The sequence below is a fragment of the Haemorhous mexicanus genome, chromosome 3 (genome assembly GCF_027477595.1).
Source record: "Haemorhous mexicanus isolate bHaeMex1 chromosome 3, bHaeMex1.pri, whole genome shotgun sequence".
NCBI classification, from domain to species: domain Eukaryota; kingdom Metazoa; phylum Chordata; class Aves; order Passeriformes; family Fringillidae; genus Haemorhous; species Haemorhous mexicanus.
This window is the reverse complement of record NC_082343.1, coordinates 85,993,752-86,282,109: the sequence shown is the minus strand read 5'-3', so window position 1 is coordinate 86,282,109 and position 288,358 is coordinate 85,993,752. Positions and strand designations below refer to the sequence as shown.

Here is a 288,358-nt window from a genome sequence, read left to right as displayed (position 1 = left end):
GAAGTACCCCAAGCAGGCTAGTGAACATCTAAATAAAGGGGGAAAAAAAAGTATCTAATTAGATTTTCATATCCTTTTGCAAGTGCTTGATTTTGTTGAAGATGTATCTCCTTGAACTGTGGTTTATAGCCACTATTACCATTTTGTATTGTACCGAACCCCCCAAATGTGTCGATTGCTTTTAAACATGTCCCAAACAGCTAAAGCACTATTCACATTTCCTTTTTAGTGGCAGTATCTATCCTCATGTTCTCAGAGGAGACTAGGTAGATTGGATATCGTAACTGCAGCCAACAGTCCATCTCAGCACAGCTCAGTTTTGTACCAGTAATGAAATTTCGCACACAGGTTTTGTTTCATTTAGGGCTTTTAAAACCATTTCATGAAACTGGAATTGTCTCTGCATTAAAAAGCAAAGCTCCAAAAAGCTTTTGTCTGGAAAAGGTAAGATGGAACACTATGATGGTACATTTCCCGGGAATTTGAAGAAGAGACTGTTGGCCCCTAACAGGACAATGTCTGCTTAAACTCTAACTGCTGTGTAATTTGACATGCTTACCTTTTGGAGACTACTGTGAAGATCTACTGAGTTGTAGAAATGATAGAACCATGCCCAAACAAAATCTGAAAGCTGGGAGATGAAATTTGAAACTGATATTTTGCCTCAGCACGGTTTCTCATAGGTAATCCTTGAAAGATGAATATCTGGGAGTCTGTATCACTGCTTTACTGTCATCAAGCTGAGAAGTTTGAAACTGTGATCTCACTACAAAAGAGTGCTAAAAAATTAATGTTGCCCTAATTGCAAACAAATAATAATATATTAGCTCATATGTCTCAGCCTTATCACCCAATTACAGATCTAAAGGTAGCCAAAAGTGAATGCATTTCTTTCTGACCTGGTAGGTATTTTCAAGTGAATTTAGAATAGCTTTTCATTCAAACCAAGACCAAAAAAAAGGAAACAATAATACTTCTTATCAGGATTCACCAGCTTTATAGCATCAGTACTGTATGCAATGTGTTTTTTCAAAGTACAGCATCCTATCCAAAATTATAAAGATACAGAAGTGATTACTTGGTACCAAAGGGCATATTACTAGCTGACTTCTTTGATCTAAGATAAATTAATGGATCCAAAAATATGAATTCAAAACACTTGTTCTGCTCTTAAGCTGTAGAAAGGCATCATGTATCTTCCAAGTTAAAGCACTATCCTATTAGATTTCAACTACTGGCAGCTGCTTTCTTGAAAGACATTCCTTCAAAGAACTTGATAATCCTAGTACTTAGTTGGAAAAGCTTCATATTGCAAATGCAGAGGCTAAAAATTGCCTCATAGTCTTGCATTTCCATTACAAAAGTCCTTTTCCCTCTTCCCATAAATGGTGCTGCAACAAGAGTAATGTAATGCCAATATTTTATATAACAAACTAATGGCTGGAGTCCACACTATGGAGAAGTTCAGCATCCATTTGATTTGATATTTTTCATTCATAAACAATTCTCTTTTTTCCAGCACTATGACTGAAGACCTTGAGCAGCACTATTTCTTTTGTGAGAGCACCTGTCCTGTTGAAGTCAGGATGATGCTGAGTGCAGGATTCACTCTGTGTGGGTGTGGGTGTGGGTGTGGGTGTGGGTGTGTAGGTGTGGGTGCGTGTAAGAGAGAGAGGAGTGAGGAGACAATTGGGTGTTCAACTGCAGTGCAGTGCTGCAGGTATTCAAACAGCAGTGGGGACATTCCCATGGCTGCAGCTCCCTGGGCCCTTTGTGGTTTTTAGCCAAAGGCTCCTGCAAAGTGACTGTTCAGAAGCCTTACTTTAAATGTTACTAAGGATGCAGACACTGCTTACTCTTTTCTGTGCGTGTTCAGCATTTTAAGGAGACATTTTGTTTGTGCCATTGGGTCAGATCTTGTCAAAGAGAAAGCAGAGAAGGTAAAATAGCCTCACACACGCTAAAGTGGCCCATGGACTATTGTGCTAAGACATAGTTTACATCAATTTTCCTTCATCATCTCTTCTGTCCAACAAATAATTTTTAAACTATCTGTTCCTCATGATTTGTTTATAAGCTCAAGGCAAGGATTGTTTCCCTGCCCCACAGCACAACATGTTCTGCATTAGTCCAAGGACAACAAAAGAATAGTCAACTTAAAGTGTTTTCAACTTGCCACATGATGCCAGTATTCCATTGAATTTCTCTCAACTGGGGTTGCAGGTAGAGCAGATGATAAGTGGCTTTAAGTATTTATTTAAATGATACATTATTTTTCCTGTCACTTTCATGGACCTGCTTGTGTTGCCTTTCTGCAAACCACGTTTGCAGAAGGTTCATCCAGCAGAACCTCTGCAAATGTGAAACTTCTCACTGCAGTCCTTGTGAGACATGCATTTTCAATTCTGTTCCTGTGAGCACTGGCACCTGCACATTAAGCACATCCTTCAACCCAGCCCTTGTCAACAAAACACTTAAGGATTTGACTGAGTGCTCTCCTCAACTGGGAACCTCAGCTCCAGTTCTGAGCTCATTGCGTTTGGGGTAAGCTTTAATGAGAGCTGCAAGTTGAGCAGCCTCAGCCTTCCAGATTCAGTGAATATTTGAAGTGCCCTTAAAAGTTTTTATTCTACTTTCCCAACCTTGACTGTTAATATCTCCTCCTACTGCAACTCTCCTTAAAACACTGCGCTTTTTCATGCCTTATTTGTTTTGCTTCTTGTTGTAATAAGTGGAGGACTAATGTCGTGTAGTGGGAGAGGATTTTGGTTCCTTTCTGGGGACAGTATTTATTTGGTAGATGATTCCCCTCCAGATGGAAGCAGAGGCCCTACAGGTACCTCAGCAGAGCACTCCACAGCTTTGCAGTCCTCATATCCAGTATTTGCAGCATTTTTTCTATCACACCTCAAATAATAAGGAAACACTCTCTCCTACTCTACTGTCCTACAACATTTTCACCAAGCACTGCAAACTCTAATTACACAAAATCTTCAGGGAAAAAAATTACGTGTTTGTACATCTAGACTGTTTTCTCTATTTTTTAAAAATATGAAATAGTTATTTCTAGAGTTCTTTTATTATTGAAGACTGAGGGTGACTCATGAAAGGAAATAAACACAGCCCTGCCCTGGACCAAAACACTTAACCCTCAATGATTTAAATGAGAATTGAGCAGGTGCACAAATGCCTTTATTTATAAAGGCTAAAATAATGCCCCATTAATTCAGTCAAACTTTTCCTCCAGACCTTTAAGCAAGGATTTTTGCAAAAAAATAAGGGAGAAGAGTAGCATGGCCTCCAATATTAGAGATAATAGCACTTTCAACTTGTATTTCTAAAAGTGCATTTTAATTTAATTCTGGGAATGTTAGTTCTTTCAAAAATAAGACTTTGAAAAGCCACTACTCTTTGAATTAATTGTCTACTGTATATTTTTAATATGTGAGTCAGATCAAGTGCAAATTGCCTTTTAGAAGTTGCCAGATCAAAAACTTGTTTTATCTAGGGCTGACTTTTCCCTTCAGGTTTAATATCTTTCTACTCATCAAAAGGTGTCAAATTTCCCCTTTTCCAGTACAAGTATAGCAAGAAAAAACCATCGTTTTGTCTTTCTTGTGCTCATTGCCACTGAAACAGTATCTACACAGCAGTGTTTTCAGCACTGAATATAATTAACAATGATTTACATAACATTTAATAACATTTTAAGAAGATGAAATTTCATTACCATTATTGAATTATTCTTCCACTTTCAAGTTCTGCTTCACAACTGAAGTGATTTTTTTAACATGCAAGTTGCATCCTCAGCAATGTATTTCAGTCAATTTGTATTGGTATTCTGAGGGTACTCTCATTCTACATCTCTCTGCTTTTATTCCAATTTAGAAGCAGCAAGAGGTTAACCAGGATTTAAAGGAAATACAATAGACAATAATTCATTCCATTGCATGCCTGAACCATTTGCAATTATGAATAGTATTGAATTTTTGTAAACTGAATTTCTAATTGAATTTCAGGAAACATTTGCCATCATTACATTTTATAAAGGATAAGAAGTGTTGCAGAAGGTTCAGGGTTTTTTTAATTAACTATTAAGCAAGGCAGGCAGTGTTACCTTTCAATCATTAACAGAAGAGGCAGCAAGAAAGAGAGATTAGCAAAGTTAATACCAGCAATAAACCCCTCTGTCTCAAAGGTAAATAAGATACTTAGATAGATAAGATGTTTGTAGCTCTTCCAGACCTGATGGACTCCATTCTTTGACAGAAAAAGCACTTGCTAAAAAGATGTGGGAGCCAGCAGCAACCAGCTCTGGGGATTCAAAGAGGAATTGCATGAAGCACCATAAATTGATCTCATCATTTTTGCTTTCCTCCCTTTCTTTAGAAAGAACAAGGGTGAGGAGAAGCAGGGGAGCTACATAGCACTCAGCATAACTTAAACACCCAGAAAAGCTCTGGAACAGATAATTCAGCAACACATTCATAACTGGAAAATTATAAGAGGAGTTGCATAAACTCTCTTCTTGTCTGACTTGTAGCATGTAGCTTGTTCTTTGCAGATCCAAGTAACTCTTTTTACAGTGGAATAATGACATTTGTGGGTAGAATGGGAGTGTGAATATTTTACAGCTGGTTCTTAGTAAGGATTTTCACAATGTTTAACATTATATTCACAAGTCAGCTACAGGATCATTGTTTAGATGAAAGAACCCTAACCTGCAAGCAAAATTGAGCTCAAGAAATATTTTCAGCACTTTCTTTACAAAAGGGGAAGATATATTTATGCAGCTCTGCAGGATTTTGCCTTCTAGTTTGCTTTCATCGGTGGTCTCAGTGAAGTAACAGAGTGCTTACACCAAAAAAAAAAAAAAAAAAAACCCCAAACAGTAGGACTACAGTTATGCTGCAAGGCAGAAAAAAGGAATTGGAGAAATAAGCTGAAAAATCTGCACATTCAATAGGAACAACTGTAAAATGCTACACATATCCAGATATAGTCTTGTGAACTAATGGGGAATGGGGAGCACAGGATTCCAGTCACCAATCTAGAGAGATTGGACCCTTGAGCAATCATTAATGGTGTGGTAGTTAACAAGTCAAAATATTGGATTCTGCACCTGGGATGAAGTAACAGCGAGTACAAGTACAAATAGGGAGAGAAATGGTTGGAGAGCAGCCCTGCAGGAGGGAATCTGGGGGTGCTGGTTGGCAGCAATCCCTGCACAAAACAACAGTGTGCCCTGGAAGCCCAGAGGGCCACCCACGTCCAGGGGTGCACCAAGCTCAGCATCACCAACTTGACTACTCTGTTCTACAGAGCCGTTCTCCAGGGAATATCCTGACAATATCATGTATTTTGAGCTGCATGAGGGTCTGAAAGAAAGGGAAGTACCATTCTGGGATGTATAAACTACAAGTACAACCAGCACATAGAGCAATCCTTTAATTCTGGTTAGTAATGCCAAGACCCCTGTTGTAATCCTTAATCGGGTTTTCAGCAGCATTTCCAGGAAAGAGAGGAAATGTTTCTGAACAGGCTGGAAAAGCATCTCCCCAGAGCAACCACAAGGCATGCAGATGCACATTTGAGAACCTGTCCAGCAATACTTCTCCAGGCTTTTCTGAACAAAACCAAAGCACAGGAGATTATACAATATATTCCCAACTTTAGCATTGTTTGTGTTTGTTTTGTATTGCTGCTGTAAAATTTAACTTGCCATTCAGTTCGACCTATCTCCTCATGAAGTTCAGATGTTAATGAAATACAGGGAAGAAAGTTCATTTTTCCCCTTGTTCTTTCATTTTTGTGGATGAGGCTTTTCCAGATGGTGCTTGTGAACAACAAAATCAAATATATATCCATATTGGATACACTCACAGTTATTTCTGGTTAGGTCTTGTTGTTGTTGTGGTAGTTTCTTCAACAAATACAGGTTTATTCTTAAGTATATACTGTCATCAATTTGAGAGGTCAAAACTGAGCATTCTGGATTCTAACAAATTTGAGGATAATCCTCTTTCTCATAGGACTGCCTTTGGCTATGAGACAGCAAATTACTATTTTTCTTCTGTTTACAAAGTTTTGCTATGAAAATTTCTCCTGGATCTTTTCTATTAATCTACTTTCTTGGAAAGAAAACTCCTATTGCATACATTGGGTTCATCAGAAATATTTTGGTTTAACTGGAACCAATTTCTGTTTCCAACTCCAATTAAATTAAATTCCATATTAATTTTAGATCACTGGCAATGTTTGAAGGGAATATGCATTTATTTTGTCCACACATAGAATTTGTGTATAGTTTTTTCTCAGATAAATGTCAATGGTTCCCATTTGTGCAGAATGTTCAGATTAGTATCTTTTAGCATGAAAAATATGTGCTTCATTTCTATAGAGTTTGAGATCATGCAGAAAATGCTATTCCTTAGGTGTCAAATTTTTTATGTCACTTAGTCACATATTTATGCCACTTTTCTCTTCTGAAATGAGACATGGTATTTAGAAAACTGCAGATGGAAGCAATCTCTAAATCAGTCATGCAAACCACTTGCTGTTTTATCATATAGGACATAGATGTGAGACCTTTTCAAATCCTCTTTTACATGTTAACAAAGAAATTGGCCTTTAAAAAAGTGATAAGGAAATGGAGTTCAAAAATATCTGCAAAATATCAACTGGATGGTGTCATTTTAGCAGGATTCCTGGATCCTTCTATGGTGTGGGATGCTTGAAATCCTAACATAGAGTTTATTTATCTGAAGCCTTACTCACTCTTCCGTCAGCATCGATGCTGTTTCAGCAATCACCACCTGGCTTTCTGCAGTGGGGGAAGAGGTGGTTGCCTCCCGTGCTTTGCCAAGTCTCGTGATAGGAATTAGGGCACCAGAGGGGTTGCAGCAGGTGTTTAGAACCAGCTGAGCATTTCCTTGTGCCACTTTGGGAATACTGAAGAAAATGTGAATCTGAAGTGGCTCTTAATAGTAAGCATTTCAAATATTTTTGACATTGAACAACACACTGGGCAGCAAATGTTTGTTGAAATTGAGAAGGGTGAAGCCAGCCTCTTAGAGCTTGTCTTTTTTCCCCATGCCCATGGTGGCAATTAGCATGATGGCTCTCTAGGTTCAGCAGGCCATTACTGGTGCCCAGAATGGACTGCAAGTGAACTGTCCGTGTGGCACATTGTCTCTGACAAGGAGAAAAGGGTGAGAGCTCTCCCAAGAGCAGAAAAGAGGATTTGGCACCCAGGTTTTGAAGGTATTTAGGAACCTGAGGATGTAAGGAAACACTTGGTGGTTTACCCATGGCACCTGGGTCATTATCTCATTGTCTGATAGCCCAGCCTGAGCCCTAGAATTAAATACTGAATGTAGATGGGATGTTGGCATGTCATATATGGCTCACAGGGAAATTAACTGTCTTGAGAGCACCCCTTACTGCATAGCTATTCTTACTGGATGTCCAGGGAACTCATCTTGATGTGTTGTACTGCCAGTATGAAGCTTCCTGGTGGTAGCCAGGAGGTCACATAGGCCCCGCTTGGGACCACAATGCCCAAGCCCTCCTTATCTTAGTTCTTGGCAAGGCATTCCACTGCTCAGGAAGAGGCATGTGGGTTGAGAAGAGGATAGATTGGTATTGTGGGAATGCAGCGATGAATAGCACAGTATTGAACAGTTAATGCTTTGCAGCTCACATCAGTCCAGGTGAGAGCTTTGACAGAAATGCCTGTGTCTCTCTGTATGGCTCTTTGAAGATGGACTCACAGTCTGTAATTCCTTCCAGCAGAATTAGATCTCCCACCCAAACCAGTCCCTCTCCAAGGCCTGTGTTACTGACATCAATTACTGGAAATATTCGTCATCGGAAGAGTGAGACATGATTCAGATTTTTACTCATTAATTGAGGATCTTGTTGCCAACTGTTGAGAAACTTATCAGCTTTCTTTTTCACTCATGCAGCCCACTTGCGTCAAAATGAAGATTTTATTAGGTGCTTTGCATTAAAATAGAGATAAAAGGAGTGTGTTTGCTTGAAGCAGAACAAGAGGAATAAGCCAGATCTTCAGCTGATATACATTTGTCAGGGCTCTGTAAAGGTAATGGAGCAATACTAATTTGCATTAATTAAGCAGCTGAGCTTCTCTCTCATAGCAACTCCTCTGCAGATCTCCTGGTGATGACAATGTGGCTGAATGGAGTTCTGGCTCAGACAGAGTTAATTTTCCCCATTGCAGCCCTGACAGAGCTGTGGGTTGTATGGGTATCTGGAAAGGTGCTGATAACACACCAGTGGTTTGGCTACTGCTGCACCAAGGCTGTCTCCCCAAATTTCTCCCCTCACCAGTAGGCTGGGGTGGGGGGAGAAGAACTTGAAAGAGGGCTTAGCCAGGACAGCTGACCCAAACTAAACAAAGGGACATTCTGTACCCTATGAAATGTGTTCAGCTAGGGGAAGGGAGGAGGAGGGTGACATTTGTTATTATGACATTTGTCTTCCAGAGCACTTGCTGAAAGCCTACCTTTTGCAAAGTAGTTGGACATCATCTGCTGATGGGAAGTAGAGAAAAAATAATTTCATTTTCCTTTGCTTCTGTACATGGCCCTTGCTTTTGCTTTAATAATCTGCCTTTATCTTGACACATGAGGTTTTTTCCTATCTTATTTTCTCCCTGTCCTGTCCTGCTGAGAAGGGGAGTAATGGAGCAGGTTGGTGGACACATGGCACCCAGCCAAAGGCAACATTGACAGCTTCTGGCCCATGCCTCAGGTAGATCAGAAATAGTTCAAGTCATGCATCCACTGAAGGTGGCTGATAGGCAAGATTTATTTGAAAGTAAATGGTGGAATTCTTACTCTTCTTCCTGAACTGTCTTTTGATATTACTAGGCAGAACTGTTCTGCTTTACCTTTGCCTTTAGGGCAAGGGATTTGCATTTTTTCATGGCTGCTTGGAATTCATCATGTAGAGTTAAGAATGATGTTCTTCTCCAAGTCTGGCTGGAGACATACACCAACCTCTCTGGTTTTCACCTCTTTTCTGATTCCTCTTGCTTCTCAATTCTTAGGCAGTGAGGAGGTTTTTTCTTACATTTTCTACCTCTTTTTCTACTTCTTCCTCATTCAATTAACTCAAATTTTCTTGTGATGCCACCTGCTCAGAAAGAGTCAAATATAATTTACCTTATATATGTATATTTCTGGCTGATACTGCTCTGCCTTCTACAGTGAAAAAAGAAAATAAACTTCAATAATTTGGATTTTAAGTAATAAAAGTTTAAAGGATTCCATTCTGTTGTATTATTATCAAAACACAGACATCCTTTGGCTTTCATGAGCCCACAAGCTGAATCAGAAGTGTCCCACTTAAATACCAGCTGAAGCTCCCAAGTCCTTTTGCAGACATCACTGTTTAATTCATGCAAACTGGGGGGGAAAGTGATGATAAGCTAAGAGAAGTGTCCCTCCTGTTTCCCCTCACCAGGAAGTTAATACAGTTTTCATGTCTTGTGACATTATTTAGTGTTCCCACGGATGGCTGCATAATCACAGCCTGACAGCCGGGGGCACTGGGAACAGACACGAGTCCTGTGACAGCAAGGCTCTGGGACAAATGATACAAAGCAGGTAATGAAAAATTTACCAGAAAAACAGCACTTCCATTCTGTTCAGAAAATAAATTTTATCTCTCCCAAACACATTCTTTAAAGAAATTAAATTTTATTTTTATGCAATTTTTTTTGTGGATTTGCGTGTGTGAGCTGTATGAGCTCAGAATTCAGTGTGGAAAATTCCTGCAGTTAGTTTTCCACTCAGAATTCAGTGTGGAAAATTCCTGAAGGTAGTTTTGTGTCTTTGAGTCAGGGTATCCACTGAGATATAATATTCATTTCATTAGGCTGATCAGTGTTAATACTGTTCAGCTCCATCTAATGAGAACAGTAAATTAACATGTGCAGTAGTTCTCTTTCACTTACTAATTGATATATGATGAAAGTTCCCCTGCAACCAGCTAGTACATCCTCAAAGAGAGTAAGTAGAAACAGTAGCTTAAGGGATTTAAAAATGTATGTTTTTAATGACAGTGATAGCTAGTATATGCTATTTAAGAGAAAAATGAAAAAAAAATGTTGCTGCCAATGGATAACAAAAATCTTAAATAATTTTCTTCCCTGGGGATTTGAGCAGCTATTGTACTTATGCAGGAATGGTCTTTGAATAAATATTTCAGTAGCATTATGCACTTCAACATAAGGATTATCATTCTGAAATCTCTTCTCACAGTTGGGTTTTTTTGGTGGACTTTTAACTTTTGATCATGAGCTTGCATCTAATTGAAGAAGTGTTTATATGACGGACTGCTGATTGCTAGGCAGGAAAGCCTTGAATTACGAGTTGTTTTCCAGGAAGTTAAAATGGAGGATAGCAGATTCTCATCTGATGTTAATCACCTGATCTGCTTAAAACTGGACTGTGTTGATTTGCATCAAAGGATGGGAAAGAAACTCCTCAAGAACACCTCTGTCAATGACAGTGTCACACAGTACCCCAGAAGCCCAGGATACTTTATCGGGCCTCAACCAAGCACCTGTTACCAAAGGAAACTTTGAATGACCAGTAAGGGAAATAAATTAAAAATCATAAACTTCATCAGTACTGCCTTGTGGATGACTTCACTTTTCCTAAAAAGTCAGCAACTGACTTCCCCTTCTGTAGTAACATATGCCTGCAAACCTTTAGAGGGAAAAAACAGAGACAGGCGAGAATTAAAAATGCAGAAAGGAACTGAAAATAATCCATTCTGCTGTAGGAAGTATGGAAAAGACTGCAAATAGGAGCTTGCACATCCCCCAAGTCATCATGTTTTAAAAAGGGAATGGATCAATGTGAAGAGGAAGCAGCCTTAGTCACTTTGGAGCCAAATGGATCTGATCAGATTCCAAGAAATCTCAGACCAGGTCTTGCAGCATTAAAGGTACCCAGAAACTGAACAAACTGTAAAGGCACCAAGTTGTTTAAAAGTCACGTTCACCTTGGCTTGGGGGATCTGCAGTGATCAGATGCTGCTCACCCCCTTGTGACAAAAGCTGAGGCTCCTCACCATTGTGTTCTCCGAGTTCTCGTGTCCCAGCGAAGATCTTGCTTTCCTGACATGTGCTGCTTGCTTCCTCCTGCTCCCATCAGCAGCTCCAGGGTGTATGCTGCCAAAACACACAGCCCTGGCAATGAGGCTTTTCTTGGCAGGAAAACCCCGGGGTGCTCCATGAGGTCACCCGAGGGCTGCTGTGCTCCCTGCATCAGTTTCAGTTTGGCTGAGCTGCCATAATGCTGCCAGAAATAGGTCTTGCAGCACCTGAAGACACAATGTGGTGGGCAGTTTTCATTTAAGTAGAAGTGAACTTTGTAAATTCAAGGTGTTTATTTTATTATCCCAAACGATTTCTCACAATTATTTTTTATTATCCCGAACGATTTCTCACAATTGTTTTTTCACAAGTATCTCAGTATTGTTATACTCCACATGGACAAGCAAAAAATCCTGTCCCACAGACAGATGGAGCAAATGAAGGAGAAACTATTATAAATGCAAACAAAATTCTCTAACTGAAGTCTTTATGGTTTTAGGTTCTTGATTTTGTACTCAGTGGAGTGTCTTTCTCTTATATGTGATCACTCTTATAAGGCTGTGGTCTGTAAAATTAGTAATATATAGTGAAATGTATACTTACATTTCTTACTTCCTTAAAATGTATTTTTTCACTTAACTTTATATGTTTGTGTACTAAAAGTGGGAGGATTGTGACAAAAAAGACATTAGTCTGAGAAGTATTTCTGAAATTCTTGTAGAAGTCTGTGGAAGTTTTTCTGAATTTCTTGCATAAACCTTAAAACATATCATGACAACTACAATCTATTATTTTCCTGATGAGGTGGAATGCGGGGTGGTACGGCCTCTGCCCCTTGCCTTCCAGATATAGTTAATTTTCTTCTTTATTTTGTTCATTACAGGAGAATTTTTATTGCTGAGGATTATATTGCTTCCATTTTTAGAGCACTGCATTGTGTTCTTCTGTATCATTTATATTTGTTGTGGGATAAGTTTGGTATCTGAGTGATACTTCCCATTGCTGAGGTTGAAAAGATCTGTTTCTGAAGACAGATAAAAATGGCGAAGTACAATGCTTCAGTTCATATATTGGCTTTTCTTCACAAACTTCAAGTTGAATTACCACTGAGCAAGAAGCCACAGTGATGGTATTGTAAAAGATTCATATTGTTCTGTATTTTTGGAAGAGATCAATGATATTGTGTGGTAAAGGAGATGAAGGAAGACACTTTGTTATCCATGTCCTCCTTTGAATGTGATGCCAGGTCATAAGTTTTCCTTTCATTTCTGTCAGCCGAACTCCACTGCTCAGGTAATTGTATTGTGTTTTTCCACTGGCAATTAAAACCTCTAAACATGTTAGACTGGAGTGTTTAGCAGCATTTAACTGACTTTTTATGAATTGCTGGGTCAATTGCCAACTGCCCGGACAGAATGAAACAGAGGCTTGCATTTGTTTTCCTAGGCATTGTATTTGAAGGTATCAAAGGCTTTACAAATTCCCCAAGGCTTTCTTGGCTGAGATGGAAACTCTGGATCTAGGGCTTCCCCGGAATGATTTTGAGTCCTTCATCCGTACCCTGAGCAGACACCTGGCCCCATCCTGCATCATTCTTCTCCTGGTTCTGAACAAGATGGTTCAATATTTTCCTGTTGCCCTGGGCCCAGTCAGGCAGTGTCTAACCGAGGCCGCAGCTCACTCATGCAGTAGTAGTAAACATAGCCTTACCTTCTACTGTTTTACTTCTTAGCCCACAAGTAACATAAAACAGCATTCCCAATTGTAATTGAACTACAACAAGGTCTGCTAGGAAAAAAAAACAGGTAGTTCCAGGTGTCTTCCCCTTTCCTTGTCCTTCAGAGACTCATTCCTGGGTAATGCAACATATCTAGTCTATTCTTGTATTATGTTTCATTGTATCAGGTAATTTAACAGCTGAATAACACATTTGATAATTGTCTAATGGAGGAAAAAACAAGTTCTGAATACTTCTGTTCTTTTCTAGTTGTTCATTTTACTAAGAACACCAGAGAACTCATTCTAGCATTATAATAATGGGAATTCTGCTCTTAAAAAATTTCAGTTATTGTCTGGATTTATTAAGACCTTTTCTGTTTGTTGACTTGTTGGGGTTTTTTTGAGGGGGGAGCACTGATTTGCATTTTACCCTGCTTAACGGCCTATTTCTTAGGCTTGTTTCAATCCATTTCTGTGATTTGGGGTTTTTTGACTGTGGCCTCAGTGCACTTGCACATTACCAACATTGTACTCTGAGGCCATATGCAGAACTGAATATTGGATCATTAGCCACTCATTTTGCTAAATTATATTGTAGCACAACAGTATGTAAAGATCTGGTATGTAAACAATTGTATTCCTGCTCTAGTCTTATTTAGTTAAAATGGAGTTCATTGTTGGATACCGGCTTAAATGCACCATTGGTTTGACTCAGTGAAGTCATTTTTGTGTTACTATTTCTTAGGGTAAAAGTCTAAACTTTTAACTCCTTTTTTTTTTTAATTATTTTTTTCTGTTTTGCACTATCTCCTGAAATCATAAGACTGAGCATAAGAACCAGGCAACTTATCAGAAATTGGCTGGGTTCCATGAGTCTCTTACTTATTAAGCCTCATCTGTGCTTTAGATGCTGAAAAAGGAAGCAAACATACCCTGTTCCTCTTCCATTTCTGTTAGGCTGCATGAAGATGTTTTTTCACCACTTAGTGCCCCAATCCACCTCTATTCTCTTAAAGGAGGGAGCCAGGGGAATTGCCATTTAGTTCTTCCAGAAAATTTAAAGGAAGTGAGAACTGCTCTCTGTATATAAATAACTCAAGTCAGGAAAAACCCAATGGCATTATACCCACTGCTGGGCTGTGATTACAGCTAGAAACTGCATATAGCTCAGCTGATTTAAAATTATCCATATATTAGATCAGCCTGAAGGCTGAATTCTTTAATGGTGCTTGGCAAAGCTCAAAGAGAAGTTAGTTGGAGCCAAGGAGGGTAGCCATGGTCATCCATCTGCCATTCTGACTCCCTCTGCCAGGGAGGACACACAGTGCCAGGTGGACAGCCAGGGGTGGTTTGGTTTGTTGGGCTGTGCTGGCTTTGGCTGGGGCAGAGTTAATTTTCTTCACCATGGCTGAATTTGTGCTGAACACAGAGTTGATAACAGAGAGATGTTTTTGTTGTTGCTGAGCAGGGCTTGCACAGAGCCAAGGCCTTTTCTGCTTTTCATACTGCCACACCAGGAGAGGGCTGGGAATGCTTGTGAGGCTGAGAGGGGACACAGCCAGGACAGGTGACACAAACTGGCCAAAGGCATATTCCAGGCCATGTGACATCATGCTCCATATATAAAGTGGGGGGGAAAAGGAGGAAGGAGGGGACATTTGGAGTGATGGCATCTGTCTACCCAAGTCACCATTGCAGGTGAGAGAGCACTACTCTCCTGGGGATGGCTGAACCCCTACCCAACCATGGAAAGCAGGGAATTAATTCCTTGCTTTGTTTTGCTTGTCTGTGGCTTATGCTTTCCCTATTAAACTGTCCCTATCTCAACCCACAAGTTTTTTTGCTTTTGGCTTTTCCATTTTCTTCCCAATCTTGTTGGCAGGGGAGTGAGTAAGTCAGTGGTTATGTGAGGCTTGGCTGTTGGCTGGGGTGAACCACAACAAGGACATGAAAAAAGCTACATTCACTTTAGTTGCCATTCTTTAGGGAATGAGCAGCCTTTGAGGTGCAACTTCTTGTCCCAAATCACTGCTCTCTGAAGAGGATTCCCAGAGCTTGCTTCTCCTTTATTGTTTGTGCATCCTGTCTTCTGTGAACTTCCAGCTGCCTTTCTGATAAACTCTTTTCTGTTTAATATTGAAACTTCTTTCAAACAACCTTTAATAATAAAGCCATGAGGTAGAACTCTCTTACTTTTTTTCCTCTCTTTTACTGTCATGTTTATGTATGAAGCAAATTATAATATCCAATAAATTTGCAGTCCTGTGAGTTTTTATAAATATTTAAAATGATTGCACTCTGTTAAAAATTCCCCATGCATTAGATATGCAAGAGACTGCAAATTAAATTTATATTGCATATTTGAATATTGGATGTCAGTATACTCTAGTTATTTGGACTAAAGCAAGTGAAAAACCTAATACAAATGCAGTGATTTGCCTTGACACGGTGTCTTGATTCATTGGCAGCTTCTACAAGCACAGAAAAAAGATAACGCGCATCGCCAATTGTTCAGCAAAATTAACAATCAGATCAAAATTGTAATTTGCAAAACTAAATAGACTGATGTAGTCATGAAACAATATCAGATTTTGAGGTTTTTTAATTTCTTTTTTTCCTTTGGCTTCTGTTGCTTATTTTCTTGCATTATGGATCTTCTTTCACTGTGTCTTATAAAATTACCTAACCACTAGGTACTGGAATACAAGATATGTTTATTTCCATCCAGACTTTCACACAAGTCATATTTCATTTGCTTCAATTTTCTGTCCTTGGAAGCAAAAATGAAAAGTTCTTCTGAACAGCCTTCAAGAAGTGTCCTAGCCACTGCTGTCTCCCATTAATATTGTAGTTAATACAAATAATGGAAAAAAGAAACGAAGCAAAAGCACACTTTTCAGGGCTTAAACTCTGTCCTTCATTTTCCTTCTATTTCTTACAGATTTTAATGGTGTCTTCAAAGTAATACTGATAAGTATTTTCAAATAAAGAAAGGGAAAAGCATTTTTCAGCCTATCCAGTTATGGAGGTTCTTCAGTGTTCTCTTGCCAGGTTCTTACAATCAGCAGTCATAAGAAACTAGCAATTTAGTTTCTTCACTGTTGTCCCTGCCTGTTTCTTTTAACCAAAATTTTTTTTTTTGGCCAAGAGATATGCAGGTTTGAGGGCTCATAATAACCAGAAATTTGAAAAAGGCTACAAGTGTAGAAAATGAACACAAATTCAAGATTTAAAAGAAAGAAGCAACTGTTAGTCTGGTTTAGCTGCCTCACTGCAGAAGTCAGAGCAATCCATGCATTTTGCCTCATGTTGATCCACACAGTTTTAACCCCATTTTAAACAGCCTTTCAGGAGGCATCCCATCCTGATGTAGAGGCATCTAGAGATGGAGAAACCACTTATTCTGTGAGCTACCTTTTCTGTTCCAGAATGCACAGAGAAATCCAGTTGAAATTTATCTGGTTGGGGTACTGTTTTGTATGCTCTTCTCCTAAGGGATTAGACTCTTTAATATAATACTACTTTATATCTGTGATGGTAATCTCGTCATTCTCTGTTACAGACTGAAGCACAGCCAAAGGGGTGAAATGCAGAGCATGAAGCTGACACAGAGGTATTCTGCACCAAGAAGTCAAGTGGACATAGAGTGACAGCCACGTGGTGTTTCGGTGCCGTGCAGGGCGTGGAGGGAAGAGGTCACACAACCCAGACTGGTCAATCACAGGCTTTGAAAAACAGGAAATCTGTTTTTATCCCTATGAGACACATGTGCAGTGCTTGGTTCACAGCTCTTTCACTGCAGAAAAGGCAAGAAGTGTGCCTTGGAGGTGATGTCCAGAGTTACAGATCAATTAACCTTGGATGGCAGCACTTATGGCAGTCTCCAAGCACCTCAGGTCATCGTTTACTGTGTTGGTAAGTAATGGGAAAATAGAATAGACAAAATGGAAGTAATTAAGATAAAGTGCCAGGGAATTTAATAGAAAAATAGTGCGCATTTCAGAAGCACAATTGCTTCTACCTAACAGGCACTAAGAATTCTATGCTTGTGAGAGGCCAGAAATGATCCTTAATCACCTGTCCTGTAAGAACACTGATGGCCATTGAAAAAAATTACCCCGGTTAGTAAAGGAAATGCCACATCCAAAAACCAGCACAGTCAAAAGGAGTGTTTAAATTTATTCAGCTATCAGTAGCAAGACTGGTAAAAGGTTGTTAAGCATGAGTTATGGCTCCATTCCACGTACTACAGCCTGTAGCAATGGATATTTTAATAAACTTCTCTTGGAAGAAAATAAAATTATTTCTGTGAAAATACCTGAGGTGTTTTGAAGATACCAGAATCCAAAGAAATATATGGCAAGCTCTTGGCAAGCATCCCTAAAATGCATGGAAGTAGGGGAAACATAAGCACGTAATGAATATAGAACAGGCTTGGGGAAATAAGTGCTGGGGAATTTAAGCAAACTGTGTGCCTTGAAATGTAAAACAACCAAAGTATATTTCTTCAGTACAACAGTGACTAGTGAGATATGTTTATAAACTGCAGGGCAGCTGAACTCCCTATCACGTTAAGTGCAAGCCCCCTGAAGGAATCAAATGTTTTGATTGAAAAGGAATGGGCCCTTCACACTAAGCCCATTAACAATCTGTTTGCCCATAAATTGCCTCAGAGCATGCTGTGTGCCAGCCCAGCTCCCCAGCAGGCAGTGGCCACTCAGGTGGAGGAAGATGGAGTGTTGGACTGAGGGAAGAGGCCACAGGGGTGGCAGGGGAAAGGCTGCAAGGAAGAGGTTTCACCTCGTGTCCCAAAGTCACTGATGGTGTCACTGCTTGTTGCTGCCATGACAGGTACACCACCAGCAGCAGCAGCAGGGATGAGAAACCAGTTTCAAGCACAGCAGCCTTGGAATTGTGGTAGGTTCAAGGCTTCCTGGCAAAAAAAAAATCTTTCTTTTTCTGTTACTGCACTAGGTACCTCCCTACTTGGCTTAAGTCTCAAGATAGCCCCAAATTAAAGACTATCTCTACTTACTGATGTGAAGTTTTGTGAAGCACTCCACAGGCAAATAGTACAAGATCCTTTCCGATGAATCAGCCTGATTGCTATGATGATATTTGTCAAATAAATACTCTAAACAGAAGCACTTTTTTCTTTAGCACCTAAAATTAAGTTAATTAGTGTACACAAAGTTGTTAAGTGTAAAGCAAGAGCAAGGCAAAAATGTGACAATGCTGCAGGCAGTTCTTCAGCTGGTGTGCAGTGTAGGGGTGGTACAGGGACCTTAAGTGCTGCAGTTGATGGAGATGATCACCTTTCATCAGCTGTTCTCCCAGCCAAGTCTATAACATTAGCTGGACTATGCATAGCTGGACACAGATTATGCACCTTTTTTCCTAGGAGAGCACAGCATTTTTAAAGCTGTGTATTGTTCTTGGGGAGGTAATTCCTCAGGTAACCACTTGATATCTTTACCTGTCTTTTCCTCCTGTAAACTTGAGCAGTTTCAGTGACAGTGTTCATTGCTGTTGTTTCCATGAGGGAGCTCGTCTTACTGCTCTGGGGACCTCGAGGATCACTTTGTCTATGCTGTAGCTAGACTGTTGCTCCAAGCTCTGTATGAACACTTATGGGAGGAAAATCTCATTTTATTTTAAAAGAAATCTTACTTCACTCACTTTTTCCTGCTGTGCTTCTCATAAGCACCAGGACAGGTGCCTCTAGGTGGACACCAAATCTGAGACCTTGCCATGCTGCCTAGGTTAGGGAGGGTGACTGACATTTGACTTTCTTTCTCCCCTTTAGGAGCTGATGGGGGATTTTGCCTCTCCATCCTTCCTATCCCACCCCATGCCACCTTTGTGAATCCATGAGTTTTCCTCACCATCCTTTATCCTTTCCTTTGGGCAGCCTAGGACTCTACACTGTTCGTTATCTTCCCACTTTGATGGGAGCCATTACTGTTTGTGTATTTTAGTTCAGGTGTAGGCTTTTCCCGGCTCTCTAGTTGTCCTGAGAAATTGCAAGTAGCTGTGCTGTGCTGGGATGTCTGTGACCTGCTGTCTTGTTTTGAAAAGACAGGTGTCTGCTAAGGAAGGCAGGATCCTCCCCTGAAATGGAAAATGTAAACCCCCTCCCTCCCACCAAATTATTATAATTTTGAAATTAAGGGGCTCTCAGGCAAAGATATGGGAGTAGGAATAACAGTTCTTTATTAGGGAAGGAAATGAAAGTAAAACAAAAAATGCAGTAATACAGACCAACACAGACAGAGTCAGAATACAGCCTGGCAACCCTGTTGGTCAGGGTGTTGGTAGCAATCCTGATTAAATGGTGGCTGCAGTCCTCCTGGAGTGACAGATGTGGTTCTGTGGAAGCAGAGATCCTGTAGAAGGGTGTAGTCTTCCTCTGAAGGTCCAGTAGTGGTTTAGATGGGCCTCCTCTGGGAATCCAGAGGGAAAAGACTGCTCTGGTGTTCCAAATCTCAGATTATATCCAGGTAGGAATGCTTGGCTCCTCCCCATGGGCAGAGCATCTCACAATGGGATAATGTAATTTTTATCATGCAGTCATGCAGTGAGACTCAATGGCCCATTAACAGAAGAGATCTCCCCAGAGGCAGGCTTGGTTGTGGAAGAGATAAAGAAAACTGCCCAATTAACAGAAGATAACTACCCCACTTCTAACAGATGGGGATAGAATACACATGCCCAGCTACATCTTCCAACCTAAGACACCTGTTGATCTGAGCACCACCAGATGCATCAGTCTTATGGCCCTTCTGTTCCCTTGGGTGCTCCTGCAGCCAGACCTACCTACACAGTCTGTTCATGCCAGTCTTGATACTTCTGTTACAGTTCTCTAAAATACTCTCTTAACAAAACTCTTCAATGACCCTTGTCCTCACTGCTACTATGAAGTGAATTTTTATGAAGTGAAATGAAGGCACAGATCTAATCTTACATGTCCTTGCAATTCCTAATAATCCAGAGTGTATCATTCAGTATCTACCTTGGCAAAACAATACAAGTTGTTAACAATTTGAAATTAAGAATATCTCAGGAAAAACATTAAGCTTCAATGAATATATGTAGTGAGAGGAAGCAGAAAATATCTGGGTTCAATTAGCTAGTTCATTCACATCTTCCTTCTTTTACATCTTACAGTGATTCTGCAAAGCAGCTTTGGTTTGATATTTTTCATTATTATTTTTCCCCAAGCAGAGGAATGTGTTTTTTAGAGCTTTTTCCTTTTGCCATTGTTAACTTTGAAGCAGAGAATAATGTAGTTTTCACTGTTTTTTTTTTTTTTTCAGCCAGAAAATATGCTCTGCAGTGCATAACTGCTACTTATGTCTAGATATCCAAACAGAACTCAAAGACCAGAAGCTGCAGCATGTCTCATCTGGGATTTTTTTGTAAATATAATGTTAATACAAAAAGGGAAATCAAACCAAACTTTCAAGAGTCCGTGAGTCAAAGTCAAGTAGACTTACTAGCTTAGCAATAGTAAAATCTTGTTAGTAAAAAAAATATTCAGATGGAGTGTTTTAGTTTAAACTGGTGCCATTCCCATACATATTTACATACTTATAGCTACTCTGATAGTATTTCTTCCTGCCATGTTCCTGTGCTATAACAGAAAATGGCTTCTGAAATGTAATACCATACAGCCTGGGATACCATACAGAGCTGAATCTTCTCTTGATAGCACTCCAGGATGTTTGACATTAATTTAGAATGCAGTGTCATTTCCCAGGAGTTATGGGTTAATTCTGAAAAAATTAAATGACCTTCAGATGCATGTTGCATAAATGGTTCTCACTCATCCATATTCAAAGCAAGACTTTTAAAAGAGGCTCCATGTAGCTTATATCTGCAAGTATGATCTCAGGGAAAAATAATTGCATTCAAAATTGCAGTTACTTGACTAGAGGCAAAAAATATTTAAAATGTCTACCTCTTTCAACAAATCATCTTGTATTTGAAATTTATTTTCAGCTTTCCAGGTGGTTATCTTTGTCAGAGTTTCAGGAAGAAAAATAATATATATGAACCATAGGTAGTGGATAATTGAGACCTCCTATAAAGACAAACCATTGTGTATGTAAACATCTCAGCAGTGCTAATGTGAGTGAAAGTGTAGTGAAAAGCCTTTTTATTTCACACCAGTCAGTCTCAGATAATTGTTTTCTATGAACTTGTAAGGAACAATGGCATTCTGTTTTATGTGATTAAACATCCACTTTACTTTTTTGTTTAAAATATTTTTACAATGCTTTAATGCACTTACAGGCACTCCTGGACACGAGAAAACTTCCTTCAAGTTCTTTAAAATGTCTAGAACACCTCAGAAAACTGTTTGAGTTTAACACATATTCTTATTTTAAAATGAGAGTAAATAAATATTTTCCTTCTGAACAAGGAGTAGGAATTAATGAATGCCTATTTTCTAGATGAAATTAAATGCAGAGTAGTACCTGTTTAGATGCATAGGCCCCTCAGATGTTTAATATGAAAACCCGTTTTTGGATAAGAGGGTTTTGTCTTTCTGCTTCTGAAGACCTTGCCCCAGACTCTTTAACTCCCAGAAAAACATGTGTCTCTTGTATTTTTTTTTTTGTGCCTTTTTTACTTTTTTTAAGGAAGCAGAGCCATTGTTAAGTCCTGTGTGAGAATTTATCACATTTCTACAATAGTTTTTAGATTTTAGCCCATTTATACTCCCCAACAGTTCTGTCTGACAGCCTGAGTCTCACAATGCTGAAGAGAATGTTGAGCCTTGTGACATAATATGTTTTGGGGGTGTGTTTTGTTCCCATTCCATAATTTTGGAAACATTAAAATAATTTTCAAATGTATCCTGAATTTAGCAAGCCCTTTAAACTGAAAGCACAGATTAAAATTGTTTGAGTCTTCTGATTTTCCTTTTAAAGCTTTTCCCTTGATGAAAAGTCAAAATATTCTCATTTATGGAAAAGGCCAAGGATATGGAGGTCCAGATTACCCTAGCCTGTAAATATCAATCCCCACACCCAAAACAGGGGCTGAAGAGTAATTAACCACCACTCCTTTCCTATTATGTGATCCTTTTCAGATCTTTTTCATGTTTGGAAATGCATGTGGCTTGGTACAGAGAGAGCAGTGCTACCTGCCGGGTGTTGAGGGCTGGGAGGAGGTGTCAACACCTGTAGTTTTACTAAATGAAACTGTGACTGAATGGGAAAAAAAAAAAAAAACAACAAAAAAACAAACCAGAGAGAGAGAGACAGATTCCATGTCCTTGAAGACACGGGAATGCCATGAGCTGGGAACTGCCCACAGGTTTCACTCCAGTCTGTCTGAAGCAGCAGAGGTGCATTCTCTGCCTTCTGAATGGGATGTGTACCTTAGTCCCAGGAACCATGCCTGTGTGTTGGGGAAGAAAATGACACTACAGACTGTTTTCTGTGTCTCCATTTGCTTGCTGTTTATTGCAAATGCACCCAGAATGAAAGAAAGTGTTGTTCAGATCAAAATCCACCTCCTATTTTTCCTTTCCCCCTCTTTTTGTGGTTTCTTTGCCATTTACACTCCCCTTTCCTTACAAAAACAACAACAAATAAATCAACAAAAACAAACTCTAGTTATCTGCATCTACTTCTACCTACTTTTCTGATTTTACTACAAATGTGTAAAACTATCTTGTCCTGGAGGGTGGTTGCACAGACAGAGCCATTGGTGTTCTGATAGACCTAAATGGGTCTGAATCCATCTCTTGTGTTTCCCCAAGTAATTTCTCACTCCGGCCCTGGTTCCTTTTCTCTACAGCCACATGTTTTATCTCAGTTAAAGCTGTGTAGAGGACAAACTGTAAGCCCTTCACTCTGACTTTCCTTAGTATGGACGCATGTCAAAAGCTTAAGGAAAAATCTATTTCAAAAAAAAAAGAAAACAATTTATTCTATAAAGCTATCATAGGAATGAGGAGACAGTCTGAGGCTGGGACACGTGGGCTTCCTGTACCTGTGTTTATAAAGAGAGGGAAATTAAATGTGTAGAAGAGGAAGGCTTGAGGTATACACCCAGAAACTCTGGGAAGTGTAGGTGGAAAGTAGTTCTGCTGTATATTGACATGGGTTTCTAAAAAGTCTGTATTGACATGGCTTTCTAAAAACCTGTTTTCCTGAGCAATATGACCCTTCTGTCCTATGCTGGTCATTGTTTCAGGAACAAGTCAGAAGTTCTCTCCACAGAGTTGTAAAAAAGAAAAAGTAGGAAGGAGCTAGGGAGAAAAAAATTCCCTGTCAGAATTAGGTCTGAGACTTCATATCTTCAAAGAATAAGAAAAATCCCATGGTTATAATTCTGAAGAAGAAATATGACAGATTAAAATGACCAGAAATAGTATTATAATATGGTTCCTTCTCTGTATCTGTGGGTAACTAAGACATTCTTTTCCATGAATTTGTTTTGCATTTATATTTTTGTACCCTGTATTTATACCTGCCATTTACAAAATTTACTTAATTTGTATGTTTATTTCATCAACCGAATTCCATATTGTCAAAAAGAAATTGAATGGCTGAAACAATGCACAGTGAATTTTTCATTGTTCTGAAAATAAGTTTAATAGCCACATTGTTAACTGTGTTGTTCAAACACTGCACAATCTGCTTAAATATTAAAGGGTTTTTTTTCTGCTGACACTATTTTCCTATGGAGAATGTTTTGTTAGCCTTTATTTGAGACACATTACTAGGCACTGTAATTGCTGATTTGTTCATTGATTTTCAAGCTATGTGTTTGTTTATTTTCACAATATTTTAAATTCAGAATAGCAAATTAAAGACAAAATACCGTACTTATCCACTTTCACAGGCTACCTCTAGATATTTCTGGGTTTTCTATTGACTCTAGCTCTCTGTGTAAGTTTTACCAGGAGACTTATCACCTGCCTTGCAAATTCCTGAGAACCAAAATAGCAACAGCTGTACATTGTCATTGCACTACGAGCCATCCTGAGAGGAACAATGCACAAGGGGAGAAATAAGACAAGGAATGTTGACTTCCATCTGACGAGAGTCAAGCAAAGACTATTTCCATGAAGTGTTGTAACTATATTTTTGATCACCTCCCTGTGGCTTGAGTATAATGGTCCTTGGAAACCCTGGGCTATGCTAGATTTAGGACCCTAGCTCCGCACAGGTGACAGAGAATATATAACATTACACTCACTAGTGGCTCAAAGTCTGCATTGTAGGTTCCATTTTTCAGTCCCTGATGGGATTGTACCTTGTACTTTTAGGAGGTATCAATTTTGCAAAGGCTTTACCCTTTCTTCATCATAAATACTCTTGCTTGGATAGAAATTTCAGAGTGCTGAAGCATCAGTTTTTAGGTCCTATGAAGAAATTGTGTATACAGCCCTAGACCCTGCTCACTGCAGTATTTATTTGATTTATGTGACAATGAGGTTTGCAAAAGCTCTGTTGTTTTCTAGTCCGTGGGTTGTGAGAACTGCCTTTCAGAATTGGATCGAACATTGCTAATGCTGTCCATAAACAACCCAAAACAACACTCGGGGGAGTGTAAATAAACCTGCAGCTCATTAATCCCTATCAGCTGCTGCACTAGTGTCATTGAGAGACTGCTCTATTTAGCAATCCAGGTGAAGTCATCTCAGTACTCCAGGAATTTTGCCTGAAGTACAGCTACAAATATCCTGCACAAGATTTACTACACAATTACACAGCACAAAGCTCTAAGAGGAAAAGTACCTCTGAATACAATAGGATCGTTTAGGATGGTGGATGGAGAAGAAATTTTGGAAGAGATGGCATGAAATTCATGTTCTCTCAATGACAGTACTGGCTTAAGTTCCCTCGTGCATCAATGAAAGAAATTTTTGGACAGAAAAAATAGGCTATAATGTTTGGATTTGTTCATATGTGGAAAACACAGGTAGTATCAAAACTTTCTGCACATGAAATGTACAGGTTTCTATACTAGAGCATGTAGGACATTAAGGGTTTTCCAGGTCCCAAGGACTGAACGCCAGTTTTTCCATAATTACAGGGGAATTATTTGTTTTTAAAAAATCCCTCACTGAGAATAAAAAAGTGCCCAAGTATTCAGTGAGACTGAAAGTTTGAAATTCAGAAAGGCTTTATGCATTCTGAAGCTTTTCGCCGTCAATGCTTGTGACTTGGGCTAAGGAATTGATATCTTCAGAAAGGAGACTGCACATGCCATTTCCTTGTTTGCAGGAGATTAAGGGCTTTTTCTTTATCTTTTCTCTTTTATTGCTTTAGGCATGACAGGAAGCTGACACAAAGTGTGATCACAATTTCTATACATCTAACAGGTGTAGATTGTGTCAGGACAAAGATCCACCCCATTCACTAGTCTGCCTTCCGGAATTTTCCTGGAGAACAAATGTTAGCACCACGGGTTGTCTCAGTCCTCGTAGTCACCTGTGAATAGTGACTTCATCCTTGCATGCAAGAGCATGCAAAGGCCACAGAAAATGCAGGGAGAGAGCAAAACACTTGCAGAAAGGCTCTGCATTTGGTTTCTTTGCATAAATTGGAACAAATTACCTCTTAACCTGACATTTTGATTAGAATCATCAGTTTGCAGCTACTTCTTACTAGTGACAATTACTTGGATTGAAATTTTCTCTTCTGGGCTCCTGCATAGCACAGGGGGAAGGAAGACCTGTGACCTGCTGGGGACACTCTTCCTAATGCAAGACAGACTCTTCCTGAGTGAAGATAGAGATTGGATAGCTTCCCTTTAGCCTTCTCTTCTCCAGACTAACCAAATGCAGTTATCTCAGCCTCTTTTAACATATCGTGCTCCCCAGTCCCTGATAATTTAGTAGCCTTTCACTGGCCTCACCCTGTTTGCCAGTCTCCCTCTTGCTCTGGATGGCCTGGTTACAATGCTCCAGGTGTGTCTTCACAAAGGGAAGTAAAATTTTCCCACAGTATCATGGTTAAATCATGGTTCCAGAGTATTTACTGCCCTGTAAACACAGTTCCCAAGAGTACCAGGAGTAAATAACATAACCCTTTTAACAATTTGATGGTCTTAAGGCATTGTGGTCTCATTTGCAGAAGTTTTGGTAACTCCTTGGAACAGCTGAAATCAGGTGACTTACTTTAAACAAAGGATATTTTATTTATTGAGGTTTCCAAAAATGATTTTAAGATGAGCCCAACCTATTGCAATAATAGCCACAGCTAGAGAATATATTGTTACTTTTAAAATTATTTGTGCCTTGTTTCTGGTCTTTCTGCTAGGTTGTGCTTATGCCAGAGATTGCTAAGAAGCCTGACTACAGTTTGTGAAACCCTCAGACACTGAAACAAGCACCACAGAATAGCAAAAGGACACTGCAAAATATGGAAATTCTGTATATGAAGCAAAACCAAATCATGTCTTGTGCTGAAGTGGGAAGGAGTCGCCTGTGAAGAAAATGTAACCTTGAATTTTTTATCTATATCAGAATACATAAGTATCTTGACATTTTCTATCCATTGAACACTTCTGAGCCTTTATAACATTTTTAAGAGTATTTTTTTCTTCTAATTTAATAATGAAAGAAGCTTGTTGAGCCAAAGAATTAAGTTGTACCTAAAGGTCAACTAATATACACTAATAAAACTGTGCAGAATATGAAATATTCCTTTTTATGTATCATCTGTTATTTATGGTATTTCTCATAACCTGCTCTGAATTTGTGATATTGAAATATCCTTGCAGGAGAGCTACTCAAAGGAGAATAAAATATATTGTGGTACAACTGGAGTTGGAAAAAATTAACCAAAGGTTAGAGGAGCCAAAGTTCTAATAAAATATAATTCTAAGTGTAAAATCTGAGCTGTCAGTACTGCTACTAAGCTGTTCTTTTGGGCTCTCTAGAAAGAGCATAATTGCCCCAGGTCTGTCTCAACACACTCCCAAGTACCACTGCCCAGCTGCTGTTGTCTGTGGTTTGACACCCAGATTATGCACACCCTTAAAGGGCTCTGGAAACCAGGGACTTCCCAAGCCATGTGTTTAGCTCTGGCTGGTGTTTCCTATCTACCCTAAGACACCACAAAGGGAGACACACGGGAAAACAGAAGATGCCTTGCAGTCCCCTTTTGCCCAGGAGTCTATTTTGCCAAGAATTGTCACTCATGACAGAGCAAGAAGTTCTGGACCCTTCCCTCCTTAGCCAGCTCCTCTGTGGATTGGACATTCAACTCCTTCTATGCCTAAAATTTTTTTAGTTGAAGCAGGAACTACAGGTGTGTGTTCTCAGATTAGATTGATGCTACCAGCTGATAGCATATCCAGGGTTGTGGAGCTGATCTCAGACCCACAGCTGTGCTTTATCAATGAAAGAAGAAAGCACAGGTCAGACAGGAGAAAATGAGCCCAGGTACTATGGACTAGCTCCTCTACTCATGAAATGCATAGATCATTTAAAGGAAATTACTCAGTGTTAGATACCAGATTCATGTCTGTCTGTACTCTCTGTCTGAACAGGTGAAACCAGACTTAAATCATTTTTGCTAATCCCTTATTTTGCTAGTTTGGTGTAGTAAACACTGAGGAGTAACACCATAATAGACTCCAGAATTTTAATATTTAATAGTCTGAAAAAAATAGAATATGAGAGATGTCTCATTAATTTTTGGTTTCCTCAGTCATTAAGGCGAAACTAGGTGACATGATACCTTTGGATGTTTCCTTGTCCTTCGCCTTTCCCAGGTTTTCTCCTGCCTTTATAATTCTTGATTGGTGTTTTTCTAACCCATTATTCTCAAAAACTCAGAATTGTTTATCTCACAACCCCCTCCAAGTTCTTTTCTTCATTATCCATCCTATGAGATTTTCCTCATAATGCTTCAGTTTAAGCTATTTCATATCGTATCCACTCAAAGGCATGGGGAACTGATCACTTTTTTCATATGTTTTGATATATGGTCTCTAAATTCTTTCACTCTGGACTAAGACATTTGAAATTATCCACTCTTTCTCTATGAGATCAATTTTATTACTTTGAACTCTACACTAGTTTTTTGGGGTTTTTTTGAGCATATTTATTACTGCTGGAGACACTACTCATGAATGGCTGAGGCAAAAAAAAATCCCTAGAGAACAGCCTGCTGTATTTGGTAGATTATATTCTTGTGTGTATACATATGCATCAGTATGTGTGTGTGTATGTGTGTGTGTGTGTATTCTAGTGGAGTGTTTGTCTCTTCTTCCTAACAGCATGATAAGATTCATTAATATTCAGGTTAGAATCAAACCTTCCTCTCAAACTCAAATTCTTTCCTTCAGAGCTACTCCCCAGCCTTCTGCACATGCAGCCTATCTTCCTACAGTACAACATCTTTCATGTCTTTATTGACTGTGCACTACTTCTTAATAATATAAATTTCACATAATCATCCTAACTTCTAACCCTGGTTTTCCCTGTTCTTTCATCCCCACCTCCAGTTCAGTGCCATCTGCAAACTTCATATTCTGCTGTGAAAGTTCTTAACAGAAAAATTGAGTAGTAGCCATCTCAAGAGGGACCTCTTCAAAAGTCAATTGGCATGTCTTCCATTTTGACACCAACCATTAATAAACACTTTTAGTGGTTACCAAATGCTCAAGATTTATACTCTTTCATAAAAACCTCTGTATGACAGGTTTTTCTCCTAACTTGTTTTCAGAAATATCATATAAAACTGTCAAACCTTTCTAAAGTGAGGATATGACATATACTGTTCCTGCTTTATTTCTCTTATGGAACACTTAAATCAAATGTACAAACTCTGAACTGTCTGGTGTACTTGTCATCATCCAAGTATCTGTAAGTTACAGTTTGATTATTTATTACTATGTTTTTTTCCTGAAACCCCATCCTTGCTAGTATCTAACTCCCAGCACTTCCTTTATACTTTCTTTAAAACTTGCTATTTGCTCACTTGCAGTCTTTTGGACCACATCTGTTCTCTGTGAACTCTGAAAATTGTTGGTGGGTTTTGTTTGAGATTTTTTCGGTCAGTTCTCTAAATGCTTTACCATGAGGCTCATCAGTCTTAGCCAATTTTGAAGCCTGCACCTTAGGTAAACTCAGAGGTGTGCAAGAAAAAGATAAGAGACAACAGGTACCGGTTGCACTTAGACAAATGGGAAAAAAAAATCACAGCAAGAGTTCCTGTAAGAACTTGAACTGGTTTCTCAGCAAGGTTGTGGAGTTTCTACCTGGCTAACCTGGGAAAATGTTGAAGCTGGCCATGTTTGAAAGGGGTAGGGACTAGATCACCACAGTGGGCTCTGCAGTGTGCATGATTCTAATACTCTGTATTAATTTTATCACTCCTTTTTTCCTCTGAAGTTCAAGCTTAGACTGATTTTTGTCTCTGATGAGTGGACATGATCAAGCCACATGTAATCATAACAAAATAATGGTTTAGTAGCAACTGAGCCATTTTCTGCCATACTCCTTCACACTCAATGACAGCACCAGTACCCAGTCTCTTTGTGCCATTTGTTATTGCTCATCAGCTGGGTTCCCAGCTCTTCTGGGAATAAAACTGGTAGGTGATGTTAGTGACAAGTATTTGTAAATTGCATCACCATGGTTATAAGATGGTGTTTCATGTTTCTAAGACTTTCTCTTAGAATTTGCTTTTATTGTTTTTCATACCCATCTCATACTTCTAATTAGTTTCCAGTACTATGCTATCAGGTACGGCAAGGAAAAGGCTTTTGTGTGTGTTTAAAGCCTTAGTGTGCTTTGTCATAGGCCTAGGCAAACAATAATTAGCATCAGTCAATTAAACAGATAAGCCAAAGAACTCTCCTTCATCTGTGTAAGGTCATCTATCTCAAAGCACATCTCCCCTAGGGGAGATGTACTGGGAGGTCAGCCCATGCTGTGCCATGAAGAGCTTCATCACTTACACTCTAAGTAAAACCAAATTATTACTTTCTCCTTCTTTGGTGCACTTAGTCATGGCACAAAGAGGACCTGTGACCTGCTGAGTTTCACACTTATTTAAGAGTCTTAAAGCTTAACTGGGATTACAGTATTTTCTGCCACTTCCATTTCTTTGGGCATTTTTGCTGCAGTCAGTTCCTAGGAAGGAGCACATGTTTTTGTTCATCTCTCCACCTGAGCCCTTACCTTTCTGTGCACAAAGCCTGCAGCTGGTTGGCCTGCCAGATAGCTCTTCCTTCTGTGAGAGCTGCTGTGTGCCTCACTGTAAATATAGCCAGCTTGGCCAACATGATCATTGCTTTATAAACCATTTGTCACAGCCCTCGGGGTATTGCATGTGCCCTTTACAATACTAAGCACACAGAGGAAGCTACAAAATAATGTATCTGATTATTTATTCTGGAAAGTAATTTCTGCTGAATGAGAGAACAGCAATGACTAATATGTTGTGCCAGATCTTGGCTGGCTGACCAGCCCAGAATACTGACCAGCCTGCAAATTCCCTTTGTTTGTCATCATCCACTGAGTAGAGATGCCTTTCTAAACCTCTTTTTGAGCTCTTTATAAATCCATCTATTTTCATTCTCCCTTTATATTTTCTCCTTTAACATCTTTCTTTATTTGCCATGAACGAAGCCATTTTTTTTCCCAGCTGCACCTCTAGCAAAATGGGGAGTTAAGGTGTACTATTTTTGGGTAGAATGTTGACACCAATTTTTCTCTACGGAGTCTTAATATTTATTTTTATTTTGTTAATAAATCCAGAGTGTTTACATATCTGAGAATTTGACTAACATTATACATTAACACGAAAGGACTTAACTTTCTGATTTACATCACTTTTTCACTTGTTTTTCTAGAATGTGGTTTGATGCAAACATTGTTTATGATTGTGTATATTGTACTTGCTGTGAAGCATATTAGCTTGTTAATCCTTGCAAACAGCTAGCTTGTCTAATGTCTCATCAGCAGTTCACTGGGGTGATTCACATCCGTTCAAACGTCTAACTTCTTTTTTTTTTAAATTGTTAGGCTTTCTGAATCATTATCATATTCTTTTCAGCTTTCCTACATTTTGCCATGCTTGAAGAATGACTCTATGCTATATGAACATGACTGGCAATTGTTTCAGTGAGAACAAGTTTAAAAAAACTTTAGTATCTTAAAAAAGGAACTGCTTTTAAAAGTTAACCCTGTGCAGGTATTTCTAAGTTCACACATATATTTCTAACTTTTTCCCAATTATGACTTCTCAAACTGCCTTTTACTCTTTCCATGAAATGTATAGTAACAATTTCCCAGAAAAAAAAAAATTCTATCTCTATTTTGAGGTAGTGGCATATATTAATATACAGATGCTAATTTCACATGGGCAAGAGCAAAGTGTTTAAAGAGGTCATTGTCAGGGCACTAAAGCAGGTGTCCTTGCCCCCTCTTTGCTGATTGTGGTTTCACACAAAGCTCAAAGTCTTGCTTCTCACATATATGCAAAGAAAAATTTTATTTTTCCTTTTGCATTCTTTAGGGAAAATTCAAGGAACAGGGAGCAGAGGCAAAGGATACCACTGATGTATCCTAATGGAAGCACTTTGGCACTCACCAATAATTGGGAGCAGCATATACACTGTGAGAACTCTGAGCAGCATATTGTTGTGAGATGGTGGACCCCTAGAATCCCCCTGATACACTCTGTCCTCCAAGGCATCATAACAAGTGCAATATCAGAAAAATCTGCTGGAAATAAATACTGAGAAAAAGTGGTTCACTAGAGAGATCGTTAAAAGACTTTCAGAGGTGTATAAAGGCACAATCTGGAAAAGCAATTTATTATCCTGTGCATTTGGTAGCCTGGCACATACGCCCTTAAGTGACAGGTTTGGTTAGTTCCTATAGAAATGATTCTGATTATTATTGTTTTTATAGCACCTCTTCCAGTGTTTAGTTGAAAGTGCTGTCCACAGGCTATCCATTCTATTAAGATTTTAAATTCATTATGGTCATTTTTCAGAACCAGGAAATCCATTTTCTATTACCCAGAAGATGTTAGCTTCATGTGCTTCTAAAAGAGCACAATTGTGGTGGTTGCTGATGGTGAGTGAGTAATTGACCAGAGAAACTTTTTGTATTCACTTTGGCATGATAAAAAGCTAGTGCTGTTCCAGGGAAACATTATAAGCCTTTTCTTTGTACAGAGAACTCATTCTTTGTCCAGGTAGTAAGTGCAAATAATTACATGCCATTTAGTTGAATAAAAAGATAGATGACAGAAAATAAGGGGAAACTATAGCAAAGAGAAGAAAAAAAATTGCTATGTAAAACTTATAAATCATTTTTACCTCCACAGAGTCCTTGAGATAAGAGGTGCTAGTCTGCTTAGCTGCTCTGAAGAGAAATTGATCTTAGCATTAGTACCAGATTCCTACAAATTAAAAGTAAACATGTTTTTTACATCCTGCTGAGACCTCCCTGGTTGGAGCCATCATGGCTTGAACTCTTCCGACGCCATGGGATGAGCTTTGTCCTAAAGCAGGATGAGCACAGCCCTGCCAGTAAGCTCTGGGGCAGTGGGTATTGGGATCAAATATCCAAAAAGCAAGGAAACCAAACTGGGGCCCAGTGACTGTCCACATGCAGTGACTCAGCACCTGTGTCTGGAGCTCACTTATCTGTTTCATTTCTGGTGCTCTAATTTTTCCACTCCTTCCAATCTGGTGGAGGTGGTGGTAGGTAGAGGTCACATTTCAGATTAACATATGTCCTCCACAGGGATTTTTCAAAGTAATCTTGTTACACTTTTTTTTTTGACAGTCAAAACAGAGGAAGGAGCATGGGGCACGGTGACATGAAAAACATTTCTAGCAACCAGAAGTAGGGCAGACACAAAGTTGTCAAAGGAAACCAAATCCTGTTAAGCTCAGCCTGTTCATACAGTGAAATGGGTTTTCTTGCAGTTTGTGTTTTACAATACATATAATCTTATAATCTTCAAGACTCAGTTTCCTAAGCTGGGAGTACTGTTCTGTTCCTTTACTTAATAAGTGAGAATAACAAAACATAACTGAGCTAATCTATTGCAACATAAATTTGGATTCTCTAATTTGAAGCAGAACATAGTGTTGTAATTTAACACTGAATAAATGCTGAAGTCCAAAGAAATCACAATCAGAGAATAATACATTTTTGCAAGGCTAGGTGTATCAATGGCTACATAGAAGGAAGTACTGAGGGAATTTAAGTACCATTGAGGAAGATTTTGATAATTTATTAAGCGTGAAGGACAAAACAACAGGGAAGACTGGAAATTAAATTTCCCAAGTGTAAGACAAGAAGAAAAGAACAAAGCCCCAAATTGTCACTGAATAGAATACTAAAACTCTGATTTCAGTCTTCTTTGAGACAGAAGAGCTCAAAAATATATAATTTAATAAAAGCTAGTCAGCATAGGTCCATTACTGGAAGCCCAAACTTCAGAAATTTGCTTGAATGTTTTTGTATATATTACAATGGATGTGAAAGTCATAACATATCCATATGTCAGGAGATATTTTAAGCCATAGTGCAGAATATATTATTCTGCAGAATATGAGGAAAGGTGCCCAGAGCAGCTATCAGGCGAGTGCAACAATCCCTGACTCAGGGACAGATGTCCCCAGTGGCTCGGGACACAGGCACACTTCTCTGCAGCAGGTAAAGGAAGGATTTGTGTACTACAGCATGTCCTGCCACAAGGAGAACCTGACAGATCCTCTTCCTATCAATCAAGATAATCACAGCCCTCCTGACCACATCTAGCAATAGGGGATGTCATCAGTCTTTTCATTAAGACACCATGGGTTAGATTTGGTGTGCTGAGATTCCTATCTCAGAGCTGTAGGTTTGGTTTTCTGCTGTAACACTCTTCCTTCAGCTGAATGCTGCTTCCTTATCTATCAGTGAAATGTGGCTAACTGTTCTGAAGTCCTCCAGGGGGATATTTGTTCTGCTGGGTCTGGTCAGAGTTGTGAAGAGGTGAAGCTTCCATTCATGGGTTGCATTTACAACACTAGCCACCTTGCTTGAGTAATTTAATTCCTCTTTGCCTCAATTATCCTATGCAGAATAAGAGAAAATATGCCTTCAATCCCTTCTGGGGGCTTTTACCCCTTTATATGACGACTATACTCCTAGTAAGCATTTTTGGTTTTGAAAGCCCACAATGGTCATTAAGAAAGCTCAGCACTATTGCAGTGCCAAGAGATAGTCATCAAAGAGCTGTGTTGTGTTTATTATGGGTCATGTGCAAGTCAAGCTCTTTACATGCCTGAATAAAGGAAAAATATTTTGCCTTTTTGTTGTTGTTAGGATTCCTCTCACTGTCTCATCCTCTGAACAGTTCCCAAGTGGTTGTCTTTGCCAAAATTTTAGTGACATTGAACACTTACTAGATATCCGCCTCCTGTTTTGACAGCTCACATGATGCATATCATTCTATGCTCATTAATCAAGGTCATGCTTATGCAGAGAGTAAAAACTGTCACTGGTAACAGATTCTCTTTTTGAAGGATTGTCCTTATTCAAATGCATGATAGACATAAGAACAATTCTCTTTTTTCACGTCTAATTTTCTTCATAATATGTTCAGTTTGAAAACCATCTGGAAACTGAGTTTTAAATCAGACACACTTTGGTTGTTCATGCTATTGCTAGATGATGTAAACATTCACATTACACACATGGTAAGTTAAGTGTAATCAACCATTTTGTGTCTTTCCTCCCCAGTGAAAATAGAAAATTCTTGGGGTTTAGCTGTCTGTCACAGTGAATTAAAAGCACAGACTTTTATATTTGAGGAGACTGTCTCTGATTAAAATGATGGAAGAGCTCTGTTTATGAACAGGTAATAAATAAAGTTATGCATCATTGAGAAATAAGGAATGGAAATATGGAAAAATATGGAAAAAATATGGAAAATTCCAGTACTAGCATCAGGAGGTATGTTTGGGTATTTAAAGCTGGTTCTACAGGCTCCTCTGTACCCTGTGTAGCTGAGTAAGTAATTGCTTTTGTGATAGTGATGGCATTTACACGTGCAGTTTTTTTTCCCGAGTCCCAAACATGTCTTCTTGTTCAAAGAAAACAGAAGTCTTCTTTTTGATGTTCTATTACTGATATCTGCTTTTGTTATATATTACAATGCTTCCTTTGGATGAAGATACCACATTCTCTTATAGAGAGTGAAAAATGATCTTAGGCTGCAAGAAAAAGAGCTTGTACAGGGTTCAGAGTGAAATAGCATTACCCATTCAGTTGTCATACTTATTTACCATATTACAGCTGTCACTGTTTGTAAATGGTGATGCTATCTCATTATTTTCCAGCCTGCCTGCAATTAACCTCTTATTTTGAGTGCGGGGAAAACATGCAGAAACAGCATATAATGTTTCAAACATATTTCAAAGTGCATCTTTGTCACTTCAGTCACTCATGAGGGAATCAAATGCTACCTTACTGATTTGCATGCATGCTGGTCATAAATAATTCTTATCCCTAATATCACGTATTAGAAAAAAGTAATAAACTTCACTAATGGATTATATGTTTGTCATCATTGTCTGAATTTTAATAGCTCCTGAATCTTGAAGTAATGCAAACAGCAGCAAACAGATTGAGAGCTCAAAGGAGATCATCTTAACTCTGGAGCTGTCTATGATGAAAACTGGCCAGGCTAGTCCCAAAATGTAGTAATTGTGCTGTCACCCCTAGGAGAACTTCCAGTACCCAAATTTACTAGGGCCTCCAGTGTGCAAGAAATGCTGAATTGCTGCTTAATTATATTTTCACCCTCACATAAACTGTGTGCTAGCATACCTGCTTTAACATTTATACCCTGTTTGAAAGTCAGCCTTGGGGACCTAAGCTTAGCACGTTACCTTCCCTCTCTAGCCAGCTACAAAATTGCTTCAGAAGGCAATTCCACTCATCCTCAGATGGTTGTTATAATAGGTGAGACAAACTTTTCACTGGCATTGCTGTTCTCTCTAAGAGCAAAATTGGGAGTGAAGAGCTTCAATCTGGGCAAAGAACTTCTGACCTCTGGCATTGATTGGGCTGTGCCTGCTGATTTTTTCCCTTTTCTTCTGTGAGACAGTTGTTCTTAGCTAATCATCTGGTTTCCCACCTACAGACAGAAGAGAGCAAAGAGACTCTCCAGGGATGATTCATCCTCTCCAAAGATAAGTACCTGACACAGGTGGGTGTTAGTCAAAGTAGAAAATGTACTGTAAATTCATTTCTGCTGGTATTGTTCACTACTTAGGCAGTCTCTTGGGAAGAGTGCTTCTTATCTGATTCTTGCCTCAGAGAAGAGGGTAGCCGACCCACCAAATTGCTGGAGGATGAGATCTCCTGGATGTCAGTCTGAGCATTGTTTCCCTGCATAAATGAGGGAAGTGCAGGAGGAGAGGAAGGCCCTTGGGAAAGGCGTGAGCAATGGAAAGTATTTTGGGACATGTAAGAGGGTATGTGTGAGAGGCAGTGATTACAGAAACAAATAGAAAAGGATTTTTAGGAAAAGAATGGTACAGGAAGTCAAATAAACTAAAGATTAAAGAGCACAAAAGATGCGGGGGGAAAATGAATACAAATGCCATCAGAAATGGATGGTAAATACATGATAAAACTTGCATGGAAAAAGATGCCTCAGAGCAGGAAATTTTGAAGAGGTTATTTACAAAATGAAAGAGTAAGCTGTTGTCAGCTAAATAAAATAAAAGCTGTTTTATTACTTCCATTTCAGGGTAAGTTTCTGACAGAGGCAGGTAAAGTGTTTGGGAAATGTGCCAGTCTGATATTCCCAGGCCAGGCAATTAGAAGGAGGTGAGTTCCATATTGCCTGAATTTGAAGTTCAAGTGTTTGAATAATGCTTTCAGATACCTGGTGTGATTTTTGGGGTTGTCATGTGCAGAGCCAGAAGCTGGACTGGATGATCTTTGAGTGTCCCTTTCAAGTCAGGATATTCCTTGATTCTATAATTTACCTGTGTTTACTCTGTGAAACTCACCACTGGGTCCCCTAAGCATATTTAGGGATTTTTCAATCTGGCCAGCCAATTGCTCTGGTTCTAGTAGAAACGCTTTTCTACTGAGTGGATCTCCATTCACTAAAGTGGGAGTTCAGCTCTCTAATGTGTCAGTAAACACCAAGAGGTGTTTAATAATTTGGATGTGTCAATTTTGAATGCAATCTTACTCTCCTAGGCTGTGCTATCCTGCTCACGTGGACAGTTAACCTAATTATTTTTTCCTTTCCTTCATTATTGTTCTTTATTTCCATAAGGATTAGCTTTCTTGGACAGTAATAAATGTTTGGCCTCAGCAATGTAGATTCACAGTGCACCATTTGTGATATGGACAGAGAATTCTACTTTAGTGTAAAGATGGGATAAACTGTAGTTCATTAAGACACATGAATGTGTCACTTACAAGTAAGATGCATCAGAAACATAGACTGGGAGTTGCTTCACCTGATTTAAGGTCATCACTTGTCCTAGCTCTAAAGATTTAAATAATGCTTTTCTAAAACAGATGTCTTACATGCTCAGGTAGAGAGGTAACTTTGTCTAGAGAAAGACTCTGCTGTATTTAGGTGCTTCACTTTAGTAGACAGGACTTAACTGTGTGACTACAGTCCAGAGTGTTCACTTGGAGTGTTTGGACAGACAGCAAAATTCTACCTTTGCTGCACCTACCATGTAGGCTAGAGCACAGAGCTGTGTTGTAACTTAGACTAAAACAATTATCCTCAGGCTGTTTATTCTTGCCTGTTAATGTTGTTTGTGACACAACAAGAGAGCAGGCCTGATTGTGGTCCTTGGATGCAGTTATGACACAGACAAAACCCAACAGTTTGACAATTAGGAGGTGAATGGGGCAGGGACTCTTTTGAGTTCTTTCATGTCAGAAAAAACTTCATTCCTCTCTTGGAATTAAAAGTCAATCCCTTAAAGTTCCTGAATGTCTGTAAGCCACTTTTAAGTATGTCTTAGCTACTGGTATTTGCTAGCACTGCTCAAAATCTGAGAAGGAGACTTAAGCTGTATATCAGAAATGCCAAATGGTCAGCATAAAACTACATCAGTGTTTTGACAAAATGCTGAGACAAATGGAAAGTTCTTATCTTTTTGTTCCAGGCTGACAGCTGAGTTTTATTCTTACTGAAAAAGAATATGAGCAGAGTCTGTTTCAGTGCAGAAATCTGAGCATTGGAAGTCTAGACATTACTCTGGACTAAAACTGATCCATGAAGCAAGAGAGGCTTCAAGAATAATATTAGTTTCCTTCTTTGAATTAGGTCATAGAATCATAGACTGGTTTTTTTGGAAGGGACCTCAAAGATCTTTTTTTAACCCACTTGCAATGGCAGGGATGCCATTACCCTCACTACAATATCACCTGTCCCTGCCCTCCCTCCCATTAATCCTGATCCATAAACATCTTGATCCTCATCTAACTCCAGGTGAAGCTTTGTGCTGGTCACTGGCATAGAGGGTGACATTCCCTCCTTGTCCTCCTCCTCCTTTCATCAGTCTTCATTGGGAATGCTTTTTACTGTTCCTATTACAGCTCTGGCAAAACAAATCCTCTGTTTTAACATTATAAGTCACTTCTATGGAAGCACTTAACTGAAAGTTGAGGTCCTTTCTCTGCACATCTGGAACCAGCACTTGCAAATGTGAGTTCCTTCCCCTACACAGCAGTGTTAGACTGCCTCTGGAAGTTCAAAGAGAGAAATATAAGGTACCTTTGAAGGTGACTTCCATTCCCATTTCAGATCCAGCCTAACTAACCTCTGCTATTGCCTTCCGTGGCTTTGGGGCTTGCGTAGGGCAAGGAAGAGATAGCCATGGCTGGCTGTCATCAAGGGATGCATGTAATTTTCAGATTTTTCCTTGTTTTAAAATTAACTCGAATTGTTGGTGTAACTTTTATAGCAGTATGAGAGCAGCAGGCTGCTTATCAGGAATTTTAGGTCCAAAAAAGTGGGATAGACATATTGCATATGTTGCAACTTTCTTGCACCAACATCTGAATCCAGCACCACATGGCTAAGACTTGTCTGAGGAAATCACACTCCATATACCTGGTTCATTTCAATGTTGTGGCACATTGGAACAATACACCAGAATAGACTCTTGAAATAAGATGCTTGCTTGCACAACATAATTTAAACAAGTGCAAACAATTTTGAGAGAGTGACTTTTTAACTCAGATTTGCTCTAATCCTTTTGTGCATATATTTTAACTCCTAAGAAGAAAATCTTACATCAATTACTATCAATTCCTGTGGGGGGGTTGGGTTCTTTCTAAAATTCCAAATACAGAAAAAAATAGATCAAATTCTGAAAAATATATTTCAGAACCAAACACATGCATAGTTTGTGTTCCAAAGGACTTGACTCCTATCTACTTATCTACTGTAAATAACAAAGACAAGTGTCAGAAATCATAGGAGTACCAAGAAGCTCCAGTGTATTACTTACTAAAATAAAATAGAAGCAACATATCATTTCTGAAGTGAGTTAAACATAAACTTCCTAACAGACCAACTGTAATGCTCTAAACATATCCCCACTGTCTTTCAAAAAATATGTGATTGATACCCACCACATTTTCTAGTCTACACTGCTCTGTCAAATTCATTCGAGTTTTTTCCTTTCATTTTTGAACAGTACAGAATCACAGAATATGCTGAGTCACAAGGGACCCACAAGAGTCACAGAGACCATTTCCTTGTGTCAATTAGTTGTTTTGTTGTTTTGTTTGGTTTTTGTTTTTTTTTTTTTTTTTTGAGGGAATTCCTCAACGGACAGATTAAAAAAAGCATTGCTTTCTCCTAAGTTCTTTTGGTAAAACCCTCCACAATGATTGTGCTTGCTATCCATAATACACTGTTGGGATGAGTTCTGATTTCTTCCAATATGACCTAACCATAGACACACTGGAAATATAAAATACGTTCCCCTCTTCCATAACAACTTTAGGTCTAGTTTTGGCCTAAAATATTTCCTGTGGCAAATGGAGGTTTATAAAGATAACTTAATGTTATAGTTCAGCAGCTATCTATATTCACAGCAGTCAGAAGGAGTAATATGGTTGTATGTTTCAGTCACAGAATAATAATTTGAAATAGATTGATTTCCCCCTCAGATCAATACTTTCATAGCATATATCTTTTAATCTATATGCAAAGTTGATGGTACCATTTGAAAAGCAATAAAGGCACAATTTATTTCTAGGTAGATCTTGAATGCTAGTTATTTTAGTATGGCTACCATAATAATTGAGCATATCTTTTTTTCCAAGTTCATCTGTTTGTGTAGTGTCCCACAGTTTTTAGGAGGAAATTGTGAAAATACTATACTAAATTCCATTTTAATTAAACTTCAAAAGCATTTACATATCCTTGTTGCTCTCAGGCAGTAGACCTCAGTACAAATAATTCAGATGAATTATATGTTGGTGAAAACACTTCATATAAGAGAAATACAATGTATCTAATCAATTGTCACACATGAGAGTCTTGCTTGGGCTTTTTCCTCTCCTTTGGGCAGTAAAAGGGGGTGTCATCATCCTGCTTGTTCATTACAGCTACTAGAAACCACATTTTACAAAGGCACATTTGATGCAATCTGTTAATAATAATTATAATTGATTTAAATGCTTGAATTGACTAGGAACACTCATAGATTTTTTTCATTACTTGGCTGCAAGATAACGCTGATGAAAACTGGAACATTTTGTTGTACTGCACAAAAGGCTTAGAAAAATGTCTGTGATGAGCAATTTTTTTTTCTACCTGCTGTTTTGAATATTTTTCAACTGAAGGTAAAGATTCAGTTGAATCAAAAGGTGGATGTATTGTGTTACCCTACGCATTCACTCAATGGTAATCTAACAAAATCCAGGATTTAAATAAGCAGTGAGAAACAATATTTGTCAGCACATTTCTACAGCTTGAAATTTCCTCTGGATGCCACAGAAAGCATCACACTCTAGTAAAAAAAATTATTTTTTAAAAGCTAAAACATAGCTGTGATTCTTGGTATGCAGGTCAAACCTTGTCCTTTCTCACTTTCAGCACTGCCAACACAGAAGTCTCTTGTGAATTTCTGAGACAACACTTAAGGGAAGACTGGTTGGAAATTCAAACCTGGGGGAGAGGAACAGAAAGTCTGAGCCTGGCAGCGTTTAGAGACCAGGGTGCTGACAATGTGGAATCAGCCTGATACAGTAAATCACACTGGTTTTGCTGCTACTCATTGAGGTCGTAAGTGTTTCTATATAGGTAATAGATTGGTTTCCACACAGGTTTTTCTCAATTGTGCTGAGCAGCTTTTATATTAAAGGAGTTTTGATTTATGAATATTGACAGGTCATATTCTGCTCTCATTTATAGCAATAATAAAATTCAATTCCACCTGTAAAAATCTGCTATGCCAATAGTTAACCTCTATAGAAATAGGTGGAACTGATGGTGGCATTTGATAACTAAATGCAATCTGAAGAAATGAAACAACTTTATGCACTTTTTTGAATCATAAATGTTCTAGTTAGATCTACATCTACCAACGATATGCCTCTGGTAATTATCACAGGTGTTCCAAAGTACTGGTTTCAGAAGACATCAGATTTTATTTTATATGATAATTTCTATGTCTTTAGGAGTCACTGATAGCAATTTGTACTTGTTCAGGTAAGTGTTTTTATAACACCCAGTAAACAAAGTGATAAATATTCTAATTACCATAAATAGTGCATAAATTAATTCATTGCTCTTCCAGTAACACCATATGTTACTTTCTGATTGCAGAACTTCTGAGTTATACCAGAGAGTTAGTCTTTTCATAATTTATTGTCAAAGATATTTTCATGTGGAACAACTTTTAAACACTGGTGATGATTTCTAATGTTTAGGATTTTCCAGGATATTTTAGCAAAGCCCTCTGGACTTTATTCTGACTCTCAAGTTTGTTTAAGCTGCCCTAGTGCCCACAGTCCTAATTAAAAAATATATTGAATCTCAAACTATTAGTCAGAGTGTTCTCAAAAGAAGATTCTCTCCTCTTCTAAGCTCTTATGAGGGAATGATTAGAACGCTAACAATATCCATAAAAGTAAAAAGCAGCTAAAAAGCCTCTCTTGAGGATTAGAAAAATTCTCAAATCCCCAGTTCTCAAAACTTCAATGCCAATGCACGGCAATATAGGCTACTTAGAAATATAAAGGCAACTTTTATATTTGCAAAATCTTTCCTGCATGAGACAGTTGTAAGGTAGGAATGTTCATCAGTCACATTGGACAAAGGGGGAGAAATTTCTCTGTTGCTTCTCTCGCCACTGAAAGGCAGTCTGCTGGGGTAAGCAGTGATTTGTGCTGCATTGTCCCCTATAAAATCTATTCTTGAAACTATTTTAGCTTCCTTGCTGATAGCTTAATTAATTCAGTAACTCATTTACACTTTTCAAAGACAGGATGTCTATGGTGTCTATGGATTACTTTTTGCCTAGATGAGAAATGGGTATCAGTGCAAATGAATACTTTTCTCTATAACTGAATTTGTTGACAGCTACTTGAATCCACCAATCAAGTTCTTAAAGAGTAAGTTCAGTAAACATCTTCCACCAGTATGAACTAAGGTGTAGTTAAGTTCTGGTTTGGGGTGGAGGAGATGAATTTATTAGCCTCCCTTATGCTATCAGATGTCCTTATCTGTGCACTCTGCTCTATATATTGCATAATATTGTAATTTATTGATCTTTGATCCTTCCTAATTCCTAGACTACGGAGTTCAAATGCTCCATTTGCCAGATTTTTACTTACAAGGCAAGCTTGCGTTATCTGGCACAAAACCACTGCTCTTGCTTCAAAGTTTGGGGTTTAGAGAGGATTTTGCCAACTTAGCTACAGTGAGCACAGAATTGAAACCACCTAATCCTCCATGCAATAATTTTGAAATTCCTTCCTCACTATTAGTAGTATCCCAACTCCAGCAGAAGAAAGATCAGGTAGTGCAATAAACACACAGGAAACTTGTCTTGCAACAAAAAAAGGACAGAGCTATTTTTTCCTATATTGCTTATTTGGGGAACATACTGCCAGATTTGGGGGCAGAGTAAAGGAGCAGAAACCACGAGAGAAATGGGGATTCCTTGGCAGGGGTTACACAGATTCTGGATAAGAGTGGTGAGATGCAAAACTCTCACTGGGGTTCAGCCACTCAAGATGAAAAAGTTTCATTCCTACCTTAGATACGTAATGAAAATTTTATCTTTTTTATAAAGAAGTCATATTTTCCATTTTCATTGCTTGTAGCAAAGACTCAGCTGCAGCCACTTGTGACTTCAAAGCCATATTAGGTGTGATCTCCATCCCTTCTGTTGGCTATGCTAATTTAATCAGAAAATGGACGGCAGGGGATCTCTTAAATGTCCATTACTGTTGTAAGGAGAATTAATCTGGTTTTACTACCTTTTGTCTGCTGACCTGGCAAACACATCTTCATTGTAACTCAAGAAGGACAGACTCTGATTAAAAAAAAAAAAAAAATTAAAAATGTCTTAGAGTACCCCATCACTCTCAAAGATGAAAACCTTAATATTCTTCCAATTCATTCTCAATCCACTTTGTGAATTTTCTCAGAAAACCCTAGTTTTGTAGCACCTAACATTGGCCAGACTGTAATACCTGTTTTGGGAGCTCAGTTGATGCCATGGCCTCCACAGAGGACTGTCTGGTGCTTAGACAGGGATAGTTTTCCAGTGCCTTTTCTCTCCCCTCTGAGGGGAAATGACTAGTTCTTTAAGTTACTCTATGTTTACCTTAGCAAGTGGTACAGCATAACAGGAGTTAATCAGAAAACAATGCATTTTGTGTGGAGAATCCTTCATCTACTTGATGTGCTCTGTAATGCTTTAATCTATTCTGAAGTTGGCCAAGTCTGCTGTCCCAAGCATGGTCATGGTACACAGAGCTGGAAGGAATTGCAGCCTCACTTCTGCACCCAGGTGAGTGCTCTGTAGAGGTACTCTGGAAAACAGATGCTGCTCCTCCTGACTGTCCTTTCCTTAGAGAAGATGACAAGGGCCATGAGATTCTGATAGTCTTCCCTGCTACAACAGCTTTTATCCTCATTCATAGAACTTCTGGATGCAGCAGGTGAGCTCAGACGTGGTGGAAAGTGGAAATTGCATTGTCTGTGGGATGGACAGCAACAGGCACAATATTTGTGAACGTGGGAGGTGAATATGAAGAGCTTGTGCTGTTATTCCACTCTCAGCCTTGGGGGCCATCCCTTTGTTTAAATTGATGGCCACCACTGCTGAGTCTTGCAGACCTCAGCACCTGCTGCTTGGTGGATAACTGTTTTTGAGGACAGCAAGCACACAGAGAGCAAAGTGATGAGGGAAGGTGTAGAAGGCATCCGCCAAAAGCTTTTTTTTTTTTTTGGGAAGTGAAAGTGGGACATATCAACAAATGGACAGAGAGCTAAGCAGCACTCCCTGATAATTAATGTTCCCAGAAATTCCTGAATACATGCTCAGCCCTCAGCACCTTCTGTTAGGGCACAAACATTTTCAACTTAATGTCCAGCTTTATTAAAAGTGTTTGTGTCATTTGATTTCCTGTTTGGCCTAATTAGTTTTATACAACATACACAGTATTTCCACCACAGTAAATCAGTTTAAAGACTTAACTGGATATGTGTTGATGGGGATAGGTATGTACAGGGCAGGTCTTGAAAGAAAACTAACATAACTCTTGAGATCTTTGAATAACTGAAAAGGTTTGGGGAAAAGTGGCTAAAGAGAAATCTATCCTTATGCTTTAGAGATGTTATGAAAAATATTGTGCTGTATTTTAACATGTGTTCACACGCACAGAAAAGATATTTGGATTCTAACAGAACTGTCATTGGCATTTCACTTCAGATTTTTTATCAAAATACTTTAAAAATTTGAATGAGTATTTACATTTTTATGCCCTTGCTTTGGTATTAATATAGAACTATCAATTATGGGGGCTTACAGTTGCAGTGGGTCAATGAGGGCCTTCAGGCAAGTTATGAGCTAAAATTCTAACTTCTACTTTTGTGATTTTTTTTCTTCTACTTTTATGTCACTATTATTATTGCTATCACTATTGTTATTATTATCATCATCATGACCAACCTCACCCATAATAATCACACTTCTCACTGTAGAAGTTGAAACTAGTAAAAAAGAGACTTGATAGCACGCCTGCTCAGCGATTTGGAAGTGAAAGGATAAAACAATTTGTTTTCTGTTTCCTGCTGCCTTTGCAGATAATCTGCAATTGACTCCCCTGTCTCCTCTGCACAATTTGAATCTTTTTTTTTCCTGGTGTATTTTTGATACCATCATGAAGCTGGGGAAAAGGACATACTGCAGAAAGCAAAGAGGCTTCCCTGCATTCAATTATAATGTCCATCTCCCTTGACTCTACGTTCTGCCTACCCATTTCTTCTCCATTTATCTGGCTCTGGAACACAAAGTCTTTTTGAGGCTATTTCTGTCACAGGAACTCTGAAAAAATCAACTAACCAGATGAATAGAAAAAGAAAATAGTTTAATAGAGTGCTTCAAATGTGTGATGGTGTAAATTTCTATGATTCTATTTTAATAGTATTTGGGGGCTTGCATTCCTTGAATGATTCCCCTTGGTTATTTCCTGTGCACTTGTTGCATCGAAAGCATCTCAGACGTGGCAGGTGGACTGCTGTCAGTGCTTCTCTAGTGTGATGTGAGCAGTGAGGGAGAGAAAACTAGATGCATTCTGGCCCACAGAATAAATGGTCACTGCAAGCATTGCAAAATCAAAGACTGCCTGTAAGAATCTATTGCTGTACTAGGATTGCCAATTTGTTTAGAAGAGCCAAATAACATTAAACTACTTTTTCTGTACAGTGAATTAAAGATAGATAAGCTATCTTCCTCATCTAATCAGGTTTGCAAATCATTAGCCTGGCAGCTCTGAAAGGCTGTAAGAACATAGCCCTACAAAGTAAAAAGTAATAATAACTGCAGACTTGGTTGAATCACTTTTTTTTAATCTTTGTTCTTCCTTGGTCCCCAGGTCAGTGGTCACTTTAGCATATCCAGAAATATGAATGTCAAGTTGCACCAGAGTCAGGGAGAATTATGTGCCTTTTCTGTGCACAGAAATGCTTTTTACTTCACTGTAAAACTTGGACTAAAAAATAAACAGCCACCTGTAGCTGTGGATCAGGTTGTTTTTCTAGCTTCCAAATGCCTACACCAGTCTTACCTGGGTTATTGTAGAGTTCTCTGTGAGTAGCACAAACCATCAAAGAGAAGAAAATGATCCTGTTCCTTAAGAATAAATTTCAATTAGACTGTACTGTGTATAGTCACTGGGTTGTACAAGCTGGAGAAACTGCAATATTTAAAAATAATGGTCTGTAACAGGATTCCCCTATGGATTTTCTCCTACAAATTCAATTTTCCTGGAGAAAGAAATGAAAAAGTCTTTTTTTTTATATTCCCCACTTTGTCTATGACTTTCCAATATCCTTATGGTGTTCAAAGAGCATCTTTTAATTAGCATTGCCTGGTCAAAGCACAATCTTCCAGCAATGAAAACATGCAGGATATTACAGTGCCCGGTGTGCAGCAGAGCATCTGTAGCCAGTGAGCAATATGTCTCAGCAGGGTTGGTGCAGTAGAGAAGCCCAGCATACTGCTAAAAATAATTTAGTTCAAATATTTCTGACATAAAAAATAAATAATGAGGAGTAAATAACAGAGAAAGCTTGGGCAATTCAGGCTTCACAGCAATCTACATAAAGTTTTCACTTTTCCTCAGTAGCTTTATCTTTCTAATTTTTTCCTTGGTAGTTTTATTTTGGCCTAAATATAGACATTATTCTGGGGCCTTGTCTTTTTTTTTTTTTTTTTAACCAGTTCTTCTCAGTATCTAGAAAAACCTGAGCCTTAGATAGCATCATAGTGGTATCTAAAGAAGATTTTTTCACATGAAGGTGCTTGAGGAAGTCACAGGAAAACCTAGACATTAACTTCAGTATGCCTGAAAGAAGTGCAGAACATTAACTAATTTTTTTGTGCAAAGTTGCTTCAAAATTTGGATTGGATCCATTAGGAGCAGTGTCCCAAGTTACATTGTCCAGAAATACTGTGGAGATGGAGTTAATCTTAGATGGAAAATTGAAACTGCAACGTCCCTTTGCAATTCTTAATGAGTAATAACTCTCTTCTTTCTATCTTGTTTTCCTCTAACAAAAGAGGAAAATCACATTGTAATTCTCCTATCAGAACAATAAAATACAATTACCCTGGCTGCAAAGACATTCCTGAAGGAATATAAAGCATTCCTTCAAACACTGATGGTGTAATGAAAATGAGGACCAAGAGGTAGAAGGAATATAACCTTATTTAGATGGTGCTTTATAGCTTTAAATGACACTAAGGAAAAATACAGCAAGTTATTACCAACACTCAGAATATTTCAAATCATCAGAGTATGTCAGCAAACAAAAGCATGTGTTTTCATTTGAAAGCGTTCTCTTTTTTCTCAGCCTCTCTGTGTGCAATCATAAATTTTCATTGGAGCTGTAACTTGGAGAAAACAGCACTTCTGCTTTAACACTGTGTATGGAATGGTTGGAAAACTTAGGTATCAAACACACAAGTTAAATTCTTCATTTTCAGTGCCAAGACAATGCACATCTTTAGACTTCTTAATATACTTTGAGCCTGAAATGGAAAAGACAGCAGCTGCTTTTGATGATATCCACTGCAACTCTGACAGATGGCAATGAACAATGTGAAATCAGTGTTTCCCAAAAACCTTTTAAATTTGAGGATCTTTACTGCCTGATTTGCCACCAGCACTCCAGTGAAAACATGTAGATTTATGCTGTAATTCTGCAGTTGGTCTTTGTGAGATGTACTTCATCAAATTTCTTCTTTCACTGATGTGTTGGAGTGGCTGACGTCTCCAGCACAGACTGCAGATAAGTGATACTGGTATTGTTCTTGCAGATATGTGCCGGACATGGAAACAAAGAACAAACTTACTTTAAAAAACAGCTGTGCCAGCAGAATTTTGCTGCCTTGCTGGGGGATTTCAGAAATTTCACTTGCTTAATTGTTTCTTTCACCTTGGCTGTTTCATTTGCCCTACCTAGTACCACCTTGTCTTTTTCACTTAGACTAAGTAAAAATGAATCCTTCAAGGACTTTTCTAACACTCCCAGTGGTACAGAGCAGAATAATTTTTTCAACATTTCTGAAATGTGATCTGAGGTGTCAAAACCAATCACTTCCCCAGAACATAGATCCACACAGCCTTACTAAGCATTTTTTCTTTGCTCAATATGTTAAATATAGATTACCTTTTGATGTTTCTATGAGAGAAATTCTATAAATGGGCTAATAATTGTTTCACCCAAAATATAAATTAAAAAATGAAGAAAAATAAAGAGTGCCTACTTAATCTTCTCTTGGAAGAGCACCAGATGAGTCTCCTGAGAGTGAAATTAAGCACTTGGAATATGTTGTGCAGGATGAATTTTCAGTTCTTGGCATGGGTATTAAAATAAAGAGCAGGGTGCTTTGAATTGAATATTGGGCTTTTTTTCACATTCCTGTCCATTAAGGTTTGAATTTTGTTAGATATTGATTACAACAGCATTGGAATACAAAAGCTGGCTAGATTAGGTTCAGGAAGTTGAAGGCAATACTATGTAGAAGATATTAATATTATTGTGGGCAGTTATATCTCTTGTGATTGCCTTATTAACAGATGCTGAAAATCAAGAAGTGTTTAAAGAAATTGTTCAAGACCTAGAAATCTTGAACTATATGTTAGGCCTTAGATCTGCACAATCCATTTAACTTACCAAAGAGACAGTTAAGAAGGGATTTGACAGAGAGGTCTGTGCAGAGAGGTTGCAAAGAGGTTTTTGGTGGTAAGGAGCAGACAATGTATAATGCAATTCTCTGGTTATGAGTGGACATGATAAATTCAGCTGGAAATTAAAGTTCAGGTTTCTAGGCAGGCTGTTGCTGCAACAACTCCATAGGAATTATGATGAACTCACTTGGTCTCAGTACTCACCTCAGCTTGAGGTGTGCCTTTGAAGTACAAATTTGTTTTTTATTATTATTCACCTAATCAAATAAAAATGTGAAATTATTTTAATTAAATTCTATGGTCTGCTTTGTGTGGGACATGAGACTGGGAACATTATCTGTACCTCCTGGATCTTAAATCTATGAACCTAGAACCAGAATTCTTAAGGGCTGATTTTAACATAAATCACAGGTCTTTAACACAATTGTAGCAGAATAAAGTGTTCTTTAAGTGAGAGTAAATGTAATTTATGCACAATTAAAAGGCACTTTACACTGCCTAAGTAGTGTGAAAAGGACTTATAATAGTGACAATAAATCCATACTTGTTTGGGAATGAAAGGGACTCATGATCATCTGGTGTGAGTTATGGCAGAGCACAAGCTATAGAACTTCACAGAGTGTTTCTCACATCAAGCCAAATGATATGTGCTTGATCCTTTGGAGGGGAATTCTGTTTTATGCCTTCATATCAGCTTCTTGATTCCCTTCACTCAAAATCTAACACACCTTTAAATTTTTCCTTCAGAGACCCCTGTTAAGTGAGGAGTGGAAAATTTTTCCACTGCCTTTGACATTCACAGACAGACTGGTGATTTTGAGAAAAATGAGATTAAAAGTAGGTGATTGGTTTTTAAAAATGCTGAAAAATGCACTTTCTTCTCTTCATTTATATATTTGGTTTACATGGCCAAGCTTTGGTAGTGGGGGGGGTACAGGAGTGGCTTCTGTGAGAAGCTGCCAGGGTCTTCCTCTGTGTCCCGTAGAGCCAGTTGCTGGTGGCTCCAGTGATGGATGTGCCACCACTCAAAGCTGGGCAATTTAGAAATGGTGGTAATACCTCTGTGACAACATATTCAGGAAGAACAAGAAGAACAAGAAGAAGAAGAACAACAACGTGAGAACATGTGAGGGGAAACAAGTGGAGAAGGAGGGGTGGGAGTTGAGATTCCCCTGCAGCCCATGGTGCAGATCAGGCTGAGGCAGAGGCACCTGTGCCCCTGCATCCTGTGGAGCCATGGGGATGCAGAGATCTATGTACAGCCCGTGGGTGAGCCCCACACCAGAGCAGACAAATGCCTAAGAGTCTGTGACCCTGTGGGATGCACATGGAGAGAGAAGCAACCATGGGAGCAGCCTGTCCTTGAAGGACTGGAAGAATGACCCACATTGGAGCAGTTTGGGGAGGGCTGCTGTTCATGGGATGGAGTCACACAGGAGAGGTTCATGGAGAACTGTCTCCCATGGGAGGGACCCTACAGTGAAGCAAAGAAGGACTTCTCTCCCTGAGCAGCAACCTGTGATGAACTGACCTTAGCTCCCATTCTTTGTCTCCCTACGCTGCTGGGGGAGATGGTAGAGCTGTGAAGGAGGGAGAGTTGGGGAGAAGGTGTATTGAAGGTTTTATTTTACTTGTTATCTGGTCTAGATTTTTTAGCTCTATACTTAACTAATATCTCTAAGTTGAGCCTGTTTTGCCGGTGGCGGTACTTGATGTGAACTCTCCAGGTCCTTATCTCAATCCATGAAGCCTTTGTTATATTTTCTCTCCCCTGTCCAGCTGCAGAGGAGAGTGACAGAGCAGCTTTGATGAGCACCTGACATTCATCCAGCATCAACTGACAATTAGTTTTCCTCTGAATAAGCCCAATGTATTAGTTTAGGTTATCTTCCTGAAATTTGTAAAGGTGTTTGATTGTACTTTTCTATTCTGATTAAAAAGCTTACTTTTGTTTGACTGAGACACAAAGATGTAAATCATAGTCAGAGCTAAGAGTGCAAGTGGTTTTGAATAGCTGTTAAATGACACTGCACTGCCTTACTCTGGGGCATGCTGCAGTTTTCTTAAAACATCATCAACTTTAGGATTATGCTGTGTCCCAGCAAAGTCTAGGGGATCAGTTTATCTCTTGAATGTAACTGCCATGTAGTGAGAGCTGGATCAGACTGTAAGGTCCAATTTAATGCTTTTAGATGGGCTCACCAAGTTTTCTCAAAATAAATTTGCCACAAAATGAGCACGTATTTGGCAGCAGGTCCCTTTGCTCAAATGTTCCTTTCAAGTAATATTGTTATTTCATTTATTCTAGTTCATTTCCTTTTATTACATCTCTTTTGTACTGCTACTCTGTCTTGTCCATTTGCCCACTGGCTTCCATGTATTTTTTTTCTGAAGGAACAGCCTTTACCTTATGTCTAAAAATAAACACTTGCAAAAGACTTGTGAGGGGTAATGCTGGAAAAACCATGCTATGGTACTCTGAAATGAAGTAGCAATACCTAAGACAGCAATAACATCTATCATGAAGTTGTTAAATGCTGCAAAAATCTTAGACTTGTTTAGAGGAACAATTTTAGTTATAGATTTTATTACCTTTCCTATCATCACTGGAAAAGGATTGGAATTAATGTGGAAGTCATTTGTGACAGCTTCACCTTTGCCTGTTGTTTTACTGTGACAGTGACTTAGATATCTATGTGCTTATGGGGAACAAGTGTTTATGTGTGTTTCTGGGGTTTGTAAGACCTTCACTGAATATCATCTTAATAACCATGGAAACCATTGAAAGCTGAGGGGAAAACAATTTTCAAGTGCAAATAAAAAGCTCATGGAAGAACAGAGTAGAATGAGATTTCATCTGATCTAGACCTATGATTTTTAAATGCATTAATAAATATGAATTATTAGGATCTTTTGTTTTCATTTGCTACCTAGACAAGTTCACCTAGCTCTTTTTTCTACCTATTTGTATAGCAATATATTGTTATTAATGGTACATGTTTTGAAACTATTTTTTCATACCAGCTGTTAAAACTCTGGGTAGATATAAAGATGACAATCACCATGAAGAATATGTTGTACATATTTGAAAATCTCAAATTAACTTTTGAAGTGTTTCCAAACAATACTCAGTGAGGTTAATGGATTTAGTACACATACAGGATGCTTTGCTGGGGAAAATTCAATAGATCTTGATGAAAGTTCCTGAATCCCTAATTAGAGGAGTTCTTTATAGAAGATTTTTGTCTGAAGGTCTGTATAGAAGAGAAAACTGCAATTAACTTCTCAGCAAACCATAATGAACTTTTAGTACTTTTCACACAAAAGCAGTGAAAGAAAGATCCTGGAAGGACTGGAACACCTCTTGCAATTCTTCTTTCCAGCTTTCTCAAACTGTGTCTAGTCTCTGCTGAACACTGTGCTGGAAGAAAAGCCTGGAGCTTTTCACCAATTTCTTCTTTTCTTGTCAGCCCCAGGTTTGCTCCATAATATCTATAGCTTTTAAATCCAGCCATGGGATGCTTGCTCACATTTTAACTTGATTGGTGTGGCTTACTGGATATTACTTAATGTCAGATAAGCAACCAGGAAAAAGTGTAATCCTTAGAGAAACTAATAATTTTGGAAGCGAGATAACACAGAAAAAAGTTTTGGTTAAGGACAAGAAATACAATGGCTGCGTTGTAAGAATAAATGATTATGTTTTTTTCACCTAGGAAAGCTTCTTCAAAGCTGCAGGAAAAATTGTATTTTAATTTGATTACTAAAATCAAGGATCAATTGTCTAGCTCTGATGGCCATGCCTAAAGTTTGTACCATACAGTGGGGAAGTTTAGCAGTGGCTTGCTTTCTGCACATTCCTGTGTGGAGTAGACCTAGTTACACAGGGTGTCTGTCATAGTGATTTATATCTTGTACATTGCATTTATGTCTATTATTGCTACAACTTCTTAAATGTGATAATTCTTTTATGTAGATACAGTCCAGAAAATTGAATTCATGTTTCAACGCTTATAATTCAAGCTACAGTGAAACTGACTAAAAGACGTTTCATTAAACACCAAATAATTAATTACTCTACAGGAGAAAGCTCAAGGCATCCTTTCTTATTCAGTCACTATTAAAAATCCTTTTAAACCTTTACTGAAAACTTCCAGCTGCTACCATCTAACTTTTTAAGAACTCTTCATACAGCGTGTATCAGTCTTCCACAGTGAGAAAGAACCCCTTTTCAGACAGTTGAAACTGAGACAAAAAATGGTCAGATAAATCTTGGTAGAATGGAAAGAAAGCATTGAGAAAGAAGACCTCCTGATGTTTATCCAGAAAATTTGTACTCAGAAAAGTATAATGTCAGTGACATTAAGTGATTTTTAATGGATAAGAAATAGTCATGCTTATCAGTTCTGATCACTTAAACAGGAGAAATATATACATCTATTCTTCTTCCACAATGCTGTAGACTGCTTGACTAAACACTTCAGAGTGTGACAAAGTAAGACTAATGCCAAAATATTGTATTCTCATAATGGTTTAGAAATAGTGGGATGAAAAAAAATCGGTAAATGCATACTAAGTTACAGAGTAACTATGAAATTAACTATGGCATATACTTTTGGTCAATGTTGTAGTTCAAAATATGACAACAGGTCATCAGCTTAATCAAAATTATGATACTTCACTTTTTAAAGAACTAAATTAATCACAAGGTTTCTATTTTAATTAGATTTTTAATTTTTAATTTTAATTAGAATTTTAATTTTTAATTTTAACCTCTTGCAGTTAGAAAATCATGAGCTCATGTTGATTAGATTTAATGAACATTAAGCAAAACACATTTCAGTTCTATCAGTTCCTTGGAGGTCCTTGAAGTAGTAATTAAATATTTCATTCAACAAAACCAGGTATGAAATGAGACGCAGCTCATCTCAAATGATTTTGTAGATCATTATTTGTATGCTCTCCTTCCTACTTGCTTAAAAATTAGCCACATGATACAGATTTGAAACAGAAACCTTTTCCTAAACCTTGGTGTAATATTGAATACACAAAGCTGTTGAGGGTATAGATTTGCAGTAGAGGGAGCCACAATGAGTATTATAGTATTTAAAGAAGTGCAAAATATCCCACAGCAGTTTCTAACCTCTTTTTGAGCACAGACCCTGGGAAGCAGAGATTAATTTTTTTTTCGCTTTGTTTATATGTGTGCAAACTTTCGCTTGGTTTTTGGTTTTTTTTTTTTTTTTTTTGGCTTTTGCTTTGGTAAACTGGCTTATCTCAACCTACTGGTTGTTTTCCATTTTATTCTCTTCCCTGTCCCACTGGGAAGGGAAAAGATAGAGATAGAGAGGATTAACGGCCATCTGGCACCCAGCCAAGGTCAAACCACTACAAGTTACAAAAATCTGATTGTACATAGATGAGAAGAGTACAACCTAAGAGTCTACCAAGAAGCCAACTGCAGCTGCTCTGTGTTGATTTTACAACAGCACCCTCATGGATGGAGGCACATCTCCAGGCCCATATTCTTTCTTCTTCCCTCCCTCTACACTGTATTCCCTCCTTGTTTCTCCACCATAGCTATAGCCCTCAAGTAAAGGTCTTGAGGTTCACAAAGTTATGTGCTAGACTGCACTGAAGACATATAAAACCAGGCTTTTTCTTCCTTTGCACTACATAATTCTGCCCTTTTACTCTCTGTGAAATATGGAAGCATGGTTCCCTGACTAATGAAGAGGAACTGCCACACTTCTACAACTGCTCTAAATGATCACCATAATACTGTAGGTTTTGCCCATAAGAATCAGTTATTTACAATCACTTGGGTCTCTGTAGTTCTATTTTGGACTGGAAAATAACAGATAATCTTAGAGATGTTTTATACCCAGATAAATGCAGGATTCGGTTCTGTGATATCTGCCCTAGACAGAGGTAGATGTGGAAAATTTATCTCTGCTCTGATTTAATTGGTTTAATCTGAGATAGATAGGAGTAGTCACAGACCAATTGTTTTTCAAGACTATTTAGGCTAAGTTTCCTAATTTTGTTTTCCAGTGTATATTCGGGAAGGAAATTTTAAAAAAGATCAGCCAGAATTAATCCTTTCAATTCTTTCTAAATATGTTGTCTTTCATTTGTTTTTCCAGTTGGAAAGACGGGTGGCTTGTTTTGACATAAGAGATACATGGATTTTGTGCATACCAATAACTGCAAGAACTGGAAATTTAAATGAAGAGGCTGTTCTTTCCTATTGGATTAGGAAGAAATAGATACCATTTAATGACTGTGGTGGAGAAAAAATGTGAGTTATATATCTGACCTTTTTCAATGGACTGTTTTTAATAATCACATATTGAATTTGGTCTGATATCTTGTGTTGTCTTTGGCAAACCAAATTATTTTAATTATCTCTGTGAAAATGGTCATATAATATGTTAACTGTTTTGAGTGTTCTCAAAGGAAAACAAAACTAAACAAAAAGACCTCCACAGGGAGATTAAACCAATTTAATAAACCTTCTTGAAAGCAATATTTATAGCAATTTTTGGAAGGGCTTTTTTTTACATTTTCTCTAAATATATTTGCTATAATGCAATTTACATGACTTTTAAGTATCTTGGAATTAAATAAGACAAGAAATTTGTATGTAACATAAAAATGACAGAAATGAGCTCTGGTTTGCAATCATACAGTTCATACTCATATGTGTTTCAGCACCTCTTTTTAATTTCAGGGGGGCAGAATGCCTTTTAAATACTCAACCTTAACTCACCAAGAAAGGTAGTTGCTAGCTGCTATCTGAGTGCATCACACAAGATTACGATATTTCTAAATTATAAGATAGTGTAAATCCTTGGTAAATTAAAAAAAATTATTTATATTTTATATATATATATATCTATATATATGTGTGTGTGTGTGTGTGTGTGTGTGTGTGTGTATATAATTAATGTTTAACTTTCCTTTAAACTCATGAATCTGTAATAAAGTTCAAAACCTAGGGGACATAGTGGCATAAATTTACCTTAAGAGCTTAATTTTGAGTTTACATTTTCTTATGCAAGTCTGACTTCTGAGAAGAGTGTTGGCTGAACAGCGGTGCCAACGGTTCAATTGTAAAAATACTGATAGGCTCATCTCTGTGTATCTTAGTGTATCTTTAAAATATTCAGAGAAACTAAGTAATTTATTATACTTCTGCTGATCTTGCCTTAGTGAATATTCTCTGTGAAAGCATTTAGTGAAACCCTACAATGATTAAACATAAATAACTAAGGATAAGTACAAATGATTTATCTAGGATAGCACATTTAAGGAATCAATACAGACCATTAGCTATTTTAATTAAAAATAGACAATAGATGGCTTTCTCGTAAAAATTCAACAGCTTCACCTGTTTGTCCAATCTAGTCTTGCCAGAAGAAATAGTATTTTCAAAATATGAACATTTGAAAACCCATTGTTTGAACCCATGAAACACCAGTCAATGCCTGTGCGTCTTCGGAAGATAATCACAATTGCTTAATTTGGTTATTTTCTTGCTTTCAGTACTCCATCATATTTGTTTCTTGTTAAAGTTGTATTGATCTTCCACCACGCAGCAATTTTCAACTACTTACCATGCTGACAGGGTGGCACTTGTCACAATGGATCCTGGCAATTAAGCAGCCAACATTGTGAGAGGGATACAATTTACACCATGTCACTTTTTATAGATAAGGTTATTGGTGAGGGGCATGTACCTTGAAGCAGAGTTATTGGGAATTATTTAAGAATTCGCAAACTAGCTAAGTCACATGCTCATTTTGTCACGGTTAGCAACTTATTAGTTCATCATTACTTTAAAGATGCTGTTTATTTTGCTCTTTAGGAGTTAAATATGTGTTTATACACCACTGACCTAGAAACCTACAAAGTATGTTGGGTTCTTTCATACCAAAGATATTTATAACAATTGTTTGTGTCTTGCCTACACTTTCCCAAAGAAATGGAAGCACTAAAATCTTGTTATCCCTTCCTTAAAACGTTCAAAGGGCTGACAGAGATTGTTAATGCCACTTCCATACTTCTCAGAGACTTTTATAGTGTCAATAGGAGGTTTCACAAGCATTAACACACATGACCTGACATTTTCAAAACTAATCCAGAATTACACTTCCAACTCAGTCAATTATCTACCTCCAGCAATTCAACCACCTCTACCTATCTTCTCTGAAGTGGCCCATGCCTCTTGTAGTCTCTGAATGTTTCATTGACTGGGAAAACAACAAGGAATGCATGTCAATGAAGTACATTTAATTCAGCACAGAAACTATCAACAATAGTCCCGGAGTATCTCCAAGAGCCATGAAGAGTAACATGCTAAGAAGTCTCAGAAAATGATGGTGCCAGAGTAGGTCTGCAAATTAGACATGTCAGCCTAGTTGATTTCCCTTCCTCTTCCTAATAGAATCCAAAACTGGCAATCTGAACTCCTGTTCTCTACAATTTAGCATCTTCGGGGCCAGCCCTTTCTGTCTGCCTTTGTTCCAAGTCCTAAGCTCCAAGTGTTCCCTCCTCTCTTGTTGTGGTGAGTTACTGTGGTCCTCAAGAGGAGTGAGGACAGGTGGGAATTGTCTCTGTGATCCTGAAGGTTGTGATGACTTTGTGCCCAAAAGTGGCTACAAGTTGAGCTGAGCTGGGAGCAAGGTGCTACAGCTACACTGGTCCTACAACTAAATCTCATTGCTTCACAACAGGCCCCCTGTCCAAAGTAGGACTGCTTTGAGAGGTGAAGCATGATGATATCATGAAAAGGAGGACAGCAACCTCATGGTTGCTAGAGAGGGCTCTCAGTCATTTCAACACACCAGCAAGGTGTGGAGGTATCTGTTAAAGCTGTAAAGCATGGACTGTCCCTTTCCCATGGGGTAGGAAAGAGTGCAGGAAACATTAATTTTTCACCCAGGACTGAAGACCACTTAGGGTGAATTTTTCAGATGACTAAAAACTGTGCTTACTTTCTCTAAAACAGCAGTAGCTACCTTTAATACTGTACATTTGTAGTGAAAGGTCAGGTATTTAAAGTCTGTACCTTCTCTTCACCTGCAGAAGTTCAAATATATCTCTCCAGAAATACATGCTCACCACCATGGCTAAGTCATTAGAGAATTCCTGGTTTTTCCTATTGAATAAATGCCAGTGTACTGAAAACAATATTGACCTGATGGTGATGTGCAAGGAGAGGCTGCCTGAAGGGTATGGCTGTTGTAGCCTGGAAACTAGGGCACTCAGTTGAAAGCAGAAAGTTTGGGATTGTTTGGTTGCTATTCCCAGGTTTATTGCTAGGGGAAATATTTATGAACCAAGCTCTTATCTATGCTTTATTCAGGTTTGCTTCAGACTTCTACATTCTGCCAAGGTCCCAGTTTAGAAATCTTTCTTCAAAAATATATGTTTAGTTTATTGCTGGGTATAGCCAAACTATCTGCCAGAGAGATCTCAGCTCTAGATTTGCTGGTGTCCAGGAGACAGCCTGTGTGTGCTGCTGCAAGAGATGGCAAAGGATGAGAAGCAAGGACATGGAAAAAAGATCCCCTTTTTCTTTTCACACAAAGAATTGGAGTGGAAAACATAATATTTGCTCAGAGAAATTGTGTAAAGACTTGGAGACAGACTTTTCCATAAGCTTTTTCTGGTAGACTAATGTAACTTCTTTTCTGTAGTCCTGGATCTGTCAACTTAGCAATAACCTGTTGTGACTAGGACATGAAAGGAGTGCGAGAAGTGCTCAAGTGAGCCACCATATCAGAGGTTTTCAGTTTTTCACATGGTGGTTTTTATGCTTGTTTTGTAGGCCCCAGAAACCCATCTAAAATAGTTCTTACCACCCTCCTACAGGCACTGACTTACAAAGAAATAAGCATTACCGGGCTTCAAAATCCACTCCTTTAGATGTGGGAAGAAAGCTTAGGGTGTAGTAGAGAGGGCAGGCCATCATGGAATTGAGTTCCCTGTTTTTGTGCATTATGCCTAAGACATAACAGTGATTGAGTGGTGCAGTGGATTGAATAAGAAATTTTTTTGACAATGACTTCCAGGTTCACACTTCCACTTATTGAATAACCCTTAGTCAACAAACCAGCATGCTAAGATAGTGCTAATATTATTTCAGCATCATTCGTCATCTGCTTATTTTCTTTTAACAGTAAAAATCTATTCTCTCTTCAATTCCTATTGCATACAATGCTAAACAGAGTGCTCTTAACAGCTCCTCATTTTAAAAGTGCCTCTAGACCCTGATGAACAGAGATACCTTATTGTAAAAATTAGTCTAAACATTAATTATTTTTGTAAGTCAATATATGCAATTCTAGAAGTTACAACCTGATAAAGGACAGAAATATTTTCATCCCCCACAGTGGTAAAGAACCGTCTAGACACAGTCCTGTGCAATGTGCTCTTAGATGACCCTAGCTGAGTAGGGAGGTTGGGCCTGATGATCCACTGTGGTGCCTTCTAATCTTACTCATTCTGTGATTCTGTGATTCTATTTAAAAAAAGGAGATTAGGTGTGGAAAAATTATTAGTCCAGTTATTGTGAGGCCAGCCATTGACAAAGCAAGGATTTTAAACCAGCAGCTGCAGTGCCTACAAAAATACTGGCAGGAAAGCAAGTGAAAAGAAAGAGTAAAGTAATGGTTGTTGTTTATCTTCTCTGGTGACATAAAAGAGAAATGTATTAAAGTTGGAAAAGTAAGATATTTCAGTGAACATCCACCCAATTAGTTTTGGTACCACTTCTTTTAAGGCCCTTTGCTGAAATGTCCAAAGAAACAAGGATGAAAATAGTTGAAGCCTAGACCTGGACAGACCATCTCATTGAAGAATTTTAATGGCTAATGAACAATTTACCAATTCTTTTGTTTATAATCTCTTTCTTCCATCTAATGGTCAGAAAAACTACTCTTCAAAAATTCCATCAAGTTTTATAATTTCTGTTTCTTGACTCCCTTGGATCCTTTATTTCCAGCCTCTTCCATCTCTTGAGGAAGCGATCTTTAAAATTACTCTTTTTTGATTATGTGTTGCTCCAACTCATCATCAGGGAGTTGAATGAGTGCAGTATATCATAAAGTTGCTTTTTTGTTACTCACTAATATAACTACCTGACAGCAGCGCATAGAGAGCACCACAGTTTTATACCTAATGTTTGGCTTCAGCATTCAAGTATTGAAAGTTTTCTCTTTTTTTTTTTTAAGATTTAATCAATAGTTAGAGTGAAAGCAATAGATCTCTGGTGGAAGAAGTTATTTTAAGCACAGAAAAAACATGGGCCTTTTGGATTGGGTCCAGAGGAGGGCCATGAAGATACTTAGAGGAGTGGAACATCTCTCCTGTAAGGAAAGACTGAGAGAGTTGGAGTTGTTCAGCCTGGATGAGATCTCTCCACGGAAATTTTATTGCAGCCTTCCAATATCTAACAGGGTCTTACAAGAAGTCATATTTTGTTCTCCACAAAATAGTCTGCTTCTAATCTGCACCAAATTTTTAGAATACAGGTAAATGCTGAAAAGCAACCAATGCACAAGACTTTAGCCAAAGAAAGGCAGTAACCAGGTGAGGCTGACCCACACCAGTGGTATCAGGGAAGAGGAGCCTTCATGGTACTTCTGAGGCAGAGCAGAGCACACAAGTGAATTAAAAATCCATTATCTTGCCAGCCAGCATGGAATTCAAAGCCATGAACTTCCTAAACTTTGCAGTGAGAATGTGTCTTCTTCATCAAACTGAATTTGTGTAAGTTAGTATTTAATGGAACTTTAAAATTTATTTATTTATTTTTATATGAGTAGAGTAACTCTTTCATGTTTTGGAATAAAGGTGAAATTAAAACATTGCCCTCCTTCATTAAATCAGAGCAGAAATAATATATGGTATCTATCCAGTTATTGCACCACAATCATACTTGACACTAGGAAATTTTTAGAAGAATACTCAACATTCTGGATGAGATGTCTACATTCCCCAAGGACCATTTGTAAAACAAGATGTTTGCAACTCAATGAGATTGACCCATAGCACTTTTTAATACAGAAGTACAACAAAGAACTTGTGGGTTCCCAAGAGCAATATGTCCACCCATGTGAAGACTCTACCCAGCTTGTAGCAGCACCCTGTGCTCTGAGTATTTTATGTGTGAATATTGTTGTTATATATTGTTTTGTAGTTTGCAATTGCACATATTAAGAAACAAAGCCCTAAAGAGACCCACATTTAAATTGCAAGTTTCAATTAAATCCACTATTTATTATTCTCCTCCTCAACCAGCTGCAGATAACCATAAAGATAAGAATTAACAACTTAAATACAAATGTAAATGGTATCAATAGAATGCATATGTTCCAAGTGAGACTGTGAATTAATTCTGTTCATGGGGAAAATACCTTAATAACTTATGCCAAGTTATTAAGTCTTCCTTTCCCTTGTGGTATAGTTTCCATAACTCATGGAGTTCATAAAAGGGTTTGCATAAACACAGATCATCCACAGAAAATACTTAATCCTGTTACCTGCTTGGTAACCTGTGTGTTCTACCCTATTAAATATGCCATATAAATGTAAATATTAGTATTCCAGGAAGAATGCTTATGGGAAAGCTAAAATTTCTGATTTTTTTTTTTATATTTTACTGATGTTTTGGGGTTTTTTTCCTTTTTCTTAATTTCCTTTTTTTGATTTTTTTTAATATGGAAGTATATGCTTAGTGTCAGGACATAATTGTGGTAGCAAAATAGGCATTAATAATAGCTCATTACATAGCAAGGCTAGTCATAGTCCATTGAGCTCTGTGAGAGATTTGCCATTGATTTCAGTGAAAACAAGGTCAAGCCCAATGAGTTTCAAGATAATTGTTGTAAAGTATCCATTAGATAATGAAGGAGATTATTAATAATTGGACACCAAAAGGCTTTCATTTATCATTAGATTAATATTTCAAATTTTCTTGAATGCAAGCAATACTCAAGAAATAAAGCATTACAGCTAGTCTGCAGAGAAGTGTGTTGTTGGATAATTAACTCATCTGAACCTGAATTAATGGTACTTTATGCCAGTAATTAAGGAACAACTTAAAGCCATAGGTAACATTTTTTCAGAATTTTCAGAAATTTTGCATAAATAAAATCTATGCTATATTTTTATGCAATACACATTTCTGAAGAGAGCAAGTTTACATACAGTTTTGGATAAAGAATAATCTCAAACATTTTTTAGGCTTCATTGAAAAAATCCTGCATTTATCCAGGAATTATAAATTAATTAGTATTTTGTACTGAATGGGTAAAAAAGGACTTCAGCTTCATAAGACCATAAAGGAAGTAAGGTGATGGATCAATAAACTCTTGCATGCCATTTTGAGTGCAAGTATGTTGAAAATGTGTTGTCCTCATGTTTAATTCTCATCTGAGAGTTAAACAAGCCAAAGCCATGTGGAAAATATTGTTATTTATTGCTTTCAAATATTCTTCTTAGCAGTAATTCAGTTCATGACTCTTTAGGTACATCATTCCCAGGAACTGGTTCCCATCAGTGTCCTTTGGTTACTTTATTAAATGGGCGTAAGGATTGCATGGATGAGAGGAGAAGTGTTCTAGGCAGGAAAAAACATCAAAGGCAAGAAAGAATTTCATATCTTTTGATGTCAGTCAGCTTCAGGTAAGAGAGCATTACAGCTTCCAGGAGTGCTAATTAAAACTGATAGTTATTTCATTAACTTCATGAGCCTTTCAAATAGCTTACAAAACTTGCCATTCCTGACAAGAGGAAGTGCCTAAGTCCATGGACATGTATGATTTACAAGTCTTCCTTCTTTTGCCATAGAGATGCAAATGTAGTGATCTTGGATTGCACGAACCAAAAGATGGAGCTGTACATACTAATTCTGACAGCATGGCAATACCCACTATCAAAGTGCATTTTCTTTTTCTGACATTTTTAGGGGAGAATTGATTAACCTGAGTGTGGTATCAATGTTGTTTTCCTTACAATTGTTTCTAATGAACAATGTAATTTCTAGCATAGGACAAAACTGACACTTACTAACACCACCTCATTGGAGAATGACTAGCAGCTCTGTCTTGTTAGTCTTTCCCGAGTCACAATTTTCTCAAATACACTTCAAACTTTCTCTAATGCTCTGAGGTAGATATTTTTTCAGGGAGTGATATTATATTCCATATTGCATGAAATACAGTAAATTATCTTTTCTTTGTTTTAGTAACATTGGTTATTTCATTACTAATAACCCATATGGCCTAGAACAGATTAACAGGCAAAAGCCATGAAGTCCCAACAAAAGATCATTTCTTTCTAAGAAAGGTTCTCCAAAAAGTGTGACGCGCCAAAAGAATATACACAAAAGTAATTTCTCTGCAAAAACTATTTGATGGCAGCTTTCCATTTCAGCTATTGTGAGCCATTTAGGAAAAAATAAATGTCTTCATGACATATTTCTCTATGGTGAAGGCTTGGACCACTGAGAGTAGTACCAAAACATGGAGTGTCTGTACTCAAAAAGGAATGTAGGACTTTTCTTGACAATTTGGGGGAGATTTTGCTGTTTTGAGCACGCTGTTCATAGATGTGGTTTATAGGTAGTTTTTTGTTGGGAAACTTTGGAATAATTCCATTGTTGTTTGGTTTTTGATGTGATAGTTCATACAGATATAACAGTCCACAAAGTAGTAGTTTTGACTTGTGGGTGTTATTAACCTGATACCCAACATTAGCTCCTGCTGTATTTCCCTGTCTATTGTCTGATGATCTATGGCTAAATACCATATCCTTAATTTTAATTTCTTAATTTCATAGAATCATAGAATGGTTTGGGTTGGAAAATACTTTAAAGAGCCTCTAGTTCCAACCCACCTGCAATGGGCAGTGATGCTTTCCACTAGACCCGGTTGCTCAAAGCCCCATCCAACCTGGCCTTGAACACTTCCAGGGATGGGGCATCCAGCTTCTCTGGGCAACTTGTTCCAGTGCCTCACCACCCTTACAGAAAAAATATCTTCCCAATAGCTAATCTAAATCTGCCCTCTTTCTGTTTAATGACTTTCCCCCTGTCCTCACTGCGTGCCCTGTTAAAAGCTCCCTCTCCAGCTTTCTTGTAAGCCCCCTTCTAGTACTGAAAGGTCTCTAACAACTAGTTTGCTGTTTCTTTTCTGAATAAAACACCATGGTCCTAAAAGCAAAGACACTGAAAGTGTCTGAAACATTGACAATGCTCCAAGCTGTTAATTTGCACCATACATCCACTCCCATTGAGCCTTTCTCCTTGACCTGAAGGATTAAGGACAAAATCACCTGAGTCATTGCATCTCATTTTTTCTCTGAGAGCTCACTACAAGTTCTCTCAATTTACTCCATATGATTCTGGAGAGTGTCATTGGTGCCCATGTTGAGCAACATGAGGTAAAGGGCTGGACAAGTTTTAGCAGCCTCTGCAACATGACAAGTCTCCCTGTGAAAGCACCAAACCTCCAGTGACAACAGGTCTGCTTAAGCTGATGTTGTCTCCCTGCATGCATCCTCACCAACCACTTCTGGTGCTGACTTTTGGCTCAGGCTCAGTAGGCTTCTGCAGTTTGTCTTAATGGAGCTTGATCCTCTCCACTGTCTGTTAGGACACTTTACTAATACTACAAGTTCAAATTTGAGAGCACGGAGGAACATTGCTTCTCTGTCAGAAGTCAGAAATCACCATCTTTCCCCATGTTGGGACTATCCAGCCAGCACTTGTTCAAGCCTCCAGCTGTCCTTCTTTCCTTTCATTTTGTGGCTCAGGATATCTGCAAGGCTTCTGCAAAGACCCTGCCTTGTATTCACGAGGGAACTATTTGAGGCTTATCACTTGGAAGTTTCTGAAATATCAAGTTATTCTGAACCATACTGTTCTGCCTCAAGAAAATTGCTTTACGTATATTAAGTATATCAGACTAAGCAAAAGCCCTTTGCTTCAAAATCTGTTTATATCCAAATGCCATCTGCTGCTGGGTGGACTTTTTCATGAAATAAATGATGTGCAACAAAGGTCATACGTACTGCTCTATTGATATTTCAGCACGACACCCAATTTTGTAAAGGAATCTCATGCAGAAACGATTTGTTTTGCTACAGAGATGGTGTAAAGTTTAAATGCTCTGTCATAAAATAAAACACAGCTTCTATACCTTGGGCACACAGGAATCAGCACATTCATTAATTTTAGGACAGCTGCATGCTGGTGTTACAACACTGGAAGTTATTGATATAGGGAACCTACAGAGAACACAGGAAGAACAAAGCAGTATTTAAATTGCATGGTGCTAGTGATCAGTATTCTTTTCTAGCTAATTTCTATGATCTTTTTATTAGACTTTCAGGCATCCAAGTAGTAGCTAAGAATTCCTATGATTCATGACTACATCAAAATAGGTGCTTGCAATGGAGGTTATCTATATCCTTTCTAGTAGCACAAGATAATATCAGTCTGGGAATGTCCTAATGTAAAACGTGAACTTTAGTACTGCAGTGTAAACAACTCAGAAATATTCTCAGGACAATATCCCTGTTTCACTTATTTCTCTCCAACATGATGTGTTGCCATCTTCTGGGCATAAGTTACTGATTGAAAGTAAGGAGAGAGCATGAGTGGAGGGGTCCAGAGCAGAGAGCACAGGAGTGGGTTAAGGGCATGCCTCTGAAAGGAGGCAAGCATGACTAAGAATCCCTGCAGTTCAGACATAAGGTTCCCCACTGAGCTATCTCATGGCAGAGTGACAAAGGTAACAGGAAGGCTGTTTTGGAGGATAGCAAGGCTGCCATGGTGACTCTAGCAAGGCTTGCTCTGGGAGATGGACACAAGGAAGCTGCTGGTACACTGCTTTCAGAGAAAGAGCACTTACTTACTTGGCTCCCCTGCCAGATAAAATATAAAGGCTGATTTCGAATTGTTGAAAATTTAGAACAATTAGTGCACATGCAGGTGCTAAAATGTCAAATACTGATAAAGTTATAAAGTCCAGGAAACTCCTTAATTAGGAACAGCAGAAGATTTTTGAAGACTGCATTTTTTTAGGCTTCTAAACCGTTGGCTTTAATCTCTTCACGGAAGGAACTGTTCCTAGTGGAGCAGTTACAAATAGAGGGAGAAACATCTGTCAGCTAACAGTGGCACAACTTAGCTCTGATAAGAGAATTTTCAGATGCTTGGAGGTCAGTTTTTTTCATTTTAACTGAGTGAAGTATGTGCTGTGTGAGGGTATTAAAATGAGGAAAATCTGTATGGCTTAGAATACCTAAGGACATCTCCACAACACAGTTGTGCCAACATTTTATGTTGAATCTTTCTAGGTATGTAATCCCACCATAAGTATATAGACACTCTACTCCTGTCTCTCTGTAAACATTGAGTCATGGTGACAAATGTTCAGGGGTGCAGACTGCATTGTATTCTTACACACATGTATAGACTTTAATAAACCATTCAGCTTTAGATATTGATGTGAAAACTATAACCCAGGAACTTCCAGATTAATGATTTTAAAGTAGTACCTGATAATTCCTCAAGCGAAATATATATGTATTTCCACTATAAGGATATTGCATCTTCAAATTTTTAAAACTGTACTCTGCTCAGAGAAAGTGCCCATGTAATCAGCAATACCAGTGATGCCACATGTTAAAGGAGACAAATGCATCTTGTTCTGTCTTAAGGAATATTTTTGTCACTTGCTTTATAGCTTCCCTTAATCCTGAAAAAACAAGTACCTGTAAGACTGAGGAAAGCAGTAGTGTTGTAGAAAGGAGAAGGTTTTGTCATTCTTCTCAGCCCAGTATCCAAGGCAAAGACATTACCAGCAAACAAGAAAACACTTCAAAACTGTGAGGAACTGTTGATCTTTTTGATTAATTGACACTGGATGTACTTTTAACAAGAGGAAAAATTATTCTGAGTTCTAAATTCTTATGAACGCTTTAGGATAATAGCCTGCAGATTTCATATAGAAAATTTTAAGGACCTCACCTTCACTTAAAAGAAAATAAATCTAGTTTTATCAGGGAACTCATTCTTGGTGGAAGTAATACCCTAGTGCCTCATCTTGAGCTTTTAATATTCATTGTTTGTGTTCTCTGGATTCTCAAATACAGAGAGGAAGAACTAGAGTTGTAAACACTACAAAAGAGTGATAACTTCAGCTGTCATTTTGCACCATCTGTGCATCTCGGTACTGCACATCTCAATGAATTGCTTAATCCTTCAGCAATTTGCTTTTTTATTTCAAGGAAAACATTCTGTCTTTGCAAGAAAAGCAGAACTTATGTGGTACTTTCATCTTGCCATAACCATACCTGCTTTACGACAGTCCCTACCTCCAGGGTACTATTCTGCTAGGATGTGGACATGCTCCTGATTTTTTCAGTGGAATCTGTCTGAGATGCTGTCCAGATCCCAGGCCTTGGCACTGCACAAAAGCTCTTCTGTGGGGTTGCAAATATTTTACAGAGCTTTTGCAGGAAATCCTAAAGCAAGATACAAACATTTGTTTTTTTATTATTAATTCATTCTCAGAACACTGTCAATCTCTTTTTCGTATCTTTGCATTTGTATTGGGTTTGCATGGTGAGGTTTTGGTAAATGGGGTCCAGGGGTGGTTGGTGCCAGAAGCTTCTCCCACGTCCAACACAGCCAATGCCAGCCAGCTCCAAGACTGACCCACTGCTGGCCAAGGCTGAGCCCCCCAGCAATGGTGGTAGTACCTCTGGGATAACAGATTTAAGAAGGGGAAAAGTTACTTTGCAGAAACAAATTGCAGCCAGAGGAGAGTGGGAGAAACAGTTCTGCTGACACCAAATTCAGTGAGGAAAGAGAGGAAGAGGTGTTCCAGGCACTGGAGCAAAGATTCCCCTGGATCTCGTAGTGGATGCCATGGTGAGGTAGCTGTGCCCCTGTAGCCCATGGAGGTCCATGGGGGAGCAGAGATCCTGCACCCCCTGAAGGAGCCTGCGCTAAATCAGGTGGATGCCTAAAGAAGGCTGTGATCACATGGTAAACCTGTGCTGGAACAGGCTCCTGTCAGAATCCGTGGCTGCATGGAGAGAGGAGCCCACACTGAAGCAGTTTTTTTGGTAAGATTTGTGGCCCCAGAGGAGATCCACGCTGGAACAGCCTGTCCTTGAAGGAAAGCACCTTGTGGAAGGGACCCACAATGGAGCAGTTTGTGAAGAACTGCAGCTTGTGGAAAGGACTTACACTGAATAAATTAGTGCAGGACAATCTACCATGGGAGGATCCCCACACTGGAACAGAGGAAGGGTGGGAAGAGCTCTGCCCCTGAGGAGGAAGGAGCAGCAACAAAATGTGATGAAATTACTGCAGCCCCATTCCCCATTCCCCTGTGCCTCTCAGATGAAAGTGGGAGAGAAATTGAGAGCCAAGTTGAGCACAGGAAGAAGGGAGTGGTTAGTGCTGGGTATTTTTAAGGTTTGGGTTTATTTCTCATTAATGTGTTTTAATTGGTAATAAACAAAACTGATTTCCCTAAGTCTGTTTTGCCCATGACAGTAATTGAATGATGTAACTGAGTTACTGATGCTGAGTGTTCTCTCCCTGTCCTTATCCCTGTCCTTATCTTATGAGCCCTTCTTAACATTTTCTCTCCTCAGCCCAGATGAGGAGGAAAGGGAGAGAATGGCTTTAGTGGGCACGTGGTGGCGAGGCAGGGTCAAACCACCAATCAATAAAACAAAATAATTCTCTACTTAGCTGATGGGTTCATTTTGCTTTTTTTTGGAGGAAGTCTCCCTTCACCACAATCATAAAGCACAATTCCAGATATCCTGAACACTGTGTCAAGTCCACTATATTGGAAACTTGTTCCTCCTGCTTGAGCTCCCTACACTCTACAAGTGTCTTTAATTTTTTCTTTTGTAGAAAATCAAAACTACACTCCAAATTCTTACACAAATGGAGAGTAATTTAAGCAGTTACTAATGCTAGCTATCTCATAACTGAAATACTAACCTCAGGGAAAATGAGTCTGTCTCATTTAAATGCTGGAAGGAGTTCTCTGCTTTTGTGCTTGCAGAAGCAGACAAAACAAGAATGAAGAATCACATTTCAAACACAATCTAGGCTTGTCTTTTTTTTCTTGTTTTGCGTATTTTCAGTGCTACACAGAGATAAAGAAAACTCAACTCATTGTAAAGTGACGCAGAACTTACTTGAGAAATTTATCTTCCTTCTAGAAAACAACTTTTCAATTTAAATATTCATTTCATTCAGCATCTTTGTCTTGAGGGATTTCTTACATAGATTGTACAGAGATGAAAACTGAAAATCTGCATTTAGATAGAAGTATAAGGAAAGGCTTTCTTTACAACAAAGAAGCATTGCTTTTTTTTTCTCCCTTACAATACAACACAAAATAATTTTACTTTTCCATTCTTCAAATAATGACACTAAAACAGGAATTCATGGTCCCCTAAACACTGAGGGTGAAGATTTTGTAATAAGTCTAATTTTGTATGATGAACCAAACTTCCTGCATGGAATGCTCAAAAAGATGTATATTTCTGTTTGCTACAAAGATCTTCTGTTCTTCATTCACATACAATGACCACATTAAAAGTCAACAGAAACAAATAGGAGAGCTTAGAAATAACATTTCTATTTTATTCTTGCACAAGGTTTTGCTGCAGTCCATGTACTGGGAAAAAAAGGTTAGAAATGACTGATGAATTTTTAATAGGTTTTCCTAGATTTCAGTGGCTATCATTTGTTTTCAGTCAATAATTCACATGGTTACAGAAGGCAACCCAATCGATTTTTAGTGTAGTAGTTCATGGGAAAAAGGATTGTAAAATGCTTCGTAATATTTTACACATGCTGGGAGCATTCTACACATGCTGCCCCAGCTCAGATCCTGGTTATATCACTGTTTTCACAAAGACTGGATGAGATCCAGAGGAATGACATTGGAAGCTAGGTATGTACAATCAGCAGGAGAAGATCCCCAGTATCCCACTCCCTCATGGAATACCAGGTACAAAGAGAAGGGGGAAGTACACCATTTGAGAGCAAGTGAAATTCTTATGCCCAAAATGATCCCATTGGATGACTCCTTTGGAAAAATACTGATACACATGAAAAGAATAGAACTATCCCAGTGAATTTCAGCGAAATTTTCACAGCCTTCTGTTTTCCTCCACAAATAATAATCTTTGCTTAGAGAACAAATTAATGAAAATCACTGCTGTAGCACCAAGAATGTCAGTAAGTTACAGCAAAATGTCTTTTATGTGGCCAGTGTGGTTCAAACCAAATCTACCAGACAGTAAAATAACTGGCAGATTTAATGAGGTGAATTCACAGCCAGGAAGTTTCCATGAACCAAGTATGACTCGATTGTTATTATGATTTCCGGAGAAAACAAGTCAGTCATGTAATTGTACTTTCATTTAATAATGGCATGTGCAAAACAGCTTCCTCAGAGTTGTGTTTCAAGCAATATCCTTATGATAAGGACACATTTAAAGCAGATGGTTCTCAAAAGGCCTTTGTTACAGAAAATTAAAGTTGGGAATTACAATTTACTTTGTTTTTGGAAAAATATACAGAGAGATTGATTTTTAGCATGTTTTTATGTAAATGAAACTTGTCATCTAAAAGACAGAAGAGAAAGCAGCTTGATTGGTCAGACCCTGGAGTGATGCACCATGGTAGGTAACGATGTCTCTGAAGGACCCAGTGCTCTTGATGCTTCATTAACAACCTGCAGGTATTGAAGGACCCATTGCAATGCTGTTCTTTGGGTGAAGAGAAACAATTTCATAATCTTCCTCTGAAGAAATACGACCTTACAGAGCCAATATGAGTGACCTGAGCAAAACCTCTAAAAACATGTTGGCATGAACATGTGATCATGTTAGAAAATCTTATAAAAATCACCGAGTGCACAGGCTTTATAAGGATCTCCATTTCTTTAATGCACCTTATTGCAAGTTTAGAAGCAAGGGAGGCTGGTCATTGCATTGTTGTCTCTCTCCCCATTTGGGAAACAAACTGGGAAGTAGCCAAAGTTCAATTTATCTGCCTTATAGAGCCAGGAATGAATGGAATTCCTTAATGGATTTACTGTGTTAACTGGATTTTTCTTTGAAATTATTGAGTCAAGACATTCGCCATTCACTCTGAAAGTGCTGCCACCTGAAGGTAAAAACTGTCATAATGAACTTCAATGAGCTTAAAAAAGCATTGCAAGGACTGGGACTGCAGATTATTTTTACACTCTATTGTTTATTTATCCTCATCAGCATATTGATTGCAGCAGTGTGGTGCAAGCTCTGTGGTACCTGAGCTGAGAGAAGCAGATGAACAATGAAATAGAAGCATGGCAAGGCTACTTAACAGATTGATTGTGCTTACATGTTGTAATTAATCTATTGAATCTGATGCTTTCAAAGGTAAAACAATTATTTTCACAATTTAAAGGCGTTTAAATGCTCACCTGACTGTATTATGATTTAAGACATTTAAACCCTGGATGTCTGATTACACTAGTTAGTAGGCAATATGGATGAGAGTCACAAATTATCTAGCAAGTTCTTCCTTTTCAGGCCTCATGATTTATAGACAAGATAGAGTGGGGGATAAGAAAAATGCTGGTAATCAAAGTATTGAAGGATTTCTTGATCATGTTTGTGGCCTATTGCAACAGTTGTCAGGATGTTCATACCAGGCTGCACTGCTTCACTGGATATAAGCCATTCTACTTAGTCTGACCTTCCCAATAAATGTGTGTTTCAACACTCTCTAAAGTAAATCTTTTACAGATGTTAGAGGAGAAAGCTCTATCAACATGCTCTGGAGTTAAGAGAAACCAGATTTAACAGGTGGTATAAGTGTAAGGGTACAGAAACATCAAGAAGAAAAGTGACTTTTTTTTAATATTAATAGTTTCTCTAAATGGTATTTTTAGGCTTCTCATGAAGTGAAGGGTCTGAGAAAACCAAATGCAAAAGATATGCCTCTCATTATTCCATCTCCATTTAAGTTGCCTGTTTCCTCTTCAATGCAGGCTTCAAGCTGCAGTATTGGGCTCTAAATCCTAAATCCTCTAAGAGACTAAAGCATATGAGACTTATAAAAGTAATGCTGCTCCACTGAACTTTGCCTTCCTATAATGTTCTTCCACCCTCCAGAAGCATGTGGCTCACAGCAGTGAACCACTACATTAAAACTGCTTGACAACCTGGCCAAGCCAAGCTATAATAGACAGTTTCCTGCAGGGTATCTTCCCAAGCATTGAAGAAAAGGGATAACCAATACTTTAAAAAAACAAAAAGGCAAACAAAAAAAAAAAAAGCCAGTAAAGGATTTTAATGATGCACTTGCTATATTCTTCCTGGGCTGATAATAAAATTCTGTGATATTTATTTGGATCCTGGACCTACATAGATATATCCATGCCCACAGACAAAAAAGAAATCACAGAACCACTGAGTTTTGAATGGACATCTTGAGACCAGCTTGTGAACTCTCCAAGCTTAATCAGGCTTAATCAGCTAGAGGGGGTGGCCCATGGCCATGTCCAATTGGGTTTCGAAGCTCTCCATAGATCCACAGCTTCTCTGGGGAACTTGATCCACTGTTCAAGCACCCTTACAGTAGAAATATATTTTGGTGTGTTCAGACAGAACCTCCTGTATTACTATCGTGCTCATTGCCTCTTATTCCCTCAGTGAGCACCACTAAGAGCTCAGCTCTGTTTTCTTTAGTCCCCACATCTGGTATTTTTACCCATTGATAAAGCTCCCCCTGAGCCTCCTCTTCTCCAGACTGAGCAGTCCCAAACCTTTCAGTCTCTCCTCATATGTCAGATGCTCCCAGCCCTTCATTATTTCTGTGGCCCTTAGCTAGACTGACTTGTATATCCTTGTCTCTCCCTTGTGCTGGGGAGTCTAGACCTGGAAGCAGCATTTCTCACTAGGGCTGAATAAAGGGGAAGGATCACTACCTTTGACCTGCTAGAAATTTTCTCCCTTATGCTGCCCAGGATGCTGCTTGCCACTATTGTCACAAGGATGCATTACAGCCTCATGGTCAACTGGCTGTCCACCAGTATCCCAGGTCTTTCCAGCAAACCTACTTCAGCCACAGCCCTATTATACACTATTCAAGCATTAAACACCATTAAAGAACCTGTAAATGGTTCCATTTCTTCTGTCTGAGCAGGTTATTTTCTGCAACAGAAGACAGATGCTTTAATTGTCTCCTATTAAGACAGATAAAGAAGTTTTTGCTGTCAGCTAAAGAATGAAGAATTTTTAATTCTTAAAATTACATCATTTGTGATATTATATCACAGGCTATAAAGTTCTGCTTTTACTTAACCTATTAATAATACGCCTTTTGATTTACTCAGAGCCACAATTGCTCACTAGGGATTGAAGATATCTAAACTGGAAAATGAGCCTTTCAATCACTCAGTCTTGGCTCTAGATGAGAAATTAGTCTGAAGCTTGTTCTCTGAGAACATTTTTCTTATTCCCCAGAGGTTCATTTATAAGAACCAAGAGCATTAGTGCCCAATGTGAAACTGTCTTGATGGGTTTCAGCAAGAAATCAAACCACTCTGTGTTCCCAAAATATTTTTTTCAGTACAGGGCTGGGGCTTTTTACGTAGTGTTTTTTCAGGAAACAGAAATGGAGGATAAGTCAGCACAGTACCCCCCTCTTTAGCACTGACCTCTTCTTCTCATGCCCCAGCACAGAAAACCAGCCCAGTGTGATGTTGATTTCTGGCTCCTCTGGCCCATGTACAAGATACAAGGCACCAGTTGTGCAAGAGCAAGGCAGTCTATATCCTAGCTTGTTTGAGGAGTCCTGCCCACATTTGAGTACAGGTGGGAGGGGGTATCCCTGACACAGTTGTGTAAAAGCACACAGCCCCTGTTCAGGCAGCAGTTGCACCTAATCCAGAGCACATGATTAGGGACCCACGTTTTTCCTGGGCCATGTGTTGCATGGGGCTTGATGGAAGTAGGGGCAGTGACTGCACACCCAGAATTTCCTTGCAAGACAGAGACATAACCACTGTAAAGAAATATTAAGGTATTGTATGGACACTGGAAAATAGCATCTAACTTGTTATGAAGACTCAAATGTCAGATCAAGTCTGGCTGCATATTACGGTCTCTGAGCGGCCCAGGCACAATTCATTCAGTCAGTTTTGTGAAGAACAATCCAGGCAATAGTTTTCCTAAAGCTGACACTACTGTGTGGATGGAAACACATCTTTGTAAAGCTGCACTCAGGGGTTGACCTGAGGGCTCAGCCATGCCTGTTAACACCATTGGGATGCCTTGCATCAACGAGGCTGGCAGGAACGTGGCTCACAACCAGGGCAGAGGAGGACAAGGAATCAGACCCCCTGTACGCCTGGAAGGGGGGGTCTTTTCAGCTGTCTGGCTTAGAGCATTAGGTTTGAAAAGCACATCAAGTCACTGTTCATAGCACCTCAGAGAGCCGAGCAGGCTGCTTTCCACATGTTTTGCTTGTTTACTTTGTTAAAGCTCCTGATTTAATGAGATCTGTTTAGGTTCCAAGCCCTTAATAATCCAGGGCTCTTCCACAGCCATCCTTTTAAATTTCCCCCACAAAGAATTTATTCACTGACATCTTTAAGCCGACTGATAGGTGAGCATTGCTCTCCAGCTGGTTGTCTATCTTGTAACCTGACACATAAATGAGCCCCTCTCTGTGGATGTGTATATATCTAATTGTTCTTGACAGACCATGTTATTCTGAAGTTCTTTAGTAAATGCCACAAGCACCAGCTGTTCTCTACATTCATTACACCCTTTTCTTAAGGATTAACTTATTGTTAAAGGAGTATTGTAAATAACCACTTCAGAGCTATGGGGACATTTTATTTGTTCTGTCACATACACCAGCGTGGCAATATTCATGCATGAGACAGATGTTTATCCATGATAGTTTACATAGACAGAGATCCTGATTTCTGCAGTTTGAGAATAAAATACACTCCTGGGAGAAGAGCAAGTTTTGGTATTTTCTCTCCCCTCACCTCCTTGAGCCTTTCAAAAAGAAAGTAGAAAATGCTCATTAAAGCCTTCATTTTGAGACAATTAAGGCTGTTCCTAAGCCAAGTGGAAAGAATTGCTGAAATGTACAGACCCAGGCTGCTCACAAAGGCAGTAAATTCTTGCGTGAAAGCAATTACGAGAACACACATTCTCAAGACAGTAAGGAAATTCTGGTGTGACAGGAAAGAACTTCACGTGATCTCCCGAAGTTAAAGTATCTCAAAAGTGTTCAAAATATTTGCTTTGAAAAAAGTTTGAAAATGGAAGAATGATGCTTTTATCTAAAATTCTTACAAAGCCTCTTGATCTTTAAAAAAATACATGAGGAGGACACAGAAAAACTTCCAGGAAAAAACTAATATATGAAACATATTGTATATATGCCATAAGTTTTCTTTTGCCCTCTTAAAAAAAAAAAAAAAAAAAAAAAAAAAAAGAGGAAGATGAAGAGAAAGGGGAAATTAAAAAGAAAAAAGAAAACGCCACATTTTTCTTACATGTTAGATTTCAAATAATCAAAATCATTCAGGGTTTTGATATAACAATCTTGAGAAGTATCATTTACCTAAAACACCAGTTAGGAATACTGGTAAATTTTCCCCAAATTCCTGTTCCCAGTACAGGGCATTTGTAAACCAAATCACCTGAATTAATTATCCTTTCTCAACTTGAAGAGTATAAATGAGAAGTTAACAAGTTTACTACTTGAGAAAGCCTCTACTCTCACCACTTCAGACTGCAGAATTGGATTCTGAGAACAAAGAGTCATTCAGTGACAACCCCTACAAAAAATCTTGTCAAGCCCAGCCACATAATGAAATCCCTTGAATTTTCAAAGGTGTTAAAGTGCATTTTGTGTGCACAGTCTTGCACTGACAGTATTCTGAATACAGAGTCAGTGGTCCTGTGTGTGGCCATTTTGAATTTATAACACACTTCTGACTCACAGTATTTCCATTCAGAAAATTGGAGTAAGGAAAGCAATGTTCCTATGTAAAATGCTTTGGCATTTGAAAAGGGAATAGATGAATTAACAACTAGCAACATATAATGGTAATATTAATAACATACAATTCAATAAAAGTTAAAACTAGTGAAAATCTACTGTAGTATTTCTCAGCAATAATCTTTTGCCTAACATAGAAATACAGACCCTAGTTGCATTTAGAAAAGGAAGATATTCAGATCACTCCATAAATTCCATCTTAACAGTACTGCACAATTTTTTAAAAAATTAAAATGTGCCAGTTTTCAGTGACTACACCAAATTATGTTGTAAATAGGGAAAATTCATCCAGTAAGATCTTAACAATAGTGAAGACAAGTTCAATTTTGACACTGGCATAGAAACAGATCATCTTTCTCTTTTTTTCAGAAAAATCCTTTCTGTTCCTTGTACAATTTATAAGTATCATATTGAAGGAGTAACATTGGGTCATTTTGACATTTAAGTGTCATAAAACCCAGAAATATAATAAAACTTTAAAAAGGAGAAAAAAAGGAGGACACCAGCTTATTAAACTTTTCATTGTTATGAAAAATGTGAAAATTTTGTGTTTCTTTAAATCAATTTAAAAGATTAAATTATTCACTTAAATAAATTTAAGGTCCCCTGTTCCACACTATCTGGCTCCTCAGAGTGGTAAATCTCCCCAAAAGGTGTTAAAAAGGCAGGGAATTATTCATCAGACCAAGCATGAAACTCTAGTTACTGTATAGGGAAAACCTAAAAATCTAATTTTCCATTGCCCAGTGGTTTCAATCTTCTTTGGGTTTTTAAAGCTTTAGAGCTATTCTACAGATAGGTTTTGTAAAAAAATTTTAAAAGAATTGGGACTATTTTTTTCATACAATAACCCAATATATGGAAACCCAAATAAAATAATAATTCCAGTTACTACTTCTTCAAAAAGAATTCATTTGTGATTAAATTATCACACAGTGGATTAGTGGATTAAATAAGCTGCATTTAATTTCAAAGCTTAAAACTATTTTTCATCAAAGATTTTCAATTTTTACCAAGGAATAACAATGACAGAGTGAACTATAAGAATGTGAGAAGAATGTCACATCTTCTTCACCCATTTGCAGTGGCTTTCAGTTTTGGAGGGCCAGCAATTTGAAATGTCTTTGATCACAGTATAATATTGCTTTAAAAAATGGGAGAAACAGCTCTAAACTTCCTGCAAAATGCTGCCAGGCCCAAAAGGCAAAAACTGTCACCATAAATATCAGATATCTTGTGTTCTATTTCATCTCCTTCTTCCATAATTTGGCCCAGCTCAGCCATGAATTGTTTTCATTTTCCCTTCAAATATTTACACTGTCAAAAGAATTGTACGTATCATCATCTAATGTTTTCTTTTTTAACTGAGAACAACATTCTACAGTTGTAGGATAAATTAATATATACAAATACATTAAATGCAGCTATTAGAAGCTTGAAGTAAACTGTCATCTTTGCCTGAAAAACACTCTCTTTACAGAAAAGACATTTTTCTCTCATTTAGTGTTCCCTTAATGGTACTGGATCTTAAATTTCATTGACAACTTTTCCCATTTTTGATTGGCCTGAGTTTTATTTTCCAACTATTTGTTTGCTAAAGAAACAGAATGAGCTGACAGTTTTAGGATGTTTTCAACACAGGTTCATTGAGCCAGCCAATATAAATCTTGCTGAGAGTATTTGTGCCAGGTACATGGCTGCATCAGCATTTAGGACTTCAGACTGGAAAGAGACTCTGGAATCAGCCAGAAACCTACAGACATACCCTTCCCAGTGCCTATGGGAGTTCTTGGGGTCCAAGTGACAAAGGGGAGAAGAAGTTCCCACACAATCCATAAAACACTCTGGAAAAGCCTCGGCCCTGCTCCCACCACAGGAACCCTCAAGTATCCTTTAAGAAGGTTGTTTTCTCCATTGCTGTTATTCTTCTCTGTGAATTCTCGTTAATCAATTTTCCCTTCATCCTGCAGTGGCTCAGCATTATCTTCTTTCCTCTGGAAAAAAAAAAGGATTAATTTTTTTGGTACTGCAAAGCAACAGTTATTGGTTTTAGGAGATTGCACACAAAGAAATTCACTTTCTGAAAAGCTCAGGGGGAAAACTAGGCTCCCTATCACCAAAAGCCTGGTACTTTTACAGGATTGAAATGCCATGCAATTTTCTGCCTTAGAAAAACCAAACTAATGTTGAAATAGCAATTTTAGAGAAATAGTCTCTAGAAGACATAGTCTATAAAAGACAAGTCTGTAAGTTTTACCATTTTTCTGGTAGTGATTTTTTCATGATGCATGAAGCAGCTTTAATGCTGGAAGAATATAGAAGAAATTATGGGGCCCTAGCTCAGATGTACAATAAGGAACCTCTAGAGATGAGCCATTAGAGTCCCTCCTATTCAGCAGCCCAGTAATTAACAGGGTTTTTTTTCTGGCTAAGTGGAGAAGGCACACAGCTGGCTGTTTCCAGTAAAACAATCCACACCCAGGGGTCTCAGACAGAAATGCAGCCTCTGAGCCAGCTCATGAACTTTGAATTACAGAAAAACTCTTCATTCCTTGATCCTGCACCTGAACTTTTAGTACCTTAGGCTTGACACCAGCCCCCACCCACCCTCCCATGCCCTCTCAAGCAGCACCAGTCTGTGCAGTAGTTCTTACAGCTTCTTAGGATGTTCTGAAGGTGAGTGTCTATTTGGATGTTCATGCCATTAAATAGTTTTTTGGGTGCTTTCAACTTACCTTTCAGACATGTCTGTTCCAAATTTGCTCAGAATTCTTCTCGAGACAAACTTTACTTCTTTTCCAAGGCTAATGCTTTCTAAAGCATTTCTCTCTTTCTCTCCCCATGGTCTGTGCAGTGCCAGGGCTTTTTCAGTTCTCCACATCAGATTGTACCAGGAGGGCTCGAAGTCTTCCCCTATTGAGTTTTGCAGCTGTGGAGAACTTGCTGTTACACAGTCAGAATTTTCCCTGTTACTGTTGTTGCCACCAGAAAAGATTTTAATTATTCATTCAAAAAAATTACTTGATGCATGGAAGTCCCTGGAGAGTGTTGGGGTTTTTTCTACCTTTTAACATGTTCACCTAATGTAGACGAGAACTTCCAGTGAACCAGAGATTGGTGGCTTAATGTTCTTTAGGAGATTCATTCAACCCAAGCACAGCACTTGGGTTACCTTTCTGTTAGCTGAACATACTGTAAATTCAGTGGTTTTGGAAACCAAACCAAGCAAAAAAAAAAAAAAAAAAAAAAAAAAACCCAAAAAAACTTAAGCAGGGTATTCAGGATTCAGGCATGTTTTACAGTAACCAGTGTGAATGTGATTGAGGCACAGTCACAGCTCACTCACAGAGTCACTGGGGGTGTAGCATCATCCCCACTCAAAGTGGACAAGCATCTCTGCAACAGCAATTCTGCAGCAGATAGATCTGAAAGCTGGACAGATAAAAGAATTAACCTTATATAAAGAAAAAAATTCTCCCAAGGGAAATGAGCCACAGAGATTGTTTGTAAATATCCAGATAGGTTTTAGATTGCAGAGTGCAGCAGCTCCATTTCATCTTTGGAAAACAATCTCACATATTTTGTAACACTATCAATAATGAAAAATATTTGTTAAAATCAAACAAGCTGGGAAAAAAAATTGGTCTTGATAGCATGAGATAGTGCAATACCAAAGAATACTTTCACAGACTGCAAATTCCTCTGATCTGCCTGCAGAATCAAAAAGCTGAATGGACTTCAAATACCCTAAGCATTTTAGCTAATCATTTAACAAATTTCTTACAATTTTATTGAAAAACATAATTTACTACAATTGTGGTTTAATTACTTCACCCTCAGCATTCTCCTATATGGTAGCTATCAGATGTAATTATTTCCTTTCCATTTGAGTTTAATCAAAAAGAAATTTGGCCAATGTAATTACTAGAGTAGATCTAGATAAAGTGGAGTAACACAGCTGAGTTTTTATCATGCATCTACTGGGGCACTGCTAGCTTAAATTGGGAAAATTTGTACTTTGGAACACACCCAGAAATTTTAGTTGAAACAAGACCCATTCAAATGCCACTACATTTTCTCTTAAAAGCTTCAATGAGCAGATCTAAATCTCCATATAAACCAATGAACATGTATTGTCGCTGCAAAGCAGCACAGGGCACCGTTCATGACCTGAAAATTAAGCTGACTAAGCTGTTGCAGCCCTGTAACAAATATTCAAATGACAATTTGTGGAAAACAATCTGGTCGTCTCAAATTTCTCAGTCATACAATGTTTCAATAGTATTTTTGGTCAGGAAATTTCTTTCAGACCTGCTTTTATGATTGACACTTCTCCAGCTTTGATATTTTCACTACCAAAAAAAAAAAAGTAATAATAAAGTTTAAACTACTTGAATTTGCATTTGCCTGTGATGATTTATTTTTGCAAGGCACTGACATTTCCTTTGGCCCCTGGCTCAGAAAGCACAGGATGGTTCAACCTCTGATCTGGCAGGACCAGATGTCCTGCATGTTGTGTGGTTGCAGATGCACCAGCAGAGGAACAGCCTCCAACGGCCACCTGAACTCCACATTTCTGGAAACATGGCAGCAACGAAGATACAAATTAATGATGAAACTGCCAGAAAAGAAATATTTTCAAATAATGCCTAGGAAGATGGCAGAAATACTATTGAGGTAAAAATGACAGCATGAACTGTTCTGTTTCATGAAAGCCTTGTTCTGTTTTGATAGAAAATATCAAAAAGAAGGTCTCATCTGTTTTGATAGAAAGTATCAAAAAGAAGGTTTTCTAATCTCCTTTTTGTGCCCTGCAGAAGTACCAGTATTTTTTATTGAAGAGAAATTCTAGTTTACAATCTGCAGTGATCATCACTAAGTCTGGAAAAGAATTTTTTTTGCAGAATAAAAGTCTTAACATTGATAAAATCCCTAACTTGAAGGTCCAAAGTGTGGAATTGGGTTGGGTTTTTTCCTTTTCTTCAGAACAGTAATTTCACATTGTTAAACTCATTTGGTGCTTCTGAAGATTAAGATGTACTAGCTGCCTTTGCTTACAAGCACATTCTCATTTTTTCTCTTACTTATTTTGCCTTCCCAGTTTGATTCAGAGTGTAGGGTTTGCATGGCAAGGTTTTGGTAGAGGGTGTGGCAACAAGGGTGCCTTCTCTGAGAAGCTGCTGGAGGCTCCTCTGTATCTGACAGAGCCAATGCCAACCAGAGCCAGGATGGACCCACTGCTGGCCATGGAAAAGCCTATCAGCAACACTGGTAGTGCCTTTGGAATGGCAGATTTAAGAAGGGAAAAAAGTTATTGTGCAGAAATAAATTGCAGCCTGAAAAATGAGGAGTAAGAATATGTGAGAACAGTCCAGCAGACACCCTGGTCAGTGCAGCAGCAAGTGGTGGGTGGATGGGAGGGATGCTTCAGGCACCAGAGCAGAGATTCCTCTACAGCCCATGGGGAAGACCATGGTGAGGCAGCTGTTCCTCTGCTGCCTGTGGAGGTCCATGGGAGAACAGAGATCCACCTGCAGCTTTTAGAGGACCCTGCAGGGAAGCAGCTCGATGGCCAAAGGAGGCTGTAACCCCGTGAGAAGCCCACACTGGAGCAGGCTCTGGGCAGTACCCGCACACTTCTGGATAGAAGAGCCCACACTGGAGCAGGTTTGCTCATAGGATTTGTCATCCCATGGGGGACCTGTGCTGGAGCAGCCCATTCCTGAAGGACTGCACCCCATGGAAGGGACCCACGCTGGAGCAGCTCAAGAACTGAAGCCTGTAGAAATGACCCACGTTGGATAAGTTAATGAAGGATGATTTGCCATGGGAAAGACTCCATGCTGGAGGAAGGGAAGAGTGTGAGGAGTCTTCCCTCCCTCTGCGGAGGAAGGAGCAGGAGAGACAACAGATGATGATGACCTGACTGCAGCCCTCATTCCCCATCCCACTGTTCCACTGAGAGGGAGGAGGTGGAGAGAAGTGGGAATAAAGCCTGAAAGGAGGATGGAGCAAAGGGGAGGTGTTTTTAAGATTATGATTTTCTTCTCAATATCCTACTCTGATTTGATTGGTAATATATTAAACTAATTTCCCCAAGCTGAGTCTGTTTTACCCATGATGGTAATTGCTGAGTGATCTCTCCCTTATCTCTAGGCACAAGTTATTTGTTACATTTTTCTCTCCCCTGTTTAGCTGACTAGGGGAGTCAGAGCAGTTTCGGTGGGCACCTGTCATCCCAAAAAGGTCAAAACACCCATCCCATGCGGTTTCATGCCATCCTTGCAAAATTTTCCCAGCTGTTGAGTGGCATTTGTAAATATTTGCAAAGATCAGGTTTGCACCTATTTCAGACAGAATGCATTTTCCTCTTCATTGTGCAGTAAAGTATCTTTGCATTCTTCAATGGTCTTTGCAACATTATTTAATCAGTCCAGAAAATAAAGTCATTTCAGTCACCTTTCTCAAATATTCTAAGTGTGGCTGAAGACCAGTAGGATGAAAAAGCTCCAAAAGTCTTAAATCTCTGTATTATTACCCATTTGTCACCCTTTTATTCTTTCTTTCCTTTTGAGTTAAAACCATTGCTCTCTGTATTCTCAATTAAACAACAAACAAGTATGACATGCTTGGCCTCAGTTTCAGTTGAAAAATTTTCACTTCATGTTGGCTTTTCTACACAGAAATGAAATGGGTTATCTGGTGTTTAATAAAACTGTCTGGAGATCACCAATCTAGTAAGTTTAAGATTAATCAACACTTACTTACTTCAAACAAGAGTAGAAGCTGGATTTTTAAAAGCACTCAGCAGCAGTTCTCTGTTTGTCCTCACTGAAGTCCATTGGCTTCTGCTGATGAATTCAATGAGCTGAAAAAGCCATTTAAGAAATCCCAGTCTGTGCCTTACAGAAAAGATTAATGGTTAAAGAGCACCTTCATATGATAACACGGGTCATTTCAATATCCAGAACTCTGAAGCTTATAGCAATTTCCTTTCCATACAGAAGTGTTGATATCCTCTCAAAAAGGCTGTCAGAATATTTCCCAAACTTTTCCATAAAGTGCAGAATTCAGTGAAATAAGACAGCATGAATTCCATTGTTACCCGCCAAAAAATATTTTGAGGGTTCTGCAGTTTTTGTACCTCAACAATTTCTTTTTCTGTGCTTGCTACTGAGAAAAGCAAAGTATTTGCAGTAGAGAAATGCAACGGTTCTGATAACCCTTGTCATCAGATATGGCTCAAAACTTTCAATCTTTCATAGCATGAAGAATCAGAATATAGAGGAAATAAACACATTTTATGTTCACAAAAAAATTTTTATCGTAGAATGGCTTGGAAGGGGCTATAAAGATCCTCTCCATCCTCTCCACTCCCCACCCCCTTACCAGGGGCAGGGATTTCACCCCTAGACCAGGTTGCTCAGGGTCCCATCCAACCTGGTCTTGAACACTTCCATGGATGAGGCATCCACACCTTCTCTGAGCAACCCATTCCAGTGCCTCACTGTGTTCACATATAAATTTCTTCCTAACCACTAATCTAAATCTCTTCTCTTTTAGTTTGAAACCATTCCCCCTTGTCATATCACTCTCTGCCCATGTAAAAATCACTCTCCCCACTATAAGTGATCCGAGGTCTTTGTCTTGGTCTAAAACCACAGAATCTTAAATTTTAGAACAGTTAATTCCACTAAAAGATGTATGAAAAAAGTAAGTGTAAATATGGTATCACACAATTTCCAGGACATCTCTAGTCACTTATGCTGCTGGCTTTCCATCATTCTTCCCTCCTCTAAGTAAGAAAGTATTAGAAATTGCACACTGTGAGTTTTCATAAGATAACAACATTCTGTTCTAATTTTAGAACTCATCTCTTCCTTCATTTACAGCCATAAATTTAATAGATGTGATTCTCTCCCAGGTGGAGATGCATGAGACTTCATCACTGCCATCACCAAGGTTTTTTCCAGGGAACAACAGCATTCAGGTCCATCTCAAGTTCTCTAGCAAGGCTGCCAGATAATATTGTTCAGAAATTACACTGAATTCCCTGGAGTTACCGGGGAGAAAAGGCAATCTGGTCCATAGCCACCGGGTCCTTCATTAACTTCCATCAATTTTAACATTTACACCTGCCATTACTTTCCTGCTGATAGAGTCTTGGCAAGGCTGGCACTTCCAGGGTATTCCTGCCAGCTGGGTTTTCCTGACAACATTCATTAGCAGGTAATTCGCCTGTTACTCTGAAGGACCATGTTGTGTTCTGTGGTTTGAAGATCTCTAGCATACACCTGGTGTAGCTAATTGAATTCTAGCAATTCTTGCTATGGTTGCTTTCATTAAAGGATGCTTGCAGCCTGTTAAAGGAACAATTAAAACACATCCTTTTCTGCCTGCAGATTAAAAAATCTGCCAGCTTCTTATCCAGCTATGCCCAGTTGCAGATACTGGAGTCACACCAGCCTCTCTTGCTGTGAGGCTTTCAGTAGGTTTCCTTTTTACTTTGTTTTACTTGTGCTTACTTTGTTTTGCTGCCACTGTTCATTGTGCAAGATTGAGCTTCAGAATTACAGAATTCCAGTTTTTCAGTCTGAGCATCAAATGTTTATGTCCTTCATGTGCAATGTAAGCTGTATTCTAAGTAATATTTTAGATCATTTTTATTTGAGAACCAGCACACCTTTGAAAACCAATTTTAGCAGTGCCTTTTGTTGAAGTCCATTCATGATAAAAATTAGGTTAAATGTTGAATATTATTTTCATATCATTTGATAGTTTTCTTACATTGGTAAAAGTACATTTTTTACAGATTTTTTGCAGTCATTCCATAGGTGGCTACCCAATACTACATGGATCCTCTGTGATTCACTGAATATAGACTGTGGAATTTTTTATTTAACATAGCTCAACCATAAGCCAGGCAAACCTACTCTTGCAAATCCAAATGCATTGCTGGGCGTGATAATATCCAGCCCTTTCTGATTTTTGAAGCCATTTAAGTGCGTCTGTGTCACCGCCCCTCCTATTTAACAAAATATTTCAATGTCTATTTATAAAGTTACTAACACCTGAAGCAGTTGAAGTTTTCCCACTTCTTTGAGAGAAGATTTCAGCCTCAGGGACACCAGATGCACCATCATTTCTGATGTTATTTTCCTTTTTTCCTTTCTTTTTTTCATCACTGCAAAGCTAAAGAAGTAGGCTTGGGTGTGCAAGTTAGTTTAATGCAATCATTATAGTAAGATGATTTTTTAAATCTGCTTTCCTATCCCTTTATGTAACAGTTCCTATTCTCCACGATCATATTTTTTGCCTGTCAGAATAATACAGGCAGCCCAAAAAAATTTATAAGGCAATTAGAATTAGTAAACTTCTGTGCTTCTCTCCAGCACTGTGGCGGTCCAGTCAGAGTCTTCTCTCAAATAGACACTTTGCACTTTTCAACCAAACCTGAGGAGAAACACTAAGGATCATATAGAAAAGATCCCAAAATTGATATGGAAAGCTGTACTCGGTAATTTCTCTGTCTTGTTATGAAAGGAAATAATTTTTTTTTCAGTTTGAAGTTTTGATAGCAGGGAGCAATGAAGATGGCATGCAAGAGCAGTGATTTCCTTAGCACCTTATTGCCCCATATGATTTGACATTGACATGATATGATATTGACATTTCTTTAAGCACTTGGGACAGCTGTGTCCGGCTGCATGGAGTGATTAGACTACCCTTTTGCTGTCTGATGCCTGCTCCAGTAGGAGACTCCAAAGTGCAAATGACTTGGGAAGGGGAAATTGAAAGGTACCTTGCACTCCCACCCTCCTCCACACACTTACACGTCGGGGTGTGCCTATATTTATGGGCAGCAAGTGCTTCCCCACAGCTCAAGGCCAGGTTGGGTGGGGCTTTGAGTGACCTGGTCCAGTGGAAGGTGTTTGTTCCCAAGGCAGGGGTGTTGGAACTGGATGATCTTTAATGTCCCTTCCAATTCAGACCTGCCTGTAATTCTGTGATCTCTCCTACTGAGTGGTGTGGATTGAGCCTCACTCCCAACAAATCCTGGCCACTGCTCCCCATGGTGCTGGTGAGAGTTTAATAAAGGTATAGTTCCTTGCAGTGCCATGTATTCTAATGGTTGCACATTTTCCAGCTGTCATTTCCACTTTCCCAAAGTCACTCCCGGGCTTGGAACAAGAATTAATTGCAATCCTCCTGTTAGGAGGGTAACAGTGCTTGCCAGATTCATTCAAATTCTGCTGCTTCCACCCAAAAAGCTGCTTCCAACAGTCTTGAAAGAACAAAATGAGGAAGCTCCGCTCTTAGAAACTTTATCACCTGCTCACATACTGCTACAAACAAACATCAAGGTAGATTATGGTGCCAGAATTGAGAATTGTACCATTCTATCATAGCTGAACAAATTCAGTTTCTGTTTCTGATGTAAAAACCTTTGGGAAGATGGAGAAAAGAAGGAGTCAGAAATTTAAAACAAAAAAAAAAGAGATTACTTTATCTGCAATGGAATAAAAATTGAAAATAAGTAAAAATTAAACCCTTCCTTTGATAAGGAAGTTCGAGCTAAGGAAATAATTTCTCTGACATGCCATCTTTGCCATTCCCTGCTTTCAAATCTTCAAAATTAAAAAATTTATTTCCCTTCATAGGAGACACAGAAATTACACTTTAGGTTATAATTCAAAATAATAGGCATGTCAGTCAAGGAGCTGTTTTAAGCTCTATTTTACTTCCTTACTTTTCTACTTTACTCCTTTCTTTCACCTATGATCTCTGATTGCAAAGGACTTGTGAGGGGATGTAGGGGTACATATCTTGGATAGTCCATTTTGAGTTCTAGGGAAACAATAATAAATTCTATATTCAGACAGGTGAGTGAAATACCAATTTCTGTTACAAAGAGCATCACAAATTCAGGGACAGCTCCTCCTGGTAATACCATGAAGTAAAAATTACTCAGTCTCCACACAAAAATTTGAATCATGCTGAGTGACTTGTGAAAGATTCAGGATGGTTATACAATCCTTTACAAATTTTTCTCTGAAAAAACTCTATTTCTCTTTTTTTTTTTTTTTCTTTCAGTTTATGAAGACATTCAGAGAAGTTTGTCTCCCCTTTTTAGGTTTTAGTGCTGAGGCAACTGCTCTATTTTCCTTTTCTCAGATTTTCAGTCCTTTTGCTCCCCTCTTTTAATGCTAATAGTTTTATTAGGATTGCACAGCCAGGTCTTGGTAACGAGGGGCTACAGCACTACAGGGGTGGCTTTTGTGAGAAGGTGCCAGAAGCTTCCCCCGTGTCCAACAGAGGCAACTCCAGCAGGCTCCAGGATGGAGAGAGGAGCCCATGGTGGAGCAGGTTTCCTGGAAGGACTTGTGACCCTGTGGGAGACTCACACTGCAGCAGCCTGTTCCTGAAGGACTACATGCCGTGGAGAAGTGACCCACATGGAGCAGTTTGTGGGGAACTCTCTCCCAGGGGAGGGACCCCGTGGTGGAGCAGGGCAAGGGCTCTTCTCCCTGAGCAGCAGCAGGAACAACCTGTGATAAACTGACTGTAACCCCCACTCCCCATCTCCCTGCACTGCTGGGGGAGGAGGTAGAGCCTGGGGAGGAAGGAGGGGCAGAAGAAACTTGGTTTTATCATTTATTTTACTTCTCATTATCCTACCCTGGTTTTGTTTGTAATAAATTCAGTTAGTATTCCTAATCTGAGTCTGTTTTGCCCATGTTGGTGTTTAACGAGTGATCTCTCCCAGTCCTTATCTCAATTCACAGACCTTTTGTGGTATTTTCTATCCCCTGTCCACTCATGGAGGTCTGTGATAGAGCAGTTTTGGTGGATGCCTGACACCCAGCCAGGTCAAACCACCACTATAGTGTGACCTTCCTGTGAGGTTTCCCACTTTTTTACCAGAGATGAAAAATATAAGCCCTCTTCAGACCACAAGTGGCCACTTTTGTTTAGGAAAGCAGGGATTTTCCTCTCTAGTTGGGGCAGGACCTGGTACAGACCATGGGGGTGGAAAGAAGCAACAAACATCAGACTTTACTGCTCCTAGGCCAGTGGAGAGGCAGGCCATCCCACTTCTTAAACTGTATTTTTCTGCCATGGAAGCCATCAAATGGATGTATGTTCACTATTTCAACACTTGTCCAGATGTTTAAAAAGTTCATCAGCATTTCTTTTTCCTCTGAGTACCAGACAAGTAGATCATGCTCCACAAATTACTTTTTTTCTCTTTGTGCCTGGACTTCATTCTGTTTGCATTTTCACCACCACACTCAGGATTTCACGGTTATATGTGACTAAGCCTTTCTCTATGAACTGCTAAATCACCTGATTTCCATGGCAACTTGTCTTATGGGACTGCCAATTAACTGACCTCTGGGTTTATATAGAACTGGTGTGTATTATATTTCTTTCCTAGGAAAAGCATTATCTCCCAAGCCATCCTTTTGCCAGAAAAGGTTGCAAACCCTTACACCTAATCTACCATGCAGCTTCTCCAATAGGTTCCTCTGGAGAAAAATTAAGTGATACACAAAAAATAAGCCACAGTGCTGACAAACTTTTCTTGCTCAGAAATAAAGGGAAAATCCCATGCTTTATTCTGTAATGCAGCTCTCTGAGTTCTTAGCAAGGGACCAATCCAGACCTAGGTACCAGTTACCTACACCCTGTAGGTATATTTTCCAAACTAAATGCTATGACCCTTCTCTGATGCAAACTCCAACAGAGAAAACAATGAGCCTCAGACCTTCCTTTAGCCAGTGTGTGGCTGAACATTGCTTTTTCTTTCTCAGCTTGTAATGTGAGGCGGCTCTCTGGTAGACAGAGCAGAAGAAACCAGATGAAAAGGTGCCAGACTGTTTGCTTCCACTCCTGCCACTCCTAAAGTGCAGCTTTTGTAGGCAAAGGAAACAGTGGGTTTGAACCCCAGCCTGGTTTTGTCTTTTGTTTTAAACAAATGCCTTTAGTGTTAAGCCAAGACAGTTCATAAAAGCTTTTATTTTTTTGAAAAAAACCCCTACCATATATAAAAAACATGAACAAAGAAACATTTCTAATACTTGTCTTTGTCTGAGCTATTTTGATGCCATTTCTTCTCTAGTTGTTTTTCACAGGCTCCCAGATTTCTCTTTTCTTGACTGGGAAGTAAATCGCAGACCTACCTTTGAATCAAATCTGGAAATGCTGTGGGAGTTCCAAATAGTGTGAAAATACCTATTCAGATCCTGAAAATAGTCTGAAAAGCATGTCTGTGGACATTAAACATTGTAAAATCCATTATTCCAAGACACTTCAACATTGATTAAGAGTCCTTTTAATTATGTCAGCTGAACTTGAATATTCAGTAAAGTCTACTGGAATTTTCTTGGAAAAATTGCTATCATTGCCTGCACTTTCAAGGGTAGCATATAGATGCAGAAGAATCATCTTTAGTTAAAGTTGTTTGCTTCTTCTGATCTAAAATACCGCAGTCCATGAACTGTCATTTCATCATCCCACACTGTACTTGTAAAATTGTTTGCCTGGTATAGAAATTCCTGCAAGAGTTTTGAGATGTACCCTTTAATTTGTTTGTTTTGTTATTGTTGGGGTTGTTTGTTTGTTTGTTTTGGGTTTTGAGATTTGTGAATTACAGGAACTTATTTCAAAAATATTTATTTAAAATATATCCTGCGTTTTTCTTTCCTTCTGTTTCTGGTCAATATCTGCTTTCTCTCCACTCTCACACATGGTATGATATTAATATTTCATTTAGCTTTTCTACCAGGAGTCATATTTAAAGTATACTAAATATATAAATATATAAATATATGTACTTCATTTTCCCTGCAGAATAAGGTATACTGCTCAGTAATTTACTGAGAATCCTGGTTTTGGTTCGTGTTTTTTATTTTCCTGAAGACTCTATGTTTTTCCTTGTGACTCAGGGTGGCTGCATGGTTTACCTTGGCAGCTGTTCAATACAATTCAGAACATACAAATATATACATACATCCTTTTTAAATAGCACTATTTATTTCATTTTGCCATCTTATACCATCACTGCTTTCTCTGATGCCAAAGAATAGAATAGAATAGAATAGAATAGAATAGAATAGAATAGAATAGAATAGAATAGAATAGAATAGAATGATCTGTCTTGATTTCACTAGAAAAAAACATTTTATAATACAATCACAGTGCTGCAGTAAAGCTGCAACTTTACCCAACTAATCCCACAAAATGCTCTCATTCCTACATTTTTACAGGAAAAATGGTAAGATGAAGCATTAAGGAGCTCCAGAAACTTTGATTCTTATTTTCCAAATACTAAAGGAGATGAATAAGCACCACAACAGCTAAGTTGCCAAGGTCCTTTGTGAAGAAGAATGTGAAACATCTTATGTGTACAGGTTGGATGAGAACACAAAGGAGAAGAGCAGCACAAAATCAAAGAATATGCTGAGTCGGAAGGGACCAGCAAGGATCATTGAGTCCAACTCCTGGCCTCACATGGGACCATCCCCAAGAGTCACACCCGGTGCCTGAGAGCATTGTCCAAATGCTTCTTGAACTCTGTCAGGTTGGTGCTGTGACCCCTTTCCTGGGGAGCCTGTTCCAGTGCCCAACCATCCTCTGGAAGAAGAAACTTTTTCTAATATCCAACCAAAACCTCCCCTGACACAAATTCAAGCCATTCCCTTGGGTCCTGTCACTGGTCACCACAGAGAAGAGATCAGTGCCTGCCCTTCCTCTTCCCCTCTAGAGGAAATTATAACTGCAGTGAGGTCTCCCCTCAGACTCTTCTCCAGGCTGGAAGACTCTACAAGTATTCAGAATAGTGGCAACAGATCTGGACTTGCTCCAGTAATCCCAAAAGTAAAACAGGGACAGAAAAATGATTGGTCACTGTTACTGAAGGAGTGAAAGGAGAAATGCTCATCCAGCTGAGATCACAAAATGTTGAGGTTCTTGCAGGGGGTCCCTAAAGAAGAATAAGAAGGTTTTATTGAATAAATTATCCCAAGTGAAGAGCACTTAGAATCTTATTTAAGACTAAACTGCAGTGAGAACGCAGAAATCTTATGATGGCTGTTGGACTATCCCACCAGCTATGCAGAGCTAGCATGGCTAAACACACATCTTCTGAGCACGCATTTTCTTATCAGAAAATTATAGTTGTCATATACAGAACACCAGCTGGGTACAAGAACTGATAATAGACTGAAATATTCTAGTTTTTTAAAGTTTTTATAATTCATAGAATTTTAAGAATCCATATACCCAGATACCCAGAAATTACTGAGTATTTTGACAAAATTTATCAAAATCTATTGGAGCTATGTATAAGATTTATGAATCAAATGCAATTTCAAAGTTACATTCACACTCTTAAATGAAGGCATCCTCTTTGTGTCCAAGACCACCATCTCCTGAAATTCAAATGTCCAGTTTTGAAATCTCGGATGTTAAAATCAATATAGAGTAAACACTAAATGTTATCACAAAGTGAAGGACAAAATATTCTCCTGTGAAAGATCAAGTAATGTAAGGCCTGTGCAGTCACTAGATGGTGTACACATGCACAACTTATGGAGCTGTTACTCTTTGCTATGAGGTTATTATGAAACAAGGAAAGATTTAACAAAGTCATCTCTTTCTGTTCATCCTATGAACAGATATTTGTCATTAAAATGGGATAGATCCTGGAACTCCTAGTCCTGAAGCTGGACTGAAAGGAGCAAACCAAAGGAATGAATGCTGTAATGGGAAGCTCTGAGCACAGAAATGTAGGTGCAGTCTGAGATGTCTCTTGGTAACCTCCACAATTAATGGAAATTTGTTTCCTTTTGTACCAAAGGTGTGCAAACTCAGTTACTTGTTAAAAAATTTAAATAAATAAATGAAGGCCCTCAGTTTCCTGAAAACTCTTGCTTTTACTTTGACAGCTTATTCTTGCAGCACACGTCAATAAAATCCCTGTTTCCCTGCAAAGTTGATTATATTCAAATTGAAACTAGGGTGGCAAAATTAAATCCCCCCCAAATGTCATTTATCCAGGAGTGAGCTCACAGGCCTCCTTGAATGAATGTTGCAGCAAAGCTGCTAGATCTGAGCTTATCATCTTTTTGACAACTGTAAGCTCTGTTGCTGCAGCTTTCATGCTTCATAGGCTGTTATACTGACACTGTGGCTCAGTATGGGTTTTTATATATATAGATACATTAAATGCCAATATTTTATGAATTCAGATACATAAAGTATGGCCTTGTCTGTCCAGAGAGATTTCCTACAGGAAGCAGTGGCACTTTGCCCTATGTCACAGTCACAAAGTAAGCATGATCAGTTTCTCAGTACTAATTAGCTCTCTGGTACAAAACTTGCTTCATCCCAGAGCCCCAGACAGAGACTATATAAATGTTAATACCTGAATGGATTCTCTCAACCTTTTATTATAACTTATAACCTTTGCACTAACATTTAGTAGTACATTTTCAGTGTGAAATCCAAAGAACTGATCTACAAAGTGCACTTAAATAATACTGAATTTTAAACAGTCTTTACTGACCAGTTAGTCAGAAAACCAGTGTTGCTAGTGTTATAGCTAAGCAGCTTTAAAAAGCTGAATTTTAAGGTCAGAAATAACTATTGAGCAAAGCATTCTTTCTGGATTCAAAAGCCAAATACTTAGCGGGGTGTGGATCATGTGTTGCACTGTACTCAAGGCTGTGCAAAGAATCCACTCCCTTATGAATGAATCCAACCTTCAGTATTGTGCTTTTTCAGAGGAGCCACTACAGGACACCCACCCACTGCAAGTACCTTTAATCACAGTGTGGGTGACTGAAAATGTTTCCAAAGGGCAGGAAACATCCTGTTCTCCTTTGAGTGCTGGAGCCCAATATGGACCTACACATACAATAATTTTTTTAAGGGTAGGTGGAAGCAAGCATCTGATTTATTAAGTTATTTAGTTAAGGACTATTCAGGACAAAAGGAATAAAAAAGCAACAAGGAAACTGACAGATGGAAAGGAAAAGGAAAGTGACCATAATGATGACCAATGCTCTTTGGGCACTGATTTGTGACCATATAGGGAACTGCTCAGGCACAGCCTTGAGGAGGGTCAGTGTAACTAACAAGGAGGGAAAGCATTGTAATTGTGAGCATTGAGGGATATTTCAGGAGACTTCTGAGAATGTTCTGACCCTTTTGGAAGGGTCTTGTGTCATTGTGTAAAATGTATTGTGGAATGTTTAGGAAAATGGCCAAGGGAAGGGTCATACTGCACCACGGACCAGCAAGCACCAGAGAAATGAGAAGAGGGAAGAAAAGGGATGGTCACACATTATCAGCCATATACCCATGTCTGGGTATAGCCTCTGTAGGGGGCTGTGCTTGCCAACAAGTAAGGAGAGGGGGGAGACTCTCTGCATACTTCACTAGTGAAATTCAATCCTGACTCAGTGGTTGGCAAGATGGGAACATGAGCATCTAGGGAGAGTTTGTCAGTACAAGACACCTCATTTCTATAGAGGCATAACATTAGATATGGGGTAATGTGATTTGACAGACTTCAGAGTGGGAGATGACCTTGTTGACACCATGTGAAAACTGACAGCAAAGCCCCCACACTCTTCCTGGTCCATGGAAAGAAAAGACACCAATTCTCATTGCTGCATATTTGGCATCATTTGGAAGAAAATTCTTAGCAGGCAAATTGCTAAATAAATATCTCATAAAAGAAAACCTCTTTGCCTATATTGTTTAAATGAAAATATTTGTTCTGATGAAACGTTCCTTTAATCTAAAACAAATAGAACTGTTAAATCTCCCTGCACAGGTTGTCACAAAACTGGCACAAATCCTTTGTCAACAGTTTTTGTTAGCATAGAAAGTCAGCACAGCAAGAACTATAACTCTATCCATCTGGTATTGGAACAAAGATATATACATATATATTCCAAAAAATCAGCCGACTTTAGTACTCCCCACAGTCTTAATTTTCAGGCTGTTGCTTTGAACACTACCACATGCATGAGGATACAGCTTTCACATTAAAGAAAAAAATATCATTACTTTTGTGTACATTTTTCTGTTCTTTACCTTACTTTGTCTGCAGAAAATATCAAATGTAAGAGTGAAACTGGGTTTCTGCAGTTAGGGCAGAAACATCACTAGCTTTAGGTTGCTAAATTTGAACAATGAAGGACCACCAATGTGTTTGGAAACTATGTCCTGCTATGGGGGGTGTCAGGAGGTCAGCAGCAACTTAAGCCATGTATGGCTACAAAGCACCTTTCATCCTCTAATGTAGCTTGCAAAGGGTTTCAGATAGTCTTCAACTCAGAATCACAGAATTACTGAGACTGGAAGGAACCTCTGCAGACTGAGCAGTCCAACAGCACTGCTCAGAGCAGAGAGCCAGCTGGAGCAGGTTGTTCAGGACTTTTTCCAGGCCATTTATGACTGTCAATAATCATGAAGACTCCTCAGCCTCTCAGGCCAACCTCTGCTGGTTTTTGACCATCCTTAAGGTAAAAGTCTCTCTCTTAAGTTAAAATGGAACTTTCAATTCCATTGACTCCTAGCCCATTGCTGGATGCCACTGAGAAATGCCTGGCTTCATTTTCTTAAGTCCCCCCACCTTTCATGGATTTATACATGTTTGCTGATAGCACGCCTTTGAGCCTTCTATTTTCCAGACTGAACAGTCCCAGGCTTCTCAGCCTCTCCTCAGACATCTCCTCAGATGCTCCAAGCCCTTTATTGTTCAGCCCTTTGCTGGATTCTCTGCAGCATGCTCATGTCCCTCTTCTACCAGAGAGCTCAAACCTGGACCTAGTACTTCAGAGGTGTCTCATTGGCTCTGAGTAGAAGGAAAGAATCACCTCATTTGACCTGTTGGCATTGCTTCTCCTCACTTCTTACTTATTTGTCTCATACTCCACTAGTTTGTGTGGATGTTATGGAAAACTACAGAAAACTGTATTGAAAACCTTGCTTATGTTGAGCTAAAAAACACTGCTCTGCCTTCACCCACCAGCCAGAAATCTCTTTGCAGAGGCTATAAGGCAGTTTAAACATGATTTCCTCAGTGTAAAACCACACTGATTTCTCTCAGCTCCCTGCTTCCTGCTGAGCAGCCTGGTCTAGTGGAAGGTGTCCTTGTCTATGGCAAGGGGATTGCAATAAATGGTCTTTAGAGACCCTTTCAACCCAAGCCATTATACAGTTTTGTGATATGTTTGGAAATGGTTTCCAGGAGGATTTGGCTTCTAAAGACTTGTTAAATGGTGGGTTAGTTCAGATGTAAGTACACATGTTTCAGCCAAGCAATTTCGGATGAGCAGGTGGTCAAAGCCCAGCTGTACATGAGTTGTCTAGAGGAGTAAATTAGACTGTTCATAGAATGTAGTTGGGGTGGGTGCTTTTGGTTTTTTTATTTTTGACTGATAAAGGCATTTCAGTTATTCTTATCCAAATAAGTAGGGGAACAGAATATCCTTCCAACATTCATTTCTTGGAGACTAAGTCAAAGGTATTGAAGCTTTTGAAATGACACAAATATATTCTGATAAATTCTGGTTGCCTCCAACATAAATTAAGTCCTTTTACTATGGGCACAACATTTGCATATCATGAAAGTTGATCCTGGACTATGGCTGTTTTAATATCTTTGTTGAACACAGCACTGAGAATAAGTTTGTCAGAGAAGGACTTTTTTTAATTCAGGAATTGAAGCAGGAGAGAAAAAAAAGAGGAAAATAAATGGGGGGAAAAAAGAAAAGAGAAAAAACAGGTGTGTAGGTGTTTTTACTTGAAGACTTTGGTGTTCTCCCTCCTGTTGCTGACAGTGTTGGCCTTATTTCAGTTGCCAAAAAATAGGCAGACAATGTTATTTGAGATGTCTTGGACATGCCTGGTAAAGGGCATGAGCTGGTAAATGAAGATTCTTCCAAATTAAATAAAAAGTGGAAGCCATGTAGTGGGTCTTTTGGTGGGAGCACTACAGCTCTAATTTTGCCAGATTTGCCTGAAATTCTACCTCTTCCCTCCTTGTTTAGTAGTCAGGATCTAAAGATTGTATCTGTGCTTTATTTAACATCAATCCTAAAGGTGATAAAATCTGTAGTGTGCTAGGAAGAGAAAATCTTAGCTGAATAACAGAAAATCACACATCCATTTCAAAACACTCAACTCGGGTGCCTCTGTGTGTTCTTTTGTATTTAGAAATTTACATGGAAACATTGCATTTAAGAGCTGATGGAGATTAATTGTTTGTGTGCTCAGCAAGCCCATGAAGAGGAATAAAAATATAATTGACTAAGAGCATGATTAAAATGCATGATGTAAGCCACAGGTATTGATGTATAACAGTTAGGTGCTCACTCAAGTGTTTCTGTTATTCAGAGTCAGTATAGCGAATACATTTCTTTCCTTTCTCTGCAGCTCAACAATGGAATGAAAATTTCATTTCTGTGAAGTATTAGAGATACGTGTCACTGAAAGGTTTTGGAAAGCAGAAGACACAGAGACACATCCTTATTTTAGAAAACTCTTGCATGAGCTGAAAGGTGAAAATTATGCAGGCTCGAAAATAATTTGAAATTAGCTCTAAGGTTCTTTAATGCTGAAGGGTATAAAATCCATCTGGTGGATTTTGGGGGCAGAGTTAACCTTTGGTATCAAACAGTTCAGCAAGAGAATTTCTTTGCAGTTTCTATTTGCCGAAATTCCTCTTCTGCAGCACTTTTACAAGCACCTTGGTCTGTTGTGCTCTGGGGACCATTTTCTGCCTCAGATCCCATCCTGGCAGAAATGGCATGGTAAGAGGAATACAGAGAGATGCCACTGGGGTTCACCTTTAGCAGCAAGACTGTCATGCTAGAGGGTACTCTCTTGTTCCCCTCTCAGGAAAGGGGTGGTGGTCCAGAAAGACCCAGCACCAGGAACTGCAGCCCAGGAAAGCATGATGGTGGGGCAGAAGCACAAGGCAAGGGGCAAGCATCAAACAGGAAAGCAAGACCTAACACAAAGAGGTGGAGAAATAAATTCCATGCTGATTGCTTCCTATTCTTCCCTTTTTCTATTTTTAAACTCTTGCTTCTAAAGAGCAGAACTGTTGATTAATCTTTTCCCCCATACTCTATAAAGTGTTGAAAAAATATATTCTTGGCCAGCTTTTCCATACTTTAAATCTTGATTTCCTTTCTTCAGCTTCTCTTACTTTACTTCCTCAGTATATTTTTCCTGGAACTCTTAAACAAGTGTCAGCCTAGCCAGTCTTTGCTACAATTTTAGTGCTCAAATATTCTGAGTAAATCATCTTTTTCATGTAATTCCATTTGTACCAGGAAATAGGACTATATCACAATAACATGAAAGTACTTGCCTAGAAATTGTTCTGGTATTTGTAAAGTGCACCAAATTTTCTTGACTGCTTTGTGTTCCAGGATTTTGTGCTGTGCTGTTACTGTATATTTTTACCAGTAAGGTTAGCAAACACTTCTAAAAAGTGCAGTCTCCAGAGGTGAAGCTGACTGATTAGTTGACAAAACATATGAACAAGGAGTCATCTTTTAAAATTTAATTCGAGATAAAAAACCTTTTCTTGCCACTTTCATATCACGCCACATTTTCTGTGGGTATATCACTGCAGTCCAGGTCTGCTCAAGAGAAACAGAGAAAAAGGCACTGCCCTGCTGTCTCAGCGGGCTAGGACTAAGTTATAAGGATTAAAATGAGCCCACCTACGTTGGTAACTATTGGCAATTTCAACATGTTTTCAGTTTATAAACTCATTGTGATCTCTTTTACTTTCAGGCTAGAGGCAAAGAGGACTTTTTGGATCAGCATGGCAATCTTGTCTTCCTGAACAGGAAGAAAAGTGACAAAAGCTCCATGTTAGGTAGAAAACAATGTTCCTTAGTGGGATACTTAATTTCCTTGGGGAGCTTCTTCCCCTCAACAATTATAAACCATGTTTAGAAATACTATTTCATTTTTCTAAACCAGGGAAAGGAAATATCTCTTGCAGTCCCTGTCCTGTCAGCTCAGAAAGACATCAAAGTTGGGAAGGAGAGGCTGTTTCCTAAAGGTTATTGCTAGTTGCATCTGCTTGTTTATTAACATTGTAAAGCTCAGAGAAACTTTTTCTGCTTCACCCAGTCATCCGAGCCACTAGAACTCCTGTCAAGAGACATCTTGGATTCTGCATTTTGTGCAATGCAATCAGATGGCTATTGGCAGTTGAGATACAATCAAATTTATTGTTTCAGATAGAAATATTCTACAGAAATTTTGAAAACTGACTGATAACTCCCCTTTCCCTATAGAATATATACCAGGCTAGGCTGTTCCTAATTATAAACACTCATTGCTTATCCCCCACTTGGAGACTGTGGCTCCTGTAGAAGAAAGCACTTGCCATTCTGGCTGAAGACTATTAGCTGGGTCATGAAAACAATATCTCTAAAGGCTTAAACAACTGCTGGCTGCCCAATTTTTATGACTTACTACATAAACACTCTTGGATGTAAGCACTATAGCATGTTGGTCCACAGCCAGATACACCTTTAACAAGCAATATGTGGGTTCAATCTATCCATCAGCAGAGTTCTCATTCACCACCCTGGGAAGAGTTGGTGTCACAGCCAAAGCAACATCACGGTGTCCTCCTTCACTATTTCTTAACAGCAAAATCTCCTGAACAGCCCTTGCCTTCTCCCAAACACTGTTGAAAAGCTTAGTTTACACAGCATAGTAGAGCTTTATAAAGGAATTAATCTGTGTGGTTGTTGACCTAAGAAATGTTCTCAGCTGGATCCAACCAAGCCATCAGTTCTTTCAAAGGTTTGGGTTTACTTCCAGCAGTCTAATTTTCCAAGAATTGTGATACATGATACCTGTGTCCCTCCTTTCCATGCACTTTTTTTTGTTCAAATAGTGCTCCCTAACAATAGCCCTGGAAGATACTCCAGTGCCTTTTTTTAATACTGAATTCTTTTAATATGGAATGTATTAATCAGTGAACTGGACCCTAGACAATATTTGTCCCCATGGTGATCAACTGCCTCTCCCCTCCAGCAGGGTAATGACTCAATGCATTGTCCAACTATTCAAGTGGTTGGTTAGTAGAAATCAGAACTTGTACTTAAAAGTAGGTACAACAGCTGAATAATCCCAGTGAGTTTAAAATTTTCAGTCCATCTCTTCAAAGTTCCAGTCAGTCATTACACCAGTATGTGATAGTTTTATAAGAAAGCAATGGATAATATTAGAGGCAAATCCCTGCCATCTGTGTCTGGTTCTGGCTGGAGTATAATTAATTTTCTTCATAGTTGCTAATATTTTTGATTTGTGCTGGAAATAGTGCTGATAACACAGGGATGTTTCTGTTATTTCTGAGCAGTGCTGCTCCCCACCCCATCCCATCAGCAAGTAGGCTGGGAGTGCACAAGAATTTGAGAGGGGATGCAGCTGGGACAGCTAACTCCAAGTGACCAAAGGGAGGCTCTATACCCCATGGCATATAAACTAGGGGGAAAGTTGCTCAGGCACTGTCTAGGCACCCATTGCTTGATGGTGAGCAATTGTTTTTAATTGCTTCTCTTGTCTTTCATGGGGTTTATTTATCTTTTTTTGTTGTTGCTATTTTATATTTGTATTATTATTGTTATGATGTATATAGGTTTATAAAATATTGTTATTATTTTATTTTATTTCAATTATTAAATTCTTGTTATCTCACCCTACAAGTCTTCTCCCTTGTACCTTTTTATCATGCTAGAGGGACTGAGGAAGCAGCTGTGTGCTGCTTAGTTGCCTGCTGTAGTTAAACCGTGACAACCACATTAAAAAAAAAAAAAAACAAAGAAGAAGAAAAAAAAAGTATCTGATTTGAACTCATAACATACAAAAATTGATATGATATTATGAACATTTTTTAATTTAGTCAGAGAAAAAAACAGTATATTCATCAGATTGCTGATCATTGCCATAGCTTTAATGCTTTTGTGCTTAACCTAGGATTTTCTTTTCCAAACTGCTTTGCTGGCAAAATAAATGCCATTAGGAAATGATAGGACAGTTTAAAGAAATGTTTTTTCATAGGGCACATTGCTGATTGCTGTTATGTTATTCTCATACAACAGGGCACCAAATCTTAAGAGAGAAGAGTTTTAATTAAGCAGGAGAGTGCACTTATTGCCTGCTAGAGACAAACCTTACAGAAAGGTTTTTCATTTAATTTGGGGGCAACTTTCCAGTGCAGAGGGATCCTTTCAAGCTTATGCAGTAATTGAGAGATGCTCAGGTGCAATGCTGAGAGAAAATGTCATGAAAAAGACTTTCAGGGATGAGTCAGCCCTAGTTCTGATCAGTAATTCAGACAGATTTTTTCATACAAATGAAAATATAATCACTGTGCTGCTGAGTGGAGTGATGTGCTGGTGTAGAACTTGGCATCAGATTCAATAGCAGAGTACACAAACCTCAGCCAAGAAGCTGGTAGGCACTGTACAAGCTCACAGGTAGATCCACTCCCTGCCACACCCTGCTCACATATTTTACCTCAGCAGATTGCTTTCTGAGCCTACCAATTTCAATCTATTGCTGCATTTCATTTTTAAATTAAAATCACATACTATAACTTTGCTATGGGTGTTTTAACACACCACAGAGAGTAGAAATTTGCTTGAAAGCCGTTCATTTTGTCAATGCAGAATAGCCAGCTGCCCTTCCCTCTTTGCCTGCAGTATCAGGGAAGATGTAGCAATAGGATGAACAGCGTCTTTCTGCATTATGTATGTGCACACAAGGGGCAGTAGCAGCCCTTAAGCAGTGTCTGCTGCCTAGCAAGAAGTTACTCACTTTCAAAACACTACTATGACAGAGAGACAGGCCAAAAGGCTAATTGCTCAGTGGCCAGTGCAATTTTGCACATGTTATACAAACATCCCCAAATTAGTAATACTATCTCAACAAGAGTGTAACAGGAATAGTTTCAGCTGTTGCAATGAAGAATAGAATAGTTATAGCACTGGTGCATCAACTCTTGCTTTTTAACTGTGGTATAATTGTGATGTTAAATAACAAGTACCTTTTAAGTGATATCACAGATGTTGTCATGAGGAAAAAGATAAATAACCATGTAGCTGTATTGTTATGAGATAAAACACATTATTTCTTCTTACAAAGAAGAAATATAAATGTAGAAGGATGTCCTGATGAATTATTCCATTTGAGGGCTTACTGCATTCTGCAATAAAACAATTGCTGTAAACTGCCAGTCTTCAAATTTTGCACACACTTTCTTTGAATTGTTTGAAATATGTAAAAGCAAATGTAGAATAAGTTTTAAGCTGCAATTTGCAATAAAGTCAACTTCTTCTAACTAGGCACTGGGCTCCTGAAACTGGTTCCAGGATGAAGGACATTTCTCTCAATTCCTTTTAAATTTTATCTGTGCTAAACTGGAAAGGAGAGCAGCAGGACCAATTCACTTCACAGCATAAACTTTATGTATGCTGGAATTTAATGGTTTGAGGACACAACTGAGTGCAACTCCAGGAATACAATCCGATATCCTATGTCTGCTAAGCCAATGACAGAAACAGCAGACCTACTGGAAACTAATCAGTCCTGGAAAAAAATAAGAACACAGTACAGTTCTTTTGTGATGTGTTCATAAAAATCCTCCCTGAGTTTTCACTGTGATATATATGTTTACATCCATCTTTTTTTGCTGGTTAGCAGAAACAACCACCACTACATAGTACAGAAGTTAAAGCAGGGCCTCCTCATATGATAAATAAAACATAATGGGTAGTGAGCAGCAACATTACCCAATTACCATATTAGCACACAAAACCTTTGTGTTCCCTGTTCATCACACCTTTGGAAAAGCCCAGATCATAAATTCTGATTTAATAATAGAATAATTTAGAATGGAAAACACCTTTTCCCCTATTTTTTTAATATCATGGAGTCCAGTCATTAACCCAATACTGTCAAATACAGCACTAAACCAAGTCCCTAGATGCAGCATTACACATCCTTTAAAGACCTCCAGGGATGGTGACTCAATCTTTTCCTAATACCTAACCTAGCCCCCTCACACACTGACACAGCTTCAGGCCATTCCCTTGGATCCTGTCACTGTCACCACAGAGAAGAGATCAGTGCCTGCCCCTCCTCTTCCCCTCACAAGGAAGCTGTAACTGCAGTGAGCTCTCCCCTCAGTCTCCTCCAGGCTGAACAGACCCAGTGCCCTCAGCCACTCCTCACACAGCTTCCCCTCAAGGCCCTTCACCATCTCTGTTGCCCTCCTTTGGACACTCTCTCATAGTTTAATGTTTTTCTTACATTGTGGTGCCCAGAACTGCCCCCAGCACTCGAGGTGAGGCTGTCCCAGAGCAGAGCAGAGCAGGACAATCCCCTCCCTTGTCCAGCTGTGCCTGATGCCCCCAGGACAGGGTTGGCTCTCCTGGCTGCCAGGGCACTGCTGGCTCATTTCCATTGACCAAGACCCATCCCAGGTGCAAAATCTGGTACTTGTCTTTGTTAAACTTCGTTGTTAGTGATTGCCCTGACTTGTGGAGTTCTGTCTTCAGGGCTTTCCTGCCTTTAAGGGAGTCAATGGCTCCTCCAAATTTTGCATCATCTGTGAACTTGCTCAATATCTCTTCCTGTGTCCAAGTCGTTTATGAAGATGTTGAAGAGCACAGGGCTAAGGATGGAGCCCTGTGGAGCCCCAGTAGTGACAGGTCACCAGTCTGATGTCACCCAGTCACTATAACTCTTTGAGCCCAACCCATGACCCAGCTGCTCACACATCACATGATGTGTTTATCCAGCTGTGTGTTGGAAACTTTGTCCAGTAGTTCACTGTGAGAGACACTACTGAAAGCTTTACTGAAATCCAAAAAGATTGCTTCAACTGGCTTCCCTTGGTCAACTCAGGGTTAGCCACAATTACATCTATTCTATCTAAATTCCAGTGCAGGATGAAAAATAGGAAGTTTGAGCTGAAAATCAGACTTCACAGAACCCTTCTTGACATCTCTGCCATGCAAAAGTTCTTGTGATGGTTCCACATTACAAGGACAGATCTATCATGACTAAGTAATGTTTCAGTAATAGGAGTAGAGTAAGCATTAAGTAGATTTAATGGAAATAAATTAATCTGTGAAAAATTTGGTTTGTTTACAAAAGAAAACTCCTTCTGGGAGAATAACTTATGAATGTCACTCCATAGCACTAATTTTCTTTTCTTTCTAAATTACATGTAATAGACACATTTATTGAGGAAAAAACTAAAGTGGTTAAGTCACTAGCAAATCTATCCCACTAAACTATGTTGGGAAATATGTTTGACTGTTGGAAAATTGTCTGGACATTCTAGATTTTCTCATCAAACTATATAAAATGAAATGAAAGACGCCTGAAATATCACTGAAGTTATCAATAAACTTGATTGCTTTACTGTGATATATGCAATTGTAAAGTTTAAACAAATGCTGCCAATGAGCACTGAGCTTTATGAGCAAACCCCTATAACACCATCCTTTGTGTTGATCCAATACTTACAATTTTCTCACAAAAGAATTTGAAAAGCCTTCAATTAAGTAGGATAAAAGAAGATAAAATGTTTGAAATTAGAAAAGGTTTATATATATGAAAATAAAAGGATACCTGAGAAAAAGTATTAGTTCAAACTATTCAGCTTACATGGCATAATTATGTATTTCAATGTGCATAAGTATTTATATGCTGCTGTATGCACTCCTGATGTCAAAACAGAAAAAAATAAGCTCTCAAATATTCATACCATACCTTCCAGTAGGGCAAATGCAATTACACATGTATTTGCAACCTTTGGCAATAAGGAATAGCAGTAGTGATTTGATTTTTAATTCACCCCAGCCTTGTCTAAGAAGCATAAGAATCTCCTTTTACAGTGATGTAAAAGGTTGGCTGAAATTCAGCCCAAAGAAAACCTCAGAATGTTATTTTGAGAAAGAAGTGGGCGTTCTGACCATTGGAAGCAGGACACAATATATTAAAACAAAATCTCACAAGGAAAGAGGAAATTGAAGTGAATTGGAAGTCTAATGTCCTTGGGTAAAATGTAACATGCTTCATAACTGCACGTGAAATGTCCATGCTGTATTCTACCTGCTCTGATAAATCTCAGACTCATCTTCTGTCTTTGCAATAGCTGGGGAGAGCATTAAAACAGGAAGGTCCTGGGAGAATTTAGAAATTATTATTTTTCTTTTATTAGTTTCGAAGTAATAGATTTTTATCTATTTAGTTACACACAAATGAAGGAAAGATTCAATTTGGGTTTTGGTTTATTTTTTTTTATGGGTGGACAAATATTCTTGGTCTGCCATAAAGAGCATGTAATACTATTGTGGGTATAGTGCAAGCCCACCCTTTCTCGAGGGCATTAAAGGTGGCAGAAGATTTCTAAAGGAAAGAGAATAGGACTGAAGAGAGTGTCCTGTGGTGAACTGTCTAGGCTGATTTTTTACCAAGACATGGTGCTGGTATGCAAAAATATAGAAACATTGATAGCCCACAGATATGGACTTAAGGGCAAGAAGTTTGAAGAGTCAACCTCCGGGACAAAGTAACTGGCACTTTAATGAAAGAGCACTGCTTCTCTGTGGGTCAGCTGTGACACCACAGGATATTCTATGGCTGATAAAAGAGGACAAGAGTACAGAACCTCAGGTCCAAATTGCTGAGGAGCTGCGCCACACATTTTAGCTGAAACAAAAAACCCTGGGATATTTTAGAGAGACACAGCTTTCAACGACTGTCTCATTAGGGCAGGGCTTTTTTTCCTCTCTTTCCAGAATGTCAAGTAGAGGAATTAATTAGCAGAAAGCCTTTAAGTTAGATGACTGTTTCTCCAGAAGCAACAGTGGGAAAAGTTAGGTCCCTAATGTATCAGAGTCTTTGTCGTGAAGCCTTCAGATGGAGATTTTAAGTCTTATGAAGAGTGAGGATTTATGCTAATTAATTTGAAGAAAAGGTCAAGTTCATGTTAATAACCAAATTGAACTGGTGCCTCTGCATAAAGGTCGCTGGAAAGGATTATGGTTTTACACAGTTTTAATGTAGGAACTACCAGCTTCATCACAGCTTTGTGGCTCTTCAGCCGTGTTTCTTCAAGAGCTGAATTTTACAGAGCTCCAAGAGTCTGAGAAGAGTTTTGCAAATTGAAAAAATTCTGTATCAGAATAACCAAGGAACATCTCTTCAGGGAAATCATATCAGAAGATTGTTTAATATAGTCAGGTCACCACCACAATATTTATTCTACTACACTCATAAAAGCCCTTGTCTTTAAAACATGCAATGTGCCATGTCCTCTGCAGCTATTCTCACAGGCCAGCATATTGAGTAACCTGCAGCATTCCAATTTGTCTAAATTTTAACTAGATAGATATAAGTTTTCTTGCTTTGGAAAATTGGGGGGAAACTAAGGGGAATGTCTATTATTGTATGAAAAAGCAATTTCCTTTGCCAGTAATCTTTTGAAATCCCATTCCTATTATTTGTGATGCCTGTGTTTGAATGAGGTCTTTATCTTTCCCCTTACAGCTCTTACATAGATGGAATTATTTATTTTCCTATTAAATTGCCTATTTCTACCAACAGTATCTATAATTCAACCTGATTTCCTTTGCATGGTTAGTTTTGTTAAAATTCAGGAAAACAGATGCTCCTTCAAGTGTAGAAAAGCAGAACAAAATATTTTAAAAAACTAACTGGTCCCTTTGAAAACAAGTGAAATTTTTGCCAACCATCAATAGCAAGTAAAAGAATCCCAGAGAGACATGGCAGGAAAGGTTCCCCAGAGTAGGTCCACAGGCTTCTCCTGGTTTGGGCTGAACACAATGTCAAGGACAAGCAACGTCCGCTTTATGGACAGAAAGACTCCTAGACTTCAGAGAGGCAAGCAGGACCAGGATAAGCAGGTGTGCCTGCTGGTTGTCCCTTTCTCTGTGCCTGCCTTCAGAGACACTGCACCACGGGTGGGGATTTTTCCCATCCATGCCTTCTACCTTTCTTTTACCCCACAGCTCACTGAGGGCATCAAACAAGCAGATTCAATGGCAAGAAATCCAGTGGTCTGAGGTTTGTGCCGGGCACTTTTCCAGGACAACTGCTCCTGATGAGGTACATACCCACTTTGCCTGCAATGATGCCCTAAAACCACTTGGTCCTTTCTTTTCTGTAGGTTGTGAGGAAGAGACTCTCATAATATCTCCCCTAGCCTTCACTTCTGTGCCCTAGAAAAATAGAGGATAGGAAGACAAAGAGCTTTATTGCTTATTCTCTTTTAGGGGAATATAAAACTCCTGTGTAGAGGAGTGAACTGGGAATAAAGAGCAGGGAGAATTAAGCTGGGAGAACTCAATTGTTTGATGCTAATTTTAATACAGCCATAAGGACATAAAGGGGAGAGTATAGGGCAAGGCAGAGGGGGAAAAAAATGGAAGAGACAAGGAAGAAGGAGAAAGGGACCATATGTAGGTCTGAGATTTGAAACAAAACAAAACAAAACACCATACCAAAACAAAGAAAACATTTAAAAAATAGAGGAATCAATATAAGGAAAAAGGAAATGTATGCACACAGAAAAAATCCCCACACATTGGACAATATGGAATGAAGTATCTCCTTTGAATATACTATGGAAAAAAAGAAAAGCTGAGCAGGAGGGGAAAACCACTTTACTACCACAAGGTGTATCCCTTAAAAATAAGTGCTGAAATGTTCTGCATCTGTCATGCCACATAGATGATGGGTTAAGGACTCCATGAACTTTCATATATTTGGCTGCTCTTTGGCTCACTCACTGTGTAATTTTACTCGGAAGATGCTATGTTGTTAAACATTTATAGAGAAAAGCCAACCCTTCCCTGACAACAAATCTGATATTACACCCAAACCTATCTGACATTTGGCTGTTCTCTCCAAAATATAACTTACCAACAATTTATTGCCTTTTCCCCCTTAAATTTTGATAGATATGTTTGCAAATACCCACTGATAGAGGTCAGCTGTAATGTTAGAAACAAGTGTGCAGGACAGTGTTCACACTCATAAAAGCAGACATTTTGGAGAAAACTTAAAGCAAGAGCTGAAATTAAGTATAAGAAATAGTTGAATTGCAACTAAATCCCAAATTCAGAGGAAAATAGTCCCATTATTCCTCTATAAAAGTTCCTTGTTTTGAAGACAATGAGTTTTGAAGGAGTAAGGGTTTAGGCTCAGTGATAAAACAGATAATCTTCAGTTGCAGTGAATCTAGGTAATGAGCATGAAGGTGAGGCCCAAGATACCACTACTCTATAATTCTCCTCCTGAGTGACAGAATGACTGATTCACTGGCTTAAAGTTGTCAAGAAGAAAGTGATGGATCTAGGCTTAGGTCCAATACCTCCTTAATAGCCCAAGTGGAGTGCTAAAGCTACATTTGCTGTCATTGAGGAATTTCCTGCCTTTGTGGGAAGCTGCTGCCCTGAGAGGAAGACCTACTCCATGCAATGGCAGATGAAAAAGGGGTAAAAGCTAGAGGAATATTAGTCTCTGACTTTGAAATACAGTGGCATGTGAAAAAAAGTTCAGGAAGGTATTACAATGCTTCACATGTGGAAAGGAAAGAGTAAGTAATTACTGCAAATATGCTGTTAACATGACCACAAACCAGTAGCTTAAATGCTGTTTAATTGTGTATGAGCTCCTTCATCCCAAAACAGATGGGGTCAGAGTGTGTTAGGCTGTTCTCTGAAGTCCATTTCCAAACTAGATTTTTCTCATTTCCTAACAAAGTCTATTCCCTGGGCTAGTCCAGTACTACATCACTCTTGACATCAGGACTAGATCCAAGAGCAGTGGCGCATGCGTAGAACTGAGCTTGCACTCCTGGAAACTTTTTGTTGCTTATACATTTTGTGGCACTAAAATTTCCTGGGCCCCAGAAAGTCCTGCTGTCAAGCATTCACAGAAACACCCCAGCAATACCCACAGTAATAAGGGGACAGCTGAGATTGCTTAGGCCCAGAGCACAGACAGCACTTCCTTTTGCTGCTTTGATTTAGCAGGCAGTTCCAGGGCATGCCTGCAGACCTGGGATCCCTACAAAATCCAAGTCCTTCAAATATGTTATTTTTCTATTCCTCAGCTGAGTACTCTAACCACTAGTCACGTTCTCTTTTCACTTGTTCATGTCTGGAAGGAAAGGCTGCAGGCACCGTTAATTAGGAGAGGGATCTGGACTGCAGGAAATGCTGTCTGATGTTCTTACCTGAGGGATCAAATTGAAGATACATACACAGGATTTGCACTTTCTGCCAGGTAGTATGTTTATTATGCATTTTTGCAACATCTGAAAACACAGCAAGGCAGTGCCTAACTTGTGACTGTGTGTGTTCTATTTTCTCTTCTGGCTGCATGCCCCTTGCCCTGTTCAATACATTAAGCTGTTCCTCTGGGCCAATAATGACATGGGAAAATGTGAAACTATGAAGATAATGCATTAAGCCCCTAATTGCTGAGAAAGTGAGAAAGGCAAAGAATTGATGGGCATAGTAGAAGAAGGCTGAAATCTAATTAGTCCCTTTTCTAAGACAGCAACATATTTCTTTACAACCAGATCACGTTCCAGGAGTTGTGTTCAACAGTTGTGCTAATCTGCTCTCTGGAGAGGATCCCAATGGTAGCTCCTCTACAGCAGCTCAGTACCTAACACAAGGAACTGCTAATCCTCCTCCAGTGTTTGATGCTCAAGAGGACTCAATAGCAGAAGAAATCACTTGTGCTGTTGACCAATTTTTCTTATAACCTGCCATAAAGGTATGACACAGGCCTTGAAGTCCAAATATGCATTACTCCACACAAAAAAACCCAAAAAATAGCTGTCTTCCTTACTCCCATAAATAGCAATGACTTTCTTTCAATAAAAGCAGACATTTCTTGCTTTTTAATGATTAATGATTTAATTTTGAATTCTGAAAATACATTTATTAAGTTCATTTTAGGGAGATGGATTCATTGTTGGTTCTGGTCTTAGCCAATTGAAACTTTAGGGTAAGAAAAGCAATGTTATTTGGGAATTTCTGTCTTTCTTTGGACTACATAATTACCATCAGTTTTAACATTCTGTGTTTTAGTTTCCAGAGAGGGGTAAGTGTTATTAGACTTGCAAACCAATTTGGAGACTCAGCAGCTCTGCTTACCAGGACAGGGCATTTGCTTGTCAGGAGCTGGACTCACACAAATGCATTTGTTTAACAGGCAGAAGTGAAACTCTCAGGAAATACCTGTACTCTTACTCACTTTCTGCTCATGGTTTTCACAACTTGAAACTAGATAGTCCTGCAAAAGAATGAGTTCAGATTGATGAAGATTCAGGCAGGGAAAAAAAAAAAAAAAGTTGATTTCTTGTGTTATTCAAAAGAGTTACTGACATACCTGCACATTTTCACAAGTTTGTCCATCCTAGGCTTTAACCCCATGCTTTCTTTTAAAGAATATTGAGTACATAATAGTTTCCCGAGGTTTCACTGGACTTCTAATAAAATTCATGTGTGTGTATTACTGTGGAAGAAGGAAGACTGAATACACAGAAGTGTGTAAATTCTCAGGTATATCACCTTGAGTCTGAGATAATTCTATATATTTTGTACAAAGCAAAACAGAATTGGGGATTATGGAAAACCACTTTTTTTTCACAACCTGAACTCCATCAGAGATGTTTGTCTATCCATTGTACCATGACAAAGTCAGAAATCTCAGTGAAAGAGCCCGAAGACACAGCGGTTCATGAAAGCCAGGCTGTGTTTTTTCACTTCAGCCACCACACCAGAATCACTCAAGTGGCCCTGGGTGTTACTCTGCTCAGACTTTATATGACCCCAAAGACCTTCACCTCAGTAAGGAGGCAGTTATGGCCTATATGAATTTAGAGAACTTTATTTTTTTGCGTCAGTGTTCAAAACTGAGTTGCAATATAGCATTCAACAGATAAAATAGTTTCAGGTGTCATCATGCATAGAGGGTGACAACCAAATAACTCAGAATACTTTTATCCACTGCTGATGTAAATAGTTGTTAATTTTCAAGGCCAGAAAAAAGATGACATCTGATTTAGCAAAGAGATATTTTCTTCTCAAGAAAAAGGAAAAATATTTATTCTGCTTCAAAAGAAACTTCAGATTATAATCAAGTAAAGGAAAAGTAAAGTTGACTTCTGGAAGAAAGATGATATCTGTCCAGAGCTGATCAAGGACTTCAAGGGCAACATTAGCTAATAAGCTCAGTTAGTACAGAGTCCTCACTTATGAATGCAATTTTAAACAAGTGGCAAGTGCAAGAAAAAAGGAGTTCTGACAGCCATCTCAGAGAGAGCCTACAACAGGTCAGCTGAATAAGGAAGAGACAGAGAGGCACCTTTCTAATTAAGTCTTACTATAGTTAAGATAGGTTTTTTTTCTGCTTCTTTATCCATATCCTTTTTAAACATAAGTGACTGTTGTGTCTTTTGAGTGGTGTAAAATGTAAAAAAAAATATTCAACTTGACTGGGACAAGAACTGATTTTGAGGTAGGTGTTTAACAGCAAAGCACTTTGCCCCTAGGAATACTGCTGGTGGTACAAATCTATAAAGTTTGGTTCCAGTACCCCTTATCAAGTGTCCCAGCTTCTCATAACCTGTCCTTTACAGTACTCCAAGTGTAGCAGAAGAGCATGAAAGCTGGCTAAGCAGAATGGAGAGTGAAATGGTTGGAGAGGGAGAGCTATTTTCCATTCCCTGAAATGGGAGGAGGCAGCATACTTGAACCCCGGGGACAATAATCTCTATAAAGACATTAAGGAGGCCAAGGCAAAGTCACAAGCATGGCATACAATGATCCAAGCTGTTGCCTCTATTTCTGGCAGAGTCTGAGCCCAGGCCAGGCCTCCAGATGATATTTGGGCACTGTCTCAGATGAGCCTGAGGCCAGGATGGTGCCTGACTTGTTTAGGGGTATCGATGTAGCTGGATCCATCTGGTCTAAACTCCTACTTCATGACAGATGGATGAGTCTTTCATTCTAGAGCTGAGCTGTTCTGTGGATTTGAGAGTTTAGAAACAGCCATCTCTAAGTAGAAAAAAATGAACCCTGTCCTACACTGCCAGACATATCAATAATTTTCTATTTTTCTTCCAGATTTAACCATTGTATTCCTGAGAATGCACTCTGACCACCTAAATCTAGTAGAATGTTTTAAAACTGCTTACAGCATCACAATTTTGACAAGCAGCTTGGGCTCATTTTGGGGTTTCCCTCAGTAGGATTATATTTTTTTTTAAAATACTACTGAAGCTTAAATTGCTTTCATGAACCCCAGACCTGAATTATTATGGAGAACTAGCAATCATCTGCCTATATTGTTTTCAAACTACAGTCCACATGGGACCCGTTATCTCTGCACACTGGAAAAAGCAAAGCCTCCCTTGAACTTTCACAACATACAGGTTTCCTTCAGATAAACCAGAACAGTTTGCCCTTTTTTGTGCACTTGTTTAAGTATGTTTTCTGTGATGTCACCATGGAGTGCCAAATTGGTAGCATCAGGTGACCTGCTGAGCTAACACAGATTTGGATCAACACAATTGCTCTTTTGATCAAACAAAATGTCATGGTTGGGATTAGCTCTCTCTATTTAAGACAAATGTGCTCTTTTGGGTGGATCACTATAATTTAATTCTATGGTTATGGATTATCAGAGTTTTTTTGCAGTCACTACACACAAATACTTTTTCTCTTTTGTTGAAATAGCGTTTTACTGACTCCAAAGACAGGCTTATTTTAAATTTGCTGCTATGGGCAACAACTGTATTTTGTATTTGATGCACATGGACGGTGTTCACAATTGTTTCAAAGAAGTAGTACAGAGGCCTCTCTATTACTTGCTGTAAAAAAAAAACTATATTTACCACTTCCCTGTAACACTCTCATCATCATGTGTCACCTCTAAGTAGTCAAAATGGGCATTGGCTGCAGCCCACAGAGAGTTAAGGTAAAATCATGCTAGAGCTCCTGCAACTTTCAGGAACCTTCTTGATCTCCCTATTCTAATATGAATTCCCTTTTTAAAAACTCTGATGTCAGCTTTTAGTTCAGCAGGTAAGAATTGTACTGCAGATTTGTTCAAGAGATGTGAACATTATTTTGACTTTGTAAAGGAGAAACTCTTTAATTAGCTCTTTAGGTTATTTTAAAAGATGCTGGGCAAGTAGCAGAGGATCTTCATCCACTGTCTCAAAAATCTATCACTTTCTTGTGTGATTGAAATGAAACTTCCCCAGCTGCTCCTAATATTGCCTAAACCAAGGACAACACTGAGGAGAAAACAGAACTGAAAATGGTAGGAAGCCAGGATGGAGGGTTAACCAAAACAGAAGTGTCACTACACCAGTTTATTTTTCATAATGCGTGAACAAGACTGATTTTACCAGAAGTTAGGGACTCTCATTTGTCTTCTTCATTTGTACATTGGAGTAGTGTACTGGGTTGATCCTGGCTGGATGACAGGCACCCACCAAAATTTCTCTATCATTCCCTTTTGTAGCTGGACAGGGGAGAGAAAATATAATGAAGGGTTCATGAGCTAAGGATCAGGAGAGATCACTCACCAAATACCATCATTGGCAAAACAGACTGAAATTAGAGATATTAATTGAATTTATGACTAAGAAAATCAGAGCAGGATAATAAGTAAAACAAAAAAGGTGCAAAACAACTTCCCCTCACTCCTCCCTCCTTCCCAGCTCTACCTTCTCCCCCAGTGGTGCAGGGAGACAGGGAATGGGGGTTATGGTCAGTTCATCACAGGCTGTTTTTCTCACTGTTCAGGGAGAGGAGTCTTTCCCCTGCTCCACTGTGGGGTCCCTCCCGTGGGGGAAGTTGTTCATTGGAGTTGTTCACCACTTCTCCAATGAGAGTCCATCTCACAGGCAACAGCTTTCTGCAAACTGCTGCAATGTGGGTCGCTCTTCCACAGCCTGTGGTCCTTCAAGGACAGGCTGCTCCCATTGGTTCTGCCTTCTCCATGGGCCTCCCATGGGCTCACAGCCTGTTCTCAGGCATCCACCTGCTCCAGTGTGGGGCTCCTCCATGGGCTGCAGGGGGATCTCTGCATCCCCATGGCCCTCCAAGGGCTGCAGGGGCACAGCTGCCTCTGCCTCACCCTGGTCTGCACCATGGGCTGCAGGGGAATCCCAGCTCTGGCACCTGGTGCACCTCCTGCCCCTCCTTCTCCACTGGCCTTGGGCTCTGCAGGGTTGCTCCTCTCACGTGTTCCCACTCCTCTCTTCTCTGGCCACAATTACAGCTGTGCAATAACTTATTTTCCTTTCTTCTTGAATCTGTTATCACAGAGGCATTCCCACGATTTCTAACTGGCTCAGCCTTGACCAGTGGCACGTCCATCTTTGGAGCTGCCAGGGACTGGCTCTGCTGGACATGCAGGAACCTTCCAGCAGCTTCTCAATAAAGCCAACCCTGGAACCACCTGCTACCAAAGCTTGGCCATGCAAACCCAATAGAAGTATAGAAAGAGTTCTCAAAAGGGGCTGTACTCCAACAGCATATGTGCACAAATGTGGGATGGTTTAGCATCTCCTGTTTGTCTGACAAGAAGAGATACCATTGAAAATACCTATTGAAAATAATCTGTGTACTGCTGACAAAGCATTAAGACTGGCATTGCCTCATAGGACATTGCAAAACCAATATTATGTGATTAAAAAGAGTCTGAGTCAACCAAAACTTCACATGACACAAAAGCAGCTTTATAGGTACATCTTTAGGATAGAAGATTACAAAGTCCCATTTATGGTTTTATACTCAAGAGCTACCCAAAAACACGCTTATGAAACAGTAATGCTGATGCCCACACCTGCTTAAGAATTGGATTTTTTTTCTGTCCCTGGCCTAATTCTTACCTTTTTCACCTGAGTATTCCTTGGGTTTTAGAAAATTTTTTTAACTGGTTTGGCCCAATCTTAAAAGCAATAATGCTTGTTAGGGATATCATGCTGCTGTGGAGGAACAAGTGTGAGCAGACATGAGCAGAAGTTCTTAAGCTGACACTGCTGCCAAAGCTACCTTAACAGAAAAATACATCTGAATTTGGGAAATTAGGATTTCACCTCAAATAAATTCCCATGTTTTTGTTAACAAGCCTAAGGACAGGACTTGTCAATGACTGTATTTCAGCTGTGGGGAACTGTTAAAAATGTCCTGACAGATAGTTAGACAGTGTGTTGTCTTGTAAGTCACCTAGAAGCAAGACTGTAATCATTTAGTTTTAAATATAGTAATGTTTGTGAGCCCTTGCCTGCTTTAGGGTCAGATAAGAGTGATTTCAGGAAACCTAGCAGAAAGACCTGAGTTTCCAGGACATGGTGATCCAGAGAAGAGCAGAAATGTTTAGTGATGTGCCCAGGATCCCATCGTGGGCCAGCCTTCCCTCAAACTGTGCAAGTCCCTCTGCAAGTCTGCTCCTCCTGGGCAGATTCCTCAGATGGCACATGCCAGAAGAGGCTCCTTCACACTCACCAGGCTATGGGAAATGTCAAAACTGCCCTCAAAATCATATCAGATGGTTTCCATGCAAGTAAAGACTGCTGAGAGGAGAATGTCATTGTACAGATCTGCATGTCCTGTCCTGCTGCTCAAAATGCATCTAATTAAGATTTCTCTGCTTACCCTCTGACAGATGATGTGCATCCTATGTCTGTAGGGCATATATTTTTTAGCTTGTTTTCAATTCTAACATTATTCTGTGGCAAAGTAGGAATTAACATCAAATATTTAATAACTCAATCTTTTACTGCTGGCCAATTCAACAATGAAAATGATGGTTGAAAAACAGGGTTTGCAGGCCAGCAATTTCTCTGCATAATAGATGTTTGTATGGAAATGAGCACATGGTGACTGGCTTATCTTCTGCTCAAGGCAACGTCTTCCAAAGATACAGGCACCTAATAGACAGGCACTGCATTCTCTTTGCTTGATTGAGACCTCCACTACAGTGTGAACCATGCTCCAAATGGCTTTCCCCCAGCCTTCTGAGGAATAAGAGCAAGGAACAAACAGAGAAGCAGTGACAGAGCCCCTGCTGAAAGCAGTGATTCCCTTGGCAAACTGGCTGTACTTAGTTTTTACTGTAAGGAAGACTGGGCTATGCCCAGGAAAAAAGAAAAGGAGCCGTACGCAATGGAGAGAAAAAATAAGGCACTAGCATTACTGTTTTCAAAATATTTGAAAAGTAAGGAGCCACATGACAAAGCAAAGCATTAAATCCAAATAAAAAGACACAGAATTACCTTAGATGTTTTTTGTCAAATGTGAGTGGTGTTTGCATAATCCTATAAATGCCTAAAGCTTCAAGTATGCTTTTTTTTCTTTACATATTCTTCAGAGCTCTGCTTTTTGGACCTTCTGCTCTGAGTGTTTACTCCACACCTACAACAGCATGGCTATGGACACAAGGTGCCTTTCTGTCTCGGTCCTGGAGGGTGCTGGGTCAAGTCCTCACAACACATATCGGACCACTTCTGTTGGAAACCTGGGAGTTCTGGGAATTGCTTATACTTACCCAGTAAATGAGAGGCCTGAGTTAAATGATCTCTGCAGCTTGAGGGAATTGAACTCAAGTTTCAAAGTTGTTGCATTGCTACAAAGAGCAGAGAAGGGAGGCTGCCTGAATAGGCAGAGGAAGTATAAGTACAGACACGTAATGCAATCCCAGAGTAAGTCTGCTGTCTGCAAAAAATGATAGCGGACACAAAATGCATTTATCATCTTAAATGGGATTTTTCATGTTATTCTAAAAGCATGCTAACTTGTCTGTCAGTCTTCCATATAAAGAAGCTAGCTTGTTTGCTGTCAGCCCAGACTGAGAGCATGTGACAGCATTGCTCTGTATTCAACCCTTTTCAAACTTGTTTGATTTTATTCTTTTCTGTCATAGCCCCTTCATTCAGTGTCTTTTTTTTACAAGCTCAAGAATTCTAAACTTATCTAATCTTCTCTGACAGAGGAATGAGACCCATCTGTCCTTCGTGAACCTGTACTTCTATGAAGATTTTCTAGTTCTAAAACTTTCTTATGAAGAATGATGACAGATACATCCAATATTCAAGCAGTAGAAGGAGTTATGGATTTATACTTTCACTGCTACTGTAATGATACTTTTTTGATTTGTTCTCCAATCTGATTCTATAATTGCATTTTTTTTTTTTGGACTGACATTGAATAACAAGTCCATCCAAACAGTTTTCACAATACTGTCTGTAGTGGTGACTTGCTGAGTGATAATAATTTCCTTTGAGCTCTCTGCTGCGTGTTGGTATAGCAGGGATTATTTCTGCCATTGTCACTAATTTGTGTTCATCAGCACTGAACAGCCCCAGATCTCAGCTCACCCCCACAGCCTGTACTGAGAGAAGTTCCTGCAGCACTCTTTGGTAGCTTCAGTTTACTATAGGAGCTCTCTAAGATCAGAAAACCTCCCTGACCACTCCCTTTCCAGACCACTAATGAGGGCTGACCAGCAAAGTCATCCTACCTCCACTGGAAAATGTCTTATCATTCCTACGTAGTCTTCTCTATGTTTTCATCAATCCACACGTGGAACTTTCCACTTACACTATGGCAGCTTATTTTCTGTTTTGTAACAGACCTACTCAAACTCTTTTGGAAATGCCATGCACAATGTATCAAACAGCTCACCGTTATCAATGTGTTCACTGACTTTTAAAGAGAATTACAGACCTGTGAGGCATGACTGCTGCAAGAAAATACTCTTTTTCCCCATTGCATCATTTTCACCAATGCGTGTCTTAATCCTGATCTTTATCATAGTTTGCATGAGTTTGCTCACTACAGTAGTCAAACTTACTGTTGTTACCTGAATCTCACCACAATTTGGGTGTCATGTTTGAAAGTGACATTTCTCAGGTACCTTGGCAGTTGCAGGCACCGGATCCCTCAGAATTCTTGGGCAAGCACTCTTGGGTCTCATACATTAGTTCATATTATTTTCATAGACCACTTATATCTTGACTCTTTATGTAACAATATGAGAATTCTTAACACTAGTTAGGAGTGTTATCAACTCTGAACAAGGAAAAACACACAATTTTGTTTGATGGAGTTGTGGCTGCTAATAAAGCTGCTCTGTAGAGTGACCGTCAGGAATACCAAAAGACTATCAAGAAATCAGGTGGTATTTCATGGCCATATAATAATGAGTGATACAGGTGTGGTACATGCCTCGAACACCAAAGGAGAAAAAATTCTGTGCTTTTCTAAAACACATAGCTACTCCCAGCCCTTAAAGTTGTAAGAGATTAACTTCTGAGGAGTTATTTTTAGCATCTAATAAGATGGTGCTTAGATTAAAAAGCCTGATATCCTGTTTGGTTATCTAGTAATAAATCAAGTTTCACACATCTTCCTCTCATTAGTCTTTCACACGACACATCTGCCGGACTCCTCAAGGTTGTTCAAACCAACAGGGATTCTACCTACTTAAAAAACACCATGCAGTAACATACTGGACTGCCATGGTTCTGATAGACTTCACAGTTTCAACATTCATTCATCCTAGAGCTTTATCCAAATAACCATAAAAAGTTGGCATTGTCCTCCTGTAGCTTTCCCTGAAAGATACATCTAAGCAAGCCTCCACATTTGGTTTTGCCTGAGCAGGAAATCCACCAGAATCACAGGAGTATCATCACAAATGAAAGAAACAAGGCTAAATCTCAGCAGAGTAGATCTGTGTAAGAGGGGAATGGCTACAAATGCCTCAGTTTTTCCTGGGCCTTTACAAAAATATCCGCTAAATATTTATGTCCTTAATCGATGCTCTCTTAATATAAAAAGTTATCATTTTTTAAGTAAAACATAAAGTAAATCACTTTTTTCAGTAAAACATCACTGGATATATATTATATCCAGTGATAGAAAGTATGAATATGTTTTTTATATTATTGTTTATCTTATATTTTTGTGAAAGACAGAAATGTTTCCCTCTGAAAAGCAAAAGAACTTCAAATCTCATTTTTATCTTTCCCCCTCTTCATCATGATAAAGGGGCTATTGTTGTTTTTACACTAGAAATTCATTTAAAAATGAATTCTTTGGTGAGACCCTGTAAGAGTAAAACAAATAAATCTGAAAGAGCTACAGATGTGGGGGCAGATTATTAGACTGACTCATGGAAGCAGTCTGCTCTGACAGCCATGTAATCTCCTCTGTGTTTCATTTTTCTCTGCTCACATCCATGACTCTTTCTTGACTAAATGTTTTCGCTTAGTGAAAGATAATTTTTACAAATTCTCAGCGTCATAAATAAGGAATTTTGGGATTTCCAAAAAGCCCTCAGTGTTGGCCAAACCCTGCTCTGGGGAAAGCTGAGTATGGTCAATGCTTCAAGAAGGATCATGAGACTAAAAAGTACTGAAGAGCTTACCAGAAAGGGGATATTGGTCACACACTTCTGGGGAGTAACCAGGGTGTAGGGCAAATGGCTGGAACTTCCTTCAAGAATTTTAGTCTAGCAGTTACATTTATTTTCCCTATTATGTTCTGAATTGTTTCATATAATGGATAGTAATTTTATTTGATTTCTAGTAGAATGACATTATGCAAACAATTCAAATCTTGCTGGTCTCCAGTGTCTCACTTAAAGACAAGTGTTGTTCCAGGAGCTGCTCTAGGTCTGCATCCTTGTTAGATGTAGGCCCACAGCCAGGTTGTATGACAGAATCATGAGACTCTCCAGCCAAAGAGGAGGAAAAGAAAAATCTCCTGTAAATTACCTTTCTCACCTCTCAGTTCTTGTGAAATGTAAGTGGCAGTGGCTGTTGTTTCCATATCAGATGCTTCCAGCCAGGAACAGAGAGCATGTCTCAGCAGTGTCACTGTTCAAGGGCACAGGAGGAACAGTCTGCATATAGATACTCCAGAGCTCTGTCTTCCTTCTGGCTCCTGACTCCTTCCCATCTCTCAGCCACAAACTCATAGAAATTAAAGCAGCCCTATTATGTTGGCACTGTGGTTTGTCAGAAGTGGAGGAAGAGTCAAAGGGCACAAAGATCTTTGCTCATCCTAGCAGAGCAAGGAAATGTGAGATGCAGCACAGGTTTTGAGGGGTTACATGTCTGCAAAGTGAGAAGTGTGTAAATTATTCTGTCACCATGCAACTGTAAACAGAGTGGTGTTGAGTTGCAAGTTTAGCATGATTTGTCTAATGGGGACAACAACTCTTTAGTCTCTACAAACCTTGATGTTGTTTTTTTTAAATATAAAAGAAAATAGCGGAGTGAAAACCTTTAAAATGTAAATTACGAAATAATTCATTTTAACTGTTTTTTAAACACCATTTCTCTTCGTCTATAAGGACAGAAAGCTGTTGAGTGACAATCTCTTATAGGCTGAAATTATCTTTAGCCATCCCATATCCAGGGAAACTTTAGTAATCTGGACGTGCTGTGGAAACTGTTGCTATTTCAAAATCAGGTCTGCTTCCAATAAGATGAAAAAAAATACAAAAAATTAGAAAGGAGAAGGGAAGGAAAAAATAGGGAAGGGAGGGAGAGGAGAAGGGAGTGAAGGGAAGAAACAGAACCACAGCAAAATCCGCATCTCTGCCATTGTGTGGATTACCTCATTGCTGCAGAAAAGTCTGGTCACAGCATCACCTTATCAGCAGCCTCAGAACCTGACACATAACCTGACATGCCCAAGTCAGGCTAGGCCAGAGTTTTATTAGCATGTCTGATCATGTATGGCTCATGGCTATGTTGAAAAAGTTGCAGCTTTGACTAGCTAAAAGATAGATAGGGAAGGAAGAAATCATATAGGAAAGCAGAAAGGAGAAACACAAGTTACCACAAGTCTTGTGGTAACACAAGTCCCAGTCTCATATCCAGTACTTCATGGAAGCAAGACAGGTGGTGATGGGTTCAGGTCACATTTCTCTCACTTGAGTTTGCCAAGAGGTGTCTTATCAGATAAAGTAATACAATGTCAGAGCTTTTGACTTTGTCCCAGAGTCATGAGAGTTTTGAGGATCTGTAACACTGAAATTTGCTTTTTAAGGCCAGAATAGGACAGAATAAGTCCTGCTTCTGTATAAAATTTAAATACTGTAAATTGCATTTTCAAGCAAGAAGCCAGTAGATAAGTTATAATCTCTTTTGAGTACAAGTTGTAACACAATTTCTAATGCTTTTTTACTTACTACTCAGTTTAGAACAAAAAAACAATAGATATACCTAAAATACACTTAAGGACATCTCCATCAAGTTATGACAGCCAGTATACTTCACATAGTATGTTTTAGTTCAAGTTCAAACTGAATTCCAGATTTGGATCCTTTCCTGAAGTTCTGTATGACAAAGCATTTCCCTTGCAGCATGGGGTATGCTTTCTAAGATCATCTGAATATATTAGGTCCTGCTATTTCAGTCTCGAGGTTCTGCTCTCACTTTGTCTGTAGTACACTCTATAGTTTGAGGAGGACTGCAATGTCTTACTTTAATTCAAGCTGATGAAGCTCATATAGAGTATCTGTGTGAAATTTAATTGCCTGTAAAATGCAGGTCAGTTTAGATGATCTAATGGTCCCTTCTGGCCTTAAACTATGCAATATCTGTCAAACAAACCATTAAAGTGTTGCTGTGTGTAATAATCACAAAGATAACTACAGCTTTTGTAAATGCCCTCTAATTTACATGGTACCCTTTATAGTCTGCGTACAAGCTCTAATTAGCTATTTTAATGATGCTCCTAAGTGTGCTAAGTGGTTTGTATAACATAGAATTTAACAGTTACTGGTATAGCAGGGATCAGATCTATACAACAAAACTCTCTTGTCCTCCAAAGCTGAGGCTGCACCTCTCAGAGCAGCATAATGTTTCCCAGTGCTTAAAAACTCAGACGTTCTCCCAGGTGTTATCTGGGTGAACAGCAGCTGTCCCATGCCAAAATTGTACCTAGAGCTATAATAAGGAAACTACCTGTATGAATGATTGCACATGCCTTTGTCCCTTGCTCTTTTTAGTTTTAAATACATATTTTTTTGAAACTTGGATATAATTTGCACTAATGTGTTGGTAGCTTGGCAGGTGCCTGGAGGAACAGGGAGGAAGAAGGAAGAATGGCTCAGAAACTAAGTGCTACTCAGCCAACTCAAAGAAGTTGTTGAGACAATGGCGTATCTGCTGGCTTCTGTATCACTAGCTAATGTTTTTTTTTTTTCCTTTAAAACCTTATATTCAAAACCATGGAGCACAGCTTCATTTAGAGGGAGCTTTGTTCCACCCAGATGAGGGTGACCCCCAGCATTCCCCTGACAATTCTGGCAAAGCCAAATCTACCCAGATCTCCCAGCAGGGTAAGGTGAGTACAGGACTAAGATGGACATGGCTTTCAACTATAGTATATTACATCTGTTTCTACAGAATATTTTGCTTCAGCTGGTAAATTAGCATATTTTACAAAGTATTATTGATCAGTGTGTGGTTTTGGTCACTAGGAAAGAAATGTAAGTACCTGAACACAGTGAGTTGACAAGTTCACTTGCATGCTGAGGGGTGTGCAGTTGTGGATCAGGGCTTTTCTTTGACAAGACAGTGCTTGCTTTGGATAATGCTTGTAACTATTGTCCTGGAATAAGGCACTCTTCTTTGTTCAGTGTCTGCCTTCTCTGTGCCTGCTCAGAGAAGACAGACTTAACGCAGCTCATCCATTTGTGACACAGTTTGCTCAGGCAGAAATATTTGGCTAATGAGATGTTTTCTTCACTGAGGAAAGCAAATTAAGCAGCACCAAGGTATAGACCCAGGCATTTTGACTCTCAAATGCTGGCATTTTTAGATCATTAAAACAGTCCCTAATACCTACTGTTGTGCAATTATCAGAATTTATTCCTAATGGCTTACTGGATTTTTTTTTTCTGTCCACAATACATCTGAAAAACATCAAATATATAATAATTTATGTTATAATTAGTTGCAATTAACTCTAAACAACAAAAGTAAATGTTTAATTCCTTTTTATTTCCTAACAGTCGTTATGACCAACCTAAATGGCAATTCTAGACTGGAAGTTTTCAAATGGCTAAAATCAGGTGACATGGATTATCCTCTCCCTTCCCCAAATTATTTATGTGAGACATTTCTAGCCTTTGTAAGATGCCATATAGGACTATTTTTATGGGATGGGTTGCCCAAAGTAGTTCGCCATGCTTTTAAGGAACAAGGAACTGGAAAAGTCTTCAGTGCAATTTTCACCTTCCAATATGTTTTGGGGGTTGCATTGGAAATTAAATTTAATTTCACTACACAAAAGGTCTTTCTTTCTTATTTCAGGATGGCTGGTTTCTTTCATAACCACAGGACAAATATGACCAAAACCAGGTTTACCAGGCATGCAACAGATGTTGCACACTGTTTTCTGTCTCACTGTCTAAGTGGAGGGACACTTGTGGACAAACCTGCCTGCAAAGCTTATAGCCAGACCTTGGCTGGTGCCTTCCTGATAAAGGCACAAAAAACAGCTGTGTGAAGAAAGCTGTACCATGTCTGCAGCATCAAGTGGACCCCTCTGAAGCCATGTGAAAAAAGATGTCTTGTGCACATCAAGCATACTGGGCTGCAGATTCGACAGACTTTTCTGTACACAAAGTCTTCTGGAATTGCAGTTTTCACTGCCCAGGTCTTAAGAACATGCCAGAGAAGCTGGCAACTTTGTTCCAGTTCATGGATGCTGAGACCAATGTTGCAGTTAAATCTAAACTTGAAAAAATGTCACCTTCTTCATAATAGCTTTCCTCTCTATTATCAGCTTAAGTATTTCTGGCTATTTCTTTATTGTGCACAAGTTATTTGTCTTCTTGTTCAAGAACCTTATAAAGGCTTGTAAATTGCCACAAGCCAAGTTCCATTATAAATTTTAATTCAAATATTTGTTTGTGTAGAAATCTGAGATACCAAATCATAGAAGCAAATAGTCATTTTATACATGAATATTCTGAAATGTATTTTCTAAGTTCCTTTTTTTTGTATGTCTAGCAATAATAGCACTGGCTCATTAAATGGAGAGAATGCTCAATTCATATTCTCCTTAGTATTCAAAACAAGATTTACAACCTATTACCATCAGAAGGTATCTTTTGAAATTACGCACAAAAACCCCCATTTTTATTTTTAATTTTCATGATTAATTATTTCCATGAAGAAAAGTCCTTGAAAAAGATAAATTCCTTGCCCATTGAAATGACTGTGCTGTAGTTGATTCACCAACTCTTTCCATAGATTAGCTAAATTAATCATTCTCCCTACAGCAATACTTCATATTTATTTTATCCAAAACTTTAATCCAGTTTTCATTATATATAAACCTGTGGCTACTGTCCTGTGGGAAAATAAGTTATTCCTACCATAGGGCTGCATGTCTTTAAAAGGAAGAAATTTTGAGAAAGCCTCCTGTTAGTTAATCTAATTATCATATTTGAGTTTTAAACTTTTCTGTTAAAACCCAAGGCTTAAACTAACTGAAATTACAGGAAAATTTTAAACATTCAAGAATATCTAGTTCTATAATGAATTTTAATATTTAAAAACCATTAATTTCTGAGGATCTGAGAATTTATTGTTTTTCAAATATATGATGATAATAAGGAGCTAGGTAACACAAAAATAAACACAAATTTTCTTCATTCTTAAAAATGTATCTTGTCAGCTTAATTGCTTTTTTATGTTGGAAATGGTTTATTGTAGAAATCCCTCAGACAAAAACAGAAATTGACAACTGATGAATGTAAGCTAAAACCCACACCATGAAATTTGTGTTCCTGCAATTGTTTATGTCCATACATTTGGAACAAGTTTGTGATGTTCTATTTGTGTCAGTGCTGGGAACTCTGAAGTGGCTTTGAAATGTAATATACATAGAAATAGGGTTTAAAGTCATGAGGAAAAAAAATTTACAAGCATTTTCTTAAAGCAAGATTGGAATTTCTTTTGAATTCCAGATGTGATTTTACTGTAGTGTCTCTTGAGAAAGCAACCTTTCAAAAATCAGCCTTGAAAACATCATTACGGTTGCCGTAGCCCAAGGTAAATAACAGGTTTGTTGGTTGTGTCATCTTGGAGATCAAGTTTTACTTGTTTGTTCAGGTAGAACTCCCAGTCCTTACATTATTTAGAGAGTTCTTCAAAATGAAGAAAACTCATATAATGATCCTATGTTTGCAAGGAAGTGGATAGAGCATGAGAAATGGGAGCCAAGACTTCCAAACAAGGTAGCAGTGAATTGACTGACAAGGAGAGAAATAATGATAAAATGAAAGCCAAGAAAATCCCAAATATTTAAAATCCTGGTTTTTCATTTGTAATCTCATGTAGGTGGAAGTATTGTAATTCTTATCTGCAGTAGGAAATCTCAAATTAGAAATGCATAAATATATACATGAGGTATGGAAGATAAATATTACTTCTTTAAGAAATGCCTTAAATTCTAAAGGGAGAAATAGATATTTCCTGGACAAGTAAATGGTTCATAAATACTTTATCATGAGCTAAAGCCAAAAGTATAGGAAAATAACAGGCAAGGGTGTTTCTTATTTTTGAGTCACAAGATAACAAAATTCCTCCTGTAGGAAAAATATGGCATTCTTTTATCCCACTGGAGTATCCTAATTGTTTCAGGGAGTAAGATACCAGAGACGTTGTGCCCCATGGCACTCAGAATTTCATAAATGTGGGAAACATCAGGATTCTCACTCCCAGAGTCTCCATTTGTTCAAATAGCTTCCCAGGACATGCAAATTCTTCGCAAACAAAAGCATTTCCAAAATATTACATACCTGACACAAGAGAAAACAAGACAAAAACAAAACCAAACCAAACCAAAAAAAACCCTTTCTTTAATGAAGAAAAAGATCCAAAAATCAATTATAAAAAAAATTGTATCTAGCTCTACCCTGTGTCTCAACCAATGATCTTTGCTGCAGATGGGAAATAATGAGTAAATACAAAGTTCCTTGGGGAAAAAATAACATCAGAAATCTAAGTAAAGGCCATAAATTTTCTCACTAGGCTCTTGTCCATGGTCTGAAGTTTAAGATTTATCATCTGCTTGCTGTCCAGTTCAGAGAAGCCAGACACTTGCAAAACCTCAGATCATAAGATGAACTGAAATGATTTGTAGCTCCTACACAAGTGGCTGGTAGATTACAACCAACTTTTCTTCTACCATGAAGAAACTTCTCCTTGGACCTCAGCCACTGCCTTTGAGCAGTTATCTCATAAGCCATAAAATCTTACCAAGTGAAAAGGTGGCCACACATTTCAAACTTAGCATCTCAGGTGAAAAATGGACCTCTGAGCCAGTGACTGATGAGTGATAATTGTGCTGTAACTCAACATTAACCATGCTGCAAAGATCTGTGTGAATTCTGCCCTGAAAGGACAGAAACCTTCTCTCAGAAAATCAGATTTTCAGAGCAGGCAGACATAATATTTTAAGTCAGGTCATCTGCCCTACCTGCTGACATTCCACTCAAACCAGTATGTGGCCTTTCACGTAAAGTCACCATTCCATATGTATTTTAGATATTAGCAACTGTGTGATTTGCTCGGACAGGACAACTGATGGCTCTGCCATTAGGTAAGGTAGGACACTGACCTTCTCAAAAACACACAAAAACAAGCTCAGAAGATAATACCTTAACCAGCCTCTAATCCACAAGCAATTCAAATGTAGGTTACAGAATAATTCTTTGCTGAAACCTTTGGAAGAGCAGCTGCCACAGGGCACCATATTTTGTACGTTCAAAGAAAGATGAAGTGCTTTGTAGGAGAGACCATCAGAGCTCACCAGAGAGAAGGCAGCCCCTCTGTTATATAAAACAGTTGTTGCTGACATGAATTACTGCAAAACATCCTTTTGAAAATATTGTCCTACTGTTGCAAGTAGTTCAATGGCTATTTTCAAGAAATGTATTACTTCAAGCCAGAATGTTTCACTAAAGACTGCCCTGCAAGTCCCAGAGCCCACAATGGGCCAGCAATTTGCCTGCTCTCTGCTGGGGCCTTTTTGTCTCTAACTCCATTCAAAGTAAAAACCGTGGCTATCATGATTTGGTTTCGTAAGGGAATACTCTATATAATACTCAAAGCATTGGAATGGTGGTTGAAAATTAAGAGAGAAGCAGCTTCCCACAGAATCTCCTAGAATTAAAGTGCAGGCAGTAAGAAGGAAAAATCTCCACAGGTTCTTCCCCTAGAAGTTTGCAAGTGGAACAGAGATCCCTAAGAAAATCTAAAGAGGGACAAGAAAAAAAGAAGCAGAAGAAAGAGGGACATTATAATAAAATCAAACATATGCTCAGCACAACTGAAGTCTGCACAGCACTGTCTAGTCTACAAAGATTTCTTTACTTCACTTTCTTGCAAACTGGAGTTGTGAAGTATATGAAAATAATCAATGCTGACAGCTCCCTTGCACTAAAGGAGCTGAATCAAATTCACCTGGCCTGATAAACTTTTCAGTGAGTTGCACCAAATTTCAGCATTGCCTTTTTTGATTTGTCATTTATTATTACCATTAAGTACCAGTTCAGCACTGCTGCAATCATTGGATTGCTCAGCCACCTGAACCTATCATTCCAATGATAAAGCATGTGCTAAGCACAGAAGAAAGGACTGGCTTTTCTCCTATTCTAATTTCAAGCACACAATCAAAACCTTGATAACCAAACTCGTTAGGAACCCACTTGCCCGCCATGGAAAATTTTCTCCTGATTTTAATAAAAATATCTGTAGCAGTTGAGATTTTTATGTTTCATATTTTAAAGAGTGATGAGTGTTTCCCTTTTAAAAGATGCATTCTAATTTATTACCATAAAACAGAGGTGGTTGAACAAATTTGAGCAATTTTAGAAGCACAGTACAGCATTTTTTTGCCAAAAGCATTCTGGTAAACATGAAAAAATGTGGGTGGCGATTTTAGGAAAAAAAACAGTAAGGTTCAAATAGCACAGATCTTGAATATGGGGTTTATGAAAATGTATTTCATTTGAGTGAGTGTGAATTACACTTCCAAATAATAGCACTCTCCAGGGTAATTGCATTACTATAATGTACTTTGCAGTTTCAAAAATGGCAGGCAGTGATCACTCAGAACTATTTTATTGAGATAAGTCAAATATTAGGAGAGGAAGTGAAGAAAGGAAACCTCACTTTCATGTAAAGTGTTTCAAGATCACTTTCAGCCACCCTAACTTTCTACTTTTAGCAAAGTTTTTGCATTTAAGGCCTGCTAGGGGAGGATAATACTACCTGAAAGGAGAGCGTAGTGAGAAAGGGGTTGGTAGTTTCTCCCAAGTAACAAGAAACAGGACAACACAAAACATCATGAAGTTGCATCGAGGGAGTATTGCATTGGAAATTAGGAAAATTTTTTCATGGAAGATGTCATCAAGCACTGGAATAGGGTGCCCCTGGAGGTATTTAAAAGACATGTAGATGGGGCACTTAGGAATATGGTTTTGTGGTGGATTTATCAGCTCTGGGTTGAGGGTTGGACTTGATCTTAGAGGTGTTTTCCAACCTAAACATTTCCATGATTCTAGGTAGAAAGTATGTACAGGAGTGCAGAACTCCTTGCATTGTGCCATCAGTCTTTCAAACAGTGCTCACACTCAGAAAATTCTCATATACCTGAGAATCTTCGCGAGCAAATGAAAACTGACAAATGTGCTTCCATCTCTTAAGTGCAGAAAAGGAATTTCTTGGAATCTCGGATCCTCATTCTCTGTAGCATCCTAAATATTCACAAGCATATTTCAAAGCAATAGAAACACTTAAGAAAATGACTGGTTTTTTAACAAAAACTGAGCAGCAGGTTTTGTTCCAGTCCCCTTTATTCAACCATGATACTCAGGCATTTTAAATAATTTTTGTGCTTCTGATGATAAAGTTCAAAGATTACAGAATAATGAAGTCTGACTTTCTGTATCTCAAAAGATATTAGATTTCACCCAGATACCCACAAACCAAACCCAAGAACGTTTAGCCACTTAAACCACTTAAAGCCACTCTGATTGCCATGAGCCTTTGCAGAAACACAGATATCCAAACAACTCAGTACCTCTCTTTTGGGGAGTTTGCTCTCACAGTCTTATCTTGTTACAGCTGTTCTTTATTTCTAATTCAACTCTGCCTGACTGATGCTTCCAGCCACTGGTTACCATGTGCCTTTCACCAGCCAGCTAAAGTGACCATTAGCATTCAGCTCCTCTCCCTCAGTGATATTGCTGAGTATGAGAAAAAACTCTTCTTCAAGGTGTGGACTGCACTTGTGGCTGTTCTCCAGAATGCATCCAGTCCTACATTGCTAATATCCTCAGTATGTCTGACCAGTACACTCATCTACCCACAAAAAAAAAGTCCCACTAGCTTGTTGTGAAAATAAAAATATCTGCTGAAGAGTTTATTTCACACTCTTGATCATTAAGGGAAACCTGAGTCATTTGAGGAGATGTCTAATGTCAAAAACAAATGTCTGAAACATTCCCCCTCTCTGTTAATAGGTACAGAGAAGGCCCTGACTTCTGCATTTTAAAGAGCAGCAGAATTGTGTTGGGTTCAGATACTTTAAGAAAGTTGATTATCATTTTGCTTCATTTTGTATCATGTTCATTTTTAATTGAAATAAATTTTCCAGTAAAATATGTTGGCATAGATTTTCCCATGCCACTTGTTTTCCTGTGAAATTCTATAAATTCTAGGTTTACTTGTTTTACTTTCAGGTTGATTCAGAAATATTTTATTGTAAGATATTTTTATCTGGCAATAATTGAAAGATAATTACATATTTGTACTGAAAAGCCAATGAACACATTGCATGGAAATGCAGTCACAAATATTTTCAGTCAGAAGAACTAAACTTTGAAATATACTTTCCATGACAGTATTAAGTCGAGCAACTTGAGTTTTAGAGCATTTGTATCAGGGTATTTTGCAAACAAAACAAGAAAACTCTACTTTGACAATCTCTTGAGTCTGTGTTAGTTCTGTTTTGCACTGTGAAAGGAGTGTAATGTAATTTTTTTTCAACTAAAATATAGCCTTGACAGCACAGTTTTGCTTGAGGATGTGGATTTGGCAGCAAATCCCCTGGCTGTGAGAGGCCTTGCTTGTAGTAAGTCACCTCCTGACAAACCCTAAATCACAGGTTGAAATTAATATGAATAATTTTTTTTAATGCCTCTGATATAAAGTTGGGCGCATTTTGCCTTTTTTCCTTCAGTTTCCCTTCCTTCTTTTGGTACCTTTTTCTTCTGTCATCTTCCACTTTTCTAAAGTCTTTTACTTTGTTTCCTTTCTTGTAGAGAAAGTTCTTAGAATGGAAAGGTAGGGGATTTTTTCCTTTTTACCATTTAAATACTTCTTTAGCTCCAAAAAGATTTAAGACATGACTAAGAACTTGAATTAAAATAAATTAGAACCTCATCAGCCAATCTCTGGTCACTCCCATCTGTCTTTTCTGCCTCTTTTTAAAGCTTCTGTCATAATCATCTACTTATTCTTTTTCCTGAATAAGTCTTTACTTTTATTATTATTAGCTATCTCTTGGTTTCTTCTGTGTGTTTTAATTTACTCTCCCTTTTCAGGTTTTTTTTCCCCTCAGAGGCTGTGTTCTCTGCCTCAGCTGTACTGGCAAAATGTCAGTCGTGGTCTCAAGGGTTTGGCTCTGAAATCCTCTGGGACAGGAAGCTTCCTGGATGAAAGGTTAGAGAGGCTCAAAACCCTGTTCACTTGAAGAACAATCACTCCGAAGAAGAATCTTCACTCACAAGAATCAATGAGAATGATGAAGTCACTGTGAGGGGCCCTCGCTCTGGCACTGAGACTGAAAAGTACAAACCACCCCAGCATCTCCTTCCTTCTCAACACCCCCTCTGGTCCCCAAAACTGCTAGCCAATTTTCTATAGTGCAGGCAGAGATTTATTTACTGCTCCATCCCCTAACTCCTGTAGAATACTGCATTATTGCTCAATCTTACCGATTTAGCACTTTGAACGTGTATCACATTTTTATGCCAATGGCTCTGCTGTATTTTCTCACCCTTAGCTTTTAGTTAAGAGAGAGCAGTAGCCTAACTCGGCAGACTGGCTGGCTGAACAAGTAGGAGAGATTGCAATTGCAAGGTTGCAATTGCAAGATTGTTTCTCAGTATTCTTAAGCTCATCTGTCTTTGCTTTGAGCAAAGTTTTAATCAGTTTTGTTCAGGATTTTTTCAGATATGGTAATTTGACTTTATTTAAATGAATTAAGAGTTTAAAAATGATTGTCATTTTTAAGCATGCTAATACAATACAATTTAGCTGAGGAGTCTCTCTTGATTCAAAAGAGAGACATCCAACATTAATCTAAAGCAACAGAAATTAAAATATTGAAACAGAATTCTTATTGAAATTATTTGGAATAAAAAACTAGATTATTTTCATGAAACAGTTCATACTTTATTTTTATTGTCGTTTGTGGCAGGAAAATTTTTAAATCTCAAAAATGCTTACAGTGGCAGATGCAACCTTACTCTTTTGATGAGTTTTTTAATATATGGTACTTCATTGCAAATTTTGTAATTGTAACTAGACAGCTACATTTGTATCCATTTGATTTCACACTGTAACAATGCTTACTAATTTGCTTTCCATGCTTGTCATCCTCATAATCATTTACCTTACCTTTATCCCGGTTTATTGCACAAAAGTAATTTAATACCTCAATACCGGAATAAATTATACACTACAACTCCAGTTTTAAATGCCTATTTCATTAACATTTTATAATTTTATTTTCTGCATAAGACCTTCCATATAACTCCTTGTGCCTCCAATAAATCATTTTACAACTTTGTTCTGTATTTGACAATTATATTAAATTTATTCTGTGCCTCATATATAGAATATTATTAAATATACCTCAGAGAGGGGTTTCAGATTTCATTTACTGAACTATTAAAAGCTCGCAGGTGAACATATATGAAAAATTTACCTTCTGAAATAGATTTATTAATATTTTGTGTCTATAACTATAACAATCTGCCACAAATTGAAAAGAGCATGGATGAATAGGCAGCATTAGCATTCCTACTCCTCATACACAACTTTTACTACTAACTACTTAAAACAGAGAAGGGTCCTCACAATGGCAGAATACCTCATTTATTTAACCACATATTGTGTTTCAAGATTTTTCTAATTGCACTCATATTCTGTATGGGGACTATTGGTATATCTCCTTTCTTCTTTTCCTATTTTTTTTTCCTTAGATAACAGCCAAAATCTCTAAAGCCTCTAAAGTTTTCAGACTCCTGCCTGAAACTTTAGCCTTTCCTTCCTGAGCTGTGCTGTTTGCCTGCCTTGGGTTTGCTGTCTCCAGGGGCAATAATGCACTAAAGGCCAGAAACAAGCATAGGCACCTGCAAGAAATGTAGGCATCTGAACTCCAGTAAGACCACCCACGGAAGCTCTGGGAACTGCTTTGGTCCCCACCACAGCTGGACACCGTGGCTGGGCTGAGGTGGTGCAGCTGCCTGGGAAATGTCACATCAGCACATCTGGGATCACTGGAAGCAAGAGGAACTATAGCTTGTGCACATGAGTAAGACTGTTCAGATGGAAGCATGCAGGCTTGGGGTCAGACACCCTCCCAAAAACCTGTTTCTGCTCCCCACTGGGCTCTAGGCCCCCTCTATTTTGCCCCTGGCCTCCTTCTCACAAACCCCACTAGTCTTGCCTGTGGCCAGGCTTCAGAAGCAGCAGCAGAGTCACATAATCCTGGAAGGTGTTTCCTAGCAGGGGGTGGAAACACCTCTGCTAGGAAACACCTAAGAAGCAGTGACCTTCCAAGGTATTCAGCTGGAGGAAGGTCTGTTTCTGGAGATATTGTGTCACCAAGTCCCCTTATCCCTTCCAACAGAGCTCAGTATTCTACCCCAGGTTGGCACCTCTCCATGGGTACTAACCTGTCTTCCTAGGGATCTGGACAGACCTACAGGAGAAAGAGAAGCTATCACACGATCATACAACTATAGAATGGTTTGGGTTGAAAAGGGCTTTTAAAGATCCTCTAGACTAACCCCTCTAACATGGGCAACATCCACTAGTTGAGGTTGCTCACAGCCCCATTCAACCTGGCACTGAACATTTCCAGGGATGGAACATCCACAAATTCTCTAGGTAACCTGTTACAGTGCCTGACTACCTTCATTGTAAAACAACATTTTTCCTTATATCCAATTTAAACCTAACCTCCTTGAGTTCAAAACTGTTGTCCCTTGTTCTATCAGTACAGGATTTGGTAGAAAGTCTGTCTTTCTTATAAACACCTTTCTGTAGTGAAAGGCCACAAGTGATCCTAAGTGCTTCTGAGATTACTAAAACAGATAAAAATTGCTCTCACATATTTAGGCACCAAGACAAGATCTATCTGCCTAATCTAGATTTTTTCCCACACTGACATTTCTATGTAGGCATTGTTATCCATTCATAGCCAATGAAGAAAAATTGGACTTTCTTAAAAACACAGCATCACCAAAACAAAGAATCATCAAAGCTGGAAGACACCTTCAAGATCATCTAGTCCAACTATGAACCTGGCACCACTGTAATCAACTCTCAATCATATCCCCAAGTCCCACATCCAAACACCTCTTGAACATGTCCAGAGACAGTGAATCAACCACTTTCCTGGGTAACTTATTCCAATGCCTAACCACTCTTTAATTGAAAAAATAAAAATCTAACCTCTGATCAAAACCTCCCCTGGCACAACTCAAGCCCATTTCCTCTTGTCCTTTGAACTTGGGACCTGGCCGAAGGAACCCACCCCCTCCTGGCTACCGCCTCCTTTCAGGCAGTTATAGAGCATGATAAGGTCACCCCTGAGCTTCCTTTTCTCCAGCCTACACAACCCCAGCTCCCTCAGCTGCTCCTCACAGGACTGGTGCTCCAGACCCTCCCCACCTCCATTGCCCTGCTCTGGACTGGCTCCTGGCTCTCAATGCCTTTCCTGAGCAGAGTGGCACAGAATTAGACACAGCACTCAGGGTATGGCCTCGCCAGTGCTGAGTACACTGGGGCAGTCTGGTCCTGCTCCTGCTGGCCACACTATTGCTGATCAGGCCAGGTGCCACTGGCCTTCTTGGCCACCTGGGCACACACTGTGCTGACATCTGAATAGACAACACCCACAGACTTTCTCTCACCTACTAACAGCTGGCTTCAGAGAGTAAGATATTTTATTATACACACAAACATGACTTTTGTTGTTTTCTTCCCAGCGCTGTGAAGGTTAAGTAGCTTCAAGTGAATGTTCATGCTCTGTCCTAGAAGTTGATCAAACATGTTACAGGACAATATATTACTAAGAGAAAATTCAGTTTTACAGTATGAAATTCCAAGTAAGAATTTAAATCTATTAATCTAACACACAGTCAAAAGTAAACTAATCAATTTTTCATGTACATCAGAGGAGACATGAAATAATCTGACAGTGACTCACTGAAATAGAGGTCTTCACTTCTTTGAAAAGACAGTAAGATGAGCTTCTGAACAAATGTACTGCAAGTTGAAAGGAAGGACACAGGCTATGTTCTGAGCATAAAGATGTGATTGTCTAAATGGCATTTTTCCATTGCAAAGTTTCTACTGTTCTTGAAAAAATATAATACTTTATTCTCAAAAGACATATGAAAGTTGGGAGGAAATAAGAGCTGAGAAATAGCTACTGCTCTGTGTTTGAAGGGTATTTTAGCTCATCAAATGTAACCTTTGAGAGAAAGGTAAAGACACCTTTTATGCTTATTAGGAAAAAAGCTTACATGACATTTCCCAAATCTCCTACTTATCCAACTGTCCAGTCAGCTGCAGCAAGTGCCAGGACCAGCAGAGAGCCAGGATGGCTGCTGTGTCTCGTCTCCCAGAATGTCACATTTTCAGCTCTCATCACTGCTGTTTCTTTTTCCTAATTTTTTATGTCCATCTGACAGAGCTGGAATAGATTCATTTTCTACAGGATCTGAAAAAAAGGCCATATCTATCTATTTTTTGTGTTTCATCATAGATTTGAAGACATGGTGAATAGATTAATAGGTGGAAGAAAATATGGGGTCCTTTTCTAATAAATTAAAATTTCAAGGACCAGGCTAACAAGGTGCTCCTGGAAAGAGTATGGAGAAGAAGGAAAGATGGGGGCTGCTCTGGGTCTCTCTCCCCTCTGTGCAAACCTGTTTTTTACCCTTTAGGCCACTGCAGTGAAGCACATCTTTTCTCAAGCCAAGTGAAGAAAGTTTGTGGGCGAAGTTCCTGAAATGGGGGTTTGTCATCACTGTTCCTGTGCCCCGTCCCTATTTTCAAGTGGATGTTGAGTGTCATTTTTGGTCACAAGGCCACGCAGAGAACAAGAGCTTCTAATGTTCTGGGAAAGCAATATTTTAGGGGTGCATTCATATGGAAATAAATGATAATTTAAAAAATATCATTAGTCTTAATCAGTAAATCCCACAATTTGCACAATCCAGAATTAGAAATCATGGTTCCTTACAGGCTTTTATCTCGTTATCATCATTTCTCATTTCTTACATAACAAACTGGACTTGACACACTTCCTCTTACCATTTATAATCCCTACTTCCATGTACCCTTATATTTGTTTCAAAATCAAATACTGAGGGGTTCTTTATCTGTTTTTCCTCCTCTTATCACCTTTCCTCACAAAAAATTATTCCATTGCCTGTTTTCTCCAATTTAAAACGTAAATGTGCCTATTCCTTTGAGGCTGCTATCTCTAGAGCAATATGACAGTGTTTGCACACTATTAGTGGCCACATTTTTGGTTTTCTTTCCCATCCTATAAATACAGCCCTGATTTTTGTCACTTCTGCTCCTTCAAATGTAAAAATTATCAGCTTAAAGAAAAAAAAACCCACTTATCTGCTGATGCTGATGGCAGCAGCTGAATGCCAGCAATTCTGAGTACAGCTATGAATATATATTGCTGCTGTCCTCTACTAGTGAAGGAGCACTTGGCTCTGTGAATGAATATTTCCCAAATAGTGCTATATTCTGTATACCCAGTAATACTACATTATTTGCATACCCCCTTTGTCATTAGAATGAAAACGTATCACTTTGTCATAGCCCTGCAATGAACCATTTGTATGGTACTAGAAATTATTATCTCACGTTACAAAAAATATTTCATTATAGAGAAGCTGATGATTTATTAATTGGGAGGTACTTCACCTGAAAAGCAGGTGTTGGTACAGATTCCTCAGCCTCCCTGGGATATTGTTTCATATACACTTGAAAAGACCAACAGTAATAATAGAAAATAGAGGCAGAGATATAAAGCAGAGGAGAAAGATGTCTTATCTATATCTACAAGTACACATAAGTATTAAGTACTAATTTACATTTAATATATATTCCATATTCTGACAAAGTGAGATAGCATGTTTTACAAACACATCTTCTAGATACAATTTATGCTGTAAATAAAAGAAGCCTAAAAATTTATGTATCACGTAAAATAATCAGCAACACTGACTCATTTACACCAGCATAAAATTTGTCCTTCATCATTCAGGTACACCATTTCTGAGTATACCACTTCTTTTCTGCTTTTTCCAAGTTTCTATTGAAGTTTGAAGGTCAGAGAATGCTTGACTCAGGTACAGTTACCTCAGGATACTTTTTTCTGACCTTTAGGTAACTGATGAGTATTTTAAGAAGCCACATGGGTTTTGAGCCATTCCCATGGCATTTATTCAGGAAAGAATTATTCCTGATGTTCAGCATTTCTGTATTTCAGACTGCCAGCACTTCAGCTATCACCATTGCTCCAGCTCACTGCTCAGACAAACGGAGTTGGATGAGGTCTGGGCCATCCACTGCTCTTGACTGGTTAAGTTTATGAATTCTCCTGATCATAGGTTTCAACTTTTTTACAGCAATGTCTTCAATTTCCCAGTATCTGTTCTTTAACTTCAGGCTTGCAGATCTGCCTGAGTGATAAATGTCTCCATTAGAATAGATTCATTTTATTTTCTCAGTCTCACTCCACATGTTTAAAACGGTCTTAAAGATTTAGGAATCAATATAGGTAGGCAAATACAGTAAGAAATGTCAGTGAATTATTGGTTCATCATTTTTTTAATGAATTCTTTTAATCTGTGTCCAGCAATGGTCCAATGTGTGGGTTTCACAAGTTGGTAGAGCTAAAGAATCAGCAGTTTTTAAATAAGTATTGAAGTCTAACATCAAGACTCACTTTCCATAAAATACTTACACCAGAAATCAGATTTTAAGAGCTCTGAGAATTTAATAGGGAATTGGAGCACTCCTGTTAGCATGAATAAGCTAAGGAAACATTGCAGCTGTATTTTAGTAAGGTGGAAGTCACCACTCTTGAGATAAGAATAATTGCACTCTTCAGAGATGGCAGGAGCATGCTGGCTTTGCATGGCAGTTGGCCACACAAACCTCTTTCTCATTTCCATTTCTTCTCAAGCCACTTCAAGCAGTACTAAAGAATGCACATTTCTTTAATAGCAAGCATTTAACTAGCTTTAAAATCTGCGGGCTACGCGAAAGCCGCGTGACAGTTGAGAGGTCCATGGGTTTACTGCAAACAAGATTTATCTATAGTCAAATCAGAAGGAGCCATGTCTCAGTAAGCCCTGTAGTCGTCTGATCTGCAAGGGCATGTTGTTTAAAGATTTCATAATTAGTTCGTTATCTATGAATGGGCTATGGGCTATTTTCCAATTAATCTACTCATTTTATTCAGGGACTCCACACTAACAATAATAGATCAAAAGGAAATGTATTCCTCTTGTTTCAAGTACTTCTGTATTGAGCTGGTAATTTTCTCTGCTCTAGAGTGATTTATTTCTTTCCTCTTTCTTCACTTCTGGCCTGCCCTGAAATATCAGTTTGATTAGGGTGTCTGAGGACTCAGGTTTCCCCATTGGAAGTGCAATACTGAAAGGATTTCTTCTCCAAACCAGAAACATTGTCTGAGGCTAAAGATAGATTAAAGGAAATCTGTGGAGTTGAGGAGGATGGGGAGAAGCTCAAATTCTAAGACCAGTGAAATAAAGCACCTCTTTATTGGCAACTTTAATCAATATTAGAAGGGAAGAGAAATCAGCATTCATTGCTTTTGCCAACAGTTTTTCCATGAGCAGACCTATAGCCCTTTTCTTCTTGATAAGGTGGTGTATCAGATGTAAACCTCAAAGAAAATATTCATTTTAGCCATCAAAGCCGGCCACAGTCCAAATGAAAAATAAGCAACCAAATAACTAATTTCCAGTTAAAAAAAAAAAAAAAAGTCCAGGGAATGAAATAACATCTTCTTTAAAAAATTAACAAATTTAAACAGGAGAAATCCTTCACTAATGCCCAGAATAATGCCCAGCATATAAGTGTCATCATCATTTATTCTACTTATGACTAGACATCCAGTGCTTCATCATGTTTTAAACTCATTCCCTCTAGTCAGTCTCAATCAGCTAAAGGATTAAATCACAGTGCTTTGACATAAACACTTTCCTGGGGCTGCACCTTTAAAAAAAAGTTCTTGAATTATTCTGACAGTAAGAAGTGACAAATAAAGAAAGTGAAATAAATGATAGTGAAATACTATTTTAATCCAATTTATAAAATTTTCTCAGGGCACTCATTATTGTTTCATTTTTTTTTTGCCCACTTCTGTTAAATGGGGAATGTGCCCTGTGCTAGAAACATGGAAAGTTTTTAGCTACTCTTACACAGCATGGGAAAATGATTTTTATACTAAAAACTGGATGCTCAAACTTTGGAATATTTCACTATATCTGGGTGAAAGGCTAAAACATTAAAATACACAAATAAATATAACATCTTGAAGTTGCTGTGTGTTGTCTGAATGGATTAGGGAGATTTTTTCCTTCAACTTTTCCCCTTATCCATTCATATAGGCAAAGAGGTTTATTTCAGGAAGATCTTTGGAGGAATATAAGACCATAGGCATTCATGTGAGTATGACTATTTTCTGGTTTTGAGCACTTGTCATTTATTACTCATTTCAGCCAGATGCACAAAATAAGAGCTGCCTCTCACACGTTTCCTTGTGTAAGTGCCAAAGTCCTAGATGTCAATGTTTAGGAGCAGAACTGCACAGGGACACTGCCAAATCTGTCCATTCCCAGAGATGCCACAATGGGTTGATGTCTCAATTTATCAGCAGAGCTCCCATATATACAGAAAGCATTCACGTTAAACCACATTTGATTTATTCTAAAAATAAGCAGTTTGTTCTTGGCTTGGTTTGACAAATAGAATGGGATTCAGCTGAGAGTAAGACATCTAAATTTATACATCTATGTACAGGGATTCAGATACGACCACGTGAGACCCTACTCAAGTTAGGACACAAGCTATTAACCAGATATTGAAATTGTGAAGTTATTTAGCTGACTAGCTGCCACAGTAAGATTCAGTAGCCTAAACAGAGGTGTCCAGTGTAATTTGAGATGCTGTGAATTATCTTTGATGTCTTCAGTTGCTGACACAAGAGCCTGGAGGTCTGCTGTGCCTGCCCTATCTGCCTGCCCTGGGCAGATCTCCTGGGCATCACAAGCACCACAGGAAGCCTGTGCTCAGGAAACTCAGTGCCACCCCAAGCAGCTGCTCCTAGGATGAGGTGAATTGCTCTGTAGGCATGAATGACTGTATCATCTGTCACAGGAGCCTAAACTCCTGGCTAATGCCTACTTGTACAAACTGTAGGGCAGAGATCTTGGTTTTGAACTGAATCCCAACCACAAGCTTCCCTTTCTTCTGAAACTAACATGTCATTCCAAGAAAATCTAGGAAAATACAAGGCTGTGTCCCCAGCAAAGCCGAAAGAAGAAAATACTATTTTCTACTTTGCTTTTTGACTCACAGCATTACAGACTTGTTTCCTGCTGCTGCTTTTGAGGATTGGACTGCATATTTCCCTTTTGCAGAGGTGATGTATAGAGAGTACTCCCCCTCTTTTCAACCAACAGTTCCAGTCATTGTAAATCAAGCCTGGAAATCCATCATCATCCAGGCAGTTTCCAAAACAGTAGACAAGAATGTCATTTTTATGTGCTTTTATACTGCTTGTCAATCTGTACTTAGTTTATGCCCAGAAGAGCAACTTTAATAAGAAAGGCTTGAGCTAAGGTTTCAAAAGATGAAGTATCCAGGAGTTTTAAGATATTCACACCCTACAGCTCACTCTTACCTGGTACTGTGTGCCATTGCTCTTTTGCAGGACCAGAATAGCTGCTTGTGTGGCTTGTGACCCAGCTCAAAAATTAGCCAGAAATTAAAGTAAATCATTAAAGGAAAGAGAGTTATTTCAAATCAAAATCAATAATAAATCCAGTTTACAGTGTAGCCTCAGGAAGCAGAGCTGGAAAGTGAGTACATAGGGATGAGAATAGGTAAAAGGTCTGGGGGAAGGATGAGAGATGGAAGAATAGGGCAAGAATATTTCAAAAGAGTTTTGCAACACATTCCTTTGTCATGAGAAACTGCAGTCTGAAATAACCTCATTTCTAAACAAGCTGTAGCCTGGTGGTTGGTACATGCACCTGACAGCTAAGACTCACTCACTGAGCTCCACTCTATGACTTTCACCAGGAAAGGTTCTGCCCTCTCAGATAAACCTTTTAATGGAGTGAAATTAGATGGGGAAGCTACTGCATTTACAGATTTCTGTCTCTCAGGCATCTCAAGAATAGATGGACCCACTGAGTTCCTCTGCTAAGGAAGTAAATATCCTTCCTGCTCTGCAGGAGATAAAAATCCAAAACTTGCACAACTGGGTAAACAAACTGGTTTTAAAATCTTGGAGAAAGGCTGGGCTGGGCAATCCAATGGCTTCTGTCAGCCCAGCCACGTGCCTTGGCAGAGGCTGATTCAGCTCTGGTACAAGGTAGTGCAAGGTGATGGAGGGGCACCCTGCCCCACACAAAGTCTCTCCTGTCTGTGGGACTGCACCCAGGCTGTATCACTGGTCTCTGCACACACAGAGACAGCTGCTGGGGCCAGACTGCCAGTCACTTAATTACCAGGATATGCAGTCAAATCCTGCCTTCTCAATCTGAAGAATACCTCCAGGTAGTCTTCAGGGAATAAAAAACGTATGTATACCCAGCTTTTGGGTTTGCTTGGTCTTGGTGTGACCCAGGGGGTCACTGGGGGGGTGATGTGGTCACACCTCAAGCTGCAGTTCTTTACTTGTGTTCTCTTCTGCTAAGTTGCTGCTGTTACCAGAGATAAATTTGACATTTCCAGAAGAAAAGCAGATTTTCCTCTAAAATCATCATCTGTTCCTAATTTCCTTGTCAATTAGAGAACAGCTCCCAGGCTCAGAAGAGAACAATAGTTTCCCTCTGAGGTGATAACTGTATGACATGCTACGCTGTTCAACGGCTTGCTTTGCTGTCATGGCGTGCATGTTATCTTGCCATGAGCTGGAAGCTTTAATTACAATCTTGTGTCTTCCATTGTTTGAGACAAATGACTAAGTGACTTATAAAGACAATTAGATTTGAATCTGCTCTAACTAATCTCTTTTCAAGTGTGATATCCTATTAGACACACCAGGCCTTTTTCTGAAGGGAATAAGGGAAGATGGGGAGAGGAGAGCTGCTTTTGAAATTCTGTTCCAGGGACTAAAAATCTGAGTAATCAATTGTCATTGCTGAGTCTTCTTTGGTTGTCACCAGCTACCTTTTCTATTCCTGCTGCACTTAAATACATCCAGTTGAAACTAGATCTACCAGAATAACAGGAAGTGGGCAAGAACAATAAGTCCAAGGAACTGTTTTGGGAAAATGCATTTATTAGCTGTTTTGCGGGATCCAGAAGTGAAATTCTGTGGTGTTGTGCTCTGATTGTTCTTGTACTTGGGGAGAGAGGAGAGCACCCAACTTTCCATTCACTTTGAGTTTGTCTTACTGTCTTTAGGATCTCACGTCTGATTGGTGCAGAGGGACATGAATACACTTCAATATCACATAACCTTTGCTCTGAAGAGATCATTAACCAGGCCATAACACCAAAATGGAATTCCTAGAATCACTAGGTTGGAAGAGACCTTCAAGATCATCGAGTCCAACCCACGCCCTAACCACTCAACCAAACCATGGCACTGAGTGCCACATCCAGTCTTTTTTTAAACACATCCAGGGATGATGACTCCACCACCTGCCCAGGCAGAACATTCCAGGACTTTATCACTCTTTCCATGAAAAACTTTTTCCTAATATCCAAGCTATATTTCCCTTGGAACAGCTTAAGACTGTGTCCTCTCATTCTGTCAACTGCTGCCTGGAGAAAGAGGCCAACCCCACCTGCCTGCAACCACCTTTCAGGGAGTTGTAGAGAATGATAAGGTCACCTTTGAGTCTCCATTTCTCCGGGATAAACAACCCCAACATCCTCAGTCCTCCTCACAGAGCTTGTCTTCCAAGCCCCTCACCAACCTAGCTGCCCTCCTCTGGACACACTCAATATCTTTAATGCCTTTAAAAACAGAAAAACACTTCTTACTTTTCTTCCTGAGTAATTTTTAAAATTAATATTTGTCTTTTTTAACTCACACCTTAGTGCTGCATTTCCTGACCCTTTGGTTTTCTTTGTGGACAATTCTTCTCCAGGTTTACTAGATGAAGGATCAAGCATAACAGGTTTACACCAGAAATTCAGGAGATGGGACAAGAAAAGCACAAGAGGCCCAGCCCTGGAATAGGTCATGGGGGGAGATGATGAGGCACTTTTGGAGAAGTATGTGGGCAAATTTTTGTCAGACCTGGTTTTGATGGAATATTTTCTGCTGGGAAATGCCAGAGGACATCCCAGGCAGGCAGAACTAAGCCTGGGCCTGCTCCAGCACCATAACCAATGCACTAAATAATTGCCACACTTTTCTTTCTCCCTGTGGTGTAGGGAAAGCTCCCGTGGAAGCTCCCAGCAGCAGGAGAAGTCTCTCCTTTCTGTAAGCTACTTTGCAGGACTCTGCTCCTCACCAAGCCTGCTTGAAAAATATTACTCAGATAGATTTAGCTGCTGGAATTTGAAAGACCTCTCCCTCTTCCACCCAAAAATCATATATACCTAATGAAATATGAAAATATGTAAATTTTCTATACACTGATATTCAGTTAGATGTATTAAGTTATTGCTTTTATTGTTTAATTGCATATATTAATTAAATGTTATAATAAGTCTTCCTTATTTATTTAAAAATGCTACATCTGGTCAGCCTAGTGTTATTAAACCACAATAAGAAGATCTGAAAGACTGACAGTCTACCTCTTTCAATGAACCAGCCCAAGATGGAGGTACATATAATTTTCTGAAAATTTGAAAAAAAATTCCGCCTCAGATTAGAACTTATTTTAGTTCCCGTGTGTTAGCTAAAAGGGTACTGCACACAGCAAAGAACAAAAGATTTTTTGATACATGTCTCTAGAATATACATTCATACCTTATATGAATTTTAAAAATCATAATATAAATTATTTTTATGTATCATAATGAATCTTACAGATCATAAACCAATTTTTTAAGTGCTTTTCTGAATCTCACTAAACAATAACCTGGATCTTAGACCATCTTTGCAAATTATGTCTATATTTATAGGGCCCATCATGTGTGTTTCCCACACTCAAATAATAGAACAATAATGTATTTTATTCTTTTTACTTATATGAATTAACCATGTAATGTGTAAATGTTTTCTGAGTTCAAGAAGCATGTTTGCAAATTTAAATTGATTGAAAACTTAGATTGGTTCTAAATATAACATAATATAACATAACACAACATAACACAGTGTCTGGAAATTTGATATAAAATTTTCTTTATGAAGCTTAATGTTCCAATGAAAAGGTTTAATAGAGCCAATTTTCATTTCTAGTTGAGTAACCAAAAAGGCACTTTAAACTTGGAAAAATAACCATTCACTTTATACTACTTCAATCCCATGTTTTTATAAATTCCTTTTACAGAGGCAGGTGAACATCTTCAGAATAAGGACCCTTGAATTTTAAAATAACTTCATGAAAGACCTTTGCTTGCAGCAAGAAGTATTTAAGTTTCTAGGCTGGATCTCTTGCTCTGTCAAATGTTCCAGCAATTTAGAAAGGCATTTCAAGCATAGAAAACAGAAGAGTGTCCTTCTAAATACAGGATTTGGGTAATCTTATAGAACAAGGGAGTTATGTTGTCTTCCTACCTGGAACTACCTGAAGGCATCACACATTGCTAGTTATGCTTTGCAAAACTTTGAGATTAAACTAAAACTATTTTGCAACAAAGTGTGTTGGATCAACCTTGGTTGCCACCAGGTCTCCTACAAGCTGCTCTATCACTTCCCCCTCTCAGCTGGACAGGGAAAAATAGGATAAAAATCTTCTGGGTCAATGTAAAGTCTGATAACAGAAAAGCAAATGCCTCACATGGAAGCAAAGGGAAACAAAAGGATTTATTCTGTACTTCCAATTGGCAAGTGATATCCGACAGTTCCTAGGAAATAGAGCCCCCAGCACACAGAGCGGTTGCTCTAGAAGACAAATGTTGTAACACCGAGTGTGCCACTCCTCCTCCCTGCTCTTAGCTCTTATTGCCAAGATGACCTCACATGGAATGGGATATTGCTGAATTGCTTCCACTGGGCCAGCTGTCTCAGCTGTGTCCTGTCCCAAACTGTCACACATTCCCAGCCCTCTGTCCTGTGGATGGGATTGGAGAGGCAGCCTTGCTGCCATGTGCACACTGTTCAGCAGTGACCAAAACACTGCCATCCCACTGACTCAGTTACAGCCACAAATGAAAAGCAGAGCACCTGGACGGCTTCTCTAATAAAGGATAGCTCCACCTCAGCCAGACCCAATGTGTGTATTCAAAATACTCACAGGGATTCCCCCTCCAAAAATAGCTGGAATTTCATCTGTTACTAGAGCACATGACTGACACATTTCCTTAGTACCTCAAACATAGGAAGCAACTAATCCAAATTAGGAACTTAACATTTCATTCATTCTTTTGTTGTTGGGGTTTGACCCATTATTTCTATACATGCCTTAGTTATAATTTTGTCTTTTTCCTCTCCACTTATAGACAGAGAAAACTGCAACCTTGGGATATCTAGAAGGGATTATACATACCCATGACTACCTTACTTTCCAGAGCAGGAACTAGAAATTCCCAAAATGAACAGCTAATCCTATGAAGAAATAGTTTTCTTTTCTCTGGGAATTGGCTTAGCACAAGTTCTAGAAGGGTGTGGAAATGAAATAAAAAATGTCCCAGGAACACAGAACACCAATATCTTTAAAGTACATCCTAAGAATGTGAAATAAAATGCCACAAAGCTGTACAGGTCAATACTAGTCAGGAAGAAAACTTGACTCAACAAAAATAAATTTTCCTCACTTACCAAAAAAAAAAAAAAAACCAAAACCAAAACACCTTGGAGAAACTTTAGATTACTCGGGATCTTTGATTATTTACTGAAATATAGCCTGATATAAATTTACCTCTTTTCAAAAAAAACTTTCCAGGGCTGGAGAGGTATGACCAGACTTTTTTGATTTAAGGCTCTTCAACCCTCAGAGAATAGAATTGCTACATATCACCTTCTTATCTTCAGTGATTTTTAGCTGATCTGAGACCTACATCTTCCTTTGCTGCCACTTCCATGTTTCTCTCCAGAAACATGAGTTGCACATTAACTGTGACCTATAAAGTTCTTCTGTTCAATAAAAGCAGCACAGCATACTTTTTGTAGCCTACTTGCTTTGTGTAGACTTGAATGAAGTCAAGTTTAGGCATCTGAACTGCCTAAACACTGTGAATAGGTGGTGATTTAGTGTGCATTTGCTTAGAACCCAAACTCAGTAACTTCACAAAACTAATTTGTCAACCCTCAAAAGAATGTACCTGCCATGAAGCAAAATCAGGGCTGCTGGATCTAAGCTTAACAATTCCTCAGTCCAGAAATTACAAAGGCTTTTCTTTCTTAGCAACTGTGGGCATTCAGCTTACCAAAAGACTACAGAAATGCAAGTTATGAGAAGCTACTTTGGCATCTCTAACAAACTCTGCTCCTAACATGTCGTGTCAGCAGCAGCTGAAGAGGCAGACAGAAGAATTGCAATTTTCCATGAATTTTCTCAGAGTAAGGAGACTGAAAAAATTCACAGGGCTTTAACTCCCAAGATTTTTTCTGAAAAACTTTCCTTCTTTGTGCAAAACTGGCTGATTAAAAACATCAGGTGAAGTTAATAGTGCTGTTAAATAGATCATAATTTCTCCAAGCTGAAGCACATCCGCTTAGCATTATATGAAAGTAGGCTGAGTGCAATTTTTTCCTTGCAATTTGTGGAAAATGTAACTGGTGTTTTTCTTATTAAAAACCCAAGACAAAACAAAGTCCACAGAAATCAACAAAACAATCCCACACCTTTAGACAGAAACACATCCCCAGATGCAAGTCTTGACACTTTTCTTTCTCATGATACGTCAGGGCACAGCACAGGCCAGTGATAGTTGCTCAGTTTAAAAGCATCTCCCATGGGAAGAAGGGGCAGCCCGGGATGGATCATTCCTATAACACCCTCTGGGAATCTGACAAAGGAAGGGGCTGTCCTTGACCACACTACCTACAAGCTGTCGCCTGAACTTCCAGGAAGGGGGACATTCTTGGGGCCCTGATGCTGTGCTTCTTCTACACCACCAGGCAGTACCAGGGAGAGGCTGCACACAGACGGGCAGAAAGCCTTTCCACACAAAATACAGAAGCCAAAATGGAACTTCAGCTGCTCAACTCTTTTCTATTTGTTCATTCCTTTATTCCATAGGTACACATCTGTTAAACTAACTGCTGTGTTCCATCTATGCTTTGTCTTGACAGCTGTCACCCCCATGGACAGTATCCATACTTCATGAGTGGAGAGGTTTTACATCATTTTATTTGCTGTCTTAAGTCCTGCTTCTGAAAAGAACCTTACACAGGCCCGAGGTCCTAATTTCTCTTGTGAGGACAAGCAACAAGAAAACTTGAGTAGTGGGTTTATCATAGAAGACACAAATGAAGCCACAATCAGTACAAGACAAATTTCCAGGTCAAAGCAAAGTGCTCCATGTTAAGGATGGTGGGCAGCACTTTCTGAAATGCCCGTGTCCATAAAGAGTGTCCATAAAAGAGCAGTAGGGAAAGGAACCATAGCAGGATTTGGAATTGGCAGCGACTCCTTCACATCAGCTTCTCACATGCAAGTTTTACTCCACGCTCAGAATGCTGTGAAGTGGCCTGGGACTCAGAATGTTGCTCTCATCAATCTTGAGATGGTGAAGCATCAGAAAATTTTGTCAACATGCGACTGAGGACAATATTGTGCTCAGAGAACAGCAAGCATTCAGCAAAGCATTGAGCTTTGACACCATCAAAGCAACTTCAGTCACAGGGCAACTGCTCAGTAAGTCTGATTCAATTGCAAATGTCCTCGCAAACAGCAGGATGCTAAATGCAGAGAGCCATGAGCCATTCAGTTCTTTGTAAATGGCCCATTTGCTGCAATAAAGAAATGAGGATCAATAGAGAAGTGCTTTCCCTATTTATTTATTTCATTTTTCATAAGGCCAATTCATTCTGGGCCATTAGGTTACATATCCAACCAACCCTAGAACCATATCAGTTTCTTAGAATGGTCTCTATTTTTTGTATTGCTTTTAACAAATTTTTCTCTCTTGTAGTTCATATAACTGAAAAACCCACACAAGAGAATTTCTTCCTTCTCAAGTGCTATGAAAGGAGAAATAACTATAACAATAAGCCAGATTTCTTGCTTCTGTAACTTCATTGATATAAAAGTGTTCAGATGCAGATAATCTGGGATAATAACTTCTTTCAAGTGTGAGCAGATAAAACCACTAAACAAAAAGCTGCCATAATAGCAGCAGATGAACTATCACAGTACATAGGACTAAAACTGTTCTTATTTATACCAACACAGAGTGATCCAGCTTGAATCATTAGGCGAGCTGCTGTTTGAAAACCAGCCACAGATTTTTTGATAACAGGGTACTTTTCGAGCTAAGCTAAATAGAAGTTGTTCAGTGGAACTCCTTCATGAAAACTAACAGAAGACATACCAGAGAAAGGTCACTATCTTCATCTCAGATGTGTTTATGTTGGGTGTGGGGTTGTGTTTCTTTGGGCTCTAGAAACCAGTGCAGCAAGCAGCAGGAGTGTAGAGGTAATATATGCTTTATATCTTACCAAATTCTTGTTTGAATGCAACCTCTCCAGTTGCATCCAGGAATTTATCAAAAAATAGACTGCATGATCAGCCTCACCATATATCATGTCACTTGCACTTAAGTTTGATTTCACATATGATTTTGTTGGTGTTGCCTCTGGATTCCTCTTGGTTTTCTGTATGCTGAGATACTCAATGTGTGCTGTCCTTAGTAAACATATGCACAACGGTCGAGGCTCAGGAGCATTTTTTGGTCATGCTTTACTTTGCAGGTGATGGCTCAATGTAAAGACACAGGCTGCTCCTGGAGAAGGTGTCAAAAATGCTTTGGCTAATATAGAGACCTGAAAGATCAGACTTTAATTCACATTGTTTGTTCTGACCAAAAATCATAACTTCTGGGCAATTTTTCTGGCAAATTTGAAGGGATTTTGTACACAGCTACATACAACCACAATTGTTCACATTTTTGTACTGGTGTTGGGAGTATTTTAATTAAAATTTTGTATGGGAAAGCTGTCTCATGAAAAGATCTTTTTATGGGGTTAATTTGGCTCTGCCAGAAACCCACTGACTAAAGTGCGTTTATGCCAAAAATGTTTATGTGCATTTTTTCTCTAAATTAAATACAGATGATAATTGCAATGAATCACTGGAAAAAATGGCTGTATCATTTGAAACTGTAATTAAGTGAAAAGTGTATTAGCCTTCTAAAGACATTTGGATGGCTCTAAGTGTGCTGCCAAGGCTTAGCTTATTGCATTGCTGTGACCATGACTGATACTGAGGACCACGTTTTAGTGGCGTTCTAATGATTCATCTCTGAACATATTCTGATGACTCGATATTCTGGCAGATGAAGTGGACTTATAGAAAGATGTTGTCTGGGGGAAAAGCCTTTAACAAGTCTGAATAAAACAGCAAAATTTTCAGAAAGGTAGATGGCTGTCATAATTTTATGTGTTGCACAATGTAATTGCTTTTTCATTGGTGTTGCAAGTTTAAATCTGTGAAAATAGGATTCCATTTCACATGGGGAATCAAAGCTTAGGGAGTGAAATGCCCTGTACCCAAATGCGCAGACTGAGTCATGTTTTGTGGCTGCTGACAGGGATTTCAAAGAGACATGCCCATGTCTTTTCTCAAAGACACATGTGCCTGGCGCTCATGGCACCAGTCAGAAAGATGAGGAGCAACTTGGAAGAGAGAAAGAGAGAAGAGAAGCAGAATTGTGCACCCAGGCAGGAGGAGGGTGATCAGAGCTCTCTAGGGAGATCTAACATCCAGTGGCACTGGGACAAGGATGTTATATGACTTAGTCCCTGCCATGCTGCTTGTGGGCATCTGGGTTGATCAGCCACTGCTCTCAGGTCCCCCACCTGCACTCATGGGGGTGTTGCTGGCCAAAAGTGTGCAACTGCAAACCAACAAGGAGGCAGAGAGCCTAGTTTTGGGAAGAGTCCGAACTCCAGGAGGGTGAATGGGAAAAGAGACATCATGTCTCATCATCCTCAGCTTTGGACAGATGTTTGCAGTAATTAAACGCACTGTTAGACACATTACCCAAAGTTCCTCTCAGAATAAATGAGGAAATAAAGGTGCTCAGCTATAATGGTAGAGGAAATTGCCATCTAAATATCTGTGCTAAAATAATCATACTATCACAGAATTGCTTAGGTTGGAAAAGACATTTAAGATCCCTGAGTCCAGTTGTTAAGTCCACCCATCACTGCCAAGTCCACCACTAAACTATGTCCTTCCATGGTACTGGGACTTCACCACTTCCCTGGACAGACAGTTCCAATGCCTGACAACTCTTCCTGTGAACAAATTTTTCTTGATGTCCAACCTAACTCTCCTCTAGCACAACTTGAGGTCATTTCCTCTTGTCTTATCTCTTATTACCTCTGAGAAGAGACCAACCCCCACCTCACCACACCCTCTTTCAGGTAGCTGTAAAGGGAAACAAGAGTCCCCCTGAGCCTCCTTTTCTCCAGGCTAAACACCACCAGCTCCCCCAGGCACTCCTCATTAGACTTGTCCTGCAGACCCTTTCCAAGCTTCACCAACCTTGTCACCCTTCTCTGAACACACTCCAGCACCTCAAAGTCCTTTTCAAAGTGAGGGGCCCAAAACTGAGCACAGTACTCAAGGCAGACCCTCACTGTGCTGAGTACAGGAAGAAAAAGTGGTACAACACAGGAGCCATGCAGTAGGTATTGATGTCACTTCATAGGGCAATGGGCCACATTAAAAGGACTGTCAAATGAAATGGAGCACATTAAATACAATTAATATTGCTACTGCTACTTCTACACATGCACTCAGTGGTGCAGACAATGCCTTATACATGCTGCAACAAACACATACCCCAAAGCTCACTACATTATCGCTCCATAGTTGTGTCTATGCTTTGCCCACTTCTCCTTGCTGTTGGAAAGGTGCTGAGAGCATCCAGCCTCCTGGGCTCCAGCTGCAAGGACTCAGGGCCAGCACCCCACCAGCAAAGCCAAGAGAAACCCCCCTCTCAGGGGACACAGGGAGCCCACAGGGTTGCTGTGGCTGCAGCCCCCTCTGCTTCCAGTGCATGTGTTTGCCCTCCCAGTGCCACCATGGCAGGCCAGCCTGGGGGACAGTGGGGCCTGGGATGACTCCATTACTGGCTTTTTCCAGTCCTGCTTTCCTTCTCAGCCCCCACAAGGCAGCCAGGGCCCTGATGTCTGTATTATAAAGCCTATGAAATTTGCTCTGTTATTTCTCTATTACTATACTACAGATTAAAAAATAATTTAAGAAAAGAAAAAGAAAAGAAAAAAAAGAAAAGGAAAAAGAAAAGGAAAAAGAAAAGAAAAGAAAAGAAAAGAAAAGAAAAGAAAAGAAAAGAAAGAAAAGAAAAGAAAAGAAAAGAAAAGAAAAGAAAAGAAAAGAAAAGAAAAGAAAAGAAAAGAAAAGAAAAGAAAAGAAAATGCTGAGAATGTTATATCAAACTGCACTAACTTCCCTTGAAGTGGTTCTAAATCTTGCTATCTTTTAACTCCATATAGTAGGCATAATATTAAATAAAATTAATATTGTTACTGCTTTCCCTATTCATGTATTCAATAATGCAAACCTACACTTTATTTGAAGCTATGTATAAATTTAATATACATACCATTACAGCAAGGTCACTTTGGAGTAATCTGTTTGATTGATTCCAGGAAGATGGTATGCAGAGGGAAAAAGTAATCTTGTATGGAAAATACACAATATCAACCTGAAAAAAGCCTGTTTTCAAGTCAGAGTATATAAATGACAACTATTATAATTTCACTTATACCACACAGCCAAGCATTGGCTTGTAGCAGCTTTGCCAGTTGTTTTCCATAATAAATTAAATTACCTTCAGGGCTGGCCTTCTTGCTGTGTTTGTCACTTCACTATCAGAGTACTTAACACACACAAAATCACCTCTTGGTTTTGCCTTCAGATGAATTCTTGTACCAGCTCCTCCATTTTGTGCTATCAAAACAATAACCTATCAATCAGGATGAAAAAAAATATGAAAAGAAGAAAGGACAAAGTAATACTGTCTAGAACATTTCTCCTCAGCACAATATTGCAAACAAACACTGTGAGGCAACAGACAGCACAGAAAGGAAAATTTCCATTATAGTATGAGTGTGAACAAGATATCCAAGTGTTGTGTTGTCAGGAAGCACAGGCTCCTTTGCTCTGAGCATTGTGCCATGCCAATATTTAGCTGGTGCTGGTCATCTATATTCAGGCCAGAAAGAATAGGCTGATATTTAAATATCAGTATACTTGTGTTACAACCCTTGTATATTTTAAATCTGAAATGGCCATAAAACTTAGCAGAATCAAGGCACCAACATATTCCTCTCTTCTGCCCGGCAAGCAAAGGCCACTGGGTGCTAGCTCAAACCCAGCAGCAGTGGAGCATCTCCTCAGACAACTACCTTATTTCAAAAACATTCCAAGGGAAAAGGAAGTCATTACAACATCTCATCAGTTGCTCCAGCAGATATTTGATCCAACTACAAAGAAAAAACCTGCTCATTGTCCTGAATTTTAATTTGGTCAGCTGTCAGCTAGGTAGATGTCAGCGTAAATGTTGAGAGTCTTTCTGGCTCTTTACTCCTTACCATAGCCCAAAAGAGAACTGTGGGGCAGGCAGCAGTTCCTCAGCACCCTGATGAGGTCTGTAAGGTGGACAGTGAGATAACAGTGGATAAGGACTGAGGAAACTGAACAAGGATTTGTTCCCTTCCTTGTTTATCACTTATGTTGTACAGTGTGTTCATATATTCTGTCTTCTCTTAACACTGGAAGGGGGAAAAATGTACTTCAATTATCAGAAAATCCTTTTCATCACCGATCAAAAAATGCAGTTATATTTTCTACAGAAGATGAGTACAATAGGATCTGTGAGTACAATATGTAGGAGATGAAACACAAAAGATAGACGTGGTGTTTGCATTCTCTGTTATGAGAGTACAGCAAGCTGCTCTTTGTAGGTAAATTTTCTGCTGACATCATGCACAAAAACACATGAATCAGGCCCAAAACTGCGGGTGGCAGATCATCTTGGGCTACTTTCAGACCTGCACCTAGATTTACTTTTTCTAACTACAAGTTGTCAAATTGGATACCTCCGTGAGGAGCTTTCATAGCCTTCCTCAGTCCTTGTTCTGTGCCTCAACACCTTCCACAAATTAGAGAAAACTTACCCTTTTTCTCTGTTGTATGCACAAAGCAGAAGATATCATGTGTTCATACTCCATCCACCCTGACTGTCTCTTTTCTTCACTACTCAATTGTACATTAGATTCAAAATCCCAGATTGTTTAGGGCTTAGCCCTCCATCTACTTTTGCCATGATATTGATCTTCCTGTGCAAGCTGTAATGTGTGGAGGTTCTATGGATGAATGATCTTACCCAAAGTTTCTTCTTATATTTTTAGTATCAAGATTTTTAAATTTATGCCTTTTAGTTTCCCAGGTCACTACTTTGCTAATAGCAATTCCCCATCCATAACAATATTTTCCTGAAGAGCCCTTCTAGTGTGAACATCTTTACCTGCTTTTAAAAGCTTTTAGAATCTTCAGGAAAGTCATAAAGCACTCAAAAGAATCTCCTCCTTTTGAATAGCATTTGTGGTGAACTAATATATTGCCTCAAACATGCTAATTACATCTGATAATGGTTGAGTATTGCATTACAGGACAGGTGCAGCAAACTCAACAGCAGCATTCTACTTTTTGTGTTCCATCCTGTTAATGAAAGCAATAAATCAATGACATGTTCCAAACCTTGACTTGTCCCAGGAAAGGGAAATGCTAACAAAATTTAGCACAACCAGCTTAGAATTTCTCCCAGATGGATAGGTCTCTTTTCACTCTAGAAAGGTCTAAATTCTCCTTTCAGCATAAAGGCAATCTTCCAAGATGCTGAGCATGCAGTGGATCTGAATTTACTCTTTTTTTGGGAGACTGTATTAACTCAGAAACAGGTACACTATGCAGATTAATGACAGGGGAAACAGAGTCCTGTGATGAATGATACAATGGAGTGTTACGGAAGATGATTTCACAGAGATAATAGGAAACAAGAAAACGTCATTTCAGAAAGCCAGAAAAGTCTGTTTTCCCAGAGGAAAAAAGTAACATGAAAGGAATTTAAAATATTGACATCTTATAGTCTTGAGAACGAAGGGAAAATTAAGGCTAACGTTAAAAAGTCAAAGGTCTGAATGACAGGAATTGGAGCTATATCTCATTTGTCTAAGAGCATTGTGCAATTAAAGTCATTGATGATACATAACCCTGTTCTCTATAAGGTGTGCACACCTTACTCTGCAGGTACTGAACAGATATTTCTCCTCTGAAGTTTTGGTATCCTTCCTTAATTGCTGTAGCATACACAGACATTCATTTGATGAAGCTAAAGGTAATCAGAAATAGCTATTAGTAGTACCCAAACTTCACTGGAAACTCAAATTGTCGCTCTGAGAGGGGCCAACATATGGCCCACCCAGATTTTTAGCGTAAAATCTGGTCAGTATGCTGGATGACAATGCCTTTAAGGCAGTAAACTGTAAAGGGCTGCAGGCATTAGCCTAGCATGGGCTGTCCTGGAAAGCAATGAGAGTAACCAAGGTTCCCATTTCAATTGAACAAGGACCTGAACACCTCTTACATTTAACAGAGGAGTGATGTTCCAGTTCTCTGGTCAGAGGCTTTTTCATTACAATGGGCCCTCTGCAAGAAACCTGTTGATGAAGAATTCAAGGAAATTAAGTAGATTCTTTACTGAGGACTAAAGAGACGTAATGTACTGTCACCGACATGTTTTAGGAAAAATCCTTTCCTTAGGATTTTTCCCTCCTGAGAAGCTGAGAGGCCTCAGGAACAAACTGTAAACAATTCTTATCTGCTGCTGTGGAATGCAACAGGGGGAATCTGTGATTGGTCTCATCTGGTTGTTTGGAATTAACGGCCAACCACAGTTTACCTGTCCAGACCGTCTCGGTCGGAGACAAGCCTTTGTTATTCATTCCTTTCCTATTCTTAGCTTAGCCTTCTGATGAAATCTTTTCTCTCTGTTCTTTTAGTATAGTTTTAATATATTTTCTATCATAAAATAATAAACCTAGCTTGCTGATACATGGAGTCAACTTTCTCGTCTCTTCCTTCATCCTGGGACCCTTGTGGACAATACTACAAATGGTGACCCCGAGTGAAAAAAGGAGCACCACCACAGAAGGTGAACACCGAGGACAGAACTGACAGATGGTGCCTCGAGTGAAGGAATCACCACAATTGGACCCTGAGTGAGGAAGAATTCTTCATTTGGCTGGCCGCAGAGAGAACCTTTTGAAAAGTCTCCGAGACAAGATGTCCAGAAGTCTTTGCAGCACAGAGCAGTCTGCCGAAGCCCAGAGGACACTGTCACAAGGTACTGTTTACACTTCCCTTCCTGAAAATGCTTCCCTTCTTACAAGGCAGATTCGGATCTGGACAAGGGTGCCTACGGAGGCGGAGGTTCCATTCTCTCCCTCAGAGGAGAAACTTATTGGCCTCTGGCAAAAATGGGGTCATGAGGACAGAATTCCTATGCTGAAGATACATTTCTATGAGTTTTTCAGGTGGGCAAAGCACCATGGCTTTTTCACTGATGTGCTGTATGCCCTTGATTCATACATATGGGAATGCATGGAATTCATTATCCGAGACCTTTTTTACCGGGGACTTGGATTTCCTCGGGTTTATCCGTCATTCAGAACTCTCTTCCCAGTTTTGAAACGGAAAGCGTCTACATATCAGTGGATTGCGGATTGCCGAGGTATGTCTCCCTTCTCGCTGGCGCTGGCAAGAGGGGAACCAGTGCAAATCCACAGCCTGCAGGTTCCCAGCCCCCCCGAATCGCGGCGGGGGGGCGAAGTTTTGCCCGCGACAGAAGAAGAGTTTTTTTCTGCGCCTTTGGAGCATGCTCCGACGGAACCGCCTCCCCCGCCTTGCTGCTCTCAGGGGGGAGGTGAGTTGGCTCCACCGCCCGAGCCGGAGCCGCGGGCCCCACCCCAACCCGCCCCGCAGGAGGTGCCAGTCCCCGCGGCCCCTCCCGCGGCACCGCCTCAGCCCGGACCGGACCCGTCGCCTCCAGCGGAGTTTGTCGGCGTTCCCGTGGCAGAAGCACCGCCTCCCGGGGCTTCGCCCGAGTTGCTAGGCGACGCACTCGACAGCAATCGCCAAGAGCTCGCGACTGCACTGCCGCTCCCGAAGCAAAGTGAGACAACAGTGCAGGCGGCACCAGTGGGCGCGGGCCCCGCGCCCCTGCCGCCCCCCGCGGCTGTCCCGCCGCCTCCCGTGTCGGCTCCGCCGGCTTTGCTGTCTGCGCCCGCGATGCAGCTTCCGGTACCCGGAGAAGACGCGGCTGCTGTCCCCAGCCCGGCGGGGGTCGATGCCGCGCCGCCCGCGCCGGTCGAATCCGCGTTCGACCCTCCAGCAGAGCCCGTGAGGGCTCCGAACGCGGCGGCTCCGCCTTTGCCTGCCATGCCAGTGGAGGAGGCTGAGGTTGAGAACCACCAAGCGGAACCATCATTGGAGTCGCCCGTGGCCCCGCCGCTCCCCGCGGCGGCCACCGCGGCGCCTGCGATCAGCCTGGATTCCCCCCCGAGCTTTTCGGGCTGTCCCGAGGCTGCCCCTGCGGGGGGAGCTGGGACAGGGGAAGGGGATGCCGGTCTGCCCCTCCGTGGGGGGGTTGTGGCTCGACAGCTGATTGCGGGCTCAGCCCGTCTGCCTGCTTTCAAACTCAGCGTTTTTCGCGGGCCGGTTCGGGTTTGGTTCGGAGGTTCCCGTTGGGGGTTGGAATGCCTGACTCCCCCTGCGCACCCCAGCACCGTGGGGGAGGTGGCTCCTGAGCCTTCTGCTTCTGGTCCCCAGCCCGCAGGGAGTGGGGGTGGTACCGAGGGGCAGAAAGGAGGAACACCTTTTGCATTTGCGTTGCAGAGGCAGGAGAAACAGTGGAAAGTGAGCGTCGCTCAATTGCTCTGGGGACAAAGCACCCCCAGATCTAGGGTGATGATCCCTGGGAAAGCTTCTCTTCCCCAGCTGCTGGTGTGCACCGGTTCAGAGGGGATGAAGCGTTCGGTCACTCGTGCTGCCCAGGCATTGGCAGCAGAGTGCCGGGTTGTGAGACCACAGAGCCCGCTCCGCGGGCCGGGTCTGGGCCGTTTGGCTCGGTTCCCTGGGCCAGGGCCTCCGCCCGGCCAGCGGCTGTTTGGTTCGGGGGCTTTGCTTCCCCCGTCAGGACCTGGGCCACCGTTCTGTAGGCCAGGTCTGGGATCCCTGATCCTTCCACGAGGACCTGGACCACCGTTCTGTAGGCCAGGTCTGGGGTCCCTGTTCCTTCCACGAGGGCCAGGGCCCCCGCAGAGCCTCAGTGGCTCCTCTCTGCTGCTGCTCTTTCGTCAAAAAAAAAAAAAAAAAAAAAAAAAAAAAAAGAGTTGAAAGAGCTAGCAGCTCAAAAAGCATTGAAAAGCCAAGCAAGCCTGTTTCAGGACAAAAAGGGACTTTCAGCAATGTCAGAGAGGAACATCTTCAGTTTGGACTTTCCCTGAAACTCAGCTGTTTGGACTTGAAGCAATGAACTTTCTTTTCATTGTTTTTGCATTTTCTTATATCTTAAGATTGTTTTGGTGTGTGATGTAATTTGATGTTTTGCAGGTGAAGAATTTCCCTGACGGTTCCACATCAGCACTGATTGATGTTTTGATTGGCAACATTAAGCCTCTCAGGTGCTTGTTCTTTCCTCTGCATGGGCCAGCAGATGAAATTGCAAACACTTTTTCCTTTTAATTTATTTAAAATAAAAAGGGTGAGATGTCACCGACATGTTTTAGGAAAAATCCTTTCCTTAGGATTTTTCCCTCCTGAGAAGCTGAGAGGCCTCAGGAACAAACTGTAAACAATTCTTATCTGCTGCTGTGGAATGCAACAGGGGGAATCTGTGATTGGTCTCATCTGGTTGTTTGGAATTAACGGCCAACCACAGTTTACCTGTCCAGACCGTCTCGGTCGGAGACAAGCCTTTGTTATTCATTCCTTTCCTATTCTTAGCTTAGCCTTCTGATGAAATCTTTTCTCTCTGTTCTTTTAGTATAGTTTTAATATATTTTCTATCATAAAATAATAAACCTAGCTTGCTGATACATGGAGTCAACTTTCTCGTCTCTTCCTTCATCCTGGGACCCTTGTGGACAATACTACAATGTACCACATCACAAAAAAACCTTTGGTTGGCGCTGTTAAACTTTTCTGCCAGCTGACCATGGTATCCCTAACTACTTGTTCTGACATCATGGCACCTGGCTCCTACACAGCTTCAGCTCTGAAGAAGAGCTTTGAAGGGGGTCAGCTCACAGCATGAATTGGCAACGTCTGGGGTAAAGTCATTCAGTCTCTGTGAGGTCTTTGAGGAATGTAGGTGCAGCAGACACCATCAGTTGAAATACCTGAACTTCAGTTCCTGTTATCACAATGCTAAAATACTTTAGAGTATTTATGATGACCCTTTGTTGTTTTTTGTTATTTGAGTTCTAACAAAGTGTAGCAGCCATACCAAGAAAAAGGACAGATATTACTTAGAGAACCTGATGTGACTGCATTGTAAATTTTTCTTCATAGTTCACACAAAGTTCCTACAAAATGTTTCCCTCCATTTTTATTTTAATAGCCTCTTATACGTAGCATCCTTTAACCTTGAGGAAATCTGCCTAAGCATTTATTGAGGAATCTTTCTGTCTGCCCTGCCTTGTGCAAAGTTATTCCATAAACAATTTGTTTTGATGGATGTGTACTGAGTACAGAGAAGCTTAGCAAGAAATGTGTTGGACAACTCTTACCAAGAGAGTAAATGTCAGCAAAGTATAAAAAGACTTTTTGGTCTAGAAGACCATACAAAATTCTATTTATATTAATCACTGTGTTTGTTCAGCACCTGAACATGTGAGTTTAAAGGAATTTAGAGAAAGAAAACTCTCCTGGCTTACTATAACAGTAAGAGCAATTACCAGCTACTGCAATTCAGTCCTCAATATTTTGAAATTAGAGGTAACTGAAATTTTCACTTTTCCATTTGTTTTTTTAAAGAGTTCCTAAAATGCAGAGGTAAAACCTGTCATCTCTGGTGTTATTATGCAGCTTGGAGAAGTAAATCAGGTGTTTTATTAAACCTTACCCAACACAAATATATCATCACTGAGGAATTCTATGAATGCATACATTAACATTTCTATAAATTGTGTGACATTTTAAGAACATTCTGAAAAGATTTTGAAAAAGCAGGAAGCTTATTGAGATGGTCTGGAGCTATAACAGTGACCTGATTCTGTTTTCTTGAAGACAAACAAGTAAAGCATATACAACAGAGGTAAAGAAACCATGGTAAAAATCAAAAGCCTGACTTTGATTTTTGAGTTTTATTTGTAGTTTTATTGTTAGAAAAACTTAGACACAGCACTTGTTTCTCTCAGACACCTCAAAAACTGCCAATCTGATGCCAGTGGTAATCTGTGTAAGATACTGCTTTTAGCTGTCATTTTGGAGGCGTTCAAAAGACTTGGACTCAACTAGCTAAAGATTCCTAAACAGAGGGCAAAAGGAAAGGGAGAAATTAGAAAAGGCTAGGAAAACGTGGTCAAAAAAAAAAAAAAAAAAAGGAAGAAGCAGTTGATTAGGTTAGCTGTAGAACTTGTAACTTTCAAAAGGTATCTGGCAGCCAGGCCAACCTGACAGAGAACCTGGTGTCATCTGCTTTCTCCTTTTGGACTGTCAGGCCATGACATCTCTGAGAGTCAGAATGATAATGGCACAGTGGTACTAATATAGTGGGCACTCGAGTCTCAGGCACAACTGTGATACTCACTTGACTAAGCTTCATACCTTACTTGTATCCAAATCAAATTGTGATCGTTCAGAAGAGCCACCTGCTCATTATATTGTCCACTAATTGATCCTCCTTTTAAGTTGGGCAAAGTTAATAAGTTTCTGTGTTGACACATCCCCTACTTACAAGTGCAATCTCAGCATTGTCATTCTCCTGACAAATGCAAAAGTCTTTGACTTATTAGATTAATTCAATTTTTCTGCCTTTGGCAACTTTTTATAAACATTTCTCTATGAAGAGATCATCTGCATTTCTGTTACTGGAACAGCTCCTCTGAGCTGTGTGCTAAATTCCTCTCCACTTTGCTGTACTTGGCATACAAGAGAAGTGAACTGACTGGGACACAACTCCAGGATGTTTGTGTCTGGGAAGCTGAAGAGCAATTAGACACATTCTTCTGAACAGAGCTTATGCTACACCTCCACCTTACCTTTTCCTTACAACTATCTTCAGAGGGCATCATGACAACCGGGATTCACTTTCCAAGACTCAGCCCTGCTTGGGATAGGAGGGAGGCTTCACATCACCCGAATTGTGAAAGTGATTTCTCCGGTTAGCAGGACAATTCACGAGCATTTCCACACTGATCCTGTCTCTTTCCCCCACATCTGCAAACTTATCTCCAAACTGATTTGTAGGTTCCGACACATAGCAATAAAATCAACTTGGTGAAGATAACTTGACTTGTAAATTGCAGTAACCAAGAGCCTTAATTTATTGAATCCCTTGTCAGTGCATTGCTATTTTAAAACTCGTATTGTGTCATACACATACCAGCTAATAATATACAGATTCATATTAGCTACCTTAGAAATATATGTGGCAATTTTACACATTTGTAATAATGGCTTCCACTGCACAAAAAGCCTCCTTACCTAGGAGGTAGAAGCAGAGACACTCAGCCAAAAAAATAAGCATTTTTCAGAGATGACAGCTGCTGCTTTTCTCCAGCAATCCTGGAGATCAAGCACGAGCTGAGCCCAAAAAGGGCAAAGACCTGCTCTAGATCAAAGCTCAGTCCAACCTGCTTTCTGGAATGGTTCAGGCAGCTGACCAGCTATCCCAGGCATGACAGGGGTAGTGCTGTGCAACAGTGATAGACGGGCCCATCCAGCCAGGCTACCATACTTGTAGGACACCTTGCAGGATCTGAGAGTTTATCTTCAGGCAATTTCTCTAGAAACAACAGCAGTACAGTAACTTTATCTTGGTCTTTCTGCTTTAATTCAGTTCAGAATAGGTGAAGCCAATTTTGTCCCAGCCAGCCCACAATCAATCCCAGCAGGTAGCACTGTTCCCTCAATATCAAATGACTTTCCTTCCTCTAGACTACTTACCAATTTCCTCCCATACTCTTTCTAGTGTTTGTCTAAATATAAATCTCCTGGTTCTCATTATAGAATCCTAGAATCATAGAATATGCTGGGTGGAAAGGGACCCATCAGGATCATCAGGCACTTCTTGAACTCAGACAGGCTTGGTGCTCTGATCAATTCCCTGGGGAGCCTGTTCCAGTTCCAAGGAGAGGGATTTTATACTTTATTATGCTCCCTCTATTCTTGATCATGCTCCCAGTCTGTCTCTGAAAAGCATGAGAATTTTGCAGATTATCATATCAAGCACAGAAAAATGCCATTTCCTACTGAGCTGCTACTGTTGCTCACCCTGAGCATCTGATCTCTAGGTGCCCAAATATGGGGCTTGACTTAATTACATGAATGTTGTAACAAATTACAAAGGACAAGGACAGTATTTTTAATGTATAAAGGGTGTTTTGGCAGGAAGACTTAGTGCTGTGCATTGTTATATGAGCTCTTGGCCTTCAGGAATAGTCAGTGATTTGGAGATGATAAGGAAAGAGACAAACAATGCAGCAGCCAGAAAACTGGCACAATGTTTCTTTTTGAGGGTCCTTCTGAAACAATGGAAGTTCCCAGAGGACATCAGTGATATGGAGGAAAGGGGAATGAGAATGGCATGAAAGAAGAGAAAAAAAAGGAGAAGGGAGAGGGAGGAAAGGAAGAAGAAATGTCAATATTTTCAGTGCTTGGTCTTGCTTCTCTAAGACTGAGAATTTTGTGATAGTCTTAAATAGTAACAGGGGAAAAAAATTTCCTACATTCACCAGCAGGTAATAATATCCCACTCCTCAAAAACAAAATACAGTAAAAATCAGCCCAGATATCTTCCAGGTGTCAGTACTTGGGCTATTTTCCTGTACTTCCTCAAGCACTGCTTATCTCTTGTCTCCTGTCTGCAGCAGAGAGCAGTGTGTAGACTGCAGAGCCCTTAATTCACACTGGGACCCATAATCACAGACCTCTCTTTCCCTTCAAGGTCCTCCATGCCCAGTGCCAGGTGTCACATGTCTCTAGAGCATGTCACCACAGTCCTACTTTGGGTTCATGCTCTTGTTTGGTGGCCTGGGAGGGCTGATACCAGGCCCAACAAAGCAGCTAAGCATTGAAAAATTAGTCACTAATCAGAGCACTGCAGTCAAGAAGGACTCACAAGGTGGAAATTTCACAGCTTCTTGTTTAGCCCATCATTTTCCACATGGTTCAATGCTCCATCACCTCCCCTGCATATGCATGCTCTCAGGAGATGGCTTACATAGCTTCATTTTGGCATCAAGACATACTTGTCACTTTGCTGGCTAATCTAAATACATGAATATGCTCCTCTTCTTTGTCTTCAGCTTTTTCTTCTTATTAGGGAAATTATATGGTATGCAAAGGTAAAGACTTGAGCTAGTGTACCCCAGGAGTTCAGCTGCAGCAATGTCATCTATAATACTTGGACTGTCTTCAGAATCATCCAGTGAATTAACACTCCTACTTGTCTCCCTTCAAACACACTTTAGCTACCAAATTTTTCCAGCTGTATGTAAGGTCACTGTAATTTATTTATTTTAGTCTCTGAATGCTGCAGTACACCTTTTTTCTTTATGTCACACTACTGCTCCCTGCTGCTCAAGTCTATTTCAGATTCACAGAACCATTTTACACCACCTAAACATGAGACAGATCGTATAATGACTGAGGGTAACTTGCTCCTCAGAAGCAGGGGGGCTGTCAATGAGATGTTTGTCTCACCGTGATTAATTGCTGTGAAATGCCCACAGAGATTTAAAATCATGATTAATTACCAGAAAATGCACAGAGACCTTAAAGACTAAATTCTACTGCTTGCTAAGTTTACCCAAGAGTTCCTGTACATCCTGCATCTGGGGACACGCAATGCGTCCTGCATTAGTGCAACACGCAATCAATTGCTAAAACTCCCACAGAACATATGGCAAATTGTCAGCCAAAGGCTACATAAAAATAGTCTGTAGTAAGCTTGGAGTCAATATGTGTATGTAGTCAATGGCTGAGGTGTTAATAGTCTATTTCTTTAACTGCTGTTTTCTTTTACCTGGAAGATACTAATTTGTTTGCAATTACCTTGCTGTTGGGTGCTTTTTTCATTTGGCCTGCTCAAAGACGTAACAGTTACCAATAGGTTATTGTTCTCTCTGAGTAAAAAAATGATAGATCCTATGTGTATAATGCATTTCTTTTCTATTTTATTCAGCACAGACACTGAGGAGATTAATAAGCTTCAGTATTTTATGTTAAGCGTATTAAAGGTCCAAGTTTTAATAGGTTTCAAATCATCTTCTGAAATCCCACATTAAAAGAAAAGCTAAGAGCAACTTTCTCCATTTCCTGGGAACTTTCCGAAAGACTTTTATAATTCACATAAAATCCAGAAACCAGACCACACTGTATCGTGTGGCAGGGAGGAGGTTAGTCAGTCCACCCGGACTTCTGCCACATTTGGCTCTGGCTGGATTCATGACAGCCTCCTCCCCCCTTGCAGATGAGTGCTCATAAACCCAGCCATACTTCACCAGGTAGCAGCAATCTGGTATTGTGCTGGGAGAGATAGGATGGGGAAGAAGATGTGGCAGTGAGGGTGCCTGTTACCTGCACATACAAGTAATCAGAGAGCACCACAGACTGGGTTAACCCCTCCAGTTGGTAAAACCCTATCAAGAGCACAGTCTCTTTGAATGAGGAAAATGTATTACCCTAATCACTTCAATCCTTCTTCAGCTTTCCATGCAAAACTTCACCATATTTTCGATACATTTCAGTCAAGTGCACTGAATTAAGTCCTTTTAAAAATTCTCATTTCTGTAACACTCAAAATTCTTAGTGAATTTTGTCACTGGGTTTTCTGGGAACGAATTTCTTTCACCATTTCCTTCTGCTAACTGCAATCCATTTAACATAGCTTTACAATGCTTCTGTCCAGCACTTTGCAGTTAAAATCACAGGGATAAATGGGTGTTCTGAGAAGTGGAATTCCTTCTCAAGATAATTTACCTAACTTTACACCAATTTATATGAAAACCCAGAACTGCAGAGGTCTTTGAGCACATACACACACTAGGTCTAAGTTCTAGGTACAGAGTAACCGTATACTTTAGTAGCAAGTACATTATGCACAGGGATTTCATCCTACACAGAGGTTTGGTAGACACATTGATTGTTTTCTTGTAAGAGAAATTTATTAATATTAATAGTTTCTGTAAGAGAAAGATCAAACCTGCTAAAGCTGAAAAAGCTCTCTCTTTCCCTTGCCTCCTCAGAGCTTTTCAGTTTTTAGAGTTTACAAGCCTGGATGAAGAAAAGCTACTGTGAGCATCAAATCTTTATTCCTTTAGGATTTTATTATAGAAGAATTTAAAGAATTCAAAGAATTTTAATAAAGAATAATAGAGAGTGTGATTCAAGTGTGAAAAAAAGAACCATCAAAATTTGACCTAGGAACATCCCACCCTCTACTGTTTAGGCATTTTCATCCATATAATGATTTCAGGAACAGCCATAGGAAAAGGTTCCAACCTAGGGATGAAGTAACTCACCAGAGGGGTAGCTATAAACAATGTTGCACATCTAAGAAGTGGGTCAAAGACCAGGTATACTCTCTCCATAAAGTAACTATAAGATGACAACACAGAGCCGAGCTAAGAGTAGAGAATCAAATACAATATTGGAACACTCTAAGACAAACAGAAAAATCTGAAAATAATTACAATCTGTAATTGCAAAGAATTGACACACTGGTACATTAATTGGGTAGGATTTAGATGTCCTTCTGAGGGATTGCTCCACACAGTGCCAACCTGCAAAACTCAGTCTTAGTCATAGTAGCTGGAAAGCTGGCATTAGCTCTCCACACCTAGTACAAGCCAGTTGTTTAAGTTGCAAATTCCCCTTTAAAATGCTCAGGGTGTAAAAAAAAATAAAACCAACACATTGGCATAATGAAGTGCAACTATGAGGAACAGCTTTTCAAAGGGAGAGCACAGATGTTCTATGCACAATGGCCATGGTTTAGATTGAAAAGTGTCATTGTTTGGTCATTATTTCAAATCACAATACTCTTAAGGAGAGTTTTCAGGACATACATACTTGAGGAGCACAAAGCTAAGGTAGGGCTAAATTGTTATATCTGCTCTGCTCTGTCTCAGTGAAAAGAAAATGATTTTCATGTGCATGAAAAACAAAAAGTGAAAAATCATAGCTGGCATGTAAGGGAAGACCGGGAGTGAAAGGCAAAGAGCATGGAAAGCAGCAGCCTTCCATCAGCTGACGGGAACAAAAAAGAATTTTTTTTTTTTTTTTTTTTTTCCCAAAGCTGTCACTACAGCAATGTGTAGGAAGACAGTGCCATTTCCCTGGAGCCTACAGACTGGATGTGCACTGGCACTGGAACAGGAGGAAGAAGGGAAGAAATATATACACCCAGTGCTTGTTTGACTAGGCAGAGTGCCCAAGTCAGCCATGCCACAGCACTGCACAGATCCCCTCTTCTGCCACAGCAGCACAGGGATCTTGAACAACTCTTAGGCTGCTGCCATAAGAGACCAAAGCCTGCCTTCCTGACAGTACTGTCACCAGCAATCCCTACCGTGAGCACTCCCTCTACTTTTATTTGTCCTGCACTTCAGAGCAACCTCTGTACATGCTCTGAGTTAGAGATGCTGGATTGGACCTCCCAGGCATGGTAGTGATATAAGTAATACCTTTATTTAGATAGAAGTAATGCCTATATTTTGTACTCATTTCAGATCAGCTGTATATGGCAATCCTTCTCTGTCCCTTGGAGAAATAATCATAGAATCATAGAATGTTAAGGGGTTAGAAGATCATGTTAAGGGGATCTTAAAGATCATCTAGTCCCAGTCTCCTCTGCCATGGGCAGGGGCATCTCCCACTAGACCAGGTTTCCCAAGGCCTTACCCAGCCTGGCCTTGAACGTTGCCAGTGTTGGGGCACCCTCCATTTCTCTGGACAACCTGTTCCAGTGTCTCACTACCCTAAGAGTGAAAAATTTCTACATAATATCTAACCTAAGCTTCCCCTCTTTCATTCTGTATCCATTACTCCTTGCCCTATCACTGCAGATCCTGACTAAGGGTCCCTCTCTGGCTTCCCTGCAGGCCTCCTTCAAATACTGGAAGGTTCCTGTGAGATCTCCACACAGCCTTCTCTTCTCCAGGTGAACAGTCCCAACTTTCACAGCCGGTCTTCCTTGGGGCTCCACTCCTCTTATCAGCTTCATGGCCCTCCTCTGGACTGGCTCCAACAGTTCCATGTCCTTTTCATGTTGGGAGCACCAGAACTGGACATAGTAAAATCAGTTAAGTAGCAGATAATTATGTCCTGAGTAGCAAACAGCCCAATAGGCTCCCCAAATCTGTTTCACCAGCACTTGCTCACACTAGTTGTCCAACAGAAATGGGGAATTCCAATAAATGAGCAGTAAATCTGATTTTCCATATACTTCATCACCATAGAAAAAAGTGGGTCAGCAAAATCTGAAGAGTCATGATAAGAAGATAAGACAACTACAGAAAAGGAATCCAGGTATATTCTGATTGCATAAAAACTGTCAGATTTATCCCATGGCAAATCATGGAAAAAGAATTGCCAATCAAGAGCCACTTTCTTCTCCAGACAGCAGGGAAGAGGGGGATAATGTGTGGAACTGATAAGAATTTTCACTGGTCACAAAAAATACAGAAAGCAGAAAAGCCCATTTAATTCATATTCTTCAGTATAATGCAGGTCTCTTTATACCTTGCTTTTGCTTATCTCTTTCTGCTCTCTCCTTTTTCCTTCTTAACACAGCTGTCAATTTGGGAGTGAAAGAGTCAAGATGCTCTTCAAAAAATTTGATCCCACAGAAGATATGGAAAATGGTCAAAAAGCCTTGGCTAAAGAAGCTCTGGCTCCAACTCCTCATATGCATACTTTCACCACTAGACGTTTCAGAAAAGGCATGCTATTGAAGGCAGAGGTATCTGCACCACTCAGGAAAACTGAAAGTCTGGCTTAAAATAGAGTCGCAGATTTTTGTTGGTTTTAAAAGCTAACTCATAAAGCTGTGTTTTATAACATGCATTAAGCGAAGCAGAAAACGAATCATGGGTTCTTGCAGGAATGTTGTCATGGGCCTGTAACAGAGTTTAACTTTTTAAATATTTTTCAGTGGCTGTAACAGAAATCTCTTTCCATCTCGGCTACAATTCATATATTCACATTGCTGGGAAGGCCATTCTCCTTTCTGTAGAATCATCAGGAACTGGGTGAAAAGTAACTTCATGACATTCATTAGCAGAGAGCAAGGAGAGACTGGGCAGAATCCCAGCTAATTTTATTTTGGTTTTGGAGTGTGCACACACCATTGCATGTGTCCAGACAAATTGTTCTTAGAAACAAGTAGATGTGACACAATAAATAACACCATTCTGTTCTGTCCAAAACAGTCTACACCTAAATGGTCCAAGAATCACAAACAGAAGGAGCAGAGCTGACTAACTTCTGCCATTAAAGTAAACGTGCCACCATCCTCAGTACTTCCAACATTTCAGCTTTGTTAACTGCAGCCGGGTTGCCTAAGCTACACAGCTGCGCAGGATTTTGCATTTCTATTAACATTCCTCTGGCAGGCAGGGATCTTGTTAAGGTTCGTTAATCTTTAATTATGTTTTTAAAACCCTGTAGCCGCAGTAAATACCAGTGGTTTATAGTCAGTTGTGAGAAATAATATTAACCTCCAATCTGCATACACCAGTCTGCTCCCGTACATTAGGCACCTAGCACTGTTCACCTTCTCTACCATTTTGCCTTGCACACAATTCACATCATCCAAGTACTGTAAATTGGTATTTATACATAGGACTCACAGCCTGCATATGCACACAAAATCAGGGCTAGAGGGTAATATGGTAAGGAATAGCAAAGATTAGAATAAGAAATGGAGGTAAATGAGAAGGAAGGCAGACAATATGATATAGAGCAGCCCTGGGGAGTTAAGGGAGAAGAGATGATGCTTCAGCCAATTCCCTTTGGATAACCCACACTCATTTATAACTTGAATGGATGAATAAGTGAGTATTTTTACTTCCAGCTATCCTGCTAGCTGTAAGTGTGAAAATATGGTAAACATCCTCTCCAAAATGCATTCCTTATTTCTCATCTCCTACTGTGTGCAGAAACTAGTTAGATTGCTTTTAAAATACTTCTTGGCTGAGTTCTTAGCCTCCTCAGATATGGGAGCAGAGACTTAATCACTGTTTAACTTCTAGGCTGGTTTTGTCACTTGATTTAAACATAACTCTCAGAAAGCTTCGTCACTGTAAGATCCAAATGTATGAGGCATCAAGCACCATCTTTGAGCCTTAATGCCCTCAGCTGCCTTTGTCTTCTGAAGGGGCTTAGGAAGACAAAGGCTCCTGAAAAGCAATCACCAAGAAGTCATGCCTAAATACTCTTTCAATTAGGGCTTGATCCCACAGGTAGTTATGTGCTGGAAGTGCAGAAACCAAGGGCTGGTGCTGAATACTTAGTATTTGTTTAGTGCCTGAGCAGTGAAGCTCGATAACAGAGAGAACAAATGCAAAGAAAGGAGGGAAAAAAGCATCTAGCAATATAGCCAGATTTGTGCAGCGTCGTGTTGAGCCCTGCAGAGGAGGGGCACGTGGGCATGCCCAGCATGAGCTGCTCAGAAGAAGACAGTCATGACACTGAACTCAAGTGAGGAATTTCAGGTGCTGCCTGTGTGACAGAAGCAGCAGATCACTCAAACGTGACCACATCAGAGATAAATCCATGGTAATGACACAATGAAGACCACAAGAAATTGAGGGGCCATTCTTTTCCTAATATTCAGCAGTCTGTTGAACCCATTCATGCACAAGGTGGCTTTCATGCTGTTCCAGGAGATCACAGCCTCTGCTGGGCTGCAGCAACAAAGTCTCCCCAGCAGCCCTGCAAGCAGCTCAGTGGTACTCTCCCACCAGTCAAGATCCTGTGTTTCTTCCTCATAGATTGGCCTGGGAGGCTGAAACAAATACAAATATGATCAGAAAAATAGTTTTTGTCCGCTTCTGGTATTTTCACTCTCTTTTTACGTTTATTCTCTATGTCTGTTTAGCCTGCAGGTCTATGGAGGAGCATTTGCTGAGAGAGCAGATTCTTGTGCAAGCTACAGACTTGTAGAAATTATTCAATGCATAAGGAATAAATTAAAAGGAATCAGATAATTAGCAAACAGAAAACAGAACCAAATTACATTAGTCATTAGCTCTCCCTAGCAGTTCTGACCTTGGAATGGCTGGTGGCTGTTTCACACACATTAACTGAATCTTCCACTAATTTCAGAGACCTCACCACAGCCACTGTGATGTCTCTTGGGAGCTCTTTCACCACCATCAGACCCTATTAGCTACCACGGACAGTCAGTGTAGGCCAGCTGCCCCACGAGGAGCAGTAGTAACAGTGAAACCAGGAGGGTTTCACGGGCAAGGCCCAATCCCAGAACCTCCATAAGGCCACCAGGCTCAAGCTGGGGTAGCAACAAGGCTGGCCCAAACCACCATATCAGTTAACAGACATGGGTTGAAAGCTCTCAGTTTTGCAGATTTCTCACAAACTCATTGAGAAATACAGGTAAGATTCATTTGTGCTACTTAGCTCAGCTGGAGTTTCAGTCATCATGATCTTCTTGCTATTCCCAGGTGAGGTAGACTGTGGGAGTTAATAATTGCCCTCCTTGTGGTCACATGAAAAAAAGCTGTCTTTGGTCAGATTAGCCTCAATATCGAATAAAGAAAGCTTGTCTGTGATCCTTGTCTGAAAGTCAGCCTACAGCCAACCTCTTTTGGTGTCCCTAATAAAGTTGAGTATATCTACACCAATTTATATCATTGGAAAGAGAGTTCAATTTCCCTTCAAACTCCAGTACCTCCTCTAGAAGTTAATGACTAATGTGTTCAACATCCTCTTTCAAAGCTGCATAATTATTCTTTTTTCTGCACTTCATATCTCTTCTGCTTTCGGGGAAGACTTCTGTCTCTCAGAGCTGCCCTCGGTGGAACACACCGTGTGCTTTCAGAAGCCCTCTCTGACAGCTGCCAAACTTCCCCTCTCTGCCTCTGAAATTTTCTCCTGGGGATTTAATTTGCAAAACACAGCAAGAGGGGAAAGCAGCCACTATGATTCCAGCAGAAGAGATTTGATCACTACAGAACTTTGGTACCTGAGGATATCCAGATGCCCTAAGGATGTCCTTCCGAGAGGCTATCGTTGGACTTGACACATATCTTCAAACATCAGGCATGGAAAACAAAAAATATGTGAATTTCAAATGGGATTTAATTTTTTTTACCTCAAGGGGATTGTTCTAATCTATTCAAACTACTGCTGGTGCCATCAAGGACAGAGACCAGTAGACAGCTCCTGGTGGTCATCTTTATCCTGCATTGACTCCTAGCACTTTCACCCAGTATGTATGTTGTACCACATGAAAGCAACCCTTCTCCTCCAAACGAGCTGACATCTTCACTCCAGCTACCCTGGGAATCTCTTTAGCCCACTGCAAATTGAATGAAAAATGAAATGCCATCACTGGCAAGATGGAGAACAGCAATACTTACAAAAATAAGTACTCTGGTGGCTACCAGAGTCATCTAGAAGGTCCTAAGCCTAGCTTTCAGGGCAAACACCTAAAGCTTCTCATGAAAGGAAACTGGAGAAGGGACCACCAATTTTCAGAAAGATCTCATTTGGTTGACCTACTCTGGCAATGGTTTTAGTTTGCCAAACACAGAGAGATGCAAATATTTCCCAACCACTGCACCCAGGGCTTTTTGTTGGCTAGCCAAGGAGACTCTCAACTCAGCATGCTCGCTGTTTTCAGGTACTTTGCTTTATCACATGTTATGGCAAGGTGCCCAGGCACCCCCCGTGACAAAGAGAAGGCATCCCAATGGATGTCAGCACATCTAAAAGTCAGGAATTGCCCTGCCCTATACAGCACTCCCTGGGGAAATTACATACCAGAGAGCACCATGCTCAGTATATAAACTGGAGGAGCTGATATGCTGTGAGGAACCAATTGCTGCTCAGGGACAGGCTGAGAATTAGTCAGCGGGTGGTGAGCAATTGTTTTGTGCACACTTTCCTTTCTTGGGTTTTATCCTCCCTGTATTTCTATGTTCCTTTTCATTATTTTTAATTAGTGTTATATTTCACATTATTTCAGTTATTAGTCCTTATCTTAGCCCATGGGTTTTACATTTTTTCCAGTTTTCCTTCCCCTCCCACTTTGTGGGGAGAGGCAGCGAGGAGTGTTTGTGTGGTACTTAGTTTCTGGCTGTTATTAAACCATGACAGAAGTCACCATGCCTGCTGTGCCCTGGCACACAGCCTGAAAATGCCAGTGCTCAGGAGCTGCTATTGAGCTGCGGGTCTGCCTTTGTTTGCCTGAGCAGCATGGATACACTGGGGCTGCATTAGCCTGCACCTCGCTGTGCGCTGATAAAAAATCATGATGAATTATCCAGTTCATCTTGGCTCTGTGGAGAGCTATCAAGACTCTCAATATGCAAATGGGTCTTGTTTATCATGTGATAGATACTGTGTAATGTAGCACCTAAATTACACTGAGTTTGCAATACCATCTGGTTTCATCTTTCATTATATTAGAGGATCACTATGTTATATTTGACCTGAAAATTGGCGCAGGAAAAAAGCAGGGCCATGGATGCAGTTTGAAGTGGCAAGGAGCTCTGCTAACTCACATGAGGAAATAGAAACAGACATAATTCAGTTTTCTGCTCTTCAGATCTGGAAAACAGCAAGTACCAGGTAGGCCACAGCAAAAATCTAGTATTGTGCACAGGTTTACCTAGAAGTAGAGTCAGGTGACTGTTATAGAAGGAGTGTCCATTCAAATTCTCTTATGTGACAGAAAAAGATTTACATACAGTGGAAGGAAAAGCAGGGAACATTCAGAGGAGCAGTCCATAGATATTAAATTACTTTTGATTTGATAGGCTCTTAAGACAAAGAAAATATTTACATTAACTTTTACCAAGCTCCAAGTCTTACCATTGATGCCAAACTGATTTTTGTTTTTAAGTATTCTTCACATATACTTGTAACTCTCTAGCTTATTATGGTATAATTACATAGATTTGTAGCTAGCATTTTACCCACTCTGTTAGACAGAAAAACAAAGCACATTCCTAAAGGCCCCTATCCCATCTTGCTTCCTCTGGGAACGAAGGACAAGCCACTCTCCCAAGACTCTTTCTCATAAACAGCTACCAAAAGGGGAGCTCCAGAAAAGGGTTGAAACAAAGGGGAGAATTACCTCATCACCCGTGCCTCTAATCGGAGATTCTTGGAATTATGCTAATTTACTAAACTTATAAAACCGTGTTGGCCTATATCATGTGAGCATTTTTCCATACTTGCCCCTGAAGGCTTCCAATTAAAGAAAAGATTTTATGTTAGTGCCCCTATTAATACTGTCTTGAAAGTGTGCTGTTGTATGTTTAGATCTTTAAGACATCACTGTGACTTCAAAGAAATTATGAGTTAATGTATTTTTTTTATTGGTAGTGCAAAGATGCTCAAGAAAGTTGACCATTTCTCCTCCTTGTCTACACTTGACTCAATCGGCCAAAGGACTTTCTTCAGTGCAAATTCCTCTTGCACACCAGTTCTCTGGCTGTCTGATTAAACTACAGAATAATAATTCATCATTGCCTGTCCATTCCCACTTTACTGACTGTCTAATTAAAACTATTTTTATGCCCAAAGATAATTGCTTTCTTCTATTATTACTCTGAAATGTTAATATAATCAGGCTCACCAGTCTCTGTGTCTACCACTAGAGACAATAAATAAATTAGATACAGAAAAATGATGTTTAAATAATGTTATGATTGAGTAACAAAACTATAATAGCACAGAAATTCCAGTTAAGGCCACGGAGTGTTGCCAAAGACATTTGCTGTACATATGGGTGGTTGTTTCTTTCTCAGAATCTCAGAAAAGGCTGTGCTATACAGCCTGGGTGCTTCATTAGCAACATATTACTGGCCTTATAGAGTCAAGTGAAACAGAAAATCATTTTACAGTGGTCATTATTTTTAATGTCAGTACTTACTGACAATCCTTATCTTGCAGCATCTGAAATACATGGATCATGTAGAAGACGTTGACAAATGTTGGCTCTTCAGTGGAATCTTCTTGCCTTAATTATCTTGTTAGTTTATAAATTGTTTAAAAATGCTTTTATTCGTGGTCTGCCTTTGCCTAATGGCCTTTTGATAAAGGTAGTTGCACCATATTAATGCCTACAGAAGACAGAAGTAGCAATCAAAAACAGAATTGCCACAAACGAGCCATTTCTGTAAAGAGCAATCAAGTCAATATAAACACTGGATATTTTAATTTTAAGTACCCAGAATATTTTTTCTCTTCCTTATTGGTTTTTAGCTACTATCACCACCAGCCCATCCTCAATAAGTCACTGTTTCCTACCTTCAGCACTTTTCCTTCTTCTGTGGTATCTGTTTATTCTGGTCCCTAATCAGTCCCAAGCACATGTGTGAGTGCATACACACATTGCCATTTTGACTGTAAATGCATTTGAGGCTGGTCAGATGCATCTCATTCAGCCTCAAAAGCTGCACCATGCAGATCAGCAGGCCTAGCTGAAAAGTATCCATGCACTTTTTTTCTTTTCTTAATCTGAAATTTAACCCTGTGTTTTTAATGATAATTGCATTAGCTGCGTGGTTTCAGAAGGCCTTTTCAGTGAAAAGTGTAGAAAAGACAACAAACAAAAGACAACAAAAAAGGCAACAAACACACTGGCCTTATCCAGTGTGACACATGTTGAAAATTTTCCATCCTTGCAGACTGAACCACAGAACAGTGTAACAGCCAATATTATCCCTGAATCCCTCACCTCCTTCCAGCGCTGATCCATGTTTTGGAACTTGCTGTAAATTTCCATAACATCAAAAAAACCCTCAGACTTTGCTTTACGTCACATCCAAGCTGGTCCCACAAGAAGAAATTGTATTTTCTTAAAATCTCTTGAGATATCAGAATAAAACATGAGAAGTTTTAGGTCTATAAGTTATTTGAGGTTATTTCCAGATACTTTTATGGTTTACTTTCAGCACCCTATAGTTAAATTCATACCATATATAATCAACTTGGTTTTGAAAAAAAAATTCAGTGAAGATTAATGGCAGATTCACAGGAGATTTTTATGTCTTGGTGTGAAGATGCAGCTTGACAAGAACCTTGGAACACAAAGCCATACTGCTCTCTTCCCTTCCCAACCAGTGGTACTGCGGATGCAGCTGGTACTGAAATGTCCCTCATGCAATGTTGTCCATCTCATTCCCACTGTTTTTCTGTCAGATGTGCAGCATTATGAGCTTCGAAAATAGTTTTGTCTCCTGAAAGACTTGGGTGTCCCATCCTTGTCTCTTGATTCCTGTCCCTCATATAGCCAGAGCAAGCTGTGGGCTCAGCCAACTCAAAATCCTTTGACACATTTGCCAAAATAAATTTCACGGGGTCCTTAGACAGCATTAAGACACCAGTGAAAATGTAGGAAGCAGCAATTGTAGTCTATCTTTTACAGCACAGACATTTTTTTCCCTAAGTAGGGCTATATTTAACTTGCATGAGGAGAAGAAATCTCTTGGGAAAATTGTACCATATTTCTGTTTCATCCCAGCATTATCAGCCTCTAAATCTAAATGCTTTGGGAAAAGAATTCTGACTTTAAAAAAAGGGAAAGTCCCCTTAAGACTTACCTGACCTTTTTCCTCTCACATGGTTGTACTTGTGTACCTTCCAGGGACTCCAGCCCATTTCCCACTGCTGGAATCATTCTTGTGGACATGCCACTTAACCCATCTCCTCCTTAAATTAAGTCTGTGCTGCTTCATGAATGAACTAAGTATAATAATCTTTAATTAGCATAGGTTACATAGATATTACATAGATATCCCCTGTAGCCTAAAGTATATACACTATTTTGTTCTCCCTCTTAGAACTAAGAATCTGATATGTTCATTGCTAAAAACCTTCACAGGCAGAAAAACAGCAAAACACAAAATACAGACAAAAGAACTGAGAAAAAGCAACTGGTGCGAGAATTCAGATCCAAGTTTTCAACTCCATGCCCAAGACTTCCAGTAGTAATAACTGAAGACAAAAAAGATAGATCACATGGAAATTAATCCATCTTCCTCAGTAAATGGAGAGGAAGACAATGCCTTATCCTCAAAAAAAAAAAAAAAAAAAAGGGAAAAAAAAAAAAAGTTGGGAGAGCTCTACTTTTACAGCAGTTTGTAGCCCAAGGCTTGATTTTCATAGTAGAGCAGCTGCTAGCTGGAAGAGAGTTATTGAGTGATTTCATCTGTATAATATTTATAATGAAACACATGCTTACAATGTCTTTCTATTTATATTAAATCTTTACCATGATATGGGGTACAAGACATGGGGTCATTCAAATGATAATTGATACACAAAGAAACAAATCTTACAAAGCTTACATGAAAGTTTATCAGGTTAGAATCTTTGAACTACAAACCACAGGTCTTTCCCTTCCTCCCTGATTTCCATGAATACCTGATTAAGACAACCTTTGAATCTGCCTTGAAAAATTATGACAGACAAGAAACTTAATGTTGAAATGGGATTTTAGTTTTTATTTTGTTCAATTCTAATCTGCAGTTTCTTTGTTTACAGTTTAAACCTCTCTATTGCATAGGGCAGGTTATCCTTATTTGTCACTGACTGTAGAAGAAACTCTTAATGGAAGATACATGCATACTCACCTAGGATAGGTGGGATTATGCTTCTTCTTCAACACTTTTTCTCAAATCTAGGGTAAAGCATTCTCCCATGACACCAGAGTAAAATATGAAGTTTACACAAACAAATGCTGGACAGTTTGCAGAAAAGAAAATTCCAATACATTGCTCCAAGACTGTGGAAGTCCTTCCATCTTTAGTCTGTAAAATACTGCTACTTTGAGGTTATGGCACCTACTTTGTGTATTACTTAAAAAAAACTTCTGTAAGATTCCATTATCAAAAGCACAACCATAAATATGCAGAAAAGTAAACTTCAGGAAGAGCAGATACTGCAGTGGCAGTGTAGCTTTTGAATTCTAGAGAACCTGGCTGATGAAAGTAGGAGACAAACAATCAATTTAACTTGACTCCTTGACTATTCTTGCAACTATTTTTTATTCCCTCCTCTAAAAATATCAATTTTCTCCTAAATTAGACATATTAAGACAAAACACTCCAAGCCAGGCTTTCAGAGTTTCCTAAGCATTCTGTTGTTGTCTTTAATCAACATTGGTCAAAATGGAGTGCAGAACTACCTTCTGCAGGGCACAGCCACACTTTGTAAGTTACATTGACTTGGACTGGGTTATAAGCTTCATTGACAGATAAACATACTTTAGATTTTCTAAATATTTGTTTTCATTGCTTCTATTTACATTTTATTTGAAGTTTTATTCTTTTATTCAGAATCACAAGAATAACATAACATCTCTAACAGTTGCAATTAATATCAACATCTGAATGTTGAATGAATTAGCTGAGAAAGACAATATTAATTTGTTCTGGTCAAGGTCTGAATTTTTTTCATTTGTCAGAAGTATTACCTTTATTTCCTTGGGGAGTGCAAGAGAACTGCTGAACACATCTCCTTCATGCAGGATTGAGTAGAAGTTGCTATTTTGCTTGCAGGAGGAGAGAGCAGTCCAAAACAAGCCTGCACAAGGCTTCTCAGAAATTGAGCTGCATGACATGGGTCCTGTTAGAGAGCAATGTGTGCATCTGCAAACAGACAGCAACAGGGAAGCTTACAGAAAACAAAACAAAACACCAAATAACAAGAAAAGGAAATAATGTCCTCAAAGAAAATAAGCATTTTGATACGGTGTTGCCTCTACAGAAGCTTGAAATTGTGAACAAATAAATTATTTCACTTTTATTTTTTCCCTGTTCAGGTGAGATCTGGTGAATACTTTTTCTCAAGAAAGAGGGCTTAGCAACTCCTCTTTTCAGGCAGAGCTGCCCACAGACCCTGGACACCAGCTACCTGTAGAAGTCACAGGGAGCACCAATGCAACAGAACATGAAAAACACTTGTGCTCCTAGCAGGGCAATGCAAAGCAATACATTTCACAACCAGTCAACAAACAAGGATATAGATTGGTAGTCGTGAGCCCTCCTGCTGGAAGTGCTTGTATGGATCTCATGAGAAGAGAGAAAGTTCCATCCAGTTCACTGACCGCTCGTAAGTCAATAGCATATCCCAGCTGCAGCCTCTCTGCCAGGCCTAGGCATAGATCCCAGGCAGATCAACAGAACTAAATTTACAGTGAAACTGTTTGGAATAACAAATTAAGAGAAAGAAATCAGGATATGCTCAAAATTATATTCCATGAACGTAAAGGGAGGTCATGTGTTGCATATGTTATTTTTCGCAGAAAGTCATTCTATCCCAGCTCTAAATTAATCATGTTTCATCAGAATGGTTTTGCATATCAATAAAGCTGCATTGCTTAGGAATTCAGGTATTTCATAAGAATTTCATAAGAAAGTGCAAATTTTTAGCATCTAGACTTCCACATCAGAATAAGATCTTACAGTTTCATAAGGCAAGATAAAACTTATAATTGCAAGTTGCAATCACTGTACTGAAAAGAATATCAAGCTTAAAGCCTACCTGCACTGTAATATTGCAGGAAGGATTTCTTAGCCTGGAGCTAGAGTGCTGAAGTGATTGATCTGTTGTTTAAATGCCAGGGAGAGCTTTTAGGACTGGAGAGAGAACAATAATGCAGGGTGGTGTTTCTTTGAAATGGGGCTGCTCTACAGAGATAATTCAAAATGCTCATCCTTTTGCAATTTTAGTTACATCTCACTCTGAACTTTTATTTTTCTGCTACAGTACCGCCAGAGAGGAAAGATAAAAAACAGAAATAATAAAGTTCTCGTTTCATTCCTTAAAGTATTTTTAGGAAATGCTCATAACTTTATTACTGCTTGGGGCTTGCTTTATTGCATTAATGCAAACATGAAACTGTAAGGTCACAAAAGAACAACACCAGCCAGACCATACTAGTCAGATGGAACAAAACATCCTGATGCAAAGGTAGATCACACAGAAAAAGCAGACCAACGACATGACCTTTTTGGATCAATTGTCAAAAATATTGAGCTGTTGTCCCAGGTCCCCTTCCAGAAGATACAGATGGAGCAGATTTTAGTCCTTAATAAGCTGTCTTCCACACCCCACTCTACTTCGCAAGTTCTATTTCCAGCAGGTTTTTGGAGCTTAGTGAGCTCAGATCAGGCTCTTTCATATTTCCTTCTGCTTTTTGTTGAGGAGCTGTTTTTTCCTGGCAAAAAAGAGTCATATTGTGAAATGGGGAAAATGTCAGGTGCCTTTGACCTCCTAAAGCCTGCTAAAGGTGTCCAAAGAGCCCTAAATTTTGTAGCCCTGCTGATTTAAAGCAATAGGTCCCATAAGAGGGACATGGGCTATAAGCTGAGACACAGGAGAATGGTGGGAATGCTGGCTGTAAGTGTATCCTGCCCAGTATATAAAGGTTGGATTTTGAAGCTATTGGAGAGGCTGTCAGACAGAGTAGAGTATGAGATGGTATGAGCATGGACACTGGGAACAACTAGGGGAGAAAGGCAGACAGCAAGGCTCAGAGGACAGAAGAAAGCAAAGGTAAAGGGGGTTACAGCAGGGCAGCCTGCAGGAGAAGGAGCAGAGAGCAGGAACACCAACATATTAGCTCAATGAATTAAATGAAACCTTCCTATGCAGCAAGACTTAAAGCTGTAGACTGCAGCCAAGAGTTACTGCAGATGGGGAAAGACCATCAGCTGGACAACCCTAAGGAGGAAAGACTGCAAATGTCAGTTAATGTAACACCATCACAAATTCGCTGTCGTCCTGTTTATCTATCAATCAGATAAAAGTTTTCCATCTTATAACAAAAATATTGGTGGTGAAGGCATTTGACTTGTATTTGCAAGTGAATACAATTATTTCCCTCATCACCAGGGTATTAGTGTAATCTTCCTAGACCTCTGGTAAGCACTGAAATACTACTTTTATGCTGGAACCCTTCATCTGGAATGTATCCCTTCTTGCTGCCAAGCAAGTCCTGAGGAAAAGTTTGCATATGCATGCTGTCCACTCCACCAGGAGTAAGGCAGAGCACCGGTAGCACAAGGTTTCCAGCCAGAACACAGGTTTTCCTGGCCAGCAAACTGAGAACTGTGCATCAGTTCTGTACTGGCAGGCAGCTGAGTGGCAGGTCAAAGGACACGTGCAGGTTCTCCTTAGAGTCACAAATTACCAAGAGCAAACTCCTCTCCAAAAGCAGCCAACAGCATTCAGCAAGGAACAGGGAAATGTCTCACACTCTAGTGGGAACATGGAAGAGCCAGAGGAGGGGGAGCCCCTGGAGAAGGGAAATGCAGAGGATCACAGGGTAGGCTGGGGTATCATAGGATCAATGAGAAATAACAGAGAATAATACAGCAATTTTACAGGAAGAAAAAAGAAGAGGATTTGGATCAAGGAGGACCTTCTCTGGTATCAGTGATCTAGAGGTGTGGTGGTGAAGGGTGTTTAAGACATGCCAGCATTGAGGGAACAAAAACAGAGTTGGGAAAACAGGGGCAAGGAGAACCTGGTGAGGGAGCACAGGGAACTGAAAGTGGAAGAAAAGTAGCAGGAAATCACATTTTGATCCATTTTCATTTGAAATTCAAGCTGCTGGTTGCAGTGACATTCCTCACACTAACTACAGAGAGTGTTTCCAAACTAGTATAGCTCTATGAAAAGAGAAGCTTGTTTATGCCTGCAGCATCATCTACTTTTGCAAATAAATGCCTAATTAATTATGTTTGTTAGCTATTGCTTGGAAAAGGAAAAGGGTAGAGGAGAAATAGTGCTTACCTTGAATGACCACCTTCTGTTTAGGTCAGCAAGAGGAAGTGGTTTATGTTAAACCAGACCAATCTTTAGTTGGCAAAATGAGTTTAATGTGCATTTCAGTACTCTGTAGCTCTGTGGGCTAAACAAGGATCTTACCTTAGACTCCAGGTGCAAGGCTAGACTCAATCCTCCATGGAGCAGTGGGATGGGGAAAGAAGGCCTAGCCTGAAACCAACTTGCAAAATACATCTCTCACAAGTAGGAAGGAGTTCACCAAATATTGCATTCAAAGTTAGCTGCATAAGAGACATAAGACAAACAATTCAGAATATAAGCATTTAAAATTTAAAGAAAGCCTTGTTCTCAGTGCTGTCTAATAACAAATTAATACACAAATGCTACTAGTAGATTAAAAATTATGTATTAATCTGAAATCTTAGTCAAATCTGACTAAGAATTTGAATTTGGTGTCAAAACTATCCAAAAGCTGCTGAACAAACAAATATGCATTCTGTAATGCATATTTGTTTAAGCAGTCCAAAACTGAAATTAATAATTTGATTATTTTAGGTAGCACATTTTCCCCTAAAACTTTCAAGTAAAATTTTGTGGCCATTGTATTTACTGAAAAGCAATGTAAATTGGTTTATTTAATGACCAGAGACAAGCTGAAGTCCCCTGTGAAGCAGGCATATCTAAATTAATGCTTTCCTGTGCAGTGTCACTCCATGATAAACATTTTTATTGAAGCTGGACAAAAAGAACACTGCAGAAACAAAAAGGCAGAGGTAGTTTAGCACTCATTACAGGAATGGTACTCAACAGTTGCAAGCCTATCGAGTTTAGTTTAAATCTTATAAAAGAGAGGGTAACATTGCACACAAATAAAAATGTTCAGATGTTTATTAACAGCCCATACAGATTTCTTTGATATGCATTCAGATTATAAAACCTCCTGTGAAATAGCCAGCCCTTCGTGCTTCCAAGAGTATCCCGGCAATGCGCAGTGAGTTGGAATCAGTTCTCCAGTGCCCTCTACTGGAAATAAAACCAGCGTCTTGAATCACGTTTTGCCCTCGGGCACTTCACTGAAATTGTGTAAAATGTGTCATTTTCTTATGTAACAATTTGACAAAAACCTAAAGAGATTTGCTTCCCCATCAATAAATTCATAATCAAGACATGGCCTTGGAATCGTTCAGGTTTTTCTGAGTGAAAATTGAAAACTGTTTCTTACTTTTTCTTTGCCTTTTTTTTCTTTTTTCCTTCATTTTCTTTCTTTTTTGTTGCTTCTTTGTTTCATCATTGTACTAATAATACCCAGTGTTTCAACTCTAACAGAGAACAAGATACTTAACAGATTGAGTCTGCAATCATTCTTCTTTCAGTTGTTAAACAAAAAGAGAATATGTATTGGTTCCACTGGAGACAGAGATAATAGTAATAATAATAATAATAATAATAATAATAGTAGTAGTAGTAGTAGTAGTAGTAGTAGTAGTAATAGTAGTAGTAAAGAGAAGGACAGGTGTTTACTAACAGATCATTTAAGCTGTCTCCTGACAAGACAAACAATTCACTCTTCACTGCAAACAACATAGGAGGGTTGGGTTTTGAAGGCAATTTCAACTTCTTCCCTAGTCTTAAAGCACAAATAGATTAGAGGAGATTCACTATGAGTTGTTGATCTCCTGTTTAAAAATTATTTTTAAAGGCTAAACCCTATTATAAAGGTCAACATATATTTTTTATTACCTAACAGACTTAAGGCTTAGATGATAAAGTCAATTTTGTATTGCCTAAATAGAATGAGTTTGGAGCCAACACAGAGATGCAGTGAAGGGAAGCTCTACCTCCAGCAGTTGGTCTTGCCCTCTTGGCAGCCTTGCCTGGCACAGTTTGGGTGTTTTTCATTGAAAATTCTCTTCTTAGTCATGGCTTCAGAATTTAGAAGTTAGTGAATTAGGTTAGTGTTCATTTCTTGGCCAGTTTCCTGGCTACAGTGCCATTATTCCCAGGTACAAAGCAAAGTAATGCCATGATGACTATCAAAGTGTGAATTATTAAAGAAAATTAGTAACTGGACTGGACACAAAAAAAAAAAAAAAACAAACCACTAATGTAAATGCTATTAGGCACCAGAGGAACTAATATAATTACCTTTGTAATAATTCCATAGAAATTGAAGCTAGATTCTGCTTTCTTGTTTGGGAAAACTATTATTAAGAATGAAATTCCAGAAATATTTTGAGAAACATTTTTTTATTAAATAATATAATTTAACAACTATGTAGAGATGGAAAATTAATTACAGAACAATCCTTGGCTATAAAAAACATGGAGGCACTGATGGCCCAAGTGTGGCATGCCAGCTTAGTCACATTCAGCAAACCAGATATATTTTCAAGGTCTCAGTGGATAAAGCTAGAAAAACCTTTCCAAGCCAGCAACTGCCAACAACAAACCCACCCTTCTGGAGCAGACAGTTTTTCTGCCTTTTGGCACTCTGCAAGACAAAGATGCAAAATACTAATGATGAACATTTGCAGGTATTTTTTGTATTCTGCCAGTTTTCTGTCTTCCCTCAAATATTCCTGAAACAAACCCCCAACTACCCCCCCATAATAAAATAATTAGATAGATAGATAGATAGATAGATAGATAGATAGATAGATAGATAGATAGATAGATAGATAGATAGATAGATAGATAGATGATAGATATAGGTAGATAGATAGATAGATAGATAGATAGATAGATAGATAGATAGATAGATAGATAGATAGATAGATAGATAGATAGATAGATGATAGATATAGGTAGGTAGATAGATAGATAGATAGATAGATAGATAGATAGATAGATAGATAGATAGATAGATAAACAAAACTCTGAATAGAAATTCAGTGAAAAAATAGAATTCAGTGAAATCATTTCTGTTTTCCTGTAGTCCCTACAGCTGTCGCAGACACCAGCTCTTTTCTGATCTCATCATGGACTCACCCACTGGGATTCAATCCCAGTAACCTACACTTCTGCCTGAGTCCAGCCCCCCAGCATGGAGTGTGCACAGATGGATATGTCCATCCTGCTCTCTTTCTACTTACCTGCCTTCAGTGGCCATTTGCTGTTAATTTTAATCCCTCAGCTCCTGCCCAAGGCCAGGGGACACCCTAGAGCCTGTGGATTCTGTAGCTGCTCTTCGGGGGCACAAGCAGAGCTGAATCCCAAATGGGATAGCTTCTAATAACCCACCTCTGTCCATCACTGAGCATTTTGTAGTTCCTACTAATTCAGTTACCAGATAATGAAACTGCTGGGCAGAACATGAGCTCCATCTTCACTGCAGAAGAACTGGTGTAAACAGATAATTTTGGGAGAGTGACTGCCAACACAAACTACAAGCAGAAGAGGATTGACTTGCAGTCCCCAGTGACAATCACAGGAATATGGGGTTAAAACACAGCCTGTCTTATTTCTCACAGGTGAGACAACCTGGGTTGTGTAGGGCTTGTCCCATAAAAAACTCAACAAGAAAAAATGGGGCAAAATATTAATACTCTGTTCTGAATTTCTAAAATAAAGATACTGATGGTGGAATGATGAGGATCTCATAGCAGATGTCTCAAAGTGGCAAATGAGGCTGTGAGCCTGGGAAAAGGGTTGCCATGCTTGTAGGGCACTGGCACAGCAGGACTTGCAGGGGACGGGGTGCCTCCTGGCAAGGCAGTAAGTAAAATACAGTGGTCATCTGCCAGCCTTGCTGAAATGGGATGGAAAAATTGAGACAAGCATTGGCAATGCAGATATCCAAGCCCAGCACCATCCCTGGGAGGGGGTACCATTTTCTTCCCAGAAAGTGCCACACAAGAGACACTGGAAATGTAAGACCAAAGTCCTCTGAATGGGAAACAGCTCTGCAAGGCGAAACCTCACCTCTGCTCACCTCCAAGAGCAAACAAGTTCTTGTCCCCACAGATTTCCCACCTTTCTTTAGAACTTTTTAACATCCAGCATTTGTAGAAACCAACATGACCTACAAGCAACAGCTCCTTTCCTTAGCTGAGGCCAGGCAGAATTTTATAAAGATTTCCCACAAGACCAAGAGCCACATCCAGAGGGAGAGTTATGTCCACAGCACAGTATGAACTGTACAGTGGTGAGGGAGAGGCCACTGAATGTAGAGATTAAAGCAGCTCTGGTTACAGTTTTCCCAGCTTAGACCAAACTCTTAAGTATTTCAATGTGATTTTTTAATGTATGAATAAGTACTGCTTTAATAAAAGGAGTAATATGACCGTAACCATAGATTTTTTTGTTTGTTTGTACAGCTCCTCTCATGCAATATTCATAAAACTGTCCCTATTTATTTTCTGATAATTTCACTAGCACATTGAAAGAGTGCCTGGCAAGTCATAAAATGCAATTGCTGTTTTCACAGCATATTGTGCACTTGCTAAAGAAACTTTTAGCCTCAAATGAATGCTATTCATTGTTTTGTAACAAATTACAATATGCTGGGAACCCACAGGGAAAACAAATGTCAGCCTCCAAAGTATTAGTCTTCCATTTAAAGGTCACATCTTATCTTAATGGGATAACTGGAATGTCTGATTTCATATCCCTAAAACCTCTCTTCTTTGCTCCTGCAAATGTTCCCTTCTGATAGTCCCTTTCCAGTAATATAAACATAGAGACAAATGCACATGGTGCTGCTGGGTAAGGAGAAAGCTTCATTGATTTGAAGAAATCAAATGCTTTTTTCTGATTTTGTCCTTTTAGGAAGAAAATAGTACTACAATATAAGGAAAAATACCTTATCAGTGATGGCTTGGACACAACATTGTGTTAGTGTGGTGCGGTGCAGTGTAGTGTCTTGTACTGAACTGTGATGTCTACAGTATAGGTATAAAATCTATACTGGTATAATGTAAATCATTCAGATCATCTCCTGAAGGCTTTTTACAACGTTCAGTATTTTAGAAATATAGCAGAAACAATTCAATTTAAAGTACAGCTGAGCATTTGCAGCATATGAACAAAAACGGTTATAATTTGGTTTTCTTCAGTTTGAAGACATGGAGTTTCATCCTGCTCATTTCTGTCCAACAATCAATACAGTCAATATGTTTTGAAATATGATCTCCTATTTGACTATTTACTTATTGTTTGGGGGGGTTTAATTCACAGTTGTGGTAGCATGCCATTTAATCTGGCTTTTCAGCAGAATTGATAATATTTTAATAAACTATTTCTCATTTGTATACAACATTTAAAACAGGTATAATTGAATCTCAGTCCCATGCAAGTAAACCACCAACAGTTCTATTACTAACTTAATGGCAACAGAACACAGCCCCAGATATCTCTGCTTACTATAGACTTCATCCATTGCCTCTGTACATGAAATTTCTAAAGGCTTTGTGAAGTGGGCCATAGAATAGGTCTGCCACAAAGCTCAGATGCAGCCTCAGGAGATTTTACTTCATAGCACTGTCAAAAATACATAAAATCACAGAAGGAAGAATGTATTTGTCTGCACTGGAGTCCTGCAAGCTGCTGCAATGTTGTAGTTTTACATGCCAAAGCCACCACTAGTTAATGTTATTTGACATTGATCATTGAGATGATTTTGGCTTCACTTCAGTATTTCATCTATGGTGTTGGGCAAAGATGTGGATGGTGGCTCTATTGTCCTCCAGCAACTCTAAAAAGAAACACTTTCCAGTGAATAATTACATATTGACAGCAGAAGCCAGGCCAGGGTAAGGGAAGATATATTGAAGATAGGTGGATCAACAGATGGAACAAGGTCAGATCAATCTTTGTCAAAAACTCAGAGATATCTTCGTAACACTATGGAAATAAAAGAGGTTTGCCATTCTCTGTGTGTATGTGTGTGTGCATGACACAGGAGTTATGTGCCAATCTTTGATATAAAAATACTTGCTAAAGAAAGAATAACCGGTGCAGTCTGGAAGATAATCAATCCCAACCAATCCCCCGGGTCATCTTCAGACAACTAAGTTCTAATGCTTACATAGAGATTCAGCTAAGAGCTGAATTGCTCTTCCCTAAATCAATATTTCCTGTACCTAGGTTTTAATTCTCATTTTTAGAATTAATGCAATCTAATTGCAATTTAAATACCTATTCCAAATTCAACAGAATACATAGGAAGCCTCTTATCTCCAAGGCACATTCACAGAGACTGCCGTGTCCCAATGTCTCCCTGACTGTACACATCCTCACACTCAACATCAACCATGATAAATAGTAGTTTTGATAGCCCTCCCTCTAGTGCCATACCAAAGAGAGGGACTCCAGTTCTGGTACTGGAGCCACTACCACTCACAGAAACTGAAACTAACAACTTCTGAGAGTGGACAGATAACTTTTTAGACCCCCACTTCTCTTCCTGACTTTTCAAACAGAGCTCTAGATTAATTACTAGCAACACTATTCCAGTCCAGCACTGAGTGGGATGAAGAGCAGATCCATTAGTGCATTGCAGAAACACTTCCAAATTTTCAGTTTGTTACTGATGATGTGAGCTGGAAAAATCAGTCTCTGAGCTAACGTACAGATGAGTGCAACTAGCAATTTGTTTCTCTGTAGTCCTTTTGTAATAAGAGAGAGATTTGTAGGAACAAAATACTTTTAAACTGGACAAGAAATTAAACAGATGGAGCACATTAAACAGATCTTTACCAAGGGGCACCTGGGTGAAAACAATAAATACCTTACCTCTGACCTGGTCATAAGCATGCAAACCACACCACCTAAGAAGATCTTAATACTTTTAAAGCTTGCAGCTTTACATGCAGGTGTTTCTAGGTGAAGACCAGGATCAAACAATATCACTTGATTCTGTTTTTCAACTCTTCAGCTCGAGAAATTCTCTTTTTCTTCTTGTAATGGCAGCCTAAGAAACCACTATTGTAAAAGAACTTAATCATGAAAAACAACACAGAACAACCCATAAAGTTTGCTTGATCTCAGCATCTAAGAGTATTGATTAGTGTTCACTCTTTGAACTGGCTGCAATGTGAATGGCAATGGGGGAAGGGAGAAAAATGCTGTCACATTACCTTGAAGAAGCTCCAGTTACTCGATTCATCTACATGGAGGGGTCTGACTAACCAGGGAAAGGCAAGGCAGGACATGGGGAAAAACACTATTCAGAGACAGCATCAGTCATACAGATGGGACTGTAACTCAGCCTGGGGAGATTAGTAAAGAAGCATGAATGATAAATTCTTCTTTTTTAGAATTCTCCTAAAGATTTATTTCTTCTTTGCGAGTGATTAATTACTTTCCTCCTTGATTCTCAGGTTAGCTTAATAAGTACAGGAAAAACTTTAATTCAGTAATAAAAAGAAATAAGCTTGAAGCCTCATTTCATAAATTGTATCTGACATTCAAAATATACTAACATATCAGGCTTGTGTTTGAAGCAGCTTTAGGAACAAAGTGTGGATCATGAAAACTCTGTTTGCAGGCTCTTGGAGCTCATCTCAACAAAATATTTGAAACTCTAATAAGGGAGTGTGGTGGCTCTCACAGACCTTATGGCCTTTTCCACACCTTACCTACTTCCTTCTCTTCTGCTGCTCTGCTCTATCCACATCCCTGTCTTGTGACAGGCAATGGAAGTAAATTCATTCTTTGATGCTACTTATCTGGCCACAAGTGTCAGCGTCACAGAATACAGATGGATTAAGCATATTTGATCTACCCTCTATGCAAATTAAATCCTGAAGAATTTGAATTTAATTACAACAATAATTCAATATATCTAGAATTTAAACTCCTTTTTAATTAAGCCTAGGCCAGAGGTACAACATAGTTCCCTACAGGCAAATGGAAAGGGAGCTACTCTAATCTATACATGTTGCAGCCCAGCCCAGCATATCCTCTCCTTTTGCAGAACAGTCATTCAAAAATAACCACATAATCTGACAAAACCCCATGAGTAGGTACAGCCTGTACCAAAGCCCACTTTTGTTGTCCAGATGAGCCTCAGAAAATCCCAGAGAAAAAAATAAAAACCTCAGTAGCTGTTGTTTTGAATCCAGTCACACCACAACATCAGTATTTCCAGGGATTCACATGCTTTGGTGCAAGTTCCCATGGCAAAAAGGAAATTTTAAAGGACTAGAAAGATAGATGTTATGTTTCATCTGCATTAATATTACTTTCTTGTTAAGAATGAAATACCTACATAGAAGCTACTGTTTATACAAGGGCTGTGAGAACATTTCCAGCTGAGAAAGATCTCTCACAGCCTTCACTTGCCCAAGACATTTCATACCTCAGAAAACCCATATGTAATACGCTGTTATTTGCAATAATGTCGGTATGGCATAGCAGGCCTTTGGGCCATTCCACCCACATCCCCTGCACTTCCCTGACCACTTTGGTACCTTGGGGCATTCCTGCATCAACTTCTCCTTGTGACACTACACAGTCAGCATTTCTGTCATCCATGATTAGGCATATGACCACAAAAAATGCCTGGCAAGACAGGCAAGTGTGGGAGTTTGATAAGGCTGTAATTTCTGATAAATCCAATTACCCAGCTGGAGTTGTCGTAGTTATAACTAAGGTCTGGAATTCTTATATGATTTCCTGCCAGTGGTTTGGGGTGGGGGAGAGCTTAAACCTGTTAGCAGATATTAGAAGGAGAAAAAGTTGCTATTGAAATGAAAAGTCATAAACGTTGTCTTACTTTAAATGAAAGCCCAGTTACCTGTAGAGGATATAATTTTGCTTTCTTTCCTTCAAGAGTCAGAGTTTGATTGACAATCAAAAATTTGTTCTGTCGAGATCAAAGTAAAAAATTAGCATCTCAGTTATAAGAAAAGATCGAGCTGCAGTGAGCTGTGGTTTAGGGAGTCCATTTCTGCTGTGACAACCCAATATAGTGATGTTAAACCCAAGAGAGGAAAGTCTTGAGGCTGCAAGCACCAGGTCCAAGATCAGTTCAGCACCCACAAGTGGTCCTCTCAGAGACAATGGGAAGGTTAAAAAATATTAGTTCATCTTTCAGACAGCAAAACACAGTTCTTAGCATGTCCAAGCAAGCACCCATCTTCTGCAGAGGGACTGGGGTGCACACAGACTTGTGCACCTCCCATTTTCCCCTCTGTACTTCAGCCCAGTCCAGTCATTTTGAACAGTTTAAGGTCTGGTAACTCCAGTTTTGGACCAGGTAAAATTAATCTGAACTGGAACTTGTTACCAATGCTCTTCCAAAGTGGAGTTTTGCATTAAGTAATAAAAACTGTCTTTTATATCCATTTCTTTGGGTGTATGGCCCTACCAAGCCTAAAAAAATATAACAATTATAATGATTATAATGATTAATGCTGCTGCTGCTACTGCAATATCTTCCTGTTCTGCCATTGCACAGATGCTTCTGCCAATGGCCAAAAGTCAGGAAATTTTCCTTACTGATAGTGAGAGATGTAAAAATAACACACAGAAAATATAGTTTCACATCTCTTAAACTATCCAAAGTATACAACTGTACATATTTCTTCTGAGATTCCAACTGGATGTCTTTTTCTCAGATAGATATGCAGATTCCCTCATTCCTTTCTAGTAACTTTCTGAGAATATCCAGAGCAAGAAAAACCTTTCTTTTAATTAATCTTTTGAGATGACATTCCAGATAAACACTAATCAAGGAGAGGAATAGGAGAACACACTTTGACAGTCAGGGGTCTCCAAAGGAATGATCAAGACTGGTTGGGCCAACTCAGCTCCATATTTGGGAAGTAACATCAAATTCATCAGACAGTCAACTATAACTTTAAGGTCGATGCCCACCGAAGCCCACCAGAGAGACTCCCAGAACAAGAGAACTCATGCACCAATGGGAGGGGAAATAGGCTAATTTTTCTGGGCAAATAATTATCATACATACATTATTGGTTTCTTCTGTGAAAACCAATGAATATGTATGTAAAATATAGTGTGTGTGTATATTGATAGGAACTTTTCTATATCCACATGGATTATATTTTGGTGGAAATATCCCCTCATGCATCCAGCATTGTAATAAAGAATGCCTGCTTTCTAATATGAAAACTGTAATGTTAGAGAGTTTTCTCTCTTGCCATTTTCCATAAGACTATGAGCATAGAATATTAAACACCAAAATTCCCTGTGATGCTGCTTACTCTTAAAAAAATAGAGGGTTGAAATTTACTTATTTGAGAAGAAGAATTGCATGGGGTTTTGTTTTTTAATAAATATCTGAAATTATTACCTTCCACAGGCCCTATAAATATTTTTCTTCATGGATTTGTGGTAGGAATTTAAAATGCATCCTGTATTGCAGGAGCCAGAAAAATTACTATGAAGCCATAGACAAGAGTAACTCTGGAGCAGCAAAGCCAGTGTCCACAATGACTTTGAGAATCCATAGGATCTGATATTCTTTCCATTAGGTCATACTTGCATCACATTATTGCTACCAATTAAAGTCAAGGAAAATATAGTCTTTGATAGCTTGTTAATACATTGTGGTGGTAAGTTGCATTTTAATAGATGTGCTCTCAGACATCTGAGTTGCAGGCCACGTCCTGAGAACAATGCCAGGCTCCTCTCACCACAGACTCAGGATGAACAGGACTGAACTCTTAACGTTGAGCTATTTAAAGGTTAAAAAATTTAGCAGGGAATATAGTTGGAGGAACTTGTGATTTCTCAAAACTGACCCACTACTTCTCACAAAAAAATTAATTGGCACATAGAAACAGAGCAGCAGAGGAGGGCCAGGCTGGAGGAGAGGGCTCAGTGTATTTTGGTGGGTAGACAAGCAGGGATCACTCTCCTCTCATCAGCTGGAAAATCTCATCTAGAGTACAGACTCCTTTTTCCTAGTAGGAGCTTTTACCTCCTTTGCCCTCACGTCTTCTTCAAGAGCAAGCCTGGTTCTCCAAGGCACCAGCCCTGGCAAAGTCAGAGGCAGGATCCTGGCTTTCCTTCCCCATCACAATGGTGCTTACAGACTGTTACCACAGATGGCTGCCTCTCTGCCTACACTTAAATTGGTCCCACTATTTTTGTTTACTGTGTATATTGGGACTAGCAAATATCAGAGTGGTAATGGGTGGCCAGGGAATAAGAGAGAAAATCACAATATCTTATTGTTAGTATGAATCACAGGTAAAAATAGTTCAGCATGGTGTTATCTGCGTTTATAAAAAGAAAATCCAGCCCCAAAGTTTGGCATCTGGTCAGTCTTCTAATTAGTAATTAATTTCTTTGAAGTAATCACAGTGAACTAAAAAGGATATAAGACAGTAGTGAGGGACTAGTACAGATTTTCTGAAGTTCTGGATGCCCCATCCCTGGAAGTGTCCAAGACTGGGTTGAATGGGGCTCTGAGCAACCTGGTCTAGAAGAAGGTGTCCTTGACAGGGAGGCTGGAACAAGATTATCTTTAAGGTTCCTTCTATCCCAAAGCATTCTGTGATTCAGTGACCTTGAGTCAGCTGGACAAAGCCAGTCAGGGAACATCCACCAGAAAGCTTGAGACACAGAAGCAAGCAATGCAAACAGGCCTCCATGCTGATGGTGCCCAAGTAACAGCTGGCGGATCTTATTCCCTTTTGGTGAAAGAAAAGTCACAAACACGAAACAGCCAATGCATGAAAAGTTGCATAAAAAGCTAAATTCTTTAGTCAGCCTGTATCCAAAATCCCAGTACACAAAATGGCACTGTTAGTACATAAAAACTGCAGAGTAAAACCATGAGCTCTGTCCACCTCTTGCTGAAACAAGCTCTGTGTGAAGCCAGCCAAGCCCAAGAGTTTTCTGGCACTTTCAAATAGGTCAGATCTCCTGGCTGCTGCTTCTGGGATCAGTTTTAGGGGCATCTGAACTCTGAATACCAGCTGGGCTGACACTGCTAGCCAGCCATTTGTTGTTGAGACAGCAGTGCCAAGTCAGTTGGTTGTATGGTCTGGATCACAAACTCTCAAGTACTCTGTTTTGTTGTTGTTTACCCCAGTTTTCAGACCAAAAGCCTTTCACATAGGTCATATTCAGTCACCTCCCATTCTCTTATGAGCCTTGCCAGTAAACTCTGTTTGTTAAATAAAGCTGAGTGACATTTCTGAAAACCTTTCTTAATGGACCAGGCTCATCATTATAACCTCAGCAGCTGCATGTACAAAGCTCTGAGGGATTTGGGAGCAGTGATCAGCCACTCATTCTCTTCTGCAGAAATCCCTGCAGCCTTACCGTTCCCAGAATGTCAATATCCCTTCTGCTACTGCATTAAGCAACACAGTGTTTGGTGTTTGTTTACTCTCACATCAGACAAAAGGCAAAATTGTGTGCCTAGTGCAATAATTAGCTGTGCTTCTAGGACACATAATGGACTTTAGATGAGGATGGAAGAAGGTAGTAAAGGACATGTCACCTCCACAGACACTATAATGCTAAAGGAACTCTGTGTACAGCCACCTTCTGTCTTTAACGCTCACAAAATCTTTCAGATCAGCTTAAATCCAAGCTTCAAAGAAGCATTTTAAAGATGAGACCAAAGATTTTAACCAAGATTCAGTACATGGAAGAAGTCACTGTGAAGATACTGAATCTCCCCACTATGCTTGTGTTAAGCCAGCTTGTTAGTTAAATCACTTGAGTCTGCAGTCTGCAGGAATGGGGGAAAAAAGCTTATTTTGGTCAATAGGAATGTTCTTCTGCTGTCAAGTCATGGTTCAAGTTTAGTTCCTCAAATGGGACAGATGCCAGTATAATTTCGACTGAGATTAGACAATAAGGATATATCTGAGACACTCTCTAGGCTTACTGTAACTCTTCCAGCTCCACCCTAGTAAATAAATAATGCATGTTTTTCTTACTTTGATAACTCTATGCTATAGCCATTTATGTTCCTCTAGGACCTGAATCTGCAGCCAGAAGATGCACATCAGCATGAGGTTCTTGAGACTATTGTCACCAAACTGAGAGCTATCCCAGGGCCCTGATTGCTGAAATACCTCTTTCAGCATTGCATTTAATGGGAAAAGTTTTAGATATTGTAACACAGAAAACTTGTACCAGAACAAATACAAGTGGGTCATGGGTAAACTTCAATAAAGAAAACAAGTGAAGCCAATAAGCAGTTGTTACAAGAAGGAAAAACCACAGCTCAGCCATTAAGAAAAAAAAATAGATAAAACTATTAGATTCTTTTGGTTTATATATTTTTAAATTAATCAGTCATTATATGAAAGCCCAAAAAGTAAATAGCATGCTGGCTAAATTACTTCATCATTGATTTTTTAATAGGCTCTGGTCATGGCCTTCATCCTTGAATCACCTATTGAAATAACTTAGTGCCAAGTATGAGGACTTATCAGTCCAAACTCAGAATTATGCCCGATTTAGCATTTAAATCTCTTTTTTTTTCTGGTTTTGAGATGCTTGATTTTACTCTGTGCTTCAGTTTGGACAGATGATACTGAATTTGCCTAGAGTGCACTGAAAGGAGTGAAAGATGTCATTGCACAGATATATCTCTTTATTACCATGCTTCTGAAATATATCAAAACATTAAGAACATGATTGAATAGAATACCACTGGGAAATGAACTATATAGCCCTGCTGACTTATGTTTTATTGCACTTAATACTTCAGGGCTGACTCTGCCAGAGACAACTGTCTGCACAAAGCTGTGTCGGCTTCTGCCTGTACAGAACCGAGCCAGCCTCGGGTCAGGGTTGCAAAGCAGAAAGATCTTTCCCCAATGTCTCTCTCCAAGGCATTTGGGCTTCCATTGTCCATCAAAGCCAACTGATGGTAATTTGGAGGCACCTTCTGGTGCCAAATGCTCACTTCATCCTAGCTGAGGAGAAAAGTAATTGAATGAGCAGAGTACCAGGGTGGAGGGAAGAAAGAGGGTATTGATGTCAAAGGGTTAAGAGTGACTCTGCTTTCTTGTGAAAAGAGCTCCCAGCAAGCTCCCAGACAATTTAGAAGTTTTAAAGGGAAGCTGAGCTGAAGTTATGGGTGATTCTTCCCAGGAGGTTTTGATGTGCATATGTCTTAGGTGTGGAAAAAAATTGTGGGATGATCAGACCTTAATGTCGGGTGACAAACTGCAAGACCTCATTCCACAAGCTTCAAAGGATGGAAGAATCAACCAGAAAATTTTCTGTTAATTCTTTCTGATACTCAGGTCTTTTATCTTCCCTTCTTTGACAGGATGAGAGGCTGTGGGTGCTACATTATTTGTGATCTCCAACCTTATGATTCAAGCCTGTTAGAAAGAGTTTGCTCATCACATACAGACAGAGCTGTCACCAGCTACCAGCTGACTCAGTAGGCGAGACCGCTTTGTTTCCAGCTTAGTCAGCTTCTGATTTTACCTAATGTTTGCAGTTAGAAGAATTAACACCAAAGAAGGTTTGCCTGCCACTATTTACTAAGTGTACAGCTCACCTGCTGGTCTGGAATATTCACCACATTTTACTAAAGCTATGGAAAAGCTCCTGTTTTGTTAGGAATATACAGGTCACAGCTGGGGTTCACAGATAACATTACTCATTTTAGGACATTGGATAACAAGGCAGGCAGCTGCCATCTAAAAGGACCTGAAAGTACCTCTGAAATCAATGTACCAAATAATACTTCTGCCAATTTACTGCAGCTATGTACATACAAGAGGATTCAGCTACGTTTCCAGCCAGTATCTTATGCTCCATCTTTTGGACAGTAAACCTTCCCTACCATCTATTAGCACCTCTTTATTCCAACAGGAAAAAAAAAATCAGAGTCAGGTTGTTTTGAATGATTCACTGTGAATAACTCTGACACATTTAGCCATTAACCTCTTTGCAAATAACCTTGTCTTGTCAGTTATTCTTGAGAACAAGAGGAGAAATTTAATACATAAATAAATGCCTGTTTCAGGTAATCCATAATAGGTAGTTAATCTCTGTGTGACGTGTGACTGGCTACATTTCACGTGATACTTTTGCTGCTCCCCAGGCAAGTCTTTTTAGAGATTCAAGCACAACAACAGTGGACAAAAAAAATCCATCTAAAATAAGCCAGCACTCTTCTTCCTCTGTAGCTATGACTATTTTGACATGAATATAGATATTCAGACATAGAAAAGACATTGCTTGGCAAGTACCTTTTCACTGGGTAAGTAAAGAAATCCTTTGTATGAGCAACCACTCAAAATGTTAAGGGATGTTCACAGTATTTTTTCCCTATGCTTCTAGTGTGGGTCATTTTTACTTGCTATCATATTTTCTAGTGCATTTTCATCTCTGCTTTTGTGTAATAATGTAGGAAAGGGTGTCAGGTGTATTTTCAGTCTGGCCTGTTACACATTAATAGGCTGCAAGTGCTATCAAATGACGAGGGAGCAAGTCTGTGCAGTGTCTGAGGACAATTCTGCACTCCCCAAATTCCTACACTATTATTAATCAAATAATAAGGAAATTAATCACTATAGAAACATATACTTAGAATGCCCAAAACCTTTACATGTGGGACTTTCTTTGCTAAGACCTCTCAGTGCAACCAGGTTTCAAAACACTACAGAAAACACACCTTGACCTCAAGAATGCAAGAGATGACTTAGCTTTTCCAGAGTATTATTTCCTAGGCTCAAATGCAACCTCCTAAAAATTTTGGATGTTTAATTTAGGGTGCTATAAAAAACATGCTGAACTGAATACTATCAGCCACTTACCAGTCTGAGTAGTGTCAAATGACCTTTATTATGTTCTATTGCCCTCTATGTTCAAGCACCATGTTCTTTTATAGCCTTTCTATTACTCTATAAAGTAAGGGAACATAACATGTTTGCAGAACTTTATCCAGAGCACGAGTCAGGTGCCTCTAATACAGTCCCTTTTTTTAAAACAACTGATTTTAGAAAGTATGAGCAATTCTCCATTTTCTAAGTGATTTGACATTTTCAGTTTCACTCAGATGCACAGGAACTTTGATAAGCATTATGATTTAAGAATACTTTCCCACATTACAGCAGCACTTTCACATGGGGATAAATGCAGACTAAAATACCAATAATTACACTGTAGCTAAAAGGTAAGCAGCATTAATATCTGATATAGCATTACTGCTGCCTGTTATTGGACAGCTACTTAACCACTGATCTGTTTGACAGCTACAGGGTGTAATTATGTGTTACTACTAAATATTTCTTTTGCAAAGTGCCACTACAAAAAAATCTTTTTTTTTAATTTTAGAAATACTAAAACACCTAAAAAAAAAAAAAGAAAAAACACCTTGATGAGCTGAATGCTGTGTTACAATCAAAAGCAAATCTGCACACTAACTGAATGAATATACAGGGATTGAACCTGGAGAGGACACACAATGTCTTCATCATCATTCTCCAAGAGGATGTGGTGGGACAAAGAATAGAGGAAACAAAGAAGAAAGCATCGTGCTCTGCAGGGCTGAACTCAGGGCTGGAGACAGAAAAGACCAGTTCTAATTCAAACCTTCTCACTAAATTGTCATGCATCTTTGGAGGAAGTATAACTTCACTGCTGCAACTTCACCAGTTCTGAAGTGGAAATAATAGTTTCTGTTTTGGGAGGGTTTTAGGAGGAAGAGCTGGCTAATCCTGTGCCTGTGCTAACATCCACTTCTCCAAGTTTCAGTCCCAAAAGGCAATTTGGGAATCATTTGAGGCAGGTCTGCCTGCAGGCTCTACCCAAAGCTTTGAGAACCAGCTTATTTGCATGAGCTTTTGCCCTGGGCCGAGCTTGGTCTGCCTCCCTTCCCCAGGAGGGAAGTGGAGGCCAGCTGTGCCTCAAGGCACCGTGCTGTCCTTCCTCTTAGCCTGAGCACAGCACCCCAGAGACAGAGCTCCTCTGCATTCAGCAGTTGGTAATGGGGAACACGAACAGAAACGGAGGAGACATTTCAGATGCAAAGCAAACCCACTGGTAAAGGTCAGAAAAGGAGGTCTGAATATGGTTATTGTGAGTTTCCCTGATCTCTCACTCCAGATCCCTTGCTTCAGGGCTATTTGCAGTCTTTTCTTCACCATCTGGTACTAACTGCTGTGTCCACTGGCTTCCAGAATCTCAGGCTCTCACTGATTCTCAGCCTAGATGGTGACTGTGACAGAATGTTGGATTAAGTGTCCTTGTCTGATCCAGAAAGAGAATTCTCATTATCCATACTAGAATTAAATGATAGCAGTATCTAAATTCTAAAGTGAAAACACTGAATTACCAACTTGCTTGTAGACACATGTAGACTACAGCCCAAGAACTACACTACCTTGAACAAAGATTGCCAGAGTCCCATGTTTATTTGGTTGGAAAGCCCTCTCCCAGAATTCAAGACAATAAACTTTGGGTCTTCAAAATCAAATGATTATGTGACAGCACCCCCTCTTATTGTATATCCTAATTGAATTTAACATCACACTGCATCTCTACAGAGAAAGACAATGATAAATTTTATTTTGCTGCAGAATCCTCAGAAATATCTTTGCTAGATCACAACTAGATTACTCTCTTGACAGGAATGATAAATGGTTGTCATTTCCATGTGTTAAAGAACTTTTAAAGTAATAAACTAGTGATCCTCGTGCTCCAGTAAATAAGTGCACATTTTGTTAGTCCTCTGTCAAAGCTAACAAAATGGCCACACTGTGATTGCCTTTACCAGAGGCAAAGCCAAGTGGGAAACACATCTATGTTGGTTGTCACTTTAGATTCCTTGACAGGACACATCTATCCTAGGAAATTTAAACCGTTATATGTTTTCTGGATGCTTGAACACTGAGAACAACTTGTATGGAATGGCTTGTTACCATCCTTCAAAATTCTCCTCTTATAAATAAGGTAGCATCATTTAAACTGCATTGGGAATGGCTTAGGCTAATTCCCAAATGATGTCTGGGGATGGTTCAGGACACTGATACTAGTCCCAGGTCAAACACATTCAAAGGACCATTCCAATGATTTAAGAGCATGGACAATCACAAGTAGAAATATTGCTTGAAGATGGCTTAATTCAACTTCCTCTCTGAAAGCATCACCCTCACTTGTTCAGGTCTGTCATTCCTTTGTTGAGCCACATCTTGAAAAGATCCAAGGTTGAGGTCTGACAGCCCCTATGAGCTGCTTCTCAATGCTTACAGTGAAGTCATTTTTCTCACAGTTTTACCTCTGAACCCCAAACTACAGCTGTTAACCGGTGCTGCACTGTCTGGAACTACTGTGAACAGTTTTTTGGCAACTGAACACAATTTCACTTACCAATCTATTCAATTTCACTTACCAATCTATTTACTTTGGGAGATGAGCTCTGGGCCTGGGCTCCAGGAGATGGTTGAAGAAGAGATGGAGCCATGGCAGAAATAAACTGGGTGTGGTTCTGTGGCAGTCAGGTGTAATGTCAGGAGAACACACATCCTGTCAGGAACAATATCAATGTCACAGGAAGATGCAAGTCAGGATGTGCAGGATGGGCAGGTTTAGGGCAGAGACAGTGCTCACAGCTCTTCATCAGCCACAGGCTTTGGCATTTACCCTCTTAGCCTCAGGGATTTTTTCATGCACATGAACTCTTGCAGCAAATTGGTGGGGTGAAGAGAAGAGAGGTCAGACAGAGCAGGCAGCTGTAGGTACCCAGCCCTGCACCATGTGCCAGCAGTGCTGAGAGCAAGGAATAAATCACAGTGCTGTCTGGCTTGGAGCCTGCTGCTGTAGAAGTTGTGCTGAGCAGTGAGTACCAAGAGCTTTGAGACATGGGGTTAGCTCCTGGTCTTCATATTTAGGCTTGAAGCCATTGCAGACTGTGCATCTTCATGCTGAGGGCTCTCACATGCACATGCATCCCTCCCCCCCATGCTGGCCAGGGAGTCCTCACAGCCTGCAGGCACTGGGTATGCCACCACTTCTGGTCTCTGCAGCCAGGTCAAGCAAACCCAAGACACCTCAAACTGCTCCCATCCCCTCTGAGCCTGTTCAGGAACAAGGAATCCTCTCCAAGATGTGGACACTTTAGAACAGAGAAAGAGAAACCAGGGGGCTGGGAGGTAGAGGGGACGTGAATCTCATAGAAAACTAGGGGTCAGCAAGTCAGTGTTTTTAAGAACACTGGTGTTGCTGATCTTTTCTCTGGAATGTTTACACTACAAAATACCAGTTGCTGCTGCTGGGCCTTAGGTAAACATGTCAAATTGCCCCATATGCATATATACACACTCAGTTACTGTATAAATGCCCTTTAATTTTGGGTAAATGCTTCTAAGATTATATGAGGCTGGATAATTTAAAAAAGAAAAAAAAAGCCATGTTTAACCTCATATCATTCTAAATTCCTAAAATAAATCCCTCATATCTGCACTTTGGCATCAGTTCTCTGGATGAAAGTTCTACACATCAGTCAGCTGGGCTTCAGAAATAATGCCATATGATCTGCAGAATTAAACAAAAGAGTACATTTCATTTTGACAATACTTTCAAAGCACTCATCTAATATTTCAGGCCCAGTGGACACACAAAAGTAATCTATGACAAATACAGAGGAAAGGTTCACAGGACTTTTTCCCAGCCCTTTGGGAATATAAGGAAGAGACAGCTATTAGCTGTTAACCTGAAATCATTTATCCTATTCTGCCTGGCCACATCAGTGAGCTGTATGATTTTAATACACTGCTAGTATGAATGATGTGAGCCTCAAATCTTGGAATACTCATATTTGCCCACAGAAAACTGAGCTCGAATGAAAAATACTTACAGCCATGCCTTCACCTAAAGCTATCCGTTTGGTTTCCTGTCCTCTTATTTCTGGGAAATCTGTCCATCAAATTTCAGCTGCTGCATAGTTTTGTCCTCACCAGGAGATGAGCAGCACAACATGGGAGCTGTCATTTATCTTTCATTTCTAGACTCTTTTGCAGATGTGTGATTACAGGAGAACAAGCGGGTGAACTCCTGTTTCATTTCCCTAGAGGATGCAGATCATCTTTACATAAGCTGTCACAGCTTCTAAGAGCTCCTCCTGCTGCTGCCTTTCACCCACTGCTGTAAATGGACCTCCCTGGTCCCCAGAATGGGATGTCCTGCCCAGGGATATCCTGTGAAAGCACATGTCTCCTGCAGCCACAAAGCACAGGGGGAAAAATTCCTATTTTTTTCTCCAGATTCAGATTTTTGGTATCTTGCACAGGGCTTCCAGCATTGTACAAACTTGGTGAGGTTATGATATTCTGCAGGTGGACTGTGAGCTTTTATTAGGCCTATTTCAAAAACACCTGTGAGCAACACAAATCTCAGCCAAGGGAAGAAAAAAACCAAACAAACAGAAAAAGTCTTTCTCCCTTCATAAACTCTCATGGGGAGGAGCAGTTTCAGGTGTTCATAAAGTTGTCCCAGCAGAAGTTTTGGAGACTGGTCCAGCTGAGATCCAGATACAGCTTGCCTGGCTCCTGGCCCTGCTCCTCAGCTTTCTTCTTCCAGTTGTGTGGTGCAAGCCAATGAGCAGCTGAAATCAGGATAGATGCAGATAACAGAATGTGTCTCCCCTCAACACACTCATACATGGCTGTCACTGACTAACAAACTCACCTGTCCCACAGCAAGGAGCAGTTCTGTCACTTTTGGGACAGCTCTGTCATGAGTGGGTGGTTTGGGAGGCTTAGAGAATCACCATCAAAAGCATTGGTGAAAAGCAGATTTCCATATAAATCTGTAAAAGTGCAACACAGATTTCAGTGGCAAGGTTCACTCTATTATTTACCACATAGATGAAGCACACAAAGAGAAATCAATACAAAATTATTTACACAGAGACCAGGAAGGGTGCAAATTATATGGAAGAAAAGGGTACAAAAGGGTTTAGCAAGAACTTAATCATTGACTACTTTGACATTCATAAAGTGATTCAATAGGATTTACTATAATTAAAAGAGTGACTTAATTATAGAGTCAAGATAAAATTCATGCCATAATCAATTCACCCACATGCACACAGACAGAAGTGTCTATATCTATATCTATGCATGTAAAGGTACCTGCTGCTGCACCTGTCCTGAGCCCAGACAGCCCTGGGAGCAGGTCACTGGAACTCTTCGGGTCCCTCCACCTGGGTGTAAACCACTGCACACTACTGACATCTGCCCAGTTTGAACTAACTAAGCACAATTACACCTGTGCAAAACAGTGTGAAATCATTTCCACAGGAGCTATTTGAATTTGTGTCTGAAAGGCAACAGGACCAACTTGCCAAACATAAAAATTTATTAAGAATGACTCTTTCATTTATATACACAAATATAACTATGTATATTTAGTAGTTAGTGTAGCACTGCAGAGGCAGTCTCAAGTAGAATGTCATCATTTTTTAAATTAATTCCTGGAGAAATTCCTTTCTGAGGAATATGAAGAAAACTGGGACCATGAGAAAACAAGGAAAATTAACTCTCCATATTCCTTCACCAATCAATTACAGGATAATACTGTCCATTCCCTTTAGTATGTATCCATGGACCTGTAACTGCATTTCTTTTTGTCTAGTCCCTTTTTGAAGCTGCTGTCACCTTCTGCCTCCATTATTTTCCAAGGCTATGAGTTCCAGGTTATACCCACTACATAAAGACATAATTTCTCTTACATCCTTTATAATAGTTTCTCACCAGTTTCAATGACTCCCCCAAATTTTTGTATTTAAGGAAAATAACAGCTCTGCAGTCACCTTAACCATATCTCCATGATTTTGTAAGCCTTACCCATACACTCCAAAGCCTTCCCAAATTGAAGTCCCAAGGTAGTCTGCAGCTCTTTCATCCCTCTTACTCATTTTAGAAATCTTCCCTGTACTGCCCTGAATTAAACAGCTATCTGAAATTTGTAAATGGAGACTGTCTTCTTGTCCTGTGTTTTCACCACGTTTGTGGTCCTTTAGGCTAATATGTTTGACTTTGCAAATTAGATGAACTAAGAGACATGGCTCAGCAGACAGGTGGTAGCTCAGCAGGCTTCCATAAAAAGCCAGTCCCTTTGGCTCCAAATCTGCCCAGGTTTCAAAAGCTAGTCAGTGACAGAGAACCAGCCTCTTGCTATGCTTTACACACCGTCCATTTCTCCCAGAAGCAACAACCTTCTGCATTTTTGGCTTTGAAATGCTCATCCTCTTCTGAGATGAATCTAAGATCAACTGAATAAGTGTTCATAGCTGGTGCCTTCAGAATATTTGTTGCCAGGAAAAAAAGTTCAAGAAGAAACTGAAAAGTGTGCCAAAAAGGATTTAAGGGTTTGCATGTATGCACAGATGTATGCATATGCAAATTGAAGAGGGTGCAAAACTTTGAAAATTGGGATTTTAAAGATGCAGTTTATCTTGACAGCAGAGATATTTGTGTTTGCAGGTCTTAAAGTACATGCATTGGTGAAAGTCACTGTGGTAATAGAAAGCCTAGGAGTAGCAATGGATGGGGCTTGAAAGAAAACAAAATGGTTTTCAAGCAAAGGAAACAGTAAGCTAACATTTCCTGGACAAATCTTTGAAGGTGTTGAGATTTTCTTAAGACTTCACCACAACTGGAGAACTAGGCCCTAAGACCCACAATATACATGCCTATTTCTATCTAATTTTTTGAGAAATAAGTTTGTCATGGTGACATTTCACAAGAGAGCACTTCTGGAGTGCTACATTAATTATTAACTACACGTAGGCATTGATCATTCCTCCCCATCCCAATCAATATTGATATTGAATTTAGGTTTAAAAAAATTGTCAGTTTGTGACTTGTGTTTCATAAGCAAATGCACCAACACCTACTTCAGGATTCATGTTTTGCAGTCTGTGGCAGAAGGCCAGGTATAAGTAAATTAATCAGGTTGTTAACTTGGCCTGCACTACAAATTACAACTCTGCACGTGGAGAGCAGAACACCTGAAACTTGCCCTTGTGATCTGCACAACAGCCAGAGAATTGGCACAGAAACCCAGAGGCACAGGCACATTTTCCAAGAGCTTTGAAAGTCAGCCAGCACAGCAGCACAGAGCACATGCCTGAATCCAGTCAAGTAAAAATATTTTATCAGAAACCCATCAGTAAAGGCTTTTTGACATTCCTCTCTCAGACAAGAACTGTGTCCTATCACTGATCTCTCCAATCCCTAAGTAAAAGCATAACTGACCATGAATATTATCATACCAAGAATGAAAGTATCACCTGGTGTGTCAGATGCTTTTGATGAAAGTAAAGTTAAAGGGAGACATATGGGGTAATTATGCATTGTGAAAACATAATGAATATATTTGAAAAGCAGAGCTGAAAATAAGCTGCTTGAAACAAACCTGCCAAAAGAGTCAAAGGCTTCACACTAATTAGCACGGCATTCAGCACATTACATGGCACATTTGGCATCCCAATGGCAAGGCCACTACATGGACTCACCCAGCCTGCTGCCCTGGTCTTGGTAGCAACTCCTGACTAAAAGCCAGAAGAGGTTAGAGTCTGGTGCTGAGAGTGACTGCTCTGCCATCAGGAGAGAAAATGCAACAACTGGTCTGAAAATTAGAGGAAAATGGTCATGATAAAACACCACCCATTGATCAGGTGGAGAAAACATAAAATGAAGATCTGGGAAGTGCAGAGAATTTTATCTTGACACTGTCACTGGCCAGCACTCAAGGGGATGTAGCTGTAGGGTCTTCTGCATCCCCTCTCCTTCTTCTTTGCTGCAGGGTGAGTGCTTGAGGAAGTCACTGCACAGGAGGTGATCAGGGCACAACTTTCCACTTCCTTAGGCAGTGGACATGAAAGTTACAGTTTGGTCCACACTGTGGAAATATTTATTTGCAAAGAGGGACAAGAGCTAAAACTGGGGTCTAGCAGCAGCTCATGGAATCCAAAGACACTGAAGTAAGAGGAAAGGTAAAAGCTGTGACACATAATGGAACTTAACTACAGAATGTTTCTCCTTATTTTTGCTTTTCTTTTTCTGTGCAAGTTCAGAAATACTACACTCTATGCTAGTTGAAATCACAGAACCTTGAAACTGATTTACTGTGGGGCCAAAACATAAGTTCAGTAGTTTTAAATGACAACTTTTAATTAGTTTGAAACTGAAGTAGGTGAGCCTCCAGCTTTAAATAGGCTGTCATATACAAACAAATATATGTGATTTACTGTTTATTGTTTTTATGGTATAATGCAAGAGTTGCACACAGCATTTTGATGTATTAAATGAATAGTTTCTGCCTTATAATTTCATGCTGTAAAATGAAATATGTGTAAATATAAATAAATATATGTATGCATATACTTTTAAGCACATAGACTCCATGGATGACGGCATAGAAGTAATAACCTGATTTCAAACCTGTTTAAAACAGCTGTCAGCTTTGGCTGGTTTTAAAAAAAAATCAGGAAGGATGATGAGAAAATAAGAAGCAAATTGATAAAAAGTTGAAATCTACACTGGGGGAAGCAAATATATCAATTGAAAAACATAGATTTTGCATTCTTTAAATGAGTTGTTAAATAGAACCACAGTCAGTTAACAAGCCATTCTTCAGTTGCCCAACAGAGAGCTCAGCACGGTCACAGCTCACCTTGGCCCTCACACTCTGGCTCAGTCTGTGTCCCAAGACATTGCTTGTGCAAACACACGTGTGTTCTACCAGCTGCCTTCACCAAAGGAGTGCAAACAGACAAAAACACTGAAAAGGCCGAGGGAATAATAAGAAATCATTAGCTTACCTTCTCTACTTCCATCCAAAGCGCAATACAGGAAATTTGTGTATTCCCTCTCAGATGATTGCCTACAGCGGGGGAAAGACACTCTGCCTTTTCTGATTCAGCATCAGTTACCATGTGATTCAGGTCTGGTTGATTACCTCCCAGCCAGACTCTTATTAAGATACCTTGCAGAGCACCCCAGTCCTGGCTCCTCCTATATGGCCCTTTGCACCAGAAGTGTGTGGTAGGCTGTTTGCTCCATTAGCAGGACTCGCAAACTCCCTGCACAGCTGCTGCTCCAGCACCATGAAATGGGCAAAACTACAATCAGTACTTCATCTGGGATGGGAACAGCTTCAGTAATTCATGTCGTTCTTCCAACACTACTTACCTTGGCTGGTCCTTCAGGGAACACTCAGGATTACAAGAATATGCTCCCTCCAGATTACAGTATCTCCTGATGTGACTGCTATTCCATCCTGGCATGTTCCCAAGGAATTAGCTCCCTGAGCACAGTGCAAAGGCAGGCAAGAGTGGGACTTCTCTTGGAAGCCTTCCCAGAGTTTTCAGGCCAGATGTAGGACCCTGTGCTGTTCACAACCTGATAAATGAGATGAGAGATCAAATTAAAGCAGATTACCCTTGATCAACCTCCATACTTTTCAACACCTCCAAGCTACGCAGCAGCTGGGCAGAAGTTTTCAGAAGGCTATGTAGGATGCAAAATCGAATGATGATAAACCATTCTGAGCACTTCAGCTCTCTATTTTTAGCTCACTTTCTTACCTCAGAGAGGGACATGCAAATAAACAAAGAAATAAACTGATATCCAGTTGGAATGTCTCTTAAAATTATGAACTCACAAGAAAAGTACCTGGCATAAATAGTTTAGTACCAACAAAGGAAAAGAGAGATAAAAATCAAAAGCTCTTATCAAGATTCCTCTCATCCTTCTCTACAAATATAAGCACCAAGAAACTTGAATCAAAATTATTTCCAGACCAATTGAAGACTGGTACCTAAGATTTCCTTGGAAGGTGTTATTTGGAGAGAAATGTAATTTCAAGGAAGATTTAGGTTCCTCAAGGAAGACTTAATCTCTCATCTAGCCTACCATTAATTTTACTTCCCTAATGAGAACATGGCACATGGACACCTTGGGAAGGAGTTTCACACTGCAGAATGGAAAACAAATGCAACTATGGTGAGATGCCCTTATTGTGAGCAAAAATATATATCCTTTTAAAGACCAGAGGAATTCTCTGTTCCTTGGATACCTAACTACAGAAGGTTTTTATTAATCAGTAATCTTGCCCTAATCTACTCAGCTGCATAATAATTCCTATGATTAGCAGTATAAACGGGGTATTCATACTGTCTCAGACAGCACAAGCAGCAGGCTCACAAACCCACAGGACTGGTCATGACTTCTACATCCCTATAATTATAAAAGAAGAAGGTGCTGAAGTGACCCTACACACTGAGATTACTGCTTTGTCATAATTTCTTTTTCAGCAACTTTTGTGAGGTACATTAAATTAGCTCTAGTAACTCATTTCCCTCTAATTCCTGAGTTTTTCAAACCAGCATTTTTGACAGATTTTTCTCAGCAGCAAATCTGGATTTAGTCTTAGAAAATTAATTTAGTCCCTGAATTGCAAATGTCAAGGCCAAGAATCACTGCATTATCAGCAGACCTAGAAGACAGTCTACATATGGAGACCCTACTATGTTGGCACAAAAGGGAAAAGGGAAATCGGCACAGTTCCTAACCTGCAGCTTCCCACTGAGGTTGAAGGCCAGCCAAAGTAAGGTTGGGCCTAATTCTCTTCTACAGGTACTTCTGGGTGGTGATTCGGGAATCCAAATTAGGCTCCAGCTGTGAACTAGCTTCAGAGGATCCCCATCTCTCCACCAACCATAGCTGGAGGTCCAGGACACTATCCTTAATCTCCCACCTAGGAATGATGCAGACGTTTGGTAGTTTCAGTCAGTCTCCACATGTGCTGTCCTTGGGTCTGTGGCAAATTCACAGGCACTATTCCTTTCCCTAATTTGGGGAAGGAAACTACTCTTTGTCTCAGTGATTTTGACCTTTTTTATTTCAACACTGTTCATCATCACTCCTGTGACCCAGGAAAAAAGTGGAATTCCTAAGAAAGTGAACTTCATTAATTAAACCAGAGATTTTTTTTTTTTCCAGAACTATTACTGGAGTGCAAGCAATAGAAATTGCAAGTTATCTGTTACATGTCAGGAGACCTTGCCAAAATATTTTCAAAAATAATCATTTCATGATGCCTGACTAAGTAACACAATCTGAAGATCCTTTTCCAAACACATGCTGTGCCTTTTTAGATACATTTTTTCAGCTGAATTAACTGCTTCTCTGTCACAATCTCCACAGTTCTTCTAAGAAACTTCCCTACATAAAGTGATCTCATCTGCCTTCATTGGACACATATACTTATTAGGCATATATTAACTTAAGCAATATGTCTACTTGGCAAAATGCAGTGCTGCACAGAGAATCCAGAGAAAGCAGTTCCAAAAGAAATCAGAGATACCTGGAGCAGCATCAGCTTGTCCTATCCACAAGACTAAGGTACTCAGATTTGTAAAAGTCCTCACCATTCTGCACTTGGGCTGCTACTCTGGCTCTGGTTCCCAAAGTAGGTCATTCATTAAACCATGCTGCATACATATCTTCTCCCACTTGATTTCAAAGCAAAGTTTTTGTGTATGGAGATAGGTGGGAGCGACCATAATTCACAATAAAACCAAAGCCACTAGTCCAATATCATTTAGAGAAGGTGGTGAGTAGGAGACAGCTAATCCCATGGAAACAGCCTCCAGCCAACACATGGCAACTGGTGTTTCTATGCCCTAAGGTGGTAAAGGCTTCTTTCTCTTTCATGTTAGAGGCTTGGATGAGGCAGCCAGGTAGCAACATGATACTTGAAGCTGAGCTGCAGGAGGGAAATGTGACAGTGAGGCATAAATTAAACTAAAGTGAATAATGTCAAATTATACCGAGGAACACTAACCTTGGTAGGATGAAAGTTTAAGGCTGACTTTTAGTCTAAGTTAGGAAGCTTCTTCTTCCATGGGAACAACTGGGTTCTTTAGAGACTAATACTCATCCCAAGGTAAGTTTCTAAAGTAAATGGAATGAATCATTTATTCCCTTATTTTTCCCTGATAAGGACTGCCACCAGATCTTTCATATCCTTATCACATGGATCTGTGATAAACTCCTCAAAGACCAAGACAGAAATGTCTGCCTACAGGCTCCCTTCTACACCAGGAAGCATCACACACAAAACCACTTCTTATTCAAAAGCCTTTCACTGAAGCCTCCTTCAGCCTTCTCTCATGATGTGAACTAAAGAAAAATTACCTTTTTTATTTCAATTTGCTGATTTCTATTCATCAGTGGTAAAATTTTACAACAATGTCATTAATCAAAACTAAATTTAAATAAAAATCCTATTTCATTATCTTTTATTGTTGGTACTATTGCTCTCATAATGCTGAATAATGTTAATGATGTGCTTGCATGCCACTAAATGATAAATTAAAAAGCATCCTATGAGTGGAACTTCTTGTTTTGCATTGAGCCCTGGAAACATTTCACTGGATTAGGTATGGCATGGTCTATTTTATTGCAAAATACTTCAAATTTTCTTTTTTATTTGCTAGAAAAGTTACTGACAAACAATTATTTTATGCAGAACGCCCAAGAGCTGTAGCCATATACATATCTACATAACCCAGTTATTAATATAGTCATGAGGCAGGTAGAACACTTATGAACATCAATCCTTTTGCAATTAGTTTATACATTTTGAACAGTGGTGCTGCATTTTTTGCAAAGCCTAATTCTAAGAGCTGCCATCCTTTTGTATCAGTACAGGCCATTTTGCCAATCTTGTTCTTTTTCAACTTTGCTTTTATCCACTTCTACATGCCTTTTGTATTTCTGTTTGATCCTATTAGTACTGAGATCAATCACAACATTCCTGCTGGGAGCAGAATGGGATGCTATCTTTGTGATGTCTAAATCCAATATTTGACATCATTTTTCTTTACACTCCAGCTGCAAACTGGTATCTGTTCTTCTAACTCTTCACTTTAAGTCTTTCATTGTTAGCTCTTTTTACCATTTTAAAAAAATGAGAATTTAAATATGCAAAAATTTTTGAATAATGCTACCTTTTCTTAATATCCTAGAATTTTTGTACAGTTACTTTTCTAATCCCAATTCATACATACACAAGCACACTACTGGTTTATTTACAGAAACTCTACTGGACAGAAGGTCAATTTCTCAATGTTTTTCACAAAACCTGAGCAAGTTACCTACATGTTCCCTGTATGTCTGTGGGTTTTCAGAGTGAATAACATCCAGCTACTTAGAAAAATATATCAATATGGATAGAAAAAAAAATCCAAATTCAGCCCCTTGGATGGGGAAAAAACAACTCGAAGATTTGCAGATTGTAAATAAGTCTTTCTTGAAAATTTCTTATTGACAAACAGCTCCTTTTTTACAATATTGTGAAATGTCTTGAGAAATGGACTTATAGTCTTTACACAGGGCAGAAGAGAAAATTATATACTCCCTTTAATACCAGCTCACCATTAAAATGAAAATAATTAACAACTATGCATAGACTCATATAATTTTTGCTTTCAAAGAGGGCATGGTGCACATACAGTTGCTCATCTCACTGAACATACTAGGAAAATTATTTTAATAATGAATACTTGCCATTGCATTGATTTTAATCCAGTCAAGATTGATAGTCAGTGAAAGAGCAGCAAGGTAAATGCCATTTTAATAAAAACAACTGTTATAACTGATTTCTGCTATTTCACTACTGCAATCCCCTTCAGCAATACAGAAAATGAAAGCTGTTTCTCTAGTGCTGTCACACCCAGATTTCAAGACCATCACTTCTCTAAAACAAAACAGAAATATTTCCATTTGCTGTTTTCTGAAAAGCAGTAACTTTTGTTGTGAAACAGATGTCACAAGAAATTTTAAGCTGCCTTTTCTGCTGGATGGGTATATAAGCACACAATTCACTGAAGTATGAAGTTCCTGTGTCACCACAGAAAGTAAGATATTTCTGACCATGGCATTTCATTTGTGTGCATACAAGCAGCCCCATCTTTCAGGTATTCCATCTCACTTTTCCAAAAATTAAACTCACGATTTCTACAGATTCCATTAGGTTTACTTAGAATAAAGCCATTGCACCCAGTTAGAAAATAAGCCATGAAGCCTATCTGGGGATATGAATTTGATAGAATTTGGATCACTGAAGGACTTTTCAGAAGATTGGAAAATCACTAATTGTACACCATTATCCCAAAGGGTAACCAGAAATACAGGAATAAAATGATGCACAGCAAAATGACAGGGTCATTTAGGAAGGAATGAAACAATCAAAAACCAGAAGTAATGTCCATCAAGCTGGCTTCATGAAAAGCAATTTGCTATCAAAATCAGATTTACATCTCTAATATGCCATTTGTAGATTAAAGTAATTACACAGATATAATATGTAAAAATTTTATTATAGTCTTTGATTTAATATTATATTCAGAGGGGGAAAACCTCAGATTCAGAGGGTCCTGCAAAACTCACTCACAAAGTCCAAAAAGAGAAAATAAGAGAGAACTAAAAAAGATATTAAGATATCACTTAATCCATCCCTGCCCAAATGCTTCACTGTCCCAGTGTCTTTCCTGCAAGGGGTTTGCCAGACTTGTTGTTAAAATCCTTCATGATGGGTACTCCTTCAGACCATCTATGGCACTTCTATCCAAGTTTTCTGAATTTTTCTGCACAAGAACATACCACTACATTTAGCCTCAGATATTTTTTCAGCCTATACTTTTTTTTTAAAATCTTTTTCTTGAAGATTCAGCACTATGAAATGAAGCCACAGGATTACCCAAGGCACAGTGTGTTTCCCTAGGAGGGACAGACAGGTGAAGGTGTTAGAAACTAAGACCATCATCTACAAGGAGTGCGTGGTAGCACTATCCTATCAACATCAGCCTATCAATTACAAGTATTCAGACTATGAGGAAGACAAAATACCTTGTTTTTATATAGATAATTCTGTTAGAACTTGGACTTGAAAAAATAAATACTGCATAATTTTTATTTACATTCTAATGTGCCATTGAGCTAATCTGAGTCATGACTTTTGAGTTTTTCACTACAACCACTAAATCTAACAACAGTTTTTGGGTTCACTTTTTTCTTTTCAAAGTGAATAATCTCCTGTAATGACTTGTGTCCAGGAGCAAAGCCTTTGACTGAAAAGCAAACCACTGCATAATTTGAAAATTACTGTTCTTTATAAACGAGCTGGCAATTTTGAAATGCAGTGCAGCTTTCCAGAAATAAGCGGGAGCTACACAAACATTTTATCACGCAAGATAGAAGAAAATAAAAACCATCTCACACTTGTTAGCAGGCACAGAGGAGAGCAGGCATCACTTGGCAGCCAAGGACCGAAGCAGCTTCCTGTGTCTCAGGGCTGTCCAGCATCTGGAGCTGCTCCAAGTGTCACTGTTGGTCACCAGCAGTGCTGGACCTGAGCAGGTTCTGATATAACCTGACCATCAGAAATTCAGGAACTAAGATGTGTATGGAGTGAGTCAACATCCAGGAAACAAGAGTGTATGTAAAGCTCTCATCTCTATGCCCAGGGATCACACAAAGGATTGGGTTAAAAACAAATGGGAAGGTGTTAGGAGCTCTATGCCACTGAATTTCATACAAAGTCACCCCCTGGGATGATAAGGAAGAGGGTAGTCACTGAGATATCACACTGTGTCTGTGTATGGTTTAATTCACTTTGACTGCCATCAAAAATGCAGCTCGTGTGAGATGCTAATGACAGCCTTCTACAATGCAATGCTTTCAACAGCAATTTACTAGCTTGGATAGGATCTAGAAGTAAACAAGGCATTGTATTCATGAGAATAATTGAAATAAAGGTTAAATACTGTCAAAACGCAGCCACGCTGTTCTCATAACAAATCTGTGGGGGTTTCAACCTATTTAAAATTTTAATACATTTTTAGAGCTCTCAGCAATGCTTGTGACTAAAATGTTGGAAAGTGGCTCCTGGGAGGGTAAGGTAGACTGGTTTATGTATTATTCCAATGCTGTGGGCATTTAGCAGCCTCCTGAAGTAATCAATTATGATGGGGAACTGCTTCAGCGTTTTTGTGCTTTATGACTTAGGCAGAAAATCTTAAACATGTAAATGATTAACCAGGTCTCATCAGATTTCCTTAGAGTGCCTGGCTTCTCACAAGTTTTCTGATGGAGCTCCACTCTCCCAGTGTGCAAATACATGCTGTTAGTGTAATGTGGTTGCCACAGAATTTATTTTTAAAAGCAACATGCAACACAACCCATTAGAAAATACTAGGAGATGGTGGGTGAAAAAATCAACCCTGGTTCAATTCTACTCATGTTGGTGAGTTCTTGATGCAACACATTTGCTGAAACCATCCACAATCAATTACTGAGACAGAAATAGAAGCACAGAAGCAACTTCCTTTAAATAACAGACTGTTGATGCACTTGAAACAGTTCCTTATTTTTTTTTCCATAATACAGAGCTTCCTATGGCTTTTCCTATGGGGTCCTGGGAGCTTGCCTAAGATCAAGCATTGAGCTCTTTTCACACTATGGCAGAGTCCTAGGTAAGTAAAAGGTGTAGAAAGGTTGTTGTGAAACATGCCTAGCATCTCTCCCCTTCAAGGAAAGGCTTGTGTAAACAAAAACTGCTAGTGAGAGCAATGAGAGGCACTCAGACAAAGCCAGGTTGCTCAGGCACTAACTCATGTTTGTTGTGGTTCTAGCCTCAGGTAAAAATCCTGAACATTTAGCAGTGTTACTGAGATGTTTTGGAAATGCTGTGTTAGCCTTTCCCACCAGTTTATTTCCCCCATCTCACTTTCTATAGCTAAAGCAGAAGAGGTTGTGAAAGAGCAGAACTGTCCTGGCCATTCCCAATGCTGCCTGCTTCCCACTTCTGCCTCCATGCAGGGGTGGCATCTGCCCCAGCCCCACATTTCAGCCCCCCACCAGAGCTTTGCCTTGGCACTACTGAACGCTGCACAAGCCAGACTGACACAGCTCATTTCCCTCCCCATCACACAGCTCCTGCCATGCATCAGTTGAAACCAGCACGCAAAACAAAGACCTACTATTATTCAAATAGAAGAAAAAAACTTATGGCTTAAATTTAAATCTGTAAACATTTACAGATTTAAAGTAAAAACCATGTTCACTATCAGGATGGATAACCTTAGAAATAATAATGCTAGTGTTCACTTCTTTGAGTTACATATTGCTGTAATAAAATGGTAAACCAAAATATGAAATAGATACTGGCAAATTAACAGGTTATTTAATATGAAATTGCCTGAATATTTACATGATTACTGCTTTTTTTCAAGTGCTACTTCTTTTTATAAATGAGGTTTTCAAATTTTCAGAGTATATGATATTTCCAATCCTAAACAATTCTCTTTCATCATTTAACAGAAAAGGCAAAGTGCCTGGGAGCACAAGAGCAGGAAACCAACACTACAGAATTCCCTCTCAGAAGGCATTTAAATTTTATGTAGTAAGCCAGGTCCATGACAAAAGTATGTGTAATGTAATGTAATTGTATCATTTCTCAAAGTTTTACATAATGACTTTCTGTTTCTAAATAATACTTCATTATTGGGAGCAGGAGAATGTAATTGTTCTCTGGGTGCTGCTGTTAGCTCCTAAGGGCACGATCAATCCTGCTGAGACACATAATTCATGCACTGTTTGCTTCTGATACAGCTACATTTACGAAAGCAATGCAGTGATTAGATTCCTCCAGAATAAATGTGTCTATAAATCCCTGTGTTGTAAATATTATTAACAGCTATATCCACTAAAGGACTTGAGCCACTGACATGAGGCTGAGGCAAAACTAACAGACCTCCAAACAAACCATAATTTACAAAATTTTTACAAAAATCCCCTCTCTGCCATGGCTTAATCCTGGACACATTTACCACCACAAGGCACCCTGCTACCTACTGCAATCTACTCAGCGCCTGAGGTGCTGCTCCAGCTTCTGCTCAGCAGGAGCTTCTCAAACCCCTTTCCCACAGGAGGGAAACCTGAGTCATAGCATTGAGCATTGAGCATGCTTCTGCCACTATTTTTTTTTTTTTTGAAAGACTGAATCTGATAGAGCTCTAACGCAGCAGGAGCAGAATTAGATGCCTTCAGAAAAGCAACCAAGGGCACTCATAACAAACTGGCTACTTTATCAGCCAGTGAGTGCTTATAAAGGGAGATCATTCCCAGCAGCACCTCATGCCACAGGAGAATAGTGCCTTCATCTCCCTCAGGCTAGACATGATTATAAGTAATGATCCAGGTACTCATAGAAATTACACTATCTGAACAAAGGGTAAAGTTCATGTCTACAAATTAAGACATCTGCAGCAGATCTAGCTGGAGGAAGATGAGTGTCTTAGGGCATAGTTCATCTCATTTAAGCAATGAACCTAAAACTCATGATGTGCATCACTCCTTGGGATTGCTTTTCCCCACACTGACTGTTAAGGGAGCCCTAAAAGCTAAATCAGATATAAATGTATGTGCTGCACACTGCTAAATTTAGCTGAAATCAGTTTTGCACCAAGTGTTTATTAATAATTTAACTAACAAGAAACATGGATGAAAGTGAGTCAGTGCATTGTTTAAATATTATTTATGTTACCTTTGGACTGTGCAGAGAGCAGAAAGATGAAACAGGGGCTGAATAAACATAAATCTTTCCTAATAGTGGAGAAAGTCATATTTATGTATGTCTTTGTATCCAGAAATACCATATTGATTTTCCATCATTTCCACATATGCCATTAATATACAGAAATTAAATTCTGAAGGCAGAAATTTTTAAAAGAGAAAGAGAGAGAGAGGGAGAAGGACTTCAATAAACTTATAGGATTCCTTTAATAGTCCAAGGAGATTTTCACACACAGCTTTGTAACTACTCTTGTTATTGGGTTCCATGGACTCTGTCAGGGAATCTTCTCGGGACATCAATATAATCAGTTTGTCTCAGCACATCTCCAGATCAGTCTTGAAGAAGACTGGTACTATTTACAGTATAGAAAGGCTGATTCTTAGATCTTTCTTCCCATTTGCAACTAACATGTATAGTGCTTACAGCTGTCCTGAGTTTTTGTTCCACAACGGCCTGTTTGCAATGCATATAATCTAGGAAAAGACCACCTATATGAAGGCGTATTTCCAGGCTTCATGTAGCATCTATAACATGGAACCTCAATCCCATCTTTGCAGAATTGAAACCCAAATTTCCTGCCAGGTGACATAGGAATTATTATATTTAAAAAGTAAATGAGAACTACCCATTTACTGCAAAAAAACCCAATGAAATGGAACCATACATCCCTTCTTGTTGACACTAGTCTATAATTTGGAATATGTCCTCACCCACCTCATTAATCTCTCTAGTATATTTTTTGCTTTCTTTGACCCATAGCTTGCATTTAAGAGCATCATTTACTGTCTTCTGAGTGTTCAATTCACTGGTACTTCAGACAGGCATCTATTTTAATTTTCCTGCAAATGACCCATTTAAGGAGAGGCAAAGATGTTAAGTATCACAATGCCATAGAGAAAAAAAGACAAGAAAAACAACAAAAATCAAGGGAAGCTGTTGGTAAATCCCTAATCGGGGTTGGCAGTCCTCATTAGAAAAAAAGAAAGATAAGAAATAATCCTTAATTGAAAGAAAGCAGGACTGAGAGATCAGCACTCAAAATTCATCTGTTTCAACTTTGCTTTCTCCCTGAGAAAAATCAGCTGTGGCATAAATATTGTTGACTGTGCTGCCTGTGGTCTTTTTTAATTACTAATGTTTTAACTTTCCTCTTTTTGTTACCTATTTCCCATATTAATCATAACTTGCTACCTTTCCGTCTTTTATTTTTTCTTTCATCTGCTATCTGCTCCTAAATTTAATTTTGTTAGTGTTTTCATTTTCCTGCTTCAGCTAAGCACCACCCCATTCTCATGCAAGCCCTCAGTCCAGGTGGTCTCTCCAGCATGAGCAGAATTCAGCTTCACAGCAGAGGCACACCACACTGCCTTTTACTGGGGTGGATGAACAGGATGTGTCAGCAACAAGGATGAGCCTGTGGACTTCAGGGAAGAACTTGACTGCTGTCAAAAAGCAGAAGTGGTTGACTGTCCATGTAGGAGGTGGGAATAAGGCAGTAGAGGTTGCTCTACCTGGAAAGGCACAGACAGAGCAGGCATCTTGGCTATCTGCCATCAGAAAAGGTCTCTCTCTGCTGGCTCTCCCTGTGCCTTTCCAGCCACCTGAGCATGCAACTCCAGCTGAATTGCAGAAGGCTAAATATGTTTGATTCCCAGTTTGACAGATAGGGCCTGCTCTAAGCAGTGTGCAGTAGTTACATGGACAGTGCCTGACCAGGAGCATAAATATAAACACATGCACTTGCATGGTCCTCAGTTCTCAAATGGAGATGACAACAATTTACCTCACCCTGTGGACAAACAACATGAAAAACTTTGAAGGAGTACATATGACCCCACCCAAGTCATATTCATAACCTCAACCCCTTGAAAACACAGCCACAGAAAATCTAATTATGCTGTGCTAGTCCAGATTAATGTGTTGCAACAGCAGGTAGCACTCTGAAGATTTAGCCTCTGAGCTCTCAGGCAGTAATTTCCCTGAAGGAAACAGAACAGTTCCTGCAAGCCTTCCACTATCAGCAACACACAGCAGCTCGAGTACCATGCCAGGGTCTTTAATACAAGAAGGAACCACAAGGGAACATAAAACCCTTACTGACCTTCACTTTCCCTCTCCTGTGGGAAGGCAGCCTGAAGGAAGCTGAGGGGTGACACAGTTTTACCAGAGATAGCCCAGCCTTGAAGGACACAGGACAAGAGTCATCCCAAGGTGTCTCCCACCCCTGTTCCCTATGATTGCTGACTGGTCAAATTAGAGCACTCCTGAATGTGTGTCTCACTTCAGACTCTAACCTCTAACCAATTTACAATGCATAAGAAAGTTGTCTTAGCCTTACCTCTAACTGAAGGATGTCTCCCACTTTAAAAGGATCTATTCACCTAGCATGCAGATGACATTCCTAAGTCAAGGTCAGACACTGTATGGATTGTACTGTTTCCTTAAAAAAGTTTTCACTTTTCACTAAAAATTGGTATGGCTTTTCATTTTCACAGTGATTTTTTTTCTGAATCTCAAGGCCCTTGGCAAAGGTAAATAACAAAGGCAAAATAAACCTTTTGAAGAGTACAGTTCTAGCATCTATGTGTTCTATGAGAAATTGGTTATGAATGTATAATTTAGGGCTTCAAGGAAAATTTTAAAGCCAGGTATAAATTAAGGACTTAATACTGTACTCACTGAAGTCTGTTAGAACATGACTGGACTCTAAATGACCACTGGAGGTTACTGTTTCCCCACAGAAATTCAATGAGTCGAGCAGTATGCTAATTCTTTTTAATTATTAAATAGAGGCATCCTTAATATCAGTGGCTGCAAATTGCTCACACACATGGCAAGCTTTGTTAAGTATGTTCCAGGATGGCAGAAAACAGGGGCAGGGGAAGGGTGTTTGAGCACACAAGCATAGAGAGGCAGCCAAAGAAAGATTTTCTCTGTGCATATTTTTATTATTATTATTTGTTATTATTGTTTGTATTACTTCAGGACCTAGAAAACCAACATTTACTAGGTTTCTGTTGTGTGAAGAGCTCTACAGGTTGGAAGTGCTGTTCTGGCCACCCACAAACTTAGCAAGAGACAACAGGTCCTTACAGGCAGGTAGGAACCCACCAGACAGCATCGACTGGTGAGACAGACATCAGCATCCACACACCAGTGGCACATCCTCATCAAGTCTTGGCAGAATTACAGACACAGAGGGATATTTTGAGGCAAGATCCAAGGGGGGGGACAATAAAGCTGTTTTGCACATATTCACAGAAGTTACTTTGCAGTGCATTGGGCAGCATGATCTTTATTTCTGTACCTCTGAAAAGAGGTGAGCAAGTGATACTGATTTTCAGGTAGCAGGGGCAGCAACCAACATCTTAAGAATGAATGAGAGCTGCCAAGCTGGCTCATATAACTGATGAACTCTTTGCACTTGTTAGCCTCTGTGGGTATCTTGTTTTATTGCCTTAACACATCATTTCACCTTAAAGGTTGTAAGAAGGTGGGGTTTTTAGGACAGATGTAGTATCATTCTCCTTTGTCCATATTACTTCTATCTGGAGCTTCTAGTACAATTTTTTTTTTTTCTGTACAGCAGTGAAAACTTTCTGCTGTAAATTGGGGATAATAATAGCCTTTTTTATGTCACACTCATTGGAAGGCAAGTTCTGGCAGACAGGGGCTGCCTTTTAATTTCCACTTGTGCAATTCCAGTACAATAGCTCTGGATCAGGGCCCCTAAAAACACCTTCAGTACAAGTAGTAAAAACAGTAACAAGGTAATCCTATCCTCTCAAAATATCTTCAAAGAGTCAACACAACCTTTAATGTTTTAAGCCATGTCAGGAAGAGCCTAATGGCAGTTTACCCACAAGAACCTGATATTCCTCACTATTGGCAGCCAGAGGCACCTAATGGCATGTTAGAGACAGCACAACAAGAGAAGATCAATGTGACACAAAAAGAAAAGAAAAAAACCTAGCCCAGTGGTGTGTGGAGAAAGCATTGTGAGGCTCAGGGGAAGCAGATGCTTTGTAATCTGTAAGGCTCTATAAAATACCACAATCTGAAAAGAATAGAAGAATTTTAAAAATAGTACTCCATTTTCCCTTCTTTAAAGATTTGTCACCCCCATCATTTTCTCTTCTGCAAAGTTCTGCTCTCTCTCAAAGCCTTTTAACTTTAATATTAAAGTGACATATCACTTTTTTCCTCTTTCTTTTTATTAGGGGGGTGGGGGGGAGGATTTGAATATTTCCCTTCATTGTTGGATTTATTTTTTCCAGTCCAAAGCTGGTTTTGAAATTCTAAGCAGGGTTAAAAGCTTTGGTAGAAATTCAACAACATTCTGTTTATTAAAAAAAATAAAATCTGTGCTTTAAATCTCTGTCACACTGTGAAAGGGCATTAACATACTCTTTTCAACTGTTTCATTGAAAGCCTTTCAGCAGGTAAAGCACGACTAGGCACAAGAGAAGCCTCACCTTCACAGGTTTTGGGTCTGGTTGTCTCTCAGATATGTTCCCCTAGCACAGACTGCCATCCTCAGTTTGGTAGAAGGATACCAAGTCTTTCTCCCTCCAGCTGTCACTTCGAGTCTGGGTAAGTCTGGCAGTCGACATTAACCATCACTGTTGGAACCCAGGACATTCCTCTGGCTGCCCTGGATGGCTCGAGACCCTGGCAAAGGGCTCAGAGACCTGGGCACAGAGTTCAAGACAGCTGTGCCTTTGGTTTTAGCCCATGGAAACAGTTACCAACTTTGTGCGAGCAGTTACACAGGAGTTTGAGTAGAATGCTAGTGAATTTATCACAGGGTGAAAATGTAGAATTTTGGGGGTTTAGAATGGGAGTTCAAGAGGCAAGATGGAGGAATCTGGGCGTGTCCTGTCTTTGTTCTTCTTGTCCTCCATCTTCTGCTGTGATGGTGGCACTTATGGATTGGTTTAGAGACAGACTCTCTAACATAGGTGATAGTTATTGGAAAATTATTGTAAATAAAGTACATGTAGTTTTTAGTATAAAAAGATAACACCGCCCTGAGGGTGGTCAGTGTGCCATGGACCGACCTGCCAGACAGACCTCAGTGGGTCAGATAAAGAATTTTGTAGATAAGAGAAAATAAACAACCTTGAGAACCAGAACCAAGGAATCCCAACTTCTTCTTCGGTCACAGGGCTGGGAAAAAAAAGTCTCTTTAATACCTCAGGAGCCATTTCAGCAACACAAAACCCAAGAATCACCTCTTAAACAGGTACTGGATAAACACTGGGCACCACACTGGGGTTGATATGAGCCATTCCTTCACCATTCTACCAGGACCTGAGTGGACATGGTAATAGGTGGGTTCACATTTAAAGTAAATCTCTGCTAGAGCAGCAAAAGTTGTCACCCAGAAACCAGGGAAAATTATCCTGATGATACGAGCAGAGCAAAGGACTCGGGGAACAAACTGTTCCCACCGGCAAACAGGAAACAAATGGCCTCCCAAGGAATACTTTCATTAAAGGCAGAGAAACAAAATGCCTTTCACAGACAGAGAAACAGGGCAACAATAAGTCATTCTCAAAGCCCAACTGTACTTTATAGTTTTTCTTCCAGAAAGAGAGCAGCCATGGCAGCTGGATGCCTTTCCCTTTCTCTGCCCGTGTTCACCGGCCGTGCAAGATTTTACAGCCTTTCAAGGCCCATCTCAGCTGAGCAGGTTGGCCGTGGGTGGCCCTGGGCTTTGCTCCATCACCCACCACCTCCCATCAGTCCTCCTCCACAGCCAGGCACTTGTGTTCCCCACACAGCACAGGGACAGCTCCAGCCTCCCTGGAGTCAGTTCTGCCTGCTGCTTTCTGACCAACCCATAGAGGAGAGCAGATGTCACCCACCTCTGAGAGCAAAGAGAGATTGAAAATTGTCCTGGAAGCATGGGGACATGCTGATAGCTTTTCCATTTCTCAAGAAAAGTGACTTCTGTGTTGGGGTAAGGAGGAAGAAGGCAGGGGGGAGGGAAGGAAGAGCACATGGGAGTTGGTCCCCTGGCAGAAGTGCAAACAGTCAGATCCAGATGCTCAAGCACAGTCACGATGCTGAAACTTGAAAGGAAACAAGAAAACTGAATTAGAGCAATGCTGTTTCTTTTTTTGCAGGTCTGGGTGCTCCCAGGGAGTAAAAATGTAGCCTACACAAAGTCTAAAACACATTGTGCTCTATCAAGGGTAGAATGAAATAAAATAATTTAAGGCTTCCTTGTTTGCAATGGGAAAATCATTCCTCTCTTGTACTGCAAGTACATCCTGACAAAAAATGATGCCACTGAAAAAAGCTCATGCAAAATTTTGAAGGGATGATTCCCAAGATCCTTAAATATTTACTTATAGGACTTAGTTAACATCTTTGATGATGAGAAATGTAAGGTTGATGGAGACAAGACCAGTGAGTTCTGAACCAGCTCTTGTAAAAGTAGCATTCTCTAGAGCAAATAGCATCATTATCCATAAAAATGATGTTTCATTTTTTGTAGGTTTTGTAAGAATGCCTACTCTGTTCACAGAAATCTGCTGTTGATAGGAAAAGCCACTTTTCAAAGGAGTGACATAAATTACCTCCCCTTCTCTAGCATTAACTTTTCTCCCTTCATTTAGCTGCCTTGATAGCTACACTAAATTAACTAAATTACTGTGGTCTGTCCAGGCAGAGACAGTTATATCAATAAAGAAGTGTTAATATATATATGTGGTATCAACTAATGCTCACATCAACATGGTGGTTATACAGATTTAATATAATTTTGTTTCTCCCCCAGTCACAGAGTAAAGTCTTCAGAACAGCTTTAGTAAGCACATACAGCAGTTGGTAAGATCTAATATCAGTTTGATATGATTGATTAAATTGAGATGAAACATTTCGTCTGGGCTACTAACTGCCAGAAAAGTTTTTAAGGTATAAGGTGTTATTTTACTGGTGGATTTATTTCAGCTCTAAAGCTAGACAGATTTCAGAGAGTGCACACTGACAAAATGACATGTTCAGTGGTTCTGCTTTGACTGTGACCATTACAATATTGCTTGATCCTGTCACTCTTGTTCCAGAGATAATTCCTTTTTCTTTTTCCGAGGAGAACAAAAAAAGTGTGAGCCTGCCATTTGTTCCACCTTTGGGCAGCACTAGGACAGGGGAAGTTGGCTCATGATGTTGTGAAATAACCAATGATTAGATGGATACATGACAGCAGAGCTGGCAATTATCAGTTGATAACAGAATTGTCAAGGAGCATGCAAGAAGGAAACATACCTGGCTATGCAGAGTCCCGAGTAATCCAGAATTTTTTATTGCCTCATCTCCAAATAGTTGAACTTGTATTCAATATCATATAAAACTAAGTTCATAATAGAGAGGCCATGAGTCAAAATGTTTTTCAAAAGTTTGGTCTTGAAATTTTTAGAATTTCTTGATAAATTATGCAGTTAATTTGGCTGCTTTTCCTTAAAGGGGGCAGTGCTGGCTGGCTGAAGCTCTGAGTGTGCAGTAGCCATTCTCATGAAGATGAAAGGAGGAGCAGAGAGCACAACTTGTTCATTTCAGAGAATGCTGTTCACAGATGCAATCAAAGCCATCTAAGACTTCTTTGTGGAGCAGGTGAGAAATTTTTCAATTAATGATTCCCACCTTGACTTGCTGAAAATTGTTGTTAGGCATTATTTGAGGAAAAAAAGTTAAAAATTCTGTGCTCAAAGTACTTTGCTTTAAAATTTAAGCAAAACCATGCTTTTATCTGAGCTGTGTGCTCTAAAGATTTTTAATCCCAAATATTTTTGAGATTTTAATTTTGCTCTGTAACTAAAAGAAATATTTTTAAGACTTCAATACACTCCCACCTACTGCTCAGTGTTTTTTTTTTTTCTGCCAGCTGAGTTTTGAATAGTTTAGTTCAATGGACATAGAAGTCACAGGTGGAGACAACTTGCAATGGGATATTTTGACATGGCACCATCTTTCTTCTCCAAAATGAGTTTTCTGCAAAATAAATAAAATTTCAAAATTCAGAGGAAAAATTCCATCTATTTTTTTCATACCAACTTTAAGAACCATGTCATTGATCTTTCCTCTCACTAACATATTCCCTTTTTCCTACCTCTATTTTAATCTCTTGAAGTCTGCTAAGAAAGGATGTCTTCAAAAATACTACATGAGAAAAGTCAAACATCTGAGCAGAAGATAAACTCAGTTCATTAATAAGTTGTTGTGCAGAAGTCACCCTTCCCTTGCTGAATCATTGCCAGGTGCCACAAACATTCCATGAATACCTCGAGACAGAAGAAATTAATTACTGGAGCATTTTAAAGCCTCAAAACTTTACAAAAATTTTATATATTACTTGTTATTGGTCCTGCTGAGTCTGACACCATGAAAGCTGAAAGTTTGTCCAGTGAGAACCAAAGAAATATGTCTCCATAACTCTGATACAGTAAAGCTTAACTGCCACCTTTTTCCAAAGCACAACTTAGGGACCCTATTAAAGTAAGCATGTAAATTCAAAGCTATCTTCACTTACTAATAAAGGAATAAAACAAACCTTACTCTTTAAAACATTCTTCCATTTGGAAGGCACTGGCAGACAGCAGATTTTAATCTGAGTTTTCCAGAAAGATGATATCTACTTGATGTCTTTTGCAAGAGCTCTCAGTGGAAATAGACATTATATCAACAAAATCACTTATTTTTATCTTCAAATGATGTTTTGAAAAAGATATGATGTTAAAGGTTTATTTCTTAGCTGAGAGAAAATGTAAGAAAGAATGGGACTATTATCCCATAGTAAATTTGAGTCTATATAATTTTACCTTCTTCTCTGGGTTATTACTTTCATTTCTGCTGCCAATAAATTTCAGGTTTATTGTGGTTGGTGTTGGGTACCTCAGCCCTGTTATGGCTGGTTATCTCATTCTCACAATCCATTTGATACAACCTAATCCATTAGTACTCATTTTCCCTCGTAGGAGCACAGCCATTATTTCCTCTCTGATACATGAACAGACATAAAAATAGCAGAGAAAAATCAGGTGACAGACTCCACATTGTAGATGCCATAGTAAGAAGTTTTCTATGCAATGAGCAGCATCAAAAAAACCTAAATTAATCATAACTGACAGTTCAAGAAAGAAAGAAAGAAAGAAAATATTCAAATGCACAAATGACATCCTGGGAGTAAAGAAGAGCAGTTCAGTGTTTCTCTCAGAAAAGACAAATTAAATCCCTTGCTCTGTAAGCAGCAGAGATGATGAAATGTGGTGTCCTGCAGATCTGCATCTCAAGTCTCTGCTGTCTCTCTGGACTCTCTGATGTCCAAGCAACATGATTTCACATCAGCTTCTGCCCTGATGGGGCATGAACCCTCTGCCTCCTCTACCTGAGCAGCTATTTTCACATAGAGGTTTATTAGTTTTGTAGGTGGTTATTATTTTTCTTGTCTTTACATTTCTGACAAACTTGGATGAAATCAGCTCATGTGTCAAAATGTTTGGGGCCAGCGTTAGAAGGACTGTGGATAGCTGATCATCAGACAAATGCAGCATGTTTTCATATTTCATATTTGCTCAGAAAAAAAAGCAAGCTAAAATAAAACTTATATTTGAACCAGAAGTTGGACACACCTGTTTTTTTCAGGGATAAAGGGGTGGGGGAAGGGGGGTAGACAAACAATGAAGTGGGATGACACATGAAATTGTTCAGAAAGAATTCAAAGAGGTAGAGTTTTGATAGAGATTAGGAATTAAAGAGGGAAAAGCCCTTTATCTAATGGGGGAAAAAAACCTACTGCCATATTCTTTGGAAATGACAGCAGGACTCCACTTTCCAGCAGCCTGGACACAAAACTCTGTGGCCTCCACAAATGGTCTGAAACATACTTGTTGAGAGTGAGAATGGGAGTCACAGGCACATTAGATGCCTTATGCCCAAGTTCTCCTGTCACTCCTCTGTTAGCACAATTTTCATCTAAATGATACTCAGGAAACTTCTGAAGTTCACAAAAGAGCAAAAAAAAAAAAAAAAAAGAAGCAAAGACACTTGCCATTTAAATAACATCTCTCTTTCAGCTGTTCCATGAAAGAAGAAAACAGAGCTGTTGCTTTTACTTACCAATCAACTAATATGAGTAAAGAAAGTAATAAACAGCTTTTATGAACATGCATTCAGTTGGGATAATGGACTTTCTATACAGGGTATGCACCAACCCTGGAAGTGTTCAAGGCCAGGCTGGATGGTGCTTTTAGCAACCTGGTCTAGTGGAAGGTGTCCCAGCCCATGGCAGGGGAATTGGAACTGGGTGATCTTTAAGGTCCCTTCCAACCCAAAACATTCCATGATTCTGTGATAAATGTGTGTTTGAATGTTACCACTGCTCACAGTGTGAGTAGAATCATTGCCTCCCTGGGCTATGGTGCTCCAGAATTTCTCTGGCTATTGCACTGTGCACTCTGGTTGTTCTTGAATAAGAACAAAGAGAAAGCCTTTAGAGGACTGGGAAATGACTGACTCAAATCAAGTTTCTGTTAGTGCCTATCTGCTGGCCTGTATGAAATTAATCTATCTACATAACATTTTATCACTTAAATAATTAAGATCAATCTCATCTAGCTGGGTCTTTGAATAACATGTAAATCAGGGTACCACCTTAGCCAGAAATGGGCCAAACCAGTGCCAAAATCTGTATCACATTTAAGTTTTCAGCAGGCTTAATTTCAAGGCACAAATCTAGACTGCTCTCATTAATGTTTTACAGCAGAGGAGCAATCCTCTTTCACAGTGAGTCCTGGTAGGCCAAGCCCAAATGTAGGAACCCCATTTGGAAATGTTGAACTCAGTTTCTCCTCCCATGGAGGCAGGGAGTGTAAGGAAAGGCCCCCACTTTCACCGCATGATTGCTGTGGTGACAAAAAAGGTGTCCATAAATCCTTCCTTCAGCAGCATCAGCACACATAGGTGAAGGTATAAAAGGCTAGATGTGAGCCCAAGTAGATCTCTTGCCTTTGTCCACAGAAAGGAAGGAATGTGTTACTTATAATCCATGTCCTCAGTGATAGGTAGGCACCTGCCTTGTACCATCCTCAGCAAGTTCTGCAGATATTTAACTGTAAAACTCTGATCCCTAAAGCTGTACAGATGAGATCCTGCATGTGAGATTAAAAACACAAACACTATTTAAAATAAACAAATCAATTTTAAAAGAAACTCCTGCCTGTTCTGTTCAACTCTAACTAAAATTTACTTCCTTGACATAAAAGTCAAAGTTTTAACAGGGATTTGGAGACTGAACTAAATCAGCTTTTCTTCTTGAGATACAATCCTGTAAGAACAGCATAGATGTACTCTGGAAGGGTTTTTACAGACCTAAGAAATCAGGCTTAGCCAAATGGCGTTTTCCTTCCTGAAGTACTTAAAAGCTTTGCCATGGATCCAGACTTGGTGATTTGCTGCAGGACTCACAGCAGTTCAGCCCTCTGCTCGTCAGGACTGGCAGCACCAACCTCCTCAGGACACTCCCATGACTGCAGCCTGCCTCATGTTATCCTGAAAAACACTGCAAGAACATGCTGAGCCGGGGAATTATACTGCATGGCCATGACTCATTTATGCACAACAGCTCTCCAAAAAACATGAGGCAACTATTGGAAGAGTGAGCCCTTGTGGGGCTGTGTACATGGCAAATCTCTCAAGCTTTACTTTCATCCCGCTCTCAGTGCTGTGGGTCTCTGAACTTCATCAGAAAAAAATGCTTATTAATGATTCAGCTCTGGGAACTCCAACTGATGTAGAAGAGAAAATGTACCCTTTGAAAAAGATCTGATAGAAATCTTCTCTTTCAAATCTCTCCTCAAGACCTACCTCTGCTGTGACATCTATCAGCCAGGTAATGATTCTCACACATTAACAGCAGTCAGGGACAACCCACACCTTTCATTAAAGGTGTTTCGCAATGACTCATAAACACCATGCTGAGCTTACAGATAATTTATATCATCTTGTGCTTTCATTCCCACCTTCTTTCCTCCTTTACTGTCTCCTTCCTCGTTAAACTTATTTGTTATATTCTTTACAAAGCCCTGTCCTATATGGATGTGTGTGTGTATATGTATGTACACACACACTTGCCTTGCACCTCCACACATACCCTCTCCATTCTCAGAAAAATTACCTGGACCTTCCTACAACAGAACTTCCATACACAATATGATCCACACTTTATTTACATTTTTAAGCCTTAGAAATCAAAAGTAGACCAGGCAAAAATTATCTTAAGAAAGTTTTTAGCATCTGATGAGGAGAATATTTTGGTTTTAGTGATTTGAATTAGTTCCCCTAAATTATGGAATTACATCATTTGAAAAAATGAAATATCTGGATCAAATAAGAGTTTACATCTGTCAGAGAAACTTGTTTTAAGGAAAATGTTCAAACACAAAACTCTTAATGCTTTTTTGCCCCTTGGAAGTCACACAAAATAAAACTTAGAATGATATGTCATCATTCTAAGTGAATTTTAGGAGTTAGAGAATCACTGCTTGTTTTATTACCTCTATATACATGGTAGAATTGCTTACAATATGAAAGATGTTTGATAATGAAGTGGTAGGTAAAGCATGACACGTTAAGCTAAAAATGGTTTCAGTCTATTAGTGCTAGGGACAGGGGTAGTTTATTGCTGGGGATAAAAGCCAGCCCTCTTTGAAATCAGATGGAATTTTGCCACCATGACCTCGTCCAGGCCACCGTTCTGGGACACAGACCAGGGTCCCAGGTCTCAGTTTCATTATCTGGCTTGATTACTTCAACCAGAAACACTGGTGCATGGAAAAATTAAACATAAACAATAATGAAACATTGGCTCATTATCACATTTGCGACAGAAATCTTTCACACAAGCGGCCCCATGGGCATATGGGACTCCAATAAAGTCACCAGGATCTTTGTGAGCAGTTCTATTGATGACACAGCAAGCTCCCAGTTCACTCACAAGTGCAGAGCACTATTCCACAGGCTACTCTGCATGGAGCCTACTGCAGTCAAGCTGCAGACTTCTCCTTTTGGATGTCCAGCTTCCCATACTTTCTCAGGAGGCTGCCAGTGGCTTTCCTCCTGTGCATGAACACATTTCCTTTAGGACAGTGCAGCACAGCCTCAGCCCCATTAAGACTTCAGGCTTGATAGACTCCTGGTGGCAGTTCTGAACACAGCACTGCTTTCCCTCCCCACCTGAAAGCTCTTTAAAAGTGTCACATCCAGGTGAATGCTACATCAGTGGCAGCTTTTTAACAAAAGCAGCCAAGTGAAACTGAAATGTGTGTAATTCAGGGGTTACAGTAGAGATTTAGAAAGTCTTTGGAACAGCCTTCTCCCACCCCCATACGTCAGAGCAGCCTCCCTTCTCACCCCTCCCAAAGCCACCTGGTATCCAGGAACTTCCACCACCTACAGGACTGAGGGCCACAAAGCAGCAACCAGGAGGCAGGTAAAGCTGATGCAATGCTTTCATCCTATGCAGAAGTTCCCTGAACAAACCTGAATTCCATGATGCCCAAAAAATAAAAAAAGTGTGTTTCATGCTGTCCAGACAGCGGGAAGCTGTCTCCTAGAGAAGACACCTCTGTTCCCTACTGCCCTCAAATTCCCAAAGAGCAATTGCCTTATCAGATACAAGGACTACTCTTGAAATTCACCATTATCACAGTCCAGATGAGAGAGTATCAAGGTCAGAGACAGCTAATTTGTAAAGCTAAGTTATGCTAAAGAGAACACCATACTGTATGCTAGATGGTGCTAAAACCTTTGCTGCCTCTCAACATCTTACCCTGTCTCAGAACTGATCTGAAGGTGAGGATTACTTGTCACATTCTGGAAATCAGGCAAATTAATTGGGTGTACACAGTAAAATGGCTTTTTTATTAGAACCCCTCAGTTGTAACCAAGACTGAGCAGCTGCTCAGAGGACAGTAGTAGCTGCTGTGGCTGAGACATCGTCATTCTCAGCTCCTGTTTCAAGCAATTTGTGGTATTCTGGAAACCATTATCAAAACTATGCGGCAGAAATAATTGCAATATACTCAAAGAAAAATAAAAAAGGAACAGCTGCACGAAGTTGATGATCTAAAATGTATAAAAACTATAGAAATCAAGTTATTCTAGTTGTCTACTTGCTTCTTGGACCACATGATGTATATGCAGCCAAGCACCCTGACTAGGTTGTTGATTTTCTTTAAAATGGGTCTCATTTTCCTGACTAAAATCTGAGCTGGTACCTTGGACACCTGAGCCATAAGCCACCCAAAAGCCCCTTTCTGTCTCTAGTAACATAAAATTTAAACCAGTAAACTATCTACTACTGTTGCTGAACTGCAGACCAGCTCTAAGTTTTCACACACACACATTATTTTGCATAATAGAAGAGTTCATATACTCTCTTATAATAGAGGGGAAAAACTCCTGGCCAGAATTTAAACAAGCTCATTAAACCACACTTGACATAACTCCAGAACAAATCAAACCAAGGGATATTGCAAAACATGTCCTGAAAAATCACTACAAACAGAAATGGCTTCAAAATAACATTATCTGTGCAGAAATCTATCCATCCAGAAGGAATTAGATCCCCATTTAATACAATGGCATAGACTCACCATCTTCATCCTTTCTTTGCTGTCTCCTAGAGTCTGGGGGTTTTTTTAATAATCTACAAAAAGAGATAGATGTCAGTGTCCTTCTAACTAGCAGGCTTTCCATATATCCTTATGCCCATAATTCACCTTCAGCACATCTTAAGTATTGCTTTCACTGCCAAAAAAAACCCAAACCATAAACTGCCTCTGCTCTATGAACAAATTTCCCTGAGTGTGTCAGCTTCCACCTCTTTATGCTATCAGAAGGAGGAAGGCCATCAGACCACTTCAGAGGAGGTAAATGGCAAGCCAAGGCTGAGGTCCCCAAAGCCCCTGAAACTGGGACAGGGATGAACCCAAAGCATCCCAAGCCAGTCTCTGGGGTTTACCAGTCACCACTCTGGCTATCCTCTGTGCAGCTTATTTCACAAGGTATTCATTTGAGGGGGAAAAACATCTGTCAGCCTGCAAAAACTGATCAAAGAAATCTAAAGGAAACTGAATTATCCACCTAGACTCTCTACAAGAAAAAAAAAGGCAATAAACACCTAGCATTTGGTGCAATGAAGTGTATTCCAAGGGCAAGAACTTTTGTTCTTCAGAATTATTTTTATAATGTCACCTCTGCCAGGGATGATTTAAGAGCTTCTAGATAAGGGAATGAATTTCATCAGAGGCAGAGACATCACCTCAAGTCTTCCTTTAGCTTCTTGATGAATAAAACACCCTCCCCAGCTCCTTCTAGCACCTCACTGCTACATTCAGAAATGGGACTTTAAAGCAAAAGGAAATTATTAGTGTCTCATTGTAAAAGCCATCTTTAAGAAATTAAGAGAGCAAACACAAGTGGAATGAGTACAGGGTTGACTGAGCTTGAAGGAGCTTTAAAACCACCTTAAACCAGGTGTATCCAATCTACTCCTCTGAACAGCTGCTACTACCACATAGCAACCCTGTGCCTACTGCAAGTGAGAACAAATAGTACCTCACATTTCCAGAAAGTGAAGGCTGATGTAGCATTTCAGGTGCCTTACATATAGGAATTGCTTCTTGCCATTGCCTAATTGCCATTATTACTTGCATGTAGGAATCCACTCTCTTAAACTAGTTTATACCACTTCCAACAATAAATACAGCAGGGTATCAGGCAAAAAAACATAAATAAGGCTTCAATACAAATTTCCCTCTCTGTTCAGGGGAAATTTCTGATTAGTCTCACCAGGCCCTTCCTTTACCAGTATCTACCAGTTCTCATTACTGAATGCCAGTGACCAGGCAAAGGAATACAGGAGCTGGGAAATCATTAGCAATTCACTCCTTCTGCCAACAACAGTAGCTTCTGGAAGAGGATGCCAATCTTTCCCCCTGGTAATCCTTCTTCACAGCTACAGTAAGGAAAAAGAATACTGCACATTCCCAGTCATGAGTCACCCAAAACAGCACTGTGCTGGGTAGCCACAGTCTGGGCTTGCAGAAGTCCCTTGGACAGGAACAAGGATGAACCTGAATTGCCCTACATAAGTTTGTTCAGTTCATCTCTGGGTACTCTACATGTAGTTGATTTTGAATACTGAGGTATTCTTTTCTACTCTACCAAGATCTTTTCACTTGGTGATGCTTGATCTGGGAAGATATATTGTACAATATAATCTCCACAGGATTCACAGTCATCCTACTTCTTATGCTACTTCTTATGTACAGACAGTGCAGGAGCAGCATAGCTGGGTTAAGGTCTGATAAGGAAGGTCCCACTTCACACAACATATACATTTCCTAACAGCCAATGTTAAAGAAAGAAACTCAGACTGTCCCATGTTCAGAGAATAGTGGATAAAACACTGGAAAAATGGGGATTCATCTTATTACACTACTACAAAATTACTTATTCAGCTCAAAAAAAGCAAAGGAGCCACATGCAGATAGAGGGTGCAACTGTGCTACAAATGATTCAAGGAGAAAACACAAGAGAAAAACTTTCCAATTTCATATGTTAGTGTTGACATATGAAAAAATTGTTACTAAGAAATAAGATTTCCAGCCATCTGGAGACTGAAGTTCTGGAACAGATTTCTAGAAAAAATGTACTAGGAACAAAACAAAAATCCCCAATCAGTTTTCAAGATTGGGCTGGATGTGTTTGCAAAAGAGGGTTATTTGCAATGGTTTCTCACACAGAAATCCACCTCAGCACTCTGCCTGGTGTTTCCAAGCTAGGAATAACTTACAGACATTTCTTGGGAATCAGAGCACAAAAAGGCTGTTCTAGCAAACCTTTGGTCACATCACGTTTCTATGAGGTACAATATAGCATTATATGCAAACAGACCAAAAAAATTAGGGAAAAAATACATCTGAAATCTTTAGGCATGAAGAAGCAGAAAAAATTAAAGCTTTAAATGCTCATTTAGGGAAAAGTGTTATCTACAGTGCACAGCATATTGAAGGGCAAGGAATGCAATTAGTGCTTGCTGCTGTATTTCAGGAGTGCTTGATCGTTTCTTCTTAGCATGTAATTTACATATTAATACTGGAAATGTCATTTGTTTGTTCCTTGCATTATCACTTTTTGATAAGCACATGTCATTATTGCATACAAATAAGGAGCTTCCACCTGTCTGACAGAAAACACAGTCAGAAGTTATTTACAAAGGAGCCCCAGTTAGTCTGTCTCGTGCCACAGTGAATCACAAGTCTCATTAGTGGGCACCTTTCCTTCCTCCACAGCAAGCAGGCAGAGAAAGATCCTGACAGGAGAGCCTGCACTGCTCACTGCATGCCAGGAAGCAGCACAAGGTATTTTGCTACAAGACCAACACACAGATATGCTGGAATTATGCTCATGTGACTCCTGAAGGCACCACCTTGTACTTATATTCCTTACAAAGAATAAAAATTAAAACCCACCTCTGAAGAAAATCAAGGCTTGGGAGGGAAAAAGAAAGTCCAGGAGAGTGACAGAGCAGAATGCTGGGGAAGCCTGAAAGCAGGGCTCAGCTCAGCAGAGCCACAACCTCCTACTAGTAGAAGGTTTTGAGTCACAGCAGCCACCTGAGTCCTCTGACACAGGCCAGCCTTTGATCACTCTGTCAATAGTGAAGAACAGCATTCTTCACTATTGAACAGAACTCCATATATCTGAGGGAATGGCTATAAACATAAATAGTTTAAGACACTTTGGTCAAACTAAAGGTCCATTAATTCCTGTAGCCAGTGTCTGGCTGTGGCTATCAGCAGATGCTCCTGCCAGGAACATAGCACACAGAGAGCCCTGCTGATATTCCCAGCAAGCAGGTGTTTGAGGCTGCTCTGTGCCACAGTTTGTTCTCAATGGCCTTGATTATCCAGATCCATCCAATTTCCATTTCTACTTTTACATCTGACACGTCATGTAGCAATGAGCTCCTCAGCTGTTACAGGCTGTGTGGAAAAGTACTTCCTCCTGTTTGTTTTGGGCCAGATGTCTAATAGCACCATTACACTGTCCATACTGCACAGGCTGGGAGAGACAGGGAATGATCACCTCCAGCTGGACTGCACCATGTACAGCTCAGTAGTCTCTTTCCCAGGCTAAAAGCCATAACTCATTTAATCTCCCTGTGTGCAGAAGCCATTTCAAACTTCTGGTTAACCTCATTGTCCTCCTCTATCTTGTCTACATCATCTTGAGACTAAGGGATCAGAAATTACCTCTCTATTTAACACTCCATATATGTAACAGCGACAGAGATATGTTATCTTCTAATCCTTTCCATATAATTTCTAACATCCCATTTGCTTTTCAGTTATCAATAATCATTATAAAGATTTTTTTCAGAAAATTATGTATAATAACTTCAAATTCACATAGCTAATAGGGAAATTACAATTTCATACATATATTTGACTGATTTTCCCAGGTGCATTATTTAAAATATCTGAGCCCTAGAACTTCATCTGCCATTTCTATTTTAAAGTCAGTTAATAACAAGAAATCCTTCTAGTGTTCTTTGTAGCTGGTCTGACTTCTGGTTATTCTGAAGTATTTTGTCTGATCAAGCAGCAATTATCACCACATCACTTTTCCCTTTCTCAGATCATTAATGAATACACTAAACAGAACAGAGGTCGGAGCTGTGCATACTCCTCTCTATTGTGAAATAGAGATCATTTACTCCTACCTTGTGGCTTCTTTCATTTAACCAATTATTAATCTGTGATGTCTTAATATCATCAAGGCTCTATAGTTAAAAACATCATTGAAAGTCTTTTTAAAATATTTTTATTACCTGCATCACCCTTACACACATATTCTCCACAGAACTAGAATAGTTTTGTGAAGGATGACTTCGGTCTAGAAAATCTGCTTTGACCCTTCTTCTCTATGCTGTATTTCAGCAGTCTCTACTCTTTTCTGTCATTTGTAATAGCTTCTACCAATTTGTCCAACACGAAAGTCAGAGGTACTGCTCTGTAGCTCCTTGAATTCTCTCTGCAACCTTTTGATAAAAACTGGTGTTACATTTGCTACTCCTGAACCATCTAAAAGGAAAAATCATTTTAAACAATAAGGTGGAAGCTACGACTAATTGTTCAACAAACTCAACCCTGAGTTCAACAGGTACATACTTGGCTCATACTGCCTGATACTATCAGTTTGATTCTTCCTTTTCCACTGAATTTTCTAAACCTCTTCTGGTGTCTTTTCATATTAAGACAGTTCCTCAGACTTGCCTCCTATAAAGGAAGGTTTTATGGTTGGGCATATTCCCCGTTGAACGCCAATGAAAAGAATTTATTTTAAGCTTAGTTCCCTGCTTTCTCTGGGCTCCCTTTAATTCTCTCCTGCTGAATTTGAGATGTCAGTATATTTATTCAAAATCAGTTACTCTAGTTCATACTTCTTCATTTTAGACTTTTATTACTGGTAGAAAAGTATTCATATTCATAGGAGTTTTTAAAGTACATATGAACTTGATTGAGTTTTCTGTCTCACGCTTTATGAGATTTTTAATTTTAATATTGAGCAGTGAAAAAGGGACTGTATTTGAGTACACATGATCAGTTTCACAGCTCATGTTTTATAGCATCCTATGCCTTAGTGTAGGAATACTGCATCCCAGAAGATTTAACCACCCCAAATATAACAGCCACAAATTAAAAATTCAAGACACTTAGTTCTTTTACTCTTCTGTAAATTAGTTGCTCCTTCCCCCTCCCCTCAAAAATAAAACCAAAAATATCACCCTGTAACTTAGAAGACAAGACTACATTATTTAGGTGTAGTCTTAAATGAAGAAGGAAGATTTATGTTTCTGCTCTGGGTTTATCACGGGTCTCTGAACAACCAGTAAATGTTCAATGTCATATTTATACTGCCACACGCTGTGATTTTTCCTGCCTGAGAGACTCCATGGCATATGCCCTCTGCTCATCTGCAGTTGTGAAAATATTATAGCTGCCATTTGTAGAGTGAACCAATAGACAGGAATGAAAACGCTAAAGAATCCTTTTAAAACTACACAAAATACCCTGGCTCAATTTACCATTGCAGCACACACTTACAAAAAAAGAAACACAGCATTATCTCTCTCCAATGATACTTTTTGTTTCACCAGATATCAACACTGGATATTGCTTTAATAATGAAGCTGACAAATTATTTCTATTCACAATTCAGCACCTCCAAATATGTTTACATAAATAGCAGCATTTGCACCATTTACTTTTAAGTACATACCTTCTAGCAGCATTATGTCTAGACCTATCAACTCTAATGGTCTTTTTACCCAGGCCTCTTAAAAAATAAGATGGTGATCATTTCAGACATATTTTTCTATTGAGAAACTTCTGGCTTTAAACAGGCCTACTTTGATATTTTTATTTGATATCTTGTTGTAAAACACAAAGCCTGTTTTGTTGGGGTCCCCCCTCAAGAAATCCACATGGAGTTGTGCTCATCCTCAGCAGCCTGAGGCATAAAACCACCATGCTGATTACCCCCTGGGTCACCACTCAGGCATCAACTCAAAATTACAGCTTACTTCTTACCCTAAGCACACCCAAGTATCTGACAAATAGCAGTGGAGGGGGAAAAGCATATATATATAGACACACAAATATATACATAATATATGGGGAAATCAAAAAACAAAGTTCAGCAAGGAGTGCATGTATTGGCTATAGTTCTCAGGTACAAACTGCCTACACACCTTTGAAGCAGGAACACTGAGGAAGGTGGGTGTATCACTCCAAGGGAGCCCTGAAACAAAGGATGGGGTGACACGAAGGTGTTGCAGTCATGCTCTGTTAAAATCTATGCACATATGAAACAAAGGATGGAACAGCCCAGCAGTTATGCTCTGTTGAAAACAATGAAGCTAAGGGGAGCTAAGCCAAAGGAATTATCCAGATGGTAATCAAAAGCTGAACTGTGCTTCATTAACTCAAAAGTACCTACTATTTTTCATGCCCTGCTAATGAGCAAAGTCACTCAAACTCCAGCTAAACATGAAACCGTAACTTTACATTTTCTCCCCCCACAACAAAAATAATATAAATATAGATTAAGTAGGGGGAAGGTTAGAGAAGACTCCATTGCAACATCCGGGATCCATCAATGGGCTGAATCTGTCTTGTCCCCATAGGGACGTCAGTTGGGTAAGAACCTTATTTTATGTTCACCAAATAATTATCCTCAGCGAGATTTCATTGGTGATTAGAGCTTGTCTGTATATTGCTTCAGATTCATTTTTGCAGTCAGGATACTACTAATGGCAATCTCTGAACCTTACCCTGTCACAGTCTTCTATTACCACTGTGTCTGTTAATAAAGTGTGCTATTCCATAAAGTGTGAGCTTGAGTCCTTCAAGGGCGCTGGCAGCTGCTGGCAGGGAATGACATGTTTGACAAAACTGATAATAAACCCACAAAGAGTGGGGACACTGTCAGTGTGTGACCCTGAATTATTGGTCAAACCACCCTGTGACACAGTTGCTATTTAGTGGGGTCCACATAACAGAGCCCTGACAGACTGGTCATGCACAAGGGTCTCATCTTCCCTGGGGGCACTGACAGATTGCTCAAATATAAAGAGTTCAAGGAAACATCTCCCTTTCACCTGACAGTATATCACTCTTACAACCCAACAACAAGCATGCTGCTTGCAGGTTTGGTTTGAGCTAAAACCCTGAGGAAGATTTTCACAATTAATACAGAGAAAAGGTATCTTGAAAGCAAGTAGAGTCTGGTCACCACTAATAACTAGTGTGTACCTGCAAGCTTCTCAGTCAGCTCACAGGAAATCCACAAAACCAGCATGAGTGCCAGGGAATTTACAGAGAAAGCATGCACATACTTGGCATCACAGCAACACAAGTTTAAGTGCTCACTTCCCTTGAGGTGGGTCAGAGACTTACCCCAGGCTGCCTGCACTGAGAGGGTAGCTCTGCTACCCAGCAGCTGGTATGGGGCATGGGGAATCCCATTTCCTTAATGAAGAACATTGGCTGAGCTCACCCTTCAGAGAAAGGCCAAAGGTGGGGAGGAGGGCCCCCTTCTCAGTATCTCATCCCTCAGCAGCATGAGGAGACAACAACCAAGCTTGGAAAATTCTGGGAGTTCACAGAGCTACCAGCACTGGGGGAGAAGCACTGAGATGTCTCACCTAAGTAAATGCTCCTGCAGATGTGGGCACCTTTTGTGACTCACCTCAGCACAAAAATAGCTGCAGCTGCCAAAATATATGATTCTATCTCACTACTAACCTAAATGGGGTTACTCACACAATCAAGGACTAATTGCATGAGAAGGGATTGCTTGATGAGGTTCTTAGACTTGTGTGTTTCTGGTCAAGTCCTCAATGGATGCAAATTAGCACAGCTTCAAAGGAATTAGTACAGTGATTCTGAAGGTGTGCCTTCCACTATTTTGAGAGGAAAGGCAATAGAGACAAAGCAATTCTGCAGGAGAAAGTTATGTCTCTACTAACGTACTAGTAATAGATAAAGCAAGTTGGTACAGTATAATTTATTTGGATTGTCATTATGTTCTTTTTAAAACTGCTAGGCAAACAAATTAGTAATGGGTTAAATGTTAAACCTCTGTAGTGGGATTTGGAACTGATTAAAGGATACAAAGGCAGAGAATTTAGGCACGTAAATGGTAAGAATTTAAAGGTAGCTGTAGAGGGCCAGTACTATTTAGTATATTTAAGTTATTACTAATCAGGAGATGATTGTGTGGGAGTCTTTGGAGGACACAAAAAGTTGAGATGCATCAAGTCTGAAAGAGGTTTGAGGAATTAAAAAGGATGTAGGTGCATAAGCAGATAGTCATCATCTCTAAGACAAAGTGATACTTCCATAGAAAACCTCAGCTTGCGGGGTCATTGCTAAAGCACAAGTCAACAATGGAGCATCTCTCCTATGAGGAAAGGCTGGCAGAATTGGGGTTGTTCAGTGTGGGCAAGAGAAGGCTCCAGAGAAACCTTTCAGTACTTAAGGGGCTTGTAAGGAAGACATTTCGGCAGGGCCAGTAGTGATAGGGCAATGGGGAATGGGTTTAAACTGAAAGAGGGCAGGTTAAAACTGGATGTTAGTAAGAAATTCTTTATGGAGAGGGTGGTGAGGCACTGGAACAGGTGGCCCAGAGAAGATGTGGATGCCCCATCCTTGGAAGTGTTCAAGGCCAAGTTGGATGGGACTCTGAGAAACCTGGTCTAGTGAAAGGTGTTCCTGCCCATGGCAGGGGAGTTGGAACGAGGTGGTTTTCAAGGCCCCTTCCAAACCAAGCCATTCTATGATTCTCTTTCCTTCCTCTCTCTACTTCCCTCTACTATAAAATCTCTATGGGCTGAACCACAACCATTTTGCACCTGTTCACAGAAACCCTTTGCAGCTGCAAGTGTCATTCTGGGAGAAGCAGCAGTACAGGCAAACAGTAGTTATTTTAGCAAATTTTCTCATGGCCATTTCACACTTCAGGCACAACAGCTTCAGAAGATGAAGGACTCTTGCACACCAGCATTTCTGCAAAAACTTTTGTTCCCCACTGACCTTGAGTCTTGTATATCTGTGGGAGATATATGGTATATAATAACAGCAGTGCTGGGGGAAGTTCAGTCAGTCACAGCTTACACACACAGGTAAATGCATTTTATTAACTGAAAGCTTTCATTTTCTCTTGTGGGCTCATGAGAGCCCCTTATGGCATTTTTGTAAGGAGAAAAAGGAACTGAATAATCTTTCAAGAAAAAGAAAAACTAAAGCTAACAATTAATTCAGCTCTATAAATGCCAAACACAGGTTCAAAAGCCAATTTAAAATCTTCAACGTAAGATCAAAAAATATTACAGAAGGATGTAAGTATTTTTTAAACAGGAATGTTCTCTTCAGGAGTCAAACCACTTCACAAATTGACAATTTTCTGTATTCATAGACAGCAGCTTCCTTTTGAAGCAACTTTTACTTTGAGATCTGATGGAATAACTCAGCATTGCAAAACAGGCAAGTACTATAAATTATGCTTATTATTTTGAGTGCTACAAAAATAAAGTCACAGATAAAAATCTCCAGATGTGCACAGCCTAAAAAACTTATTAGTCCCTGCCTTACAGAGGGACTATCTAGCTGATACATAAGTGGACAAAAATATACAGGAAAGCAATGCAGTAAGAAAAATGAAATCCATTAATTAGCAGTTTGTTTTGTGGAGTCATGTATAAAGAAATAGCAGGTCAAGCAAGTATTTGTAACAGTTCCACCTTAAACCAAATTATGGTTATATTTGTGTAGATTTGAAATAAAGCACATGCATGGTCAGCCCCTGCCAAATGCAGCCGTCATCATCTGAGAACAGCACAAGGTAGAGAAGGAATTAAAATTCCATATTTAATCAACGTTGTCTATGAAAAAATTGTTAAGTCAAATGGCTGAACCATATGGGTATAAACATACATTCAGACAGTAATTCTTCTTCATCAGCAGAAGAAAATTCCCAGCATTTTAACAGTTCTGTGATATAGCATGCAGTAGGTATATTAATTTAACTAAATTTAAAATTGCAAACATAGTAAACACAAAGTTCAAGTTCTCTGTAACATTAGACAAGAAGTGGTATTTAGGCTTCTCATTAGGCTTCTACACAGAAATGAATTTTATACACAAAATTTGTATCATATCCATATATCCATTTCTCTTGCAGGTTTGTACCCACTGCAGAGAACATTTTAAATTATAGACCTTACTAAGCATAATAAATTCTTTGCAGCTAACTCACAAAATACATTCCTAAGTTTGTGCAGAATATGTGCTGAAATCATGCTGTTATTTCTTTGTCATTAGTTAACAACTCTCTGAAGCAAAACACACAGTTATGGTTGCTCATGACACCTGTCATACCACTAAGCTCTGATCTGCTGATTAGTCAAAGGCATGAAATTATCAAAAAAACCATAGCAGCTATCTAGACATTAAATAAGAAAACTTCTGTATTAGTTCATTAAAAATTTAAAGACAAACGTACAAAGTAATAAAAAAAAATAAAACAACTGTTGTGAATTCTACTTTTGTCTCTAATACCTCTTTATTTTCACACTGGACTTGCAAACATATTTTTTTTTTTATAAAAGAGTGTTGGTGTGTCAGAAAAAAAAAATTCATTACCTGGGACTATTTCTGTGACTCCTAAAACTCGCCTTATGGGATTAGCTGCCCAAAAAAAGACACTGGAAATATGGGTCCTGCAAAAAAGAATATACTTTTGTCTAGGTCCAACAGCATAAAATATTTTCTGCTTGGAAGGAAGGATTTGTTCAGTGAGGCTATTGCATCTGATTATGTGACATTGCATGGTACCAGGAATAAACAGACATCAAAAACAGTACTGTGAATGGAAGAACAGCTAAAAGCTTTAGCAGAGACACTGAAAATACAGGGAGAAGGGACATGGAAGAGACCTATGCAGCATGTATCTCCAAGTAAGGTATGCCAGAAAAATGGAATGACTGTAAAAGAAGCTGTTTAAGTCTTAAAATCTTTTAACTGTGAGGAAGTGAATTTATTTTACAAGTTTTCTGAAGTCTTCATGAAACTACAGTGTGAAAGAACTTTGCCTTTCATGCAAAAGTGTGACTCCTGACTGGACCCTTATCCTACAGAAATATTTTAAAAATTAAGTCACTCCCATTAAATTTTAGGTAACGCTTAAAAAAAATGTGTCTAGCAGCCCTTTTCCTTCCATTCTTCTCCCTTCTCTTTCCTTTAACATCTGCCATCTATACCTTGCTGGCTGGGACATTCTCCTAGGTGGAAGGCAATTGGAATTCTTTCAGGGGGAGAAGGGAATGGAATTGTATCCCATTCAGAGTATTCTGCCCACTCAGAATTACATTATATAGATTACCTGTAAGGAAGTCATTGATACTTCCTCTGATTTTGTCTTATAAATGACTACTGTTCCTCTTCTAAAGAAAATTTCTGGGACAATCCACTTACTTCAGTGTGTCTGGAAGGAAGGACCTTTTGGGAGGCACAGGTAGGATGACTGAGTCTAGACAAGGATGAGGATGTGTAAGAGATTGTCCAAAGTTTCCTTCATTTGCCTCACGACAATCGTAAGGACCGAGTCTAAGACCCTGAAGACCTCGGCTGGAGCTCTGGCCTGGTTGAGGTGGATGCTTGCCAAGTGATTGTTTGCAGGTGTGCTTGCTGTGTCACCACAGTCTTACACCTGCTTCACGATCCCTGCTCATCACAACAGCCCATGAATTTCCTCAATTCTTGGTCAGACGCCACCAGCTTTAGAGAAAGACTAATTTTCTGAGGTAGCTTTGGTGATGCCCCACAGAAAATCCCTCATCTGCCTCATCACCACTGTCAAGGATGGAGATTGAAGCTCCCCCTTCCCCCCAAGGACTGAGACTGAGACCCTTAAAATTCAAACACAGGGGGTCTGGGCTGACTGAAGCAGGATGTCTGCCAAGTGTTACCTGCAGTTGTGTTTGTTGAACCAACACTGGTTTCCCTTAGAAACCAGTCCTGAAACAAGGGCTCCTGCTCACAGCTGAGACTGGTTTGTCCTGTTTCACAACTAGACTATCTGTACTTGTTCTCATCAGACTTATCTCCACTGTCCTGTACCTGTTCCCCTCCCAGTGGAGGACCATGAAAGACTACTGAGTTAACCAAAGACTTTGAGATTCTCCCCAAAGTGACAAGACAGATCTATTGCCTGGACCACAAGGATTTCATCTCTCTGTTGGTAGCTATATTCCTCCCCCCCTTTCTCTCTCTCTCTCTATCCTTTATCTCCTTTCTAATCCTTCTATCGCCTTTGCTGTGGGCACTCAATAAAAGGTGCATTTTGTTTTGATTAATACTGAAATCCCCTTCTGTGTTGTTTTTGCCTCTGAGATCAGTAAACGAATCACCAGGATCCCTGCTTGTACTAGGGCATTGTGACAGGATGTGATATGGATGCCTATTCCCCATAGCCCCTCAAAGTGATTTGAGAACAACTTTCCCCTCCAAGTGCTGACTGTGAATTCCTTATGAGACATGAGTCCTTGAGGGGGCAGAAAGGACAGGCATTGTAAGGATGTCAATTCCTGTAGGGCAGTAGGAACCTTAAAGCTGGACTGTACACAGAGACACACAGTTTTCCAGCACCCAGATCTGCTGGTGGACCCAGACCAATGCTCACTTCACTGTGTTGTGTCTCCTGGAGAACCCCTGAGGTCGGCACTGACACATTGCAAGTAGAATGTACAAAAAACCTGCATCTCTGCTGGTGCCACATGGGAACTAAAAGGATTTCTGTCACCACTGGGACCAGGGAGTTTAACATTGTTTGTTAGCTCCGTGTTTTGTTTCTTAAAAAACGTTAGGATACTGACATTTAATGCTGCCTGGTTTGCATACAACTAAGCTATATGGTATGGTAAATTTTGATTTGTTTTTTTACACATTATTTCTATTGTTGTCATAGTCTTTTGAGATTTGCCATTTATGCCCTAAGCACTAAACAATACACTAGGATGCCACTTACCTAAATTTTTTTTTGGACATTTTTAATCTACAATGTTCCCTGCATAGTGACAGGTTCAGTACTATTAAAAAAACAGCAGGAGAAAAACCCAATTAAACTTGCAATTTTCCACCAAGCAAGGCACATATGCAGTGTGCCCACCAGACGACTTGCTCTGTCCTTGCCTGTACAGGACATATCTACAGGAGGATTTTCCCCTGGGGGAACAGCATGTCTCATTTCCTAAAACTGCTACCTTTCTGCAGAAGATAAATATGAATAAAACATAACCATAATGGCTTTCTTCACCTCAAATATATATACTGAATTTACATGAAGGGCTAACATTTCAGAAGGGTCTTCAGACCTCTGAAAGCTGCCTTGGCTTTCAGTTGCAGCTTCGTTGTACACACCAGAATTGCTTCCCATGTTGTTCAGGCTATTGTGGTGTGCTAGTCCTCCATACATGGGCAATCATTTAATCTTCACATATGCAAGAGGAAGACTGGACAGTTTTATGCTCACAGAACTAGACTCCTCCTCTGACATCCCATCTGCTCTTTAAAATCCTTCCCATTAGGGCACTCTTGGTGTGATTCACAGGGAATCCAAACCCTGATTTATAGCAAACCTAGGATGGAATTTGTCTCCCACCACTTCATCTGTCCTCAAGCTCAATAATTTTGGCAAGCAAGTCTTCCCTGTTTCCTCCATACCCAAAGGAGCATTTTTAGGTATAGATATGGGTATCCTTCTGCTCAGTGATTCATCAGCATCTCCCATTTCAGGATGGGCTGAGTCATTTGTCTCTCTGTTCAACAATTAAGAGCCTAGATCACTTTCCAACTCAACAATTAATTCCAAAGCAATTTACATTAAAAGAGTTGAGTCTTATCCCCAATTGAATCATTGCTCTTCAGTTACTATTTTTATGTCTGGAATGATGACTCTGTGACATAAATCCCAGGGAACTTGGGTAAAGTAACTCTCTTCTGAGAGTGTCCTGGTTTTGGCTGTGATAGGGCTCCTTTTCTTGGTAGCTTATTCAGTGCTGTGGTTTGGGATTTAGTATATGAGAATAATATTGATAACACACAGATATTTTGGTTGTTGCTATGTAGTTCTTACCCTGGGTCAAGGACTTTTTGCAGAACACATTTTCTGCATTTACAAACAGTCAGAATATTACTGATGGCTATAAAGATGAAGCGATTTCTTGACTATGTAGTAAAAGACATGGAAATTTGGGAATCTTCAGGACAATCGATAGTTTCATGTTACTCATCAATGAAAGAAAAGCTGAATGTCTCAGGCTCCTCAGATTTCTTGCCAGAACAGTTCCATCTGGAGAGTTATGACTGCAGAGCAAACATTCAGAACTCTATAGAAATTCTGTCCAGCAGAACGGACAATGGAAAAATCAGCTGCCTCAGTTGAAAGCTTTAAATGCACTGACAAAAGCAGCTGTGCCATCTGAATTAAAGAACACAATCACTCAACCCTTGCCTTCCTCTGGATCTGGAGGACTGTAAACATCAAGCTTTGGGCTGCCAAGCTTTCCTGTGGACAGCAGCAGTAACAGTGCCACCAGTTTCTTCTTTACAGTGATTTCCAGTCTTGCCAGTGCATCATCACCTGGAAACTCTGATGGTTTTGAGAGCATTTCTGCTGCTTGTAATCCTCCTCTTTTTGAAGCTACATCCTTGCCTAGCAATTATTCTGCTGTGAACTCTTCAAGCACCATTGTGCTTGCAATCTTTGGAACATTTAATGCAGCAGGAGCAACTTCTGCCTCACAGTCCAGCAGTATTTTATTTGGATAGACTGCCAGTGTCTCTGGACATAACATCACATCAGCAGCTTCTGCACTCACAAACCAGAATACATGAAAAAAGGGTTTTACACCAAAGAGCAGCTGAAGAATTGAAACAATTTGAAACAAAAAAGATTGCAATGGGAAAAAAATCCTCTTAAGCCACCACTAGTAGAACTTTTAAATGTTTTAGGACTTTCTAAGTTTATTTTGAAATATTCTATTTTCTCTGATTGCTCAACTGCACATTTTTGTGGTTGAGTAATGAAACAAAATGTTTCCATTTCAGTTCATTTCTGTTTCATCTTTGAGTCTTCTGCAGTAAAAAACTCTCAGGTTAAAAAAAACAAATCTTATCAAGGCCAGGTTGAATGAGGGTTTGAGCAACTTGATCTAGTGGAAGGTTCCCCTTGCCTATGGCAGGGGAATTGGAACAAGATGATCCTTAAGGTCCCTTTCACCTCAAACCACTCTATGATTTTTTCTTTTCAGTTTCCCATGCTCTGTCAGTGAGGAGTGGCACAAGAAGCCAGGAGGCAGCAAGGCCAGGACAGCTGCCCTGAACTGTCCACAGGGATATTCCATAGCATAGAATGTCATGCCCAGTATCTAAACTGGGGAGAACTGGCCAGGAGGGGGAGTCACTGCTTGGGAATGGGGTGGGCAGCAGTCAGTGGGTGGAGAGCAATTGTGTTTGGCATAACTTATTTCCCTCCTATTTTATTTATATTTCTTTCTCCTTTTCAATAAAATTTTGTTCTTATTATTGTTATTATTATCATGTTTATTATTATATGTAATTTTATATTTTACTGAATTTGAAGTCTGAAACTGTTCTTATCTCAACCCATGGGTTTTACCTGTTTTTCTAATTCTCTTCCCCACCACATCAAGACTGCATGGGGGGGGTGAGAGAGCACTTGTGTGGTTGATGCCTGGGGTTAAACCAGAACAGAGTCAAGAGTCCAAGAGTCCTAAGTAATAATTTCTATTCCAACAATATTTACACACATATAACTAGAACACAGATAAAATGCATGAACAGCGATAGAAATTACACCTTTCTGCCAAAGTGGGGCTCTTACCATTACCCAACTGTGTCAGGTCCCTTTTCCCCCTGTGCCCCTGGAAGCTCACATTCCTGGATACCCAGTGGTCTGTCTGCAATGGAACAACTGCAGAGAGCATTTGCTCAGAGTGGTTACTGGCCCAGCAGAAGGGTGCTTTCCATTTTGCCTGGCTGAGAGCTAAATTTTTACAAAAAGGAAAAGCACCTCTATTCCTCCCCAATAAGCACCTATGTTTCTTACCCAACAGCTCATCACCTGAGCTCATGAAATAGTTCTAGGATGCAAATCTCACTCCAACATCAGCATCAAGAGGGTGGGGAGGTAGTGAGACAATTCAGTTTCAACGGGCTGTTTCAATGTATCCCTGTGGGCTGGCTATTGCTAACACCAATCCTACAAACCCAAGAGTCCCCATTAAATTCAGAATGAAATTAAGTACATAACATGAGCTTAAAAATTATATTTCCAGGACAGGTACTTAACAGTGGGTCCATTGTAAAACATGATACAGGATTTGGGTGCCCAGCCTGTTCATGAACTGCTGAATATCACTTCCCTGGGAGTCTGGAGACACCTTGTGTGGAGATCACAGATAGGTACTGTGTTTTACAGACAGTAAGTGCAAAATCCATGAAAGAAGCCATAGCAACCATGCTTTCAGTTGATTGACTTTCATACTTAAGACAGAACATTTATTTAAATGCATTACTGTGTGGACAACTTACTGATGCTTGGATTTTTAAACAGGAATTTCCTTCAGCCACTCTGAAAAAGCAAAAGAATAAGCATACAAATTAAGATGGGTATATTACCCAAATTATCAGCCTAGCTTGGTCACTGGGAACAGTGAGATCATATGAGCATTATCATAGCCTAGATATTCTGCCCCTCAGCAAGAATGGCTCCCACATCATCCCAGCTATTCTGTCCAGGAAACCGCAGCCCTTCACCTGAGCTATCTGGCACAAGATGTCTTTGTGCCCTGTGCACAGACCCTAAATGTTGTAGGAAGTACAGTCATTAGGAGAGGGAAAACAATGCCATCCCAGACCAAGCTGACAGCCCACCACAAACTGTCCTACCCAATAGCAGAAAATAAGAGATCCTTAAAAAATGTACACTCTGGGGGAAATCTTCCTGGAGGTATGCTCTGGATGAGCAAGGACAGAATCAGCCAGCTTAATGTAAATGACTGTCCCCTACCAAGCTCTCCTTGCTTGAACTTTCTCTTGCTCCTGCAAGCTTGATATAGCATTAATTTTACTAACCCAGGGCACAGAAAAGGAATGGCTGAAATTCAGCAGCTACATCAGCATCAAGAAAGGCCCACAGAGGAGCACTCCCCAACCTACAGTCTAAAGGTAAAATATACCTCACCAAAGACAAAGGGACACTTTTCCTATTATGCATTCAAAAGATGAAAATTGCATTTCAAAGGCCTGAATGTGCTCCTAGAAGGGAATGTAGAAGGGAACACAGCTCCTTTCACCTTCAGGAAGTGAAGCAGTCATTTATGCCAAAACCTTCCAGCTGGGAAGCTACTGCTGGAATTATGTCAAGCATTTGACTAAGAACGCAAAAGAACATGAAGCCCCAATCAATATTTGGGTGACAATGTCTCATGCAAATTATATCCACCATACTCACTCCCAGCTTTTGTAATCATCAGAAAAAGCTGTGGTTCATGGAGTTTACAACTTTAATATCCAGATACCTTGTTTTGTGACTTTTACTCCCAATTGTTATCTCTTATAAACCAGGATTGTTTGTATCAGTATGAAATCCAAAACCAGGCTAGCAGAGTCAGTCTTCTACCCCCCTCACCAGAACATTGCACTTGCATTAAAATAAGGGCTCAGCAGGAGAGCCTGAAATTCTGAACAGATCAAAATTATATGTATAATAGTTTTTTTGGTTATTTTTGTATTCCTGTTTAATAGCTTAGTTCATCTTCTGAGACTAATGAACAGAAAAATTTATCTAACGTTCACTGAGTTACTGGAGTTTACAAATCCATCTGGAATCAGTTTTACTCTGTGTGTTCACATTATCAACAAACTATTCAACTACATTTTTCTCTGTGCAGGAGATATATGCCAGGCTTATGTTTGAATCAAATGTTTGTATTTGTGGTCCAAATCCATCAAGAGAGACACAATCACAGTCTGCAAACTCTAAGTTTTCTCACTGAACATGGCATGGACCACATGCTGAAGCTTTACCAGAGGTAAAGTGTGACAAATCATCACAGGAATGGCTATTACTGTTTTACATAAAGATATTTCTAGCTTCCAGTTCAAACCCAAGGGAGAAAATGTGTATGTAATTTGTTAATTATGCTCTTCTTTGCTCTGTATTTCTCAGTTTCAGAAACTGCATGGATTACAGGGAAGCGTGTGCTCGCCAGGGAGAATTGTAAGTACTTTTTCAAGACTTAGCCTCAAAACCAACTTCAGAGAGAAAGCAAAATATTGTTACTTCTTGATAAAATATGAGAAAGGATTTTAATTTTCCTCTGGCTTTCTTGCTTTTGGCTGATTCATTGTTGTCGACAGATAGGTTTATAAGCAATGAAGAACAATGTTAAGTTTATTCAGAACTGAGTTTATTAGTCAAGCTAATCCTGAAGCTTTGGAGGAATTAATGCAGGGATTCAGAAAGGATATTAAAAGACTCCTTTTATGAGCACCAATCAAAATATTTCTGATCTAGGCATTTCTTAGGACAATGAAACAGATAAGGAAAAACTTACCTTCATATATTTTAACACTGAAGCATTCCCAGAAGTGCTTAATATTCTGGCTAACCCAAAAAAGAATTGCACTGAGAATAAACAAGCTTAATTTTATGTTTGGCAAATGTTTTTACTTATAAGCATTTTAATTAATTCTAACAATATTCTAAAATATTTTAAAATACAGAGCAGACTGTTTTACAATTTTACATATTTTGCTTTCACATTTTGAAGACAACTCATTTTAACTTCAGGAAGAAGCATGTCTTCACAATCATACTAAATGTCTTACCCTATTTTTTGATGTATTCATAGGTTCAGAATCAAACAATGAACATATAACTAAAAAAAAGAGTAATATTTCTATTTGTTCCAGAGCTGATATTTTCTTAATAGATAGAATAGGTAGGATCCAACCCCACCTTCTACAAAAACAATGACTTTAAGTTACATATCTGATTCTGGAGAATCTGGATCCATATACATTTTAGCAATTGTCAAATTCAAACTACCTATGGTCCCACCACAATTTTCACAGTTCATGAGCAGATCCATTTTATTTGAAGTTATCTTTTCTCTTGCCTTGCTGTAACAAACACTTTGTTCTCTCTCCCTCAGTGATTAAAAAGAAATGGGGAATAAAGTAAAGAAACCAAAGTCTGTATCTCAAGTGATGATCATTTCCAAAACAGCTCACGAGTGTCTTATAAGAGATGCCTCCATTTGCACTAATAATTTCCTGAAGATATTTGTTTGCAATGAACCAAAACTTAACACTTGAATAAAGAATTATAGTCTACTTAAAAAATAGCATTTCTAATCAAATAACTCAAAACTGAGTACAAAATCATAAGTGATTCAATATAAAAATCTAAATTTTCCAAATCATATAAAATTTAACTCCCTTAATAGCCTAAATACATTTTTTTATTAAATTTAGAAGCTTAAATGTTATTGACTATCAATTACCAAAGATTTTGGTCTTTAAAAAGGCAGTATGAGGTAAAATGCCCCACTGTAGAGCAACTCATATTTTTTGAACCCTCAAATACCTTTAAGAACCAAGTTATTTCTAAAATATCTCCTTCAAAAATGTGAAAGAAGTGAACTCAGCCCAACCCAGTAAACAAATGGTCCGAAGAAATTGGGTATCAGTTCTCCTCCTCTATAGAATTAAACAGGAGGTACATTTTGTTTTGAAGAGCTTTTCTTCTCTGTGAAAGACACAGATATACTCTGTTTTATATAACAATGCAAGGAAAGAAACAAAATTATTTTTGCATGGATTCTCCTGAATAAACGTTGGGCCAGATTTGTAGACACAAATTAAATACAAAGTCAGCTTATTGAGTCCTTGATTTCAACAAGAATGTGTTACCTCTAGTGCAGTTCTTAGAGAAGCATCTGGGATTTAGGAAAACCTTATTTAAATTCATGCTAATATATTGTTAGAAGGGATGGAAGGAATAATAGGGGATATATTTAGGAAGAAAACAGAGGTGCAGTTGAATCTTAAGCTCTAATCTCACTTTAAGTAATCTAAGAAGTTTATTTAATTGTAATTATCAGTCTTGAACTGGAAAAATCCTGATTTTCAGAGAAAGAAAAATTTACTCCAGGTCAAAGGATGTGATGTCTGTTTCCTAGCTGAGATTTTTCTAGAGGAAAGCATAGTCTCCAGACCTACCAAAGGTTCAGGAGGGTTCCCTTTCAAGCCAGCAGACCTACCTGAATGGGTAGGAAGTAAAGGACAGAGAGCAAAAGAGAAATACTTCCACAGATTCCTTTGACAGGAATTTTCTAACTTTATCACCTAAAAGTCAGGTCCCTAAATGTCAGCTAGTCCCCTGGGCTCCTTTACAGTTGAAGGAGAGAAAGAGGCACTGCAGAAGGCGGTTTATCTCAACCAAGATATCTAAGACAGGTTCTGATGAATCACTAGCTCCTTTCTTTCTTATCCTATGGCTATGAAGAAAATATGACAGGTAACTTTTCGATGTCTGACTTTGTCAAGATGAATTCTGATCTGACTTAGCATCATTTTTCACTCCACTCTGAAATGTCACTTGTGGATTCTCTTTGCACTTGTGGTCTTTGGGACCTGGTTCCCTTTCTTGCCAAGTTTTGTGATGCCTGACCTAACCTCACTCAGTGACAAGAGCCAGAGCCCATTGGAAGATCCTCTCTTCTGTGAACAATCTTTGGATCAGACCTTAAGGGAAAATCAATATGAGGGCAAAGGCACTCATCAAGATTATGACAGAAGAGCAAAATGGTTTAGTCCAGTCACTGCAAAAGTTCTCCCTTGAATCTTTAAGACAGGGCCAATGTATTGCTTATCCCATTTCAGTCCAGAAGGCCTAGCAGTTTTTGACTTCATGTCTTGTGCTGTCATGCATAACCTGATAAACTGCATCAAAATTCCTCTATATGGTTGTCATTCACTTCTGGCCAGTAGAAAGGCCAAAGAAATGTGCAAGACTCTCTCAGAAACCTGTATTACAAGAGTTTTTCTGCAATAGTCTGATGAAAAATAGACTTTCAACCTGAATTCTAGAATTCCTTCTTTTCTGGAATTCATCAGAAGTTAATAGATTTGGGTAATACATAAAAATGTTGTTGTTAAAACATGTTCATTGAGGTGAAATCACATGACTAATTTAGTGATTTTTGCTCTTCCCTGACAAGAGGACCAGTTCAACACAATCAACTATTTCCAGTATCATACAGCAGCACACAAGAAAGCAATCATCGTGAGGCTGCATGCAGTGAGAGTGTATGAAAACTCAAATTTTCCATTGTAAGAGCAATGGCAAGTATTTCTTACTGAAATCAGAAATAGTTTGTGTTGGGCTTCAAAACACCTTGTATCATTCAAAATTATGGGGAAGAGAAGCCAGAGGCTAAAATTATAATGAAAACACATGATTAGTAGCAGAAGTTGTCAATCATGGCACTGTCCTGATTATGACAAAAATGGGAAAAAAAAAAAAAAAGAAAGATCTTGACTTGAGAGCATCCATTTTCTCTTCATGTATGATAAAAAGTTGTTATAGACATAACTTTCTTATTTCCATATATTCTCACTGTAAGACAGTTTTTATCAGAATACAAACCTGACATTTGGAAACATCTTCGTAATTGGCTAACAATGGGTAAACAATTAAATCCTGAAAAGCCATGGAAGTCTACCTGAGAGCTTCCAATTCTATGGATTCAAAAGGGTAAGATTAAGAATGAAAAGCAGCATTGCATTTGAATTTTCAAAAATCTACCATAATAGCAATTACAGCAATTTTGTGAAGAAAACCTATTCACCATTTAACACAATTTTTAAGCAAATTGAAGGAAAGCAATTCACACTTTTAGTTCAAGTATGTTTACCAAGGCAAATGGCTCCTATGAATCCATGTGAGTTAAGCACAAAACATGAACTTCAGTAATCCAAACTTTGATGTTCCTTATACAATTGAATGAAAACTGAGGGATCTTTATCACTTTATCACTAGAATTAATGGGGTAAAGATGCAGTAAAAGATAGCATTAGTTTAATTTCATTATTATGAATTTAGTAGAGGGAGGATTTTAGCGCCAAACAAAAATATTAACAAAAGGAAAGAAAGGATTATATTACTTCTAAAGCTACTCTGTCTTTCTCACAAATTTGGAGTAAATGGATGATTTAAACCTCAAGTTGTACTTCATTTCTCCTACTAGTTTTCTTTTAATGAACACATAGGTTTTAAATGGTGCACTTAGTCCTACAGTGCAGAGGATTATGCCATATGTGATCAAATGCTGCCCTGGAAAGATATATGATGGAATGTCCACTTGACCTTCCCAGGAGCATCATTATTAAAACAGAATACTGAAGAAAATCAATTGAGTTTTGCTTTTTATCTCCTAAAATGCTGAAATCTTCCTTGGAAGCAATCAGGTACATGTGAACTACAGTGAAAGATGAAAATATTCATACCTGTAATCCATCTCCTGGCTTGTAGACCAAGCCCTTCAGGGACACGACAAATCCACACCATCTTTCTAAATGTCAGTTTTGTGCTTTGACCTCTGGCTTAGCTATCAGATAAAAATCATGCATAACCACATAACTCCCCAGCAACTACATTAAAATAGATGCTCAAAAAGAATAATTTTGTTGAGGGAAAGTCATAATGAACTTAGACAAACATGAAGTTCTCTTCCACATCTACCCTTCCCCACTAAATCAGAGCTCAGGCAATATTTTGCCAGTCACTGTAGAAAACATTTATTGCTCATTGTTGCTTGATGTTAATTTTACTTTGTTTTATCACATAAAGCTCTTTCCAATCAGAGGTATTTACATTTATAAGTCTTTTTTATATCTAAGGACAAAAACCACTATCTAAAAATGCTATCATCATTACTACTGGAAAGTATTCAGAAAATGTGAATATTTTTATTTGAGAGAAACTTTAAATATACACTGGGGTTGCAGAACATAGCTTTAGATACTAATGTAAAGCTGTTACTGAAATTTAAAAGCAAACCTAATGAAATCATTAGCACTGAGAAATTACACACCCATATTTTGCAAATAATCCATACATTTTCTACCTTAGCAGTTCTTAAATTGGGCAAATCTTACAGGAATCAGTCTCCAGAAATAAAGCTCTCTGGTTTTCATACTGGTATCACAGGCAGTAATTATTTATGTATTTGAAAGTCGTTTCTCTAGCCAAGAGAAGGCAATTTTGTGTCACCAGGTCATAGCCCTGGACTGGAAAGTTAAGAGAAGACCCTAGAGACTTGGTGTCATGAGAGCACCTAAAAATCTTCCCCCAGGGCTCACCAGCTCCACCCTCCTGGGGTTTGACTACAGCTGCCAACACCAGTCTGAGCCCACAGCAGCCTGTCCTCCTCACTGGAGTTTAGCGGTGGATAAATTGAACGCCTTGTCCACATTGCTTCACTAGCAAGGCTGCAAAGCTGCATGTGCATTACTGACATGGTTGCTTCGCCCCTACTTTGTTTCTATCAGCACATGATACCATGTTTAATATAATGCTAAATTTGGAGTGATTTTCATACAGCACAGATTTAAAAAGTATGAGCAGTGAATTTCAAGCACTTCCACACAGATGGCAATGCAGTGTGAAAAACTATTCCATTTTCCCACACTCAGATAAAAGAGTATAAATGCCAAATAAACTAGAGATCTTCCTCAGAGGAGAATAAAAATGCAAAAAGAAAGTTAGAAAACGATGTCCTGAAGGACCCAGAAATCTCCATTTATCACCTGTTATACAATCATTCTTATTGCAAGACAGTAGGTTGAGTCACTGGAATATGTCACACCAAACCACTGTATTTTGCAATCTCTTACTGCCATCTTATGCCATTTTTTGTCACTGCACAATCCATGGCACACTAAAAACTAGCAAAAAAATGCTTTTTTACATAAAGCGTTGCCTTTCACAAGTGTTTGTGATCTTATCAGCACATTATCATCTGGCCCTCATTTCTGCACCCCCAGTTCTGCAAGAAAATATTGAATATTGAATTGTCTTTGAAGATGATGAGAACTGAGAATCCCTAGGACCTTTCAGGATGGTGTTAGGAAGGCTAATAAAAAGCTGTCTCCTTTAAAACTATTTCTTCAGTAGCTCATTGCTTTTCAGATATGTGGTTTGACTCATTTGCACTGATTGACTCCAGGGTTCCCAGTACTGCTCAGGGATTACAAAATAAATGAAGAAAGGATTTTAGTTTCCCTTCTATTAAAAAAAAAAAAAAAGTTGCCTTATAAATGGTGAAGCTAGATTCATGGTATACATCATTTGCACAAAAATAATTTACTGAAGTTGCTGATTTTAACAGCACTAAATGACAGAACACCAAAATGAGTAAGGCACAAGGAAAAATAATGGTTTATAATGAGCAATCATATTTCATGACACACAAACTCGATTTTTGTAGCATGCATTGACATTAACTGTTCCTACTTATTGCAATCTCGTAGCACAATTTTGCAAGACAACACTTGTATTTATTTTTCAGTACGTGCTACTCCTTTTTAACACACTTCAGTGATCACTTTCAAGGACAATACAGTCAAACGGGAGCTGCAAAATATCTCAATATTTGGCTTTCCCTAAAAATGTAGCAATTACCATATCTCAGTAATACATCCACAGGAGAGTTATTTAATGCAGTAGAATCCTACTATTTAAAAGTAAAATTACCTTCTTCTGTGCTCAGTTTCCTGAGAGACAACTATTACCCAAAAAAAGGACAAACTGATGTGCCATTCTCCATCCTGGATTACACATCCAGCTCTGCTACCCCTGGCATAGGAAGGACCTGTTGGAGAAAGTCCAGAGGAGGGCCATAGGGATAATCAGAGGGACAGAACACCTCTCCTATGAAAACAGGCTGAGAAAATTGGCATTGCTCAGCCTGGAAAAGACAAGGCTCCAGGAAGACCTTACAGCAGCATTCCAGGATCTTAAGGGGGCCTGTTGGAAAGCTGGAGAGTAACTTTTTACAAGGGTCTGTAAAGATAAGGACAAGTGATAACGGCTTTAAACTGAGAAGAGGTTTGGATTGGATATTACAAAGACATTTTTTACTTTGAGGATGGTGAGGCGCTGGAACAGAGAAGTTGAGAATATTCCATCTCTAGAAGTGCTCAAGGCCAGGTTGGATGGGGCCCAGAGCTAGCTGGCCTAATGAAAGGTGTCCCAACCCATGGCAGGGGAGTCGGACTACGCAATCTCTAAGGTCCCTTCAAACCTAGGCCATGCTATGATTCTGTGATTGGGGCCCTGTTATGACCCTCTGTTCTGGGACACACAGTGTGGTGAAATCTGAAATTATAGGTTGCTGCATTCTGCTTACTTGCAAGGAGAAAGAGTGAAGAATCTAACTTTAAAAATTCCTATAACATGCCAGGTTGGTATATACAGAAACATATGGTTGATCTTGCAATTATCTGTTTTCCTTAGTATTTGTATACCTCTCTGTGGTCTGTCTTTTTTAAGTTCTAATTCATCATTTCAGGTGCAAAATAGAGTCCCTCTGTTAGAATAGGGATGTTACAGTCATACATACTCAAAGTCATTCAAAATATTGGAGCTTTTATTTTTTTCTCCACAGATCTAAACCTAGTTAAATAAAGATCTTTTTAATACAAAAAGAGGAAGAGTAAATATAGAGAAAAATGGCATGGATTACCTTTTCTGAGGGAACAGAGTTAGGGTTTCCAGGGAAACATTTTCTGAGGAAGGACATAAAGAAGAGGGTGGTAACACAGTTAATTTAGCCCTTGAGGGAACTCCAGAAAGGTGGGTAAAATCTGTAAAAGGTAGAGATGAAGATGAAAAACACATCAGTTGGATTGAGTAAAGTGAGCAGGGAAACTGAGGGAAGCAAAACCCAGAGGACATAGACAAAATACAGGGTCTTCAAAATCGAGAATAAGAATTCTCATCGTGGAAAATCTGAGGGGGAATTAATGAAAGCTTGCCAAAAACAGAGTAAGAACTTTTGTGGCCTTTTTCAGTTAGCTTCTAATGTGTGAAGAAAAAAACGATTGGCACAAAAGTTAGGAAGATATTTCTAACACCATTCCATTTACTTTTTTAAGGCTGTCACTGTGTCGCTACCTGTTCTCTTTCTAACTTTCATCTCCCTGAATACATAAAAGCAAATGCAACCTTCAGCTGTCAGCTGGCCTGGTATGAGCCTCCCACTTCTGCTTCCGCTTTGCATCCAAACTCCTGTACACCTATTTCAGCTAACTTCTGAATTGTCACACCTCCCAAAGCTATTCTCACACCTCTTTCTTTCATCATCTACAGCTTGATCTTTGGATGCCTATATTTGAAAGAAATATCTGTCATGTGCAACTTTGCAGGTTTCTTGTTTATTAATTATTTCAGATCAATAGACATAATTAACAGTAATCATAAAGTCATTACGAAGATCCATAACAAAACCAAAGTTACATCTTTTTGGAAATATTTACAAGATGTGATGCCATGTACTTATTTTATTTTCTTTCAGAAAAAGCGAAGATCACACAATGACTGGCCTAGATTTAAGATTTTCAGTTCTTTACCTTTTCCTCCACCAACTGTGCAATAGCAAGATTTCATCTGAATTGATAGCTTGGAGAAAAAGACTAAGGAAAGGAACTCTTCAGCTTATGCGCAGTCAAAATATGCATTTTCCCAATTCAGGAGATTTAAATTCTGGTGTCAAATCTAATAAAGAGTGCCTGGGTAATTTACTGAAAGCCAACATTTGTTGCATCCCATACTCAATTAATCTTGTGCTTCAAGACATGAAACTGTAACTTTCCCTGCAGAAAAAGAAGCATTTTTTTCTCTGTGAAACAGTGATGTGACAGTGGGATAGATTCCGTATAGTTAAATAAATAAACATTATCTAAGGAAAGAATTATTCTTAATTTTTAAAAATATTTCCTAATTCAAGCTAGAACAAACAAATTTAAGCATTGATTTTTAAAAGATACCTATTTTCTATTGTGTCATTTGCATTGCATTAAAAGACTTGTGAATGAGCAGACAAACTCCACAAATAGGACTGATAAAAGCCGCCCTGGGGAAAAAACAGACCCTTCAAAGTTTAAGGCTTGTTGGCAAATCAGACTATACCTATCAGCAAAGAACAGGGTCTAGGAAAGAGTCCAGAAAGAAATCCATTTGGGATGAAAACTCCTTTCCTCTGCATTTTGAAGCAGGGACCATGGTCTCTGCAACAAGTTGTGAGAGAAGGAAGTCACAGAAATGGTGCAGAAGGAATTTTGCTTGATATTTAGGACTTCTGCTTGTGGAAAGAGGGAGACTATGGACTACAGTGTCTCTTCCTTGATGCTGATTATAATTAAATGCTAATTCACTGCATTGGTTCCTTGAACCAAAAAGATGTATGCAAACACAAGATGCTGAGGACAGATAAGGACATGCAAAAAATCTGTAATATCAGAGGTTCTCTTTGGAAGCGAGTAGCCTAAAATCTGCCTAGGACTGCTTGGAAAAGAATAGATTTGTTAATTTCCAGCCTCTTCTAGTCTTCATTTTCTGTTTATACAGGTGGCATGTAATTTCATCGTTTTATCAATCCGAATAATTAATCAATAAAGATCTGCCCAAGATCATCAAGAGGCACTCCATAATATGAAAACTTTCCATCAAGACAACAGAGTCTTCAAAAAGTTAGGTAAACTCATTACCAAACTTTTGAAAGCTGCATGGCCTTTTACAGAGGGCAGGACACAAGAATTGCTTTTGCTCTTAAAATCCAACATTGCAAAATTCTCCTCAGTTGTGTGGCTGCCTTCACAAATCTTCTCTAAAGAGCTCCTGCTGAACATATAATTGCTGTAACTGTCAGGTTCTTGGTGGTGAAATTATCAAGATTTATTGCCTTGCGGAAAAGTATTTGTGGAAAATTAACACCCAGATGTTTAGCAGCACTTTCATATGAGAAGAATACAGGTCTAGTCATTCACAGTTATTTGAGCTTCTAAGAAAATATAAAATTATAGATCGGAGAAAATATGTGTTGTTTCCTTTAGAATTTACAAAAGCTCAGGTAACATTTTAAATAAACTGCATTAAAATTATCAGGAATGTAAATTTTAATGAAGAGTTTAATATAAGCCAGTATCTTAAAATTACATTGTAATTCTTACATTCTGTAGGACTATCTTCAAGTTATTCTTTTATTTATAATTTATTTTTAAAATATTACACATACATTTTTAGAAAAGATTTATTGCTTACAGAGAATAATTCCTTGCAAATGCAATGCTGAAGACCACTTCAAGGAGTCACTTAGCCTTTCTGTAGTGTTCATACCCTTGAACAGAGACTGTGACTTTTTACAATTTTAGCAGCCACTGAGCACAGAACATGAGACATTTCAGTGATGCCTGTCAGAAAGAAGAGATTAAATCTTAGTTCTACTAGTCTTAAACCTAACTTTCTCTCTGACAGCATTATTAATATCAGTATGTTCCATGATTTAGGGCTTCATTCAGTCACGACTGAAGACAACCAGTCTCTTAACTGATTTCACTAGCAACTGTAATAAGTTCTTAACAGTTTTCCAGAAACAGACAAGAATGATGTAATTACTTCTTTTTTGGACTGTGGGCTTTCAATCAGTAGATTAAATCAACACCAACAGCTAACTACAATCATAGAACAAGATAATTGCTCACATTATATGTTAAAGCTCACTGTGAAAAGCAAAGAAATCTCCACTTGCATTAACAGGACCAATTTAAAACTACAAAAAGTCAGATTACATCTGCACTCAGCCTGAGACAGTAGCTTTGTGTTGAGTTACATCCAAAACAAATTATCTTGTCAAATCACTACTACTCCTTAAAGTAAAATAAAAATGTGATTAATCCATTCATATATTCCAGCAATACTGGAAAATTTTCCAACTACTTCCTCTACTCTGGCTGCAAATTCTGGAGTGTCTTCCAGCAAGTGACATCCAGAGCAGAGACTCACTGACTGACATCCTGAGCTACAGAAATCATTAATAGCCCTTGGAAATTCTGGAGGCACGGCCAAAGTGAGTGGACTGGATGCACTTCCCTTTCTCTGCAGACCTCTGTATATTGTAAAGGGAAAACTTTCTCACCAGCCTCAACTCCTGTGAGCCCTAGTATGCTCCTCTCATGCCTTGGCAAGTCTGTTTTTCTCATTAGTCCACGAGGGGAAAAAAACCCCTCTGAGGACTCACTCCATAATATAGGAGATTTTACAGAAATCATCTAAGTTCTACATTAGCTTCATCTTATCCAGTAAATGTTGATCTTGAAAATAAAACACCAACAGAGACAGAGCTACCAGTGTTGGCTGGTCTCTTTTTCTTCCGTGTTTCTTCTTAAAAGAAAAAAGATACTCAAGTAAAAGCTTAAAGCTCCTTGGTGTTTGTTGTTAAGGATTCAGTAATTTAGAATTACTCTTTGTTGTTAAGAATTCAATAATTTAGAATTCTATTCTTAAAAATAATTTTAAATTTTGAAGGATTATTTTCCATTTGTTTGGATCCAACCTTCTCAATTTTGAGTTTTATATGTCTCTGGAAAGGTAACAAACCAGGCTTACAGGGGATATTTATTAGTCCTACAGAGCAATTGTCAGTGCTATGAAAGAAGTGAGTGACAGACTGATTTTGCATAAAAACATTGCAAGGAATAACCAAGTATACATAAGCATGGCACCAGGCCTTCGCTCATTAAATGTTTTGCAGCACACTAAGTCAGGAGCAGAGACACATGACAACTGAAAGACATCAGTCAACATCACTACTGCAAACTGTCCTTTCACAAAAACAGCATTTGGCAGCACCTGTTACAGAGATTTCCTCGTCACACACATTCCAAACCTTAAAAGTCTTACCTAACTAAACAAATACAGATCCATTGCTAAAAGTCATAAGCAATGTTGCACTTCACTGCTACCCTACAGAAATAGATCCAAACATAAAACCATCTGTTTCCCAAGGAAAAAACCAAATCCCACACAGCATTTAGCACCATCTCTATTCCTTCACAGTCTGTAGTTAAGTTTTCAATTTCTTAATTCAATGATAAGTTAGCAGAATGATATTCACAATTAAATTAGATTTTCTGACTCTAAAACAACAGGTTAATCCATCACATTCAAAGATGCCTCCTACTCAAAATGTAAGTCAGGAAAAGCTTATTATCTGTAGATTTGGCTCTATATTAAAATTCTGAGTGACAGACTCTCAATACACTTAAACTTGAGCTTTGTAATGTATCTTTAAAGAGTGCAAAGCAAAAATGTGGCTATAGTAATTAAATGATCCCTGGTGCATGATGTTCTTATAGTGCATACTAACCACTCAGTCACATCTGACCTTGTTTCACAGAAAGGTCTTTTTCCATAGATTAGTTTGCATTTCAAGTAAATTTATATCTGGCCTTAGAAAAATCTTCTGGGATTCAGCCAATTAAGCTCTTAAATTGATACCTTTATGTAATATTTCTACAAGACACACTGCATTCCCCAAAATTTAAAGATCACACAGCAGTGAATTTTGAAGTATGTAGCACCTATGAGATTTCACTGCATATCTACATACTGAGTATAAGTACTACAAAATGTTTTGTTAGATATAGGCTGTCTCATAAAAAGGCAAATCACTTTTACTTAATAGTTAAATCAGAATTATCTTAAACATGAAAAAAATGGAGAGTACACAATTTGGCTTCATTACATTATCCAAGAGTTCCTTAAAAGCTTTATTAATGATTTCTTGATAAGCACCATTCAATACTTAAAAGTACGTTGATTGATACTATTACATATTTAAATAATTCCTTTACAAACATCTTGGCTAAACAAAAACAAAACAACAAAAAAGTAAGTAGAGACGTGACAGACTACTTTCAAAAGCATTTAACTCTCTGTCTAATGAAAGAATGTACTTTTGAGGAATATACATTTATAATTTCCTCTGTACTCATTTTCCTTTTTGTATTTTGTTTCTTAAAGTCAGCAGTGCCAAGAATTTATTCATACAAGCTCTCAAATTGATTTATTTTAAATGACTAGGCACTGATATTTTTGGATTCTGTTACAAGCTTCTTCCTTATCTTGTCATATAACTTTGATCAAAGTCAGTTGCACTCAAAATTTTAGGAGTCTCTACTTCTGGTTGTTCCTGCTGAGAAACATGGAGTGTCATCTCCAGATGTAATGAATACCTAAGAGGTTCAATCTGTTTCATTTGAAGCTTTAAGTGTTCAGCAAATATGGAGAGAAAATAAGATTCAAAGGCAGAAGACTCCAAAAGTCATGAAGCAGACAGAAGTCACTGATACCTCTTAAGGCAGATACAATATTAATGGCAAGAAAGGAAATTTGTACAGAAGCTGGCTAATGACAAGACATGAAGTGCACACACACACCAAGTAGACTAATGAAAGGGACAAAAGACAGGGCTTCAATTCCCTCAGTATTTCTGCTTCCTGACACCTTCAAGAAATCTTCATCTGAGTGTTAGAATCAGATCTTGATGTCTTCGCATGTCATGTTTTTATCTAGGAGGAGAATATAGCAATATTCATCAGACACAGACTTATCACAGTAACACAGACTTTCCAACATTTGCAGTGTGAATTCTGAAGGCTGCAACACCTTGTATGAATATACAATACCACTCCAGCCTCTGTGCTAAATTATAGATTTCAGGTAATCAAAACACAATGTATCACAAATGTAAACAGCGATGACAAATCCAGAGTCCTTCCCAAAAATCCTCATACCAACGACACCAGACATACAGAGCTCGTCACTGAGCTACTCATTTCGTAGTCACTCTGGCCAGCTGAAGAACTGGGTTGAGAAACATCTCATGAAGTTCAGCAAGGGAAAACATCAAAACCTGCATCTGGGGAGGAGCAACGCAGTGCACCAGTGCACATTAGGGTTTCACTGGCTGGAAAGCAGAAAAGGACAACAGGTGGAGCATGGACCCCATGGCAAAGTAGGCCAGCTTCATCCTGGGCTGGATTAGGGGAAGCATTTCCAGCAGGTCAAGGGATGTGATCCTTCCCCTTTGCTCAGCACTGGTGAGGCACACCTGGAGTGTTTCCTCAATTCCCCAACACAAGGAAGATATGGACATACTGAGAAAGTGCAACGAAAGGCTGTGAACATGATGAAGGGACTGGAGCATCTCTCTTATGAGGAAGGGCAGACAGAGCTGGAACTACAGCCTAGAAAAAGAACAGGGAGATCTTATCAGTCTATATTTAGATGCCTGATGGATGGAAGACATGGAAGCCACGCTGCCTTCAGTGTTGCCCTGTGACAGGACACAGTGGACAGAGATTAAAACACAAGACACTCCAGGTGAACATAAGAACCCTGTATTTTTTACTCCGAGTATGATTCAACATTGACTTGGGTTGCTCAGGTTCTGGAGTCTCCACCCTCTGAAATATCAAAAATTCAACGGGACATGGACCTAGGCAGCCTGCTGCGGCTGACCCTGCTTGGGCCAGGGCATGAACCTTGTCCTCTTGTCGTGTGCTCAGTCACTTTCATGGCTGGGTACCACCCTCGGACACTGCCACGGCAGCGTCCCCTCGGCGAGCGGCAGAGGGACTTCCCAGGCAACCAGCGACATGGTAGGAGGATATAGTCTTAAACTGCACCAGGGAGGTTTAGGTCGGACATTAGGAAGAATTTCTGCACAAAAAAAAAAGTGATTATAAATTAGAAGGGAGTGTCCAGGGAGATGGGGGAAGTCACTCGGGAGATGTTTTAGGAAAGACTGGACGTGCCACTCTGTGCCACGGTTTAATTGGCATGGTGGTGTGCGGTCACAGGTTACACTCGATGATCCCAGAGACCTTTCCCACCCTTAACGACGCCGTGACGACACCGGTCCCGGCGGGAGCGGCAGGCTCCGGGCCGGCGCGGCGGCGGTCGGGAGCGGGCGGGAGCTGTGACGTGGCGCCCCAGAGTTGCCATGGTGCCGTGAGGGGCCGCCATAGCCACGGCCATGCCGCCGCCCGCGCCGCCCCCCTCTCGCGTCTTCGCAGAACTCGACCCGGCCCCGGCCCCGGAGGGACGCGTCGAGTCTGCGGCGCTGCCCGGGCGGGAGGTGCATGTGAGCGGCAGCGCGGAGCTGAGCGCCCGCCCGGACCGGGCGCGGGTGTCGCTGCGGCTCAGCAGCCGCAAGGAGGCGGCCGAGGCGGCGCGGAGCAGCGTGTCCCGCCGGCTGCAGTACATCGCCCACACCGCCCGCCTGCAGGGCATCCCGGTGAGCTCCGCCGCCCGGGGCCCGCTGAGGCGCCGGGGCGTCCCCGGGGGAAGGCGAGGGGGGGCAGCAGGCGGGGCAATTCCCGGTTCCCGGGAGGTTTCCGGTCCCGCTCGGCAGCCGGCCGGGTGCGGCGCCGTCCCGCCGGGGCGGCCCTGAGGAGAGGCGCCCGCGGAGGGCCTCGGTGCCGGCGGGAAGCAGGGGAGTGACGGGTTTGGAGCTCTCGGTCCTCTGCCTTGGGAACCGCTGGGAAAGCCTGCCTGTCTTTGGAAGGCTGCAGCCATGCCAGCGGAAAAGGTGGAATGTCGCTACCCGGGCTTTCCAGCAGGTTGCTTGTTGAGCATGTGAAAGCCGTCCTACTTCGACTCCCACAGTGGTGGAATCGCCGTCCCTGGAGGCGATTAAGGAAAGGCTGGACGTGGCTCTCAGTGCCATGGTCCAGTTGGCATGGTGGTGTTCAGTCTAAGGGTGCACTCTATGATATCAGAGGTCTTTTCCAACCTAATTCTGTGATTTGTTCGTGTAATGCAGCATTCGCCCAAGCATGCGGGTGAAACTGATAAAGTTGTACACAGCAGCATAACCTGTACCTCTGTGTGAGAGAGTTACACAGCAGCATAATCTGTACCTGTGTGTGTGAGAGTAACTGTGATGACCAGAGCTTAGCAGCAAATAACAGAGCTCTTTCCTCTCTCTCTCTTTCTTGTTCTACTTAAGTAGAGAGGTTTTGAAAAACATGGGGTATGATCACGATAGCTGACAGAAGTGACAGAAGCCCTTTGTGGACCCAGAAAGTTTCTTTACCACGATGTGTGTTTTAGCCTCTGAAAGCAGTTTTGCAACAATGAAAAAATCAAAGACTTACCTTAAAGCTCTGTCCAAACAGTAAATGCTCCATAAGAGTGATATTTGTCCTAACAATTGTGCTGATGATGTTTTTGGATTTTGCAAAAGAGTTTTGGACAGTTTTCCACACATAGGGCTCTTAAAAACAGAAAAAAACCTGGTTTTTTATGGAATAAGCAGTTGTTTTCAAAAGTTACTTCTTACTGAAGTTCCCCAAGAGGTTTGTGCCTTTTGAGTGTATTCACAGTTAAGATGGGGGGTAAGGGAGATGTACGAGTTTGCTATGAAGACCAGATTTTTCAATGGAGTGAAAAGGAATTGCAGAAGGGTTTCCTGATACTGCATGATGGTACAGTGCAAGTCAGAGTTAGTAAATGCAAAGTAAGAGAGTAAGTTACTTGGCCTAAACAGTGAAATTGCGTGCCCACATTTCAGATGCTGCATGCATTTGAAGATAAGTACTGGCACCAGCTTTCATCCCCAAAAAATAGCATTCCATGGGGTTTTTTTGAACTGTTATGCTGTCACTGTAGCATCTATACAAATTGTTCAGTAATAAAGAAGGCAGTAAAGAAGACCACTTAGCCCCTGAAAAAGCTCATATTGCAGCTCTGTGACTAGATGACACAGGGACACGGAGGCTGCTTTAGGCTAGGTATTGATCATGGCTGGGTGCATGTCTGTCACAGGCAGCATTTGTCATGGGTTCCGTTGCCATTGGGATGACTGGTTCAGCCAAAACTGTTTCATATTTGTAAGGGATTACAGGTTAAATGCCTTCAGTGTCTATTCAGTGAGTTAATAGGAGTTTGGAGCAGTGGAGAAGAAGAGAAAGAATGGAAGAAGACAAAGCAATTCAGCATGCATTCGTTCTTATTAGTAGAGAAAACGCTAACCTTTGTACTCACCACCATGGTGAGCCATCAGATTATAGGGCATTTTTGTCCTGACTGTAATTAAGTAGTTCTTCAGAACATGGCTGTATTAGAAAAGATAGTTGCAGATATTTACCCTACAGTGAATCTGAACAACTGACTTCCAATTTTGACTTGATACTGATTGAATTGGGACAGCCAGGAGCATCCAACATGTAGTGGCTGACACACAACAAGAGTAGGCAGGGTGTTAAATAGGTGAGTGTGCTTAAGAGGGGCTGTGTGCACCACTCCAGGCTAGAAAAAAGGATTGCAAACTGAAGTACGACTTGGACAAACAAATGACTTTATTTGGGTTTATAACAGGTTCATAAAAGTAATGCGAGCAGGCAAGCAGGGTGGAGAGTGGGCTGTTTTTACAATGTGAGAGTATTCGGTGTCTTATTATAGTTACAATAATTTCACAGTAATCTTTTTCTCTTTCAAAGATGCTGTGTGTTGGAGAATGGAAATGTTCTTTCCACTTAGTTGAGAGACTGTGAAATGCTGCTTGAGTTGTGGGTTTCTCAGTGTTAGCAAAGTGTTAGCTCTAGGGAACTCTGAGAAAAACAACATGAAGTTATTTTTTTTCAGCGTAGTTCCCCACGGTATAATTTTTAGTGCTTTGTTTCATCCAGTTTTAAATCACTCTACTGCTGGAGCTTTTATTTGCCTTGCAGCTTTTCCACTAACAACTCTCACTGCTGGCAATTTGTTCTTAACTGCATTTGCTAACTTCACTTGCAGCTAATACCATTCTAGACAACTGTAAAATTAATGTCTCCTCACAGTCCCCATATGGTTCTAGTTGTTGTGAGCTTATCTAAGGCCTCTTTAGAAATCATCTAACTATGCTATATATTTATTTTAATTAATCCACAGAACAATTTTCTTAACCCTTATTGTTGCTATAGTAGGAAGTCTGTGAGATGGGAAGTGCATAACCTTTGCAGCAGCAGGAGCTTGCATTAGCAGCTTCTCAGGAGGCCTGGGGGCAGCACCCGATTTCCATATACATTTACACAGGATTTTAATCAGAAATAGATGCACATAGTGGCATTTATTTATAGAGTGCTGTAAGTGTATGCAGCACTTCAGAGCACAGAATGTGGTTTCCCCATTGATTTTACTTTCCCTGCAGCCTTCAAAGCCATCTCCCTTAATCAGCCCAGCTGCTCAAAAGCAACGTTTTCTTCTCTTTCTCTAGAAGCAAACAGATTTTATATTTGCCAGCTATGATTTATTTGGGGAGTGGTGTGGAGATGACACTTGTTTTCTTTAATGGCAATATCTTACTGTTGGCATTGGCACCATGTTTAAAATAACAGTGATAATATTTGTTGAACCTGTCAGAGTGTTATAGAACAAAACAAACCATCTAGCAAAATATATCTAGTAGGCTCTGGGTTAGAGATTGTCTGAACTGGGATACCTCCCTTGGATTTATGTGCAATATTCTTCATATTTCAAAACTTATTCAGGAGTCACAGTTATGGATGCACATCCATACAATCGGTTAAAAAGGTTTTAAAGTTTGCTCACTTACTTGCAAAACCTTCCAATGACAATATATCCCTGACTGAAGGTAAAAACCTGTGCAAGGCATTGCCTTTTTTTACATTACTATATATTTAAACAAGCATCTTCAGAGAACCCTGCATTTGCTGACCACAAATCTGCTTTTTGTCTTTCTTGTAGTAAGAATATTACATATACTGTTACATATACGTCTGTTATTTCTTCTTCAAGCATCAGAAACTTTTTCACCATAGGTTTTTGGGTTGTCATTCTGTCATCTCATGCCAAATAGACGAGACAGAGTGTGGAGATGAGAGGCTGGAGCACAGCTACCCAATCCCAGAAGGTGCTCACCATCCTTAACTATGTGGAGACACTGTGGATGACTGTCAGAAGACAGGAGTGTACATCAAGGCTCTTACTAACCATTTCCATAGTGCCAAGAACAAGAATGCCGTGATCAGATGGAAGAAGCTAACTCTTTTGATTGTTCAGATATCTTTCTTTTTGATAATGTGAAGTTATACTGGATGTATCAGTTCAAATGTACGAGTAGATTTTAGGAGACGTTTTCAAGTGTCTCCAGATATTTTTTATTTAAGAGTTACACATGTCAGCATACATTACCCAATGGGCATTAGCATACATTCCAAACTATAAATGCTTTCCCTTGCTCAGGCTTGGTTTGTGTGTCATAAAAGGGTCTCATAGTTTTGTTAAGTCGTTAGCCAGGAGCAGAACACAATTCTATGTGCAGATGGGCTGTTCTCTTAGTGTGTTGTTGCATACTTTTCTCCTTGAAGTGTGCTTTTGCTAACTTACCCATTTATTTTTTTTCCTGTTCTCTTCTGGGGAAAAGAGCAGTCATTCCTGTAACCAGCCAATGTCATGAGGGTGGACACAATGGTCCTATAACTAAGACATTGTTCAGAAGTAGCAGATAGGAGGAAGGGCTATAAAAGTTTGTGTTCAGTTGAAAAGAGTGAAAATATAGAGCAAAGCAATTTCTAGACTTGATATGCTCAATGGGATATTGACTATCTTTTTTATTTTTGTTTATTTCAGAGTGCCTGAAGCAGTGATATGATGCCACATAAAAAATTGGCTTTATAAGCAGAATTCACAAGTGTGATTCTGTTAAGTTGTTCAATGGCTTCTGGGGTGATTGAGATACCAATATTGTTATATTAGTTTAATTATTTTTTGTGATTCTTGGCCCACAGATTTAGAAAATAGAGAAAGTTATTCCAGATGTCCAGAACACCTGAAGTGCAGCTTTCCCTAAGTCACAGTGAAAAGTATTTCTTCTGTGGCTATTGCAATCAAATGGGTATTTCCTCAGCCAAAATATGAATGGTAGACATAAACAGTAGGGAAGAAAAATTTTTGCTTTTGAAGTAGTCTCAGTCTTGATTCCAATTTAAAATTCTGTTGTCTCCTACCTGTCTTTTCCATATCTTTGTGTGAACACAGTCACAAATGGAAGCCAAGTATCTAACAGAAAATATATCACAGAAGGCCACCTGTTATGACTTCAGCAATTATTTCATCCATTTATCTTCAGTAGCACATACAACTACTGTCACATTTGGTGGGATTAAAATTAGCTGTGAAGGAAATTTTGTAATACGTGGTGCAAAATGATCTTTCACTCTGCAATATTGATCTTGCCATAGTGCTTGATGCCACAGGATGGCAGTGTCCTTAAAAACACAGGAACCTTGGGAGGGCACAGCCAAAATTCTAAGGCTTGGATCTGCTCAGCAGGAAAGAGAACCTGTTTTTAAAAAGGATTAAGGAGAGGGAACAGGGGAAAAGAAATGCATTTTTTTTATGTTTACAGTTGTGTTACAGCACAGCTATTTCTGTAAGATACGAGTTGTAGTAGTTTGTGTTTTCTGTGTGGCAATTTCTATAAGATACATGAAACCTCTGGGGAAAAATCTTTCTTGGCAATTGTAATTGAATTCTTTCATAAACAGTAAGATTTACCCTATCCTGTAAATTAAATGAGCTGTTGGTGCTAGACTGCCTTGATCACTCTTTAGCAAACCCCAGCCAGCCACATAAAAGAAAAAATCCAGCTTTTATGGACAACTAGCCCTTGCTAATCTTTGCCCTTACTAGAAGAGACTTTCTGAAAATATCTAAAAATAGTGCTGTTGTGCTTAAATTTGAGCACTACCAATCGATCATGATACAGATTTTGACATTTCATTTTTTGTAGACTTTTATTCAATGGTAATAAAACCATATAATATTTTAAAAGGAAAATGCTTCTCATAGTTAATATCATTTCCATAAACTTATGCATGCATGCATGCTACATGATAAACTTGAAGACTTGAGCATCTGTAGGAAATACTCTGACACAAAGCATCTTTTGAATGTCAGCATTGAAGAAAATATTTCCTATGCACATAAATCTAGTAAATAAAACTTCTTTAGTAACTGGGAGGCTGGGTGTCTGTTTTACTGCAGTTCATAGGTGTTACATGCAAAGCTACAATTAAACTGTAGGCTGTGCTTTTTTCACAATAAATTGTTCGTTCAAACTATTTACTGTAGAGCGAAGTGGGTGAAAAATATGTGACTGTTAGACCAGTAGCAAACTGATCAAATATTCACATGTAAGTGCAGTTATTCTGTATCTTCCTGAGTTCAGTATCTTATTTATGTGTCCTACAGGATTTGCTAGCTCTCTGTGCAGCAATTATATTGACCAATCTAACTGCTGTTTATGCCAAGGCATCACTGGTGGAACAGCCTTTTCCAAGGGTTGCCATTATGCCAGAATAATAGCAGTTCAATCTTTGTTCATATAACCTTGCTACAAGCAGCTGCTGCTGCTAAAATATCTTAAAATAGGGGCCTAAAAAGCACTTCTCACATACTAACTTTCTAAAAGCAATTGAAGCTGCTAGATTTCTTGTACCAGGTGAATTTACAGTTACACACTAATACACACAGCTTCTACCTAGCAGCTACTTTTATGACCTAATTGTTCTCTTCAAGGGAATAGCAGCAAAATCACATTCTAGAGCTACTGTATAATTCACTTAGAATAATTCAAGAAATCTTCGTTATCCAGCTAGTTTTTAACTGAAGATATTTGCATGGAAAATTCAAAATTTCTGTTGCAAAGTCATAAGTAATATGCCAAAACAGTTCAGCTTTTATAGGACATATACATACAGCAGATGCTTAATTTCTGTCTTTTAAGGTTCTATTCCTCTACTTTGTTTTAGGATGAAAATATGACTGTAACAGAAGATTTTAGTAGAGAAGAAAATACTTACCAAATGGAAGCAGAGGTATGTATTCGACCTAACCAAAAATAAAAATAAAATTCAAGAATAAGAAGTGTGTCAAGGACCTATAAAAATTTGCAGACTATCTTTTCTCAGTCCAAGGAACATAATAGCAGCATAGGCCAAAAAAACTGTTTAAGGACTGAAGTTTATAGCAGAGTTCAGCTGCAGTCTTCTGTTGTGTGCAGAACTTGTTTTCCTCTCAGATTAATATGTGCTTTTTAAATGTTACCTGATGCTACAGACTGGCATATTTGGTTCTGGGGCAGTGTAAGCAAACTTACTTCTTACTGAACTTTCCTTCTCCTATAGCCCTTCCTGCCCTCTGCTTCTTGCAAGGCATTGATGAGTTCAGAAAGCTGCCTCAGTTAATAATCTTTTTTTTTTTCTCCAGCTCAGCTTTTTTTTTTTTTTTTTTCATTATTTTATCCCCTTGAACTGGGAGCAAATGCAAGATCTGCTTAGGCCACAGTTGCAGAGCACCTGGACTTTGGTCTGTTCTGTACAACTCTGCCATCAGCTTGCTCTAAGTAAAGTAAAGGTAGTTGTTTCCTGGGTAATTGGCTCAGAATTTTGTAGGTAAAAGGTGCTCTGTGAAATGCAGATATTATGGGAATAATCCCATTTACTTCATTATCTGCTAAGGAAAGTATATATTTGCACATTCATGCCATAGTAGGAAATAAATGCTGTGCTTGAAACATTCTCTGAGGGAAATTATGTGTGTTCAGTTAATGTATTTTTTAGACCATAAAACTTTAATCACTACCCAGCAAGTTTAGAGATCCTTAGAAAGTAAACCTGGAAGCCTGCAATAAAATGATAGCTGGTTTATAGAGCTGTGGTTTAGAGTCCCCTTAAACAGGTTCAGCCTCCTTAGTTTGCTTGCTTTAAGGCATATTCTCATCTGAATAACACCAGTAAATACAGAAATTATTGAGAATTTGGAGAACAAAAACTGGATTTTAAAATGAGTCTTAAGATACTTAAATGGTGTGCATTCATGTTCTGAATGACTTCAGCTTCGTCGTGGAGACACCTACTACCTTGAGAGCTTAAATCACCATGTTTTTTAGATGACCTGTACTTAAAAATTAATAAAACCCTAATATTAATTATTATATGAATTATTGTTTAGGCTACAGACAAGCTTAGGCTTACAACTTCAGTCTTAAGTGGTAACTTAACCAATTATCTGTCTTCTGCTATTAGTTTTTATACAGCAAGGATTATATGTGGAAGGCTAACTGCTTAGATTTAGTGTTGATTTGTAAGCAGCTTGGACCAGCTGTAATTGCTGTTGCAAAGTTGTGTGGTTGCCTGGGACCCCGGGGGTTGGAACTGGAAGAATCCAGCCCCAGTGCTGCTGTTTTGGCCACCCTGCCCACTGAGGTAGCAGTGTGGCCACTGTTAATGCAGAGATCAGTCTCTCCTTGCTTCTCCCTTTATGTATATCCTTGTTTCATTAGTGCAGCTTCATAAACCAGTAAGGTTCCATTGACAAGCATGTTTGCCTGCTTTAGCAATATAAATGAATTTAAGACTCGCTTCCACTCACTTCCCTGTTAAAGTTTGCCGTTATATCTGTGTTATATGTAAAGTCTTGGACATCCTGTTTTACTTCATTCTGTAAACTCTTTACCATTTGTCTCCTGTAAAGAATTTTTAGAAGACTGAAAAATTCCCAGGCATGTAGCTATTTAAAAGTATAATGAAGAATTCAAGATATTCTTTCAACTGTAAGGAGATAATTTTAATTCATGCTATAACAAAGGAAAATATGCAGAAGAATGAAGTTGTTTATAAGATCACAAAGCTTTATTATATCTTTATCATAATAGTTCATTTATTGTGTGATGTTCTCATGGGAGGAAGGTTATGTTGGTTTTGTGATTTCTTAATACTTCTTGTCATTTGCAGCCTTATCCAAACCTTGGAATGTCTCTATAGTTTTGCATAGCTTCATGTTGCTTTTTTCACACTTTTTAACCTTAATAACTGACAAAGTTAAAACATTTATTTGCATTTTAATGTTGAAGTATTCTCTCTAATTGTAAGTGGAATGTATTAGATGTAGCTCTAAATGAAAATTGTGATTTTTTTTTATTTTTTTTAGGAGGGGGAAACAGCAAAATCAGCTATTGCTCAGTTGTTTTCTGCTCCTGAGGGTATCTGATCAAGTGGGCTTTTTTAACAGTAAAGTTCCTGAGTGCCGAGAAGTGCCCCAGTCTGAGCAGTTTATCTCCTGCTTAAGACCCATAGTTCTTCTGTTTCATCTTTTTTTTTTTGTTTTATCCCCTAAAAGAAACAAATCTTGTAAATGCTGATGGCAATCTGGAAAACACTATGACAGTCCTCATAGTGAGACTTTCCACAAAATACAGCAATGACAGTTTCCTGGCAAAACATCACAGGGGGATGTGTGCTTTTTATATGTACAGCAAGAACTCCCACTGAAGAAAAAACTGCAGGTGTAGCCTCATCTTCAGTCTCTATTTCATTGACACTGCACCTTTCAGAGCCACTGAACCAGTGCAAGGATCCAAGCCAGGATAAGGTTCAGGTACTACACCAAAAGGCTATGAAGGGTAACAAGATGGGAGCATTCATTACTTTTTTACCTTACTCTGCATATGAAGTAGCTCCCTCCTCCCTCACTGAGAGACTCAGCTTCCTTGAATTAACTCATTGTGCACAAGGTAAATCTCTGGTATGCATACAGGAAGCTGCTGCAGTGCCACTGGCATGCTGCAACTGGGATTTCTATGTCATATCTCTTCGCTGGGGTAGAGTGATGCATAGACTGCAGCAGCCATAGGGGCAACTGTATGTCCCAAGTGTTGGCAGTAGAATTTTCTTTACTGCAGGTTTTTTCTTCCACTCCTGTGGAAGCTGTATTAGTATGCAAAAAGAAGGGAGTAGGGGATAAGAGAGAAGGTGAACCTGACTCATGGTGAGAGGGCAGTACAGGAAGTAAAGATGAGGTTTTAGGGTTTTTTTAAAAAAAGTTAGGGATCCAGGATTTCTGATTCCTGAATGCTAGATCAGCTCAGTGTCATTGCTTCAGTCCTGGCAGCTGTGCTTTGCCACAGAGAAAAGCTGGCTTCTGCCTGGAAAGCTGCTGCCTGGCTGGACTTTCCACCAGAAAAACTGTTGGACTCTGGATCCAGGGCTGATAGTGATTGCTGCTTCATAGCATTTGATAAGGACCTGAATTCCTAGTGCATTTTCCCTGCACTGGTTAGTTGTTTAAATTGTTTTTAATCCAAGTCTGAAGTGCCCAGTTCCCTCTCAGCACTGCAGTGAGTCTGTTCAGACAACACAGGATTTGGAGCCCACTGCAAGCTGAACTGGGCTCGGTTTAGCTTAATCTCATAGTTGAGGCTTCTTTAATCTAATGCTTGGAATTAAAATGTATTTTTCCTTCATGCACAATGTTTTCCACATCATTTTGTGTGAGCTTCTGCATAACTAACATCTAGCAATCTAAGAAGGGATGAACCAGGATGCATCTAGTCATGTGCACCAGAGCACATTCATTCTTCACATTATCTGCATACCAGGAATTCCGCATTTCCTCAGGAAGGGATTTCTTAATCCTCAGTTTTAAACTATTTAAGAACTTCTTTCTATTGCAAACCTATTGCTAGTCTGTAGGGCTGTATAGAAGTCTTATAAGTTCATAAATGTTGGAGTTGTATATGGCACTAGTATGTTTAGTTACCTTGTAGATGTCTGGCCTTACACTGATTTAAATAAAAGTGCTGAGTCATAGTGGAAAATGAAAATGTTACTCATATGATGTCTGTTCACTCACTCCCAGGTCTGTATCATATTCAGTGATTTTGGAAAAATGCAGAATGTTTGCAATCTACTCATTGAAAAGTTAGGAACCTCTGTTACCATCAATCCACCTCATTTCTACCATACACCAGAAGCCATAGACACACTTCGGTAAGTTCTCTCTCACACCAAAAGTCTTACAGTCTCAGTTAAAAGGAATACATAATTTATGCTGTTTGCACTGGGAGCAAGTAGTTTCCATCACACCTATTAATATTTATGTTAGAGATTTCAGTATTTAAGTATAACTTACAAGTTAATGCTGTTCAGCCTAGAAGATAGAATTTGTTCTTGTCCCTGTGCAAAAGCAGAATGTAATAAAAATTATTTTCTCACTGATTTCCACTGGAGTATAATCTGCTGTGAATCTTAGGTCAACAGAATTTGTCTTTGATTACATCATCATTTGTAGATTTCATTTGTATTTATTCATGAGGGCGCAATTGTGTTACCAGGTGTTGATAATTTTAAGTACCTTTGCCAATTCCCATTACTGTTAGCTGACATGATCCGGAAAGAACCATATGTGGCACTTCTCAGCATCAAAACATGCTGTCCTAAGCTCACAATCTTGATCTGTTTTAAGCATTGACTATTCACAGTCCAGGCTTCTCTCACTAAGTGGGAGGGACAGAAGGAAGTAGTCTTGGTTGGGATTTTGCCTCTTGTAAGAAAAGAACTGCCTGGTCCAAGCAGCAAGCTTAATTAGCTGCTGTTAAAGGTTCCAGAGATGCCAAAAGTGAATGTCAGAGGTATCTACAGGAGATCAGGAAATCTGGCCATTGATGTTAAGCAGGTGCTAATATACCTTGCAGCTGAGCCACTGAAATGCCTGGAGCAGGGGTTGCACTCAGGTGGATGCCTGCAGCATGCACGTGTTAGAAATGCTTGATCTCATCAGAATTAGTGAGGATGCTGACATTTCCTCCACACACTGTCCCCTCAATACCCAAGCTGTGGCTCAGAAGCTGGGGGAAGGTGATGTGCCTTAGCATCTCTGCAGTTACAAAACCTGCGACGTTAACAACACAAAGCTTGGCAGGAACACTGGTACATCGGTTGAACCTGCTTGTTATTGTGCTGCTGCTTCCACCTCTCAGCCGCCAAGTGTGTGTCACTGCCGTGGGAAACACGCGCCGGAAAGCCCAGGAAGTCTGTCAACTGTTTGGCCAGGCGTTGGGAAAACCTTTATTGATAAAAGAAGAGGAAACAAAAGAATGGGGAGGCCACATAGACAGTCACCTGTCACTCTCTGCTGATTCACAGACTCTTCAAGAAAGAATCCAGAATGCTACTGCTTATGCGTCATGTAGAGTGTTTGCTGCTTTTGAGATAAAGGGAAAAGAAAACAGGAGAAGCAAATTGCCCTAGAAACCTTCGAATTCTACACTTCTAAATAAAATTTTTATGCCTTCTTGTGATTTCTGATTTTTTTTACTTCATTCTTGTGGTAAGTCTATCCCCTAAAATTAAGGTTACAGTTAATTCTGAAAGTACAGTTCACAACTGCTTATTTTTTTCCTGGCCCCTGTAAAACAGCAAGATATTTGATGTACCAAACGTTTGGCACACCTGGCTGAAACTGTGCTATATCTGAAGCTGCACTTACCTTTCCTCCTAAAACTGGAAGGAAATTACTCGCCATTGCTGAGTTGTGACAAACTGAACGTGCATTGTGTTTGCTTCTGACAAAAGTGAGTGTCCAACATAAAACCTGCTTAGGACTGTTTTATTTCATCATAGAAAAAAATATACATTTTATCCTGGTGTCTGTTTGCTCAGTTTTAAAAAGGACATCTGTTATCTGGATGTACATTACATGTACAGACACTGAAGTACTCAGTCATGAGGGTAGAGTTTTTTCAACCATGGCTGCATAATGTATTTCGATCCGTCATATCCACTGAAGTAGGTTTCCATATCAGGGTGATACACCTGAGAAAAAAATATTTCAAGTTGAAGAAACATCAGAATTGGCAGTAAATATAAACTGATACTTAAATGTTGAAGTTACTACATTGTTTGAAAACTCCTGATGAGTTTTTAATGTACATAGAGGTACTTTCAATGGCATTTTCTGTGTACCATAACCAAATTTCTGTCATCAGAATAGCAGCTCTCTCCAAGTACTTTACAAATGTTGAACAGATCTCATGCGATGTTACAAGCTAGATTTACACCAGCATCAGTGTTTACAATCAGCACTTTCTCTTACTGAAGTAGTTCCCACTTGTGTTGCTCTAATTTGTGTACCTCTAACGCTTGTTAGAGGTATTTGGTATTTGTTTTAGCTGGATCAGTAAAGAAGCAATGGGGGGAATGGTGAAGACAGACCCGGGTTATGGCCTTAGGTCCAACATGAAGATGCAAACTCACCAAGGACAAGCCAAGCCTTGTCTTGATGCAGGAAGCCTGCAGTGAGTAGCTCAGAACTGCCAGCTGGGAAAGGATCATGACAAGTCTAAGCATTTTCTGATCTCTCAACTCTTTAAGAAATTACTGTGCCTGTTAGGCTGTACAAAAGGCTGAGTGAGGGCAATCAACAGACATTTTGAACTTGAAGCATGGCTCACCATCTGTTATTAATCTCAGCTAGACAACTTTGAAATACCTGTTTTTGTGAGCTTGTTACCAATAGTTTCTCTAATAATCTGCATGAAGAATTAACCTGCCATGTGGGTGAATAAAGCAATTTGATACCTTAAAAGCTAATTCCACAAGGTAAATATTTAAGATGAAGTATATGTTTCTCCTGATGGAATATAAAGGAAACTGAAGGTAGCCAGCTAACTGACCTAGTGGAAGGTGCATTTTTCAGACAGCGTGGGCAGAATCCAGTTTTAAATATTTATGATACTCATCTTGAACAGCATAGTTTCTGCTCCTAAATTCAGGCATATTGCCATATTCTATATTACAATTTGTGGCTAAACCAGAATGGACTGAACTAAGGCTTCTCCCAAATAAAAAAGGTGATTGTGTCACATTGTGGTTGAGAGGGGTCCTTTATGTGCAGCAGCACAGTTTTGAGAGAGAGCATGGAGAGTCTTCAGGCTAGTCTGACTTAGACAATTCCTTTGGGAGGTTTTCCCAAAAGGCAGAGGAATGTGCCAATTTTAATCTGCTCTGTTTGACTAGACCAAGTGTCTCCTGTTAGGTGAATGGTTCATCCAATTGCTGTTTTTTTAAATACAAAGACCCTGCCACTGTCCACAGAGAAGGCATCCACAACAGCATAGGGGTCCCTTGCAGAAAGCCACTTGTATGTGGCATGCATGCCTGAAGGCTGTTTTCTGGCTCAGAGTCTCAGACTAGTCTAAAAATCAGGTGTGCCTTGCATAAGCCGGGAATCAAAAGCTACTTCAACCCTGATACACAAAACAGAATTTTTGGCTCACAAAGAGTTTTGCAGTTAAGAAAGGAGACATTCTTCAGTCTGGGCAGCAGCTGAGGAGGAGCTGTTTGAAATGGAGATTTTTTCAGAGTAGAATTGAGAAACCAACATACTTTGCTAGATCCCCAGAAATCACAGTACAAAAGTCTGTGTCTGCAACAGCCTATATATAACGGAAATCAACTTGCTAAAACACTTACAAACCTCAGCAGTTGGATACTTCAAAGTGGGTACTACCTGAGTTTGGTCATTTTTCAGCTACAAAAACCCATGCTTGAAAGTACAGCAGTAATTTGTTTATCTGCTTTCTCTATTAGTTTTCACTAACTTTGCATCCTAGCTAGTATCTATTAAGCCAAAGGTCAACCAACTTTTAAAAATATAGAATAACAATCAAGTTGCAACTGAATAAAAATAAATACTACCTCTAATCCCATAATAACTGTTATCTCTTCCTCAGAAACATAAGCTGTAGATTTGCCAAATCCATTTGCTTTGTTAATTAGAATTCGATAGTAAGAAGTATCTTTTAGATCCTGTAAAAATTGAAAGAAAATAAAAAGCCTGAAAGAGAGATGATGACTAAAGATTACATATTATAATCAGTTAACTTTCAGTGGGCTTACAGAAACTAAATCCCCTTGAGATACATGTGTGTATATATATATATATATATGTATATATATATATATATATATATATATATGTATATATATATATACACACATAGCCAGTTCATTTTTGATTTTACCAATGTCAGAATTAAATATAAAGCAATCAGAACTGCAACACACAAAGTTCTTGGGATATCTGGAACATTTTTTAAGAGTCAAGAGTATAATTAAGTTTTTTTTCCCCACAGACCTTGCAAAAAACAAGACTTACAGTATCCTTGCTTTTTGTACATAGTCCCAATGCTGATCTCCTGCCACCCTTTTTCCTTCACAAGTGACAACTAAACTCCAAGAGAGGAAGAGACAAGTTCAGAACATAATGCCACCTCCAACAACCACAGTCCCTGGAAAGAGCTAAGGCAACTTCTATGTGTATATATACATGAATCTTCCAATAAAGAAGTGCTTATGAAAACAAATCCTGGGCCAGGGAATATGGGCCATGATATTCGCTGGTATCCATAAACACTCCTGGCCAAAGTTACCCACAATCTAAACACAAAAAAGTGATGGATGAATACAGATGGAGTTTAGGAAGCAATCAGTATCGATCAATGAACAGGCAGTGGCCTCTGCTCAGTGATTTCATAAAGATTGGAAGTCAGAGGAAGGCAAGGAAAAGGTGGGCTGAAAACTTGGCTGATGTTTTGAGGGATTTGCATGGACCAAGCTCAGTAAGCTGCAGCCTAAAGGTCAGAAGGCATTTTGCAAAGTGCTTATGACATGATAGGCAAAGGCAATTAAAACCTTAAAAGCAGCAAAGACTCTTAAACCCCTTGTCATCACTCTTGAAATTAAAACAATAAAGATGAACGCAAGGCTGCTGGGACAGCAGAGCAATGTAAGGTACATAAAAAGGATCAATGTCTTCTGGGAAATTCTTGGGGGTTCAGCTGGTGATAACACTGCTGAGGAGAAAAGAAAGCAAGGATGCAGGTGTTTTAGAAACCAAAGATGAGGAACAGTTGGATTAAAGCTACATCAGGGAAGGAACCAAATGCACAAAATGGGACTGAATGTCAGTATCCAGCTGAACATGAATTTTCTGCTACAGACGAAGATTTTCATGTTTTCCCCATTTTCAGTCTTCTGACTTAATAATTAGTATCGTCCTGCCACTTAAGCAGCAGGTCAGTGGCATGCTGCCACAGTATGCAGCACTGCATTACCAGATTAGCACTGTCAACAAAGATTTAGCATTTGATTTTCAAACACAAGGACTTAGGCAAGAGAAATTCAAAGGCTTTAAGAATTCTAACAGAAATGTGTTTTACACTCCAAGTAACCAGATCCTCAAAAATATTGCTTTTTCACTGAAACTGATTAAACACAGAGCATTACTTGCATTTCTTAAGTGCAGTGAAAATGCACCAATTATGGATAACCAGATAAAGGACTTAACAGCTTCTCAATTTTAATGACATGGCAGGAGAAATTCAGACATCATAGGTTGACACTGGTATTTCAAATACAACACTGTGTATAAAAAGTGAGTAGTTTTAATTTCAGATATGTCCACTACAGCCCTGACCAGCAAAGGTTAGCCACTGGTGGTGTAAAAGCCAAGCTATACCGGGACCACAGTGCAGAAGCAGCAAAGGTACCACTCAGCTGCACAGGTGATGCAGAACTCGGGAGTACTTTCCACTAGGATGGCAGGAAGTTGGTCTGTAACAGTGTTTCTGAGGGTATTTTAACCTGAGTTTTTCTGTGTATATATTAATAAAGCAATAGTTTAGTACATTCAGACCTGTTTCACTGGAGAATATCTGGGTTGTAGTTGTTCTTCTGGGGTGTTAGCTTTTACATCCCATCCAACAATGACTCCTGAGTAGCCAAATCTTCTGTGAATTATTACCTGGCCCACACGGAACTTAATATATTCAGGCTTTGGACTGTGAACATGAGCTGATGCTAATTTAACAAAGAAAGAGACTTAGCAAGGATAAAAGTTTGATCAGTTATATTAAACATTTTAACAGAAAGTAGTCGGACTTCTACCTGAAGAGAACTGATAATTAGATTAATAGGGGAATTAAAGAAGAACAGGTGTTTTGGTTTTTTTCCCCCAGAATATTAATTACTTTATTTTACAAAGGAACATCCACTAAGACACTTTTCTATTTGTATGCATTTGATATTACATAGGGATCTTAACAGAGCTTTAGAAAACATTAGCATGTGTATGCATTGACAGTTACTTAAGCCTTCCATACAGTATTTTACAGTGCTTACATGTGGTAACTTATTGTCACATTATTTTTTGCCAGTTTAAGTCACAGAATTCTTCTATTCAGTCTGATTAGGGACTTTTTTCCAGGAACAGCAGTCAACTATTTCTTTTTCCTTCTGTGAAATTGATCTAAATCAGCTCATTTGAATCAATTGAAAGCTGTACCACTGAAAGCTGTTTCATAGGTCAATACAAAATACATACACTGATGTATTCAGAAAAATACATACATATAGTTACATCATATTGATACTATTACACAATACAGGGAAGAGGCCTTGGATTTTATGTCTACTGCTTTGTTTACTGAATATTTTCAATCATGTTGAGAGAGATGAAAAAATGAAAACAGTCTGCCATTTACAAATTAAGTAAAGAAATCCACTATAGAAGCCTTATAGACAACATTATAAGTAAAATATGAAAGGATTGTAAAAACTTCAATACCTGCAAGATAAAAATGGGGTTTTGCTTCATTGTTACCACTTTGTTTTGTTCTCTCCATAGTACCAATTCCTAAAATGTAAAATTAATAACTCAACATACAAACAAGTTCTTTAGAAGCTGAGTTTTAATAATAATCAGAAGGTTAATTATCCTAAGTGGAATACTGCAAAGCCTTTGATACAAACTTCTCTACAATTTGAAGCCTGCATGAATTTTACAAAAAGGAATTTGTTCCAACTGGAAAAAGAGGAAACTAATTTTACAGAGGTGACCAAACACTATTCTGCACTCTGAAGAATCAGCATGATTCTTCAGTGTCTTTTGTAAAGTCTTTAAAAATTGGTTTATACTGCTGTGGACAAGGTGTCCAGCAATGAGTCCCTGCCTAAGGCTACAGTAGATGCAGCTGATCCTTCTGCACTAGACTGAATTTCATCTCAATTTAAAAGGTGGGCAGTAGGGGACAGACATGTTTAGAAAGGGGAAATGGCTAACATTTTTCATTGCTATAGTAATAAAGAGAAAGTGTAAAAAAACAATGAGAAAATGGAACATTTCCTTCTGCTGGCAATGTAACAGCAGCAGTCTATGAACAGAGGAGTTCGGGTAACATTCTGCATCCATACTAGCCAGCAAACCATTGGTGCCAAAGAGCTACAGGTTGTCCTAGTCTCCTTCCTCTTTGATGGTACCTTTCAGTCTTACCTCCTTCACCCTGCCTGGAGGAAAGTGAGAGCAAGTTCCTGTGCAAACAATGTTTTTTACAAAAGTTTTGTAAAAAACAAAAGTTTTACAAAATGTGTAGAAAGACTTAAGGCTGATAAGTACCTCTTAACAGAAAGAGGAATGGGCAAAATCTTAACATGTCTAACTTTTGTTAAAACAGCAGCTAATATAGAAGGTCTCAAATGACATTATTTTTAAGATAACCAATTCCTTATAAAATATTCAGAAGACACAAACAGCCCCAACTATATACAAATAATCGATGGATCATTTGATCTTTGCAGGCTTTATCTTTAGATAGGCATGGAGCTTTCCACAAAGTTGAGAAGCAATTTATGATGAACTTTAGAAGAGAACAGTTTCTGATTCCATTCATAGACCATTCCCCTAGGTTTTGCTGGGAATGAAACTAAGTCAGGATCCTCCACAGTTCAGAGGACTTGACACCCTTGATTATTGTACATGGATCAAAAACAAAGTAAAAACTTTGGAGTATTTCTACTGTACATGAATTAAATCTCACAAAAAGGCCCTTCAACAAACTGAAAGAAGTCCATGAAGTCCTCTTAAATTAAAATGGTGTGTATATATGAATGGAAATAATCTTACTTTTTCTAGATCAATCATTGTTACATGACCAATAATCAAAATTCACTACTTAGCCCACATATTTTCTGTCTGTGATTCCTAATTAAGATTTTCTTGTGCTACAATATAGAGCATAGGATATCCATCCAGTGCTTTAGCATCTGATCCTACAAACATGTAGTTGCTTTCAGTCATTAATTTGGCTAATTGTTCTGCCTTCAGAGTCAGATGAGTTTTGAGGATAACATGTACAGGATTACTGCCCTGAGTTACGTTTAGTTTCACATGGAGTTCAGTTTTGATGTTTGTGTGAAAGTTCCAGATCAGTCTGAAAAGCAAATGAGAGATATTTCCTCTTTGTCACTTACTTCCCCCACAGCACACCTTCCTGCTCAGAACAGACCATGGCTGAAATCTCCTAGGTGCAGACAGTAACATCCTACCTTGTCCTCGAGAGCCACAGCTTTAAACGATCTGCCCACGCATCCAGACTCAAGGAAGATCTTGTTGAGATGCTCCAAGAGGCAATTATCCTTTAGGAGTAAAAATGGTCATCATATTGTTTTTAAAACCTCCTCTAGTATTCTTATACAGATTTTTAATATTTAAACTTTGCAGTTTCACTTCTGTAGCAAAGAGAAAGAAAGGGTCAGTGACCATGAACAATTTCTCCTCAAGATTAATATCAACACTGCAAATGAATATTCTTTCAGTCATCACTTGTACCAGTAAACCATATGTAAATTTTGGAAAATACCATTTTTCCTTACAAGATTGCTTTCTTCCTGTACTCGGACCACAGGAATTGTTAAATTACATTCAGATTCTGCAGCTTCAACTGTTATTAGAGAATAGAGAGCATGAGATATTTTTAAAATGGTGTACATAATCAAAAGACTATTAAAAAAGCCTACAGGTTTTTGCATAAATCTAAATAATAAGTGGTTGACTCATTCTATGAGGCCTGAAAATTATTTCACTCTGGGTCTTTATGAATAAGCCAAGCTTAGTTCTCTTTTCATCAGACCAATCCTTTGCTCTTCCTGCTCCATGCATTGGAATTCCACAGATGAACCACACAGCCAGCGCACTGCACAGGCCACACATACAACTGAGTCCCTCTTTGCATGGTTCATGTCAAGATGCCAATGTTTGCCAATGGATGCCACTATCAAAAATTTGGATCTGATGTAATAGTCTCCACCTTTTATTTGGAGATATGTATGTGGGATTCTGTCAATACACGGTTTCTTAATTCATAGACAAAATGGCACTCCTAACTTATCTCTTAGCATTGTCACTGCCTGAAGTAATTACTGTGAGTGAATTTTATTGGTTAAGAGTCTGTACTGAGTCATACTATGCAAGAAAATATTTTATAACAGTAAATGTCAAAAGGTAATGGAAAATTAGAACTAATGTTATTTAATCAAATGCTTAATTTTCATCTTTTGAAAGGGACATAACCCTTAGTAATGTATATTGGAATGTCCCAAAAAAGAATGAGGTTAAGGCACTCATGCAGGTTAATAAGATTTTTATGTGAAGAAATCAACAATTGCTATTTAAATTTTGAAACTAAATACAGTCATATTAAGTCACAAAAATGCCTGAGGTGTGATTTAAATGTTGGTTTTGTATAGGAATAGCCAATCCATGCAAACCTCAGCTTTCCAGGACAAAGTGTCATTGGGGATGAGAAAGAGAACTCTCTTACAAATAAATGCAGTGGGGAAGGGGAGTCTTAAAACCTTTCTGTTATTTGGATGCGCTCGGCAGAGTCCGTTCCGTACCACTGAGATATGAAATACTGTGCAGGAAGAGCAAAGAGCAGCATGGAAATCTGCAGAGCTGCAGCTGCATTGATGTGAGGCATTCCAACAGGAAGTTTCGTCAAAGACACTTCACTGCTCCCTACTCTGACAAGAGGAAGAGAAAAATTTTAAAGAGAGACAAAATATGTAGTTGTGAACTTTGCTGTATAAAAGTTTCCTTCAGGTTGCTTTGCTGGTTCACAACATTATGCACAATCTGTACTCAGGCATTTTGGTTACAGCTGGAGCACACTTAATTTAGGCCACTTAAACTGCATTAAATTTCATGGTACTTATAAAAGCTAATAGAAGACTAAAGTACACAAGACAGCAAAAACCTGCTTTTAAAATTTATACAGGCATCTCTTTTGTCTGTAAACAGAGGGGGGGGAAAAAAAGAAAAGGAACTGGGAATTTGTATGGTTGTCCAATTTGCAGTAAAAAGCTGATGTCCATGAACCAAATTTGTTGTGCTGCTTTGTCATCTGATTCAGTGCGTTAGACATGTCTGGCATACCAGACTGATGGCCTCAAAAATAATCTGTTTGGATTCAGTGATAACTGCACATCTGACAGAACTAAGGGGTTTTTCTTTCAGGTGGAAGGCGCTTACAGCACTGTACCAGGTTGATCATGTGCCACACTCCCACCACTTGATTAGAAAAGGATGTGGCATCACCTCTCATTCCCATAGGCACCTGAAACACCATACCAGTGCATATTCATGACTCTTTCCTCCTTCCCCAAACCATCAAGATATTCATCTTCACCTGAGGAGCGCTTACTGTCTTTACATCTATGAGGCTTTTTCAAATCAGAACTAAGACGGGCTGAAATTTGAGACTTGTGCCTTTTACACAGGTGTTCTCAGAGTACCCAGGTTTACTGCAGCATTCACCCACTGTCTGTTGTCCAGGAGCAGCTGTTGCAGCTCCTGCTCTCTCCTAGAGTGAAATACTCAGCCTGCAAGCAGAAGCAATTCACTACAGTTGTGTCCAAGTTGCTTCTAGATCCTGCTGTCCTAATTTATGAAATATGCAAAATAATTCGGGTTACTGTAATATACACAGCACATGTGCACATGTAGATTTATGAAAACTGCCCAGCAGAAGTAATCAAGATCACAAAACAATACCAAAGGAGGTTCAAAGAATACTGCAAGGAATATCTTAGGAATATTGTAAGGAAAGTGTGATGAAGCCTTACCACAAACTGTATTTTTCACTTCTGCATCATCTGCTTTAGAGCCACCAGTAAAGAAAAAACATCTCCTAACCTCCTTTTAGACGTTATCAGTAGTTGTAGAGTACTTGTTTAGCCCTGTGTGTTGTGGGGGGGAGGAAGAGTCACAGTTCAGCCAAATAGCCATGAGCACCCTGCGAGGCCGGAGGGCTGGAGAGGATCCGGGGGTCGCTACCACCCGCAAGAAGCGCGCTGTACCTGCAGCTCCCGAGCGGGGCCCGAGCCGGCAGCGCCCGGAGGGAGCCGCAGCCGCTCTGCTCCTGTGCCGGCCCCCGCTGAGCGCCGCTCCCGGCCCGACCCGGCTGCGCGCCCAGGCGGGAGGCAGGGTGGGGGCCGAGCAACAACACCCTAGAGGAGCCCGGAGAGGCGAGAAACGAGCTCTCAGCCGGGTGGGAAAGTTGTCCCCTGCTCTCGTCTTTCCCTCGCACAAAAAGCTCTCAGGGCAGAAGGATTTCTTAATCTCAAAACACAACAAACACCCACGTGGACTTTTTACACCCCGACAGTTTTAGAGAGATTAAAATAAAGAAATAAAAAGTGTAATTTATTTCTTCAGACTAACTTAAAGAAAGTAACATTTTCAACTTCCTTACCTAGGTATTTTTTTCTGTGAATGTGGATGAACGAGTGACTTGAACCAGCTATGAATAGAAGTCCGGTGATAGTTCTCTCATGCGAAGTTTATGCAAAATATGCTGTAACCCAGCCCTGTAAGCCAGCCTCATGCCGTGCCTCTCAGAACGCTGTTGGTACTTCAGAGAGCACCTGGTGCGGCCCCTGGCCCGCCGTTGTCGCAGCTGGATGCCGGCACGGCTGAAACAGAAGCGTCCTCAGTGGTTTCCGTAGCACACGTGTCAGCAACAAAAATTCCGGGCCTGCCCCTGCTGGGCTGCTGCAGGGGGTCAAACCCGGCCGTGACCCTCATCTGTGCCACGGGTTTCTGTGGTGTAAATTCAACAGCAACCAGATTTGCTGATGGCACCCAAATCAGAGTGGGAGGAAACAGAGGAGGCAGACTCAAACTGCAAATGATCCAGAGAGATCGGAGCAACAGGAACATTATAGACAAGAAGAGAAATTCATCAGTGGCAAATGTTGAGCCTTACCAAGAGAAAGGACAGGCTGTAGCCATCACTCTCTCTCAAGAGAAAGGACATGCTCTAGCCATCACTTTCTCACTGAGCACAGCTCTCCAAAGGGCAAGACTTTGAAAAAAACCAAAAATGTTATCAAGCCATACCTAGTGAACACATGCAATCCAAGAGGCCAGGCCTAGGATGCAATTTTATTGATGGATTTAAACCTGTGCAACATGGCAGGAATGCCCAATTGAAAACTCACATGAATACTAGCCTAGGCTAGAAATACAAATTCTACCTAAGAAAAATCGTTTTTTAATCATAGAATCATAGATGGTTTGAGTTGGAAGGGAACCTTTCAAGGGCACCTAATCCAGCCCCCCTGCAATAAGCAGAGACATCTTCAGCTAGATCAGGTTGTTCAGAGCAACCTATTTGCCTCACAGAGCCCACTCCAAGGAGAACAGACTCACTGGGGCCATCGTGGCTGTGTTTGCATCATCAAGCCCAGGCTGCAGTAAATGCTGAGACCTACCAGCTCCCTTGAGCAAAACCTCAGGAGCCGTGTAAACACCTGATCCTACCTCAGGGAGGCTGAAGGTTTTAGTGTTTTAGACTCAAGCAACTTGTTACTACCCGAACATTAAGACATCTTAATACAAAGTAAATCAATTGCAAGATGAAGATGCTTCTTTTGCAAAACAGGTTACTCCCCATGTGCTTGGGCAGAGATTTTCAGTGCAAGAGCCAGAAAGAAACCAGCCCTGTGTCCTCTGTCATGACTCAGAGGTGGGCAAAGAGGCCAAAGCCAGAGGAAAATTACAACTTCATAAATTAGCATGCAAGAAAAAAGAAGCAATCCTGACCATAAGAAAGGGCAGATCATCTGAAATTGTGTTAAGACAATGCTTATGTGAGTTTTCTAGTAATTTTTCCTTAACAACTTAACCACTAATTTCCCTTGTAAATTTTATTGATCAGAAGAGTTTAACATTAGCACACATTTTACAGCACACACTTTACAAGCATTAAACAGCATAAATGTTTTCAGTTCCAGATATTTAATCTTTCCCCATGTACTTGTGCATACAGACTAATTGGTGTCAGTGAAGGACAGCAACAGTACAGACTGCACATATACCCAGCTCCTCATGTTGAGATTTTAGCTGGGTAAAAATAGGCAGCGTATTGAGAGGTGATCATTAATTAAGGACTTCTAAGTAGCTCTTTTTTTAAAGTTTTCTACAGCTGTATTCAATTTCTTAGCAGTTCATGGAAGTTTACTCCATCTTCCTTAAGAGAATTCAAGTTTTGAATAAGGTGCTCAAATTTCAGAAATATAACCCCACTAGATTTCTCTGCTACAGAATACAAATACAGTAATTCTTTCTAATATTTTAATCATATACTAACCAGGTTTGCATTTTAAGTTCTGTCTTTATTATTTTGAATGTCCATGTTGAAAGTCAGATTCCATGGTCTGAGACAAAACACAAATTAACAGCTGAGGTTGCCTGGCTCTTGAATGCTAACATTGTTTGAAGTCAGTACCTTCAGGAACAGGTCTCTGCAGAAATTTGATGCTGAATGAGTTGGTTAGCTGCCTCTTGCTTTCTCCTTCCTGGGTTTTTGTTTGGGGTTTTTTTTGGTATTTATGTATCTAGCTAAAGTAAAATGAAAGGCCAACAGACCAAGTTTAGGTTAAAGTCTTCCCATTTCAGAGACAAGAAAAGGAAGCATGAAGGAAGTTTGTATGGCTGTTACCAGACTAGGAACATCATTCCCAAATTCTCTACCCTGTCACCCCTTCAGCACTCACACAGATTTCACAGTATAAGAGAAGATTCATAAATTCTCCCTGCAACCCTTTCAAACAGTAAATTAAGCCACTTGCAAAGATTTCTTAGCACAATATTTCTCTGAGCTAGAAAAACAACCAGACGTTTTGGGCTTTGAGTTTCCCGTTAACAGTAGTAAAATCCACAAAAATTATATTTTGCATTGTAATTTGTTGTACAGTAAGTCAACTTCATGCTATTTAAATTCCAGTCACATTGTCCATTGCTTGCTGGCACTTGCTTTATTTTCATATTTGCTTCAACTAGCAACATTGATTAACTTTTAAAGCCATTACACTCTGCCCTTTTATCTTTGGAAAGAGTGACTAACCTTTTCTGCAAAGCTCATGTTGATGGCTAGAGCAGTGAACACCAGCTTTGGCACAAAAACTTTTCACTTTGAAAGCAAAATGGTCAACTCCAACGACCACACAATTCCCTTCATTTAATGAGCATTATGGTCTGTCCTGGTTAGAGAGGGGGTGGCGCTAGCGGTGTGGGTGTGACCAAGTTGTTACTCTGTATCACACACTGCATCACCTGGACGGGACTCAGCAGGAAAAGCCAGGCGCCCTTACTGGAAGTTGGCCACTTGCCTCTCCTGCTTCAGCAGGAGGGTAACTCCAAAGCACCTGCAGACTCCATCCTGGGACACTTTTCTGGGACACGGTGCTGAGGCGAGGCTGTGGCGTGGCTCCCATGCGTGGCACTGCAGGGACAGTGATCAGGACAGCATGAAGCCAGCATCCCTATGGGACCATCCTCCCCTGCCCTGGTGTACAGGAGCGCTGGAAGCAGCAGCAAAGGCATTTGCACAGAACTGAGCTCAGCAGTGAGGCGGAGCAACCCCTACTTAGGTGACTCAGCTTCCAGGGGGAGTTGTCTATCACTGTTTTCCATTATTTTGGGCTGGAAATGCTAGCCATGGGAGCTCCCCCACCCCACTGCCTTTGTTTCCTGACTACCATGTGCGCAGCATGCAGGAATGATCATCCTCTTGCCTTTGTTTGGAAAAACCACATGGACACGACCCACAGGGAGTGTTCACTACCACCTTTGTTCTTGTTCCTGGTGGTGAATACCTTTCTGTGGTTCTCTTTTTGTATTGTACTGTGGGTGTCTTATTCCATCATTTCATGTTCCTGTAAGTTGTAAGTTGTTATCTCTCCCCATAGTCTCTCCTCTTTTGTCCCTCCTTTACTGGAAGGGGCTGGGGTGTGGCTTGTTTGGAGTTTAATTTCCTGCTGGTGTTAAAATCAGCCCCTGCTTCAACAGCATTGTCAGGTACCAGCATTTCACAACATCTGTTAATACTAAGCAAAGTCTTGATTTCTACACAAAATGAAAGAACTACAGTAGGTTTCCAAAATATACCTGTCACAGAAATGGGAACAGGGATACAATTGTATTTTAAGGCTTCTGTACTGAGTTACACAGAAAAAGGATTTTTTAGATATTTTCAAAACAAAGGAAATGTTATTAACTGCTTAAGACTATTCTCAGCAACAAAACTAAAACCCTGGACCTGGAGTGGCTGATGCTTGGATGAGCACACCACTATTACTGTTGTGCTGTAATACTGGAAATGTACATTCAACAGAACTAACACCTCCCAGGACATAACAGCATCAAAGTGTGTCATATTTTCCTTAACTATTTTCTCCAAGCAGAATGCGCTAATGAGCCAAACTCACACACTTGGGACAGAGATATTTCCTCAGTTACGAAAACAAGTCTCGCTTTTACCAGACTTCACATGGAGTCTGGAAATTCACAGGGAACTCAATTCATTCCACTGTGACCATTTCACATTCCCATTGCCCAGCAGCACACATACCTGCATCTGGTGAGTGAAGCTCTCTTCCATCACTTCCTTGGGTTTTCAGGTAAGGAACGTAAGGAAAAGATCATCTGATAAAGCAAATAACGTGAAATTAAACAGAATCCACATTTCTTTTTTCTCGCACCTATTGAACAGCAAAATGTAAATATAAACAAATCAACCCTGCAGTTTTGTGAAAACTCATCCTGTGTTGACTTTTCCTTGCATCACCCA

The 288,358-nt window shown here is 39.4% G+C and overlaps 1 protein-coding gene and 2 long non-coding RNA genes across 3 annotated transcripts; 2 read left to right on the top strand and 1 right to left on the bottom strand.

The window, feature by feature from the left end:
- Positions 1–121,253: 121,253 nt before the first annotated feature.
- LOC132325361 (uncharacterized) lies at positions 121,254–282,449 on the bottom strand. Its single transcript, XR_009485925.1, has 7 exons — positions 282,081–282,449; positions 280,773–280,862; positions 279,016–279,084; positions 276,547–278,249; positions 276,087–276,197; positions 273,982–274,202; positions 121,254–121,266 (listed from the first exon to the last, which is right to left on the bottom strand). It is a non-coding gene; the product is annotated as an uncharacterized LOC132325361 (long non-coding RNA).
- LOC132325832 (uncharacterized) lies at positions 245,547–246,776 on the top strand. Its single transcript, XR_009486038.1, has 3 exons — positions 245,547–245,636; positions 246,362–246,502; positions 246,640–246,776. It is a non-coding gene; the product is annotated as an uncharacterized LOC132325832 (long non-coding RNA).
- IRAK1BP1 (interleukin 1 receptor associated kinase 1 binding protein 1) lies at positions 261,532–273,688 on the top strand. Its single transcript, XM_059842573.1, has 4 exons — positions 261,532–261,838; positions 268,362–268,427; positions 272,248–272,378; positions 273,368–273,688. The coding sequence occupies exons 1-4, from the start codon at positions 261,578–261,580 to the stop codon at positions 273,636–273,638; spliced, it is 729 nt and encodes a 242-aa protein (XP_059698556.1). The 5' UTR covers positions 261,532–261,577; the 3' UTR covers positions 273,639–273,688.
- Positions 282,450–288,358: the final 5,909 nt, after the last annotated feature.

Coding starts and splice junctions, on each gene's coding strand:
- IRAK1BP1 (XM_059842573.1), top strand. CDS start 261,578: ATGCCGCCGCCCGCGCCGCCCCCCTCTCGCGTCTTCGCAGAACTCGAC. Junction 261,839..268,361: donor CCCGCCTGCAGGGCATCCCG/GTGAGCTCCGCC, acceptor ACTTTGTTTTAG/GATGAAAATATGACTGTAAC. Junction 272,379..273,367: donor GAAGCCATAGACACACTTCG/GTAAGTTCTCTC, acceptor TCCACCTCTCAG/CCGCCAAGTGTGTGTCACTG.